We start from the raw sequence: 210059 nt of genomic DNA on the forward strand, positions 1-210059 counted from the left end.
ATGAATTATGAAAAGGTTAATGTGATCTGTGATAATCATGAATAATCATAATACATAATAAATATGTATATAGTCCGTCAACCAAATCTTGTCAGTAGCAATGTAAAGCAAACTAAAGTAGGGCAACACTCAAAGAGCAGTATTGCGCTAAGAAAAGCAGCAATGTACATCGAACCAAAAGATTTTTTTTTTCCGCTGAGCGCGCCCTGCGTACGTCAATTCAAATTGTCACTCGCGGTTTATTGAAAAAATTTGAAACGGACGGACAATTTAAAAGCGATGTTAAAACAATGTTAATCAAAATGATGAACAAATTAGAAGATATCAAAAACAACTCCCTATAGTAGTGCTTATATTCTCTTTGTTCCCTATCTATGTCTACTAAGTTTACTAAAATAAAATCATATCAAAATGCAGATAATTAGATAGTGCATATATTTGTTATTTACAATATAATATGCCACTTGTTAATGTAAATTAGTGTACTCTTCTGGATGAATATGACATACCTGTGTAATTTTTTTGATTGGTATATATTGTACAATAGGATTACATATTAAAAATAAAACAACTGATATTTGGGTGTTTATTTAATTTAAAGGTAAATAAGATAAGGGTCGCTTTAGCTTACACTATAATTCAGGTCATTAATTGAAAAAATATAATGAAGTTACCAATGTTACCGGGTCACTTCAACCAAGCATAATACTCTGTAGTATTCTATTGCATCTTTGTAAATAGTCACAACTGATTGCTGAAAATATTAGACATGTGGGCCTATGGACGGTTTCCAGGACACAATTTATGGTCTTGTTGGATAGATTTAGGCATACGTTTTAATTTTATTTATGCCTTTCAACCCTAAAACAAAAAAACTGAACATAATCTTAAAAGTTCGAAAGAGTTCTTCCAGTGTGTACTTGTCATAACCTCAATTTTTAGTAATGTTTACCATCAACGAGCATGATTGTACATTGTAGGCCCCTTAGCTTTGCTTATTCTTATTTAATGTATTGGTATTTAATGGTGACAGCAGAAATATCTCTTGAAACAGAAACGATTCAGAATTAAAACCAAATGAAAACAAATAAGGTGACGGCTGTCGTTCACGATCCACATTCCACAGATAAAACACAGATGACACGCATTTTGGAATTATTCGAACATAGTGTTGCTAACCCGCGATTTTTCAAATTTGCCGCCTTTTACTACTGACAAGATTTGGTTGACGGACTTTATATACCTAATTTTTTTTCGACGTTTTTTTTTTTGCGGTCTGGCAATGTCATTCTAGTGACAACTTTAAGCGTCCTATGCGTTGAAAGGGTTAATCTCGAAATGAAAAATTAAACGATTTTGTAAATCTCTATTTCAATTTGCTTTACTAAATCTACATGATACAGACGTGCTTAGCTAACTGAACGGACTTTAAATAAACAAGGGAACATGTGTTAGCACCATAATTCAGTAACATTACAAAACTTGTAGATATAATAAATTAATAAAAACATTTAGGACAACTTAATATAAGTAGTAAATAATAGCTAAGCGCCTACTGCAAGATCTACAATCCAATTGAAGGTATTTTTCACTTTCCACAGTTGCCACGGATTTTTGCTTTTCGTGACAATTTTAGGCTGCGTTAATGCGTTTGTAACTTTGTACGATGCCAGCTATCGCATTCTGACAAACGAAGTTAGAGTGCGAAAGTGCGATGGTTAGCTGAGATTGCGCAATGATAACTTTGGTTGACCATAGACTAGACAAACAATTGAGTATGTATCATTCAGGAAAATGGACCTTAGTGCAATAGAGCTTATGACGAATTTTGGGCGTCACTAATAATGACGTAAGCGCCTAGTATAGGGTATTTGACTGTATTTAAAATAAATTGTTTTACACTATGCATGAAATAAAGCACTAGAAGATTAATAGAGAAACGTAGACAGCAGTTATTTTTAGACACAATTTGTATTTTAAAACACGTATAAAACTATAAAGAGTAGGTAATTTCATTGTGACGTCACATGCTAGTGTTTCATATTAAATTCCATAGGAGCAAAATCGTTTTGACAGTTCGAAAAAAGAAACTGGGCTATAACCGCGAAAATCGAAGTTCGCAAATTGCGGGCATTTTTCTCTGTCACTCTAATTACGTCTTCATTGGAGTAAAAGAGAAAGATCCCCGCAATTTGCGAAAAACGGTTTTCGCGGTAGCCCCTCTGATTTGACTAGTAGTCAAATACCCTATTCTAAAGCATTTCTAAAGTCCCTTTTCGCGCGAATGGCGCATATATTTTTTATTGCTACACCCAATGCAGTCCAAAGGCGCAAAGATTAATTGGGTAATGTTATTGTCTAAAGCCAGGTTATTTCTGAGTGGGCCAATGTTCATTGTATTTGTTGAGGAAGGTTTTTCTAAGTTCCGAATTACGGGCTTGTTGGTCCTTCTCTTTGCTTAGCGTTTCTACGCTTTGCCCCACACAGAGGTCGCCTGTGAAGTGGATGATGACCACCTGCGTGTTGAAGGTGACGTTCTTGTCTGGGTTCTGTTTGACGTAGCTGGCGTAGTTCGTTGCTGGCTCGAATTCCATAAACGGTGGGATATTGTGGTCGTCAGCTGTAACCAAAAAACATGGTTGTCAGTAGACTTATATGTATAGACCGGGATATGAACCGTGACCATGGTATAATAATATACTCCGCCTGGTACTCTCTTCCGAGATTCGCGAATGACCTAACTGTCACTTGCCTACGTCATCATGCTGTTTACAGGTTCTCAAACTTTAAAATGTGGGAGAATTTTAACCAACGGTGAAAATTATTTTAACGGCATTAATTTTAAGTTATTCATGTAGAAACATAGTAAAATAAAACAAATCTATACTGCCCTTTTCACTCCTACTCTTACAGTTCCGAATAGAACAGCCAACCATTTTCGTAACAAAACATTAATTACCAAGCTTACGACGTGAAAAGTTTGGAAAACACTGCGACTGCTGACACTGAGCGAGAAGGAAATAACAATTAACACGCGTTTGACAAGGATGACGGTCAGGGACAACATGGCGGATTGTCAAATGTGACAGCGCTATCCTGTGTTGCCAGTAGTGTAAACAGAATTACCCGAACGTCTGAAATTTCTTTCGTGAATCGGAAGATATTGCTAACGAATAATTAAAAATGACGTGTTATTGTAAAATTTAAGATAAAATACATATAAATGAAAATTATAAAATTATAAAGAAATATTTTAACTTATTAACCATAGATATAATGTACCCATGTAACATGTTATGTTGAAATAAAGTGGCAATGTTATTGTGACGTAGGCAAGTGACACTCTGGGAAGAGAAGACCATGTTTTATTAGACCATGAACCGTGACTAGAGTCTGTTCGGAAAGAGGTGAGTCGTGAAATGTATTTGGCCCCATACATTCCACGACTCTTCTCTTTCCACACAGACTCTACCTTTAGTATTGTTTTCGAGCTCCCCATATAAGTCTAGTGAAAATAACCGTGAATCATTCAAAACTGTTATGGTTGCGCAGACCGGCAAGTTACGTGGGTAACAAATGCCTGGCCATGCCGCCTCCTCCCGGTACGGGAAGGAAAGACCGGCCCAGGAAGCGATGGCTTGATGTCGTTAAGGAGGACATGCCAACGGACTCGCCACCAGGGACGCCGAAGATCGGGCAAAGTGGACACGAAGGAGTCGGAAGGCGGACCCCGGGTCCTCGCGCCCCGCGCCCCGGCACAGCTGGGATTGACGCCAGGATGATGATGATGATTCAAAACTGTTATGGTTGTCAGTAGTTGAACAAAAAATGATAAATGACGAGACAATATGTAGGTACCTATATTGCTGGTCGAGCAAATCTTGGCAGTAAAAAAAGGCGCGAAATTCGAATTTTCTATGGGACAATATCCCTTCGCGCCTACATTTTTCAAATTTGCCGCCTTTTTCTACTATATAACTTATCTAAGTATGCATGACGCGGCAACTTTCTCGCCAGGCAGCTTGTTTAGTGTGGAACCGCCAGTACAGTCATAGAGAAATATACCTAGTAAGACAAGAGTGCTCACTCCATACATCATTTTTGGTACCAAAAATACTTAATTTCAGTGTCTACATCTAGCATCGAGTAGCGGAACTATCAGTACTGCTACTTGACAATAGACTCAACAGCATAAGACTTTCCGGTCGGTGCTACATCTATTGTCAAGTAGCAGTACTGATAGTTCCGCTACTCGATGCTAGATGTAGACACTAAAATTAATAATCTTTTTGGTACCAAAACTGATGTATGGAGTGAGCACTCTATGTATTTTTTTCTCTATGGTACAGTGTAGGTATAGTTGTAACAGTTCTATGTTTGAAACGTACGTGAATAGTCGTCGGAGGGCTGGACGGAGTCTCCGGTGCACTCCGGCCCGCAGCGCCCGTCCTTTAAGATGCTCCTCATCGTCAACTTGCTGAGCGCTTGTTTCTCGCTTTTGCTATTTTGTTCGCTCTTGTGCTTGTCAATGTTTCGGAGGAGCTTCTTCATCTAGAGAAATTATTAAAATACATAGTTGGGCAACATGTCTTTAAACTACATGCCACTGCATAAATATTAGGTACGCTGGTCTAACTTCTAAATACCTACTTGCGAGTAAATATAGCTGATCCATTTTACATAATCGTACTTGTTGTGTACCACGGTCTCGGTGAGAAAGAAAAATGTACATACCTACTTATTTGTATAATTCTAGAATATTTACTATTCAACCACCCTGCAATTGATGAAATTATGCTCGAAACGACTAGTATTGTTTACATATCTACCTGATTGCTGCGCCCATCAGGGTTTCATGTGTCATTTGTGTACCTACCTATACTCTTAAGTACTTGGAAAACCTGTAATGTACATGTGAATTGCAATAAATAAATACAATTACAAATACTGCTAAATAATCGTGATTATTTAAATTTAACGAAAGATATTTAAAAAAGGGGGCCGCTTCGTACTGTATCTTGTATTAAAGTACGTTTTGAATACATCAAACTAGTTTTTATGCTGCTGGGTTCGTCGATCTATGCGTCCAAAGTTAAAACGGCCGTTTTTGTATTGAGCAGTGGCGCTAGTGTGCACGTTGATGGGCTCTTAACCACTAGAAAATAGGGCACGACAAAATGAAAAGCTCCCTCATATCTGGAGCAGCTCATTAGGGGACGTATTACAGTCAACGAATTAAATTTGCACGCCATTTTGTACCTTTGTCACGGTACCACTCAATATCAAAGCCGCTAGGGATCTTGATTGTCATCGAGACAAGGTACGAAATGGTAAAGAGACCTTACGGAAGACCACAACCTAACACTCTATACTTAGTAACTAGGTTGTAGGACTTGTTGTAGGTAAATACCAGTAAATACAAACGTAGTGTTGTGCTCCTGATGGTAGGTCTTCTTCACAGAGCTCCTCCCAAGTTAATTTGTACCTACTGTATTGGAAATGAGGGGTCTGCACTTGTCCCTTACTTCGTCCTTAACTTCTAAGAGGAACCGTCGTAGTATAACTGGGCGTTTTTTTTTTGTTGTCCCCTACACTTTTTTTTCAAATTTGGGATTTTTTATGTTATTTCTACTCAGAATCACATTTGGTTTGTTAGAGAAATTTTATCCTGAATAATAATACTATCCATTAGCATAATAAAATAGGGAGTGTTTGGTTTTTTTTTAAATTTTAGTTGGTTCGAGTCCCGGGCGAGGCAAGCGAGTTTTAGAAAATCTTTGAATGCAGTTTTGTTTCTTTTTAAAAATAAAGAAATGTCTCCTTTAAGTAAAATGAGCCAGCTTAAGGATTTAAGGTAGTTTCCCGACTTATCTTTCCACAGTGTATGTAGACTTTGTATGGCGGTCGCGAAATGGAAAGATCGAAAAATGTATGGATATTTTGGGACACTTTTTTTCTCCTATTAGGATAGAAAGAGCTCGTGATTCTGAGTAGAAATAACATAAAAAATCCCAAATTTGAAAAAAAAAAGTGTAGGGGACAAATAGGGGACAACAAAAAAAAAACGCCCAAATAACTAAGGTGTTCAAATTGAACGCAAAATAAGGGCTCGCGCATCAGGTTATATAAATACTTATTTAGCTACAGAAATGCTTACCGTCTTCGAAATTTTCTTCGGTGGATCCTGATACGACTTCTTCGCTTCTCCCGGGTCACTCCCAATCACATACATCGTGTTCTTTGGTATATCGAAGTCCGAATACACCGACGTCTGACCCTCCATCGGTTCTTTCTGCCGAGGGCCAGTTGTGGACTTGCTATTGGTCGGTACGTAGGCTGTTTTTTCATGTTTGGGGATAGGTTTCTTAGTTCGGTTTCTTTCTTTTCTTTGAGGCTCATCGTCATTGGACAGGCTCTCTTCTGATGTGGATGGGAACACTTCGTTGAGACTGATGATCTCGACGTTGCACTCGTCGAGGTTGGCGGAGTTATCGATGTCGGCCACTTGACATAGTTGGTCGGTTGAGTGGATACTGATGAAGGATTTCTGGCCGGAGCAGAGGGGAGATTCCTCGGCCGTGCCGCTTGATTTCTTTGACACGGTCACTGAAAAGTATAAATAGCTAAGGGGAAATTCTACTTCCAATAGAAGCATCAATATCGTCACCAATAAGCTTGATTGTCAAGGCACATGTTGGTACAGACAGCGAGCTGCAAAAGTGTACCTAACAACGAACTGCATGTAATGTAATTCTAAAATGGGTTATAGTAAGTCTGGACGGATGTGGTTTCATTGGGTATGGGCAGGTACTAGTAGGGTTGCCAGATCGAAAGGCGCTATTATCGGGAAAAAATATCAAAATTTCGGGATTTTGGGCCTTAAGTCGGGAAAAAACCCATTCAAATTAAATTAACTGTATTAAAAACAACGATATTTTACATTATTGGCACTACGTCAGCTGCTCTGCTCAATCTCGCCACGCGTGCCCCGCGCGCGCGCTGACGGCTCGATGCAGGTCGCTCGACGACAGTTCGGAACTTGAAATTATTGTTTTATAACGTGATGCTGTTTTTCGGGACAATTTTCACTTTGTCGGGAATCGGGAACACATGCTAAAAATCGGGAGAATCCCGCCGAATCCCGACCATCTGGCAACCCTAGGTACTAGGTACCTAATGTACCTACCCAGGGTACCTTGATCAGGGTAGAGCGAAATCGGGTTTTGGCGCCCTTCGTTGAAGTTTTCAAGCGTATTTTCCACCCCCACTCCCCCTCGCCACACTCTCGTCTTTTAAAACTTTTTTTTTCTCATTTGCCATTTTGGCGCCCCCCTTGCCATCCGGCGCCTAGAGCGTCCGCTCCACTCGCTCTACCCTAGATCCGGCCCTGTACCTACCTATTCAAAGTGAACACTGACTGAACCTAGCGATGGACCTATTAGTGCAATAAACTGTTTGACTCTTACCAGCATAGGTGCAACTTTCAGATGCGTTGCAAGCAATCACTCCTACAAAGAAACACAATAAATAAAAATGACATTAAGTGACGTATATATTCTAATTCAACAAAACATAGTAAATATAAACTACCTTCCGCCTCACGTGTGTCTGTGTGTAACGATGATTTACTGATATCCGGTAGTTTACGGGCATTCTTCGAGTATGACATATTTTAACAACAAATTTCAGAATTTGAACTTTGTCAAATGACTTCCCATTTTTTTTCTTTGTGCTGATTGATGTTTTGACATTCCATATTTAATTTTATCATCGACAAGACAACACTAGGCATTGTTTGGTGAAATGAAACGAAAGAGTATTGAAAATAAAATTATCATTTCATTTCATAAGTACCTACGAGTAGTTATGATATCGGACAACATAAGAATAACAAAATTATTCCTTCAAAGTAAATAAAAAAACAGATAATTATTATATGCGGTCACATAATTGAAATACTTAAAACACTTTTTAAAACTACAGTTGTATACTTAATATAGTCTGTGTTTCTGTATCGTACAATTATTACTACGAGTAAAATTGTGTGTGCTTCAGAAATTATTCTATTTTGGCATAGACTAAATAACTGGTATAGTTACACTGTTGAAAGGATATAATACCTATCGTGGAGCAGTATTGAAAGCAAACCTAGATGGCGTTGAACGTTATTTTGTAACTAAATTGTGATTTTCAAACGGTAGAGCTTCACATCTAGTTACAAGCCGTGCAACGCCATCTAGTTCACCTGTCTTCGCTGCTACTTCATCTGAGTATTTCTACTATAGTTTTTTGTCTATGGTTTTGGTGATGTCACTTTTTCGGCACATAATGCTTCTCATAGCCAAAGACGAAAAATATATAGACAAACATTGTTGGCGCACAATTTTAATCACAGTTTATTATGTAGGTACATTTTATAAAACTTCTAGATGTAATCTATTGTCTAATTGTATTACGAATAATTACAATTATTTATTCTGTGATAATTATTTAATCAGATCGCGGCTATCTGTAAGTTAAGGCAACGGGCCAACCTGCAGTCTTAACTTGAATTTATGCTAAAAATCTCGTTATTTTGAACAAGGGAATATTACACATAACTCTGCGTAGGGGGCGCTACTAGCACAAATCGCCTTGAAGCGTCAATGTCAATTCATTTGTAACAAATCTGTGAAAACTTGTCAAAAAACGGCATATAGTATGTACAAGTTATTTTATGGCTTACGGTTTGTGCTAGTGCTGCACTATGGCGCAGCACATTGTAGTAACACTCCCTGTTGCTTGTTCAGTGAGGAGCTGGTAGGTAAAATTGGAAAACAAAATGTTCGAAAGCACCTTGTAAACATATCTAATTGCATGGTTTTATTTAATTAACGGTGTAACAATACAAATTCTCACGGCGCGCGGGCTCGAATACTTTCTCGCTCGCACAGTACTGCGTCACACCGGCCAGCCACCGAGGAGCACCGAGCGTGCACGACGATCGCCGATCGAACCGAATAAAAGGCGCAGTCCGCGCCGCATCAGATCACTTAGCTAGTGGCAGCCTTAGCGATAGGTACACCTCTGTCCTTTGGCGAGTCACAATGAGTCTGGAGTTCGATAGCCTACTTGCAGTCTTCTCCCAGACTTACCTAGGTCCCTTGGCGATAGGTTCATAGACTGTCCCTTGGTTTATTACATTGTGAGTTGTCACTTTTAATGAAGAAGTTACACCTACCCGACATTATTTTTCTAAAGTACCCTACGTGTAAAATGGGGCTGTACAAAATGAATAAGGAGGTAAACGACGAATCATGCACAAAGAAGGTAGTAACAACACAATTTGAAGTCAAAGTAGCATCAGAAGAATCCACAGTAACACCAATCCAGTTGATGCATGCTATCAGAGCATCTTCACTCCAGGGGGAGGGTTTTGACGAACACCCTCTCAAGCGGTACTGTTCGATAGTACCAACTAGTCGACTTGGCGAAACTGAAGGAGACATCGTTCTACACAAGTCCTGGTACTCTCACGGGACGTCACCGAGCACCAGAGGGAGAGAATGCAGCAATACTGATCCTGGTACTCTCACGGGACGTCATCGAGCACCAGAGGGGGAGAATGTAACAATACTGATCCTGGTACTCTCACGGGACGTCATCGAGCACCAGAGGGGGAGAATGTAACAATACTGATCCTCGTATTCTCACGGGACGTTATCGAGTACCAGAGGGGGAGAATGTAACAATACAAATTCTCACGGCGCGCGGGCTCGAATACTTTCTCGCTCGCACAGTACTGCGTCACACCGGCCAGCCACCGAGGAGCACCGAGCGTGCACGACGATCGCCGATCGGACCGAATAAAAGGCGCAGTCCGCGCCGCATCAGATCACTTAGCTAGTGGCAGCCTTAGCGATAGGTACACCTCTGTCCTTTGGCGAGTCACAATGAGTCTGGAGTTCGATAGCCTACTTGCAGTCTTCTCCCAGACTTACCTAGGTCCCTTGGCGATAGGTTCATAGACTGTCCCTTGGTTTATTACATTGTGAGTTGTCACTTTTAATGAAGAAGTTACACCTACCCGACATTATTTTTCTAAAGTACCCTACGTGTAAAATGGGGCTGTACAAAATGAATAAGGAGGTAAACGACGAATCATGCACAAAGAAGGTAGTAACAACACAATTTGAAGTCAAAGTAGCATCAGAAGAATCCACAGTAACACCAATCCAGTTGATGCATGCTATCAGAGCAGCTTCACTCCAGGGGGAGGGTTCTGACGAACACCCTCTCAAGCGGTACTGTTCGATAGTACCAACTAGTCGACTTGGCGAAACTGAAGGAGACATCGTTCTACACAAGTCCTGGTACTCTCACGGGACGTCACCGAGCACCAGAGGGAGAGAATGCAGCAATACTGATCCTGGTACTCTCACGGGACGTCATCGAGCACCAGAGGGGGAGAATGTAACAATACTGATCCTGGTACTCTCACGGGACGTCATCGAGCACCAGAGGGGGAGAATGTAACAATACTGATCCTGGTATTCTCACGGGACGTTATCGAGTACCAGAGGGGGAGAATGTAACAATACAAATTCTCACGGCGCGCGGGCTCGAATACTTTCTCGCTCGCACAGTACTGCGTCACACCGGCCAGCCACCGAGGAGCACCGAGCGTGCACGACGATCGCCGATCGGACCGAATAAAAGGCGCAGTCCGCGCCGCATCAGATCACTTAGCTAACGACTGCCTTAGCGATAGGTACACCTCTGTCCTTTGTCTAGTTTCTATGGGTGACCCTGACCTCCCTATGTTTAGCTAGTGCCTTGGCGATAGGTCCCGACTGTCCCTTGGCTCTTTGCATCGATAGTGGGCGTGCTCGACCTTGCCGTCTGCTATTCGATTTAATTTAGTTAGGAAGTAACCAGTTTTGTATGTACCCGATAAATGTATGCACCTATATATAAATCAATAAACGTATCGTTGACATTGGCGTTTGAGTAAATCTCCTACCTACCCTACAACGGTGTATTTGTATATGTAGGCACTTTGGTTTGAACGCTTGCATTTATTTTTTAAATTCAGACTATGAGTCGATATTATGACACCTACCAGCCATCCTGCCTGAGCAACTAGTACAATTTTAACTATTTATTTATAACTAGTCATTGATGCTTTTAGTCAAGCCACAGACAACGGGGTTATTTTATGAACTTACGGAATCAAATAATATTATCGTGTCACTTGGAAAAATAAACAAGATGGCGCTGCACGCCGTACATTTTGTTACTTGACTAGATTTTAAACCATTATCATTACTGCTGCTACTCTAAGCCTCAGTAGTCTTAGTACAACGCTGTCTAGTTCAACAGTCCAGTTAAAAAAAAAACAAATTCTTCGACTTCGTAGTTCTACCGCGAAAGATGGACATAGGCGCATTACACACAAGCTGAAATTAAGCGCCGGAATCAGATATTCCGGTGCTGAAATTGTTTTTTTTCATACAAAAAACAGGTGCCTTAGACAATATCTGAATTTATTCCGTGACCATATTCCGGTTCTGAATTTCTGATAAATTTAGCTCGTGTATGGTGCGCGGTAGACTTCGAAAATCGGACTTCGCAGTTATACCCCAGTTGTCTATGGCCGTTTTAAGTCTTTGTTCTCACAAATAGCTATTGACAAGACATACAGACGCCCTTTAATTATTCCATCGTTTACTCAATTATTACTACCTTCTACTACATTTACCGACCACAAGACCACACTAAGCAGACATGCAAGACATTATAGCCTTAAAGTAGAAGACATAAAGTTTATTTTAGTCTTATGACGAATGAGGTGCTTCTAGAAACATCACAGTACAGATAGAAATCTTTTACTAGAGGAAAGCTATCTTATGATACGGATACAACTCTAAATTGGCAATGATCGATTACAATGGTCAACCCATTACTTACGAATATAAGTTCTATTGACTAAAACAAATGATTGACGTTAAACTGCTTCGTAAGTATTTAATTTATGGAGTTTTTAAACGATTAGGCAGATCCACACAGAGCTAGGCTCAAGGAAATTGCCGCGCGAAGCAGCTCGGTCTATGTAAATGTGCCTCGCCCGAGGCACGCCTAAAAATATAGATACGGACATGGACAAAGTGCCAAAAATATGTATACTGGACCTTATCGCCCATATATTAAGGTAGTGTATTTTTTTTTATTCGTTTCGATATTTTTAGAAGTGACTGCACGGCTACAACTCTAAACAGACCATCGATTCATCATCATAACATAATGTATGATCCATCATCAGTCTATATGCGTCACACTTCTCACTGCCGGACTCTGGCCCCCTTGCACAAGAGGAATTGGGACCCTAAACACTTTTGTACTTTTCTGATTATCGAATGATATGTCATTCTATACTTAGATGAGAATAACAGCGCCCTCTATATGATCATATATTATACAGGGTGCCATTTGAGTCGTGATCAGTAATATGTTTTTCTAACTCCATAAACAACGAGCAATTTAATGCCCCTACTCTTACTAAAATCAGACAAGATTTTTTTAATTTTTTGGTTATTTTTGTAATTTATTTTACTTTTATAAGTGGATTTAGGATATTACAACAGCTTATTAAGATATTTAAATTAGTAAATTGAATCGCCTCTTTGAATCGGAACTGTCATTTACATCAATTTTGTCATTTGTCCCAGTTAGAAATAAAATTTACTTAATTTTTCATTTGAAATATCTTACAAAGCTGTTTAAATACCACATTGCCATTGATTTTAGTAAGAGTAGGGGCATTAAATTGCTCGTTGTTTATGGAGTTAGAAAAACATATTACTGATCACGACTCAAATGGCACCCTGTTTATTATATTTGTACGAGCCGGAGTGAGAACCACTATCTCTGTGACAATCTAATTTGTGGAAAGTCAATTACTTATACCTAGAGGCAAATATAGAATTGACTTCAAAACTGACGATTTGATAGTATGATATTATTTCAGGATGCCGTCATTTAATCAATCATTTGATTAAGTAAATATTGCCTTGTCTATGTCTAACTTAGCAGATACCTGTTATATTGTCTTATTTTGTTGCCAGAAAATATTGAAAGTCCATATTTACTCTTTGAAACCCACGGACGCAACATCGGGTCAGCAATGACAGAGTTTTTTGGCTAACAATTTTAGATCCGTGCGTAGACGTGTACAGTCAGCATCAGATATATCGGAGCGGCCAAGGTGCTCACAAATATCTGAGCACGCCTCTATTGTCAAGGCGTTAGTGCTTGTTCAGATATTGTGAACACCTTGGCCGCTCCGATATATCTGATGGCGACTGTACGGGCGCGTTGTAATATATAGATCCTTATGAGAGACGTCACACCGCTTGCGTGACATGTGCGTGCGCGGCTCAAATATCTTAGCGCACACGCAGCCGGTGTGTTCTGGCCTTAAGGGGCTGTTCATAAATTACGTCATCTATTTTTGACGATTTTTGCCCCTGTTCCCCCTAAAGTCATGCTTCCAATCAGGTCCCCCCCCCCAATTTTAAATGATGTAATTTATGAATACCCCCTAAGGTAAAAAACCAAATGTATGAAAAAATTAATTACAAAAAAACGTAGTACAGTGCCATCTAGATTCGTTTTTTGTCTATGGCAAAAAGAGAACAAGAGCTATTATAGCATATAATCATAACAATCAATATGATTATAAAAAAAAACTCGCAATCGTCCTGCATATATAAAGTAAAACTGTATAAAGTCTCTTTTCTTTGTGATGAACATTTTATTGGGAATCTATAATACCAATATCTAAGATTCATTGATTGTATCAGATGTGTAATGTTTAAGTCGAGTTTCTTGCCGGTCCCGTACTGGGATACCCTCCTCAAATTAAGGAAGGATTTAAATCTTCTCGGACAGAGGTGTAAGGTTAGAGCCGGCGTAGCTTTATTTGACGTTCATAAGCGCATTGTAATATGCCTACTTGAAAAAATTATGTTTAAGAAAAATTCGTATTTTGATTTGATAGCTGATGTAGCTATGCTGCACAACTTCGTACATTACACGGTAATGCTGGTTGTGAAAATTTGATTATTTGTCGTTCTAAGTCCCGATGTCCTTTTAAAATGACAAAGTCGTATTCTGAACCAGGGATGTTGCGAACATCCGCAACCGCGGAACTTCCGCATTATTTTCAACATCCGCATCTGCATCCGCATCCGCATAAAATCGATGCGGAGCTTATGCGGATGCGGACGTCGAACAAGTCGGTACAGGAACGTCTTAGCGGCGGCGTAAGTGCTAGGTAATTTCGTCATTACCTATAACGAAATCGTCTAGATCCAGAAAAGTCGGCCAAGTTACTGTTTATTCAATATAGCGCACCTATATTCTTGCTCAAATACTAAACGTTTCGTTTTTTTGAATAAAAAAATACTTAAAATGTAATATTTGACGTTTTCTAAGTACCTAATCTTGACTTCCGCATCCGCGGATGTGAGCCTTTAAATATCCGAATCCGCATCCGCGGATGTCAAAAAATCTGCATCCGCAACATCCCTGTTCTGAACCTAAATGGAATAATAGAAGGTTCCAAATGGAAACTTGCAAAAATTACTGGAACATACACTTAGTTTTTTGGGCAGTCGTGTAAAAATCCAGAGACTTTAAAATTTATGGCGTACTACAGCGCCATCTATTTCAGCTATACTCCATAGCACAATTTTTCTCAGACGTTACACATATTATACAATCTTTGATAATACCAATATTCTCTAATGAAACGAAAACGTGCAAAATCTTAAGACTACAATGTCATCCATTACATGGACATTGACTAACATTTAAATTCTTCTGGCAGTAACAAAGACTATCCTATTCAGAACACTAGCAAATAATTTTGACAACATTGGTGTCGATTCCAAGCAAAAGGTACCTTCTTTCAAATATCAATAGGATACTTTGACAAAAAGACGAAATTAGACAACACTGAAAACAGATCAAGCACCTTTTGCTCGGGAACGTCACATTTGATTCACAATTGGATATGGCCAATTTTCAAGATACGCGAGGAACATGCAAGATCAATTTTTTTCTATGTTATCTCCGTCATTATTGTAAAAGAAAGTCATTAAAAAGTGTAAATCATCAAAGCGAATCTATTATCCAGTCTTGATAATTTAGCTACGTATAATAGAATATACTTCGATGACAATCCACTTTTTAAAGTCTTGTGGGCATTTTTGCGAGATTTCACACTTATGTTATGTGTGTAAGTGGAACCAAGAAACTGAATCAAATTTTATAGACGGTTACCCTTAAATAAAAAAGGCCTTCCATTCCAAAATACAATGTTTTTTTTTATTCAATTGTAATATGTATCTTTTTCGAAATTGCTTTAGTTTTGGCATATTTTGATTTATGATGTAACAAGACAGCTTATTGTTATTAGGTATTGACCATACCGAACTACAAAATATGTTAGCGGCCGTTTACGCAATGAAATATAACAAAAACGCAACACATTAGTGTGGACTAGTGTCAGAAACCGACATATACTTTATCAGGGCCGGATTACATAATAAAGTACAAGCTAATATTATTAGTGATTTTACATACAAAATCACTAATAGTATTAGCTCAGATGGCAGAGCATTGGAGTATCGATCCAGAGCCCGTGAGTTCAAGTCTCACCCAAGAGTAATTATTCCACTTTTAAATTTATTCTAAGCTTAATAGCATCGTTCGCAGACGTCTCTGCTTGTTAAAAATTAAAATTAGTATTAAGAGCCAACAGGAGCTAAGATTTAAATATTTTAGGTAAATATACCCGTCTCGCTAACGGAAGCGGCTCCTAAAACTAGTGCGATAAGGACAAGGCGAAAAATCCTGCGTAAAAATCGAGGTTTCGTACTCGACTGTTTCCTCCTCCAATACTTAACCAATCGTAACCAAATTTGGAAATCTAAATGATTATGACATTATCTGTGTCGGACCGTTTTGCTTTTTTGACTAATTGATGTCAATTTTGAATAGCACGCCTCTCATTGCGGCATAGTCAATTAGGCCATTTTGGCCATTTTTAAAGGGCTCTAGCGCCTTAAAAAACAAAAATATCAAAAAAAGCAAAACGGTCCGACACAGATATTGACAATATTAATCTGTGTTGAAAAAATCATTGCTCTAGCTTCAAAACCCACGGAGGAAACAGTCGAGTACGTTTGTATGGAGAAATGACCACTCCTGTTGGCTCTTAACTTGTATTTTATTATGTAATAGGCCCCAGGAAATAACTTCACACACTAGTAACCTCGCAAAAATGCCCCGCTAGAGCCTTCACAATGTACTTAGCCTCGACTCGACGCGTCACCGCATCCCCGAGCGCGTCAGTATTCGCTATACAGATCGCTTCCGCTCTGATATCGACGACCGCTTGCGGCTCTGAATACTACCCGAAGACATTTTTCTCTTAGTGTCACCGTTGGAGGTGCTCGGGGCGTTTTTGTAACTAGTGCTCGGGGTATTGATCCTATTATTAAGATTGGAAGTCTTTCTTCTAACGGATGGAGAGGCTTCGACACTGTTTAATTTAGCCGTGTTGTTCTGCGGTTTCTGCTCGATCACCACCGGTTGCTGGTATTTGCCTACCGCGTTCCAGTGGTCCCGCTGCGCTTTGAGCGATTCCCTCATTTTTTCTTTGGCTTCAGCGTTGTCCGCTAGCATTTGATTAAGCGCTTGCACCGTTTGGTAGAGCGCTACCGGGCTCAGAAGCCCGAAGTCGTGCAACGAACACATGTGGAGTATAAAGTTTCTGTACAGGTTTTTCTCGAGGAGTTGTTTTCCTTTCATCTGGAGGAACATTTGGCAAGCTAGCGGGATCTGGCAGTCTCCGACATAGTTGTATTTCATCACGTGGAGGTTCCACATTTTCATCAGCTCTTTCTCGCCCTCGTTCACGTCGGTGAACTCGTCTATCATCATCATGGTCTTCTGTTGGAGCCAGAGCGGGTCGGTCTCGTTTTCCGAGTCTATGTCTAGCTCGTTAGGGTATACTGGGAGGCAGGTGATCGTGTGATGATAGAGGCTGGAAGACATATTTAGTTGTTCGTAAAATTGACAAACCAAAAATAAGGATACAATGAATAAAACCGGCCAAGTGCGAGTCGGACTCGCGCACGGAGGGTTCCGCACCATCAACAAAAAATAGAGCAAAACAAGCAAAAAAACGGTCACCCATCCAAGTACTGACCCCGCCCGACGTTGCTTAACTTCGGTCAAAAATCACGTTTGTTGTATGGGAGCCCCACTTAAATCTTTATTTTATTCTGTTTTTAGTATTTGTTGTTATAGCGGCAACAGAAATACATCATCTGTGTAAATTTCAACTGTCTAGCTATCACGGTTCGTGAGATACAGCCTGGTGACAGATGGACGGACGGACAGCGGAGTCTCGTTTTTACCCTTTGGGTACGGAACCCTAAAAATGGTTTAGAGAGAATGGTAAATTACTGCAATTACGCATAAATATCTGTCAATAGTAAATGGAGTTCGTTTAGACAGGTCTACATCGACTTGGTAAGAGGGACACCGAATAGTCGAATACCTTTGAAAACTACGAGCAAGCTCTGTGTCTCATGGTTCTGGTCTCCATGTTCATTGAATGAATGAATGATTTATTCACTTGAATACATCTACAGCGCATGCACTTATACATATACTATATTCTGCCATTTGTCATGTGAAACTTGGAAATGGTATACATATATCATCATCACTGATTTAAACTTTCACGATTTTTACACATTATTAAATTATACAACGGGACTTAATCGCGTATCTAAGTTTTAAGATTTACCTCCGACGTTTCGAGGACGGCGTTGTCCCCGTGGTCTCGGAGAAGACTCCAGACCACGACACCACGAGACCACGGGGACAACGCCGTCCTCGAAACGTCAGAGGTAAATCTTAAAACTTAGATACGCGATTAAGTCCCGTTGTATAATTTAATAATATATCATCATCATCCTCCTAGCGTTTGTCCCGTACTGTGACGGGGTCCGCTTTCCTACTTTTCTCCTTCCACTTCGCACAAACGGTATACATATATCATTACACCTAATCTCGTAAGGCTGGGGCAACGAGTGGGTGTCTTTAGGTTCTACAGGAAAATAATGTAAAAATAACTTACCGATTATGTCCCGTAAGATACGGCCGCTGAGCTTCGACCAACTCGCTATCATCCAACTCCAAAAACTCAGCCAGACTGTGCCTCTGCGGGCGTCGGCGGGCCCTCGGCCTCCATATGAGTACTCTAGTGAGACCCATTCGACGAGGTCCCTCAATGTAACTTTAGATAAAAAAATACTTACCGATTATGTCCCGTAAGATACGGCCGCTGAGCTTCGACCAACTCGCTATCATCTAGCTCCAAAAACTCAGCCAGACTGTGTCTCTGCGGGCGTCGGCGCGCCCTCGGCCTCCATATGAGTACTCTGGTGAGACTGGTGCGGCGCGTGGGCCCTCAATGTAACTTTAGATATAAAACACTTACCGATTATGTCCCGTAAGATACGGCCGCTGAGCTTCGACCAACTCGCTATCATCTAGCTCCAAAAACTCAGCCAGACTGTGTCTCTGCGGGCGTCGGCGCGCCCTCGGCCTCCATATGAGTACTCTAGTGAGACCCATTCGATGAGGTCCCCTTTAGATATAAAAACACTTACCGATTATGTCCCGTAAGATACGGCCGCTGAGCTTCGACCAACTCGCTATCATCTAGCTCCAAAAACTCGGCCAGACTGTGCCTCTGCGGGCGTCGGCGCGCCCTCGGCCTCCATATGAGTACTCTGGTGAGGCTGGTGCGGCGCGTGGGCCCTCAATGTAACTTTAGATATAAAACACTTACCGATTATGTCCCGTAAGATACGGCCGCTGAGCTTCGACCAACTCGCTATCATCTAGCTCCAAAAACTCGGCCAGACTGTGCCTCTGCGGGCGTCGGCGCGCCCTCGGCCTCCATATAAGTACTCTAGTGAGACCCATTCGACGAGGTCCCTCAATGTAACTTTAGATATAAAACACTAACCGATTATGTAACTTTAGAATTAAAACACTTACCGATTATGTCCCGTAAGATACGGCCGCTGAGCTTCGACCAACTCACTATCATCTAGCTCCAAAAACTCAGCCAGACTGTGTCTCTGCGGGCGTCGGCGCGCCCTCGGCCTCCATATGAGTACTCTGGTGAGGCTGGTGCGGCGCGTAGGCCCGGCGCGCGGGCCGGCGGCGGCGGAGCGGCCCTGCGCCGCGATCAGGTCGTGCGGCGAGCCCGTGTACGACCCGTCGTACAACTCGTTGATGGACACGTCGATGCGAGCGCCGGCCGGGATTGGCTGGAGACAAGTTTTATTATTAAGAAAAATTTACAGATTTCAAGAAACAGTCTGATATGGCATAGTTAGGCATAGAACATCTATAAATTTCACGAAACAGTCTGATATGGCATAGAACATCTATAAATAAGCAAATAAACAGTCTGATATGGCATAGAACATCTATAAATGAGCAAATAAAATAGAAAAGTTCCTGACAATAAATACATATAATAAAACGGACAAGGGCGAGTCGGACTCGCCCACCGAGGGTTTCGTACTTTTTATTATTTGTTGTTATACCGGTAGCAGAAAAAACCGGCCAAGTGCGAGTCGGACTCGCGCACGGAGGGTTCCGCACCATCAACAAAAAACAAGCTAAAAAACGGTCACCCATCCAAGTACTGACCCCGCCCGACGTTGCTTAACTTAGGTCAAAAATCACGTTTGTTGTATGGTACCACTTAAATCTTTATTTTATTCTGTTTTTAGTATTTGTTGTTATAGCGGCAACAGAAATACATCATCTGTGAAAATTTCAACTGTCTAGCTATCACGGTTCGTGAGATACAGCCTGGTGACAGACGGACGGATGGACGGACGGACGGACGGACGGACGGACAGCGGAGTCTTAGTAATAGGGTCCCGTTTTTACCCTTTGGGTACGGAACCCTAAAAATGGACCGATTTCACGAAACAGTCTGATATGGCATAGTTAGGCATAGAACATCTATAAAAAAAACAAATAAAATAGAAAAGTTCCTGACAATAAATACATATAAAGGACAAGTGCGAGTCGGACTCGCCCACCGAGGGTTTCGCACTTTTTATTATTTGTTGTTATAGCGGTAGCAGAAATACATCATCTGTGAAAATTTTAACTTTCTAGCTATCACAGTTCATGATATACAGCCTGGTGACAGACAGACAGACGGACAGAGGAGTCTTAGTAATAGGATCCCGTTTTTACCCTTTGGGTACGGAACCCTAATAATCAGTCGATGAAGAAATTCGTGAAAACTACAGGAAAATACGGATGTATTTTCAGGATTGATACATTATAACTTAGAGCAGGCATTAAAGTATGTATTACGGCACAAGAATATGAATAAATCTTACAATGTAGAGGTTTAATATTGTTTATCACACTTGCTCGAAAAGATCTTATTTCATGCAGGTGTACTGATAGAACAAAGGCCAATATTGTTCCCGCGGTGTTATGGTTTGTGAAAAAAAAAAAAGCTATAACTCCCTAGGGAGTTATGTATCAGCCAAAAACATCATCATCTTCCTCGCGTTGTCCCGGCATTTTGCCACGGCTCATGGGAGCCTGGGGTCCGCTTGGCAACTAATCCCAGTAATTGGCGTGGGCACTAGTTTTTACGAAAGCGACTGCCATCTGACCTTCCAACCCAGAGGGTAAACTAGGCCCGTATTGGGATTAGTCCGGTTTCCTCACGATGTTTTCCTTCACCGAAAAGCGACTGGTAAATATCAAATTATATTTCGTACATAAGTTCCGAAAAACTCATTGGTACGAGCCGGGGTTTGAACCCGCGACCTCCGGATTGCAAGTCGCATGCTCTTACCGCTAGGCCACCAGCGCTTCAAAACATCTATATAGGTAAAATGTTTAGCATGGATGTTGTATACTTACGAAATAAGTGAAATTGAATCTCGAATGGCAGAGCTTCAAATGCTTCAGCAAAGAGTAGAGTGTCCCGCAGTCGAGGGAACACCACGGACAGTGCAGGATCAGCCAAAAACATCTATATTGGTAAAATGTTCAGCATGGATGTTGTATACTTACGAAATAAGTGAAATTGAATCTCGAATGGCAGAGCTTCAAATGCTTCAGCAAAGAGTAGAGTGTCCCGCAGTCGAGGGAACACCACGGACAGTGCAGGATCAGCCAAAAACATCTATATTGGTAAAATGTTCAGCATGGATGTTGTATACTTACGAAATAAGTGAAATTGAATCTCGAATGGCAGAGCTTCAAATGCTTCAGCAAAGAGTAGAGTGTCCCGCAGTCGAGGGAACACCACGGGCAGTGCAGGATCAGCCAAAAACATCTATATTGGTAAAATGTTCAGCATGGATGTTGTATACTTACGAAATAAGTGAAATTGAATCTCGAATGGCAGAGCTTCAAATGCTTCAGCAAAGAGTAGAGTGTCCCGCAGTCGAGGGAACACCACGGACAGTGCAGGTCGTCGCAAGCCTCAGTCTGCTGCCGCGAGTTGTTGTTGTACAGGAACTGGTAGATGATCTGTTGGCGTTTGTTCTCTTCGCTTGAGTCTGATTTGGATTTGTCCCCTGTAACAATGAAAGGGTCAAACTAATAAGTACGGATTATATCGCGTATATTGAATTTTCTCAAAAATGGACGGCAAAGTCGACGTTGCCGGTTAAAAAATTGGTCGCGAAGTGCGTAGTTTATGGTTAGTCAAAATATTAAAAAGTTAAAACATTGCAGTCTCGATTTCGGGACTGCAATGTTGCATACAAATTCCATTATTTAACGAGTTCCAAACTTTTTAAAAGTTGAAATGGCCATATCAAATGAAGGCATAGGTCCAATTAAACAGCCAAACAGATGATCGGCACTTATTATTATAATGTTGGTACCGCGACTATTTAGGTGTCTCAAATAGGTTGGCGTATTTTCAGCAGAAAAATACACTTCTTTTTTTAAAGGCGGTAAAGCAAATATTTTCAATGGTTTTACTTTTTTCTGTGATAATTAGACCGTTGCTCCGGTAAATAATTTCTATTTCTTGCACCATTTTTGAGAAAAGCACTATATATGACTCGGCTGGAAGGCTACTTGCTGGCTTCGGATTCAATTAAACGGACTCCCAAGGTCGTCCGTTTAAAACGAATCCTCAGCCTGCAAGTAGCTACTTCCGAACCTCGACAATAATGTACTATTATACTACATCCCGATGTTTCGAACCCTTTACAGCGTTCGTGGTCACCGTGGTGTCACCCATTGGCCACCCATTGAATTCTTCAGATTTAGAATGCTTTTTTGAGTGCCTTCACTACATAGTATAAAACAAAGTCGCTTCCTGCTGTCTGTCCCTATGCATGCTTAGATCTTTAAAACTACGCAACGGATTTTGATGCGGTTTTTTTTTAAATAGATAATGTGATTCAAGTGGAAGGTTTATGTATAATTTGTTAACCCGTGCGAAACCAGGGCGGGTCGCTAGTTTGCAATAAGAATACACGCACGTCACGCAAGCGACGTGTCGTCTCTTATACTTATTTAAGGATCTTGCACGTGCACGTCTACGCACACGCATCGAGTATGCACAGGCCTTAACCTCGACAAGGATTTCAATCTACACTAAACTTACTATTTTTCGCCTCATTCCCATTCTTCTGCTGGCTCCCCGAAGGTCTATCCTTAGCGGTGAGAGTATCCTTCTTAGCACCATTAGCCTCCTGTTGGTACAGCTTGGGACGGTTCACCAGCCCGTTGGTCGGTTCCTGGCTCCAGCTGAGCTTCAGTTTGAGGAGCGGCCTCACTTTGAAGATGTCGAACGGGTTTATGTCGGTTTGCATTTCATTTTCCTGTAACAATTGTGTAGCTTGGAGGGTTTATCGAACTTAAAAATGCCGCAAATCCCGCTTTGGTTTGTCAGCATTGACTTTTTACCTACTTCGTAGACATACGAATGCTACGAAGTGAGCCAGTTCGTTCGTCGCACGGACGACTGCACATACAAACACGCCCAAAATACCTATTACAGTATATATGGGGTTACTTTTCCGCACTAGTGCGTAAAATAGCACTTTTCGTGCGTATGTCGAAACTTTAAAGTGCCATATGTACTGTAAAACGTTGTTCGATATATGTGCGAATAGGTAATTCGCAACTAGTGGCGATAAATTAAAACACGACCGAAGGGAGTTTCGGATTTCCTCTTTTTCGCACTTGTATCGAAAATAACTATTTTAATTGTGTTAGAAAATATATAAGATATTGGAAACTTATATATTTTATAAGCTTATAGATAAGTTTTCGCTAAGCTCATTTAAAACTTATTATAAATGGGTTTTTATCCATGCACATGCATGCATCTTTTGAAATATAATAAGTATCTAATTTAACAAAGTGACCATTAAAGTAAAGTAAAGACTAGAACTTACATTAGGAATAGTCTCCCATTGAGCCATGAGAGCCTTATGCGGAGACCTGGCCAGGGTTGTGCTCCGTCCACCCGGGGTCACGTCATGCAGCACCAGATCATACTCTCCGTTAGTAAGCAGGCAGCGGTTGTGCTTGTCATACACTATCAGCTCACTGCCGTAGAGCTTGCTCCATTTGCTGTCGGGAGACGGATTGTTGACATGCTCCGATGACTTCAGGCGTTTTGTGGCTGGTTCTGAATAAAAAAAAACAAATGTTTAATCATTTCTAGGCTTCCCAGGACTTCCACAGGAGAGAATACTTTACAGTTTCAATGAAACAACAAGTTCCTGTGTACAATTAAATAGGTACACTTAACAGTTGGTGGGCATGTAGGTAATGATTTTATCATATTTATCCTAATAACAAGAGAACCCTTTCATGTGGATAAGGGTTAAATAAGAAAATTAAACTTTATAGCCCTTATTTTTGGATATGTATACAGAAAGGCCCCTCTGCCGCATCTAGGGGACATAGGACAATAAGTCAAGTAAGTCACACAGAAAGGCGTGAACATAGTTTTGTGTTTGACCCAGATAGTTTTCTGTATAGTGTATACGTAGCTCATGGATAAACATTGTGTAGTATAACAGAAATGATGTATGTATATCCAGAAACATGTTATAGCGGCTATATTAAACACTACCTTCACTATCTCCATTCATGATTTCCGTAGAGCTGCTACTGCCATTGGCAGCGTTCCCCGAGTTCCTTGTGACCGTGACTTTGAGCATAAGCATGTAAGACTTGACGTTAGGCCCCTGCGATGGACTGAAGGTGACGCTGGAGATGCTGACAGCTGAAGCCATGGTGGGGGGCTCCGAAGTGGACGGGTTAAGTGGCAGTGAGCAGGTGCCAATCTAGAAAAGAGTCAAGTTGTCTCTATGGTAGTCTAATACAAATACAAATATGTACTTGGTATTTGTGCATTCTACTGAATTATCTAAAGCCCCGTCTCCATATCGCGCGGCAAACCATCGAACATTGGCTCGCGCGGCAGCCGCGCGCAATGGATACCGGGCGCATCGAGTTGGCTCGCGCGGCAGCCCGGTATCCATAGCGCGCGGCTGCCGCGCGAGCCAATGTTCGATAGTTTGCCGCGCGATATGGAGACGGGGGCTTTACATGTTTCATATTAACCCTTCTTCTTCAGTCGGTCCCTCAATACTGAGGATCGTGACATCATGTCCTTCTGTTGAAGACCAGGTTCCTCCATAGGGTTCTGTTCCCCGCCAAGCGCATGGCCTCGTGCAGTTTTAATTGCATAGGTGCCGTAATTTGAAAACACCATCTAGTAGGGGGAGGGGCCTGAGGTCTCGAGCCTTCAACTTTGCCCATCATTATTACTCTTTCCAGGCTATCAGGAGAGCGACGTGAGAGGTGAGGCATATCGTTGACAACCGGCGTTTTATGCGTAGTTCCTCCAGTATGGAGTGATTGGTACGCATTGCTGTTCACGGTATTCGTAAAAGCCAGCGCCAACACTACATCTCAAACGCGTTTATACGCTTAGTCTGATTGGCTCGGATTGTCCATGTCTCCGAACCCCTTAAGGCCTGTCTCCATATTGCGCGGCAAATTATCGAACATTGGCTCGCGAGGCAGCCGCGCGCAATGGATACCGGATTGGCTCGCGAGCCAACTCGATCAGATCGCGCTGGCTCGCGAGCCAACCCGGTATCCATTGCGCGCGGCTGCCTCGCGAGGCAATGTTCGATAGTTTGCCGCGCAATATGGAGACGGGCCTTTACAAACACTCCGTATTAACCCATACAAACACTTTCTGAGCAACCAAGTAGTGAGGGCTTGGCACAATCTCTCAGAAGACGTGGTTTCAACAAAAATTGTGGACCAGTTTAAAAATAAATTAGACAAGTATACTAGGGTCATTGTACTAGTTTTCGTCCACTTGACTTAATTTGAATATAAATCTACATTGCTGCACAAATTTGGACTTATTGCAATCCTTAATGTCTAAACAATATATCTATCTACATAAAAATTATATTGCACAAGGAGCAAATTAAAAAACAAACAAATTATTTGCTAATCCATCAAGTGGACGAAAACTAGAGCATGGACTGAAACTAGCGCAATGAGTCAATGACCCTATATCTAATACTCGTTTATGATAACCTATCTTTATGATTACTGGATACAGGCCATATCAGTTGTTATATCATATCATATCAGGTGTTAAGCTGCAGGTAGAGCAAGTACAAACTTATCCCTTTTTTTAAAGGCCATAAGGCTAATGGAAAAAAATATACATAGGACACAGACAAGACATCCTGACTGAGCATAGTAACGCTACCCCCTCTGCCACAAATATATGGTAGTTTTACTCCATCTTCGAGTCAAGTGTCAGAATCCCGTGCCGCGATTGGTCCGTGTCTTTGAACGGGCCAATCACGGCACGGGGATTCGCTCACCTCGTCCCCCTCACCCCAGTATTTTTGGCAGCATCGGTTTCATGAAATAATTGCTCTAAACTCCGTCTAGAGGATTCCTAGTCTATGAGATAGGATTAACCAGATTATAAAATATAAATCCATATATCAATAGTTCTAGCTGGAACATTCTTGAAACTTAAGTTCCATAGTCATAAACTCATACTCAGTAAACAGATTTACAATATGCATTAAAATATGCAATAATTTTAAATGTCAAATCTAATTTAGTTTTTAAGTACTAACATTATTTTTAAGTATGTAGTAACAAATATAAGATCGTGTTATCTTTACTGAATAAATAAAATTGAAATTGAATTAAATTAATTTTCAAAGAGAAATAATAGTCAATAAGGGTTCATACTGGAAAGGGTCATTAAACAAATTCAAAACACTTACTGAAACTTCCATAACGTCAGATGAGCTCTCTTTCCTCTTTTTATGACATATCTTGAGCAGCAAGGTCTCTACTTTCACTTGGTAGTCTCTGGGATCCACCAAGCTCTTGTCATAAAAGCCCAGGAAAGTCAGGGTCATGTACCCTCCCAAGCTGTTAGGTTGCAGCTCTGTACTCTTCTTCAAGGTGATTTTCTCCAGCAAAGAGCTGACCTTGAACCCCACGCGACTTTTATTGCTCCTAGACATCCGCCGCTTCATATACGACAATGTTCTATTCAGGAAAATCGGCTGCAAACATTGAAAATACAGTTGGTGAAAAAAGCGTGCAACCTATTAGCGTGTTTTGATTGTAGAATGCAATTAAACTTACCGATAGCATGTTACGAGTTCGCAGAAATCTGTATATTTGTGTTGGTTCTGTAAAACACAAGAAAGCATTATCTAGCACAAATTATTATTCATCACAGAAAGCTTACTATCTAACACTGGAACATACTTTCAAATGCTTGCAAAAACAGCTCATGATCGGCCTGGAGATGGTCAATTTTAGAGTTTTTTGTTGTTTCATTGTCTTTATCACGCTTTTTAGGGGGCATTTCTGCTTAGTTTGATTAATTATCAACTAAACCGCCAAGTTCATCGGTTATCGGTTCGTTGACTTGCCTAACATGACATTTGACAGGTGGCCGACATCGCGGGTGAGCAGCGGGGAGCGTCAGTGCGAGCATAGACAATTTCATTTTTTTTCTCTTTGGACGCGACGAAAGAAATCAAGACTATACGGATTACTGGAAAAAAGGGCTTAATATATGTCTGTACAAATATAATTAATAATATCTTTTAATTGCACGAAGACTTGCGTAAATAAATAATTACATTTCCTACTTAACTTAACTGTAATAAATTCCTGGTTGTAATAAATTATTGGTTTTAAAGTTTTAAGTGAATATGTCAAGGAGGCGTTTTTTCATTTTTAAGCGTATAATGAAAACGAGTCTATTGTATTGTACTTTTATGGAAATGTCAAAACTGTCAAATTAAAGTCGCAAAAGGCAATTTCAAAACTATTTTAGTATTTTATACACTTAATAACTATCCTTTAAAATGTGAGAGAAATATTTATTTGCATTAGTAATAATGCTAAAAGCGCCCCCCAGAACTAGAGTTATAAGAAAAGCTATACGCAACATACAAAAAAGTGCCATTGACGGTGGATTAAACGGGGTCTTGCTGAGACAGTATAATTACGTTTGCAATTTTAATAATGAAACAGCAAACAAAGCTTACAACAGGAAATTGGTGGTGGCGATAGTTGTAGTTTTTCTATCGGTAGTGATAAGCGTGAGTGTAGGAAATAGCGTATTAAGTGTGAGATGTTTATTACCTAATAATTACCTTGTGTGGGAAGCGACCCGGCCGTTGGCAGATTGCGCATATTGCGCTAACGTCACGAAACCCATTATACTGCGGAACGTCTCCCGGCGAGACTTTGCTGTAAGAAAACTATTCATATCCCTAATGACCAGTCAGAATTGTTTACAACATTCCACCAGTCACTTCAAAAGCTTTAGATTTTACTAAGCCTCATCAACTAAATGAGAAAAAATTCAAGAACCAATCCTCATGGGAGCCTGGGATCCGCTTGGCAACTAATCCCAAGAATTGGCATAGACACTAGTTTTTACAAAAGTAACTGCCATCTTACCTAGTTAGCTTCTGCTTATATTAGTCAGCTTTTTGTTTCAGAACTATGCATATTTATCTAGACCTATCATAGTAAAAAATGCCATAAGCCACTGGAGAGCTACGGAGCTTGACTTTTACAAATTCAAGAGGCTATATGAGAATACTGCGGGCAGCTATGAGAGTGTTGACGAAGGATGCCAGTTTCTTAACTTTAAAACAGATCTGTTTACTTTGAAGGAGGTATTTAATATGCCTGATGCCAGGGCTAGGAATGAGCCGGGGCAGAAACCCTGGTATGTTGGTTGGTAAGTATATAGCAAAATACTTTTGTAATTAGAAGGAATACAACAGGGTTGAGCAGGGGAGGCTCTTGCACTGTAGTGGAACATTAAATTAGGCAAATCAAAAATAGAATGAGATGCCACCACACATAATGAACTGTACGGATATGATGGTCGTTCTTGTCTACGTGACAGCGTGATAAAACGGTGTCCGTCACTTTCTTTCCCACGGTGTTAAACAGTGACAGTTATTTTATCACGTGGATAAAGATGGATAAAGCTATCCATAATAGGCTGGCTGGTCTACAATAGTGACTACTGACTACATATTAACCTCACTAAGAATATGGCCAGACAACAATAGCATCCTGTATATTTAAGAGGTTATTTACTTAGTATAATTCTTTCTTGAATTTATAATGTATGCTATGTCAAGTAGAGTAATGTTTGCTGGTATGTGCATGACAAAGCATTTCAACTAGGCGTAATGAAAAGATGAATGGAAATTGTTTTTTTAGGGGAAATTGTCATCCAGATATTTTAGCCAAAGTCAGACAATATTATGACATGCCAGAATTCCTACCCGAAGATGCAGAGTTCCCAGCAACTGAAAATATATTCTTTGGATATGAAATGGGCGCTGTTATGCATGTAAGTTAATGTATGTTACTATCAAATTTTTTGTCACAATCAACAATTTCGTTGCAAACTGTACTTTTTTTTCAAAATCTTTAAATGCCAATCATTTCTAATAACAAAGTTATGGAAGGTCTCTTAAGACCATTTTGGCGTAGCTACGCGGCATCTGATAGCTGTCCTCATTGTTAAAAAAATCCACTTGTATTTGGGCTGAATGACTCCTGTTTGCGAGTTCTTACAAAATATAAAAGATAATTCGTTCATTTAACTTCTAGCTGGACTATATCTCAAGACTGATGTGGCAGGGGCAAGTGAAAGGTGTCAAGTGGTGGTCTATCGCCCCAGTGCCTGAATGTGATGATGTTTGCCATAAGCTCCAGTATTATGTTGAACCAGGAGACATTGGTAAGACCAGAATAATTGTAGATAGCTAGTGAAAATGCACAACCCTAAGTTTCTGTATAATATGCATTCATGTTCATCATTTGGGCCTTGTCCATTACTGGTCCCATCATGCTATCAAAGAGTTAATTTTCCTTGTTTCATCACAATTTGAAATAGAAAGAAATATTTGATATAAGACACTGTATTATTAGTTTTTTTTTTACCTTTTACAGTTTTTTTGGACACCAGATTGTGGTACCATGCCACTAGCATCCCCAAGGGCCAATTCTCACTGACTGTACAGGCCGAGTATGGGTAAAATAAGGACCAATATATTTAAGTCACTTCTAAGTACAAAATAAGCATTCTTTTCTACATATCGACATGCCAAATTTTACAATGTTTTTTTTATTTACACTATTTATTACTCTTCAAATGTTTTCTTTATTGTAAGGTGCCATTATTATGTAGTACAACTACTATCATCTGCCAAATTAGATTTAGGTATTTGCAATATTTTGTTGAAGTGCAATTTACACTTGTCTTTATACTCTGAATAAACTTTTATGAACTTTAATCCCTGACTTTTATTTAATTGAATCAAACTGAAATCTGGTTTGTTTTCTGGTTGGTTTTTGGTTCGGAAAAAAAATTGGGGTCGTCTCGGAATGATAAAAATTAAAAACATTAATAGTTTAAAACATTGTAATTTCTAATTCTAGTTTCAAAAATTTTCAGTGAAGGATTGGCTTGCATGTAATCTGCATAATTTCATATCATGGGCCACTAACAATTACTGGATACAAACACTAAACATCAATCAGAAAAAAAAACAACAGCAGTCGAAAGGTTGCAGTTATCCCGTCCAATCCTTCACTAAAGTGACTGATTATTGTAAAGTTCACAAAGAGATCATATTTGAAACTCAAGGGCACATTAAGCTCATGCTGAACGTTCACCGAGTGGCACATCATAAGAATTTATCTACTGGCATCACTGTACAGCTCACTGAACCCAAATGCATGAAATGCAAACTTACAATAGCAATAAATAATATCTCATTTGACCAGATAAATGCCAGACTGAATGGACAATTTTAATTGACTTGGCATTGTAATATCACAAAAGAAATGGTACCACAGTACCGAGTTGGACATATATATTTTTAAAATATTGCAACTGCCCAAGTGGCATGGGAAGATGACACAGCGACTGGACAGAGAGTTTGACATTTACGGGTAATTAGAAGAACTGCCACACGCCAAGCACAGCATCCTTTATGGCCTCTATATACTGTGCTGGTACCCAGTACACCCAATACCTGGAAGCTTCAGTGGGTCCTAGTTGCAGACCCTGGAAAAGAGTTTAATTATTGTATGCAAAAATAGAAGATTTACACGTTTTTATTTTACAGTGTCAAAAAATATATGTAATTGACATACCATAATGTGATATTCCTCATGATCTTTGATAGGTTCTGATGTGATGCCTGAAACAAGAAATGAAACCTTTAATTTAAATATTTATAAATAGATTTTTCCTAACAGTAAACTTTGTGTGCAAAGTCAAAAAAATGGTACCTAGACAAAGCAGCCGTGAACAAAAACAGGTAAGTATTCTCTTGTTACTTATCATCTGAAATATATTTAAGAGTTCAAACAACATAGTAGCATTATGTGAACTCACAGTAAAATTCAAGGCAAAAGCTGACGTCCCATCTAAGTATGTAAACGTGTATGTTTATAAATAACTCCAGTTGATGACTTACTTTTAATCGAAGTCATGGCAAGTTTCTCCGTGCGCTCCTTCGTCCCCAGCCAAAGCTGGTCTTGCTCTGGTTTGAAGGTCAACCGCACCTTGCCACCATGTTTGTTTAACATTCCGCTCAAAGGCACCGGTGGCAGTGCCTCCTGAAAACGTATTACATTATTATAACCACAATTACCATATTCCCATTGGGCAGAAACAAGCAAAGAATGCACCCATAATAATAATTTAATACACTTTTTAAAATTCAAACCTTAACACCCTTGAGTCCTGGCATAGCATCAGGTGGGATTCCTTTATCCAACACTTTCCTGTGTATTTTCTGTGCACACAAGGGCTCCTTACTTGACTGGCCACTACTACTAGCTTTTTCTTCTAGTATTTCCTGTAAACGAAAAATATTTAGTTCTGATCTACAGCTGATTATTCTAATAAGAATGTTATTATGTTGTTACCCACCTTTGGCACACTCTTTACAGCTAAAATATCATCCATTTTAGATCCAACAAGCATGACCTTTCCACCTTTGACAACTCCAGCTTGCCTTAGTGTCTGATCGTTGCGCGCCATGCCTTTTATTATTAACTTTTGTGCGTGTTGTGGCACTTGACATATTCTTTCCAAGTGGGCTTTTAAATCTAACACGGGCGCATCATATGCAAAGGTAATGTCATGTTTAACTTTGTTAAAGACTACGGTAAATTCGATCTGTTCAGGGATCTCGCATTCCTCGGCCTCCTCGACGGACTCCGACGTGCATGCGCTGGTCTCCGCGGGAGCTTCCGTGTGTGATTTATCAGTGCTTGGTATACATTCTAACGCAGTCTTTGTGCCGTTCGATAATAAAGAGTTGGGATCACAATTTTCTGTAGAATCTCCCTTTTCGGAAGCTGGTAAATAAAAACATAACGTGAGTTTGCAAAATTTCTAGAACAAAAGCTCTCAATGCAGTTCAGTAACAAAGAAATCAACAGTTCCTAAATGAACGAGGCTTGTACAGACTTACCGATATAATCCATAATTTATAATTGATTGTGTAAATGAATAAGAATCACCAGTATATTAAAGTTGTTTTGAAAAATAATTAAAATAGAGCCGACCGAGTGACATGAAGCAACAAATTTTTCGTCACCATTGCGTTGCGTTCAGAAATCAATTAATTTGTTTCGTGTGCAAAGAAAACATCTAAAACTTACTGTGAACAAAGATAATCTATTTAAATATTGAAACAAATAGCAAATTATATACTCTTAATTCAGTTGAATTTATTACTTAAATAAATTATAACATTCGACCATTTAAAGAAAATAATTATCACAAGGCTGATTGGTCGTGCCTGTGCCTTCGATTCTTTTTGAGTGTTTTTGAGTGTTGCTTTCTGTCAGTTTCTATGGCGGCTAATTTGTAAACAAACGAGCGTGGTTTCCGAATTTAGCGTGTAATTTAAAGTTGAAAATGTTATGTGGTGCGTTTATGTAACCTTACAATGAGTTTTAGTTTAGACGATCCTTTAGCAGGTATTCTTAGTGATGGCAGTGATGATAGTTTCTTTGATGATGATGTTCTGGGAAAGAAAAAACCTGCCAAGAAAAAAACGACACCCTTAGCTGAAAAGAAAAGCGCATTGTTCGATTTGGGTACTAGCGATAAACCAAAGCCAACAACGGAAGACAAAAATGAATTTCCCTCTTCGGATTTTAAAGCGGACAAGCCAAAACCCCAGTCTCCTGCTACGTTTACCAGAACGGTGTCTAAAGAATCAATTAAACTGCAGCCATCCGATTCTAAAAGTAAAACAGACTTGGATAAACCTGCCCCTGGAAAATCGCCAGCAAAAACTAGACCTAGGACTAGCGGGGGGCCGCAGGACATACTGGGTGACCTTTTCCCAGAGACGAAAAAAGAACCAGTCAAATCTTTAGAGAGAGGTAAAAGTTCACAGTCTCTGTTAGACGATATCCTCGGAGGGTCTTCAACTAAAACGGGCGGCTCTAGCCAGGCAGCCCGACCAGCCACTGCTGCGAAAAACCAAGAATTTGATTTTGAATCGTTTCTGGAAAAGAGCGAATCTAAACAGTCTGTATCGTCTATTAAAACGACTATTCAAAAGCCAGTTGTAAAAGAAATTAAGAAAGAACCGCAAAAGAAATCAAAAGGCAGCGAAAACTGGTTGGGTATTTTTCAGAAAGAGGAAGATGAAGTGGAAGATGATACTGATATGCCATCCTGGCTGGCGGGTGGGGACACTAAGAAAAAGAAATCTGCGAAAAGCGAAGACAAACCTACACCTAAAACGAAACAAACCGTTGAAGAGAAGCCCGAAAGTGCACCTGTTATTGAAAGAGAGACTGAACAGTACCCTCAATTTGATTCAAAATTGGAACAGTTGTCTAAGATGGCGACGAGTAACAGCGTAATACAGGGCAGTAATGAAGATATAACGGCGGAAGGAGCGGCGTTGTATATGCAGCAACAAGAGGCACAGTTAATGGTTGCTTTGCAGCTAAAAGCGCAAGAAGAAAAATTAGCTGCCATGCAGAGTAAGATCCTTACTCTTTTTCTAATAGCTTCAAATTCCTCTTTGTCAAAACCTGCTGTAGATATACTTTTCATTCATTATAGATGATGTCTAGGACATCAACAACTTACAAAGAATTCTTTTTGAACATAATAGTGCGTCAGCAAGAAACGCAACGCATACAACGCGAGGCGTCGCACGCGCACCACGCTCAATTCGACGCCATGTTAGCACGTCAAGCGGAGCATCGCCGGCAGATGCAGGCTGTGATCGCTGCGCATCAGGATCGCATCACGCAACGAATACAGGTCTGTAGAAAATCGGTGCTGCAGAAATCTAACAGCAGTCGACCACGACATACCTAGTGCTATAGCGGCAGCGGCGAGCGGGAAGTGTCCATGAGTTGGAGTAAGATACGTCAGCGACACGACTTCTTGATCCAACTTATGGCGACTATCTGGCTGTAATAAAAATCCGGACAAGTGCGAGTCGGACTCGCCCACCGAGGGTCCCGTACTTTTTAGTATTGTTATAGTGGCAACAGAAATACATACATCATCTGTGAAAATTTCAACCGTCAAGCTTCATGGTTCACGGTTCATGAGATACAGTGGACAAATGGACAGTGGAGTTTTATAGTATTAGGGTCCCGTTTTTACCCTTTGAGTACCCTAAAAAGGAGAGGAGATTTTACTATTCCGCATTTTGTGCACCATCCTTTCTTGAAGGTTCGCCGCGGTACACGATAAATTCAATAACTGTGATATACTATTGATCGGTTAGTAAAATATTTTCTAGGCTATGCTAGGAACGGCTGACACCAACCCTGAAGGTGCTGATATGCCTGACCACGGCCCACAAGGCCCGACAGAACGCCAAGAGAGCCCGCATACGAAGGAAAAGAGGCAGCTGCTGCAGCTAGTACAATCGCTGCAAGAGAACCATGACAAGGAAATTGATCTTATGGAGACTTCTTACAGGTAACCTTGAAATAGATTGAAGTCATTTGTCGTGGTGTTAGTACCAAGGCTTGGAACCGGTTTTTTCTTCATACAGAAAATACCGATATTGTTACGTTTATTTTGGTTCTTTGGGTTGTTATTTCATTTTTAATGGGACAATCTTAGTAATAATACGTAGTTGTTGCCTAAATAGGTACATGATTCAGTCCTAAGTAAAGAGCATAAAATAATTTAAAAAACCGGTTCCGAGCCCTGGACTTAGTACGTTGTTCGCAAAACAGATGGTCGTCGAGTGACTCGATTGGTAGTGATGACGGAGGCACTAGGTATAGAAGGTACCCACAGTTAGATATCCATTCTAATTCATACTTTACGGGCCCAGTTAAGTACCCAGTACCTACTCGTTCTTTTCAGATGTAATGCCACGGACACGTGGGGTACAGTCACGGTCAAAACCATAAATATTTAATTTATTTTGTTCCTGTCTATACAATGTATGTTTATAACATGTACAGTCAGCAGCAGAAGTTGCTAAGTGGGCGAGGTGTTCAAAACTACGTTGACGCGCTCTTATTTTCTGAACAATAAAGTGGCATCAAGATCAATTTGTACACCTGGCCCGCTTAGCAACTTCTGCTGTTGACTGTACACATACTTTTTCAGACGCCAACTAGCTTTTCTAGAGATATCACTCAGCCAATCCGAAGAGCGCATGAAAGACGAGAGCGACAAGCTAATAAAATTTTATTCAGAAAAAATCAATTGGTTGGAAGACCATCACGCGCTTTACAAAAAACTCGTTGAAGAGAATTTGAACTCTTTGACTGATAGACATAAAGCTGAGATTGAAATATTGAGACAACAACATGTGGACAATGTTCGTGTGCTGCAAGAGCACCATGCGTCGTTGATGGAGAATATTAGGTAAGTAAGGCCCACTTGCACCATCGCACTAACCCGGGGTTAGCCGGTTAAACCTGGAGCTACCATGGTTACCAGTACAATTTGGATTAACACTGGGTACGGTACGGTACGGTAACACTGGGTTAACGGTCTAACCGGTTAACCTCGGGTTAGTGGGATGGTGCAAGTGGCGCTAAGTGGACATGTTGATAAATTGAGAATCGTATGGTCATCTTCATCGCGTTGTCCCGGCATTTTGCCACGGCTCATGGGAGCCTGGGGTCCGCTTGGCAACTAATCCCAGGAATTGACGTGGGCACTAGTTACGAAAGCGACTGCCATCTGACCTTCCAACCCAGAGTAAACTAAGCCCTTATTGGGATTAGTCCGGTTTCCTCACGATGTTTTCCTTCACCGAAAAGCGACTGGTAAATATTAAATGATATTTCGTAAATAAGTTCCGAAAAACTCATTGGTACAAGCCGGGCCCCGGGGTTTGAACCCGCGACATCCGGATTGCAAGTCACACGCTCTTACCGCTAGGCCACCAGCGCTTTTTGAGATTTGTATGGTCAAAGATTTTAATTTATCCTCGTAAGTCCCCGCGTACTTGTACAAGTACAAATTAAGGATAGCACTTCAGACCTGACATTTTAACTACATAGATGGCGTAACTGCCTAATGTACTTACTCAAGTACAAATTTTTCATTCCCCATTTACCGGGTAGTTTTTTTACAACGGCAACACTGACACGGTCATTCTCATTCTATTTTCTATGGTCAATTTCGCCATGTTAGATAGGTAAAGTCAACTGTCAGTGTCAGTGTCACTTTTTCGCAAGATGGCCACACAGTCAGGTCGCTGGCCAGCACGAGGTAAGATAATCGGTTTATATTCAAGTAATCACTTGTATTTCTGTTGTCATACGAATGTATTAGTATATTTAAATTATAAATATTGTAAAATAAACAATATTTCAAAGAAACCTGTATATTTAAGGAGGGTCGTGATTGGTCAAAATAATTTGTACTTACGGTAGTACGTTCGGTCTAACTTACAAGTATTTTTTTTTATTCTAGCGTTTGATGAAAAGCAAATATCACAACTTCTCAATAACTATGACTTCAAGGACTCGGATAATGAAGATATGTTTATATCTAAACCCGACCAAGAATCAAATAGGGACTTTTCTAATATGAAGATAGAGAAATAGAAGTTGTAGTACGCGGACGTGTATCTAGTCATCGATTTCAAAGTGCTCGTGGTCAATGAGGTGGGCGTAGCCGTGGTAGTAGCACAAGTGCACAAGGGCGCGACGTGGTCAAAGTGCAAGGGGTAGGTCTGGAGATCTAGTCCAGATTTTGAACACCCAAATCCAACCTTCGTAGATGTAGTATGGTATTAAAATAATGAAAAGAGCTTTTGTAATTCACCTTTTTATAAGAAGAAGATTAGTTATGTTGTAATAAAGTAAAGATTTTACTTTAGTGATGTTTAGACAAAATATATGATTTAATTTTAATATTAAATAAATCCTTTAACTTTTTTTATTATACTGTGTAAAAACCCAATGTACTCACACAAGTACAAAATATTTTCAATAATTTCCTTCTTAAATAGGTGCTATAGATAATAAACATACCATAAAAAATACTGAAAATAAGACCCCACTTCAAAAATCTCTAAAATCGACATCTTTTTGTTTCGGTCTGAAGCACTATTCTTGGTTTGTACTTGGTATAGTACAGCCGGCAGATATGACTACTGCTGTTGGAAAAACACAGGACTTACGAGGTTATGACCCATTTTGCACCTTGTCACAGTGACAATCATTTCATCTTATGAAAGTCGCTAGCGACCTCATACTATTGTCACTGTGACAAGTAGGGATTGCTCCCAGTACTGAGTTTGTATGGCGAGAACCGGGAATTTCCCGGTTCCGGTACTGTATTTGTATAGAAAACCAGCCCTAGTAGCACGGTCGCATTTTTATCATTTATCACCATGCCTGTCACGTTCTAACAAGTATGTAAGTGCGAAAGTGACGGGCATAGTGATAGTGGACAAAAATGGAACCGTGCTGAGCCCGCAGTACCGGGAGCAATCCCTAGTGACAAGGTAAAGGGGTCCGAAAATAAAATCTGTACAGTGAAAGATTTCAGTCAGTTCAGTTCAGTCAGCAGCAGAAGTTGCTAGCGGGCGAGGTGTTAAGAATAACCTTGACACGTTACGCTCTTATTCTCTTAAAAATAAAGTCGCGTCAAGATCATTTTGAACACCTCGCCCGCTTAGCAACTTCTGCTGCTGACTGTACCGCTCGAACAGTGGCATTGACCGCCGGCATCATCAGCGGGACAGCAATATAATTAGGTATTCGCGTGCGATAGAGATAGAAGAAGGCGAGTCAATTTACGAACTTCTTCGAAGTAAGAGTCCTTACTTTATACAGAGATACCTACACTAGAACATAACATTCTATGCCGTCGTGTATGTAGTCTGTAGACATAAAACTATTAGTGTCAATTTTAATCAAACAGTATTATGAAGATTCTACTTTTAATTGGTTGTGTAATTCGTTCTATTCGCCTTTCACTAGATTGCGATATTTATATTGGCTGTATAACCAATAAGATCCGGCTCGAAGGACCATGTTAGAATTATTTACTGGAGATTAGTGTTTACTGTGTTTGATAACACAGACAACTCTGAGATATAAGTAACCGCCATCTTCATGGTAGAATTGGTAGAGAGACTAGAGAGTGACTTAACTTATTCTTAGAAGTATTGTGTTACAAAAGGTTATGTAAATAAGTAAAGTTCTAAACATCTATTTCGCAGAAACGCTGTAAAACAAGAACAGTTGTTAATTCAGGATTCGGCTGGGTTTTCGTCAAATTTGCAGGAGTTGGTAACAGACGTTAAGGAAAGCAAAACCCAATGCATTGCCCTTGTCGAAAAAGTCCAAGCTTTGGCGGAAAGCTCTAAACATGATAATGAAAGGAGCTTACAGATCAGAGAAACACAGATTAATGGTAATTGTTCAATTTGTTGCTTTAAGAATGCTTTAAGAGAAAAGGGACCTCTTAAATTGCGATGTAATCTATTTTTGTTTGTTATCGAATGAACGGAAGAAATTGTATGTTTTTAGAAATGATACAACAGTTAAAAAAGGAAAGGGAAAACTTCGACGCTGAAAAGACGGAGAGTAGAGATATAGTGAAAATGTTGGAAACAAGATTAAAGCAAATGACAACGGTAGGAAGTAAAATATACTTAGATATTGAACTAGTAAAATGAACGATAAATTTAAAAGTGGAATAATTACTGCCTTGGGTGAGACTTGAACTCACGGCCTCTGGGTGACGGATTATAGATGGAGTTCAAGTCTCACCCAAGGCAGTAATTTTTCCACTTTTAAAATTAAGCCTCGTCCGCAGACGTTTCTGCTTGTTAAAAAATATTTTAAAATAAACTATAACTAAAAAAAGTAGTTTAGTAATACATAAAATCTAATAAACATGTGTTTGTGTTTACAGATGATAGAGGATGAAACTGCTTCATTAAAACAAAAGAAAATGGAGTTCGAATTTGAAAAGGCAACCTTTAGCAAGCAAACAGAATTTGCTAAGAATGTTCTTAAACGGCAGGATGAAGAAATGAAGGTAAACTGTAATACAATATAACGAGACCACTAAGAAATTGCAAATTAAATAATCAATGAAAATTTTCAGATGCTAAAGGAAGATATTCAAAAGGAATACAGAGAGAAGATAGCTAAAATCGAAGAAGATAAACAAAAGGCTCTGAAGGATGTCGCTCTTGTTGCGAAGGAAAAGGCTTCTACGCAAAGTCTTAAACAAGAAATAGAGGTAAATAAGATTAATAGTTTATAAAAAACTACGGCTTTAATTAAAAAAACAGGGATTAAATAAATATTGTAGGTAAAATTTATATAAGTTTATTGACATAATGTTTCAGAAATTGAAGACTGATCTCCAAGCTCAACTAGAAGAAGTAACTGAAGAAAGATCCAGGTTGAATTTAGAAAAACAGCAAATGCACATGGAGGAGCAAAGGATATTGGCCAAGTAGGTTTAGTTTAGTTAGACGTTAATGTTTGAAAATAACATAAGATGTCTACGAATCAACAGGATAAGAATAAACTATAGAGAGGTCATTTGAAAAAACCGGCCAAGTGCGAGTCGGACTCGCGCACGAAGGGTTCCGCACCATCAACAAAAAATAAAGCAAAACAAGCAAAAAAAACGGTCACCCATCCAAGTACTGACCCCGCCCGACGTTGCTTAACTTCGGTCAAAAATCACGTTTGTTGTATGGGAGCCCCACTTAAATCTTTATTTTATTCTGTTTTTAGTATTTGTTGTTATAGCGGCAATAGAAATACATCATCTGTGAAAATTTCAACTGTCTAGCTATCACGGTTCGTGAGATACAGTCTGGTGACAGACGGACGGACGGACGGACGGACGGATGGACGGACGGACGGACGGTCGGACGGTCGGACGGACGGACGGACGGACAGCGGAGTCTTAGTAATAGGGTCCCGTTTTTACCCTTTGGGTACGGAACCCTAAAAATTAGACAATGGTGAATCAATACGAATGGAGTTGGCAAAAATTTAACTTAATGGTTTCAGGAGTCGAGATTTAGATCTTCTAGCCAAGACAGCGATAGAAAAACAATCGCAAGCCGATAAAAAATATTCAGAAGCCGAATTTATACAAAGAAAATACGAAGAAAGGATACGTAGAATCCAAGAGCATGTAGTATCTTTAAATAATAGAGAAAAACAAATAGCGAAAGAAAAAGTAGCGCTCTCAAGAGAAAGATTAAGCTTGCATAACGAAAGAAAGCAAATGGAGGGAAAACAGCAGTGTTCTCTGTGTAAATCTGTCCAAAGTGCCCCGCAGTATAATTTTGATTCTTCATACTTACCAGAAACGTTTCTACAAATGCCAGTGTCTAGAGATTATGGAAATACGCAGATGTCTTCGGCCATGACAGCGATTGAACAAGAAATGGCGCATTTGATGGGACAAAGTTTTAGTCTCAGACATACTCCCGGTTTGAATATGAGTCGTGAAGAAAGGCTTAATGCAAACGATGTTAGAAATGCCGATGAAAACATACAGCCTGGTGAAGTTGAACCAGGGACTTTTAAGGTATCTTTCGACTGTTGTCTACATTTTTGTAAACATTTTACCTATTTGCCAATCCATCTCGTATGCCGCGAATGCAAAAGACCCTCGGCACGGGAGGCCTCGTTCACTTTTGTAAATAACATCATCTTAGGCTGGCAAACCCAATTTGTCGGTAAATAAGAAAAAAACTATACTTATCCCTTTTTGGCTGCTAGCGTAGCGTCACGTAGCGTGAGACAGACAGTGATTCTATCTATGTTTGAAATAATACAGTCCCTGTCCAAACTATAGTTAAGTTTATGAATTCTCGTTTTCAGGACTACATGGACCCCAAATTTATGATGCTACGTTTAGATGTGCAGCAAGTAATAAGTAATTTAGATCAAAATAAGACTGAGCAGGTTGGCCCCACAGAAAACGACCAACATGAAGAATAAGTTAATGTAAGCAGAACTTTTCTTATGAAATTATGAATGAGTAAATAAAAGACTGAATTTATTTATACCTTTCATTTAATTTAAGTCGATGACTGTTACATGAACATCTGTTAGATTTACATTAACCATGTTATCAAAATGTACACAAATGCTTATATTACTACTACTTATCTTACATACAATTTAAATATATCATTGTAAAAATATAGGTAGGTACATTCTTTTAAGTAGGTATAAATATCATAGGTATTAATATTAACCTTTCAGGGAACGCGTTTTTTTTTCAACATATATGTTTCGTAGAATGGCGTCATAGTTATAGCACAGACAGTTGAACTAATAGACGTACAAAGTCTAATAGGGCTTCAGAGCCCGTACCATTGACAGTGTCAAAACTGAGATTTTACGTAATTTACTTTCTATACATCTCGTTTGCACTAATATGCGAGTACGAGCGAGATGTATAGAAAGTAAGTTACGTTCACGACGGCGTTTATGTCAGTGCCAAACTGATGGTAGCCGTACTGGCCTATTAATAGTAGGTAGATTTACTACAAGGCACATATAATACGACTTTGGCTTTGTTAACTATATGCGCCGTGTCAGCGCGATTATTTGAAATAACAGAGTTCGTTATTTTAAATAATTTTTAACATTGCACATCCATTAGTATAATAGTCTGTGTTCCACATAGTAATCTCTTAAAATTACCACCTTTACTCACACACTCTCCAGTCTTTCATAAAATTGCTTTTAATCATATATAACTACTTATATATGAATCTATAAAATCTTTATGGACGGCCTGGCCTTGCTCAAATATCATTTACAATAAGGTATTTTAACACAGATCTGCATGTTAATTAATAATTACAAACAATTATATTCTGATGAGACAAAGGAACAATATATCTATATTTTATATGCTTATCTTAACGTAATTTCTATACAATATTTACAATTTTTACGCTATAATTTCTACTTGCGTTCATGGCATGATCAAATAAGTTGGAAGAGCTCATTCAGGATTCAAAGTTCAATTCAATAAGTACTTTACATTTAATAATTTCATTTAACTTTACAGAGAAGTGGACAAAATAATTTTCTTTTATCACAGTAGGTATTTCAATAATTAATATAAAATTCAAATAAGATTATTTTGTTAGTCGAAATTGTCTAAAATTTTAAAAATTAAACACTTTAATAGAACTTAGTTCGGAGTTGTGTCGTTATGACTTCATGTCTATGGGTTTCGTGTGCTTAACCTCGAGTAGTTGAGGGTAGTTTTCGACGATCGACAGCAGGATACCGTCAATGTAATTCCTTAGCTGACAGTTGACGTCTTGCTGCTCTTTCAGTGCTTTCTGTAACTGTAATAAAATCAATGGTAAGTAAATAATAACGTTCTACTTCGAATAATTATAACTTTAGAGGGCAAAGAATTTTTCTTAAAGATAATGTTTACATTCATGACCATTTTTTCTAAAAATTTTTTTTATAAAACTGATAGGACACCACGAGTTAGCAGAAAGGTTTTATTATTCAAAAATATTTCAAAAGAAAGGTTACCTACATTTATTTAGTTTAAAACTTAGTTAAAGTGTAGCAAAATTTATTCGTGCTCTGACAGTATGGTGTTGATTAATGATTAGTATATGGTTAGATGGAAACATAGTTTGAAAAAGGTACCAATTCCAATCCAGAAGCATACAGTTAGATGAAGGTTAATGAAATGTTCAAGCATGCATGAAGCCATAGACGATAGAACTGAAATAGACGCGAGTTGAAGAATAATTTATACATCATGGAATAGACGACTTCCACAATATAATTATTCCTCAATAGTGTACGTATACATGCAGTTCTTGGTCTATGATGAAGCCTAGAATTATTAAGACATTAGACAACACAGTTAGTAAAAATGCGTACCTTTTCCAACTCTATGCTGTGATCAGTTTGTGTATCGCTACCATCGAGCTGCAAAAACGTATATGTGTAAATAAAAATAAATTGCATCGCAAATCAGGCGGTTTACTAATGAGACCATACAATGTCTGTACGATCACATCGTAAAAAGACCAAAAGGAGTATCTGTTGCATTTAGCATGTTCACCATATTTCCATATGAAATAGGGAAAAAGGTGAAAATATTTAGGCAAAATAACCAATAAGTACGCTAAAATATTACGAACATTCCTCAACATTTGGTCTATTTACGCAATGATCTGGTCATTATGTAAGTAAAGAATAAAGCAAATTAAAAATAAGAAGCAAAATAGCAGATGTCGATGAATACACAAAACAAACAGCGTGGCGGCAGGTCGGACGAGGCTGTTAAGGTAAAGCGAAAATAAATAAATAATCGACTGTTGTTAAAGCGAAGGACAAACATGGACAAACTACATACTACAATTAAAACATTCTGTTTACAAAACTTAATGATACTCAAGATAGTTACGAAGACTATTCATATGTGAGTTCTGTGATACGCACGTCATAAAACAATATTACCTAAGTACATATATATTACCTATATGATGGTAAGTATTAATGATAACCAATTAAGACATAATCGTTAGTGGCACATGTGATGATGTGATGGTGTATTGAGATTGCGCTCCGATGCTGCCTTTACCAAATTAATTCTTAATAGGCATTTTTTGTTCATGGGAGTAGGTATAGTACGGCTCTTCTGGGGTGAACTTTTCGCTTCAAACGTTAATCTTTCAAACAAAGGCCATTGTCTCTATTATCGCAAAGCCGCTAGCTCTCCCGAGTTAGCACGTGCCAGTACAACATTCATATTGAAAAACAACCGGTATCGTCATAGTATTAAGGTTCAAATTTAATGTCACTGATATTCTAGATATTACGTTTTGGTAGTGTAGGACAATAGACCGCCCCGAAGCGATACGGCACTGAACAGCCTGTAGCAGAAAAGGGCATGTGATGTGTTTAATTACCTCGTCGTCGCTCATCTGCGAGAGCTCGTGAGCTAGTGAGTTGGCGACGAGGGGGCCGCTGACGCCATCCAGCAGACTGCGGCCCTCTTCCACGCCGCGCGTCAGGATCTGCGCCTGCAGCTCCTCCTGCGCTTCTGATAAAGCTAGAAGGGAAAACACAATTATATTGCATCTTTGACAAAAAAAAATCTGACAACGTGGACAGCAGTGTAGAGTTTGTTCGGAATGAGAAGAGTCGCGGAATGTATTGTGCTGTGCCCCATACATTCCACGACTCTTCTCTTTCCGCACACACTCGTGATGTTATATTTTATGTTATGGACCATGTGATTAATCGGGCATTTTTCATAGTGCCCGGGCATTATGAAAAATGACCAAAATAAGATGGCAGTTTGATAAATACTACCTATTCAAATAATTACGAGTAAATTGCCCGGGCACTTTACATAATGCCTATCACATATTGGGCAATTTCATAATTACTATTCAAATAAATACAGCCGTATTTTACACTGAACAGAGTTGAGTTACAAGCGAGTTGAGTTATAGCCGCGTTTGATGTTTTAAAGAAGTTTACAAGAATGGTGCCTAAGGTTTAGGTTTTATTGTCATGCAGCACAACAGCAGTAGGTAGGTACAAATATGATATTTAGGTATAAACTCTTTTGGAAATTCTCTTCCCTTGCCTTCCCGTGGTGTTAACTGCGCCGTGGAAGCTGTGGTGTAACTTACATTTATTCTGCGTCCTCAGTAGCGTCAGTTCCTGTCTGAGCTCGTCTAATCTCGGGTCCGGCGGCGGCGGCGGTGTCTCCTTCATCTTCTGCAGCTCCAGTTTCGCCGACGCCAACAAATTGGTCGCGGCGGCGGCGGCCTCCCTCTCCTTGCGTTCGTTCTCTCGCGCTACGTTCAGTTGGGCGACTAGTTCGCCAACTTGTTCTTGGGCCTCGCGGTGCGCGCGTTGCGCCGCGTCGGCGTTTGCGCGTAACGTTTCTGCTACGCCTCGGAGTCTTCCAACCTGATGAGAATATTTTTTTAGTAGCATAAATGATAATGATAGCAGCATAGGGAGTTTTACAAAATCGTTTCGTAAATGGTACTCTACTATAGCTCATTCTAAGTATTTTCCTTTAATGAAACTTTTCATGCAACGATGAGCTAACTTGATGTCTACCTCATATTCATTAATTTATTTTGTATACTGCTTTTATTGTATAAATGAGCCTATTATCCGTAGTATTATAGGCTTAAACTCTGTTAAACCATGACAATAATAGGTAGGTACTTAAACCGCAAAAAGACGTCAATATAATATATTATATAGGTAGGTAACAATAATGGCTTTATCCTGTAACAATAAATGGAACATTGGCTACATATTTCAGTCGAATAGGCAGGTTGTTTTCCTCGACATGATATAATTTAATTCTAAAATATAAAATTATAAATTAACTGGTCAATAAATAAGATAGTTTACAATGTCCTATTAATGGTTCATAATCAAACTCTAGAGTGAGATGCTCCATATCACTCAACTCAACATCGCTTCTTCGCTATAATGAGATGCTTACCTCTTGCTTGAGATCGGAGGCCTACTCTGTCTCAGCCGCAACTAGGCTGTCGCTGAACGCAGCGAGTTACGCAAACGGCAAAAGCGAGCTGCGCGTCCCTATCTTGTTCGACACGTGATATCACTCAACATCTCTTCGCTATAATGAGATGCTTACGTCTTACTTGAGATCGGAGGCCTCTGTCTCAGCCGCAGCTTTTAGCCTGTCGCTGAACACAGGCAGCTGCGCGTTCCTGTCTCGCTCGACACGCGACATCACTCAACATCGCTTCGCTATAATAATGAGATGCTTACCTCTTGCTTGAGATCGGAGGCCTCTGTCTCAGCCGCAGCAAGCCTGTCGCTGAACGCAGCGAGCTGCGCGTCTCTGTCTCGCTCGACACGTGATATCGCCTCCCGACATCGTTTCTGTTCCTCCGCTATACGCTCTTCGCATCGGCTTTCGATCTGGAAATATAGAAAAAAAAAATAAGATAAGGCTTTAGGAAGACTGTAAACGAAGTATGAAATAGTACTTAGCGGATGACATAACGCTCAAAAGGATCTGCCATCCTGCATTTATTCCAGATAGAGGTACTTATATCTCTACAGTTCACGTAACAGTCTAATTGCTGGTTTACAGGGACTTATCTTTTTGTTAATTATTAATAGTACCATTAATAGCTATTAATGGTAACCGTTGGCGGTTACTTTAAGACATAGGGTAGATACTCTCTAGTAAGTCTAGGTAGACTAGCATGCAGTAATTTGCGTCGGTGCCTTGCGTAAAATAATTTAGGTTTTAGTAGGTTATCTATGACACTAATGTATCTAGAAATTAGCCTTAGGTATTTGGCCGTGTATGTACAGCGTTTGACAAATAGCTTGCCGCTTCACATTACTTGGCAGGAAATTAAGCTACATTAGGACTTGTAATTGGCTTTAATGTCTAGAATCAAGTATGTAGTGCTTGCCGTTGCATCACAAATTCTGTACAAGGTACCTCCACTACGGTACCGATTTATGTACACTTATACTAAATGGTTTTTCTACTCCAGCACTTAAATGTGTCAATTAAATGACTGACAGTGATATCTAAAGCAATGTCATTTGAATGATTTGTCTATAGGCTCATAAGATGACTGCTAGCAGTCATCTTATGAGTATAATACAACTGCTTTATTTTTTTTAAAGATACAAGTTCCGATCATCTTGATTGAAAGAGGTATGTTTTCATTTACAATAATAACTCTTTTTTTTTTTAAATAATAACTCAATTTTTTTTAAATAATAACTCTTTTTTTTAATAATAACTCTTTTTTTTTAATATATTTTTTTTTTTTTTTGCTGCAGCTGTCATAGAAAAAGTAATGTATGCAACAGCTCATAATTGGTTCTTAAAATTCTCGGGTCTTTTTTTACAAAACTCGACTACGTCTCGTTTTGTAACTTCGACCCTTGAATTTTAAGAACCCTTATTATATCACTGTTGCATAAACTACTATTTTAGGTAGTTGATGTAACTAATTGAGATAGCTACGTGCCTACAGTTATTTTAAAATACCAAGTTAGAGTTAAATGCAATGGAGCGACAGTGCAAGGACAATAAATAAAGTCGTGATTCTAGTTCCAGTCATTGGGTCGTTGGGCAACCGCACTGAAAATAGCCAGTTTCAATTGGTTCAATTGCCAAAGATAGTTCTAATTTAACATAATTAAAAACAATACACGATCCATTCAGTGTTTGAACAGTTTGAAAAGACAAAACAAATACTTTCAGCTCTATAGCCGGTGATTAAAGTCTACAAAGAATGAACTGCCCTTTTTGTTTTATTAGTGAAACCATTAGGTTACATAGTTCCTTATGTTCGCTCACACACAGTACACACACACACATTTAAAACTTATCTATTTTCCTAAATTATATGCTCTTTATCTACACCTACTCAACTGAAGAATAACAAAACATAAATTGAGTCGTTAAATTTCGTTGTTACGCAGTTTCATGAGACCAACTTGGAATATACTCGTACCTGTATGTACCTAGGTACCAGAACGACTAATAAAGTATGAAACAGGTTCGACAGTATCGACAGGTTTTGGATGTAAGACCGACAGACCGATTTAATACTTACAAGTAGCGCTCGTCTGTGCTGTGCTCTATAGTGACGTTGCTGTAACAGTTGCACTCACCTCTCGTATCTGTTCGTCGAGCATGTATACCCGCGCCTGCAGCACTGCGTTGTCGGCCTTCGCCCGCGCGTAGCGCTCACATGTGTATAGTGACGTTGCTGTAACAGTTACACTCACCTCTCGTATCTGTTCGTCGAGCATGTATACCCGCGCCTGCAGCACTGCGTTGTCGGCCTTCGCCCGCGCGTAGCGCTCACCTGTGTATAGTGACGTTGCTGTAACAGTTACACTCACCTCTCGTATCTGTTCGTCGAGCATGTATACCCGCGCCTGCAGCACTGCGTTGTCGGCCTTCGCCCGCGCGTAGCGCTCACCTGTGTATAGTGACGTTGCTGTAACAGTTACACTCACCTCTCGTATCTGTTCGTCGAGCATGTATACCCGCGCCTGCAGCACTGCGTTGTCGGCCTTCGCCCGCGCGTAGCGCTCACCTGTGTATAGTGACGTTGCTGTAACAGTTACACTCACCTCTCGTATCTGTTCGTCGAGCATGTATACCCGCGCCTGCAGCACTGCGTTGTCGGCCTTCGTCCGCGCGTAGCGCTCACCTGTGTATAGTGACGTTGCTGTAACAGTTACACTCACCTCTCGTATCTGTTCGTCGAGCATGTGTACCCGCGCCTGTAGCACTGCGTTGTCGGCTTTTGCCCGCGCGTAGCGCTCGTCCGCCGTGCTCTGCGTGTCTGCCAGTGACGTCACTTGTTGCTGTAGCAGTTGCACCTGTATCCAAAAAAAATTGTGATAAGTTTAAATGTTAAAAGAATTCCCAAATTCAATATTTATAGGTAAGTACATTACATATGTTAGGACTTAAATAGGATTCAAGAAAGTAAATGAATAGGGAATTACGTTTAAGGTTGATCAACTACTTCAATGCTAATTCAATGTTATTTCCGAGTTATATATCCATCTGCTTGTATATAATTGCATCCGCACCTAAATGAAACGATACAATACAAAGAAAGCAAACCAGCGCACAGGCGCATCTCGTCTTTGCATCCGGTTTCCTTTTAGCTTTAGTTGCCGACATCTGGCAAGATAAAGACGGCTAAGGGCCACTTGCACCAATCACTAACCTGGGGTTAACCGGTTAAACCTGGAGTTACCTTGGTAACCAGTACCATTTGACACTGGGTCAACGGTTTTACCGGTTAATCCCGGGTTAGTGGGATGGTGCAAGTGGCGTTAAGAAAAACACTCAGACTTATTTTAAGTGTAGAAAACATGTTCAATACTTAAGAATGAATTTTATCTGTTAGTATCCTTGAATAGTTATCAATAGGTAAGCTAATGTCAACGTTTTACACCGAAAAAGTAGGGCAGTCATTTGAATACCTGCCTACTAAGACGTTAAGTTGTATCGCACTTGTGATAAACATTGATAACAATGCAAAATTTTAGTTTGGTTGCAGCCTTGTTTATATCTTACACCTATAGGAGACATATTTTCAATTGTACCTACCTACTTACTACATTTACAATTTTGTTTGCTAGGTATATAAGTGTTTCTATCTAAACTCAAAAGTGGGGCCACAATGCTTTTCAGTTTCTACGATAATTTTACATGTATTATAAAACAAGAAGAGAGCATGTTGCGCTCCCGACAGACCACTTTTACTTTCCCTAACCATCGAACCATTTCATTATAGATATCGCCGATCTAACATCTAGACAGAAACGTGATTGTTTCTGACAACACCTAATCTGGAGGCACGGTAGTGCCCCCGCCAAGATGAGCAAAGCGAAGCGCAAGGGCACTACCTACCTATTCTCGAAGCGCTTCGTCGTTTTTTGATCTGATTTACATGATTAGATTTGTGGGATTCAGTTTATTTTCGGCTGTCCTTGAGTTGGATGACGCGGTGCTAATTTCGTTGAGGATGTTTCGCTATAGTCTACTGTGGCGAATGATTTGCTTATGTACCTACCTACAATTAAAATGTAAGTTTTACTACCCACTAAATCAATCAATCCATAAAACCTTGAGGATTTTAGGAAATTAAACGTTTTTAGGAACTTAAGACATTATGTCAGTATTATCACGGATATTATGGACAATTGGACATATATTCTTACGAAGGTACAACAACATATTTTGCAATTATTATAACCGTGACTGAATAGGTACTTAATGTTGTGTTTCCGAGTAAAGGACGTTAATGTTAGAAATTGGCCTTATCGATTTCGACAACTGATATTGTGCATGGTGGTGCACAAGTTAAGACATATAATATAAACTAATTATAAAGTATCAAACAAGTTCAATGCCCATCGCCAGCAACAAAGCCAATATTCGAAGAAATAATTTAAACTAACAATAGCTATCTGGAAGTTCAGTCTAGATACCTAATGCTGGTGCACTATTAGCATTGTTTATGCACCATTTAATGCCTCCTCTTGCCCCTAGCTATTTGTTTCATTCCATTGGAGTAGCACTTCTAGTTCTTTAAATTACGATCGTTGCGATAATATCTCTGTCGGAAACCTGAGGTCTGCTAAGTTGAATCCGGAGGTATGTTATGTACTCGTAGGTACAAGCTAGAAAATACTGCAGCGTCTGCCTGTAATTATTAATCGAATTGTTTAAAAACATTCTCAGCGTATTCCCTTCCCTATTAAAATTATAGCTAGCATCATAGCCACCGCATAGCTGTTACGCATATTAAAGTGAGTAATGCTCGCCGGGCGTCATCGTCTAGGCTAATTCAAATATAAGACGAATAAAACAATGACGCGTGAGAGACTCACTCTTTAGGCCGTATTCATAAATTAAATTATAATTATTGGTTTGTAATAAATCTTGTTCCTCTCGCACGGATACTTATATCCGTACTTATACGAGTGCGAGTCATGGAGTTCGTTCTTAGATTAATATCTTTAAAATCTGCAAGTCAATTCTGCCTTACAATCGTTTTCATTGAGCTTACACAAATAAAATACATACGACTAGTTTAAAAAACCTCATTCACAAGACCCGAGAAATTTTAATGGCTCTACTAAGCTACTCTACTAGTACTAAGCCTACTATAAAAACTATAAATGAGTAAACGGCCGCTGAAAATAAAGATGAAAAAATATAGCAAAACTTGAATGCACGCCAATAAATGATTCACTTTCAAGAAGAACAACGTCTGTTATAAATTAGCGTACAAATAATTACCTAAATTAAATATAACTTCAGCTATTTCTACAGATAATATCTGAAAGATTAGTGGTAAACTTTTCAAGCGCAAGTACCACAAAAGGTTTACTCATAAAAGGTTTTTTCTTATGTAATGAGGGGGCTACCGCGAAATCCGACATTCGATAATTGTCTTTCTCTATCTCTAGATATACTTATCTCTTGAGGCTTATTCTGGTTGTGATTTGTGATTAGATCTGGATTTGTTATGGATATATGTACCTATAATATGCACAATGCGCAACCTCTCTCTTAAAATTTTCAGGTAATTCTTTAAGTACCTGTAATATATTATACGCTTAGCTCTTTTACTAGCTGTACAACTCTTTTTCTTTTTCTCTTGCCCTACACTACCTACATCGCAGTACTGTACTTTCCCGAGTACGTGCGTAACCATTGATTGTCCAGGGCCTGAATTTCCTACTAGGTACAATGTGTCACAAATACCAAGAAAACGTAACTTGAATAAAACTAAGTACCTACCTACTTACCTACATATGGTTACTTTTGTAACTGTAGAAAAGCTGTAGAGGCTTCTTTTAGGCGTTGCAGACATTGCAGTTGCATGGTTTTCTTTTTTTATATAGGTACATAATTCAATATGAATGGAATGTTTAGTTGTCATCGTTAATTTCGGATTAAGTATTCGATTAATTCTAGTATTTGGCGTATGAATCTGGAATAATTTTCGCAATATTTTTCGTGATTGATCGAATCTGGGGCACGGAAGTGCCCCCGCCAAGTCGAGCATAAACTTTACTCCTACTTGGTTACTATTTTGCAGATGGTGTTACAACAGATAAAATAGCATCAGCTTATTAAATGCGGTCATCTGATTAACGTATAAAAACCGGAGAATTAAGAAGTCCCAGTTATTGTGGCAAAGACTCGTTCGCCGAGTGCTCTAACCCCATAATAATTGCAGATCGGCAAAAAATCTAATTCAGAAGCTTGAATTCACTTTCTCGCCGAGTTACACGCGTCTCGTAAGTGGATGATTGCTCTTAGTTTTTTAGCTATTGGTAGTAATAGCAGTTATCTAGGCTTATAGGCTATTAGGTATTTATTTAACAATACTTTAGATGAGGCATTTATAGATTAGAAATTATTTAGTTGGGTTACATTGCATTTTATTTAGATTGTTATAAATCTACACAAATAAATGAGTAAAGGTATTAAATTAGTTAGGCAAAATCAACGAAAATTAGTATCAATCGTTCAGGGTGTTGATTAGTGGTTACATTTATTAATTTATGCAAATGATGTTCTACAAAGTAACGTGTAAGTATAACGATGCAAAAAAACGGGGAAAGTTTTCCATAGGAATTAGAAAACAAATTGACATAATTGTCTGTATGTTTTATAATTATATCCGATTGCCATATTAATTATATTGGCATATAATTATTAAGCCGATTGGTAATATAAATCGCAATAAAGTCCATTGAGTCATATTATTTATTTAGATTTATGAAAAAGTGCAGTACTTAAAAGTTATCGAAGTTTTTTATCAATAGATAACATTATTGCTTTTAATGATTAAAGAGATTAATAAAATCGATCGGAAATGAGACTTATGTTATATCATCTAATCCAAATAAGTATAAATTTAGAGGCAGGTTATATATTCGTAACCTTTTGTACAGTCAGCAGCAATAGTTGCTAAGCGGGCGAGGTGTTCAAAATGATCTTGACGCGACTTTATTGTTAAGAGAATAAGAGCGCGTCAAGGTAATTTTGAACACTTCGCCCGCTTAGCTACTTCTGCTGCTGACTGTATGCTACACTGTAAAATTTTCAAACCTTGAATTTAAAGTTGATATGCTTAGATATGTTGAATGTAGGATGATGTAGGGCTAAAGACCCCCTTTGTAAAGAAGATGCCCTTTGTAAGACCTTATGTAACACATGATTATAAATGCAATAAATGAATTATGAATTATGAAAAGTTAACAAGTTTGGTACAACAGTCGCTGTCAGATTAATATATCGGAGCCGCCAAGGTGTTCAAAATATCTGAACAAAGACTCTATTACACATATGACGTTGAAATGTATGTTCAGATATTTTTGAGCACCTTAGCTGCTTCCATCTGAGGACGACTGTACTTCACTAAAGCGGCTATTACCTAGTACCTAATAATATTCGGTACTTGGAATGTCGTTGCCGTTAACACTATATTATCAATTCCTACTCCTAGCTCTAATGATAATTCTGATCGTTTACCGATCAATTTGCTTCAGGTAAACCAGTGAAGTGAGGACTCGAGAACCCAGGCGGTCTTCATATTGGATGCGGATCCGCACACCGCTCCGGTGTGCGAGCGGGACATTGCTATATTTGCTATACACGTGTATAATAAGGCTGTCTCACTCACGCTGGAGCGGCATGTATCATCAGTGTGATAATGATAACCGCGTAAGTACCAAGCGTAACCGAGTAAGATTAGAAAGAGAAACATTTATAGGGAATTTTCATACTGTTTCTCTTGTCACGAACAAAATAAACTTGGCGTGTCTTTTACCAAATGAGACATTATCACACTTATTTCGAGTAAGCAATGTGAACATCTAAAGTTATGCATTCGAGTAGGCTGGTGCATGCAAATATTTCTGGGAGCAATTAAATTTGCATGCCATTAAATCAAATCAAGCACGAACATTTTAAATTACGTGCGAGACGGTGTCCACGCATTCGTATTATCACCGTTTCGAAACTAAAGAGTAATAAATATGTAGTATGGTGCATTCATTCACAAGTTTTTAAAATAAAAACCGACCACTACCGTAGAATCTAATAATTTAAATTTGACTTTTGCAGGTAACGTCTTTCCTTCCGTATGTACCTTTCTGCCTCAAACATCGTTATCATTTTCGTTACTTTTATTTCCTGTTTTTTAAGCCAATCTATCTCTTCTATCTATCAGAATCCTCACTTAACCTTTCATATCGTATCCAGCATTTCTAATAGATGGGTACTTATAGGTATTTAAGTTAAACCACTATAAATATTAATATAGTATCTTACCTACATAAATTATACTCGTCTGTACGGTCTGATGACATCCGGAAAACACAACATTCATAATTTTATATCTTTCTTGTAACTAACAGAGTCTAGAAAAGGTATAGGCTATAGATATACTAGTTGGAATGCTGTAATTCCTTATTTAGAAGACTTTCCATTCATTTTCTTCAAGTTCAAAGACCGTTTAATATCGATTTCGCTTGTACTGCATTTACTTAGTTGCACTTCCTTTAAACATCTATTAACCTGCAATAAATAACCTGAATTCAATTATGTTTCATGGATATAAAAGTATTAGTGTGGCTTGTATAGGTATTAAAGTGTTAAACCCATTTATTGAAGCCAGTTTATAATGCTGTAAATAAAATTCTGCAAGTACACGAACACGACGTAAACACTTGAGTGGTTTTATATAATGTTGTTTATTGATCATAGTCACGCGGCGAAGCTAAATTTGATAAGAAGAAAGTTTATCACTTTCTGGAAATAGTGCAATCGACATCTGTAGCTACCTAACTCAAATTTCAAGAGTATAATTTTAATATAGTCACAGGCGTCTAGTATTACTTATCAAAGTTGTATTAAGTATTTCAGGCTTAGATTCAGACCAACATATTTCTTATACTTCGTAGATTTGAAAGATGATTCTTGTGTTAGTTTCAAAGTTTAACAACTAATTTCTACCTGGTAGTAATTAACTACTTTATTATTCATTAAGTGAACAATAGACCCATTTTGCCGTGCACATAGGTTAGATAAAGGCATTACATCCACGTTACAGCACCTGATACAAGATCAAAGCATCTTACAGCTTTCACAGCAACATTATGCAACTGGCACATGCTTCCAACCGTTTTATATCCAAACAAATTGTCCACGGGAAAATAGATTACCTACATACAAAGAAATGGATTAAGTACATACACAAAGTAATTGATTACAGTGTGCAATTGGGTAACTCTTAATAACTGTAGGCTTTGATAAATGGTATCAAAGACGGGTTTAGACGCATATGCTATAACAGTGATGGCGCGGGGCAATGTATAATAAAACATGGGTGAAAGTGAAATTGATAAGTCGAATGAATCTCTCTTATAATAGTCATATTCGATATTGCTCGAATATAAAAAATCGATAGCCGTTGAAATACGAGTGTGAATGAAAAAGCGAGGAATTTATAGTCATGCATATATGGCTATTGATGCGAGATGAACTTGTATGAAAATTCCTGCAGTATTTTTTCTACTGTTTTTGACGCACGTTGCAATTAGTAATGATTATGAGTTAACTTAACGTTTTTTCCGTTTAATTAATAAATAATCGATTTACTGGCCGTGAGCCTAAACACGTTTCTATAGGTATGTCATATTAGTCATCTGCTAAAGCTTAATGTTAATTTTTTATTTAAAAACATACACAATCGTATGGGTTCTTATTTTAAATCATTTTGCATATGTTAGCATGTTACGTCGACGTCGTCGACAAACCAAATCGCAGAAAACCATCTTCAAATTGATTGTCGCTCAATTAACGAGCTCTTTCTTAAAGGTCAACTAAGATAACCTTACTAATTGATAATTCTCCAGTTAGTATGTGAGTGTGCATAGTCAAAGCAACCATTGTATACATACAGTATATAATGATACATCACCTCAATACCACGATATCATCACGTAAACATTGAACTAGAAGCAGTCATTATCACATACTCGTTTGACGAGATTACTGAACCAACACACAGTCTGACCTTTTGACACTCAAGGAATTAAATATCATAAGAAATAATTATTCGACCCAAACCCAAGGTTTAGAAATAAAGAGTATGAAACTACAAGTCATTCATTCACTATGATATGAATGAAAAATTTATGTAGTCACAAAATGTCAGGATATTCCTAGATAACTTAATGTGACTGTAGTTATAGTATTTGGATACTTGCATTGAAATTCAGAAGAATGTTAAAGTAAGATTTTTTGCAGAAGAATAATCCACCATTTGTGTTTAGAATGTGAAAAACATTAATATAAAGACCAAAAAATAATTTTACAGTTACGTACCTACAGTTGGAAACGACGAGACTTAAGAAAAAAAAAACAGAACTGTAACTGGAAATTACGTCTTAAACTAATTATCAAGACCAAAACAAAACAGTAAGTAGACAGACGAAAATTGCACGGTAGTTAAGTAAAAGATTGCATCGTTATAGCAATCAATGAATATCAGTGTGAGGGCGCGTGACTTCCTAGAGAAACATTTTCTTGGTTCAGACTTGTCTTACAACTTTCCAGCTTTTGTAAACAGCGTCGTTTACCTGTACCGATGGATTGTGAGCGACTGTTTAGATACCCAATGAAGTGCCTAAGTGCCCTTGCTAAGTACAGTCAAAAGTATTCTAGGGAGTTACGAGTTTGTGACAACCCTGGAGTTTCTAGCCGGTGAGGTTAGAAACTTTGAATCATTTATGAATTACATGGGAATTGGTATTGTTAAACTAACAAAAACGCGTGTACCTATATGAGTAGGATAAGGCAGTTAGATCGCTGGATCACTGCATTATGTGAAGTCATCATATTTAATTAGTTTATTTTCTTTTACAAATGCTTGAATTTGATATTTATTTGTGGAGTTTTGAAATGACGATCCATTAAAAGTAACTTAGTAGAAAACTACCTATATAATAGTCTAATTCTTGCATACCTCCTAAATATAATAGTAGTTTATGCAACAGTGATATAATAAGGGTTCTTAAAATTCAAGGGTCGAAGTTACAAAACTCGACTACGTCTCGTTTTGTAACTTCGACCCTTGAATTTTAAGAACCAATTATGAGCTGTTGCATACATTACTTTTTCTATGACAGCTGCAGCAAAAAAAAAAAAAAGTTATTATTAAAAAAAAGTTATTATTAAAAAAAAGGAGTTATTATTAAAAAAAAAGAGTTATTATTTAAAAAAAAAGTTATTATTTAAAAAAAATTGAGTTATTATTAAAAAAAAAAAAAGAGTTATTATTGTAAATGAAAACATACCTCTTTCAATCAAGATGATCGGAACTTGTATCTTTAAAAAAAATAAAGCAGTTGTATTATACTCATAAGATGACTGCTAGCAGTCATCTTATGAGCCTATAGACAAAGCATTCAAATGACATTGCTTTAGATATCACTGTCAGTCATTTAATTGACACATTTAAGTGCTGGAGTAGAAAAATTTAATTATGTATTACACGTTTTCATACTAGAAAAAATTAAATTATTTATTTCAGTTTATTACACGTTTTATTGGATCCGGTCACTTACGGCCACATTACAGTTTAACAGTGATTTTAAGGGTATACCGCAGGGTAATGCTATAGCCCAACTTACAGATGCGAAAACCCAAGACAGACCGTCCAGGCACCTTAAAACGAGGAGAGCTAACACCAAATAATGGAAAGTGGCAAGTAAGAAGAGGAAGAAAGAGTTGGAGATGGGCCATGAAGCTAGCCAGTATTTTTTAAGATTAGCAATATCAGAAGAGATGTTAAAGTGTCAGTGGTCAAAAACAAATCTGCAAGTTGGTGATAATTACGTAATTTTGGTAGTTATTAAAAGTTACAATAGAAATCCTTTTATGAATTCAAAATGGAAATGGTTAACTCTAATTACAGTCCCGATGTTATAATTAAATTCTAATGAGTTACAGAACTTCAATTTGGATGAATTACGGTTAAATCTTTTTGCAATGAACTTCTTACTAATGCATTAAGGATATGAATAGTAATCGCTCAACCAGTTGTTTTTACAATTGCATGTCTCCGTTTGCACGTGCTTTAAAAACAGACTAAAGTTCTAATTATATCATTCCATGAAATGTGTTCCATACGGGTCACCGAACATTGTAAATTCCCATATGTCTCACTTCAATAAGCATACGCTATTAGGTCGCTTTGCGGTATTATCCATGTTTAATTTTGAACTCTGCGACCATATTAATAAGGTACTTATAGGTAATTAGGTACATACGTATGTGACATTTGTCACGCTTACGATTTACATTTGCTTGTCATTCGCTCCAATAATAAGTGCTAACGGTCAGTTTCAGTCCGTACGGTGGCTAATTAAATAATGGTCATGTTGAATACAATGGTGCGCGAGGGATCGATCAAATATAGTCGCGAAACAAACGGCATTTTAATCCAATACAAATAAAGGAAATAAAGCTTGCAGTGCAAAAGTGAATAACAGACGACCTTATTGCTTAAAGGACGATCACTTTCCGGCAAAGATTAATGACGGTGGTGCAAAAACAAAGATTCCAGTTTATATATTTTACTACAATTTGCGCAATTGTAGTCGATAAATGTGATTGTTATATTAGGTACTTAATTTATTTTATTAAGTACTACATTATAAAGTACCTAATACAACAATCCTGATAGTACCTAAGTAGGTACTTAATATTTAAATTTCATCTAGAAAACCAAACCTGGCAAGTAATTAATCTGTCTATAGTAATAAAAAATATTTTGAAGTAGGTACTGGTGTTCCACAATATTCTAGCATTAAAACATGAACAAGGATCTCGTGTAAAGGAGCAGGAAACCAATACATAAATACTAATGGGGGAAGTGAGAAGGATAGAAGTGCAACGTTGCGGTAACCTAATTACTGCAGTGACGCGTGTGCTGGCCCTGGCACGGTTCGCGAATACCAGAAACGAATGCATTGGTAATGTGTAGGCATTGAGTTGAATTCATGCTTTTCAGATGTATTTTCACTTTGTTGAATGAAAACTTCTTCGTGTTTTGGTAGGTCCGCGATTCCCTGGCATGATTCGCGAAGAATTAAAGAAATTGATTGTTCGAGAATTTAGCTGACTTTACCCCACCTTTTGTACTTTATGTATCTTCACCTCGCAATTTATTACTTGGCTACATAATTTAAGGTTTGCTCGCGTTACAGGGTCCACCCGCATTTAGGTACGTGGTAAATTCTGGCTTCCGAGAGCATTGCGTCAAGTTATTCAAGACAGCCTAAACAAATTTTACAGGTATTACAAAAGTAAAATGGAAATCAATTGTAATCAATCGGATGTTTAGTTACGCCGACAGATCCGTAGCGTCGTGAAATAACTATGAAATTGGCTTTGCTTTAGTCATTGCAGATATCTCAATCATTACTGAGGACCCAGACCACTTAGTTTTGCAGCTCCTGTAATTTGTCTCCATCGGCTTCGATCTTCCGTAGCCCTCACCGCTTGACGGAGTTTGTCTGATGTGGCCTTTTTAACTAGGTCAGACCATCTAGTTGGTGGTTGGCCTTGAGGTCTTTCGCCTTTTGGAAGGCAAGCCTATTGGATTTTGTTGACGTGTAAGGGCTTCTTAAAAAATGATGCAGTGATACAGAAGGATGGTAACCCTAAGTTTAAACCATGTTTAAACGGCATAAAAAGCATTGATTCTACAGGTCCATTTTATATTTACTCTTTAGGCCTCAGGGCATTAAATAGGGATCCGAATACGATAGCGTCATATAATGTAATTACTTCCTACGGGTGGTCAAAGAGGGGCTTAGCGATTTTAATTGGAAACTGGCGTTTAGCCCCAAGGGGATCTTTAGTTAATAAATCAGGTTCAAATAGATTGTAAATTCCTAGATATTCGACGAACACGTAAGCTTTCACTGCACACGTAAGAGCAAGTAACCGCGTTGTGTATTTCTAAACAATTGTTAGGAATAAATTAAATTATACTATTGTTCCAGCGCCAATCCAAGCTCGGAAACAAACGCTCGTAATGTCAGAAACAGCGTGTTTTTGAGATAAAGCTTTATCTGATGAAGTTGTAGAGATTTATATGACACTCACTAATGAGTATTTTAAAATTAGGATTGCCTATATTACACAAGTCTCTTAAGTCAATTTGAAATTGGACAAGAAACTGACGTTACAGATAAAGATCTTCAATCACGAAGTAACAGAAGATATACATAGATAGTGTTCAAGTGGGAGCCTTTGTAAATATGGATTTGAGGGGAGTTTGGTCGATGAAATACCGAGTTATGTGAAATAAGTATAGTAGGATCGCGTGACAGCCTCGAATAGAACCACCAGAATAAAATCGTATATGCATCAGGGAACAATAGGCTTTATAACCATGGTGTAAGAGTGACGAAAGTTACCAGGTTAAGTTGGTATACAAATTCGCCGGCGACGGTACGGCCAGGTCCGCGGACGCGCCTGATCGACCGAGTAAAAAACACTTGATTTGGATCGAGTTCCGTTGCCGGTTACGCACCGGCTGGTATTGTAGTGGCTGTTGTACTAACAGCAATAATAGCTGTCCATTGATCGACCTTGTCTCGGTGCGGTAAGGTTTACGAATGGTTAACTGTGTCGACGATGGTACTTCGTAATGTAGAGCATTGTGGACGAATTCCAATCAGCTATGAATGGGAATTTTGCGAGCGTCTGGCAACGCCCAGTTTTTAGAGGCGGTAGACATTTTGTCACCAAGATATAAGTAGGTATACTTTTCACGTTGATACTGGGTTAGTGGTAAGTAACAACAGTAATAAACTGAGAAGAGAAAACGAGAGGTAAGTACGTAGGTACGAAGCCTTAAGGTCAATGAGGTTGACCTATAGGTCGACGCGCTTTAGTCTAGGTAACATTATCTGGCGGTCTAGCATGAGTTGTGTTCTCGCGCGCGACTCCATACATCTTGCGCGACTTCAAGTATGGAATCGCGCGCGAGAACGCAACTCATGCTAGACCGTCTGGTAGGTGCAGCGCGTAGGTGAGGTTAGGTATTGTCTTTGCTTGCATTGGTCTTTTTATCGAACCAACCTTCGATAGGTGTCTAAACAATGAACTATTACATAAATGTTTAAGACACTAAATACGTGGGATACACTAACATTTGCTCAGTAGTAAGTAAATATCCGAAGGAGACGATGATTTAATGCAAAATTCCAACGCATAACTACACGCACCTAAATAAACGCGTTTGAACAGACGTGTGCACTTCTACAAGTAGGTACATAAATACATTGGTAGCTTGTAGAGTTTATTAAATCTAATGAATTAGGTCAAAAGTTCACTTTTGGTCACCAGCTCCTAAAAATTATAACACTTAAAAAACATTTAATTAGGAAACGAATTAGGAAAATTACGAATCTCACTTGATCAGACAGATTGTCGCACCACTGATGTGCTGCAGTCTTCTTTCCTCCATTCAATCCATTCGTCAGATGCGGCGACAGCGGAGAGCCAGTGAACAGGTCCTCTGTCACACTGGAGTCAGAGAATATCCGGCTGCGGGTCTCGGGCGGTGGACCCTGAGGCCCCACGAAGTCAAACTGCCCATCCCACATGTCATATTCAAGCTCCAAGCTTTCTTCCACTTCCACGGGCTCCATCGCGCCGCCAGAGCGGTTGAACAATCCCGATTTAAACATCAACACTGCACTACCCTCCGGAGCGTGTGCGCAAATTAGTTTTTCATCTACCCACACACTTGTCTATGATATACCTACGTTACGTTTAAATTTTAAAGATTAACTTAATGGCACACTAGACTTAAAGCGGTATTGATGGACACCAATGACCACGTAATGTATGACTATTATTAAATTTGCACTGCATACACGTAACACACTGTCACATACCTCACATAAGAGGCTTTATAAAATCCCATGCACATAGTCACTTGACCGGTATCCGTTTACTTCAAAACAATGTCTGAGTCTGAACTCCCTAATTGTTATCATAAAGTAAAATTAAGATTATATCGCGTAAGACAAAACGCCGCCGATTTAAATTTTTCAACAGTTGCGTTGACATCGTATTGTCTATGGTCGTCAAAAAGCTAAATATCCAGTTGGAATGTTACGATTTTAATTTCGAAATTAGAACAGTTTGGACGATGTAGCGTGACGCGTGAGTCGGGCGGAGAATCGCGATCGGCACTAACTGGCGGCGCGCCCCTCCCGCTGTGACTACGACACTATCAGCGTTCGGTCGCTATACAACACGACATACAAATACAAATAAAGTTTATTCGGTCTGTGCGCGCATATGCACCAATGTCTGATATGCAGATGCATTAACCCCTAGCTCCCCCAGCCCGCTGGGTGCATCTCGTAATTTTACGGGCGAGGGCCCACCATTATTGCGTTGGTCGACAAATGGGGGACCTTGCAGACACTTTGGAGATTTTATTTGCATTGTAAAATGTCCGTAATAAAGCACCCTGACAAATGAAATCCAACGAAGGGTAAATTACTTTTAAGTACGTACTTTTATTAGGAACAATGAAAACAAAAAGGTGCGTTGAAATTTTGTGGTTACCTACCAAACTTCCTAAACAAGCGAAATCAAAATGATATTTATACATATAGCCAATTAGCAATCCAATCTTTGTAGCATTATTTTTTACCCATTGCGTGGTTTAAGTTATGAATAGACTTTTAATAAAATACCTAGGTATTACAACACGAGTTCAGGAAACCGAGAGTTTACCTAATTTTCATCATACATCAAGTTTCTCCGTGTTGCATTAAGCATTCTTAAATAACGTTTGCATCTTTAGCTTAATTACGTAAAGAGATGCTGCCCATATGGCCTCTTGTAAACAACCAGACGTTCACCTTATCTTGAATGAGGACCGAAATAGAATCAACCAAGTTTTTTAGGTACTATTAGGTATGGTGTATACATTTTCACTATATTTTAACGAAATAAGAAACACAAGACAATTAAAATACATACATCTATGTATTTTGAGATCAACTGTGCACTCATTGCATTGTACACTGCGAATATGCGATTAAAATTTGATTTTAAAAATAATAATATGATACGAATGACCAATGGGTTCGTAGCGTACCCTACGAAATGCCCACTTAAAAAGTATTGCACTCAGCCTTCAGCGCTTGCTACCGTCAAATATTATTCAAATTTACGTAATACATAACAAAATCATAAGATTGAATAATTTTAGGGTTTAGACTCACTTGTTTTAAGTCACTCGCGCGACATGTTTCGGAGAGCCTAGGTCTCCTTTCTCAAGCACTAACAGTTCAACGGTTTAAATTCGAAAATCATAAAAGTTGGTTATGGAACTTGGACTGCATTCCGATTACCTAAATCTAATTCCAATTCAACATTCATTATATAGCATAATGAATGTTGAATTGGAATTAGATTTAGCTTCACTAGGATAAAAATCAATACAATTTTAACTTAATACCAATACGACTTTTCATTATTGAATAGCCTTCCTGAAAAACGTATTGTCGTAAGAACCAAATAGGTGTTACAGTGTTATACAACTCGCAGACAAACAATTGCGAGCGAACGAAACAATGCGATCTCATACATTTTAATACTGTTTTTGTAAGTCTAAGTGTAAGGCCTGAGTGGACGCTCGAGTTGGGCGTGCAGCGGGGCGGGGCGTGCGGCGTGCATGTTAAACAAATGCAAGCGTATAGGAGCGGCCTTAGTGCACGCTGCTTAAATCACTTGTGAGCACGACGCCACGCTGCACGCCCCGCCGAACGCTCCGCTCCGAGCGTCCACTCAGGCCTTACACTAACAGCCGTGGAAAAATGCTAAATCGCTGGCAAACAAGTGCCATTCAATATTTACGGAATCCGTATAAAAATAATAATTAGTATGTTTTGCGACAACGGGTAAATTAAGTGTCCAAATGCTTTATTATATGTATTTAGGTAAGTCTAGACTTTGACAGGTTTGAAAACAAGATTTACATAGTCTGTTACATGCCTTTGAAATCATTCAAAATTCGAGACAGCTGAACGAATTTAGTTTAAAGTTGTAGCTATGGTAAATGGTACAAACTGTGTTATTTATGTAAGTATGTATTATACAAGGTGTCCCAAGAAGTAGTGATATACTGAAGCTGGGAGGTAGAGGACCTAGAGGGCTATCTGAATCACCCCCATGTATGTTCCGCGATTTTTCGTATTTTCGGAGTTCACAACTTCAAGGGTGCTTAAAAAAATAAAACATACTGGGTAATTTTATCTTTCTTGGCATTAATTATTTTTTTAATTCCATTCAAAGATCTAACGATAGTAAATGTTACCATACTGAATTGGCCTATCTATCAGCTTAGCACACAAAAAAAATCAAGCATCTACCGCAATAATTCACGTCACCATAAATAAAAATCTCATCGTACTCAGCGATAGGTGAAAAATTAAAAAAAAATCATAACTCCAAAAATACGAAAAATCGCGGAACATACATGGGGGTGATTCAGATAGCCCTCTAGGTCCTCTACCTCCCAGCTTCAGTATATCACTACTTCTTGGGACACCTTGTATATAAAAATAAAATAGGTATAGCAATGGCAGTCGTCTAATCAAGCGACATCAATCATCATAATACCTAATAGAACAGTATCTTTTTGAATCTCTCGGCGCTTTGATCTGATCTTACATTTATAGGCTTGGCCTGTTTTAGAAACAGTCGGCCGTATGGTCATTTGTATAATAAGGCAGTAAAGTAACAAATACTTTTACTAATAAATATACGTAGAAAATAGTATTGCCTGTATGTATATAGGTAACTGATAAATCAAAAAAAAATTTTTTTCTGGAGTTTCTGGAGCGCTAGCCAAGATGACAACATTGAAAAACGCCGACCGCAAAGAAAATAATGTATAGAGATGACAGTTGCAACGAAAAGCCTCGTGATCATTTCCATACATTATTTAACTTTCGATCGGCGTTTTCTACCAAAGATTGTCAAAGTGGCTACAAACAATGCCAACCTCTTGAATAAAAAAAAATAGAAGACCTACCTACCTACGATTAAAAATATATATTTGAAGACTATTTATGAAAGTCTAAAGAAAATAGGGCATAATCTACCTATTAATGAAACACCCTACAAATAAATTTTCAAGATAGCGTCCTACTAGAGGTTTATCAGACTTGGACACGCAATACTTGGCCTCTGGGGAGTTCAAATCGCTGTTAAGCACGGACAAGTCTACGACATAAGGGAACCAGGATAATTGCGGTCTCTGGTTACGATTACGCATTTGATATTTGGCCAGAACTCTACTCTTACGAGCCTTCATCTTAATAACAGAACAACTCAGTTTTCGAGACTCATTAAATCCCACGCTACCCACGAGCAACGTAGATCTGCTGTAGGTACCTACCTAACAGGTATTAGAAATGTCTGATTTCTCCGAAACCTTTATTTTTCGCTGAACACACATGGGGGCAAAAAGAGCTACTCTTAAGCCCTTCGCTTAAACTTTAAACCGTACTAAAAGCGACTACGACATCGTGAATAAAATTGCATCTTCTAAAGAGGACTCACTATTTTCTGCAGAAGACTCAAGCATCTAAGAAGTTTAAAAGAACAAGTTGTCGGAACTTGAGGTCACGTTACAGTGGCGCCAGAATACTTCGACTCGCACGTAAACGCGCAACATAACGAATACGAGTAATAGACTAATAGTAATGCACAATTGCTTCTGTTTAGTATTCCCCTCGTCGTTTATTAAGAGATTAGTCATCAGAGGGGAAGGATAATAGGATCCGAGAGGGGTGTGTCCAGAAACTCGTATTCAATGTGGTTGTGGACTATATTGTGACGTCATTTATTTACATGGTGTAGGTAACGTCTGATCTCTCAAATTAAGCATAGCTAATAATGGTACTCGAAAAGTGAGAAAATAAGCGACACAATAAAGCTTTAATTATTTGGGTGGATCAACTATTTCTTGTTGTTGTTCTGTCCGGTCAGCCCACAGACAAGACATGCTCTAGACTGAGCATAGTAACGCTACCCCCTCTGCCACTTAAACGGTAGTTTTACTCCATCTTCGAGTCAATCCCGTGCCGTGATTGGTCCGTGTCTTTGAACGGACCAATCACGGCACGGGATTCGCTCACCTCGTCCCCCCGCACCCCCGTATTTTTGGCAGCATCGGTTTCATGAAATAATTGCTCTAAACTCAGCCTAGAGGATTCCTAGTCTATGGGTCAGCCAAAAGACAATAGTAGCATATAGTTTGTTAGAAGATATTGTACACCACCTTCTGACACTTGGTAGACGACCGTCAATGGAAAGGGTTTATAAGTATCACAAAAAAGCGTAATTGGTGAATTTAAAATCAGGTTTTAAAGAGTGACCCAGGAGAACGTTACCATATATGGCAACGAGTGACAAGAAAAAGTTGATTCACCCATTTCTTTACAGTCTTATCATGACCGACGGATGACAGATTATTTTTAGAGCTACAGGTATACAAGGTGTATCAGATATCTAGAGTTTTGCCTTGAATCGCCTTAGCTAGCTTCGATTAGCCTTCCCACATTAGTAATTATAGCACCTGGTGACAGCCATATGCCATATGGGATACATGTTGACATGAATGACTCATACGATTCGCTGGAGAAACTTGTAAGACATTAAGTACCTACTTCTTTAGGAAATTCTTTACTCTGTTATTGATACAGAAACTGCAACTAGATCGCAAGCATAAAAAGACAAACAAATTATACTAAAAGAGCCTTCAATGCCCTGCGCGTCTAGTACAACAATGGGTTCAGGATGCTGTTGGGACTGCCTCGTTTTTGCAGCGCGTCAGGTATGTTCGCGGAGGCGCGCACTGACTGTTTCGGTGCGATCATACGCAATAGAACGGCCTCCCTGATGCGTCGCGTGCGTGACAGTTCCAACAGCCTCGTGCGCCTAGTGCTAGAATCGCCTGCTTGCGCCTTCTGGAAACACTGGGACGATGCGATACATATGGGGTCCAGAGGCGTAGTTTATAATTTATTATAGGTAATTTAGTATAAGTCTCACTAACATAAGATTAAGGGAATGTACACTAACACTATGGACATGGTCCGAAATAAAATATATTGAATTGAATTGAATTGAATAAAAAACGTCAAGGAACTCTTTAAGTTTTTCTCAATTGTTCAACTGCTGAATCTGAAGCCTGAAACTTTAATTTTTAACCCTTTAACGGGCTAGATTGAAAAAAATCTACAATTGAAAACTCATTGCTATTTCATATTCCTAAAAATTCTACACAAGAAAAACTACAAAAAGATAATGTTATAAAGTGGTAATTTCTGTCTTATAATACAGCCTGCAGATTGCGGCGGATTATTTTCATTAAGTGTGTGCATATCTCTAACCGAGCTTTGTTATTTTAAGAATGGTTGAATTGAAAGACACGTTATGACTTTATGACACATTTTATTACAACTAATGATCATCTTATCAGAGATGTGACTTATTTGAAATACTTGTATTTAAAATGCAAATACTAAATGCAAAATACCTATTTTGTATTTTGTATTTAAATACCTTTTGAAGAAAACTATTTTGTATTTTATTTGAAATAGTTTTTGGGACCTATTTTCTATTTTCAAAATACTTTATAGTAGGTAATGTAGGTAGGAGTTACAATCTCTTCTGATGTTACAATCCTGGCAACTCTCTCATACTGTTGAATCTGTTTAGTAACGTCGCACATGACCACAAGCGTAGCGAGTGGTTAAAAAAGTGGAATCTTGAGTGTTGCGAGGGTTTCAAGGTACGAGAGGAGAACAAACTTTTCTGCCCTGATGAAACTTTTCTGCACAAACGAGACGTTTTCATCACACTATACTACACCAGGCATTATACTAGCTGTAAAACATTACAAATCTAAATTAATGCTTTTAAAAATTGTCCGTTATAAACCATCATCCATCCATCCTTCCGGTTAATATGAGCAAACAACTAGAAATTTGCACTTTAGATAGAGGACTGTTTTCAAAGAATGAAGAGAGTCTTTTCAATTCGGATATTCTGAGTAATACTTTTTAATTCAGACTAGGTATTCACTATTCAGAGTACCTTTTATCGCAAAGTATTTGTATTTTTAAAAAGTATTTTGAAAATACCTATTTTGTATTTTGTATTTGAAATACAAATTCAAAAACTATTTTGTATTTTGCATTTGAAATAGTATATCAAGGAAGTATTTGTATTTTGTATTTAAATACTTTTTATAAAGTATTTTTCACATCTCTGCATCTTATGCAACGGTGGCAGTTTCAAATTGATCATGTTTAAATCACAATCAATTCACGTTGAGAAAGACATGCAAAGATGTCCTTTGACGCAATCATATGTCAACTTTATTTCATAGCTATAAGGTCTGTAATTTAAATTAGCTGTGTTTTTGTCGGTATGTAGTAAATCTGTTCGGGTTCATGCGCGGTGGGCACGGTGATGACTTGATGATGATAAGCGGCCCACATAAGAGTCCGCATTCAACCGAAGTAAAGACATCAGCCAAGGTCAAGGCAATCATATGTGCTTGCCTACACTGGTCTCCGCCTGCGAATTTATTTGTGTAAAAGCCGTCAAAAACCTCGTTTTCATCCCCTTAGAGTCTGAATTTCTATACTAAGAAGACTATACTAAGAAATCCTTTCTTAGTATAGCTCTACAAAATTTCTCTAAGATTCCTCTTTTTTATTTATCTGATATAGACTGATATGAATCTGGTAAAAAACCAAATGCTTATCTTTATTTTATGTATCAATCACTATTATTATCAGCGTTTTCTGTAAAAACAAAATGATTCTCGTCGTGAAGACATCAAAACAATAAAAGTTTAGTATTAGGCGATAGATTTCGTGGATTATTTTAATCGACATTGATATAATGTGGTGGACAAATAGAGTTCTCTGTTCTGTATAATATAAGTTAAATTTCACCGTATGTAAAACGTATTTTATTTTCGTAACACAACAGAAAATTACATACATTTTTTATTGGGACAAATTGTTATTTTGTATTTAACCCGCCCAAAACGAGGCAGATGTCTAAATCTAAGAAAAACGAGGCCCATTACGAGGAGAACTGCCTGAACTATAGAGCGTTGCGTTTTACTCTTTATCTAGGCCATCTAAGTCTTTTTACGGCGCTTCGGTTTCCCGCGGTGTCATCTCATAATTACAGTATTCGTTAAGGTTATAATTAAATCTATCTGGTCTAGATCTCCAGATATAGCGTTCCCAACGCGTGGATCTTCGCGCCCTAAAAACGGTAAGAAATATTATTTTTAACGAGCATTTTAGAGCCATCGCACACGACGAAAACGGAGATTTTGCAGAAGCCGATGGCCTCTATTTCCTACGGTTGGAAATAAAAAGAAATATACGCTCGTGTACGGAATTTCCCGCAGGCCGCACCTAAATTGCTGACATTGAAGAGTTTAGAAAAATAGTAGTAAGAAATCAAATAATAACGATAAGTTATTGCTTCTAGAATAACTCTCTTCTCGTATCCTATTAAACCGACTAACTGGCATGCGACAACGTGACGCGACCACACGACTAGCAACCACGACACATTTAGTTATGACAATTGCAAATATGAAACAAGTGTCAATGACTGTAATTTATTATAACCTGTCTCTCTCCCCGTCTTAGGACAATGCCTTATACCGTATTCCTAATGTTTGTTCGCGATTGATGCCATTGCCCTAACTTCCGTCATTTTTCACCATTGTGCCAATATTATTTTTCGTACGATATTAGAAAATTAGAACGCCAAACATCGTAAAATTTTGGCGTTAATGTCTCAGTTAGACATACCTACAAACAAGAGAAGAAAATAAAAACATAGAACAATCTTGAATAAGTAGTTTCACGATACATCAAAATACCTAATTAAGCAGGTATTTTAACTCATGGGAAAGAAGAACAGATATCTAGATTAGCTATTCTTGCACACAATGCGAAAATGGTGGCATAAACTGCCTTGCGAAAAACATTGAATGATGTTACGCGGAAACTAAAAGTGCGTAAGGTAAAATGTCGATACCATGTTTATGTAAGTCATTATGACCCCTTTTCCAATGTTGTAAGGACTGTAATAGTTAAACACCTAATATGCAATCAACTCACAGATTGTAGTTTACCGTGTATGTTGCATTCAACTGCACACAATGTTAAATTCGCACGCGTTTCGAACTTTCCGTTTCATGCCACTAGGGTCACCAGAAGTCAGGATTTTTCATGTCATGTAAAGAATTTTTGTCATTCTAAATTATAGTATATAGTGCTTATACCTACACGAATGTACTGAAATGTCAGTAGGTAGCTCAGTATTGCTTTTGGTAATCTACTTACAGCTTTATGAGAATTATGAGTATACTTATGCGAATGAAACATGCAGTTAATTAGACACTCGCACACATTTTTTTGAACATCACAAATGTAATTTGAGTAAATATCATGTTTAAGAATGGCTTTACAAATGGGTAGCCCTATACGGGATCATTTTCGCACGTTAGATAACTATGTTGACGTTCTTACACCTATAGAGATGATAAAAGATAACCGTGATTAAGACAGACGTCTAACTCGCTTCGGTTTACGCAACGATAGAACTGTTTATTTAGGTCATCCATCATTGTATGATGTGTAATGTGATGTTTGATTTGATAGTGGCTTAACACTGATCGATTTGGGCAACCTGCTTCTGGATAGCTATACGTAATATGTCACATAGAAAAATCAAGGACAATTTTGACGTTTTCAAGCTTAAATTGCTCTATTTTACAGGTATTTTACAGTTAATAAAGTATTTATTTACCTAAACATTTTTACGAAACTTACAATCTTAATTGATAAAAATTAATTCTTCCCCTTAAAAAAAAATGTAACCCTAATGGTATAATTTTTTCGGCACTTCAAAACGGCTTTTCAAAAGCAGTGTATCATCATTTCTCTAAAATCATGTCGTTCGGAGAACGTCACACGGGACAAATATTAGGTACCTAGTCATTTAATATTTAATTGAAGTATTCATGAAGTACTTACGCGGCATAGAGTCATTAAACAAAACATCATCATTGCCGCATCGACGCAAAGGAAGCAGTCATGCAACAAGTGATAATAAAGTTATTCATTAATAGAGGAGATGCCAGCTCCCGGCGATCCTTGGCACACTTGGCCCACGCGATGCCACCAACACGCGAGATACCATTGTTCGACGGGCGGACTATCAAATTAGTAACATGCATTATTTATTCATTGACGGAATGAGGGAAGGGTGTTTGTTAATCAAGTTATTAGTAACCCTGAATAAGCAGTAGTAAGCTGGAAACTTCTCTTCTATTCTTGCTTTTTCTATCTTTATTTCTGTAACTTTCCTTTTCGTCTTCGGTGGTGACGTGGCCTTTACGGCCGCGACACCAATTTTCTCATAAAAAAGCAGTCGCTATGGTCACTGTGTCGACCAAACTGTAATCACGTAAAAAAAATTACCTAGTTAGCTGGCGTTAATACAGTCTCACTTTTATCGAGGTAAAAGTTAGTTACGACATCCTAAGGAAAGGAATACGGGAATTTTTATTAGGATCTCGCAATTTATAGATCTTTCTGTTACCTCTTCATGCTTAAACTGCTGAACCAGTTTAGATCAAATTTGGTATGGAGATATAAAGATAATTTGAGGTCCGGGGAAGGACATAGGATAGTTTATATCTACTATTGCTTGAGTGCTTTTAGTACGTTCTCTGTTAAGACTACCTATCCATGTCCATTTGTACGGTACACGGAACATATACGTCCTATACTTACTACAAGAGATGGTTATATAACCGTAGCACTTAACAGTGGTTTCTAATTAACTTTCTCTATTGTCCCTAGAATCACCGATTCTGTATTTATTTTATTTATTTATTTAATTAATAAAGTACAGTGATATTCTTAACTATAATCATAGCCCCGCAAAACTCAACAATGAGTTTGACTGTGGGGTCATCAGTCTCTGGTTAATATGTAACTTAATGTAACTTAAAGTAGGTAGGTATAGAAGTGCATTCCCTTCCTGCTGTCAATGCGATTGGCACTCGGTTTCTCCGGTGTATTGTGCATTATCTATGCAGGACTGTTATCTTGGCTCACAGAGTAGTCAAATCAGAACAACCGGTTTAGTTGTAGCCATAGTTAATAGCAGACTTTTATCGCTCACTGCTGAGCATATAATGCCTCTCTTCGAGTACGCCACTAGCCCCGGTCCTGATAATCTCATCCAGAAGTGACTCTCAACCTTCTGAATGTCGTCCACCCACCGAGCTAATGGACGCTCTTTCACCCGAAAGCGGCCACCATTCCGTTAACATATTGGTCCACCTGCCATCGCTCTGCCTGGCAACATGTTCTGCCCAACTTCAGATTTCACTCCTTGTCATAGCGTTTTTACGGTTGAATCCCTCAGGGGTGCTGGGTACCTATGTACTCCTTTGGTAACTTAAACCTAAAAATTGGTGATTTACGAATGTGGTTGCCTCTGACTCCCCCAATCTATAGAGACAACTAGGTTTTGGAACATTTAAATTTTAACGTGATATTTTCCTTCATTGATGATCATACGAGTGTGTAGTTTTAAATTTCAAATGACATTTCGAACCCACCATGGTTTGGAAGTCACGTCTTACTCCAGACCTCAAATTCATTATTACAATGCCACAGTCAGTATACGTATGAAAGATACTAAAGGCACTAGATTTTGAATAATCCTACCTAGATAACAAAATTATGGCATAACCCAATCGGAATAACAGCCGTGTTACAAATTAAACTGTGCATTTGCAAGAGGTGCATTCTTCCATTTGCCGTATTAGATGGTTGTTGCATTAGCTGCACGTGCAAATTTGTGTGATAACAATAGCTGGGTGTGTCCGCCTACGCTGGTGTCCCTGTCCACTTCGTTTAGTGTTCAACTAGCTGGTTGGCGTGAATGAATGTAAATTGAGACGGAAGTCGGGGCTAATCGGGAGTGACCGTGTTGGATAATGTATTGTACACAAAATTATTGATAACTTTGATATCTATATTTGTAGTTCCAACGATTGCCTATTTAAAGTAAGTACCTGTATCTAAAGTACAGTTAATATGGACGTTTGTTTACCGATCAATAAAACCGTTTTTACTAGTACTTCGTCGATTCAAGATGGTACAGCTATCAAAGTATTGAAGTACCTCTAGGTATGTTTTGCGTGCAAGATACTTATACATGTACTTATTAAATACTCATAGTGGAACTTAGTGGTTCTATTCTAAGATATTCTATAAGTACATCACAATCACAATAGAATAGATAGGCGAACAAAATTACCCGTTGGATTGACGTTCTCATACTAATATTAGTCAACGAAGTACTTAGTTGTTTGTTCTCGTAAACTACCACTATACTACGTGTTAATAACTAGAAAAGACATAATGGCCGATATACAGATTCACTCAATCATATTCATAACACAGTCACGTCCCACTATAATTGCCTAAATTGCCTAATTGAATACAGATGCACTTTAAACGGTCAATTCAAAAACGCCGCATATCTCATAGTCAAACAAGAAACATGAATCTGATTAAAAATGTACAACTCTCTTGTAGGAGTTATTGAACTTATGTCATTTTCAAACTGACTTATCCAGTTATGATATGGCCTGCATACTGCATAGTCATTTATACTTAGGTACAGAGCAAATAGCTTCAAGTCAACCAGTTGAACTCCTGTCTCGAGACGACTACCATCTGTATGTATCCAGAGATCATACATAATACTGGTTTACTCCAAGCTAGTGTCTGGTAAGGGATTAGAATAGGTCTAGGGCCAGTACCGGACGCGCTGCAAGGCGTTTCCGCTGAGGACGAGCATTAAATGACGCGGCACGATTCTATTGTTCGTACCCTTCCCAGGGTCATTGGACAGGAGTAACGATGTTATATGTTACAGTTATTCCAGAGAATAGGCTAATCCCATTAAGGCAAAATTGGTCTGTTCACAGAATATTCTGTCAGAAAAACGGATTGCTCCAGGTAGCTTTTTGAGGATGCAACGGGATACCGCTAAAGAGAGGAGGAGGACGGTTATACAGGCTATAGGTTAGATACAATGTACCTACGATATCGTAGACTGCACACTTGTGCAGTCAGCATCTAGATAGAAACAGCCCAAGTGGCCAAACATATCGTAATACACTTTTATTACCATAAAAATAAGGACGTGTCCTGATATATTTGGCCACTTTGGCAAACATATATTATAGTGACAGTGACTGTACCTTCTTATTACGGGGAAAATTTTGTTGTTATTAGTACCTACCCTAGTGCATAATCCAAAAGTCTTAACTAAAACAAAGTTTTGATTGTGGGAAATTTGTGCGAACGAACGAATTCATACGAACCAGAGGGGCTACCCGCGCATAACGAAATTCGAAAGTTGCGGGGATCTTTCTCTTTTACTCAAATGAAGGCGTAATTAGAGTGACAGAGAAAAATGCCCGCAATTTGCGAACTTCGATTTTCGCGGTAATAGTCCAGGGTATCAATTTCAATAAAACATAGTCTTCCTATTTGACTGCGAATTCAATTGTTCGCAAAGCTCGACGATTACGAAGGTGACGATGCAGCTATGCATTGACTAAATTGTGATAAACTTTATGTTCCGATGTTTATAAATAACTGTTTTTATGTGCACTTGGTTGGATGCCAACGCGACCTTGCTACTGATGATAAGAAACACATGAACATTATCAGGTTACATTTTTATTAGCTTCTCGCAAGGTTTCGTTTCAGCTTGAATTTGAGGTACTTAAACAGATACCTACGAGAAGCATTTAAAATACTCAAAGTACTGTGGAGTAAATATAACAATATAACAAATGTTTTCTAAATGTCCGAGATGACATCAATCTATTCTAATAGTAGCTTGTAAACAAAATATCACCAATTTCGTTCCGATAGGTATGTGCCGTTTTGCCACTATAAAATATCACCATCGTAATAATTTGAAAATATAGGTAATTATACATTTAGATATACACTTGTTTGAATGCTAAGTACTTACTTCTTGGCTTCTAGAAGAGCGCTTAGACTTACAGCATAAATAATCCAAACCGCACATACAACATTTCGACATCAGATATTGGCTTAAGATCTATTTCGATACACTAAGCAAGTATGATCAATTTCAGCCCGATTGTTTTGCTTCAGCGTATACTCGTACACTCATACTTATTTCGGAACGCATGAGCAATATTTCGCGTAGTACTGAACTGATCTTGTATGAATAAGATAAAAGTAATATTGGCCACTTGCCGGGTGAAGTCATGGTGACTTTAAAGTATTTATAGAATAATGCTTCGCGGAAAACGAATATATCTAAGAATAATGATGAAGAAGAAGAAGCTAGCGATTGGACACGCGCAGGGCCCACATGAGTATTTCTCAAAAACTTATAATACTCGCTGAATATACATGGGTCAAATTGGTATCTCTTAAGGTCCTCTCTATCATGGGTTGCTTCGTAGATTGCGTGGGAAACGAAGATAGGTAAGTAAGTAAGTAAGTCATTCGATAAACGATTGATTATTACCTAGTTAAGTATTTAGTAATTAAGCCAAGCCCGTGATTGAGCGACATAAGCAAATGTTGCGTATCTTGTGTTACGAAAACTGGAGGTTTCTGTGTAAAACCATAGAGAAATATAGTAAGACAAGAGTGCTCACTCCATACATCAGTTAGACTATTAATTTCAGTGTCTACATCTAGCATCGAGTAGCGGAACTATCAGTACTGCTACTTGACAATAGAATGTAGCACCGACCGGAAAGTCTTATCTCAACAGCATAAAACTTTCCGGTCGGTGCTACATCTATTGTCAAGTAGGAGTACTGATAGTTCCGCTACTCGATGCTAGATGCTAATAGTCTTTTTGGTACTAAAATTGATGTATGGAGTGAGCAATCTATGTATTTTTTCTCTATGGTAAAACAAATGTTACCTACATTTTGGCTACCTTTTTCATCTTCACTAGATCTCGCCATAGTGGGCATGGCTAAAAGAAGGTAAGTACCTATTGGCCATTAATTAATCTCTACTAACATAACTACTAGGTACCAACTGATGAAATATTGTTCACTGTTCAGATCTAGGCCGTGCAGCCTTTATTACTTACTGCTGAAGGTAGAAAATAAGTTAATAAGTCATGAAATACTTCTATAGGAAGTGGTTGATGATGACTGACTAATAATAATAAAGACAAACAATGAGTACTGGGTGTGAAAAACGAACGTAAGAAGTTATTCTTAAAAGTTTGTTTCATTTTCTTGGAATTATGTTTATCGCTTTTACGTTAAGTAATGACTAAGGAATGTCATATCATTCGTCTCTTAAATGAATCATTATGGATGTAGGTACATATTATTGCAGAAAATCATTATGATCATCAATTAGATGAAAGAGGTCATTCACAAAACCTTCCGACGCTACGTTGTAGTTGTAGACGGATAGATGGGCCACTCTATCACTGTTATTGGTTAGAGCTCAAATCTAATTGAAAAGAACTCGAAAATTAAATTGTGCAACTCTTCAAGTTTCCGAAAACTTTTTTACAGCTGGCTGCATATTTTTCGTAAAGTTTTGTAGATGGCCTAGAACTTGGTTTAGGGTGAGTTGCACGAAACTGTCTTTCAGTTTCTCACCGTTAGAACGTTCGCTTAATTTTTATTGTATGGGAAGTTTCACAGTGAGTGACGTTAATAAGTCCGTCGATTGAGGTGGTGTGGCCTTAATATTGTGATAAATTCAGCAGTCTTTTAAATAAAGGTACTTACCAGGATACTTATGAAAGAGATTATACAAATCCGTTGGGTGTCTACAGAACTTAAGCACTGGCTGTTAACCGAATAATTAGTGACCTTACAATTAGTGACTGACCTTATAATTAAGTCCTTGAACGTCTTCTTCCAGCGATACATCCGAGTACATATCATCCGCCGGCTCTCCTCCTGAGCCGCAGCCCGAAGAGTTGAACGATGACGAACGATATAATTGGCTAGAACAATACAAATTATAATTATGATAATAACAAGACCGAAGTGATGTGCTCCGTGTACAAAAATCAGTTTGCCTGCGCCATCTAGTGACAATATATGCAACTACTAAGCGATGCAATAGACATTAAAGTTACAAGGTTCAGCGTGTTACGGGCGCTCATAGTAGAGTAGGCATCAAGCGATAGATGGCGCTGTCAGCATAGTTCTTTGAAATAGTTTATCCTCCACAAGCTTCACCGTAGAGAGTAAAGATTAGATAAAAAACGTATTAGGTATGCTAATTGCGTGAATATTTACCTAGCTAAGACATTGGATCCGAGTTGCCGCTTCCCAGAGCTGAAACAAACAAAAACGGAATAACTTTCCATAAACTAATACAGTTCTTTGTATCATGCAATACGAATTAATGTGCAAATCTGCAAATTACGATATCAGTGATGTCAGTTTCATATGGCATGTTGTCATGTTGATCAAGCTTTTAAAGTGGGTTGGCCTAAAACGTTTCAGTCTAGAGCACGATAGTTTATTTCATGTTAATTTACGATAGTGTTTTTTTATAGGTACATAATTCTGACACAATCCTCTTTCCTTACTAAAGGAAAGAATATTTTAGATACGTAGTTATAAAATCTCTCTTAATACAAAACCTCTCTTAATAATAAAGTTTCATATACTTACCTACACAACACAACTTCACCTTAGCGACGTTCCTATAGGAACTTATCGAAACATTTTCATTCTCTCTCTCTGTATAAAACAAACAGGCCTTATAGTTTATTTGTCTTTGACTGTACTGAATTTTTATTAAGCAAGTACCTACATTTTACCGTTTTAGCATGTTCATAAACAATATGATCACCGCATGGTAATCAGAACGATACCTTGTTAATTCTAAAAATTAGGCGAATATAGCTCTTATCAGATCGAAATAAGGTACTATTTGTATTAATGATCTGGATTAGTGTGAGGAAAGTACATAGCCTAATAAATGGAACACTCGAATAGTCGTATAACTCTGCAATTATGTACATTACTAATGCGTGACCGAGCAGTACTTACCGTTCTAAAATTAAAATAGCGTACGTCGACATCACTAAATTCGAATACGGTTATGACAATTCGACTTTGAGTAGTTTGGGATCTCATTGAGTGCCGAGACCCCCTCTGCGGGTCGGGTTCTATGTTCGTACTTTCGTAGTCGCTTTCCTCTACAAAATGGGAAAACGCTGGGATCGGCTACGAGCGTAGCGCTACGAAAATAATCCTAGATCTTATTATGTATTTTAAAGATAAAGTCTAATTTATTTGAATGCGATGGACGCCGTGAAAATGCATTAACTATTTCCAAAGTAGCAAACATTTTTAGTAAGTACTTCATGATTACCTACTTGATTAGGTACTTCCGAAAACATGATTTATTCTTTTTATTGCTTCGCATATATTCAGTTTTTTTTTTAATTAAGCATTTTTATGGAGAAAGACGGAAATACATAATTATATTATTTCGTTGTTTGCGAGTAATAATGTAGCCAATGTAGGGCACACACCTACCTCAGTACAGGGTTGGGCAAAATACTGGCTTCCACGTATTTGAAATACAAATTACAAAATACATTTTTAAAAGTATTTGAAATACAAAATACAAACTACTTTGGTGACGGGTATTTGAAATACAAAATACAAATTACAGTGTTTAAAATAATGTATTTCAATTACAAAATATACCTTTATTTATTTTTTTGTTTAGCATTTAGTTTTAACGTTAACGAATATCCTTTCATATAAACTTATAGGGTCATTGCGCTAGTTTTCGTCCAGCTCTAGTTTACGTCCACTTGACGAAATTTGAATATATACCTACATTCCTGCACAAATTTGGACTGATTTCAATCCTTATGTCTAAGGCGTCTAAGCAATATATCTGTCTACATATAACAATGATATTTCGAAAAAAGGAAGCGGTGGTGGCCTAGCGGTAAGAGCGTGCGACTTGCAATCCGGAGGTCGCGAGTTCGAACCCCGGCTCGAACCAATGAGTTTTTCGGAACTATGTACGAAATATCATTTGATATTTACCAGTCGCTTTTCGGTGAAGGAAAACATCGTGAGGAAACCGGACTAATTCCAATTACGGCCCTAGTTTACCCTCTGGGTTGGAAGGTCAGATGGCAGTCGCTATCGTAAAAGCTAGTGCCAACGCCAATTACTGGGATTAGTTTCCAAGCGGACCCCAGGCTCCCATGAGCCGTGGCAAAATGCCGGGACAACGCGAGGAAGATGAAGATATCGCAAAAAGTAGTAAATTAAAAATGAAATATATATTTGATAATCCGTCAAGTCGTCGAAAACTAGTGCATGGACGGAAACTACTGCAATGACCCTATCCCCTAGATTTAACCCTTTGACCGCCGTTGGCATGTATACAAGACAACGATAGAACGATACACTGGCGCCGCTGTCTTGTATACAAGACAAAAATTCAACCACTCGGTAAATGTGGAAAAAATATCAATTATAATTTTTTTTACACTCATGTTCATGTTTCAGGTCCTTGTTTAAAAAAAACATTGCATTTATTGCAGCTATAGAAATTATTCTTTTATAATAAGGCTCTCAAAAAAATTGCTCCAGATTTCAACGTTTTTCTTGTTCCTCGTCGCCGTTGTCTTGTATACAAGACAGCTAGGGATGGGAATGTTAACTCGATATGAAAATATTCAAAATAAATATCAAATCGCAAATCTGGTTTTATTTAAGCATTTGAACACTTGTTAAATGCCAATTGGTGGTAACTAGTAACTAGAATACGTAAAACGAGACGAGAGAGACAAGCATTAACTATAGCTGAAGTTCAGGGAGCTTCTTCAGCTGTTGATAGTAGAGTCAGACAAGTAAATCTGTCCTTGTGGTTTATTTGCAGAATAAAAGATTCATTTTAAGATGATAGTGTAGTGGGGAGTGATACCCTGCAGTGACCGCTTCGCACAAGAATGGTACAGGCGGACGCTAGGACTATATAGTCAGTGTCGCCTAACTATGAGAATGTTATATATTTGAAATTGACGAAAAGTTGTCATGGTAGGGAGGATGTAATACGGGAACTGAGAAGCTCATCTAAGGAACATGTCGAATGTGAAACATGCATTCCCGAACATTTCCGATCCCCACCCTTTTCCAATATTATTGTTCTTCACTCATTGACAATTCAATTAACCCACGTGCAATTTTCCCCAATGCAGTTCCGGTACTTACATTTATATTATCGACACACGATGCGCGGCTCTAACGTTACGCTTATAAAGTTTACGTACCGACAAGCGCTTACGCCGTTGACCTAGAGACTATTATTACTTAATCCGCGCGGAAACAGTCCTTGTCGGTCTGCACTGCGGACAGTCCATGCGCGCCGTTGTCTTGTATAAACGACTTCTTGTACAGCCTAGTGCGGTGATATTACGTCATGAATCGATATTGTTTAGTGGTTGTTTTTAATGATAAAGACCTTTATTTTTAACATTGTCGTGTGTAAAAAATATGTTAATTTTTGGCATTTTCGAAATAAATTAAAGTTGGATAAGAACAAAGCCAAATTGAGAAGATTTTTACCATAAATTGTAAATATCGATATCACTATTTGCAATCCCTAAACTTTTTATTAGTTGTTTACTTAAAATTTGCTCTGGCGTGTGAGTGAGCGTCTTTGCAGACTAGGTCCGGCGGCCAAAAGGTTAAACGAAAAGTTCCACGCAGAAGTTGACCTAATATAGATCCAGTATCCAGCCAATGAAAATTGTATCTCGGCTGGATCGGAGGTTCGCGGTCGGCTCACAGCTTGTGCGAGAGATTAGACATTTTAGGATTATAGTCATTATAGAATTTAATAAAATGTATTTATAGAAATGTATTTTGAAGCTTGAAGTATTTGAAATACAAAATACTAAATACATGTGAGTGCAGTATTTGAAATACCAAATACAAAATACTTTTGAGGTAGTATTTGAAATACAAATACAAAATACTAATTTGTATTTCAAATACGTAATTCAAATACATGTAATTGAAATACTGCCCAACCCTGCCTCAGTACCTACATATTATAGCCATCTGAATTTCACGGAAAATGTTAGAGGCCTACATTCCACGGATTTTTCGGAAAAGGGAATGAGATAAAGTTTTCACGCTGGTCTAGTATATTTACAGTCAGCTGCAGAGGGACTGGGACTGTACTTTTGTTTAGAAGACAAAATAAAAATATTTTTCCTCCTAAGTGTGTGAAACACTATCAACTAAACTGAAGACCTTGCCGCAGGGGCCTTTTTTTTAGATTTAGGTTAGTTTTAGTTTAGTTTTATTTTAGAATAGTTTTTAGTTTGTATTTAGTTTAATTGTAATTTTAAGTTGTTTTTATTTATTGTTTTTCTTTTTTTTTGTCATGTTTGTCATGTTTTTGTTCAATAAAAATATACCATTTATGCATTTAGCCTCCTGAGTGCTGTTATTGAAAAGTGTGAGTGTTCTGTTATGAGCCTTTGGAACTATCTGCATACAGGCGACAGACCTCTCATTTTTAATGTTAAATAAATAGGAATTTAATTGATTTAATTTTAATTTTGACATATTTTATTACATGTTAATTAGTTTTAGATAGATAGATAGATAGATAAACCATTTATTATCTTTGTGCCGTGGATATTATAATATATTTATTAGTTATTTTAATGTATGTTTAGCATATAGGCACTAACTCCTAAATGTAAGTACTTGTAATATTAACAATTTTATGGACCTATGCAGTCTGAAGTAAATATATTGAACTGAATTGAATTATCTACTAAACTGAAAGTGACGGAGGGTTTTATCGCCCAAGGTGCTAAAGTCATTAGTAGAAATCTATCGTCTTGGTTATTAGTTTCATAAATTGGCTGGTAACATAAAACCGCAGTCGTGGGCGCTTTCTCAGATCACAAGGCTATTGCGGTTATATTGTTATTTCTAGAAAAAAAAACTTATACTGTAACGTATACGGTGCAAAAGTCCAGTTATGTGGCTCAGGACCGGGACAAGTGGCTCACCTACTCGAAGACTGTGCTTAGAACGGAGTAGCCACTAACAAGTGTTCCCCTCTGTCGAAACTCTATGACTTGTATGGACAGACGTTTATTGACATGGCTATTTTACGTTACGTACATTTCACGGGCCCCTCCCCGCAAAAATCGGCAGACTGTTTTGTACAGAAATTACAGACATTTGGTTATATCCTCCAAGGTGTTTAGCAGTGGGCGATAGATTTACATATATTTATGGAATAATACAGAACCCTGCTAATATTCTAAACGTGAAAGTAACTCTGACAGTTTGTTACCTCTTCACGCTTAAACCGATTTAATAAATAAAATAAATAAAATAAAATTCATTTATTTCGAGTAACGAGGACTCATAATCACAATAATATACAATTAAATTAAAATTACATTAAACAAAATAAATAACATTAAACATACACTATTCTAAATACTAAGCACAACACAACAAAAATTATTTTAAAACATGCCGGTCGCAACAATGCCGCATGTAGGGGCAGTCGACTCTGTCGGCAATCATGGCCAGGACGGCGTTGGGGCTAGCTCGCACTCTACGGACCAAGGCGCATGCTCGCGGAGAAACACGCCGCGCGCGCCTCCGCGAACATGCCCGACGCGCTGCAGTAGCGAGGCAGCCCCATCACCGCCCTGAACGCATTGTTAAACTGCACACGGAGGGTGTTGTAGGCTTTCCGAGTGTAGTTCGCCCACAGGCTGCACGTGTACAGAGACGTGCAGTACGCTCTAAAAAGCGTTACTTTCACGTCCCAGGAACACCTTGCAAACCTCCGGGCGATCATGTTAGCTCTAACACATAAGGCCCTCCGCTCACGCTCGATGTCAGCACTGTCCTTGAGGTCGGTCGTAACGATATGGCCAAGATATTTAAATTGTTGTACTCTTTCCAGAGGTACGCCATTCAGATATATAGGGGGCACGTCCAGTACTCGTTTAGACCCAACCTCAAAGACCATATACTGGCTTTTAACGGCATTGTACATTAAACCGTGGTCACTAACGTACTCCTCACAGGTTTTAAGTAAGGTGCGAAGGCCACATATTGACGCACTCAGCAGGACCATATCGTCTGCATAACTCAAGTTATTTACGCAAATACCATCCACATGACAGCCGACATGCCGACCGCTGAGCTCGACAATAAGTGCATTCATGTACAGGTTGAAGAGTGAGGGAGACGTTAGACCTCCCTGTCTCACACCACACTCCAGCCTGTACTCCTCCGACATCTCTCCTGCCCATCTGACGCTGTTGACCTGGTGTCCGTACCAGTGCCTGAAAATGTTAACTAGTTCCTGAGGCAAATTAATGCTCTCAAGCTTTCTCCATAATCGCTCGTAGGACACCATGTCAAAAGCTTTGGATAAATCCAAAAAACAAGCGTAGACAGGGGTTTTACGGTCCGTGTAGTATCTGATGACATGCTTAAGCGACAGTATTGCACTTTCAGTAGACAACCGAGGCCTGAAACCAAATTGGTTATCATGGAGAGAAAGGTGTTTATCTAACTGTATATTAAGCATGCCATCAAACACCTTGGCAATGATGGTCGCAAGAGAGATAGGCCTGTAGTTGTTTGCATCTGACATGTCTCCAGTTTTGTTTTTCACTACAGGTACAACTACAGTCCTCATAAGGTCGGGGGGAAGATACGAGTGACTCACACATAACGAAAATAACATTGCCAGAACTCTAGAAATGTGCGGCCCGGCATGTTGGAGGTGTTCAACACTGAGGCCATCATGGCCAGGGGACTTGCCTCTCGTTATTGAATGAATCACTTTGGCTACTTCTTTCGCTGTAAATCTCACCAGTGTCCCCTCCAATTTGGCCTCAGTGCCAAACGAACTCACCTCGGTACGTGCTAGTGCTTGGACATGAAAGTGCCTTCTAAAAACGTCCGCGATGTCCTTTGGCTTACTTATACCATTGACGCTCACCGGGAGGCCAGGCCGAACGTTTACCTTATTTGTACCCTGCCAGAAACCCTTAAAATTACCTCTGTCATGTTGTTTAGCAAGAGCATCCATTTTTATTTGGTCCTGATGATCCTGGCACCATTTTAGTCGGGATTTGAATATTCTCCTACTTTCAACCATTTCATTGTATATGTAACCAGAGTTAGGCTTTCCGCAGAATACCCATTCAGCAAACTTGGACCTAGCCACGCGATGAGCGTCACTCACGTGTTTGTTCCATCCCATGATACTCGGACCTCTTTTACGCCCCCCAGACGTATTACGTCCAAGCACAGCAGACTCACTTAATGCGCCCACAATGTCAGCATATAATCGGTCAATAACGCGGTGGTGGCCAGGATCGTGACAATAATGGTCCGCACATATAATAAAGTCATCACTAAAATCTATATTTCGCAAACGATTTAGATGAAATTTGGTATGGAGATAGTTTAAAGTCCGAGGAAGAACCTTAAGGATAGGGCAGTTTAAATCATCATCATCATTATTCCACGCAGCCAAAGTCGCGGGCAGCAGCTAGTTACAATATAAATTGCGTATGTGTCAATCTTATAACATAAATATTATGATCGGGAAAAGGCTGAAATGATGACTTGGCCCCCACGGACGTCCTGTCACAAATGACAGGCTCACAACGCACTGCTCACAACCGTTACAAAACACTAGGTGTATCAACGATCGACGCAACGGTTTCTAATTGAAATCTAGTCATTACTGTCGTCGATGGTTTGCGCTTGCGCTGACGGGTGGGCGTTACTGTTACTGTTGAAGCGCAAGACCCCTTGTTATGGGTATAGGAAGAAAGCGAACTTTAGTATCTGTAACGGTAAATATAGTATAGTTGGTAAAATCAAATCAATTTGTCAGTAAATAAGAAAAAAAATATAGCTGGTTAACCAAATCTTGTCAGTAAAAAAAGGCGCGAAATTCAAATTTTCTATGGGACGATATCCCTTCGCACCTACATTTTTCAAATTTGCCGCCTTTTTCTACTGTCAAGATCTGGTTGACCAAGTATATATACTCATCCTTTTCCTTTGGGTGCTAGTTAGTAAGACAAAGATAGTTTACCTATGATTCTCTCTGTCTATGTTTGAAATGAGACAGTCCTTTTACAAACTATATTTAATACATTTGGATGTGCAGATCTAATTAAATTGAAATTTAGTATTTTTGGTAAATCGACTAATGATAGTCTAAAAAGTTTTTAACCTTAAACTGCATTTGTTTAGTCACACTTTTTGCTTACCTACTAAAATACTAAGCAAAATGTGTGCTAATGTATTTAAACTACGAGTATGTCGTTTAAAAAAATCTGAACGAAATACTTATACGAAAGGTTCAATTTCATTCCTATCATTAGGTATTATTTTTTTAATCGGAAATATAAAAATTCCAACAATAACTATTTGAGAAACTAATACATTAATTATTAAGGTTGGAAAAATAAATATAGTAAGCTATAAATGGCTATAATTTACGTACGAATTGATACATATCATGAGATCCCGCCTAAAAGCAATTAAAATGGCGTGTGTGATGTTAATCCATCACATTAACTAGGTATAATAAGTCTAAGTCTGCCAGTGCAGGTCATTGTGAGCAATTTTCAGGTCTTAGACCTTGATGTCTAGAAGGGTTATTATACTTATTATACATATTGTTGGAATTGTAGAAGTTGTGAAACATTGTAGGGAAAGTTATCGATCCTTATTTTGCAAATAGCTTTTAGCTTATAAACGTTTTTATTTACAGTATTAACGATTGTTATAGACTTCAGCTTTTGAGTTTCAAATTTTATGCGAGTAGGTAATCGAATACTCTTTTAATTTTTCTGTTAATTCGCAGAGTAGGTAAGTACAGAACTCAAAGTTAAAGAAAAAAATCAGAGTAACAAAAGAACAAGTTACCAACTGTAACTAAAGAGAATTATCCAATAGGCAACAGAAATGCCGAACGGCTCACTTAATAAAGGATATCGGAGGATTTTTTATTTTATTTTACGATAGATAGATTTTTTCTCGTCAGGGGCAAGAGCAGCACGCCGCAAAAAAGAGTTACGAATGTATGGCTCATTAGTAGCAAGCACGGTTAGTTACTACGAAACAGTTGTAGGTAACCGTTGCACAACTTCCGACGAAAAGTCGCTGATTCGCCATGAACGAAGAACATAAAAGAACCAACTACTTACTTTTACGAAAAGCGAGCTCATCCCTAATATAACTTGGTTTCTGTATCCGTGACAATTATATGTCTTCGGGAATCACATGATACTGGTTTAGCGAGGCGTAGTTTTTGGTAAAATTCTGGGTTAATGACAGTTTCTGGTTACGATTATTTCACTCATTAGATCAGGTTGCGAATCGATTTCGTTGCATTGCTTCATGCGACGTGAATTCGATGTAGTCGTTAGTTCAGCCTTTCTTCAATACATAACACAATGTAAGCCCAATTAAATTCAGTAAGAAACTTAGCACCAACATAAAGGCGTGCGTCATACCTACGTGCTTTTCATTTTGAAACATGGGCATCACCAAAACTGAGTAATATATATATTATACTAATTAAAAACTTCTAAGTAAATAAATCACCCCATTAGAGGCTAGGTATGTTTCATCCTTTTGTATTGTCAGCTGACAATATTAAAGCAAAAATGTTTATTTACGGGTATCTTTGAAACATCCGTCTATTTAGGTGTACAAGACTAACAAGTGTTGATCTATGTACCTATACCTATGTAATTTTATGTGCATCAATTTGTCGTATCCATTTGTGTACGGAATAGGTACCTATACTGCCCCATAATAATTTGTAGGTAGGTATTTGACAAAAAATTATGGTGTGAGTAGGTACTAGGTAACACACACACACACACACACACACACACACACACACACACACACACACACACCTTTAACTACTACGAGTGACCTGTATTACCCAACAAACGGAACAACACACACATACCGACCATAGTGATGTACAAACAAACTATACTGGCCATAGTAAAAATACCTTCGCCCCGGCCACAAACGTTGCGTATGTCATTTGTTACACAGTGCTGCGACAATAAAATAACACCGTGGCTAAACAATCGGACATAATCACGGTAATTTATTTCTTAGGTAACACTCTAATAACTAAAATTACTACGGCTCTGTGTACTTGGAAAATTGTTAAAAACGTTCACAAAGTAAGAAAGGTCAGTTTACAAGGATGTTTATGAATAGTTTGTTAATTAGATTGGCGCCTTTCGGACAGTTTGCACAATGTCATGTGACGTTATCAAGTTTATTCGGTTTGTTTACTTCTACTTGGCAACAAAAACAAAAGAATTTACAGACTGTAGATGTGTACAATAAAGATAGCGCAACTTTCAATTTTATTGCATTAGGTATCTTGCTTACAATCAGCTTAGCTCTAATTACGAGTCGTACAATTATTGCTTAATGAGCACATTTCTCTAACCTGTAAGGCCGCTTTCTGTAATGCATGTAAACACCGTTTCGCTCCAGCTTTACTAATGAATGTTGCAGTCAATGAATTTTTCACCGTGATCCGTCACCGGTCACGTGGAACAGGATCACAATCGGTTTTGTGACATCACACAAAATCTACAACGTAAAATAAAAACAAAACAGATGCACATCACTATTTCGAATACCGATGTTTTCAAATTTGAAGTTCGAATTTAGAATTTGTTTACCGCATGGACGGCACTTCGCGACTGTTGTTTGCGTGGGACTGACGCATCAACAAACGGCAGACCACCGGCCAGTGGAGTTGTTACAACTTACGAACGTAGACGAAGCGAATGGACAGTAGAACCAATATAAACGTGATCTCCATTAACGCACCTTTGTTACGGAACTCGACACTAAAGTTACGCTGGTTAATTTAAACCTCCGACTGGCATGCGCACGGTAATAAATGTAAACACAACCAGTGGGCAGCGGCCGCGAAGCACCAATTATTCACAATGGGCAAGTGCGAAACCCGACTTTATTAAATTATGTAAGTCAAAATGTAGTGGGTTTTGTCAAATTAGCGCATCAGGCCCCGTAGCCAACATGCGAATCGCTAACGCTCCGCAGCGATCGAAACGCAACTGTCCCTGTCACGCTAATATGGAAGAGTGATAGAGAGACACAAAGCGATTCGATGGCGAAGCGATAGCGATCGTCACCTTGGCTAGGCCGCCAGCGCGGATAGCGCCGTGACAATGGGGGCACTTTGTATGGGGTTTACGAAACACTTTGTGGTCTATTGTTAATTGCCATGCCCATAAGGCCAGGCACGAATACTACAAATGTGGCGTCATTACGCGCTTTTTATACAAACGGTCTTGAAATTTTGTGGTTGAATTTAGTTTTTGCTTGTAAATTGTCCGCGTAGAACTCATTAATGACAGACACCATCCCTTCCTCTTTAAACAAAGACGAGAAACCTTAAATATGTTTTCAACTAGAATTACTTAAGGGGCCCACTGATTACCAGTCCGCCGGACGATATCAGCCTGTCAGTTAAACGCAAAAGGTGACAGTTCCGAAATTCCAAACAACTGACAGCCTGATATCGTCCGGCGGATTGGTAATCAGCGGGCCCCTTTAGGTACCTATACTAGAAATCAATTATCAATATAATATTTTGCGTTATTTAAATACATTAAGCGATTTAAGCGATGTCTAGACGCAATAAAGTTTCTTATACTTAAATACGATTTAAGGAGGTTTTCACATCCGCCACAGAGTCCCGTTATCGTGGCATCCTCTATCTGCCATCGATTATGGCATCTAGGTCGAATAATCGTGCCATCAACAATCACGCCTAACTCGTATTAGTCGTACGAGTACGTTTCGTGTCCACACATATTGTCATTAGTTATACGTAGGTAATTAGTAGTACGTATATATTGAATTAAATTAATTTGCTTCAGCTATATCAGTGGTTCCTAACCTGGGGGTAATTACCCCCGTGGGGGTAAAACTGGTATTTTACGGGGGTAATAAGCTAACCTAATATAACAAACGTACACGTTTTATTTTTTTATTACCATTGGGAGGAAGGGTAAAATCAGGTGGGTTTACTACGGGAGTGCGACACACGCTTGTGCGAAGTATTGTTAGTGCGACGTATGATTAGGCGATGTACGATTGTACGACATGTCATTTGTGGGAACTACTGTTCGTGCGAAACATTATTAGGCGATGCACGACTATACGATGTGCCGTTTGAGCGAATATCGTTTGTGCGAAATATTAGCGTTTTAACCGTGGTCGCACTTTATTTTTATTTATTTTTAGTACAGTCCCACCGCACTGTTTCTTTTCCAAAAATATTTCCGGGGCTCCTATTTCTAGACGGTTTGCCCTTCGGGCATCTGAAGCTACCTAACGAACCTAACCTACCTTCTACCTACCTATATTTCCCCCAAGTGTAATGTTTTCACGGAGGTCATACTAAATCAATAGGTAGGTTAGGTTCGTTAGGTAGCTTCAGATGCCCGAAGGGCAAAGCGCCCAATAGTACTAGATCTTAGATCCCGTTTTCTAAGGGGGCCTTGCATTTTGGAGATAAAGCAAACCGCTCGGAACAGGTGTTCCTGGGGGTGATCTGAGCTAATTTCGCCCGGTTGCCGAGAGGTCCCCCCCAGCAGGTGGGCAGGGGAGGGGGGGGGGGGGGGGAAAGTGCCTCCGGCGCGCCTCACTCTAAATTTTATATCTGCATACATCTAGCAACTTTATCAAGTTTGGTGTCTTTTTCGTATAATTTGAGGATGGAGAATTCATTTCTGTGACTAAACTTTCACTCACCCATACAAAAAAATCGAGAAATTCAAAATTCAAAAAAAATCTTTACACTTTTTTTTTTTTTAATCCTCTACATAATTAAAACTATGAGGATCTGCTCTAAAAAAAAATACATGTGAATAGCCCAGTTATTCTACTATATAGAATAATAAACTTATCAACCATTTTTAACTAATAATTAGTATTTATAAAAATGTTTTGTGTCGCACGGCGGACCGTGCTGAAGTAGGTATACCTACACGCATTTAGTTTAGACACGCATTTACTTCAAAACATTATTCAGCATAACGCAAGTAGGTACAGAAAGTAAATATTTAAAACAATAAAGGAATTTACAATAAGTACGATATAACTGAATATTGGATTATCCTATGCAGAATGAGTTGTCTACCTACTGGATAGTTTCACGACAGATCAATTTTTTATTTAGTTATTGTGACCTTTTATCTTCTACGTCTTTTGAGATACTTATCTATGTATACATAAAAATTATACTAAATTTGCGTGTAGTGTAGGTATCTAAACGGAGGTGAATGCGGTGCAGTGCAGCGGCGCTCGCGCTCAGGGACCGTTGGTATTAGTTCCCAACATCTTTATTTAACTTCCGTTAACTTGAATCTTTTCCGCCGTCTCACTATCTGAAGGTTGTCTGGAAGAGATCGCTATTTAGCGATAAGTCCGCCTGTTGTTACCTACATTTTTGTACCTGTTCATACTTTTGTAACATTTCTTTTGTAGTGTGCAATAAAGCATTTTATTATTATTCACTTTATTTATCTTTCATCTTAAGTTAGGTTTTTTTATAATATGAATATAAAAACACTTACAAAACAATAAAAAATACATATAAACACATTATAAAAAAACCTAACCTAGGGTGCCGCCAGCAGCGGGGCAAGGCCCAAGCTGCCGGTGGTCAGGGCCGCAGAGAGAGGAACTGGCGGACTATCCGCGCCGTTTCCAAGATCACCGCCTTCTGCATCTGGCGCCTTCTGGCCCTTGATCCAACCACCTAGCGAGAGTCTCTCAAGATGTTGGTCGAGACTCTTCGCTATTAGACCGTTCACTGAAACGACTATCGGGACAATGATCGTCGAATCAACATCCCACATGGCGGTTATCTCGTGAGCCAAGTACTTACTGGACTTGTCCTTCTCGGCCTTCACGAGATTCTCATCATGGGGGATGGTGATGTCAACGAGCACGGCCCGACATTGCGATCGATCTATTATCACAATGTCAGGCTTATTGGCTACAATAGTCCTGTCAGTGATGATAGATCGATCCCAATAGAGCGTGGCACGACCATTCTCGACAACAGGCGCAGGTAAATACTTGTAGTACGGTACTTCGCGGTCCACAAGACCATATAGAAGAGCAAGTTGCTGGTGAATAATCCTGGCTACGAGCTTGCACAGATTATGTCTGTGCAAGTACTCGCCTGAGTGACTCTCCGGGACGGCGGCATGCCCCACAAATGTCGACCGTACCGTCCTTCAGGATATATTTCCGATAGTTGTTCGTCATCATTACTTCGTCCGCAATTGCACAGGCAAAACCCTCGGTTTCTCCGAAGAGGTCCCCGAATCGTAACCAGTTCACCGACCCGAGCAGGTCCACATCGGGTCCCGTGAGGGCCTTGCAGAACCGCCCGTGTAGCACCTTACTCTCCCATGCCGCCTTGCGATCCGCAGTACTCAGTACCACAGGTTTGCGCCAGTTCTCGTTTGCCAAGGAGAGCGGCGTGAGGTTCCTGTCTACTGCCACCACAACACGATGCATCCCACACTTGTTGTTAAGGAAATAATTCCTGAGATTGTACACCTGGCGGTTGTGGAGATCCTTGGCGTTTAGGAAGCCTCGGCCTCCACACTTCCGTGGGATGTACAATCTCATAACTGACGAGCGTGGGTGAGCAGTGATCGAACCCTCCGATCTAGGGCGTCCAGTTCGGTCTGAGTCCACCTTAGTATGCCAAAGGAGTATGTGAGTAGGGGCATTACCCAGGCGTTGAAGGCACGCACTTTGTTGCCTCCTGACAAAAGACTGTTAAGGACTTTTGTGAGCCGACTGAAAAAGCGCTCCTTCACCGACCGTCTAATACCCTCGTCCTCAATACCCAGAGACTGTGACATACCAAGGTATTTATAGGTTTCTGATTCAGAGATTGATCTGAAAGCCATTGTCTCAGAGAGTTGTAAATTTGTTGAATTTACAACCCTCCCCCGCTCTACATGTATAACCGCACATTTATCGACACCAAACTCCATGTTGATGGCACTACTGAAGACTTCGGTAGTTTTCAGTAAGTCCAACAAGTCTTGGCTATTTTGTGCAAATAATTTGAGGTCATCCATGTACAAAAGGTGAGAAATAACTTCACCCTCTCTCCGAAGCCGACAACCTAGTCCCAAATCTTTCAGCAGGGTGAGGTTCATGAGGAGATTCAGAGCTAGGCAGAACCACAGGGGACTCAGACTATCACCCTGAAACATTCCTCGCTCAATCCTTATAAAATCCTGCGGGCCAGAGCGGTCATCCCCGCCTCCTGGTTGACGAAGGACTGTGGTCCACTGCCTCATACACGCGCTTAGGAAGGCTCTCAAAGCTGCATCAACTTTATACAGCTCTAAGTCCCTCCCCAGCCATGAATGAGGCACCGAATCATAGGCCTTCTTATAGTCAATCCAAGCGGCTGAGAGGGCCCCCTTGTTCCGCCGGATTTGTTGGCATATGGTCATGTCTATGAGGAGGAGGTCTTTAGTACCACGGGACCCAACCCTACATCCATTTTGAGCGGAAGCCAAAATATTGTTTGCGACAATGTGCGCATTGATTTTTGCTCTCAAAATGGATGTAAGGAGCTTGTAGAGTGTAGGCATTTAGGCAAGCATGTGATGGGTCTGTAGTTTTTTGCTTCCGTGGTACTACCGAACTTGAAGAGCAGGAAGGTGACACCAGTTGTTAAGGAAGGTGGGAGAGAACCAAGCTCGAGGGCTTGTTGGAATTGTGCTGCCACTTATTATTATTATTTATATTTGTGGAGACGGGTCTGTTTAAGCTAACACGAATATATTTAGTAACTTTATTTTTTAATTTAATTGCAGTGAGACGCCTCATTCGGTTCTCGTATGTTTTTTTTTTTTTTCTCGTAATGTGTTAATCATACAGGATTGTGACTCTTGGAGACCCTATACATCTCTAAGGATAATTTGATAAACTATGTTATTTTTTAGTTCTGACACTTAGAGACATTTACACCTCTAAATAAGTTTAGATTTTTTTTTTCCATGTATCTGTTTTGTTTTTATTTTAATATTATTATTATAGTTTTTTTATGTAATTCGACATTAAGAGACCTTATACATCTCTAAGTAATTGTATTACGTTAGTTTGATTTGGTAGTTGTAGTTGTATTTAATAATTGTTGATGTGTAATTATTATTATTTTGCTTGTATGTAAATTCAATGTTGACGTGTAAAAGTGCCCTTGTGGCCTATTTGCTGAATAAATGTTGAAGTTGAAGTTGAATATTTCATTTATATTTGCATATATATCACGTCCAGAAGTAATATATTAATGTAATCTACAAAAAGAAGCATAATAACTTATAAGAAACCATCAAAACATACTTAAAAATCCTAAAAGCTGCATACTGCTCTTACAATGCAGGTACGCCGCGCGACATAAATATTTTTTTTACAGAGTTATAAAAGAAAAATGATTGAGAAGTTTACTATTCTATATATAAGGATAACTAGGCTATTGACAGGTATTTTTTTTGTAGAGCAAATCCTCGTAGTTTTAATTTTGTAGAGGATTTTAAAAAAAAAAAGTGTAAAGATTTTTTTTGAATTTTGAATTTCTCGATTTTTTTGTATGGGTGAGTGAAAGTTTAGTCACAGAAATGAATTCTCCATCCTCGAATTATACGAAAAAGACACCAAACTTGATATAGTTGCTAGATGTATGCAGATATAAAATTTAGAGTGATGCGCGCCGGAGGCACTTTTGCCCCCCCTCCCCTGCCCACCTGCTGGGGGGGACCTCTCGGCAACCGGGGTAAATCAGCTCAGATCACCCCCAGGAACACCTGTTCCAAGCGGTTTGCTTTGTCTCCAAAATGCAAGGTGGTGGACCTTAGATCTCTTGCTACAAAAATAGGAGCCCCGCGGGGCTCTATTTTTTCTAGTTCAGTTGTGATGGAAATGTTTTTTGAGAAAAAACAGTGTACTGAGACCATGTTAAAAATAAATAGGTACCCGCGTAGACCCACAAATACTGTCGTGCACTAGAAGTATTGTCGAGCCGTAATATGTCGCACAATTTAACTTCGATCAAAAATACTGCCGGTCTATATAGTTTGGTCGCACAATATCACTTCGCAGAATTGCAGTGTCGTTAAAAAAATATTGTCGCAGAATCGTGCATCGCACACTTGGGGTCGCACTTATGTAATAATCCCAAATCAGGTTCCCTAGTTAGTCATAGGGGTGACCGGACTGAAAAGGTTAGGAACCACTGAGCTATATGATACATTATTTGACAATTGACAGCTGCTAAATTAAATAGTACAGTCGAGTACACAAATATGTTTATCAGCCAACGTTCCAAAAACATGTAAAGATGTACGTGAACTCAACCGTGAGTACTATCGCTCACAATGTTAACTGTACATCGGTGTACCTTATGCCTTTTGTAATAAGGTCCACCGATGTACAGTTAGGAGTGTTACTGTTGTACCACAAAATTCTCATTTTCCTTGTGAGTTGCCATCACTTTGAATTTCCCACCATGCACTTCGCAATTTTCATTGGGAAGGTATTACAAAAGGGACACACAAAAGGATGACGGATGGATATGTAAATGATTGAATACATAATACAGGAAACTGATTGATTTGAAAAGATAATAAATAGTATTGTAAAGTCATTTTGCGCTCAAACTCTCATAACAATGGTGAAACTGTGTGGTCTGTATTAATAAGGATTATAAGGACATCAATACCTAAGGTAACGAAGTGGATGGATAACGTTATCCACGTGATAAAAAAACGTCACTTTTTAACACTCCAGCTGCACTGTTTCAAGAAACAATCACTCTCATTACCTATCACGTAGACGAGTGCGACCATTATGAACGAAATGAATGAACGCGCCAAAAGTATCTGCCATCCTCGAATACTTTTCCAAATAGGGATATATCTTTACAGTTCACGACTATACGTCCTTTATCTGTCACAGTCTAATTATTCCACATATGTAAACATGTCTCGTTTTGATAAGCTATTAGATAATACTTTTGATGCTGACTGTACATGATGGATTATCGCTTGGCTACTAGACCTGTTAAATTCAGAATTAGAAACTAATCCGCGATTCTCAGAAGGCAGTGCACTGCAGATTTATACGCAATTTGTAATTCCAAGTATTATCCACACGAGATAAAACAATAAACATCGGCTTGCCGAAGTCACAGACAAGACATCCTCTAGACTGAGCATAGTAACGTTACCCCCTCTGCCACTATATACGGTAGTTTTACTCCATCTTCGAGCCAAAGTGTCAGAATCCCGTGCCGTGATTGATCCGTGTCTTTGAACGGACCAATCACGGCACGGGATTCGCTCATCTCGTCCTCCCGCACCCCCGTATTTTTGGCAGCATCGGTTTCATGAAATGATTGCTCTAAACTCCGTCTAGAGGATTCCTAGTCTATTGCCGAAGTCAATGGCAACATAATAAGGCGTAGTAATAGCACGCAGCAATCATGACAAATGAGAGACACGAGATTTGCTCGTTGCATCATTGCTGAATCTGATCAGAGACAAGTAATGGCTCCTCTACACGATGGGCCAACGCCGGCCACTCCAAGGGACGCAGCCATGCGGTAGAATGAGATAGCAATATCACTTGCTCCCTCTAACGCATAAATGCGTCCCTTGGAGTGGCCGGCGTTGGCCCATCGTGTAGAGGAGCCATAAAAAAGATCGTCAATGTATAACAAAGTAGCGTTCCTCCTTCATAAGTACTTCATATTGAAGATGGTGACACTAGTATGGTGAAAATAATTGAAATAAGTAAGTACATACCTATACAACATTACGGTTTTTTGCACTAGCTAAGGCACTACAAAATATATGAAAATAAGTGGGCCTGCATCTCCGCACGCGTGGATATCGGTCTGGGTCATATTCCCTCCGTTCCATGATGACTGGAACTTTTTAAAGAAACTACCAGTCGATTTTTGTTATTTGTCTCGTTGACCATAACATCATGAGCCATGCTGGCCATTGACTTTACTCCACACTCAAATATGTAAAAAAAAAAACACAATTTGAAAAGGGTTAATTTAAAATGGTACACTTTTTAGATGCGCTCCCACGATTCCATTTTATTACGAGTGTATCGAGATTGGGCATTTTTTGGTCGTAAGATTTTTAAAGTTAATGCGGTGATAATGTTTTTTGGCGTAACAATAAATGTGTCCAGTGTAAAAGATATGCTGAAATTGCTATTAGGTACAGTAGTTGTAATTTATCACGCATTGGGACAAGAAGTTTTTTAGAAAAACTTTGCTGATTTTTTGATGACTATGTAAGTTAATCCGCGGAACAAGCAATCATGTGTAACTGTAAGTGTTAGCGTCCCTATTATTATATCCATACTGATATCAAGGACCAAACTAATATTACGAAAAGTGTGCCTGACTGTCTTTTACCTCTTTACGCTTAAACCGTTGAACCGATTCGGACAAAATTTGGTATGGAGTTATTTTAAGGCCTGAGGAAGGACTTACAGGGCCGGATTAAGCATGTCGGGGCCCCTAGGCAGTGCAATGCTCGGGGCCCCCTTAGGCCCTTACAGTAAATTCTGCATACATAATGTTCATTTTTCAGTTCAGGGAAGTAAGTTTGTGGTTTTAATTTCAACCTTCAGGTGTCGGTTGAGCCGATCCGAACATGCCGAGCGATGTCTTTTTCGATCTTATTGCGTGGACATAAAGCTTTTTTCTATCAGTTTTTGCCGATTCCTTTTTGCGTCAAGTGTGGGGAGAGCCCTTTTTTTCTCAATAGGTAGTTAAATATTGTGCGAGGCTGAACAGCGGATGTCCGACCATAATACCATACGCCGAGCCACATGATTAAAATTAACGTAATAATAAAGATATTCCATAGGTTTAAATTCCTATTCATTCACCAGTCAAGTTAGCATGTAGGTACAGGGTCAACCAGAAAAGCAGCAAAAACACGCGAGCGCAGCGAGCGTGAATTTTTTTGTAAAAAAAAATGTGAAAGCGTGTTAAAAAGGCCGGGCCGGGCCTAAAAATCCGAAGTTCTCCAGTGAGCCGAGCTTTCATGCGAGGTCGAAGCCGTGCTTCAGGATAAGCTCAGCTAGAGGACAGACGCCAACCAATGTCCATTGTATTAAAAAGCGAGACCGCAGGCCGAGCTTGGCGCAGCTAGGCCAAAGGCTAAGCTGAAGAAGAGGAGATTTGGAAGACAAACCAAAAATGGAGGTGTGAGGCTGAAGGTCGAGCTCAGCAATCTCCACATTACTTAACAAGCCCGAAGCATACTTATAACCAGCGAGGTGAGCTTTTATGCGAGGCAAAAGGCCAAGCTTCTGAAATCAATGTTTATATTTGTTAAAAAGCTACGCCGAAGGTCGAACTGTACGAAAACAGCGCTCTGACACGAACCAATCGTCAAATGTTACTCGACAATAATATGTCTTAAGCAAGAGTTACTCGGAGATGAGGTATTAGGCCCTCGGGAGCCTGAAAATCGAGCTCAATATTACAGACTTTAAATCTATAAAATAACATAATAACATAATGATCGTGTATCTGAGAAACTGATATTGGACCTTAAGTAGGTATAAATGTTTAGGTACAATAATAACAATATTTATGAATTTTGGCCATATGAAACAAATATTGTTTTTGGCGCGCGCGGGGCCGCCAGGGCCCCCTATCCGAGGCGGGGCCCCCTAGCCGAAGCGGGGCCCATAGGCAGTTGCCTACTCTGACTTAGGGTTAATCCGGCCCTGAGGACATAGGGTAGTTTTTAACAATCATCATCATTCCACAGACGATGTCACGGACAGAAGCTAGTGCGTTTATAAATTACACTAACTCCAGACTAAGTTGAACGAGAGGCACGCGTGTTGGGCAACATCGGAACGCGGCGCCAGCGTCAGCGGGCTGGAACATTCACTTTCTTGAAGAGAATCCGTGGCCTGCAAAATGCTCCATATCCATACTAATCGGTAAAATTTAGACGGCTATTTACATCTTGATAGGCCGAATGCACTTTCTTGAACGCAGTGCAATCGCTTATCAATTGTATGCATCGGACATACCTTTGCGAACGGTGATGCGTATCTTTTGTAAAGAGGTTTATAGCGATTTGGAAATGTTTCATTTGAGTTGGTTTCGAAACTTGGGTTAATGACTATTAGGAATCATTATGGACTAAAATACGCTCCTGTACTCTATGCTCCTTAAGTAATAATTATGGTCTTCCTTAACTGATATAATATGGTTTTTAAGAGTAGGCTACGTTTTTAATTTGATAATGGAACAAAGACCAGACGTTGTTTAATTAGGTAGTAATAAAAACGAAATAAAACGGTGTTGTTTCTTGTTTCAGCTGTAAATAAACATTCCAGTTGGTTGCTAAATGTATTTTCTTGCAAATCATTGCACGTCTTTTGTTTTTAGCGAATATTCCGTTTGCTAAAGATAAAATTGCAAGTTCTTCGCATCACGTGGTATGCAATTATTGCAGTTAGAGTCGGATTTCCAGCGCTAACCACAATAACATGAGTTGTGTCGTAACGAAACCAACGCTAAAATTCTAAATGCAAATAGAGTAATGTGAGGATTTTTTCTCAAAGTATGTTTCACGTCTCAAAATGATATTGAAAATGTGTTGGATGCGTGTGCTAGAGCGCTCAAAGCACTTATATTCACATTGAATTGGTATTAGATAGGTGTTGATTTTCGTTTCTAAACACGCAGAAGTTAAACCGGCAAAATGTGATTTTTCAATTTACAAGATGTACATAACGCAAGCGGGGTGTGGATCAGTTATGTAAAGAGATGCGGTGTTCTAAATTTCACGAGCTCGCGAGCCACTTCATACTTGTAATACAATTTTTGTAAAGACATAAAGTTTCATTGATATTATAACATTTAACCTATAACATGTAGGGATCGTAGAGTAAGGACACTGGTAAGGACAAAACCATAACATAGCATTGTTGTTTTTTTATAGCCAAAAATACGAACGACTACTGGTTCCTGGCTGACCACTGATACCTTTACCTACCCTGCCAGTTCTAAATATCCAATGACTCCAAACGTAAACATGTGTAACTAATGTAACTATGTATGCATTACATGAGAATAATATTGTAGGAACTTGTTGTCGAACTACTAAGCACCTAGTTTCTGAATACATATATAATTTGAAACGCTTTACACACACCATAATTTTTCATTTCTACTCGTACTTACACAACTTGGGTTTTCATTCATAAAATGCATACAGCATATTTAAAGGAAGAAAGCTAATTGGCTCAATCAATGCAATCACTTGGTAATGTATTCAAAGTGGAAATATACGTTAGTGTGCCGCAATAATTAATGAAGTTGTCATGATTTTCGCATTTCGTTTAACATTCGTCGCGTCGGTCATGCGTTAGAATAGAACGGAATGATAATTGTTTTGCCGGTTGCTTGACATTATGGTAAGTTTTAATCTAGCGTGTGTCACGAGAAATAATTGGAAGGTATTGGAGGAAGCAGAGCAGACTGTGATGAATGGGATAACGTTGTACCATAGACAGAGTAATAGCTAAACAGACAGCTCGGAAATTAGCTTGTCTTGGTAACTTTCTTCTCACGGATAGATTTTCAGCGAATTTTAGGCGACATTGGGATAAGTACGGGCTGGACACGTTAAAAACTACACTGATTTTAATTGATGTACAATTTTCTAGAAATACCTATTATTTATTTAAATATACAAAAACATAATTCATCCATACTAATCGTATAAATTCGAAAGTACCTCTGTCTGTTTGTCACCTCTCCACGCTTAAACCGCTGAACCAATTCAGGTAAAATTTGCCATGACGATAGTTTGAGGCCCGAGCAAGGACATAGGATAGCTTTATCAACTACCATCATTGCCATCATTCCACGCCGACGAAGTACAAAGTACGTACGTACGTAGGAACAGAAAAAATCAAGTTGTGCATGTAGAATTATTTTTTCGGATATGTCTTAGGTACTTACATTTTAGATAAAACGATAGATGACTTATCTGACTCATTAAGTATATTATAGGAAATTATCTCAGTGTAGGCTTCCATATTACAATGTTAACTCTCATAAACCGCACTCTTTATAGTATTTATGCCTATAATTTTATTACGTAGATGTTTCGCTGGTATATCGTGGTTACTACCTACTTATGGTAATTAGGTACACTACTGATTTTAAAAGGGGTACTTTCTATTTCTTACGCTTATAATTAAGTATGATCAGTATCTTTAGGCGTATTTAAACATTATCTTATTTCTATCTGTGTAAACGCATTTTTAGTCTGCATAAAAAATAAAAACTCTCAGTGTCTGTTCCTAGACATATATGGAGAAACTTTTGGACTAAATATAGAATCTCACGTAATTGAACCAAAGCCTAATGGAAAAGTAATCTAACAAAGTAGTGATTTTATTTGTAGCAGGCTTTGTTATTTTTTCTGTAAATAGGTATACCTAAGCACTACATTCTAAAATACCTAATAGACGTATTTTCGACATCGATCTACATACTGTTTATTACTGTCAAGTTGACAACACAGTAATGTCTAGCAGCAAAGTAGATATTACTCTTCGTGATCGTAATCTCTCAAGCAGAAAATTAAATAACTACACACCTAATGTGAAATCGAAACCGACTGACACTCTTCGTCAAATCCTTTCTTATTCTTAGTTCACTTTCATCAAGATGAAACTAAAATACTGTTTATTTGAAGTCCGTTAATTTAGTGGATAAAATAAGTTAATTTGTCGTGATTTGATTGAAATCATAAGTTAAATCTAAATATATGTGAAGAAAATATTCACCATTAATAAAAATTATAAGGAAAGAAGGAGCCGCTTCGCTACAGAATAAAACCTGTAACAAGTGTAAAATAACTATCCTTAAGTTGACTTTAGAACCTAAACATGTTATCGCCTGAGAAATGAGGACTTATAACTCTTATAAGACATAAGTACTGAGGTTCCATAGTTTACCTACGGGTGTTCGGCCGTATTAGGGGGTTTTCAGAAAAAATGGTAAGTACCACTACTTTTATTCGAAAAACCATCAACTTTTGGGTTATTTAGACTCAGAATCACGACTAGGTTACCTACTATTGAATGAGACAAAGAAAAAAAATCTCCCCAGTTTTTCATACAAATTTTGGGTGTCAGTATTGTAACGGTCTATACAAATCGTATGTGAAAATACGTTACAAAACTGTCATTTTTTTGGGACACATTTTTTTTCTTTTTAAATCGATAGTCAGATTGATGATTCTGAGCAGAAATAACCCAAAAGTTGATGGATTTTCGAAAAGAAGTAAATGGTACACTTAATGTGAAAATGTCCATTAGGTCGGACATTGGACGCGATCGGATCCGCTCGCCGTATCGGCGCGTGCGGATCGTGGTGCGCGGATTACGGCTCGGCCACGACATTGCGCGACTAGCGACGGCGGCGGCGGTAACCATAGGTGGGAACGAAAAGTCCGATCGCTGTGTCTCGCTCCAACCTATGGTTACATCAGTTTGACAACGGTGTTAAAGTCGGGACACATGCAGAATACAAATGTTAATAACAGTAATCGCCGTCACCGTAAAGGCGTAAACTATGAGAATCCACGCGGTCCTCTTCCCTTAATTGTTTTATGAATGTCAACCTGTCGCAATTTGTCTGCCTGTCGTTCACATCTAAATCTGACGTGCCGATGACTCATTGACAATCTCAAAATAGTGGTGGGTGCATTGTTTCCAGTACACAATAGTACTGCCGACAAACGCTCTTGCATCTACCTGAATATACAGCTAGCACTTATTTTGAGAGCTCTAGAGGATAAAATTGAAAAGCAATGGCTTGTTAAATGGCAAATTTAATGTGGTGGAAGTCATACCAACAACTAGTCTCTGTATTTTAGTCTGCCGATTGACACGCACTTCAGTTATCTATTTGTGATCTATCTTCTAATTCTAACAATAGTGTTTGCTTCCTACGTTATTCAATACAGCGTGAAAGTTTATTGTATAAACTATTCCCTTTTACTTTAACGAGTTGAATTTTTATGAGTCTGTTAATTCATTTTGGTGTTTACATAGGTTTTAATGTAAACATTTATATGTACCTATCTTCTTGATTACGTTTGAAAATAAATAAGGAGTTATATATGCGCTACTGAAATGAGAGCGAATAGGATTTTAAAATACACCTGAGTTGTTATGTTGTCGTTTTAGGTAGGTACTATCGAAACTGTATCGGTGGTATTACATGTGTCTTATGAAGTTGTATGTATTCTAATGATTGTATACTTTACAAAAGTAATATGAGACCAGCGATCATGATAATGATATATGTTTTTTCTTATGTATAAACCCAGAAAAGAAATTCAAATCAACCCACGTTAAAATTTATCAACAGACCCTGGCACTCACTGAAGGTTTTGTACAGTCCACGTCAAAAACATCTTTACGTAAGTACACTTTTGCCCCTCCTTTATAATGCGGCCCAAAATGTAAACATATCTTTGACGTCGACTGTACCTACGCTTAGGTCCTAAAGAAATATTCTAACTCCACTTATTTTTTATAGGATGCAGTTTCAGGCGGCCTAGCCAACATGACAATCGCTATCGCTTCGCCATCGAATCGCTTTGTGTCTCTCTATATCTTTTGCATATTAGTGTGACAGCGACATTTGCGTTTCGATTGCTACGGAGCGTAACCGATTGGCACGTTGGCTACGCGGCCAGAACTGTTCAAAGCGTCATACGAAAAGAAGCAAAGAAAAAAAATAGCTTACTGTCTCATGGAGCCCCATCGCCGATGCGGCAAGTTCTCCTGATGGCTACGGACAAAACACAGTGTAAGCGAATAAGCGGTGCACCAAAAGGAATCACACGAAAACACGCCAATTATTAAGTAAGTTTCGATAGTAGCGGAAAATCCATTTTCAGCAAATAGTTATTTGTTGTAGAAGTGTGGTCTAAGAAAAAATCGTGCTCCAATTCGACAGCCGAACTAGTATAACTTATAGATGTCGCTAATACTGAATCTTGAACAAAAAAAATTCATTTTCAGTAAATTTAATCCCGGAGCTAAATGGAATCCAAAGAGCTATTTGGAATCAATGTAAGGTGCTAAAGTTATCGGCCATTACACAGTAATTGGCCACTCTTAACACTATGAATTTTATTGGCTTGTTAGGAGTGGCCAAGTGGCCAATCACTCCGTAGTGGCCACTAACTATATATAGCACACTACAGAAAAGTTAGAGCACCCAGGAAAGTGAAAACAAGATATTTGTGTTCCGATATTAAAATAATGTGTCCCAAGATTTATAAAAAAATAGCTCAAGAAATTCACACACACAAAACATATACTCGTACTTATGGCAGTTTTCGTGAACTCCGGCGATATCAAATGAAACAAAACAAAGTAGCAAAATATAAACCGAAAAAATAAATATAAGCAAATTACTTATATACCGTCGTAAATAAGTAGCATTATGTCTGAGCAGTAATTTAAGTGATCCCTTTTATAAGGCTAACGATAGAAGGTCTATTTATATTCAAGTAGCCGTTTCATGAGTAAACATTTCACGTTTACGTTAGCGACTGCGTAAAGTAGATCGCAGTCCATCTCGCTCGCACTGATGTACCTATTGGTAACGTAATTGTCAAATGCCAATGGTAGGAAGCCGTGAAGAAGTCCAAGTCAAAGAATTGCAGTAAAACATAATATTATCCTCTCAGCGCCCATACGTCAAACCTTGCCAAGCAAAATGAAATTTTATTTTGTCAACACAAAGTTCAAATTAGAATCGAACAGGAGACCTTTTTATAGGTCTCTGGGCGGCTAGAGGTTATGGCAAAATGAATTTCTTACCGTTTCTTCCCTTTTCATAATTAGGACGTAATTTTTTTTAGTTCGTTGTGCAAATCAAAATTACAAATGCTAATTCTAATGAAAGTGCATCCTGCAACGCATATTATATCATTTTATATCTAATATCTAAGCATTTCGGGTGATTATATGCGGGTTCATTATAGACCTTATTTCGTTAGATTAAGGTATACGAAAGGTCATTTTTGAAGATGGTTGCGGACTGACCTCGGCTGCGTCCGCCGGAGACTCGTCCGCGTCCAAGAGTGCCGGTTCAGGTTGCCGGGGCTGCGGTTGCCGTTTTCTAGTCTGTGGAAACAAAAAAATTATTAGAATGAGGGTTTTAAAGATAAAGATAAAAGATAGTTTATTCAAGTAGGCATAATTACAATGCGCTTATGAACGTCAAATAAAGCTACACCGGCTCCAACCCTGCCCCGAGAAGATTTAAATCCCCCCTCAATTGGAGGAGGGTATCCCAATTGGGACCAAATATGTAGATGAACTTGTAACAATGCCAGTTACCTATTAAATAGGTTAAGTTAAGGTGCGTTTTATATTTAACCTTACGTTTAACTTTAACCTTAAAACAGTTAAAACGCAATATCTTGCAAAATTGTATTGACATGACATGTGTCACCGTACCAATGCTGTTTGAAAAATACAATAACAAAGGTATGTCTCTTCGAGTACGACGTACAGAACACTGCTATACAAATATGTAACTCTTACACCTCTTCTACTATTAATAACTTTTTGCAATTTGCATACCTCTGTTATAGAAAATAGTCCGACATCGAGTTCCATTTTCTGATTGCTACCTCTTATAAGAGAAGCATTTCTCTTCTATTTATAACCAGCCAGTGAAAGAGTTATTATTACCATTTATTTATAGCCAATCGTACTTTAAATTAACCGCTAAAACTTCTTAACTTCCGTGGCGTAGATAACAACTCGAATAAGACATGAAGTCTGGTTTAATATTTACGGGTATAATGACCTAGCAATATTATGCATCATAACTATCATTTATAAAGGTTTATAGGTATGTTTATAAGCTAGCTTTATGATGAGGAAATGTGGATTATATAAACAGCGTTTGATGTGTAAATAAGTCAGGCAAATGTATTTTAAGCTAAATCGCATTAGACGAGTATTGAGACGTGTAGTGCTTTGATCTTGTAGAAATAAATTAGGTATTTGACTTAACTGTAACACTACGTTTTTATTTTGTTCATAAAGGTCAATTAATTTTAATGTATACTTGGTCAACCAGATCCTGACAGTAGAAAAAGGCGGCAAATTTGAAATATGTAGGCGCGAAGGGATATCGTCCCATAGAAAATTTGAATATCGCGCCTTTTTTTACTGACAAGATTTGGTTGACCAGCTATAAGTACACACATTTTTATGAAATGTACCCCCAAGCGTACTTTTTATAAAAAAAGTAGGTAAAATATTCAAATTAATTTGTAACCGACTACCTAACCACATTACATTTGCCTAAAATTAAAAGCCTAAAACTTTTTTGGGTACCGCATTTTTTCCTGCTGTTTTTATCCAGATTAAAAATTCAATTTCACCAAAATCCATTCCGCCATAAATATTTGCGAAATAGTCAAGTCTATAAAGGTATGTCGACGAACACGGTACGTCACTAAGTATACAAATACAAATAGGAAACTAAGTAAACAAATCTTTGAAAGAGATATCAGGTCAAACTTCAATCAATTGACACACCTAGAAAGAGTTCAAGATAAGGCTAAAGGTGTTATTATATTAAATTACGTTCTACTATACTTAAGCTTGACATTGTACCTTTGATACATACGTATTAGATGAGACAAATGTAGTTTGTATCGACCAGCGCTAAAAATAAGTCGTGGTGGACATAATCTATCAAATGTATACGATAATAGCTATGTCGTTTTGCTGCTAACAATGGGAGACCTTACGTGTTTGCTATAAGGTTTAAAATCGTCATTAACAGTGTGAACGATGTGGATTGAACTGTTGACTGATACGATACCTACTTCAAACCTTCAAAAAAAGAGCGTACTCTCATCATAAAGGCCGGCCACGCACTTGCAACCCCTATGGGGCGGGTGTCCATGGGTGACGGTAATTGCTTACCATCAGGCGATTCGTGTGCTCGTTTGCCTTCTATATCAATATCATAAAAAACGAAGCTACACCGTGTGACGTGGCCAGGTTTATCGAACCACTAGCTTATTGGGTCCCCGTGACTGATTGATAGAATTGGCTCTTTCTGTAAGTAATGACCTATCTTGGAAGATGAATCCATACTAATATTATTAATGCGAAAGTAACTCTGTCTGTCTGCTACCTCTTCACAAGAAGAGAACTTCACACTAGAATCGCAGAACCAATTTCGAATGAACTAGAACCTAATACATATTAGAACAAATTAAGTTATTATTCAGAAAATATTTTAATTTGTTGTTATTTCAAGTAGAAACACTACTATATTAATTATAAACTGAAATAAATGTCATATACTAATAAAAAGTGACCCAAGCCTCCAGTGCCCCAGGCCGGAATCGAACCAGCGTCCTCTGCTATCGCGGAAAGGTGCCTGTTGCCATTCGACCACCGGCCCACAGCGGCATAGGTCGAATTTTTCCAAGTATAGGTATGCACTTCATACTGAAGGCTTATGGCACCCCCTGGCCTGCCGCGATAGCAGAGGACGCTGGTTCGATTCCAGCCTGGGGCACTGGAGGCTTGGGTCACTTTTTCTTAGTATATGACATTTATTTCAGTTTGAATTAGAACCTATGGAGATAGTATGAGGCCCGGGGAAAGACATATCGTCACTACTTTGAAAAAGTCTCGTATTGCTCACTTGTACTCAAAAACGCAGTAACTCTGTATGCATCCCATACATATTACCACATTTCTTTTGATTGACAAAACAAGATACAAGTATTTTTTAAAGTAGTTACGATACATACGATATGATAGTTTTAATCAATCATCATCATCTTCGGACAGAAGCTAGTGAACCGTAGGTATACTGCTTGATTTTCCAATTGTGTCTTTTGTTTTTAATCAGCGTAAGATGGTAGGTTACGTACGAGGGGTGTTCAAAATATTCTCGGTATGAGAATGAAAACAAACAAGTACGAAAAGTTTGATATTTTTATTTTTCAATATACTCCCCCCCTATGTTCATACACTTAAAAGATCGATTAATTATTTTTTTTAATCCTGCATAAAAATATTTTTTATCTTTGGTGTAAAAATGCTCCTCCACTGCCGCCTTCAATGCTTCATCATCGGAAAATTTATTTCCACGCAGATCCTTTTTAAGATTGGGGAACAAAAAGAAGTCGCTGGGGGCTAAGTCCGGACTATACGGTGGGTGAGTAACAGTTTCAAACCCACATTCAACAATAGCTGCCTTGGCAATATGAGCAGTATGGACGGGGGCGTTGTCATGCAGAAGCATAACACCTTTGGTTAACTTTCCTCGCCTCTTTTCTTTGATTGCATCCTTTAATTGACGTAGAATGTTAGCGTAGTACTGTCCTGTGATATTTACACCTTTTTCTTTATAATCGATCAGTAATACTCCTTCACAATCCCAAAATATCGTGGCCATGACCTTGCCAGCTGAAGGGATGACCTTGAACTTCTTGGGATGAGCTGAACCCTTAATGTGCCACTGCATGGACTCTTGTTTACTCTCTGGGTCATAATGATGAACCCAGGTTTCATCTCCAGTAACTATTCTTTGCAGCACCTCATCAGGATTTTCACCGCACAGGTCAATAAAATCGGAACAACAAGCTACACGCATGTCTTTTTGAAGCCGAGTCAGCATTCGCGGAACCCATCTTGCACTTACTTTTGACATATTAAGATGGTCATGGATAATATCATGTACGGTACCAATAGAGAGATTGGTTACTTGTGCTATAGATTTTACCTTCACTCGACCATCTTCCAATATAAGTTTTTCCACTTTATCAATATTTTCTTGTGAAGTAGCTACTACAGGCCGGCCAGGTCTAGGGTCGTCTTCAACACTCTCCCTTCCACATTTAAACTCGCTTGACCACTTTTGAATGGTAGATAAAGAAGGAGCAGACTCACGGTAAACACAATCCATTTCCTCTTTTATGGTTTTTTGATTTTTACCCTGTTTTGTCAAGAATTTTATCACGCATCGATGTTCTAATTTAGTTAACATTGTCAATTCCCACATGATGTTCATGTTTGTTCAGCAATTGCAGAAAAACAAAAGAACATCTCGCTTCGAATTATACTTTTTTTTAATGTCAATGAATAAACCTTAGCGGCCAGTAACGAAAGAAATTTTAGAAGAGGTTGTAAGATATCAATACCGAGAATATTTTGAACGCCCCTCGTACATCCAAAGCTGTCATCTATAAGATCAGTATCATCAATAGGTAACATCATTATTTATATGATGAATAGGTGTATGTTGTTGTTTATGCTCATGTAAGAAAACAACAACAACTGAAACACTCTATGATTAAGGTTTTATTATGCTCATTCAAAAATATACATAAATTCGCTTTTTTCATGGGGTATTTCAGGAAGGTATTCACTCTTAAGAGGCTCACGATACTGCCGCCAAAAAGCAGTTCTCAGCATACAACCGACGTTATGCTCTCATTGTGACGACAACTCAACATGAACTTGACACGAATTTAAGTAAGTAACATATATCAATCTATTTAGGTCTGGTAGTTTTAGTTGATAAAAAAAATACAACGTTTACTCGTTCTCACCGCTCTATTTTATTTGTATTACAATTTATAGCAATGAAAACGAATACCAGACATACATAGATATACATCACCTACCTACTTGAATATCCGTGCCATCAAGTTGCATGTTATTTTAGAACGTCGTTTTATAATGAGAGCGAAACTTGCTTCGGTTGTGTGGCCGCAGTTAGGTTCGTGCACGGTTCGTGTGACTTTTAAACCCGATGTCTAGCAATCCTATGAATACTAGATATTCAGATCTAAGTAACAAGGTAAACGCTAAAGCTAACTACGAGTAGTCACGACACTTTGTTTTGGGCAACATGGCGTAAACACAAAAACGTGACACCAATTCACCAATTCGTGATGTTGTAAATGTAAATACAAGTAACTGAAGTAACCAACAGTAACGTTTATAGTTGACTATCTACAGTCCTTATGTCAAAGTAACAAGGGCTAAGAACAGTCGGTAAACTATTGTTAGGACAGAGAACTTGACATGCATGACCTAGTCTTTAGGGACGTATGACACAATACAAACTGGTAAGTATATACCTGACATACGTAAGTACAAGGTTGGTTCATGTTCTAATGGACTTTACAATGTATGACTTGTGACTTTCTAAGGGCATAATGTACCTTGAGGAGCGTAACAAATAAACTTAGGGCATACCTACCATTGTGTATTAGCATTGTATAAGTAGGTGTACCTACTGTAGCAGAAATATCGTACCCGACCCTGCATTAAATTTAATTCTGTGTGTATGTATGATAACGACTTGACCGAATTTTCAGTCATCTTTTTGCATTTTTAGAACAATTTTATCTGCTCTATTCAGCACAACCGTGGTTTGAACACACGGAAAAAAGTTCCAGAACATTTCAGAAATATTTCATAGGAAATTAAGGAAACCTTCACTTTGGAAACGGAAAATTTCGGTCCGTATACAAAACAATGAGTAGCTTCTGAACATTTTCCATGTGGAAATTTTTCAATTTTCGGAACTTTCCGGCGGCACATCAGTAAGTCTACCCTTTATCTTATCATATCTTATAACTTCAAACGAGCAATTCTTGTATACTTATTTATATTTCGGGGATCTCGGGAACGGCTCTAACGATTTCGATGAAATTTGCCATATGGGGGTTTTCTGGGGCGAAAAATCGATCTAGGTTTTATCTCTGGGAAAACGCGCATTTAAGAGTTTTTGCATGTTTTCCGAGCAAAGCTCGGTCTCCCAGATATTACTATAATAGACCACAATACTAACGCGTTGGCGGCTACATCGGCGTCGGCTTCGCCGTAGCACTCAAAGTTTTCCACATCAGAGATGGAGTTGCCGGGGCTGGAGTCCGCCGTCGGCTCCGACTGGCCCGCTTCCGACCCGTTCTGGAACATGACAAATAAAACTGGTTAGTTATCGATTATATTTCATGGAAGGATCTGTATATGCTCTTACAGCGTTAGAGCTACTGCCTAACTAATAGCAAACTAAGCCGTATAAGCTTCACTCTTTCGACTGTTTAGTCGAGAAACAGTCGTAAGAAAGATCCATCATGGGCTGAATGGGAAGGTAGCCTGGAGAAATTCCAGGACCCTTCCTCGACTAGACTTGATGTGTAATATGCACTAGTACTCTTATGGAGTTTTCACTCCCGATCAGCTGATCTGAGTCATCTGAGGTGAGAGAGTGGATCGAGTAAGGTTTATTGATGGTTCACTAAACCTAGCATATCTGGGAGGGTTCCAGCGAGAAACTCAGCTAGGCCCGACGACTGTCGGAGTGAATGTACCTTTAGATGTTATCCGCCCTTCTAGAGAGCTGTTATCAATTTAACTGAATGCCAAGTTTTTCGAGGCTAAGTCCTTTAACTGAACAATGTCGGTAACCTCGACAGCCAACAGATAAGTAATGCACGTAAATCCACACAAACAGCAATTGCACTTAAAATTCCGAGAAATTACGATGGCAAATTATGCACTACGTCTGTATCTCTGGATCTGCTTGATAAAAACTAGATCAGAAAACAGATTTCTAAAGCCATTCTCTGGTGGAACGCGCCTTTGGCCGTATCTAAAATAACCCTGGTACATGAAAGTGAAAGAGGTTGTTTTTTTGCAGATAACCGAAAAAATTCAATACTGACCTGTAGTTTCCTGGGCAGGTTTCCGGGCGAGCGTGGCGACTTGGTGCGCTGCGTCACGCTTGGCGCCATCATGGCCGTCGGCACCTTCAGTTCTGGAATCAAACGTAAGTCAAGTTAATAAATAATAAGTTGTATCCTTGTTATTCCTTCCTATGTTTCCCTAGCAGCCAATCTTAACCTTTGAGTAATAAAGGGATCACTCGACCAAATTAATTTTTTGGCAAGGAACTTGAATTGTTTGGAAGTTAATACCTAGGGGTTGAATAAAGGTTCCGTTTATAAATTCGCAGACCACTTCAGGTGCTCCCAGGGACCGCCTGTTGAGAACAAGGTAAGGTTCATAATTTTGCAAATCTCCACTCATATTTATTATTTAATTATGCTGCGAAAGTAAATTAATTAAGTTTACCGATTTGTCATCTTGTTGTCATTATGAGACAATAATCGAATATTAAATTGATTTAATACAAGGCCGTGAAATGGGCGATTAAGTCATTTACAGTCATGTAATACCTAGTACTTCATGAGTCAGCCTAGGTATTATTAGAATTATTAGAATAGTGATATCTTACTTTAACAATCAAATAGGTGTCCGATAAGCTGATCATATCAGTATTACTGTCAGGTTCTAATAATTATTTGCTAAAGCAGGACTTTTGGCAGTAGGTACTGATTTCTATTGGTGATCAATTCTGTAAAATAATATTAGGTTGTGGCAATTTTTTACGTATGTTCACCGTTAATTCCGAGCCCGGGTCTGATTTGAGTAATTATTTTATTTAGACTAGTAAGATGACCTTACACTATGTGATAACGATAACCAAAACATAGCATAAAAATCCTGACACACCTGTACAGGTTTAAGGTGCGCCTCGTTCATATTGGCGACAACAGGGCTAGCGTACCTAAATGGAAACCCGTTTGCCTTCATTACGTAAAAAATATACATTGTTGCCACTGAGGAATCTTAACCTTAACTTTATGGTGATACATGCTTTATGGATACGGGCATGCATGCTTGAGAAAAGGCATGGTTGGATAAAATGAAGTCTCCAGGATCAAATCACTTGACTTAGTTTTTTTATAGGATAGGGGTGCTCCCTCCAATACCTTAAAAAACCAGCTGGTGAAAAACGGCATCATTGCAGTCGCTTAACAGCAACAATGTTAAACTGGTGCTAGGCTTTATCTCAATGGAGTAAGGTATACGTGTGGCCAGTTAATTACATCGTTGATGGTTAGTCTGTAAGCTTGAATAACTTGAATTCCAGTACAGCTTGTATCGTGACCGGACATCGTGACTGCACAATTCGCCATAGGACGGTTACAGATTCTTTAACTAAGACAATCACCAGTACAAGTTTGATCTCTGATAACGAATACTTGATATCAATGTTGGGGATCAAGTTATATTGGAAGGAGCTTTAGCCGGAGTATCATCGTCGAAACTTTTCACTGACTATTTCTAAACCTTATTGCAATGATTTAAGGTCCACTCAAGTTCAGCTGCGTTACCATAACCCGCGGGTATGTTGATTATCTGCCATGAGAAGCTCGGGTATTGGTCCGTAGACAATTGGTGAGTTACATCTTATAATGTTACACCCTCCACCTGGTTCTCCAGGTTAATATTTCTAAGATAAAATTGTGTAGTTTTTAACTGTGAACGAATAATCATTTCTGCGCGGGAGAAAGTAAGCGAAGTGAAGTCAAGTGAGTGAAGAAATCATGTAGAGTTAAATCAAGCTAAGTTGGCAGCGATTAAGATAGCTCAGACGGTGCAGGTGTTATTTTAAACGTCAACTTCTATAAACGTTTAAATAATACTTCCACGGTCTGGACTATCAAAATCTCTAAAACTGATAACAAAGCCCACCATATAAAGTAAACTGCAGCAGCCGACAGTAGAACACCAACAGCCTCACGAAGACCAGGACTCCTTGCCACCAGACCTCCACCAGCCTGAGGGTCTCCAACACATCGCCCCGGAGCACTAGAGCCACTGATAATCTCAGCTTCTGGATATCTGGCATTTGTTGGGTCAATATCTTAATAATATATGTCTAATTTTGGCTTTTGCCGTTTTAGTTGCTCCGCTGAGTAAATTTACAGTACATAGTTACTCTACAGCAAAAAAGCCACTCTTAGCTTCTGGATTTCTGGCATTTGTTGCGCGAATCTTAATTATCTCTTCATTTGTAATTTCTAGTTGTCTGCAGAGTGAACTTATAGTAGGTAAGTAATCTAGAGAAACAGCGCCACTGTCCACTGCTTCTCTTAGCTTATAGCTTCGTTCTAAATATTGATAAGTATGTACGAGGGGCGTTCAAAATATTCTCGGTATTGATATCTTACGACCTCTTCTAAAATTTCTTTCGTTACTGGCCGCTAAGGTTTATTCATTGACATTAAAAAAAAGTATAATTCGAACCGAGATAGTCTTTTGTTTTTCTGCAATTGCTGAACAAACATGAACATCATGTGCGAATTGACAATGTTAACTAAATTAGAACATCGATGCGTGATAAAATTCTTGACAAAACAGGGTAAAAATCAAAAAACCATAAAAGAGGAAATGGATTGTGTTTACCGTGAGTCTGCTCCTTCTTTATCTACCATTCAAAAGTGGCCAAGTGAGTTTAAACGCGGAAGGGAGAGTATTGAAGATGACCCTAGACCTGGCCGGCCTGTAGTAGCTACTTCACAAGAAAATATTGATAAAGTGGAAAAACTTATATTGGAAGATGGTCGAGTGAAGGTAAAATCTATAGCACAAGTAACCAATCTCTCTATTGGTACCGTACATGATATTATACATGACCATCTTAATATGTCAAAAGTAAGTGCAAGATGGGTTCCGCGAATGCTGACTCGGCTTCAAAAAGACATGCGTGTAGCTTGTTGTTCCGATTTTATTGACCTGTGCGGTGAAAATCCTGATGAGGTGCTGCAAAGAATAGTTACTGGAGATGAAACCTGGGTTCATCATTATGACCCAGAGAGTAAACAAGAGTCCATGCAGTGGCACATTAAGGGTTCAGCTCATCCCAAGAAGTTCAAGGTCATCCCTTCAGCTGGCAAGGTCATGGCCACGATATTTTGGGATTGTGAAGGAGTATTACTAATCGATTATAAAGAAAAAGGTGTAAATATCACAGGACAGTACTACGCTAACATTCTACGTCAATTAAAGGATGTAATTAAAGAAAAGAGGCGAGGAAAGTTAACCAAAGGTATTCTGCTTCTGCATGACAACGCCCCCGTCCATACTGCTCATATTGCCAAGGCAGCTATTGTTGAATGTGGGTTTAAAACTGTTACTCACCCACCGTATAGTCCGGACTTAGCCCCCAGCGACTTCTTTTTGCTCCCCAATCTTAAAAAGGATCTGCGTGGAAATAAATTTTCTGACGATGAAGCATTGAAGGCGGCAGTGGAGGAGCATTTTTACACGAAAGATAAAAAATATTTTTACGAGGGATTAAAAAAAAATAATTGATCGATCTTTTAAGTGTATGAACATAGGGGGGGAGTATATTGAAAAATAAAAATATCAAACTTTTCGTACTTGTTTGTTTTCATTCTCATACCGAGAATATTTTGAACACCCCTCGTACTTTAACATTGGAATTTTCTTTGTTTCGTTTTACAACACCAAATTCTGATAATCTTAACTTCTGAATATCAGCCACTTGTAGCTTCTTTTTAATGATTGGTTAAAATCGGCTTTTTCTTGTTTACTCACTGCACAAAGTGAACTTCAACTAATTCATCTAATTATAGGCAGAGCACTCTGATCATCTTATCTTCTTAATATTTTGCATTTGTAGCATCAGCAGGTGAACTCACAATATTTGACTGTGATCTAGTCGCCAATCATTCTATATCCTTCTTTCTTTTATGTAAGCATCAGTGCCTTTGTCTGTGGCATTTGTTGTGTCACTTAATAGATCATGATCGACGTTATCTAATATGTTTAAAAATATACTTACGCTTAAATGCACAATGGTAATTTATACCTACTACAAAATATTCCATGTTAGTTGCAGCTATTTTGAATGTAAGTGCACACAAACTTTCATATAAATTTCACTTCACATTTCAAGTAGATGCGGGTATTATAACTATAAAACGTATATATTTACTTTCAAATGCGAATGCGAATTTTTAAATAATTTCCACTGATGTGGACACCCACATCAGTGGAAATTATTTAAAATCAATCTAGCACATTACATTGATCATTGTTTCCCGTTTATGCAAATGTGATAAGAAACATGTTAATAGTTCTAGCGGTACACGTTTACCGTTGCTCAATATGAATTCGCTTCTAATTCTTGGATTTAAGTCCCATAAATCTTGTAATTAATTGACATACGAATAGCTCTTTAGAGGTCAAACCCGTCAGGTATTATTATCTGATTATTGGCAAGGTGCGAAGTCAGTGGAGGGGGAAGTGGCGCTGATCGTCACAAACACAGGTAATCTTATGGAATGTCCGCCATTAGTACTAGCGGCAGCCGCTTGAACTAATTTTACTTCATAAGATTTAACGTAGAAAGTCCGCCAAAATGAGGGCAGCACCAGTCGTGCACCTAGCGAATAAAATGAACCTCTGTGAGGCATTATTGAATTAACATAACCAAGAAGATAATGTCTCGTCCTTTAATATTGATTGACTCTCCTTAGAAAAGTAACTGGCCGGTATTTTCGTTGTGTTTTAATAACTTAAATAGTAATATTATTATTGAATTAACTAAAGATCTGATTATACCTAAAAAAATTATAGCCTTTCAAGCTATCGCTTTAAATCTCTCATTTCTACAGACACATGCCTTGCAGTTCATTACTTATTTCTCATATAATGTACTACTTAATACTTACTGTGTAGGAATAGTACTTATTATGAAATGAAAGTGTACACTTTGCTTGCTCTATAATTTTCATAGCCGGATTCATTTCACGCAATAATCAATATCATATCATACTTGTATTTATGATATCAAAATCTAATAGGTATATCTCAGTAGCCTACAATTTCTTATATACATATATCATTAACTACGATATTAATTGTCATGTCAGATTATATTACACCTATGTAATTACGTACACAAAATCGTTCACGCTATCTGCCCAGCTATCTCGAAATATTTAATTGCACACGGTTGCATGCAAAGCGATCTGAGAGCAAATCTATTGATACGTGAACGGCGTGGTACCTTGTCACACTCACGCTTGACTGGTTCTGATAGCAATCTGATATGTTGCGAACTCGGTATATAAGTGTTAGTAAACAGACACACACGCAAGTGAAAATGCCGACAGACATCAAGGCTAGTAGAGTAATAGGTTTGACAAGGTCTTTTTTCTTGAATGTTCTATCCTGATCATGCTCTCCTAGTAGTTTCTAATAGGAATCTATCAGCTAGGTACAGCCAGCCGCAAAATTGCATGGCTACTTTATATTAATTTATAATGCAATTTTTCAGCTCTCAATACAGTTATGTAGGTATGTAAAAATGTCTTATTTTATGTTTTCTACCACAGAACATATTAAAGAGGTTAGAACGGCTATCGCGCGCAGTTAGTATCGGAACCGGTGTCGCCGCTCGTTCCTCTCCACATTTCCACATTTCTCGCGCAACGGTAGTAAAAACTTGTTTGCCTGGTGAATGGATACGCCTCCGTTAGACAGATTCGATGTCTGGCTTCTTAATCTGAACGTTATTGTGGCGCAAAAAGCATGTTTACATTTTACGGTCAGCGCGGGCGAGTACTAGCATGCGAGCATTTGCTCATAACCGGCGGCGACACGTACCCTGCTCGCATCGCCATTCTACTTGTTCTGTGTTTTCTACAAATAAATTGTTATATTACACGTCAACTTGCAGTGGTGTTATCATCGTCCAAGAATGTCAAGATCAGTTGTGTAAACTTTCAGAACACACATGTAAGTACACTACAATAAATAATAAGTATCTCATAAAAATCATCACTGAAACCTGACTGAAACTTGTTTGACATTTGTAATATTTCATATTTACTATTGCGATTTAAATAGTCTATATGAAAATTATCTAGCTTAAGAATACCATGTTTCTTAAGAAGTACGAACTCAAATTATTATTTTAAGTAGATTCCATATCATGATTCCATCACTAAAATTACGGCATTTATTAAATTCATCATTGATTTTAAATTATAACTCTCAACTTTTCTTATTTCGCACTATCCAAAGACGCTTAGGCTGTATAACGACTCAGCCTGTGCCTTCTTTTTTTTTAAATCCCGTTTGAAGGCAAAGGACCGGACTAGCCGACTGCCGGCTCCAACTGACCATGCACCGCTTCACCAGTTCTAGTTACTTAATGCAACTTACTCAGGTACCTATTATATATCTAACGATCGCATTTACCGTTTGCTGCATTTATTGTTGAACTTATCGCAAGCGGCCTCAAAACGAGAAAGTTATGATAATCAAAGTATAGGCAAAGTTAGTCTGCCATGAGAAAATAAATCTTATTTCAACGAGACAACGGCTAATATATCGTAAAGAACGGTAAATATAATGTCACGACAATCAAGTAAACGGACAGTGTTCCGTTTCCAATAAGAATGTATTTTCCATTGGCATTCTTATAAGGCGTCAAATACTTATGTGTGGACGGTTATGTCCGTGTGACGTGGTTGTTCTTTCTAACGGGTTGTGTTATTTAGCTTTGATAGAAAATAGTGTTAGATATCTACTTTACGTTAAGTAGGTTTCCCTATCATCCAATATGTTTTTGGCAGGTGAAATGTAAGTTTCCTATTTCGCCGCCAGACTTAATCTTCCAGGCAGATATGACGGACAGAAGTGATGGATATAACCTCTTCAAAAATCAGATGCGACGGTTGTTTTATTTGAAACTATAATATCAGTTTAATCTCCGATATCGTATCGGATACTGTATAAACTATTTGCTTTTTTTCATTTTATACTACCTACTAATATTATTAATTAGGTAACTCTATCTGTCTTACCTCTTCACGCTTAAAATACCTGAACTGATTTGGATAGCAAGCAGCAGCAGCAGAAAGCAGAAGCTAGTTTACTTAGGAATTAAAAAAAGAAAGAAATTGAGTAAATTAGTGCTGGGAAATGACTATTTTGCTGCACACGATCTGATTGTGTAACTTCGTTCCAACAAACCGGAAAAAGCAGGAAAATGACTTTTTGATTAGGTACCAACTTTATCCAACTAAACTAAATATAGACGTGGGTGTAAGTTTCTTGTTAGTGTCCAGTAATCGACTCAGGACAAAAAAATGATAATTGATAGCGCAAATAAATCAAAATATTAAAATTCTACCATGCACATAAGTAAACTGTGTGGGCTGATGTGTTGCTTATCTGAAACAGGTAAGTACCTATGTGCAATGTCGTTAGAATGTGCTAAAAAATCCATTACTCTGCTCCAGCATGCCGATTCGGTTAAAGTTTCTCTCGCAAGTCGCGTTTAGCCAACAACAATAGTATTGAGAAATGCAATATTGACCAAATAGAGCACGGCGAGAACACACGCTATTCTTGTTGCATAGATTTTATCTAATTATTAACATGTTTACGATTTTAAAGCTATTTTCTTGGTTTTTAATAACAACTAACCTAATTTCATATACATGTTTAAGTATATGCACCGTAAACATAAATTTGAAAAACATGCCAAGTTCTATAAGACGCAACAAGTAGTGGTAGCTAAAACGCGCCTAGTTTAGCACTAATTACATTGCGACCCTTGAGAATAAAATAAACACAGACAATTGTCAATATTTAATTGCTCATTCATGCCCCTTTTAGAATTGTACCTAGACGTACAAAAATGTAAAGAATAGGTACGTCGGATATTCTGTACGTAAGACAGTAAATCATGTCTTACGCGCGCTTGTAAAATAAGCAAGGCCTTTAATTGCATGTATAAAAGTATAAATTTACAGCTTTGATTTTGTAAGACAGTTTGAAAGCAGTTACCATCAAAGTAAAGGTTAATAGCAGTTAAAAAGTGCAGCTGCAGTCTCGGTGGTCGCGGTGGCATCAACCTGCGGGAGTTGCGCAAGAGCACACCTACAGGGGGTATTCAATGAGTCGGTATACTTACTATTCTTTTATATTGTTGCTTAAAACTTTAGGCCTTAGATATAATTTACGCAAGTGGTAAACAATAATTAACAACGTTTTTTAGAAATATAATTAGAACAATACATACATTTGTTTATTCATACGATATTAGTTTTAGAAATTCCATATCTAAATTATAATGTAAGTACTTAGGGATTTTTATTATAAATTTATAATTATGGTTTGTTATGCAAAAAAAAAGTTTATTAATTGCATCCGCGTGTTTTAACAGATACGCTCGTCTATGAGTTTCGCCACACTGATCTTGCATAAAGCACATAATAAGTAATAGTATATATGTATATATACTAAAGCTAATTTGTAACTATGTATAGTTGTGACGGCTGTTCGTGTTTAAAGTTTAAACTCCCGCTAGATGCACAGTTTACGTGATGACATTCGCCACAGTCAGTTTTTATTCCAAATTAACCTCACCGCTAAACCAACTGGTTGAGTAATCTATTGTGATCGTCTAAATGCCGATACAGTAATTTCTTTCAGTCTGTATACCTAGTTAGAATTATTTTTCTAAAAATAATAATGTTGTAAGATACTGTTGAGAGTACCTATGCGTTCATGTTATTTATTGTTATGATAATTTAATATCGAGTTAGTCGTAAAACTCATTTTATTATCTGTACAGTCACCTGCAATAATATATTAGTCTTCGAAGAGTTATGTTATACGCTCTTATGGCTCTACAAATAAGATCGTGTCAGATATTTTTGCGGCCTTCTTTTTGTTTTGTTGTAACATATTATTGCAGGTGACTGTACATAATATTCTAGTTTGGAATTTAACAATAATAGACATTAGAGCGATAGTCTCCCGAATGATTACAAATCGGTATAATCATTATGTCATCATTATAATCGGTGTAGCCAATTTGAGCTGAAATGGTTAACTATTACCTACTGTTTATATTATTCAGATTCGGGGAGATTATTCAGATTAATAATATGTAACTAATACGTTGGAATGATAGTCACAATATTTAGTCAATGCCCCGAAATAAGAAGCAAACCGGACGGACGCGGGGACGTGCATCGCATACCGCCACCATTTCCTTTAATGACGTAATAATTATTGTGATGACTATAAAAAACTTGCTCACCGAACGATTATCCACCTTTCTTGAAAACAGCGAGATCTGAAAAGAGAAATGAGAATTTAATTCCACGATAAAAAAATTACAATATGTTTTATCATAATACAATATATGTATAAGGTATAAAGTCGACTGACACTGAAACACTATTAAATTTTGATTGCAGGCATGCATAAGTATAAATGAAATCCATTAGCGTAAATCTTATCATGAGAATAAGAAAATATGTAGGTACCTATACGATAAATCACCCTGAGAAAAGGTAGGAAATGCCCTTTGTTTTACTTGGCGGGGGCACTACCGAGCCCCCAGATAAATTTTCATACGAAATATCGAATAGTAAACGACTCTTTTATTTTGATCCATAAGTATAAAAAAAAAATATTCAGCATCTTAAAAATAAATACGAAAGTGTAAGTGGGCCAAAGCAAACCATTTTTGCGAATGGCAAAAAGCTATCAGAAAGCGATATAATTTCTGCAGAGCGTGCCAGTTGAAAGTTGAAAGGTCAGGAAGAACCGCTTCTGGGCTGCATTCCCATCGTTACTTAGCCTAGTAGTTCAGACAAACCGATATACTTAATTATGTATTTGATATTTATTATGTGATATTTTACAGCCTTACAGCTAGGGGCGCCAATGCGCTGTAAAATTAAATATGTTATAGTAAAGCTAAAGTAATAAAACTATATGACTAATATGACTATAATTAAGCTATAGTGATGATGACTATGTTGATTCACGAAAACGTAAAAACCTTTATAAAGTTTATGATGTTCGTTCGGCAAACAAGTTGCAGTTAGGTGCAAAAATTAAAAAAATGTTGAGAAGTGTCCGGGAGCGGACGATTGGAGACTGGTGAGTGTTGTATGAGGGGTTTCATTCGCTAGGAGGCGATGGTTACGACCACGTAAGTGGAGTCTGTGCGGAAAGAGGAGTCGTGGAATGTATGGGTTTCAATACATTCCACGACTCTTCTCTTTCCGCACAGTAGAGTCTGTGCGGAAAGAGAAGAGTCGTGGAATGTATTTGGAGATTCGATATATTTACAAAGGAATAGGAAGTTTTTTAACTGGCGCTAGTTTGTCGAAGCGCTGCACTTAGTAGACATCGTAATAACACGACGTCGATCCATTCCAAGATTAGACACACCCGCGGTGGATAAAGGTGATTCGATACCCATGATAGTGATATTTGGCAAGCTTTGTTAATGTCTGTGGTACTTTAGTGCCATTTGAATAATAACCGCGCAAGGTCAGCTTCATTCAAATTGCAAATCTTATAATTTAAAAATTGAATTTAGACAATGACCCATGAGAAGAGGAGGGAGACTGTTCGCTTGTGTTGTTAAATTTCAATTGTCTACACTTTTTTGTTGCTTTTAATATTTTTAGCTGCCTATGTATACTGCGATCTGTTTGTACTTATTAAGTATAAAATAAATACAATGATTATCTATATACTGAAGCCTTTTCTATTTACTTGTGGGCTTCACCGTAAATCACAAGTTCACCACCTAAAACTGTGACCATCAATTCTTATAGGTATACGTGTAATGTATAAGGCTTCCCCTAAATATCTACTGTATTTGACGTCAAGCTTCACGTGTTCCCTAATCTTTAGTCGCATTGTGGTCAGTAATTATCTAATTATGGTCACGTTGCATTAAGACAAAACATCGAAAAAATGTGATATAGAAATCAATAGGTATAATTTACACGGATCTCATCATACCATTTTTTTATGTCCGTAACTTTTTTCAAATAAATACCTACAGTTAGAAAAATACCTTTAATAAAAATAATTTTAGACGGATAGGTATGCCATAACCTACCGGCCTTAGAACAATCGGCGCGTGTGCAAATATAAAAGTAGGAGTATCTACAAAATCCGGCAATTTGATTAAAACGCGGCAATGCATGTTTGTTCTTCTTCAATTAATGTGATTTCTATTCGGTACCGGTTTTTGTTCCGCATGTCAATTGGTTTTTCCTAGTGCCATGCATGAACTGTTCCATAAATTCGTCATATCATAACATTTTTATGACAATTGGGCAGTCAAGCTGACAACGCTACGCTACGCTAAGCGCAATAAATGTGCGTCTGTTGTTTTACTGGACTTGGCGGGGGCACTGCTGTGTCCCCTGCCTAGATATTGTTTCCTGATTGTTTAAGTTTATTAATTCACGGTATTTTTATATAAACTAATTAAATATTTAACTTAAAACGGGAAACACATAATAATTGCAAAGATAACAAATACGAAAAAAATAAGTTTAGGGCTGAATGTTAAAAGTGTTACGGAACAAAATTATCAAGTATGTACATCTCTGAAATATTAAATGGCCAGTTTAAATATAGTTAGTAAATGTGAAGAAGACCGGCTTTTATTGAATTTATTGCAGCGAAGCCTATGACGGCATAGGCTAATAAGGCCAAGATCGTATTGTATACGTATGTGCGTATGTCGCTCAGAGACAGTCAGAAAGGAAGAGCTTTAAAGCTTTATACTCTTTCTTCTCTACCGACCTTCTGTAAGTGGAGTACATATTACATGTATGTATAAACGCAAGAGTTAAAAGCGATGAAGGAGTTCGCATTTAGAAAACAAAACCAGAATCGGTAACTGACCTCTACTGAAGGAACGGATGTCCAACAGGATTTACAGCCTTAGGGCGTATTTATAACCAGTCTAGTCTAGTCTATGCACGCGACCTACCATTACACTGAAAGAAATAATTAACTGAACTAATTGAGTACTTTAAGAAATAGTTCAACTTAAGTTACAGCGAAACAAATTTTAGTTATATTTACAAAACTAATTTTGTGGTGTACACAATACTAGTCATGTTATTTTGTATTTGATGTGCAGTAATTTAATATTGGGCTGTTATTTACTTAATCAACTTAAACAAAATGGTAGGGCTGCGGCAACGAAACCGTTTTTTTAAATTAACTTAAATGTATCCTTATTTATTATCAGTATGTTGGACTATTTATTAACAAACTGTGTAATGTTGTTATAACTAAACTGTATATAATTACTAACTGTTAATGTGTTTAATTGATTTTAACCAAATCTAATCGCATACTTATAATTTTACCTAAATAACAATCAGGAAACAATATCATTCAGATATTTGACAAACAATTATGTTATCTTCAATTTACTACTTTATTTATTAACAAAAAATAGTTTTGTAACAATTAAGTGGCTTTTCAACTGTTTATGAGCTTAAGCAAATGTACGAAATTAACAAAACTATAGTTATAAAGTACGCAATGTTTAGTAAGATAGCTACCAAACTTTTGTTATCTGTAGCACGAGTGATTGTTTATAAATATGTGAAACGGAACGACGCGCACGTTATAAAACGGACCGAAGCAAACCTGTTTGTTCCTGTTTCCTCTGTCAGTTGTGAGTCCGGAACGTTAGTAAAGTTGTTCACTAAATTTTGTTTCTACAAAGATACTAAATATATTGATGGTTTTTGTTAAAAAACCTTTCAGGCAAGCCCTTGTTGTTAATATGGACGAATTTGTGGAGGCGGCGGCGGCGGAGTCCGCCGGAACTCCGCCTGAGCGTGATGCCTCATGTACAAGTTGTACTACTACGACCATGGAGGAGTATTTGAAATCATGGGGACTCCCTATGTATATTGATAAATTTAAAGGTAAGTAACAATATTATTTAATAACATTAATTAATTACATGATATTTGCGAGTTGTAGCGTTACTATTAGACATCTACCTAATGTGTTCAATGCCCAGAAGGGTTGAATGCGCAATTAGGTAGGTGAAAGGACTGGCTATATTGACATTCGTTGGAATTGTTGGAAAGTTCTATTGTACCTATCTCCTTTATCAGTGAACAATTGAACATAGGTATGCTGATATGTGCATGTTTTAATTTCAGAACACAGCATCGATTTCGATACTCTTGGCGGCCGTCTAAGCAGGAGGTGCTGGAGGCAGGGATCGGAACCGGTTTTTTGCAAAAACTTAGAAATAACCATATTTTTCGAATTATTTTATACTCGAAATGTAGGACTCAGTTGTGTTTTTAGGTTACGACTTCGTATTATTAGATTGCCCAATTAGAAATGAAGTAATTAGCAAAGAACGAAAAAATACCGTTTCCGTTCCCATACAAAAAATACCGGTATCCGATCCCTGGCTGGAGGGATTCATTATCCATGTGAAAAGTGCGGCGCAAATAGAAGACACCATCGCACGCAGAGCGGAAAAACTTCGCGGAATGGACTTAACGTTGCAGCCGGCTATAGTAATTGTGGGACCTCGTATCAAAGAAATATCAGCCAGGTACATAATTGTAAATAATGTTCGTTACGAAGTAACGTCTATTGTAAATGCAGTTGATGCGTATTTTAAAATGGCTACCAAAATTACCCCCGCCCCCTGTACCCGTCCTGTTGGGTAAATATCCAGCTGCTGCCCATATATTTTTTATATTAATGTTTGTAACGTCAGTGCGGCCAACTCCGTCATAGGGACTATTCCGTATACAAGCGTATATTTAATTTTTATCAACCATAGGAAAAAAGCCCCTCTACTTTTGATAGCTGAAACTAAAGGCAATCACTACTGCTTTATCAATGTAATTATTACCTAAATCTGTACTGGTGTGTAAAAACCCCTCCTGGGGGGAATAGCCCCTATGACGGAATTGGCCACATTGACCTTATGTATTAGAATGTCTCTAGTGGCCACAAATGGGAATGATAATGATTACCTAGTTACCTTTAATACGTACTCTTGTGCACTCGAGCATTTTCCTTTAAGTAGCTGATAATGATAATATTTGTTGTATACAAATTTGTTACCACTAGTGACAGCTGAGATTTTTTTACCTGTTGCCACTGATAAGTACTTACTGGAAATATAAATTCTCAGCTTAGCAACTGGGAATTTGTATTCCCAGTACTTATTACTGGGAACAGTATTAGAAATATGTAGAACTATAATTATTTTTACTGAGGACGCTTGGGAAGAGATGGTACTTTTTGATTAGACCTAAATAAACTAAAAACGATTATATTGTAATATTGTTTAAGACTTCATAAATACAGTAATTATTAGAATAAACATATACTTATCATTTAAAGGAAGAGTTTTACTATGCTACCTATACCTACCTAAAAACCATACAATTCAAATATTCATATCAAGTTGCATTATGTTAATTTTCTGAAAACTTTCAAAACTGATTTGCGGGACGGAGTTATGCGACTGTAGTTCCGTCCTGTAGCAATTCTGTTTAGGTGCTAAACAGAATTGCAATAAGACATCATGGTAAGGCTACTAAAAGGTATACTTACAATTCATTTTGATTATAAATTACTAAATCGGTCAAGCTACTTGTAGCTAAACAGTTTAGTTACTAGTTACCAGACTAAACAGTCTTATTTACAACTTAACCTACTGTAACACATCAGCAAAATAAATAAGTTACCAGTTGACGAACAATGTGGCTGCTAATAAACAAATCAATTCAGAAAATAATTCAACAGTTAAACTACTAAGTAAATGTGGGATTATTTAATTATGACAAAGTATTTTTGTGTTTGCAACCAACTAGAAGATATTAGATTCATGAACAATTTGGTTATTAAATAATTAAATTGTTTCCTCAATAGTAATAAAATGATGCTGGTACTTTTGTTGTAAATTACAAAATATTATAATTCTTACTAGACTAATACTTTTGTTATAAGTAGAACATACAATTTAATATAGTAACATAAATAGTTAAGTTGTTCATATCTCAACAGAAATAGCAAAACACGGTTTGGTAATGGATAACACCTAGTTCGCAAGTCCCAATTTTTTAGTAAGCTGTAATCAAATATTTGGTTACAGTTATGCAAATATTTCTTTCAGTGTATCTACAGCAGAAATAATCATTAGTAAACCTTATCACGTTGCAGTAAGAACTAAAAACAGTCAATTAACAGGCAATGCTGTTAACTGGGAATTTGAAAATCGTAATGCAATGGCATATGCACTTAGTACACTCGAATTCACAAAAACATCTTTACAAGCCAACATTCAAAAAATATATGCCTGTAAGACATTGAAAATAAGGTCGTGTAGATATTTTTTAACGTTGGTTTGTAAAGTTGGTTGTGAACTCGACCGCACGCATAACGGGCCTTTCGGGAAGAAACGGCCGATGCTCACTGCCTATTCATTAGGGTACATAACGCTTTAATAAGGGTTTACGGACTTACGTTCACTGACTTAAACTTAGATTGCATACATTCAGAAACGGAAAATATTACTTACGTTGATATCAATACGCTTGTGTTGCGAGATTTTCTTGCATTTAGCGATATTGTATTGTGTCGGATTCTGTGATGGTTACCTAGATTACGGTGGACTTGAATCTATCAAGTTAAATTTGGGATCTTAAAAAATAACACGCAATAACGACAATAAAATCGCGTTGAGATATTCGTGTGGTCTTTGTTTGTTTCGATATACAATGTAATATATCGAGGGGCAACTGAAATCGTTGGAGCGATTACTTTGGTACGTTATGTATATGAAACTATGAAATACGACCCACTGATGTATCAATCCCCTTGTTTGTATGTTTTACGTGAATATTAGGTTACTAATACCTAAAATAACAACTTAATTGGATTATAGGTATTGGCTAACTTATAATTTATTATGACTTAGTTATGTTCAGTATTTGTTTTCGTAAATCGTTACAATGTGATTATAATCACTAAACGCGTATATTTCATAGATATTTAAACTTTGTAATTACGAAATAAAGAAATTGCATATTGCCTAATTTATGCAACAAATTTAAGAACAGTTTACTATTTCAAATAATGATAAGATTGATAAGTTATCGAAATCCATTTTACGTGACCATCTGAGTTTATTACCTGTATCTGTTAGTCTTTTCATTGTATATTAGTAAGACAATTACCTACATTACTTTAAAAAAATAATAATTTTATTTCAGAATTCATCCCCTAAGGTCCATAACACCTTATTAGTTACTTACTTAATTTTTATCTTCGTCTTAATAGTCTTAATACAACTCTTTTTGAAGTGAAAATTCTTTAGCGGCCCTGGGCACTTTTTGAGGTGGGGAAAAAATGATAAACTCGAGACAGCGTAAGGCGATCACGTGACCGTAAGGGGCGTAAGGCGATCACGTGACCGTAAGCCCCGTAAGGTGGTCACTCATAATTTAAATGGCATTTAAATCAATAAAGAAAAACTCAATGTTATTTGACATTTATGTTGTGGACTCCTTTTCAAGACTCTTTACCTATGTTCAAATAATTTGACGTTGTCATGGCAGTATGTAAATAAACATGTCAATGAAAAAGTGTGATCTTATTTGAGAATGATAATAATATATAATAAATAAATAGAATACCTCCGCTAAACGTATGTATTGTGTTACCGGGCGTCGGTATCATAGTGAGGTGAGTTTTCACTTCTATCGGCACTCCCGGAGTGCAACCGTTGTTGCTTATTTATTTCAAAGTATTCGGAATTTCGGATGTAGACCCCATAATTCGTTTTTCACGACATTGCGACTCTGACCCTAGTTTGCCTAGCTAGAAGTAATCGCAACTTAACAATAATGCCGCCCGTTGTCTAGCTCTTTGTTCTAACAAGTGCATAAAAGGTTCTTATTTTAGAAGGTTCACTAATTGTCCCTATATTTCGATTGTTTAAAGTTTAAACTTTAAAGGGAAAGCTGATTGCGACCTCTAAAAGTAACTGTCCGTAGCGACAACTACAGTGGTCATGCAGTGGTCGGTCGATTGTAAAGGCATGGGCTATTAGGTTAGGAGTAGGCTCCAATCGATATCTCTGTCGTGACGATAACCGGCTTATTGTTAGAAATGCCATTTTACTTTTTACCGTTGTTTCTTTAATAATAAAGGAATTCCAAAAGGTATTGAATACCTTTGGTTTATGATTATAACATTTGTATCTCGTTATTATTTGCAACTTTCGCAATTCTGAAATTAGCTTTACATACACTCCCATTCGTGGGTAGATACATGATGAAAAATACTGTAAGTACTGTGTAGTATTGGTTTTCTTTTACTAGATAAATTGGCACTTACAAAGGTATGTCAAGACATAGATAACCTTTGACCTCCTTTGTTTTTTTTCTGAATCAGAACCATTGTTATTGAGCGTCAAAGAGACTTGTACCTTGTAGGTACCTTGACTTTTTTGTGCCAAAATTAAGGATTAAAAGAAAATGTAAACGGAAGAGCACGCGTAATTTTCTGTTAACAAAACTTAGCCAAGTTTGGGCGTTATATCCAAGTGCATCTACATCCAAAACCTGTTGTTCGATTAGTCATTCTCAAAGCTTTTACAATACCTCTACAGCGCCTACGTTTTCGCATCGTACCATATTTGGCTAGCATATACCACAATTACCACAAGCCGAGGTGATTCCGACTAAAGATACAATCGAAAGGGCATATGAGTCAAACAACAGTTTTCAGGCCACGTCATTAGTACTCCGGTCAAGGCCATAATTTCGTGGGTTGTTTTTAAATTGCAACAAAAATACTCGTATCATGGACATTGGGTTTCAAAATTGCAGCTTAACTTTTTATTGCGGTCAACTTAGTCTTTGTGATAATTAAAACCAGTTTTATGATGGCAATTATTTTTAACGACCGCTAATATACTTATGTCTATTTTCACGACAATAGTTACAAAACTTACAAAACCTAACAACCCTTTGAGTTATAGTTTCCAAGTCCTTACACTCCTAACTTCTACCTTTTAGCCGCAACTCATTGATTTTACGACGGACACGTCATGAAACTGTCCTCAATAGTCCATGCCAAGTCAGCCGATAACCCAAATTTCCTCTAAAATGGTGTTAAACCAGTTCTCGGAGGAAATATAGCGTCGTAAACGCTTTGAACTGACACGTCTTTGATCGTCTCGTCATTGGATCTATTAGACTGTTAAAAACTTGTACGGTTACTGGGAAAGATGCCATTTGAAGAAGATTCTCTGTTAAATAGTTGCGGGATCGATTTGGAAGCGACGAAATGAGATCTTATGCATAAATCTTGTTAAAATCAGATTTGCGTGGTCGTGCATGGAAGTAGATAGAAGTGACAACATTTTAAGTGGTGTCGATTCTAATTGCGACATATATTATCTACTTAATGACGTTATTCATAAACGCGCTACAAGCCTCAATTAGCTAGCTATTAATCATTCATTTGTCTTAATTTGTCATTTTGACTTATGAAATGAAATAGATATTATTTGTAAGAAAGATATAGGTATTTAGTGGCTAAAATTATGAATAAGGAGGTAAGTATTTAGTGGCTAAATGTCACTTTGGAACTTTTGGAAGTCATTTTCCCACCTTAGAATTATGATAACCGCACGAATATAACAAAGCGTGAATAAATATTTAGATACTTTAGATAGTATAATAAAATTATGTAACCCATTGTAATTTGCATATTACGTATCTATTACTCGTTTTACCACATTCAGTTACATATAGAGTCTGTGCGGAAAGAGAAGAGTCGTGGAATGTATTGGGCCCCATACTTTCCACGACTCTTCTCTTTCCACATAGACTCTTACGCCTTAGTTTTTTTTTTACAAGTAGACAGAGCGTAATAAAAAGATGATAATTTAAAATCGTCAGTCAAATTGACAGTGTAAAAACGTCATGTTTTTAATTCTAAATCTTACACAAATAGATATCTCGCGATTCAATTGAACGCTATAAACCATTAATAATCCAGCCATGTCCTAGGATACCTACTCCTTTAGCTATCTCTTCAATCCTACTTTATTTCCGTGGAAGGACTTGGCCGCACTCCAGAACCCGGGACATTCGCTCGTATTTCACTCACAGCGAAATAGTTGTGAGGATATAAAGTGTACTATTAATGCTTGCTATAATTGGAGCGAGGCGTCCCATAGTCTCACAGTAGAGCTAATTTTACTTGCCTGTACAGTCTCCATCAGATATATCAGAGCGGCCAAGGTGTTCACAATAACTGAACGCGCACTCTAACGCCTTGACAATAGAGGCGTGTTCAGATATTTGTGAGCGCCTTGACCGCTCCGATATATCTGATGGCGACTGCACCTATATAATGGAGTTCGAGGAACGGTTTTAGGCGATCGGCGTAGGATATATGTATACATTTTACGCCTTATTACAAGGGAATTAAGTGCAAATGTGTGTAGGTACATATGTTTGACTTGAACTACTTACGTGCTTACGAATCTTACGATGTTAAGTGACATGCGAAAATATTACGCTGAAAATCTAATTAGAGGTGTGTGGAGTGATGCTCAAAGAGTGAAGTTAGTACCTACCTAAAGATAGTATAATATTATCAAAATTTACTGTGGCTTCTAAGAAGGAGTTTTCGTTTAAGGAACCAGCGGGCTCAGCATTGCACGGTTCCATTTTTATCGACTATCACTATGCCCGTCACTTTTGCACTTACATACTTGTTAGAACGTGACAGGCATGGTGATAAACGATAAAAATGCGACTGTGCTACTAGGGCTGTACGGATATGATGGTCGTTCTTGTCTACGTGACAGCGTGATAAAACGGTGTCCGTCATTTTCTGTCCCGCGGCGTTAAAAAGTGACAGTTATTTTATCACGTGGATAAAACTATCCATAGGTAATACGCCTGCTAGCTGCATTTAAGAGAAAATGAACACAACCCAGATAAAAACGAGAGAGAAGAACTTTTCAGGGAGCATAAAATATGATTTAAAACTTCGGTTCTCAAAACACTAAATAGAAGTGAGTGTAAGGGTAAAAACACCAGAGCACCATTTATAACAATATTTATTAGAGAATCACAATATATGAGAGTTAGGGACTTAGGTAATACGCGACGCCGTTTAGGCGCAAAAACCGATCTCTAGATGACAGACGTCAAAGTGTTGCCCCACTCCCGGCTCTCGCAGTGATGTCAAGACCGCTGTTTGACGATGCCGCCTTTTAGCTCGGCCATCGCCTGACCCGACCAGCGCCCCGCAGGTCACTGTCATCAGTGCAGCCACTGAAGTCTGCCACAGCCAACGCAGTCGCAGCAAGCTGGGTCTTCACCAGGTGGATGTAGCCTCCACCAGTTCAATATTCTGCGAATTGAACAAGCACCTTTTACGCTCAGCCGATATACAAGCCTTGGTCCTTTTGAGTAATTCGACTCGAGTTCCGTTGAAACGGTCTATTTCGTTATTGTCAACTTACACCAAGATATTTAGTTCTATTTCAGTCGAATTGGAGTAAGGGCTTAAGCCGACTGAACCAAATGTAAGAAAGCATGACCAGGCTAGGTACCAAATAATCCGTGGTATGAGAGGTGTTAGGATATGCAAGTCTGCTCAGCACTTGCTTGAAATACACAAAAGGCTTAATTCACGTGCATATGACACCAAGAGGATATAACTACCAATTAATTAATTATGCAAAATAATAAAATATTGCGATGAGCGTGACATCTAGCGGCAGGTAGATAAACCACCCCCTTTTTTTTTTAACACCATCTAACATAAATTATTTTCTTGTGAATAACGTCATATAACTTTGAAGGATTTATTAGATTTTGATAAATTTCTAGCATGTATACCCATGCAGCTAACCCAAACCTTCCATTGAGCGGTGCGTTCATACTGACCGCTTAACGTAACAATGACTATTTGTGTCGTTTTAAAAGCAAAGACTTGGAACAAACTCACAATTGGCTTCTCCGTTGTAGGATGTAAGACTCCCTCGCATGCACGCACAAAAATGCGTACATCTCGTGAGAGGCTAACATGGGACACGTCTCATGCCTGTGCGGAGCTGCCTAGGCTAGGACACCACTGCCCTTGTAGGCGCAACGACCGTAGAAGTCAGCCCTTCACGATAAGGTTTTCACGGAGCCCGGTGCACGCACTCGCTCCAACTGGGTATTTCGAACAGGCACTCCCTCCAACTCTACTGGATCCGGTACTTCGCCAGCGATCCCTAGAAGGTATAAGTGCAAGCAACCCTTTCAAGGTAACCTTGAGATCATCAGTCTTAAGGTCATTAAAATATCCTTTTGTAAACAAGGTCTCAAGCCAACCTCTCAAGGTCAACAACAAATAGGATATAGATAAAACATTTATCGGTAGTAGAAATAATGTTCCTCTTAAGGATAATATCATATCACATGCAATGGTCCGCCTCTTAAAGCCTGCACTGCAGATACCAGCAACAAACTAGACTGTTAAAGATAGTCTTGTATCACATGCAATGGTCCGCCTCTTAAGGCCTGCACTGCAGATATACCAGTAACAAAATTAGCCTATTAAGGATAAAATAAGCTCACATGCAACGGTCCGCCTTTTAAGGCCTGCATTGCAGCAAATACCAGTAACAACCATCCTCTTAAGGATAGTCTTATATCACATGCAATGGTCCACCTCTTAAGGCCTACACTGCAAATACCAGTAACAACCATCCTCTTAAGGAAAGTCTTATATCACATGCTATGGTCCGCCTCTTAAGGCCTACACTGCAAACACCAGTAACAACCATCCTCTTAAAGATAGTCTTATGTGACATGCAATGGTCCGCCTCTTAAAGCCGACACTGCAAATACCAGTAAACAACCATCCTCTTAGGGATATTCTTATATCACATGCAATGGTCCGCCTCTTAAAGCCTACACTGCAAATACCAGTAAACAACCATCCTCTTAAGGATAGTTTTATATCACATGCAATGGTCCGCCTCTTAAAGCCTACACTGCAAATACCAGTAAACAACCATCCTCTTAAGGATAGTCTTATATCACATGCAATGGTCCGCTTCTTAAAGCCTACACTGCAAATACCAGTAAACAACCATCCTCTTAAGGATAGTTTTATATCACATGCAATGGTCCGCCTCTTAAAGCCTACACTGCAAATACCAGTAACAACCATCCTCTTAAGGAAAGTCTTATATTACATGCAATGGTCCGCCTCTTAAGGCCTACACTGCAAATACCAGTAACAACCATCCTCTTAAGGATGTCTTATATCACATGCAATGGTCCGCCTCTTAAGGCCTACACCGCAAATACCAGTAACATCCATCCTATTAAGGATGTCTTATATCACAGGCAATGGTCCGCCTCTTAAGGCCTACACCGCAAATACCAGTAACAACCATCCTCTTAAGGATGTCTTATATCACATGCAATGGTCCGCCTCTTAAGGCCTACACCGCAAATACCAGTAACAACCATCCCCTGAAGGATAGTCTTATATCACATGCAATGGTCCACCTCTTAAGGCCTACACTGCAAATACCAGTAACATCCATCCTATTAAGGATGTCTTATATCACAGGCAATGGTCCGCCTCTTAAGGCCTACACCGCAAATACCAGTAACAACCATCCTCTTAAGGATGTCTTATATCACATGCAATGGTCCGCCTCTTAAGGCCTACACCGCAAATACCAGTAACAACCATCCCCTGAAGGATAGTCTTATATCACATGCAATGGTCCACCTCTTAAGGCCTACACTGCAAATATCAGCAACAACCACCCTCTCAAGGACAGTGACAAGCAACAGGCCGCTCCTTAAAGCCTCTGTTGCGATTACTGGCGCCAGGAAGTAGCCTATTAAGGATAGCATCCCTTGCCAAGACTAAAGTAACAGCCCTTCTTAAAGAGCACATAATAATTAAAGCTCTATAGCAGACATTGAAGAGAGTAAGTAATATAAATAAAATAATCACTCAGTTCTCAATCCGAGTGTCTAATAAAATTAATCAAGCACAATGTGTTTATTTTAGTCGGCAAACCCGTTAACAAAACACATAAGTATGACAACAGTAACCCAGTTCTAAATCTGGGATAAAACAAAATCACAACTCGATTCCAAACTCGAGAGTAAGTAATATAAATAAAATAATCACTCAGTTCTCAATCCGAGTGTCTAATAAAATTAATCAAGCACAATGTGTTTATTTTAGTCGCCAAACCTGTTAACAAAACACATAAGTATGACAACAGTAACCCAGTTCTAAATCTGGGATAAAACAAAATCACAACTCGATTCCAAACTCGAGAGTAAGTAATATAAATAAAATAATCACTCAGTTCTCAATCCGAGTGTCTCATAAAATTATATCTCAGTTCCTAATCTGAGAATATACTCGTAGTCAGTTCTTAATCTGAAAACGGTACCTGAAATAACAGCATTTGCCCTTAATATGGGAAATATAAAATAATAAGCAGTTGCTACTATGCAACCAATTGTAAATGATCATGTGCAACTTGGCTTGCCTCTTCCGTGCCCCTAAATAAAGGCAACACTCTTACTATACCAACATTGAACTACAGTAGAGCCGGAACAGAAGTTCATGTTATCGAGGTTCCTCTCTTACCCAGGTTCGCCTTATCGAGGTTTCACAAATTGTATTTTTCAACCATCATGAAGTGTATATTGATAATGACCAATCAGTCAAATCATGGCACATATGCTTAAACCATAAAGCTTCCAATCCCAAGACACACATTGTTGATTTTCTCCAGCTGTGCATGTGCATTTTATGTGTAGATAACTCAACACATCATCATCCAGGTTAACTTGTACCTGCACAAAACTAAATAATTTTGTTAAATGCCATGCAAGCACACATTGTAAGATAAATGAGTTCATAACATAATAAACCACAATTTATGCATTTTTCAAAACAATGAAATACATACTTAGTGAACCCACAAAATTTGTGAAACATATTATTATTTATAACTTCTGATTTATGAAACCCAGAAGTAATAAAAGTGTACTGTTTATTAATGCAAACGGTACCATAACACACTACAAGTTCAGACAAAAACCGTCAATAACTTCAAACAGTAGCTCGTGACATGATATTCTTCGGTCAATGTTCATTAGCAGTGAATGGGTTAAAATAGTTATTTGGAAAGCTTTAACCAAGCTATTTACCTTCGTTTAATATTCACCCATAAAACACTTATCGGACTGGAACGTTTAGAGTCCAGTCGCACTTGTATGTAAAAGACATGTATCATGTAGACCGTCAATATCCATATTGACTCCTGAAAGTATTTACCTCGCTTACCATTAGCAACAACCTGCTTTACCAGTGTCATACTCAGCTCAGTAAATATCTTGTTCAATATGTCCATCTCTTTGACAAGATTTTAACCTTGGAAATTCATCAAACTTCATCAGTAATAAAGTTTTGTTATAAGGAAATGCATCTGAAACATACTGTTAGAACACAAATGATTATCATTGTCAATAACTCAAACACTTGACAATGTCATGCCAATAACTTTCATTAGTTTGGTAAGTCTGTTTAAATATATGTCTTTGGTTCATTTTATAATATGACATTTTGTGAAAAATATTTGCAATGCAAACTTTAACCAACATCCCAATGAACAAAACAACAACCACAACATACTATAAGCTGTATGCAATTAATTTGTATAAACATTCATAAGATTTTTCATACATAGAACCAATCAATAATATGTACAGACAGAAATTTTCTCAACATCTCAAATGATTTACTGCCTTATTTATCAGTATGTCTGCAGCTTAATGTTAATTGCAAAAATGCAGGAGGTTATATGTGATATGAACTGTCTTTTAAAATATTCAGTCCGAGGAGGCTCCGGATACATGGAGCGACTACTTTTGTCACAGACAATACTAACCAGCTACAAATAACTGTCACCTTTCGCTTATTCACAAAGCGCACTTTACCAACCCACAGTCAATGTAACACATACTAACCGTTAGTATACATGTACAACATGAACAAGCATTTTATTTCTAAATAAATACCTCATTCTCCATGACATCAGAGATTAAGTATCAACATATTTTCTCCATATAATGAATTAGTTGAACACTTGGACATATTATACCTGGCATCCATAACCAACTAACTTTGAAATATTATCCATGTCCATCCAGGCACATTATAGAGGCCTGACCCGATAGCCACTCTAGTACCTTCAACGACGGTATGGTCGTTCAATTCAAGAATCATTGCTGTTAAATTTCTGGAAATTACACAAACCAAAAACACACCAACAAAGCATTATTTTAGTTGCAATAAGCATGTGTAATATCACACACACACACACATATGAAACAACAAGTAATTTCTCCTTATTGTTGTTGTAACCAATATTCCAGTGTTTTTGAAAACTTGTAATCTATTTTAATTTGACTGAAAGGATAAAGTATCAAATAGCACTCATTGTTAGTCATGAAAGCATAATACCACCATACATATAGCATCAATCAAGGCTACATTACCAAACTTGTTTTGTATGCTTTTTACTTGAATGTAAATTTCACCACGACACAAACTTTAGAAAATGTTCATAGCATTTTGTTAATATGTCATGTAGACATACTTAATCACATTATGTTATGTATCTGAAAACACATAGATTACAAAAATAACACAACATATAAGTGAGGCAGTGAATATTTACCACTATGGCCCCGGAGCACTGTTAGGTGTTGGATCGACAGACTTCTTACCTGAGTTAACTTTTACCTGAGTTACTCTATAATCCCAAGGATTTATTTCATTCATACCAATATCAAAATTCAATTGTACCTAATGGTATCTGTCAGCTTATGTCTTGTGATCTTCTGCTGTGAATATTGTAATACATACATGCCAGCAGCTTTATTACACTGTCAATATGTTTTATTTTTGACAGTCATGATCATTGATGTACATAAACTGAAATAGGTATCTGAAATCAAACACAAAACACACAAAACACACGGCAAAGGTACGATACGCCAGCCAATAGCCGGCACAGGTTAGTTTTGTAGGCTATTCTTGTAGGTATGATTTTGACACCAATCTTGGACTTTGTATATTTAAGTCCCTAACTGATGAGTGGTGTTGGTGCATTTACTCATTACAATCAGATTAACGATCAGAACAATGAAATAAGGAAGGACTACGCGCGGTAAATTTCGTAATGTCAATTTCGACAAATTATATCGTAGTAGGCGAGGAATCACTATCGCACTTCTGAAGCTGTAAGGGTAAAAACACCAGAGCACCATTTATAACAATATTTATTAGAGAATCACAATATATGAGAGTTAGGGACTTAGGTAATACGCGACGCCGTTTAGGCGCAAAAACCGATCTCTAGATGACAGACGTCAAAGTGTTGCCCCACTCCCGGCTCTCGCAGTGATGTCAAGACCGCTGTTTGACGATGCCGCCTTTTATGAGGAATACGTCGACTTCTCTTTGCATCCAAAGTAGAAACAGGAAAAACGTTTAAGGAAAATCAATTTAAAAAAATGTTTTGCAAACAGGCGTTCTCAGATTACCATTTTAATAGAACAAGTTTGATGTTTATAAAAGTTATTTTGATAAGGAAATACTGTCAGCAGCAAAAATAGTGCAACTCTTTAAGTTAATACTAAGTAATTAACGTATAGGGGAGCTTGTGTACCTAAATAATTTTTGAGATCTCGGGCTCAGCACGGTTTCATTTTTATCGACTATCACTAAGCCTGGCACTTTCGCACTTACATATACTTGTTAGAACGTGACAGGCATGGTGATAAATGATAAAAATGCGACCGTGCTACTAGGGCTGGGGGCGTAGCTAATATCATTCATTCATTGAAAACGCCAAGAAAAACTGAAATTAATACTTATGTGTGGAAATAGTCACGTGACTTGTCGTAGCATCTGTCATCCCGATACATTTTTTTTTCTTATCGTTTGGTGTTTGTCGATATACTATCATCTTGGCTATATAGCTAATATGCTGTTAACTGTTAGTGTTAGGAAGTCGATAGAAGCTCTAAAAACGTTGCCGCACCCATATTGCCGCAGCAGCGTGAGCCGTGAGCCGCCATGCCACAACTTACATAAGTACATAACATAACCGACTGTGTGAATAATCGCCACGATCGTAACATAACAACAACCTAATGTATACGTGTCATACATACCTACTAAGAGTCCATTTACTCGTAGATGATATTGTTGGTTCCATTTCCATTTAGATGGTAAGTATATAGAGTTTTAATTTCATATTGTTTGCTCTCTATTGATTTGTTTTTTCTTGGACATTCGCAAACGCGCAATTGATCGCAAGAGCGATTAAAAAATTCAGTAGTGATTTCATTAATCTATGTATAGATAGTTACACAGTAGGTAGGTAAGTACGCTTGGTTATTAGGAGAATGACAGCGTCACAGTGCCAATTTGCTGGTAATTTTGCTAAAACAATGTGACCTTCGTTCAGGTGCATCAGGTGCATGCAATCTACTACGCATTGACACACTCAAAAGCAGCACAGGATTAATGATAAAAAGTAAAAAAAGTACTCTCGAATGTAAAGTATTCCACCTCGTTCTAGTAGGTAGATAGGTATATTGGCTATGTCCTGCTCTTGCAGCCTCTCCTGCCTCTCCACTTAAGTAGTTGTGGGGAATTTAATCCAGCGGAGCGGAAATTACAACCAATGCTATTTGTTGATTTCCCATTTCACCACTCCGCCTCAGAGGACAGGCAGCCTAAGTAGGACCGTCAATTATAAAAATCCTTGATGGCATCGGTATCGGGAGCAGATAATTTTATTTTGAGCATATCCTTTGCGTAGTTATTCTGTAGACCAAGCTAAATTGTTATCAACCCACTTATTATTTTCCATTGTATTTTCACTGAAACTTACGAACGTGTTTTGCTATTTCAGTCAGTCTCGGTACAAAAAGTACTGACATTGACTGAACTAGCATGAAAATTACGAATGTTTCCGAGAAAATACGATGGAAAACACTAGGTACCTACTCAATACAGATGATCGAGGATTATAACTCAAACATAGTTTGCTTGTAAGATTCTTTAGGGCCGTTGAATCGAGTATCGATTAGCGCGCTAGTTTTCTAGGGCAGCCGGAAACGAATTGCGGCTGTTTTGCTCCATTCTAGGGCAACCAAAGGTAGGGATCGATTCATAACTCGATGTGTACGAGGTCAGATCGATCTTCAAGTGTCTTAGTGCTGGAATACTCAACCATTTTTATATAGGCCAAAAATCAGGGTCTCAGGCAGCCAAATACACTCGAGCCGTAGTTTAAGACGTTTAAGCACCCCTGGATTACTAATAGTAGGACACTTGTAAGTATTGCTTAAAATATCTGAGAGGACCGCAGGTTGAGTATAGCTGCTATAGTTTTTTTATGATAATGTCAAGTTTTTATTACCTTTACAACTCTTTGTTCAGCCGGCCTAGCCAAGGTTACAATCGCTATCGCTTCGACAACGAAACACTTTGTGTCTCTCTATCACTCTTTCATATTAGTGCGACAGTGACAGTTGCGTTTCGATCGCTACGAAGCGTAAGCGATTGGCATCTTGGCTACGCGGCCAGACCATTTCAGACTTATGAAAGTATGACTACGTCGGCGTCGGTATTTACAAAACAATATATTTCTTACGGTCGCTGTTTACAATGCGATTAATAAACACAAGCAGGCTTAAACTATTAAAAAGTTGACTAAGTGAAGTAATTTTAACTGTGTATCATTTTTTAAGATTTTCACTCGATTACTGTCGATAATATAATGAGGAGAGTCTTTTAAAAATGGTTTATTTCTCTATGAACACCATACAAAAATAAGTCATTTTCAAAATACACTCCTCCTCCAAATAGCCAAAGAGATGGTGCGATAGGTGTTTGGAGGTTTTCAGAAAAAAAGTGTTCTGTATAGGTATCACTACTGTATTCTATTATAATTTTTTTATTATCCGAAGCTTTTTTCGGTCGTCTAAAGCTTTGCATACAAAAAATATAGTATAGTTAGTTTCTTGGACTTGAATGAATACCTATCTATTCCTAGCAAGCAGGTATAATAATTTTGTAGTGTCTGTACGGAAAGAGAAGAGTCGTGGAATGTATGGGGCCCAATACATTCCACGACTCTTCTCTTTCCGAACAGACTCTAATATTAAAGACTAAAATGTTTTGTAGACAGAAAAGTGAGATCACCATTTCGTTTTAGTCCATAAGAAAAGGTAAGAGCTTGCATCACGTCATTCGGACTCAAGTTTCTAAAGTTCATCGGGTCCGAATTCCGATGCATACTTAGATGAGTCATTGGTTACTTTATCTGCTTACTTGGTATGCGTTTGAATGTGAAAGGTGTGGTATGTTTTGACTTAAAACTATAGAGTTGGACCAAGATAATCTCATCATGAATGTCAAATTTCTATGAAATTTCGTTTATAATGACACTCCCTCACTTTGTTCCGTTCAAGTCGAGTCTTAATTAAGATAACTATCACTGTGTACCACATTGGAATAGCTTAAATATTGTAAGCTGAAAATATACTATACTTATCCACCTTGGAGTATCTAACTAATGGTTTATTTCCTCTAAATAGAGTGTTTACCTCTGCAAATAGGTATGTTACTCTATTATGGGGCGGGCGATTGCTTATGTCTCTACATATTCTACATAAGCGACCGCCTCATAACATTTAGTTACATATGCATTTAATTTGGCTTTTGCAAACTAAGGTCACTTTGACGGATTTTAAAGGGCATCAGTACATCACGTCAAACGCAAAACAAATGGTTGACGTAAGAAACTACAATTGGATGTCGAACATCAAATAGGTACCTACTTGCATGCCAAACCTGCTAATGAAATTACAGATGATAGTGATGATCAGTGCTTGAGAAAATGACGGCAACGTTAACAACGTTTGTGTTCAGACTACGTCTTTTGTTTAGAATAAATAATAATAGAATGTGCGTTACGTTGCACGGAGATTTGGCACGTTCTTACGAACACGTCATTCTGACACGTCTTGAAGATCAAGGTTTCTATGGTCGTTAGACATTTGTATATCTACTCGTATAGGTAAAATACAAGGCTGATTTAGACGGCGCGCGAACTCGCATGCGATTTTAGTTACATTGCGGACTGTTGGCACCTGTTGGTTACGTCCAATTCAACCGACCGATCAAAATCCGCAATGTAATGAAACTCGCATGCGAGTTCTCGCATCGTCTAAATGAGCCCTTATGCTCCACTAGAATGTGCCATAAATAGATAGGTATTCTCAAAATCATTTAGTTAAGTGTTTTTGCTTATAGAAACACCACATTTTGCAGTATTCATTAAGTATACGCAGATTCTACTCTTTTTAAGTTTTTAGTTTTAGTTTTTAAGTTTACACAAGTTTTATTCCTCGCGGCGTTTAAAATCCTTATACCTAGTCCGTGGGTTCCTGGCGCTCTGGGTCCGAGTCTCTCCGCGGATTTTACGGAGACTGAAGGGCTGACAGACTATTAATTTATTTTAGTTTTAATATTGTTTTTTTTTTAGATTTTGTCCAGGTTAAGTTATACCTACCTATATACCTAGTATACCTACTTTAAAAAATATCACATCGATATTTATACTACGGTTTTGAGTAGATATGTGTCATACACACATTAGTTCCAAGGATTTCAATTTACAACACTACGATAAGGAAAATATTTCCGCTCGCACTCGCAGCAGACATTTTGCGTGTGACTAAAAAATAATAACTGTTGCACATTTAGCATTGCAAAAGCATACGTTTTAGCGGAGACGAAGGTCGACGGATACAGTGGAAATATCTAACACAGTACCAGTAAGTAGCATATTATTAGTTTGCACATATTTATTTACCTACACAAATGTAAAACAGGACATCATACAAAATACCCCCATAATAATAATATAATTATCACCTTTGTGTTTTTTTATAGATCTGTACCTTGACTACCTTGTATACCCTTGTAGATCAAAATTTAAATGGTAAGTAGTTACCTATAATATTTTAAGCCAATAAGTAAATAATCATGGTAAAACGATGATTAACTAAAAACAAAATAAAAAATTTGATTAATTTAATAGTACGTAAGTAACGGTAAATCGATTTATATTTCAATTTATTTTTATTATTTTTATTCGTCTAGTCTAGACGAATCAAGTTTTATTATGATACTGAGTCTAACTATTACCGTGCCTTGATGTTATCATTTACCTACAGTCAGTTAGCGAGAATATACTAACGAGTTTATAAACAGTGGCATAAGTGGCATAAATAATATCCACTTGCGTAGGTAGTAGGTACCTACTAATAAACTACTACATCTACTACTACGCTACTACATCCATGGTTTACATTATCCGTTTAAAATTAATACAAATTTTTCTTATATTGACACGTTTTTTGCCATTTGCCAGCGTTATCTTCTACGGCTCGTATTTTGTAAACAAGGATATATATTTATTTACGAAGGTATTTAACTTCATTACCAAGCTAATGGCATTGGTAACGAAGTAACAAGGCTTCTTATATCGACAGAGCCTCGTAGCAGAGATTTGTGTTTTTATACTTACTTCTAAATGTCAATAACACACAGTTTATGTTTGAATAGAGTCTGTGCGGAATGAGAAGCGTCGTAGAATGTATTGGATCCCATACATTACATGACTCTTCTCTTTCCGCACAGGCTCATTTTATTTAAAGTTGTCCCCTAAATTTTTTTTTTCAATTTGTGAATTTCTATGGGTCTTTCCGCGTAACTCGGACATGACAACGAAAAAATAAACTATTGAATTTAGAATGTGTTTGAATGTAGAATAATCAAATTAGGGTAGCAGAACAAATTTTATAACCTTAAGTCAATAATAAGTCAACGGTTGTCATAATTTCCGACATTGTAAGTGCTGCTTGCGGAATCAACTACGAACGTAAAATAAGTGATTATAAATATTACGACTTTAATTGATTTTTACGCAAAGAAGAGGTAAGTAACCTTTATTTATCTGTTGTCTATTAAATTATTCACGCGTTACTTTGATTACAATTATCATAAGTTGAAAGAAAAATATGTAAGAGGTGAATGAAAATTGCATGTCGTTGAGTAACGTGAGTAACGTAAAAAACAATATTTTTCATTTACTGTACTGAAGTTTTGGACAAACGAACTTATATTGAACTATGTGTATGATTGGGCTTAGATGGTGTCATTCTCGCGGTTTATTTCTCCGCATAAGTGTTATTTTATAGAAATACATGACTTGAGATACTTGTAACGTGAGTCACAGTGAATCGCGTTGTTGCAACTGTAAAGCGAGTAACTAAATATTTGAATGTATTTTGTAGCTACAATGCCTCTATCAGCGGCAGAAAGGGCAAAAAGAAGAAGACAGAAGCTGAAAGACGACGGAAAGTACGAAGAGTATAAGAAAAAACATAGGCTTTCCGCCAAAAAATCAGGCAAAAGAAGAAGTTGCTAGATAACATGACTCAAAAAAAGAAAAACCAATTTATAAAGGATGAAAGAGAAAAAACCAGAAAAAGAGTTGAAAAACATATAGATCAAAGAAAAAAGCTGAATAAGCAAGAGCCTTAGATAGTTCAATTGCATCCTCATCTTCGATGTTAATTAATCGCCAAGCTTTGGGTAGAGCTAAATAACGTATCAGAAAAGTTCTAATTCTAATAATAATAAGTAAAAAATATGCTATTTGTTTGCTAGAAATGATAAAAAATATCAAAATATTCTAGGTAGTCGCAAGTAACGTGATTCACGAAATCGCTGTAACGTGAGTTCGTAAGGTTTTATATTTTATTTAAATAAGGGTGTATCTTTGATTTTATTTGGTTAACTATTAAAGAAGCTTGCATATTTATGTCATTGTTTTGTTATTTTGTTAAAACTAATTCATTCAATAATCAAAGGGAAATCAATAAACACAAAAGGCGTAAAACTCCGTGTCCATTTCTTGTAACGTGAGTCATGGAGTTATTTTCCACTTTTCTCCAATTTTTATAATTTGATGGAGAAAAAGTACTTCGATAAATGATTCGCAGTAATGTACTCTGTGATATTATTATCAAGTTTTCGACGTAGAAAGCTCTTGATCTCAAATATACGACAAGATTGTTAGGAATAGTGACTACAAAGTAACGTGAGTCACCGTGGATTTACCCCTATGTTATTTCTACTCAGAATCACGAGCTTTTTCTATCCTATTATGTAATAGGAGAAAAAAAAGTGTCCCAAGGTTTTTTTCCCATTCCGTTGCCATTTTTCATAGACTTTGTATGGCGGTCACGGAATGGAAAGATCGAAAAATGTATGTAAATTTGGGGACACTTTTTTTCTCCTATTAGGATCGAAAGAGCTCATGATTCTGAGTAGAAATAACATAAAAAATCCCAATTTTTAAAATAAAGTGTACGGGACAACTTTAAATTAAATGGCCCACATACTCTACCAGAATATTTTTAGTCTTATATAGATTACGAGTAAATATTACCTAAGTTTAACCATCAGTGTGATATATTAGACAATTGTACGGACAGAAGAGACGCATAGTCGAGATAAATCACTAGATGTTTGGGATTCCTCGCGTCACCCAACGATTTTGGGCACCATTAACTTTGTGTTTCATTTATTCTGTTACATTTTGAAAATGCGAGCAACCGTAGCTCTTATTATTATAAAGGAAAAGTCTAATCTTGCTAAATGCTCCTACTTACTGAAAGATGAAAGATCTGTAAGTTAATTAATTTAACCGAAATAGCTGCGGCGATAGATGTTAATGTTATAGGCTATAGGAAAAACGAAGAAACTTAGTGGAACTTGTTCGAGACTTACTACTTTTTGTCATTAAAAAAATGCTGAATGGGATTGGGTATTTTGGCTATAGATCTATTTGTAGTAGTTTGTGTTTACTAATCAGTATTAAGTAGTCTAAAATCAAGACACAACATGTACAAAGAATCATTTTGCATACAACGTGACCGTTTTCTCAGCCCGCGTTTTCCGGGCGGGGCGTGAGCGCGTTGTATGTAAAAGCGGCGCGCCCCGCTCACGCGCCGCCCGGAAACCGCGCCTGGGTGACGAAGCCTTTAAGCGTATTTTTACGTACTTTACGTACAAAAATCCTAAAAATGTCACATAAAAACTTGTGCACAAAGCAACTACTTTTTAGCGACATCAACAATATTAACATGTATTTTTTACAGAAAACGTATCGTTTCACTGTTGCGTTCGTATGCTAAATACCTATAAGTATGCCAATAAAAAACTACTCGGCTTAATGGCGTGTAAATAAGTCTGTGCGTGAATCGTTATTCAAATGTGATTCGTATCCGTTGCGATAGCTGCACACCAACATTACTGCTCTAGTTCCATTCCAACTCTCACATATCATGGATTTTAAGCAATCTTTATACATACTTGATACTATTAAATGTATGCATATGCAAAATGAACTTCAACAGAATGTCCCAAGAAAAAACATTTTTTTTCTTTGCTAGTTGTGATGATATTCATACAAGTTTGTTAATTAAAGAAAGTTTCTTTTTCTGTACAGAATGGCGAATTTTATAAGGAATTTCACTTTTACAGGAATTTCTCTTACGTGAAAATGAAGGATATAGCGATGGTGTGCTTATATGTATAAGCACGATTTGCTTACTTATATGGGACATGGCATACCAGTTTTTCAGATTTTTCTTACGTACTGAATCCTTGCTTCGCTGCCATTATTATTACTGTCATACTTCTCAACCAATGAAAGTTAATTTAAAAACTTATTTAAACACAGATAACGCACCTAAAAAACCTAGGTAGTTTAGTGCGTTATCTGTGTTTAAATAAGTTTACCTAAAACAAACCACCAAAAAATCACTCTCGGTCGCTACCGGTGCAAATATGCCCCTAACGCTCGGAGATGGCTATAGAGAGCCTTTTAACAGCTTATCATCTACCCCAATAACTGTGAATCTCTAATAACTTCACTACCATCACTGTTGCCACCACATTCAACAAATTTATAAATGTTGTTTGAAGCATATCAATAAGCCACCTGTGAGAACAATGCATCGCCGTTGGTTCAGGTGTTCATTCTTGTAATACCTGCCAAACGATATTGTGTTATGAATACGCTTTGTACAGTCATAAATTGAACAAAATTGTATCAAATTTTAAATGTGAAAATGAAAAGCATAACGTAGAGAAAAAGTTAAGAAAAAAATCGGAAAATTGTGATAAATTATATCTTATAGGAAATTTCAAGGAAAACCAGAGTTCTTTTTCTATTTCTAAATTTAAAGTTTCACAATTTCGGTTGACACAGGTTTGGTCTAGCTGCAGTGCATCTCAAAAAATCGACAAAACATCAAACACACATTTATTATTCATTTAATACATACTAGGTAAGCATAAAATCTTACACTATTTATATAAATTTCTGTTGACGAATTAGGGTAATTGTGTCTGTTTGCCGTCCAGTGCCTGTTTCCGTCCACTTGGCGGAGTTGCTACAAAGAATTGCGGAAAATTTGAATATAAACAAGCCTTCTCACACATGTTTGGATTTGTTGCAATCCATAATGTCTAAGCAATATTTTTACCAAAATAAAAGTGTTATTTGACAAATAGCGGCTTTAAAAAAAATTATGTAAGTGGCGGCATTGCATCCAGAGCTTGAAAACGTCATTTTGCAAGAAAAAAAAAGTGTTGGCGGCAAATGTTCACGGTAAGTTTATTAATTAATTTAACTAGTTTAAGTTACGTTATTGGCACATACTGCAACTTAAAAGTATAGTAAACGCAATTTTAAGTGTTTTTTATAGTTTTTTCATAATAATCTTTGATAAATTTAGTGGACGAGTACTGACATACTAATTTTGAAAAATATTTAGTTTCCGACCACACGGACGGTAACTGGAACAGCTAGGTGAGTATTTGTTATGATCGTTTTACTTCAAAAGACTTATAAACTACTATATATTTTCTCTTAAAATGATGTTTCTTGCTTATAAGATTATACATTTTAGTTTTCGTCCACGATTTTGTCAGTGTTGCTTGATTAAAATCATGTTTAAAATACGTGGTCGAAAACTAAAAATAGCTTTAAATATTGTTTCAGTTTCCGTCCATGTACTATGAGTGGTGTAGACGAGATTTATTATTACATGATTACTGAGGGCGAAAATAGCAATTCGTGGATGAGTTTCGATTTTGTTCGACGAAATGAAAGAATTGAACTGAGTCCGACAATGAGACGATTCCACGAATTGCTATTCCCACCGGAGCATAGTGGTTTGCCCCAAATATGCGAGGAAATAAGTTAAAATAGGCAATTAATTATTTAAGCATCAAGCATTACTCGAATCTTAATATAAAAAATGTCAAATCTTACGATTTTCCCTCCTTAATATCTCGCGCACGAGTGTGGAGCGGGCTTTAAAATAATTGAAATGTCTATGATTATTAAGCAGTATTTACACGATGTTACAAAATAGTCCTGCAAGAATGAAACATATAATTGTCTCCCTATCTCGCTCTATATCCTACAGCATGAACTGATAGCTGTACCAGGCCGTGTGGATGCTGGTTTAATAAGTATCTGTTTTTCGCTCTCACTTAAGCCCCGCATTCACACTCCTACCTTGTAGGCCGCCTCGTAGTCCGCCTCGTTGGGTAGGATTGTGTATGGGGGTTGTAGACTACGAGCCGTCCTACCGTTTAGCCGTTTGTAGGACGGCTCGTAGTCCACAACCCCCATACACAATCCTACCCAACGAGGCGGCCTACACGGTAGGAGTGTGAATGTGGGGCTTTATAAAACTGCGTCCTTAAAAGCCATCTCTTTCTCGCTCTCACTCATGGGTGCGGTTGTCTGTTACACGGCTTTAATGGACGTACATACGGCGGATCACCTTACACACGATCGAACGTGCGCCGGACCGCAAAGTCACGGTCCGGGCGTCTGTAAGGCCAAGCGCGCACCACGATTTTAATTTTTGCGAGACGATTTTAGAATCGCGCTGTAATTTATCGCAGAAAATTCACTGCGCGCACTGCGATGAAAAGTCGACGATTTGTTCATTCTCGACATGGATTTCGTACCAGTCGCCAGGCGTGAAACAATATGCAATCGCTGTATGACTGAGTATTTATACCACAAAGGTGATCTCCTTCTATTTCTATAATTAAACGGTCAACATCTAGCGTCTCATCTTGTGACTCCATTGGAGAAGCAGGTTCCGATATGTTGACTCTTGGAGAGCGAAATGCCGACTGAGGTCCGGGGTGCGATTTTATTATCGCAGTGCGCGCGGGGCCATACAACTCCGTATGCTGCAATTCACTTTGTGACAATGGCGTCGCGAGCAGTCGCGGAAAAATGTGACAAATCACAATTTTAAAATCGCTGCGATTTTTTTGTCGCATACATAAATTAACACAAGAAAACAAATAACTATCATATATTTAAGTGGGTATTTCATGATAAATTTTACTGTCCAGCTACTCTGGCAGCTCCGATAAGTTGATGAAAACTAACGCAACGACCCTATATACAACAAAACTAAGTCGGTACTAGTAACGTACATAGCTTAAAAATAAATGATTCCTTATTATATTGATATTATATATTATAAATGCGAATGTAACACTGTTTGTCGGTCTGAGTCCTGAGGAAGGAAATATATATAAATATTTATCACGAAAATAACCATTCTACGCGGTCGAAGTCACGGGCAGAAGCTAGTAACTAACTAAGAATTATCTATATAACATAAAAACAAAAAATAAAGATAGGTATAATTGATTTTCAATGCAATAATGCACCCTACAGTACTTTTTCATACAGTGGACGAAAACTGACTCATACGTGGACGAAAAGTAGCTCACAGGCGGACGGAAACTGAAATAACCCTACTTTTTCATAATATATTTTTTATGAAATAAACCGTAAATATTATTTAAGGTCACGTAATATTAACCTAAAATAGACAATATGAGCAATACAAACAAATATAGCACATTTAAGTAAGACTACTTAAATATTTTTTTTTAGCATTTCAAAGTAGACATCTCCTATAATTGGACGGTATCTGACACAATTACCCTACGTAGCTAAAATAATAAACTACAGTTAGAGTACATTACAGTCAGTGTAAAAAATCTAGCTACCTAATCATAATCAGCGATTGTAACAGTAAATGAAATACCTAGGTTGCAACTTAAAATCACTTAACTATAAGTAAGTTCACTTAACTATTAGGAAATAGGTTAACGACCATTTCAACAACCTTGCGTAAGGTCGGCATCGTACCGTGATCTACCGTACAGTCAGCAGGAATAGTAAATAAGTTGGCGAGGTGTTCAAAATAACCTAAGTTCTAACCTGTTACTACCTTAAAATGTTATATTATGTATAATGGATGCTAAAATTGTACGCCCGATGTATTATGACACTAGTTAAATACAAGTGTTCCTGAATGCTGCTAATTTGGTTAGTCATAGATAACTAGTGATAATCATATTATAAATGAAATTTCATAGGTACCGATAAATACCAGATACGCTACGCCCCCCTTTTACGATCATATTTCAGTCAATATGACTAATTATATACAGACAAAAAAATATGATAAAAATGCTTTAAAAATACGCATTTGCATTTACAAAGTTCTTTGATGTTCCTAATCCAATTAGGATCCCTTTATTTTATATAGAAGCCCGTGTTATATGTTAGTCAATAGGTCAATCTCTCGGCCAAAAAGAGATCTATTCTTGGCATATATTAGAGACGGTTAATCACATGACCACTCTAGGGCGGCCTCTCGAACATACCTTTCGTAGAATGCTTTCTACACCGATTGACTATTTAAATAAGTGTTTACATACGTTTATCTGCATTCAGAGGCCGTATTACGTGCTAAATAGCCAACTTATAGTGTTTAGGTACAAGGTGACCGATCCAGGTCAAGTTGAGTTGACTAGTTTCGTGTGCGGCGCGATACAAACGTTCTCATGATTCAATGATTAATGCAGGCACCCACGTGCTGGGTATTGTATTTTTTATATGATAATTGCTTTTCTGCCAATTTGTACCAATTTGTACCAACATATAGATTAAGAAACTGGTATAAGTAACGAAACTGGGTCCTGTAATACAGGGTTTCCTAGCTCAGGACACAGGGTCATGATCAGAGATCGGACAAATTTGCGACATTGCTCGCAATAATGTGGACATGACTCCAAAATTGATTAAATAATTAATCATTTAATTAATTTCTTACCTGAGGTTTAATTTTGATTCCTAATCAATAAATAACACAAAGAGTTCTTATAATGTAAATTTATTTAAAAAATAATCAGTATGTTTTCCAAATTTTCTGTAGGTACTTATTTTTTATATCAAAAATATATTTAAGTGCTATTTATTGACTAGGGAACAAAATTAAATCTCAGGTAAAATATTAATTAAATGATTAATTATTTAATCAAATTTGGAGTCATGTCCACATTATTGCGAGCAATGACGCCAATCTGTCCGATCTCTGGTCATGATTTACTGTAGGTATGTTTAAATTTATACAATTTTTTTTTTCATTTTTTTTTTCATTTTCAAATTATACAATGTCAATGTTCCCAGTCGAAATAGTTTTAATAGACTCCAATTCGAAGTCATCATTACATTAACTTGCTGGTACATACCGAAATAATATTGTCTAGGTACAACACTGATCATGCACTGGTCGCTGGGATAAATACGAGTAGAAGAATGCATATTTTCTACGAGGAAGCGTGAAACTAGGCAAGTACCTATAAATATTTTATATATAGGTACATATATATTTTCCCGCGATTTCAAGAACAAAATTTATCTTAGGTATTGCAGGATTTCACGAAAAATAAAACAATAAAATAAAATGCACTATTATAACCAGTTTTCATAATTATCACGAAGTAAATATAAGTAATAATTGTTCCTACAACTGTGGGATCCTCTACAGTAAAACAATAGGTGATATTTGATAAAGTCGTGAAAGCTGTTCGCGTCATGCCCCGTGCCTCACCATTGGAACAATTCTTTTGTCGCAAAGAAAGCCCCTATTCAAAGGCTTACATCCATACAAATGTCACTTCGGTCTCAAGTTCAAGTATCAGTCATAGAAAGTAGTATCTGATGTCTCACATACCTTGTATCAACTTATGCGTGCAGCGATGAATCGTGTGAAACGTTTTTGTCACTGACAATACTGGAGAAAAAATGCGACGTGCGATTAAAAGAGGATTAATTTAGAGATCAAACGTTCTTTAAACAAGAGATACTTATCGCTAATTTTGATACGTTGTGTTGATGAAAACGCCGATGAGTCAGATATTGCTCAAATCAGTCACAAAATCGGTAAAATTTTGAGATGCTAAAAATGACATTCGAATTAAGGAAATAATCTTCATAGCATGTCTTTTTTTTTTTAATAAATATTATAGGACATTTTTACACAAATTGACTAAGCCCCACAGAAAGCTCAAGAAGGCTTGTGTTGTGGGTACTCAGACAACGATAGATGTAATATACAAATACTTACATACATAGAAAACAACCATGACTCAGGAACAAATATCTGGGGGCCGATTTTTGAATTTCGATCGCTCGATTTTGTCACTCGAAAATCAGTGGAAAACGGCGAAATGGTAATTTTTGAAATTCGAGCGATAGAAATTAGGAATCTAGTGGTATTGACCACTCGTTTTCAATTATGTTAGTAGAATTTACATGCCTAGTAGTGGAGATATTACTGAACGAAATACACGTAATCGAGCGGTCGAATTTCAAAAATCGGTCCCCTGTGCTCATCACACAAATAAATGCCCTTACTGGGATTCGAACCCAGGACCGCGGCTTCACAGGCAGGGTCACTATTAGCCACTAGGCCAGACCGGTCGTCATTCGAGTAGTTATGTAGTTATCCTTAATTTTTTTGTTTTTTTTACACTGCAAATTAAGAATGAATCTGTCTATAAAATTCATTCTTAATTTGCATTGCATCATTCATTACATTCATTTGACATCGTGAGCGTAGCACTTTTTACAACAAAGACAAATTAAATACCTATCTTAAACGTTTGTGTAAGCCGTGTATCGAATGGCCAGCATACTTAAATAGGAGAAAATGCAAGTTAATTGCATTTGTTTTCTTAAATGTCTTTCTCTTTAAAGAACTGACCGCATTAATCTTATGTTAGTAACACATAATGAATCATTTTACAAAGCTCGAGAAAGTACTCTTGATGGCCGGCAGTGTACAAAATTTTCTATTTCAAAGCAAACATAACTCGTTACGTTATGTTTTAAAGAGAAACAAAAGCACGTACTTATGTGCATTATTCTACATTACGTAATCCAGTTTGTATGTTATCTCCCATCACATCTTTATGTTTTGTCGGGTTTAATACATAACAATGTGAAAAAAAGCTTTCCATCTCTCTATTATCTCTAGTTACTTACTTATTGTTAGATATATCATATTGTAAGAATTAAGGCAGCCATAAAACGAATATATACCTAATGCACTTCCTAGGGCTTACTTTTCCCATGCGAAATTAAGTTGTACTTCCTCGTCACTTACTTCCCACGCATACATATTTGATTATGCGAGAGAGACAGAGAGGACTGTCATTAATAGTCATTATCCATCCATTCATACTAAATTTCAACGGTCGAGCTAAATCTTCAATGGTGCATAACTCAACTCCTAAACATATAAAACCATGAATAATTATTACTTACAAAGCAATAAATAAGACGAACCAAACTAATAAGTCATATTACGTTCACAAAAGTTCACGCGTCAACACAAACATTTGAACCTAATTTAGATAACAGTATAATGCACGTGAAAGCACTATATACAATTCCGTTAAATTAGCATTTCAATATCATTTTGATTGTTGCACCCTCCCCACGCTGAGCATCGGCGCGCGACGTCCGCTGTGAACGGGTAGGAAGGAACTCAAGTTTTTGTTCTGAGGCTTCCAACTTAGGCGTGGGAATAAAGTGGGGACTAGAGGGCTTCCCGAGGGTAACTATTTGGACTATTTAAATTAGGTGTGTTAAGTTAATGATGTCAACATTTTGAAGAAGTGGTTTTGTTTTTGCCAATGTCCATCCGAGGTCTGAATCAACATACTCATAGTCATGAGGAGGTCATGAATCAACATAGTAATGAGGAGGTCAAAAATACTCGTGGCGTCTTTGTTAACAATTTTCGGCTTCGCTTCAAATTGTTACTCACACCACTCGCCTTTTTTGACCTCTCTTAAACAACGGTTGCATAAAATACTATACCTATCAATCATCATCATTTCTTACGTGTAGACTAATTAAATTCGGTTTCAGCTTGTCTACTAACAAAATTTAGTTTACGCTACTAAAACTTGCCTAGCCAAAAATATTCCTTGCAGTAACGGAATGTGAAGAGGAACAGAATAATATATTATAGTATAGAGTAAGCCCGTGGTTCAGATCTTAATAAAGTGCATCTGCTACAATTTCGCAACTAGGTGACCAGTCAGGCACTCACTGGTAGTTGCCTAACCATTCTAAAGATTGTGAGAATGCTACGATATATGTTTATATGCGCGCTCATCTTTATTATCATTTAATAATGATAAAAGATAAAATAATTTAAAGATATAATTATCTTTAGTACCTAATGCAGCTCATCGGAATATTACTCAGTTATTAAGTAAACCAAAGTTTACGACGACTCATTAATAAAATTATGCCTTAGTTGTTTTTCCGGATAAGTGTGTGTTTACCGTCGTTGGTTACCGTTTATTTCCTGTAATTTGACTTACAAGTGCTTAATATTTAAAATCAATTATGAGACATAATAAGATAAAAATTGTTTTTCAGATTGTACCTATCAGTTTTGAGATTGTTCGCATCATTTTCGAGTACGAGTACAGTCGCTATCAGATATATCGGAGCTGCCGAGGTGCTCAAAACTCTAGCGCTTTGGCAATAAAGGCGCGTTCAGATATATGTGACCACCTTGGCCGCTCCGATATGTCTGGTGGCGGGCGACTGTACTATATGACTTTGCTACATCTACTTCATCATTCGGAGCCTCCCTTAAGTACCTTCTTCATTGTTAGGTTAATAACACCAGCGTCACCAGCACTAGGTATTAAAATAAACTACAAGCTATTCATAGCCTTAACAGGTTCATTCGTTTTTATTTACCAAAAAAACCTTCGTGTGTAGTTCTCGAGACGAGGCCAACCACCTCCCACCTGGGTTTTGTCGGTGGTCACCGCAAACCTCACAAACTAACTTTACGATGGGTATAGGTTGTGATGGGTAGGATCTTTTGAATGATGTTGTGGCAACGTGTAATTATGGGGATTTGTTCTAAAGTTGACATGATTCCCATATTTTGGAGTGAACATAACTGGACAATGCATGTAAACAGGTCGCTACATATATCCTTTAAATAGTTCTTAGTTTAATTCATATATGATGCAGTATATACCTACCTACCTATTATCCATATATATGTACCTACCACCATCCTACCACTATAATTACCTCTTATGCATAACATACGGAATTTAAGCCAAAGAACACAAGAGGTAAGGTTGTATACTACCTTACCTCCTAAGTAAATCTTAGGTATAATGTTGTTGTTAAGGTAAAAGTTGTTTTTTTTTATTTATTTTTAAGTAAGTACCTAAGTTAAATTTATGTAGGTATTAACTTTTGCTCGATTTTTTTATCCACTCGAATGTTCGCTCGTTACAACTCTCTCAACTAGATACTGTATTTTTCTTGTAAGAACATAATATATGTAAACGTAATCTCAAGAGTAAACGGTCTATAGGCATCTAACACTTTTTCCCCTCGAAACTTGTATTGTCTCGTATCCCGGATGCTTCAGAACCAATCAATTTACTCACAATGTCACATTGTATGAATTGTATCCCTCCGATGGCTATGGGAATCTCGCACAAGAACTAACCTTCTCGTGTTAGAACATGGGGTTCTATTGAGTTCGAAACTAACTATTGCGTGTCAATTAATGGATGACATTTTAAAGTAGCTAACGGATGAAGAAGATAGATACATTACATATGAGTATCTCAACAGTAGTAATAGATAGGTACAATAAATCTGCAAAACGATCTTATTATCAAATAGACCGACGTCCACCTATTGAAAATCTACACTCAATGGTTCGGGGCGGTTCAGGTCCGCAATTGAAAATAAGCTAAAATGAAATCACGTCGATAACAAACTACGTATAGTAATTTTGTCGCCAGAAAACTGTTTCGTTTATGAAACTTTGTTAATACTTTCATACACATAAAACAATGCAACGTAATAATAAAATAAACTATGCATGGTAGCATTTTGATGGCTTAAGCCACGAAGAATAAGAAGCCTTGCAAGGGCCACTTAAGCGCGCAGTCTACCAAATTATACAACTTTACGAGTAGGTAGTAGGTACCTATACCTACACCACGTGCCGAAATGGGATTATAGGATAAGGATTACTGCAGTAAAAAGTCTTCGTATAACTCTTAGCTTCCTTTAATTAGCTTAAATGTGACGTTTCCACGTATTCCATTGACGGTTAACAATTAGAACAATTGCAAGTAAAATGTTTATGCCAGTAAGTAGATTATGATCAAAAACACAGTGGTACATTTTACCATGAGGGGTGATCAAAATTAAAAAATATAGGTATTTTTAACGGAATGAACTCACGAAAGTAGTAAAAAAGAAATAACTAACTTAAAATAGGTACCCACTAAATCGTTATGTCAAAATGTATGATGTTGTAAGCTGAAAATACGTTCCCTTAGATTCCTTAGAAGTAGATACATTAAAAAAAAGTTATTATGAAGAAAAATGATTATTTAATTTAGCATGTTCAGTTTGGATTTTTTTTTATACCACATCCACCTATGTGGTGCACCAAACAAGCATACGGGCCGCCTGATGGTAAGCAGTCACCGTAGCCTATGGACGCCTGCAATTCCAGAGGTGTTACATGCGCGTTGCCGACCTTTTTTTAAAAACCTGTACACTCCTTTTTTGAAGAACCCCATACCGTAGACCCTCGGGAAAACCTCGGAAGGGAGCTCATTCCACAGCCGGAGCGTCCGCGGGAGGAAATTCCTCTAAAACCGCACAGTACGCGACCATTTAGGTTCTAGGGTGTGTGGATGAACACCCTGCCGATGGCGAGCGGTGCGGTGATAGAAAGCTGCCGTTGGCATCATGTCAAACAATTCTTCAGAGCACAGCCCATTGTACAAGCGGTAGAACACACATAAGGAGGCAAGGTCTCTCCTCAGACTTAAAGGTTCAACACCGCTTGTGAGTTTGGGATCATCGACGATTCGTACAGCGCGGATTGGAGGAATGTTTATTGTTTGTACCATTGTCTTGAATATTTAGGTACTGTTCACAAGGTATTTATTATTCATGGGACGGGCTGAGCTCTGTGATGACTTGATGAGCATCTAGGGCCCCAATCCGGTGTCAATGGCTCTAGAGAAATCGTATTTAGCTATTCCTCCGTATACTTTATATTTAAATAATTCAAATGTAATGGGTTGGTACCTAAATAAATAACAATATTTTTATTTATGTATTTATTAGGATAGGTTTTTATGTAAAAACAAAATTGTTTAACAACAGTCATTAAATCAAATTTATGAATATAAACTGATAAACAATCTGAAAAATGTCATCTATAGGTGAATTGATTATCAGTTGGGTATAATAAAAATAAATCGATTTGACGTTTCGTAAATAATAGTTAGCTGTTGACTAGTCCGGAAATAACATTGTAAGCAGTTATTTAGACCTAAAAGGTTTTAACAAAATTTGTAACTGCTAATTGCATGCTGCTAAATGCATTTAATCTGAAAAGCTACATTTTACTACTAGTTAGACTTAGACCGAAGAAGAGAATAACAATTTGCTCGGTATTTTATTACATTTCCATTTGCGACGTTTAACTTTCGTTTTCCTTATCAGTATCGTAATCAACTGTTCGCGGGTATTCTGAAAACAAACCGCTTTGACCTAAATACAAGTACTAGATACATTGTGGGAAAGTACAGCTATTTAGGTTTCCATCGTTATCGGTGTCGGCACGCACTTTTTAGGATCGTATGACAGTTTTGATGATAACAATTCACATGATTGTCATTTATTTGCGAACTTAAGAGTTTAGAACTTAGTTTTAAGTTCTAAACTCATGTAATTTATTGTGTTATAACACTTAAAATAACTAAAACGGGGTTTAAGTAAAGTATTACTGTCTGGTAATTTTTAATCTTATCTCTTTGTATTTTTATGTTGTAATCTTCTAGATGTTTTCCAGTTGGTTTGATAATGGCAAAACGGTTAAAGTAAATAGCTATGATCACAATGCCTTCGCGTCAATTATTCGAAAGAATTTCTTCCTCAAAATAGAGTCGTCAACATCGTAAAACTATTAAAACGCGACGGACCGACTACTCTTCAGAAAACTTGGCAGTTTAATTAACAAAAATAAATATACTTGGCAGTTCAATTAGGCGGTCTTTACATTGGATGCAGATCGCATAGCTATATCGTACAGTCGCCATCAAATATATTGGAGCTGCCAAGGTGGTCACAAATATCTGAGCACGGCTCTATTGTCCAGGCGTTAGAGTGCGCGTTTTTGAAGACTTCGGCCGCTCCGATATAATAATATGATGGGTTCTGTACATTAGCGCTATCTCTCTGACACACGTACAGTACATTACGATAACCGCGAGATTTCAATGAACACGCATCTTCAACAATAGTTGAATGGATGTTGAAAAACACGGGCCCATCTCGGGCCAGAATAGCTGTGTGTTTACTAACTTGGTGGCTGTTTTACAAACCGCCGGCTGAGCGATACAGATCACTGCCCTCATAGGCAGAGTGAATTTAAGAAGACCCAGACCCATCAGTCCCACCACACTCTGGTTCTTTTGGGGGAGGGGGATAAACAACTCAACTCATCAACGTAAAAAAACGCGTGGGTATCTGTATCTAAATGAAAAATGCAAGTACTTATTCTTTACTTTAGAACCGGCGTTGAAGATAACGAGTGTTACCTTGGATTGGATACGTCTCCTGTTCCACTTTAACGACGTATCTTCATATAAATTACAAATAGGAACAAAAATTTACGCACGGCACATACAAATGTGTGTGCCGTCAATTCTTGTAAACGCTTCATAATGCAATGTCTATGGGAGGTTAATCTGTGACGAGCGCACACGCCGCTTGCCTCGTGATGTGGATTAAGAAAGTGATTTAGGAATGTTTGAGGACAGCGAATGACATTTACAATTTATATTAATCTCAGTCTGGCATCAGCAGTCTGGCAAAGGCACTTTGTTGGTTGAAAAAGGCGGCAAATTTAAAAAATGTAGGTGCGTGACTCCCATAGAAAATTTTAATTTCACGCCTTTTTCTACTGACAAGTTGGGTGTGTTTAAGCATGCTTACATAGGCTCGAAACTACAGAGCCTAGTGAGTATTATATTCATTGCTACAGAGCCTATGAGGTTAAAACACCCGACAGATTAAAATGGTTCCAACTGGAACCAAAAGTCTGTGGTCTATGGTTTGTTTTTTTTATTTGTTTTAAATGAAGGTAGCGCCATGTGCATAGCTTTACACGTTTACTCTCATTTTGAAATGAGGTGCCATAAGATTTGATTTTGGAGCCTAAGTGACAGTTGCACCATCCTCACTTGACAGACTGATCAACGTCACCCGACGCGCCACGGCGGTTTACTATGAAACTTTCCATACAATAAAATTTAGCGAACTCTTCAACGATGACAAACAGTTTGGTGCAACCGACCCTAAGTGTTATTAGGTTATTATATAGCGACTTCTAATAAAGAAGGTTATATTCCAGCAGTGATGCAGTGCACTAACTTTTATTTAACACTAATAAGTATTAAGATTAAGAAAAACAACGCTGACAGACGCAATCTATTGGTACCCATTGTAATTTCTATTAGGTACAATGTTATTGAGCCACAAACTCAACGTCTCCGTTTTTTGCGTATTTCACAGAATGAAAAATCGAGTTAGCACAATTTGTACGTGCAGTTTTTTCTGTCGAAGAAATCGTCACTATTTACGTAATCGTCACTAACAATTGGTGTTCGTTTAGCAACAAAAACAAAACGAACGGCCGGTTACGAACGATCTTGCTCGTATAACCTGCAAATTGGAATTCTAAGTTGGTCGTTATAACTGAAAATAATGCTTCAAGTAAGTAACCTATTTACAATCAGGCTTTATCAGTTCAGATCAGGCAAGTTTCCCTTTAATTATATATTTTAGGCATGTTTGATAAATTTTAAACCACAAAATGTTAGAACCTTAACATTAAGCAAAATTTGTATAGTATTTTTATTACATAATAAAAATAATAACTTTATTTTTCTTCTATTGTGATACAAATGTCTAACCTGTTTTACATTTGTTTTTTAATTTAGTTAACTTATTTAACTCAGCTTCATTCAAAAAAAAAAGATACATATACATAGATATAAAATACTTGGCAAATAGAGTTTGAAATTACATGCAATTTAATGATTGTTGATGTTTACAGTAGGTACCCACCAATAGTTAAGTACTTTTTTTTTTATTGTATCACCCGGTGAGTCAGAGATCTGTTTTACCGCAAACAGATATCGGAAATGGCCGGTCATTTGTACATTTTGTACGTGATGTCACGCTACAGGTACAGCGCTACAGGTAGGTATACCTAACACAGGATTTTTAATATCAAAGGTAGGCATAGTAGAAATACATTTATAGGTATAAATTGAATAATATAGTATTACTGTCTTCGATTAAAACTATTTGAAAGGTTTATTACGCGACATACATAATTTATTTTGATATGTAGTTTTATTCCTTATATAATAATGCATTCAAACTCTAATTAATTTGTAATGACCAACGCGCTTTAGTTATTGAAAATGTTTGCCTTATTCAGCTCAATAAAAATACATTAACTTCAAGTCTAGACATGTACCTACTTTATAGTGAATTTATTTTCTCGTGCTACATTCTGCTTGTAACAGTCACAATGACTCTTACAAGCAGCCACTGACTTTTCGGGTGGACATGCACTAATTGTCAGAGAACCATACTTTCAAATTTTAATTAAAACAGATACTAAAAGGAAATAACATAACCAGCATTTACATACGTGTAACGTGTACACATAACATAGCCTTTTATAATATGTAAATAAAGGCAGTGAAAGGACGTACCGTTATATCACATGGGTTATACAAAAAAAAACAACGGGTTGCACTCAGGGAGTGCCGGCAGAAGTGAAAACTCAATGACTATAGTGCAAAATGCACTATGTATAATTGAGGTTAACGCCATTTAGCGTTAGCGTTAATTAATTGAAACCCCTAAGCACATCACTGTTAGTACTCGAGTTATATTAATACCAGTTAGAGCGAAACTCACTAAATGGCATTTAAATCAATAAATAAAAACTCAATGACATTACATGTAACAGCTTTTCATGTAATGTCATTGAGTTTTTCTTTATTGATTTAAATGCCATCTAAATGAGTGGCCATCTAAATCTTACGGTCACGTGATCGTCTTACGCTGTCTCGAGTTTAACATTTTTTCCCCACTTCAAAAAGTGCACAGCGCCGCTAAAGAAGTTTTCACTTCAAAAAACTGAAGTATACATTTAATGTAAATAATAACATTAAACTACCAAAAAAAGCCGTCGTATCGTAGAAAAGAGTATAATAAAACAGGTAGAGTCAATATTTGCAGGTAAACAACGATCTAATATCAGCTTTAATAGCGTTTAATTATATTTGTATTTAGAATGTATCAAAACTTGTACTTAATTCTATTTGGTTATAAAAAAACGATGCACCCTATTTTAGGTAGGCATTCCCGTTGCACTTGACTGCGTTCCCACAATTGACGCACCTGATAGTTTTTTTTTATATTTTGTACAAAATTGAATCTTATTCCAAACAAATTACGGTTGAAACGATAATTTAGGGCCTGTAGTTTGGCAATGTTTTGGTTGCTCAATACATTTTGTAAAGCCTTATTATAGCGTTATCGATTCTATGAATTAAAGATGAAAATAAGATGTTACGAGCACGAATAAATTGCGTAGCCGTTATTAAAGTTGGCATTTGATTAAATAAGCAGTTGTTTTTCATCTCTAAAGAAAAACAAGTTTGTTTATAATACCTAGGATAACCATAAACAACATCAAATTCGATGTGTTTTATTTTGGTCAACAATTGTTAAATATCCGGTTCGAAGGACCACTATGAAGTTTAATGCGTTGTATTTATTTATGTTACTTCCATTTAGTAACTGTATGGGTCATAATATAACAATAGAAGAAATATTTAAGTGCCTAACTCATGGGCACTCCAGTATTTGGGAGAAAGAGCATAGAAAAAAGACAAAGCATACCTTCGGCACTAATCGTCTCCAAAACGAAAAAGAAACGGAACCGACGAAGCCTCCGATTCAAGGACCGTACACACAACACAAGAAAACTTGTTGTCACTGTTTCGAAACACCACTTAAAACACTCGCATCAACAAACCCAGGAACCACTTTTACAAATCACAATTCTTTCTTGCTGATAACAGATAAGTTTCAGTTAAACTTGCTGAAAAAACCGGTTTTCATTTACGTGAATATTTATCATGCCGCGGAGCGGTACACCTGTATATCGCTAGCGCTCCGCGGTGACTGACTGCTGCGGGACAGGGACAGCGCGATGATGCGAGAGAGAGATACACGGTGACGTGGGAGGGACGGATCAAGAGCGCCCAGTGGGCTGCTTTAATTAAAATACCAGAGAATTGTTTAGATTCATATGCGAGACATTTGTGCTAACGATTTAATGTGAAAATGCAATAATGAGACAAGTAATTACTAAAGTAGCGGCTGTTGTATCGTTTATTAGAGATCTAATTAAATGTTGTATAATGTGCGCAATTATCGCAAAAAATTTGTTGATGGTTAAACCCGAGAGTGATTACTCGGAGAACGTGAATCACTGATGTAGTTATTGACTATGTATGGTTACTTTTAGAATTTAATTAATCAGTTTTACCATCAGACTCGTTTTTGTGTATGACATAAAACAAAATTATAATATTTATAATAGAAATATGATCTTCTTCCTCGCGTTGTCCCGGCATTTTGCCACAGCTCATGGGAGCCTGGGGTCCGCTTGGCAACTAATCCCAGTAATTGGCGTGGGCACTAGTTTTTACGAAAGCGACTGCCATCTGACCTTCCAACCCAGAGGGTAAACTAGGCCCGTATTGGGATTAGTCCGGTTTCCTCACGATGTTTTCCTTCACCGAAAAGCGACTGGTAAATATCAAATGATATTTCGTACATAAATTCCGAAAAACTCATTGGTACGAGCCGGGGTTCGAACCCGCGACCTCCGGTTTGCAAGTCGCACGCTCTTACCGCTAGGCCACCAGCGCTTCTTTATATCATTCATAATAGAAATATGATAGCATCTACTTACCTACTGAGCTATATTTGAGCATTAGTCTTCTGAACTTTTATGGCATTAACAATTTAACAGTATTAAGTCAATAGGCAAATGTGTAAGAAAAAATAAATCCCAATTTATAGGTTTATCTTAACAATTACTTATATTCCCATTATTATAAATGTAATACTCAAAAAATCTCTGTATACATTACTTATTTTGAATTAAATACCTAAATTATAAAATTGTAGTTATCTATTTAAATTTATTCCCTCTATGTTTATTTTATTTTAATAAGTAGGCATTTAGAACGTATACTTTGACTACGATATATTTTACTTTTGTTGCGTTTACCTTTTTAAACAAAAAAAAACTAAATTGTTTTATACTTTTTTGTCCAGCACGTGTTGGCCGTTGGAACCATCGTGCGACCGTACCTCCTGTTACCTGGCACCGGCGCTCACGGCCCCGCGCGTCTCCATTTTACAACTTTGCAGAATGCACAACTTATGAAATTATCTTAACTTATCTTATATCTGCGCTGGACCACTCATAGGTACGGTTTTAATTTTTTTGTTGGTAAGCTTATTAGCGTGCTTGTAGAGTTATTGACATGCCCAAACATTTGGTTTTGCTTTTTTCTTGAATTAAGGTGGTTCGGTAATAATTTGTTTGACTTTGCCTGCCTAGCACAAAAAAGTACAACTTTGTCGGTAGAAAAAGGCGCGAAATTTGAATTTTCTATGGGACGATATAAGCCCTTCGCGACTACGTTAATTTCAGCTTTTTTCTACTGACGGTAACGGCTTGACAGACTAAATAGCGCGTCTTTATACGAGTTTTGACCATAAATAACATAATAAATAGGCTATGGTATATTTTATTCTAATAGTAGCTCGCGTAATGTTAGCTCATATCACGGTCTTCTGTATCTAGTACTAGTACTATTATTTATTCTGTGGTATATATTATACCTTAATCTGTGGGTACTGGGTATTTAATCTCAATCGAGCTTAGGAGAAAGGCATACCTATCGATATCACACACAAGCTGATTTTTTCAGAAAAGTAGAGCCAGAATCACTATAGTCACGGAATAATAATAGGTATGGTAAGCGATATCTAGATATGTGTTGTATCTTGTTCAATATAGGTAACACGTTATCTATTTCAAATGCGCTACATCACACATTATTTACCTAGAGCAGTGGTTCCTAACCTTTTCAGTCCGGTCACCCCTATGACTAACTAGGGAACCTGATTTTACCCCTCCTCCCAATGGAAATAAAAAATAAAACGTGTACGTTTGTTGTATTGTTATATTAGGTTAGCTTCCCCCGTAAAATACCAGTTTTACCCCCACGGGGGTAATTACCCCCAGGTTAGGAACCACTAACCTAGAGGGCAATAGGGACGTAACTTGTTTGAGTGGGTCAACAGATTATCAATTTATCAACATGCTTTCTTTATCTCTTATCACTCTTATTTATCAGGTGTTTCTATGCAGTATACAATCGCCTACACAATAGAATTTGTCATGCAAGGAAGTAATTCTTATCTATACCTAACCTATTGTATAATATTACATACATAGTCTAATATGTACCTATAATGTTAGTCTGTGTTGTGGACTGAAAATAACAATAAGTTCTAAAATATACCCATGTATAGCTTATCGTATATTTGAATAAGTAATTCATTAAATTAAATATAAATAATTATCACCTAATTACAATTATGCCGTATTTTCTCTGGTATTTTATAAAATATAATGTAGGTACCTACCTACTTATAGGTAAAACAAAAAAATTGCAAACTGAAAGATAGTATAGAAGCTGACTTAACCAGCTTAGAATAAATTTAAAAGTGGAAAAAACTGTCTTGAGTGACTTGAACTCATGGCTCACGGCACTGGATTGCTAGCCCATTAGCTACTTTACCAGGCCAGTATTTTTATATAAGTACTATAAGTAGGTACATATATGTATTACATAAATATGGCCATATGTTTATAAATCTATGTTGCTTGTTCATAAGTTGGCCCAGTTTCCTTAACCGGTTTACAAATAGGTGCCTACTTGTTTAATTACATGTAAAAAAAGTGGTAAATAAATACACGTTTGACCTTAAAACAGCACTGTCACAATCGAAAAGTAAAACAAACCATATAAAAATAGATTACTCTAAATTACCTATTGTATTGAAGTCAATTGAATAACTAGCATACGGACAGTACGCAGTGACACCCTCGGCTACTAGCATGTGCACAACGAATAAAACCATTAGTTTGTGTTAATGTTGATAAAACCGGAGAATCTATTACTGAACCATCTTGACAGTTATTCAAAGTGTTATCACGATTAAACGCGATATCTTTAGATAAAAATATCTTAAGCACATAACCATTGTTGCTGGTTAAAAGAGGCTGTATTTCAAGTGTTATTATTTGAATAGATACTAGTTTTATTAGAAACATTGGATTGGATAGACCGGACGCGGCTAGCTGTACATTTAAATTCACGTGAGTAATATTGTGGTGTCTATTAAAATTAATGGTTCAATTTTCATTCATGGCGGGTGTACCTATATTTACGAGTTACGAGCATCCGTCGAAGCTGTCCGGCATTTTTTATTCAGATCCGCTTGCCAATCATTATAAAAGACTGGCGACCCGCCCCGGCTTCGCACGAGTTGACAAATTATACATAAACTTTCCTCTTGAATCACTCTATCTATTTAAAAAAAAACCGTATCAAAATCCGTTGCGTAGTTTTAAAGATCTAAGCATACATACAAATAGACAGACAGCGGGAAGCGACTTTTTTTATTACTATGTAGTGGTAAGTACATAATCATATGTTTTCTGTGACAAAGGGAATGTGACTTTTACGCATTTCAAATATGTGTTTCTAAAAAATATAGGCAATATTAATTTAGGTACTTACTTAACAGTTAATATCCAAATTGTAGAGCTCAAGTTACGATTTTTCACGTCTCCTGAAATTATAAAAAAGACGCTACTATACATAATATTTTTAACTGCTAACAACCTTCTCCTCTTCCTTCCATTTTGCTAATAAAGATGATGGCTATGGCGAACTTGATCTTAGAAATCGGACTTGTAACTTGTGTGTATTACACCAACCTAATGCGCAAAATTAATTATTCATCAATATTCATCATAAACTATGTGAAGTGCGGAAATTGCTGTGTAACAATAAGCAATGCATGCTTAATGAAATGTAGTAACTGCGCATCGCATATTAACTAGACAATATCAGGTCTAAGGTTAGAATTAAAAAGGAATATGGAAAACCGCTCAAATGTAGATATTTGATTTGGTTGTTGGTGTAAATCGGGGCTGATCTCGGAAATAAATACTTTTATTCAATTTTTTTCGGCCTTTTTCATATCAAGTAGATTGTTTATTTCGTATGCTTAGATAAGTATAATTATACTTAATTTGGAGTATATTCCTGTTACGTTGCCTTGCAAAATTAAGTACCTAAAGTCTATTTTTTTATTCGGTAGACTGAAATGACAGGTTAATAGTATGAAATGACATTTCATGTTCATACTATTAACTGTCATTTCAGTCTACGGAATAAAAAAATAGACTTTAGGTAATTTTTCGAAACCAAACATATCTACATAATCATAGTAGTGGCTGGCTTACCGTAAATCTTCAATATAAGTAGGTAGATAAAGTGGCCAAGCCACGGTTACATAGTTCGCGTAAAGAAATAAACTCCTGCTTGGCTCCATCTTGCCGCCACATCATTTGTCGCTTCCTCCCCGAATCCACGGTTTTTTTGCTTGAACCAAGTTTGAACATGCTTTGAATCATGATTAGATTGATTATATTTTCTTTGGTTTGAACATACCAATCATTATGCAGTGTTATCTTGGCACTTTAAAAAACTTGTGTCTTTTTTGTAAAACAATCGAACCCCATGTGTAACGCATTGCAGACTCGTGCGCGATTAGATTTTAAGAAAATTATTCCGTCCGTTCCGTCCCAAAATATTGAAACATGTTACACCAAACATGACAGAACTCTCTGACGGATATAATCATAGAGACAAAAGATTTATCAATAAAACTAAACTACTTACAAGCAACTTTCTTTTTTACTTAACTTCGAAATTGTCAAACGTCAAATTAATGTCAATAAACAAGATGTCTGCGAAAACAGGATCCAGCTTGAAAGAACGCTTTATTATACATAAATTGTAAAATAGTTATGTTAGTAGGAAATTTCACGGGCTATGCGGAACTGGCTAACCAGGATGCTTGCGGTTGTAAAACGACAAAAAAGGGTCTGTTTTACAGTTGTAGTAGTCAGATATTTACATGCATATAGTTAGGTACCTAACTATCAGCTAATAGAACCGATTCTAGGCTGATTGACTTCATCTAACAACCAGTTATAGATTCCACATAGTAGGAGCATGCACTGCATTTAAAAGTACGTGCATGATTGGTAACTTATTGTGTATGAATCAGGATCCCAAGTTACGACCACGGGTTTGAAAATGGCCTGTCTAGTAATCCTACTCGGCTATTTACCAACGTAACATACGATAAGAATATGTATTTCTTAAAAAATCCTATTGGATTGGACATTGTATATGCATCATGAGGAATTCATTCAAAAAGTGGACATGGCACTTTTGCAGCTGAACCTATTGAGGGGCTAGGTCGATTTGTGTAAGATTGCGCTATAATAGGTTTTATTTATGTACTTATGTATTTAATTTATGATGTAAATATTTTCAGGGAGCAAGCACCATGGCAAGAGTGATAGGGCTGGGCAAGGCAGCGTTACGCAAGTACCCCCTGATGACCAACACGGCTGTGTACGCCACCTTCTACACGGCGGCGGAACTGTCGCAGCAGACCTTCAATAAATACAATTCGGTAATATCGATCTCATACAGCAACTTGTAGGGGGCAGCACCAGAGTCCATGCGTGGTAGAGTTTAAATAAGCAAATCCATGTGTATCTCTAACAACAAATTTTTTGCTCTACCAGTATAGATATTTGTGTTATTTTATTAGACATATCTACCAAAACTAATTTCAATAATTTCTCGTACTTTTATCGTTGCGGTTGGTTGGATGTACTCGTATTGCCTACTAAGCTTTTAGGGTTGGTAATCAAGGAGTGTGATGAACTATTTATACGTGGAGCGGCTAAAAAATCTTTCGTATATAGTAGGTACTAGCGACCCGCCCCGGCTTCGCACGGGTTAACCAATTATACATAAACCTTCCTCTTGAATCACTCTATCTATTAAAAAAACCGCATCAAAATCCGTTGCGTAGTTTTAAAGATTTAAGCATACAGACAGACAGACAGCGGGAAGCGACTTTGTTTTATACTATGTAGTAAAGTAACCTATTTCAAATTTACACAAAAATGAAATTATAACAAAAAATAACCAAAAAGATCATGGCAGCGGTGGGATTCGAACCCACGCCTCCGAAGAGACTGGTGCCTTAAACCAGCGCCTTAGACCGCTCGGCCACGCTACCGTTGACGTGGCTACCGAATGTTGACAAAACTTGCCGTCGCCTGTTACGTCATCATATTCATGATATGCGTAACGTATGACGGGAGATAATTATAGCTAATTATCTGTGTATGAACATGAACGATATATTTGCGACATGATGTGGTTATGATCGGTTCTAATATTACTTTGTCAGTATATATTCCTATTTATTTACTTATTTGTTGACAATATCGCTCGCAGACGAAACTGCCTGTTAAAAAAAAGCGGCCAAGTGCGAGTCGGACTCGCCCATGAAAGGTTCCGTATTTAGGCGATTTATGACGTATTAAAAAAAAACTACTTACTAGATCTCGTTCAAACCAATTTTCGGTGGAAGTTTACATGGTAATGTACATCATATATTTTTTTTAGTTTTATCATTCTGTTATTTTAGAAGTTACAGGGGGGGGGGACACACATTTTACCACTTTGGAAGTGTCTCTCGCGCAAACTATTCAGTTTAGAAAAAAAATATATTAGAAACCTCAATATCATTTTTGAAGACCTATCCATAGATACCCCATACGTTACGGGTTTGATGAAAAAAAAAATTTTGAGTTTCAGTTCTAATAATGGGGAACCCCAAAAATTTATTGTTTTTTTTTTCTATTTTTGTGTGGAAATCTTAATGCGGTTCACAAAATACATCTACTTACCAAGTTTCAACAGTATAGTTCTTATAGTTTCGGAGAAAAGTGACTGTGACATACGGACGGACAGACGGACAGACAGACAGACATGACGAATCTATAAGGGTTCCGTTTTTTGCCATTTGGCTACGGAACCCTAAAAAGGAGATAATAAATATTGATAATATGATAATCTGTTAACTAACTTTAAATTATATAAGGCCAGCGACCCGCCCTGGCTTCACAAGGGTTAACAAATCGTCAGGTGACAAGCAAAAGTCACTAAGTACCACCACAAGTACATAGCCATAGTGAACCATATTAGTACGAAAAAAGGTTGATTTTTGTTTAAATATTTTATAGAAATTAGCGACTTTTGCTTGTCACCTGACGAAATTATACTCCTAAAAATATTTCTTGAGTTTATCGCGAACATGCAAACAGACAGACGCGGCGGGGGACTTTGTTTTAGAAGGTGTACCTACTGAAGTAACTCGTACCTCTACTTACGTTTTTGAAACAAACTTTTATACTTTTCATTTATTTTCAGCCTGAAAAGCCGGAGATAGACTACGCAGCGGCGGCGCGCATCGTGGCCGTGGGCAGCTGCGTCTACGCACCTACCTTGTATTATTGGCAAGTATTTGCCAATTCTTAATGAGTTGACTGCCGCCGTTACAAGTCATTCATCTTAATTCCAAAAATCATGTGTAAATTTTTACTTAAGCGTATATTCCACTTAAAAGGTAACCTAATTAAATTAGTACATAACATAACCAATATTATGCCGAAATAAGACTTTAGGGATCCCATAAAGTAGGTACAAAGCACCGCTGCTGTGTCTATCAGTCAGTTTTTTATTACAATTGGTATCCCTTGTGTCGGAGGTAAATTCCATTTTGACACATAGCGACCATAGCGTGGATCGTCGTCATGACCTCACGACTCTCATGATCATTAGTAGAGTAGATAACTGCTGAAGCATATCGCGATCAGCGCGATCGTCGACTTCAGCTGGAAAATATTGCACTACTTTACGCTTGGAGGATACAACTAAACGGAGTAGCCATTAACAGGCTTTCCCCTCTGTCGAAAATAGGCGGCCAACGGTCATACACAATGTATGGACTGACGTTTATCTGACATGGCTATTTTTACGTTACGCATACATTTGACGTTCCCCTCCCCCGCAAAAATCGGCAGACTGTTTTGTACAGAAAATTACAGACATGGCGTCTCCGTTTGATTATATCCTCCAAGACTTTACGCGTCTTTAGTATTTCTTTGTCTCCAATTAAGTACCTACACAGCAGTGTTGGCCGTAATGTGTAATTCTAATTAACAATTAATCATTTCCATTAACCATTAAATCCGCAATTAGTCAATTGCATTACGCATCAATTTAAATTAAGTTAATTAGAATTGAATTTTGAGACGTTTAATTACATTGATTGTCAATCTAAATTAACGTTTAATGCAATTAAATCAATTTTTTCATAAACTAATAATTAATGTTACTATTGCTTAGAAACTTGGAGCTAGGTATTAAAATTAAAAATAAGCATATGAATACAAGCTTCAGTGAATTATCAGGTCGTGATATTTTAAAATGAGACAACAAAATGACCCTGAAACCTGGCAGTAGGTACCTACTGGAACTCAGGTTTGGTGCAACATAGACACACGCCGTTTAGGCTATTCGACTCGTCACAATGAGCACTTGGGAGAGCAGTACCCAAGATGGAGCTGATGCTGAACCTTGGCTGTACCTAGTGGAACTCAGGTTTGGTGCAACATAGACACACGCCGTTTTGGTCATCCGACTCGTCTTGATGAGCACTTGGGAGAGCAGTACCCAAGATAGAGCTGATGCTGAACCCTGGCAGTACCTAATGGAACTCAGGTTTGGTGCAACATAGACAAACGCCGGTTTGGTCATCCGACTCGTCTTGATGAGCACTTGGGAGAGTAGTACCCAAGATAGAGCTGATGCTGAACCCTGGCAGTACCTAATGGAACTCAGGTTTGGTGCAACATAGACAAACGCCGTTTTGGTCATCCGACTCGTCTTGATGAGCACTTGGGAGAGCAGTACCCAAGATTGAGCTGATGCTGAACCCTGGCAGTACCTAATGGAACTCAGGTTTGGTGCAACATAGACAAACGCCGTTTTGGTCATCCAACTCGTCTTGATGAGCACTTGGGAGAGCAGTACCCAAGATAGAGCTGATGCTGAACCCTGGCAGTACCTAATGGACCTCAGGTTTGGTGCAACATAGACAAACGCCGTTTTGGTCATCCGACTCGTCTTGATGAGCACTTGGGAGAGCAGTATCCAAGATAGAGCTGATGCTGAACCCTGGCAGTACCTAATGGAACTCAGGTTTGGTGCAACATAGACAAACGCCGGTTTGGTCATCCGACTCGTCTTGATGAGCACTTGGGAGAGTAGTACCCAAGATAGAGCTGATGCTGAACCCTGGCAGTACCTAATGGAACTCAGGTTTGGTGCAACATAGACAAACGCCGTTTTGGTCATCCGACTCGTCTTGATGAGCACTTGGGAGAGCAGTACCCAAGATTGAGCTGATGCTGAACCCTGGCAGTACCTAATGGAACTCAGGTTTGGTGCAACATAGACAAACGCCGTTTTGGTCATCCGACTCGTCTTGATGAGCACTTGGGAGAGCAGTGCCCAAGATAGAGCTGATGCTAAACCCTGGCAGTACCTAATGGAACTCAGGTCTGGTGCAACATAGACAAACGCCGTTTTGGTCATCCGACTCGTCTTGATGAGCACTTGGGAGAGCAGTACCCAAGATAGAGCTGATGCTGAACCCTGGCAGTACCTAGTGGAACTCAGGTTTGATGCAACATAGACACACGCCGTATTGGTCATCCTACTCGTCTTGATGAGCACTTGGGAGAGCAGTACCCAAGATAGAGCTGATGCTGAACCCTGGCAGTACCTAGTGGAACTCAGGTTTGGTGCAACATAGACACACGCCGTTTTGGTCATCCGACTCGTCTTGATGAGCACTTGGGAGAGCAGTACCCAAGATTGAGCTGATGCTGAACCCTGGCAGTACCTAATGGAACTCAGGTTTGGTGCAACATAGACAAACGCCGTTTTGGTCATCCGACTCGTCTTGATGAGCACTTGGGAGAGCAGTGCCCAAGATAGAGCTGATGCTAAACCCTGGCAGTACCTAATGGAACTCAGGTCTGGTGCAACATAGACAAACGCTGTTTTGGTCATCCGACTCGTCTTGATGAGCACTTGGGAGAGCAGTACCCAAGATAGAGCTGATGCTGAACCCTGGCAGTACCTAATGGAACTCAGGTCTGGTGCAACATAGACAAACGCCGTTTTGGTCATCCGACTCGTCTTGATGAGCACTTGGGAGAGCAGTGCCCAAGATAGAGCTCATGCTAAACCCTGGCAGTACCTAATGGAACTCAGGTCTGGTGCAACATAGACAAACGCCGTTTTGGTCATCCGACTCGTCTTGATGAGCACTTGGGAGAGCAGTACCCAAGATAGAGCTGATGCTGAACCCTGGCAGTACCTAATGGAACTGAGGTCTGGTGCAACATAGACAAACGCCGTTTTGGTCATCCGACTCGTCTTGATGAGCACTTGGGAGAGCAGTGCCCAAGATAGAGCTGATGCTAAACCCTGGCAGTACCTAATGGAACTCAGGTCTGGTGCAACATAGACAAACGCCGTTTTGGTCATCCGACACGTCTTGATGAGCACTTGGGAGAGCAGTGCCCAAGATAGAGCTGATGCTAAACCCTGGCAGTACCTAATGGAACTCAGGTCTGGTGCAGTGCAACATAGACAAACGCCGTTTTGGTCATCCGACTCGTCTTGATGAGCACTTGGGAGAGCAGTGCCCAAGATAGAGCTGATGCTAAACCCTGGCAGTACCTAATGGAACTCAGGTCTGGTGCAACATAGACAAACGCCGTTTTGGTCATCCGACTCGTCTTGATGAGCACTTGGGAGAGCAGTACCCAAGATAGAGCTGATGCTGAACCCTGGCAGTACCTAATGGAACTCAGGTCTGGTGCAACATAGACAAACGCCGTTTTGGTCATCCGACTCGTCTTGATGAGCACTTGGGAGAGCAGTGCCCAAGATAGAGCTGATGCTAAACCCTGGCAGTACCTAATGGAACTCAGGTCTGGTGCAACATAGACAAACGCCGTTTTGGTCATCCGACTCGTCTTGATGAGCACTTGGGAGAGCAGTACCCAAGATAGAGCTGATGCTGAACCCTGGCAGTACCTAATGGAACTCAGGTCTGGTGCAACATAGACAAACGCCGTTTTGGTCATCCGACTCGTCTTGATGAGCACTTGGGAGAGCAGTACCCAAGATAGAGCTGATGCTGAACCCTGGCAGTACCTAATGGAACTCAGGTCTGGTGCAACATAGACAAACGCCGTTTTGGTCATCCGACTCGTCTTGATGAGCACTTGGGAGAGCAGTGCCCAAGATAGAGCTGATGCTAAACCCTGGCAGTACCTAATGGAACTCAGGTCTGGTGCAACATAGACAAACGCCGTTTTGGTCATCCGACTCGTCTTGATGAGCACTTGGGAGAGCAGTACCCAAGATAGAGCTGATGCTGAACCCTGGCAGTACCTAGTGGAACTCAGGTTTGATGCAACATAGACACACGCCGTATTGGTCATCCTACTCGTCTTGACGAGCACTTGGGAGAGCAGTACCCAAAATAGAGCTGATGCTGAACCCTGGCAGTACCTGCAGGTTCAAGATGTGACGGATGACCTAAATAGCGTGGGCCTATGTTGCACCAAACCTGAGGTCCATTAGGTACTGCCAGGGTTCAGCATCAGCTCTATCTTGGGTACTGCTCTCCCAAGTGCTCATCAAGACAAGTCGGATGACCAAAACGACGTGTGTCTATGTTGCACCAAACCTGAGTTCCACTAGGTACAGCCAGGGTTCAGCATCAGCTCTATCTTGGGTACTGCTCTCCCAAGTGCTCATCAAGACGAGTCGGATGACCAAAACGGCGTGTTTCTATGTTGCACCAAACCTGAGTTCCATTAGGTACTGCCAGGGTTCAGCATCAGCTCAATCTTGGGTACTGCTCTCCCAAGTGCTCATCAAGATGAGTCGGATGACCAAAACGGCGTGTGTCTATGTTGCACCAAACCTGAGTTCCACTAGGTACTGCCAGGGTTCAGCATCAGCTCTATCTTGGGTACTGCTTTCCCAAGTGCTCATCAAGACGAGTCGGATGACCAAAACGGCGTTTGTCTATGTTGCACCAAACCTGAGTTCCATTAGGTACTGCCAGGGTTCAGCATCAGCTCTATCTTGGGTACTGCTCTCCCAAGTGCTCACCAAGACGAGTCGGATGACCAAAACGGCGTTTGTCTATGTTGCACCAAACCTGAGTTCCACTAGGTACAGCCAAGGTTCAGCATCAGCTCCATCTTGGGTACTGCTCTCCCAAGTGCTCATTGTGACGAGTCGAATAGCCTAAACGGCGTGTGTCTATGTTGCACCAAACCTGAGTTCCACTAGGTACAGCCAGGGTTCAGCATCAGCTCTATCTTGGGTACTGCTCTCCCAAGTGCTCACCAAGACGAGTCGGATGACCAAAACGGCGTTTGTCTATGTTGCACCAAACCTGAGTTCCACTAGGTACAGCCAAGGTTCAGCATCAGCTCCATCTTGGGTACTGCTCTCCCAAGTGCTCATTGTGACGAGTCGAATAGCCTAAACGGCGTGTGTCTATGTTGCACCAAACCTGAGTTCCACTAGGTACAGCCAGGGTTCAGCATCAGCTCTATCTTGGGTACTGCTCTCCTAAGTGCTCACCAAGACGAGTCGGATGACCAAAACGGCGTTTGTCTATGTTGCACCAAACCTGAGTTCCACTAGGTACAGCCAAGGTTCAGCATCAGCTCCATCTTGGGCACTGCTCTCCCAAGTGCTCATTGTGACGAGTCGAATAGCCTAAACGGCGTGTGTCTATGTTGCACCAAACCTGAGTTCCACTAGGTACAGCCAGGGTTCAGCATCAGCTCTATCTTGGGTACTGCTCTCCTAAGTGCTCACCAAGACGAGTCGGATGACCAAAACGGCGTTTGTCTATGTTGCACCAAACCTGAGTTCCACTAGGTACAGCCAAGGTTCAGCATCAGCTCCATCTTGGGTACTGCTCTCCCAAGTGCTCATTGTGACGAGTCGAATAGCCTAAACGGCGTGTGTCTATGTTGCACCAAACCTGAGTTCCACTAGGTACAGCCAGGGTTCAGCATCAGCTCTATCTTGGGTACTGCTCTCCTAAGTGCTCACCAAGACGAGTCGGATGACCAAAACGGCGTTTTTTCTATGTTGCACCAAACCTGAGTTCCATTAGGTACTGCCAGGGTTCAGCATGAGCTCTATCTTGGGTACTGCTCTCCCAAGTGCTCACCAAGACGAGTCGGATGACCAAAACGGCGTTTGTCTATGTTGCACCAAACCTGAGTTCCACTAGGTACAGCCAAGGTTCAGCATCAGCTCCATCTTGGGTACTGCTCTCCCAAGTGCTCATTGTGACGAGTCGAATAGCCTAAACGGCGTGTGTCTATGTTGCACCAAACCTGAGTTCCACTAGGTACAGCCAGGGTTCAGCATCAGCTCCATCTTGGGTACTGCTCTCCCAAGTGCTCATTGTGACGAGTCGAATAGCCTAAACGGCGTGTGTGTATGTTGCACCAAACCTGAATTCCACTAGGTACACCCAGGGTTCAGCATCAGCTCTATCTTGGGTACTGGTCTCCCAAGTGCTCATCAAGACGAGTCGGATGACCAAACGGCGTGTTTCTATGTTGCACCAAACCTGAGGTCCACTAGCTAGATAAAAATTACGGGCGCCTTTATAAAATTACGATATATTTTTGTTAATTGATAATTATCAATAATATTTTTAATTGTCATTAAAAATTGATTTAATTTTTAATGGTTTGTGAAGCATTAACCATTAATTCTTTTTAATTTTTAATGGTTCGAAATAAATTAATATTAATGCAAATTGATGTTAATGCGAATTGACAATTAATTTTCCTTCAATGGTTAATGGTTAATTCGAATTAACCTTTTCAATGGTTAATTTTTAATGGTAATTGGGATTAACGTTCGGCCAACACTGCTACACAGTCTTGTTACCTGTTGTATTTAAGGTTCTACTGGGGGCCTAGCCAAGATGACAATCGTTTTCTGCAAGTTGTCTCTCTATCAGTTGACAGTTCTATCACTCTTCCATTTAGTGCGGTAGAGACAGATAGCATTTAGTTTCGTTTCTCTTTCTCTGCGAACGATTATCAGCTTGGCTAGATTTCTTTAGGCCCCCTGGTTTCTAAAGAGAACCGAAAGCACTCGCTAAGTATATACGAGTAGTCCTATTTTAACTTTTTATTCTATACGTTTCGCAGGTATAAGTTCCTAGACTCGAAGTTCGTAGGTAAAGCGATGAAGACGGTGGTCACGAAGGTGGTGATCGATCAGTTCACAATGACCCCGGTCCTACTAGCCAGCTTTTATGTCAGTAAGTATTATAGCTGTTATGAGTTGGTCTCACTAAAATGGAGTAGTTTGTATGAAAATTGTACATCAGTGACCCGCTTTCATGACTCTTGGGTATAGTTTTAACGTTTGGAAGTATGCATAGGTACTTAGAAAGATTCTAACACCAACAAGTTTGAAGTATATTAGGGTATTAAATAGAGAGTATTTCAATGTAATCGGCAATGAGAGATTGTTTTAAAACTTCTAAAAAGTAAACATGGAAAAAAAATGAGTACTACATAAGTCTAATATGCCTAAGTGCTCTAACATTTGTTGGGGTTAACTGCAACCCACCTGCAACCTCAAACATCAGCAGGAGTTAATTAAACAAATACCTACTTATGTATAATTGCATCCTTTTCTATTTCAGTATTGGGCTACTTAGAAGGCAGAGCCAACATCTTTGAAGAGCTGAAAGAAAAGTACTGGAAGACTTTCATCGCCAACCAGTGCTTCTGGATCCCTGGGCAGACCATCAACTTCTACTTCATGCCTCCTCAGCTAAGGATCGTCTACATCTCATCGGTTTCTTTCATTTGGATTAACGTGCTTTGCTTTATCAAGAGACAGAAGATGCCTACCAGCAGTGAAAAGGATCTATGAGAAAGAAATTAGCGGAAAAAAGTATTTAGGAATAATTAGTTTAATACGGAAAATGTTTCTGGCCTGTTTCCTGTATTGCATGTCTAATGAATTATTAATTAGTAAAGTACAAATTAATTATCCACCTACGTGGACTTTCAGGAACATTCGATTGCGGGCATTTATATTTTTGATAATGTTATATGCATAATAGGTATATAAGTAGTTAAGTACGTTTATATTAATTAGTTTGAATAGTAGGTCCTAGTTTGATACTGAAAGTATTCTACGTAATCCTATACAGTGCGTAATGAATAAATACTCGTTAATAAATGCAGATGTTAATTTGTAATATTTGTAAATTGAAATTGTATATTTTTAGATAATATAAAATTAGACGTAATTTACTAAAGTGATTTTATTGTTTTGCCGTTCGCATATTTTTATAGCATGTCAATTTCTTCTCGTTCAATTTAACATTAATATTCCTAATTTCTACCTTAGAATGATAGTATGTCATTTTGTTTGCACAATAACACTTGAATGTAATTCCCATAATTAAATCAACATAGTGAGTAATAATTTCTTAAGCAAGTATGGCTTCACATAGTTTACATGTTTGCGAATCAATAGCCCTCTTCAGTTATCTGCGATGTCTTGAAGAATCGCAGTCTACATTTATATCACTAGTAAATTTATATATAGCCATTCATATTTCTGAAGTGTATGCGCATATTGTTTTAAAAATGGAGGAAATAAGTTATTTGCTAAAGTGCTCAGTGAATGAACAATCCAATTTTAACAGGACACAGTTTTTGACAAATGTATCTTTAAGTATTCCTAGTGTACCTCTGCAAGTTTCCAAAACAGTTGGACTCGGTGCCATTGTAGGTTTGCTGTTGGTTACAGTGGCTAACATCATATTTAATCAAAAGGTACCTGCATTATTTATAATTTAATATCTGGGAGACCGAGCTTTGCTCGGAAAACATATAATATCTCAAAAATTAGCGTTTTCCCAGAGATAAGACCTAGCTAGATCGATTTTTCGCCCCCGAAAACCCCCAAATACCAAATTTCATCGAAATCGTTAGAGCCGTTTCCGAGATCCCCGAAATATATATATATATATAAATAAATAAGCAAGAATTGCTCGTTTAAAGGTATTAGATAGATAGATAGATACATAGCTCCAGTGCTAAGTAATTATACTGACATACTTAACAATTATGTTTTTCAGTTCCGTACCATTTTCTCTGCACCTTCATGGAAGAATGATAAAAATTTCGGAAACTTAAACGCAAAAACTCTACCCCGAGCTATAACTCTAATCGTCCTAGCGTTAATGCTGCCATTGATAATAGTGTTTTTGCTCTTAGCATTAGTGTATAAACTTGCGTGTGCTGTGATCATCAAGAACAAAGACAAATATTTCGTTGGTTTCCTCGATAGTTTCGATGTTTTCTGGAGTTTGGAAGACGATACCACGAAGAGTGTCATAACTGTTCTGGGAGTCATAGAGTCTGATTCACCTACAGCTCTCGTTCTAAATATCAAACATAAGCTACTGAATATTTTCCCCAATAAAGCCACTGATAAGCTATTCTTCAGAAGAAGTGAAGAATATGGATTTTACTATTGGAGACGCTACAGCAGTATCGATATAAATCAGTATGTTGAAATGGTTGATTTTCCAAAAAACTCTGACACGCTAAATACCGAAGACTTAGAAATGTTAATGACTGAAATATCAAATCAGTCGCTACCATACAATGATGAGGCGTTATTTAAAATATTGGTGACCAAGCAGAGGGTTAGTAATTATGGCCAAGAAAGAGGTGAATACGGTATTGTGTTCAGAATACATCATTCAGTTGGTGACGGCGTTGCTTTGATTGAGTTTCTATGCAAAATATTAGCTGATGATAAAAACGATTGCGCGGTTAACATGTTTTCGAATGATGAAAAGTATAATAATAGAATCCAGGAGTCTCCAAAGAATTTAATAGATATGATGGAGAAATTATTAGAAATGCCAATTTGCTTTGTAGATGGGATTATTCGGAAACCAGATGATAATTCCCTACACGGGCCAGTATTGTTAGGTGAAAAAATATTCAAGTGGACAGAATCTGATGAAAATTTGTTGACAATGGTAAAAGAAATTAAGGACAGTGTAGATAACATGAAATTTACGGATGTTTTAGCGTCAGCTTTATCAAGTGGCTTGCACAAATATTTTTCAAAGGTAAATTGTGCTCGTAGGTAAGTTAAAGTAAATTTTATTTCTTGAACCTCGATTCCTAATATTTTGTACACTTCTAACAGACGATGACCCACATTCCAAAGGACGTAGCGGTTGTATTGCCAGTTAGATTTCCTCCAGCTACGATAGTTGACAATGGTCTGGTTTTGGAAAACGATTTTAGCGTGACTATACTGGATTTACCGGTGAAAACGGGCAAAAAGGAAGAAGTCAAAAAACGTTGCGATGAGCTGCGCAGAAGTGCTGACCCTTTGGTAAGTGTCATTGCAAAGTGACGCGATACTAATGTAACTTTACCTAAGTATTATTTTTTAATAGTTGAAAACGATGGTAAAACAGATGAGTAGGTAATAATAGAACTTACAGAAGTCATTCGTTCGTTTTTCTTCCAGACTAACTATTTCCTCCTCAAGATCTTCAACAGCGTCCTGCCCAAACAAGTCCTGCTGCCCGTATTCAACAGCAGCCAAGCAACCATGGTGTTTAGCAACCTGCCTGGGCCGCGACGCCTAAACATTTGCGGAGGCAATACCCTCAAGAAACTGGTGTTCTTTGTGCCATTGAAAGGAAATACTGGTGAGGTTACGGCCGTTTATCAACGTTGCAAGATAGTTAAATTCGTATTATCGCCGTCATAAGATAATTTTACATATTTTTCACCTAAGAGAACAAGAAATAAAGCAAATTGGTTCCAACAGCTTTGATCTACCTACAGTAGGTATGTTTAGTTCTCTCTTAATGATAGGCTTTACGTGTCTCGTCGTCGTTTCCATCCCATCCTTCTGTTTTTTTCTTAGCGAATTTGACATTCTAGGTATTAGATACTCTGTGAGAACCAGTTAACCTGGCCCATTCGTCGGTTAGGAGAACTTGCCACGCTTGATTTGCAAATCAGTCCTAGATAGCTGTTCTTATATAGTTACATAAAATAAATTAAATAGGTAAATAAATATTGGGACCGTATTACACAAATCAATTAACCTATCTCCACAGTAAGCTCAATAAGGCTTACTTAAATATGTTGTGGCTATATTCGACGACGATAATTAGGTATGTAATATATATCATAGATAAATACATGAATAGGTACCTACATAGAAAACACCTATAACTCAGGTACACATATCCGCGAAAAACACAAATAAATGCCCTTACCAGGACCCGAACCCGTGACTAGACTAGGTGACCGTTAAATTATACTGATTAACTGTTTCTTTCACACTTTACAGGTCTAGGAGTGACTGCGCTCTGCTACGATGGCGTTCTCCGCTTTGGCGCGGTGGCCGACTCGGCGCTGGTCTCCAGCCCCGACCAGCTGGCCATCATCCTGGACGGCATGGTGGAGGAAATACGGAGGATGTACCAGATGGTGCGGTAGTGGGGGGGGGGGGGAAGGTTTAACGGCTTGCTGTGGCTTCTCAGTACAAGGTAAGGTCAATGCGGCTAATTCCGTCATAGGGAGTATTCAGCGTTTTTCTCGATCCAGGAACAAAATTGCAGCAGCGATTTTAGTTTTAGTAATCAAATGCAGATGGTTTTTTTTCCTGCGATTGAAAATCAAAGAAATATACGCTCGTTGACGGAATAGTCCCTATGACGAAATTAGCGCCACATTTACCTTATGTTGTTTTATGGTATTCTATTAACTAATAATAATTACATGTCAAAAGTTTAAGAGTGATACGGTGGGATGTCTATTGGCCAGAAATGTATCTACTTTAGATCCGAAACGAATAAATTACAAAACTATCTAGTAACCAGAAACCATTCGCTTTTAGGTCAGTGGGCCGTGCGTGTCGAATGTAAACTGCATTGCTGATACTGCACTTTGTTGCAGGATGGAGACAGTCAACTGTGGCCGTTGTGGATCTACCTCGAGTACCTCGACTACTATAGCATTAAAAAGTTTTTCATTCATGATGGTATTAAATTGAAAAATTTAACGTAATATGTCATAATTACAATTAGGTACCTTTCGTATGCCTTGAAGTGTTCCGTAAGTGTACGTCCCAGACAATGTGGACTGTAATTTACAATTTTAAGGTTAAGTAGCATATATTATTTTGACAAGGGCATACCTACGAAGGGTTGATTTTTTTTTGGCACAGTCGCCATCAGATACATCGGAGCGGCCAAGGTGCTCAAAAATATCTAAGCATGCACTTAACGTCTTGGTAATAGATGCTTTGTTCAGATATTTGTGAGCGGTCAACTTCAATGGCGACTGTCCCAGACAAAACGTTTTTCCACGTCCAATGAAACGTCCAATAATATTTGTTAAATAAAGATTTATTTTATTCAATGATATGACAAACCTTATTTAATTCTTAATAATATTCGTATTATAAATAATAGGTGCCTACTAAATAAAATTCTAATAAAAATTATCCTCTCGTGGGATTAGTTTTTGAGCTTGGGCTTTCAAACGAAGATTTTCTAAGCATAGATTGTTGCATTTTTGAATCTGAAATATGTTAATTGGGATACCTACATTAATAATCAGTTGATTAGTCGAATGTAAGTAAGTTTTTTGTCAAGAGTTCATATTTAACCTCGTGCGACCCGATGTACAGTCAGCTGCAGACAGAGGTGACTCCCCCTGGATTGTTTGCAGGGGGGGGGGGGGGGTCACCTCTCTCTGCAGCTGACTGTACATTAGAATGAACACTCAGTTTCGATAGAATGTCAACCTTATTCAAAAATATAGTAGGTAGCATTTCATTTGTCTCGTAAAATTATCGAAAAAATGAAATTCAACCCAATTGAAAATACAACAAGATACAAACTTCCTTGGCTATAATTTTGTATGGTAGGAGGCACGAGGTAATTCTTGAACGAGCGAGCGGAGCGAGAGCGAAGGTCTTGGGCAAAAATGCTTTCGTATAGGTATCTGGCTGCTGAGGGCCTACCGCAAACCACGTTCGACGTGTTGCCTCTCTGTCGCACTTGTAAATTCGTACGTAAGTGTGACAGGGAGGCAACACGTCGAATTTGGTTCGCGGTAGGCCCTCTGTTCCCCTCTACAGCAATGATTTATAACTCAAGATAGGTTATAGGCGTTCCAAAATTGAAGCGCTTACCTTGTGACAAATTGGACAAGTTGCCTTTAGTCGCGACTGGACAAGCGAGAAATGTGCACGTCCACACCGAAAGAGAAAGAGACGACCTTATGTTTAGCAACGATTGTGACAAAGATGGATGGAATGAGAAAATACATCAACAATAACAAAATTCTTCGTAGGCACAGAAATAAATAGGGAAGTATTTTTTGTGCTCCTCAAGTATGAGTATAACCTATCTAGGTTATATAATATCATTGCTCTACAGGTCGCATTTCTCAACCGATTCTCGTGTGAGTTGGTGAGCCGGTTCGACAATTTTAAAGATTTTTGAGTCTATTCCGTTATATGCAATTTTTCAAAATGGCGGAGTCATGGGGATACGGCCTACAGCTTACGGAACCACTTTCTATATAAATTTCCAATGCAGATGGATAGGTTAGATAACACAAAACTTTTAGTGAAATTCTAGGGTAGTGCCCAGCAGTGGGTTATGTAAAATTGAGTCAATTTGAACTGGGGATTGGTATTAAAATAGTCACCTCAGCAAGCAACATGGCTGCTGCCCCATGCCGTTCAGTCCTCATCGCTTTCTTCAGACTTGAGTCGAGTTCGCGCCTGGCTCGGTCGGCTGCTGATATCAACTTCTTCACTGCTCTCTTCAGCTGGTGAACTTTCTTGGAGTATGCGTGTTTCTGATACAAACAATCAGAGTTACAACAGTTTTCGGTATGTAAGTATTTAAGTTAACCCTTATCAAGGCTAATATCTATCGGTATCTAAGACTTGCCTTTGCTTTGCCCGTGACTTAATCCGCATAATAGAAGTGCTGAGGTACCTGATCCTCGCTGTAAACATGGACCGGAGTTACTTCTCTGCAGCCGAGCTTCCTAGCTCCTCTTTAATCAATACAGTTAGAAAAATACGGGTAGTCTGTCTCGCGGGCGAGATACTGTCGCGCCCCTCCATGTGCTAGGCCTACAGGAGCGTGCGCGCGAACTTTATGATTGTCCACTGTAGGGCCCCGACTTTGTAATTTAGTAGTTCTAGGTAGAGTAGATGCCTACTCTTCATACTTCACTTGAGTAATTCTGTCGTACGTCACCATGGCAAGCTTTCTCTCCCGCAGTGGCATGTACCTACCTTACTTCTCCCTAACAGCATCGTATGAACATCCCATAAGTTGCGTGTGTTACCTACTTACTTCAGTTCAGTGTGCTTTGTGCTGGCGGTCTCGCAGCAAGATGAGTACTGCCTGGCAGAGCAGGGAGTTGTAGCGTTGATTCTTCGCATCTGCCGAAGCTAGCGAGCTTTCATACAAAAGTTAACAGAATGTACGTCACCATGGCAAGCTTCCTTTCCCTCAGCGACATGTATTTCTCCCCAACAGCTAATAGCATCGTATGGGCGTCCATGAGTTGCGCATGAGTGGAGTTGGCAAGGGCCTGCAGGCGCGCTACCTCCGTGTTCTTAGCGTTCGCGGTCTCGCAACAAGACGAGTACTGGCAGAGCAAGGATTTGTAGCGCTTTGCTAGTTCTTCGTATCTGGTGAGAATTTATTAACAAGTCGACTTAATTGCGCATAGTTTAAGGTTGAAATTAGCACTGACGTTTCATGACTGCGCGTTCTTGGCCCTGGGGAAAGACTGACTAACGTCGGGGCCTGGGAAAAATTACAGCTTATTTGATACGCGATCAAGGGTCAGTTGCACTAAACCGTCTGTCACCGTTAAAACGTTCGCAAAATATTTTTGTATGGGAAGTTTCATAGCTCACTGCTGACTGGCATTGATCGGTGATGGGTCCGTCAAATTATGGTTGGTGAGGTTAGTATAATGATGAAACAATACAAATTTCTAACAAACTTGTATAGGTACCTACAGTAGTAAGCAGGTACGTACATATTTCTATGAGATTGGAACACTTAATGTTACTTATCTACTGGTAAATGGTGGACTTACTGATATTGAAGACAGACAATACTCATTGTCGACCACGATTCTATGGCTCCGTAGTCTTGCGTTTCAGAACCTTAAATGGAAGACGTGAAAAATCTTAAAACAGTAGGTAACCTACTAAAACTGTTTATTTCTCACTGCATCCACCTTGACGCTTTTCTGTTTTGCCCTATGGTTGACTGGTAGAGAATGCCTATAGCGGCATTAAGTCCGCCTGTTGTACTCTTTTTTTATGTGCAATTAAAGTTTAAAACATATAAAAAAACCTTAAAACGGTGTAGGCATACGATGCTTGCTTGTTGACTATTACTAAAATTACTTACAGAACTTTTTTTATAGCCTATTTGGTGTGTCACTGCTGGGCAAAGGCATCCCCTCGTTTACAGAACTTATAATTAAATTAAAACCTGATGATTGCCCTGTCTTCTGGTTTTGCTCATCGCTCAACCACTCATTAATTCCGTGGTCTTTATTATGTTCATGGACGTGCGTGCTCCTACATCGCATCAGTTCGTTCTCGTATTTAATCGTTTCTACCAGGCTTTCTTGGAGGTCTTTCAAGATGCTCCGAGCATTCTGAAGGCCGTTCATGAAGTTCTTTTGGCGGAATACATCTTGCTGCAAACGTGAATGGATATTTTATTTTTATTTATGTATAGACTAGTGCCCTGTTTATCAAAAGCTTGTAACTTGTAGCTTGTAGCTTGTAATCCAAGTGGAAGTCCCTTGCTAACAAAAGCTGTCAAAAAGGGACTTCCACTTGTATTACAAGTTACCCGCTTTTGATAAACAGGGCACAGGGGCCCATTTCTTAAAAGTGACTTGTAATACAAGCGGATGTCACTTTTTGACAGCTATTGTTAGAAAGGGACTTCCACTTGTTATACAAGTTACAAGCTTTTTATAAACGGGCCCCAGGGGTCTCCAAACTTTTTTACCCAACGGCCAGAGCCAGGCATTTAGTTCACCCGCTTCGTTGTAAGGTTGATGTGGCGAAGACCGTCTACAAGCTTTTTCGTCGCTTTTAACTCTTGCGTTTGTACACATACCTACTCCATTTAATTACCTACCTACAAAACAGAAGGTCGGTAGAGCAGGAATTATGCTAATTTCTGACTGTTTCTGAGCGACGTACGTAAACAAACACGAGAGTTCTTGCCCTATGATGCGGTCTTTTCAGCAATTACTTAATACCCCACATTTGACATTATTTGTATTTGGCTAGTAATCTGTAGTTGAACGCCCATTTTAGACCAAACCCTCGTTTAAAATCTAAAACTTACAGGGTAGTTATTGACTGTAATGTTTTTTATACTATCTGCAGTGTTTAGATTATTCTTTATTTGATAGTCTTGCATTTTTAGAAACCAAGTATACTTTTCGTAGCAAATTCATAAGGTTATTTACAAACAATGACAAGAGCACTTGATGAGCACTTGCCATGAAATGTGTCAAGAGATCTGAAGGTCGATATCAAAGAGTAAACTATAGTTGGTCAAACCAATTTGTCAGTAAATAAGAACCAAAAAAACTACTCATCCTTTTCTTTTGATGCTAGTACTAGTGTAAGACAAAGATAGTATGATTATCTCTATGTTTGAAATGTGACAGTCCTTTGACAAACATATACAGGGTGGTCCAAACCTTGACGTCCAAAATTTTTTTTTAGATTCCTCTAGTCGTGGGCTATCAGAATATACCCCATGTATATTAGCCGATTTTTTGTAGTTTTCGAGTTATGAAATTTTGAAGTTTTTTTTGGTGAAAATTTTGGGGGTGAAGTAATTTACTCATAAAAAAAACTATTAGATTTTTTAAGATGATTCTTCTTGTAACATACTCCTTAATAAATGACGTAATTATTAAAAAAAAATCAGCGTCCTCACGTTGATACAAGTTGTAAAAAAACATGACAGAAATAATTTTTTTACACTCAGGCATGTCAAGCTTAGATTTTGCGCTTAAATAAAAAAAAATATTAGCTGTTACAAGGACTTCTGCTGATTTTAAAAACTGATAGACCCTAAGTGTTTTACAAAAAGGTAAAAAAAAGTGACACTTAATAGTCGAAATTTGACAGAATCGGCACTCAAAGGAGCTGAGGTCGAAAGTTCCCAAATTAGTGAATCACAAAAAAATACGGTTTTATTATTCCTAACTTTAATAAAACACAGAAATGACCACGATGCATCAATGTTGTGACATGCGATAAGCGAATCATCATTTGGGTAAGCTTAATCATTATCTTAACTGGACCGGTGTCGCGGCGGGTTGTTATTAGGGTTTGCTCCCGGGAAATACCGGTACCGAAAGTACCGGGAATTCCCGGGATTTAGAGCCAAGCAAAGAACCGGGATTTCAAATTAAAATCCCGGTACTCCCGGGATTTTCGGGACTAAAATTTCCGGTATAATATTTGACTGCTTTCTGTTACTTAGCATGAAATATCATGTTTTATAAAGAAAATAAATATATTTTATCAATCTAAGGCTGATGGTAATTGCCCGGTACCGAAAATACCGGTTCTTTTAAACAGTACCGGTTCTGCAATCCCTAGTTGTTATCTACAAAGGGTTCATTTTTACCTGCTCCCACCCCGCCGACTACTGACTCCATCTCACGACTCCTCTCCATCACACTATTGTTTAATAAGTTCACCTCTTTACACACCCACACACACACCCACACACACACACCCACACACACACCCACACACACACACACACACACGCGCACACCCACCCACACACGCACACACGCATTAAAGTGTGTGCGCGTGCGTGTGCGCGTGTGTGTGTGGGTGTGCGTGTGTGTGCGTGCGTGTGTGTGTGGGTCTGTGTGTGGGGATTTGTGTGTGTGGGTGTGTAAAGAGGTGAACTTATTAAACAATAGTGTGATGGAGAGGAGTCGTGAGATGGAGTCAGTAGTCGGCGGGGTGGGAGCAGGTAAAAATGAACCCTTTGTAGATAACAACCCGCCGCGACACCGGTCCAGTTAAGATAATGATTAAGCTTACCCAAATGATGATTCGCTTATCGCATGTCACAACATTGATGCATCGTGGTCATTTCTGTGTTTTATTAAAGTTAGGAATAATAAAACCGTATTTTTTTGTGATTCACTAATTTGGGAACTTTCGACCTCAGCTCCTTTGAGTGCCGATTCTGTCAAATTTCGACTATTAAGTGTCACTTTTTTTTACCTTTTTGTAAAACACTTAGGGTCTATAAGTTTTTAAAATCAGCAGAAGTCCTTGTAACAGCTAATATTTTTTTTTATTTAAGCGCAAAATCTAAGCTTGACATGCCTGAGTGTAAAAAAATTATTTCTGTCATGTTTTTTTACAACTTGTATCAACGTGAGGACGCTGATTTTTTTTTAATAATTACGTCATTTATTAAGGAGTATGTTACAAGAAGAATCATCTTAAAAAATCTAATAGTTTTTTTTTATGAGTAAATTACTTCACCCCCAAAATTTTCACCAAAAAAAACTTCAAAAATTCATAACTCGAAAACTACAAAAAATCGGCTAATATACATGGGGTATATTCTGATAGCCCACGACTAGAGGAATCTAAAAACAATTTTTGGACGTCAAGGTTTGGACCACCCTGTATATTAGGAAGTCGATATCTTATCTACAGCAAAAAGGGCATATACCACAGAATAACTAATATTATCATGCCGCGATCAGAAAGGGATTAGAAATAACAGATTTCCATACACTTACGTCAAAATCAATATGGATTGACAGCTATCTCAATCCCTTTCTAATCGCGATTCAGTAATAGTACTACCGTACATATACCCACTGTACACATTGGGCCAAGGTGTCGGGCAAATGATAGGGTCAGGTGAGTCGGGTCAGCATTGAAGGGCTAAGTATGCTAGTTTGCGACCAATGGCTGTCAAAGCGATGAGTATCGGATTTTTGCGCCCCAAAACATCAAAGGACTTGGCACCCTTATAAACAGTTTTCATTCATAGCTCAGATCAGGGGCACGTTTCTCAAAAGCTTGTAACTTGTAATACAAGCGGATGTCACTTTTTCACAACTTTAGTTAGAAAGGGACTTCCACTTGTATTACAAGTTACAAGCTTTTGATAAGCAGCACAGCTCTACACTTTCCGTTTCTTGTAAAAAGCTGACAATATTATGTCTCTACTATTTACTTATATAGGATATAGGTACCTATAACTTATCCAGATTTTCGTCAAATGAAAACAAAATTCAATTTTAAAACAATTTATTCAACTACAACAAAAAGCATAACTTTTTATAACTAAATCAGTCTAAAAATATTCTATCTCCAGCAACTACAGTTCAAAAATATCACTTAAGAAACAAAAATTCAGCTACAACCTACAGTATGTTACCATATTGATAACTATCATTGGCTCAAATAATCTTTGGACAGCAATTTCTATACGAAACACAATATTACGATTTACGAAAGTACTGGTAATTAGGCCGAAAAAACCAATAAGTATAACTTTTTTTATAATAATGACAGAACTATTTTGGTATCAGGGATCTCTTCATACAATTAATGCAAACATTATAATATTTTATTAAAGTTTTAAATTATTAATGTAAGTAGGTAGAGTACCCCGCACTTCATTTTGTCATCTAACAAGAATGTAGTACAGTGGTATCCTAACCTGGGGGTAATTACCCCCGTGGGGGTAAAACTCGTATTTTACGGGGGTAATAAGCTAACCTAATATAACAATACAACAAACGTACACTTTTTTTTATTACCATTGGGAGGAGGGGTAAAATCGGGTTCCCTAGTTAGTCATAGGGGTGACCGGACTGAAAAGGTTAGGAACCACTGATTTAGTAGGTATGTATCTTCATAGTAAATATGGCACTTTTATCTAGCGACGTCTTATCGTCATTCATAAATTGTAACACATCCTTACCATATTTAGCTGCACGATATATAAAACCTCTCGCGTCAAACGATGGTCCCTGACAGTTCCTTCAAGTCTCTTTGGTTGGGCTTAATTAAAAAAAAATTGGATAATTATGTTTTTAAAGTGCTTAACTTATCTACATAGTTACATTTTACGTGGTAGCTACTACATATAAAATTGAACTGTCTTGTCTAGGGACCATCATACGACGCGAGATATAGTAACCAAGTAATGGACAGTTAATGCTGTCCATATTTGGCCCTCGATTTTAAGACAAACAACATTATATCTGGATCTATTATATTATTTAGGTATATAATGTTTATTACTCTGTGTCTGCCGTATTGTGACAATTTTTGGTTTACTTAGATACAAAGCATACATTTTTGTCTGAAAATTCCATAACCCACAATAATACTTCCAGAATATGATTCGCATATTTATATTTCTGTACAGATCATTAATTATAAACATGATTCAGATTTATTTACAAATGAGGATGATTGCGAGCCGCCTAGCCTATTTAACAAGTGTTAACATTCGACTGTCATACGTCATACCCAATAGGATATAAAATTAATAAACAATAACAAATTAATTAAGGCCTGCCTGTGTTAAACAATATATTGTAAAATAGTATCAAGTGGGTGGATCAACTATTTCTTGTTGTTATTCTGTCCGGTCAGCCAAGAGACAATAGTAGCACAGTTTGTTACAAGACATTGTACACCACCTTCTGACACGCTTGGTAGACGACCCTCAATGGAAAGGGTTTATAAGTATAACAAAAAAGCGTGTTTGGTGAATTTAAATTAGGTTTTAAAGAGTGACCCAGGAGAACGTAACCATGGCAACGAGTGACAAGAAAAAGTTGATTCACCCAATTAACCAATAAGCAGAAACTAGTAAACTAAGGACTGCTTAGGTAAATTACTGATGGTATAGACCTTTAGATCGACAGTCAACACTACTTTACTAGTTTCTGCTATAAGTAGTTTTGAATGTCAACGTATTCTGAATAAATTTGAATACTTGAATGTATAAAACCAAAAGCATTAATAGCGTCAAAGACATCCTTATCACAATGATATAAGGTGCAAAATGTAAACATACAGTGTCCAGTGGCAGATTTCCCATTTCAAATTCAAATAATTTTCAAACGTAAAGTGAAGGGAGACGCGGAGAGTTTACGAGTAAAATTAGTTTCGTGATTTCCAAAAAGTCTGCATTTATAAATAGTTTTGGTTAACATGTTCTAGGTTTTAAAATAAAATTTAGTAAACGGAAATCTGCCCCTGGACTATAGGAATACAGGTGTATAATTGTATATTTGATGCCAACCATGCAAAGAATAACGATCAGATCACATAATATGTACAAATCACATCCATTTCCTGTTCTCATGAGAAACAACATATATGTACTATAGGATTAACTCATTGGCTTAGGAATCATGCAAAACTTCAAATATAAGTAGTCAATATAATTTCATGTCAAAATTTTAATAATAAATTTTCAAATTTAATAAGAATAAAAACATGAATAAAATATATGTATTTAAAAAAAGTTCAAATTTCGACGTGAATAATCATTGCGAGATAAATAAAATGTTGTCAAAAGTGTGAATATCTCTTGCATTCACGCTAGGTATTACAGTCGTCATCAGATATATCGGAGCGGCCAAGGTGCTGACAAATATCTGAACACACCTCTGTTGTCAAGGCGTTACAGTGGGTGTCCAGATATTTTTGAGCATCTTGGCCGCTTCGATATAACAATACAAACGATGCTCTACATATAAAAAGCATGTGTTTCGATCATAAAATAGCTAGTCACTAGACTGTACAATACAAACGATGCTTTATAATAAAGAATGTGTGTCGATTATAAAATAGCTAGTCACTAGCTAGTAATACTTCCGTATTCGAACTTCAAGATATTCACAAGAGACGACACGTACTAGATCCATTCTAGATACTTATAGTTTAGATTTCAACTAGTTCTCTTTTGCAGCGCAATTCGGGCAACCAATGTCACTTTTACGATAGATCGTGTTAGATATCTATTAGATGTGAATTAGATCTCTAAGTAATATCTTGTGGAAATCGTTCAAAAGTATCTCCAGAATCGCGGAAATGTCACTTTTGACAGGTTAGATCTTAAACATATCTTTAACGTATCCGAATCGGGCCCATAGTCACACATCTCCTTCATGTAATACGTCATATCACGTATTGGATTCCTCTGTAAAGTGGTATTGTATAACACTGATTTAAACTTTCACGATTTTTACACATTATTAAATTGTACAACGGGACTTAATCGCGTATCTAAGTTTTTAAGATTTATCTCCGACGACGATTTAGTCTTCTCCGAGACCACGGGGACAACGCCGTCCTCGAAACGTCGGAGGTAAAATCTAAGTTTTTAAGATTTATCTCCGACGACGATTTAGTCTTCTCCGAGACCACGGGGACAACGCCGTCCTCGAAACGTCGGAGGTAAATCTTAAAAACTTAGATACGCGATTAAGTCCCGTTGTACAATTTAATAATGGTATTGTATAGTTGATTATAAAATAAATAAATAATAAAATCTTGCAGCCAATAAGGTCAATACGGATAAGTGAGGCTTAGCTTCACATTGGCGCCTGTTTACATATTGATTAATGTTTAATGTTAGTTGATACATTTGCCACTAAACTTAGTTTAGTTTAGAATTAAGTACTTACTTTAATTTCGAAATGGCGATGTATTTTTATTGTGTCATTTTCTTGACATAAAATAGAAATTTTATTGACTCCTTTTAATTAATTTCTTATTATGATTGTGCTTGTTTAAGATAAAATGTAGATATTGACGATGCAAAAGCGATCCAACAGATCCTACTTGAATAGATTGATTTTATTATCTTTATCTTTAAAAACACGCAAGTAGCAAGAAGTTAATGTCTGAACTCGCAACAAACACTAGTCCATAGGTAAACAGAGCCCGTACCATAAGTCACTTTATTGTACACAAAGGATTTAGGAAGAAATTACGCTATCGAGAACGTAATTTACTTTCTATACATCTCGTTTGCACTAATATGCGAGTACGAGCGCGATGTATAGAAAGTAAATTACCATCTCGACGGCGTTTATGTCAGTGCCAAACTGATGGTAGCCGTACAGGCCCCAACCACACTTACCCGTATTGACCTCTTGACATTTCTACATCAAGTTAAACATTCTGGAAGACATATTTATCCATACTTAAGTATGTATGAGAAACATAAAATAAAAATATTTGTTACCCTGGCGATGGCGCCATGTAGGTACTAACATCTGAGACGAGTTAACATTGTAGACAGTAAATATATTTACAAAGTTACGTAGCTACGAAACAAAATAAAAAGGTAAATGGTGTCAATTTAGTGAGGGTTTATTCATTTAGCCAGATTTATTTGGACGACGGGGTTTATTCATTTAGCCAGATTTATTTGGAGGACGTTAACTAAGTTATCTTTATATAGGTATAGGTACATTAATTAGTGAACTCCATAACTAAGCGTACTATTTTAATGTAAAAGTATCATGAGATTCAATTCGAGCTACAAGTACACCATCTACATAATTTTTTTTTCATTCCGAAGGAACGTAACTTCGTTCCAAAGAGTTATGTATTGATTGTAATAGAGAGGAAAAGTCGAAGATAACGTTTTGCCCTCTAGTTTAACAGCGAAACAGATAGCGCTGTAGTGCGCACCGCAATACAGCGCCATCTGTTTTTATTCACTGTCTGAATTGACAAACGTCAACTTTAGAAAATCAGACGTAATCTCGTTTAGCTGTTATAGATGCGAAAGTAGCTTTGTTAATACGGAGGTAAGCAATCTTTATTAACTAACTCATCTTTGACAACAGTAACAATATGAATTATGATCAATCTTTGGTGTATTGTATAACAGCTAACATGATCATCATAACATGAATACTGATCTATAACAATAGTAAATATATGTAAATTAAAATCCATGTCATAACCATTATCTATTATGAACAAAAATAATTTTAATGTAGGTATGTTCCTATCTAGGAGATAGATATGAGCGCCGCGCCGGCGCGCCGCCGCCGTCGACAAAATTGTCGCGCCGCCGCCGCCGACGCTGCGCTATCGGCGTGGCATCGGCGTGACCTTGGTAGTTACTACTACTTTCGGCATCAGATAATATATTTTTAATCGAGTTTAGATCATTAACGTCGCCACTTCGAATAGTTTATAGGCATTCAAAAGGTATTTTAGGCCCCTATAATTCAAAATATGACGCTGCGCTATCGGCGTGGCATCGGCGTGACCTTGGTAGTTACTACTACTTTCGGCATCAGATAATATATTTTTAGTCGAGTTTAGATCATTAACGGCGCCACTTCGAATAGTTTATAGGCATTCAAAAGGTATTTTAGGCCCCTATAATTCAAAATATCGAAGGCAAATGCAAACTTATCTAACTAGTAACCGCGCTACTAGTCTTGGGGAAACGAAATTATTTAATATCAATTTTAACATCAATATGCTTGTAATAAACATACTGATTTCCTTCCATTTTTATTGTGGAACGTTCCACATTACAATTTATAGATTGACATACATACATACATAGATTGATTTTTTCATTGTGATTGACAGACATATGTCAATCACAATGAAAAAATTAACTGTGATCAACTCTGGGTAACGTGACACTCGAACCCAAATCTTTGGATTACCGATCCAATGCATAACTAATTTTGCCAGCTAACTATCCGTCATTTACCGCGAATTTAACCATTGCAAGCATGGTTAAACGTCTTTAAAAGGTATAAAATGGGGTTAATTTTGAGATATTAAGCGTTTCCACGTCCAAATGTCCGGCCGTGGGCTTCGCACGGAATGGCGTCGGAATCGGGTCTCAATTAAACTTGGCCACTGTTCAAATTTCAAGCTTTGCTCTCTCGCAGCTCAATCTTTGGCCTTGCATCGCTCGCATGGAATTAAGCCGCTATCTGAACCTGCAAGTTTATGGCCCTGTTTGGAGCTCTACTTTCGGCCTGTTTTAAAACGCTTGAGCATTGGTCCTTATCCGATCTTAGCTCCATTGCAGCTCGGCCTTTGGCGTCGCACGAATGCGCCCGCAGGAAAGCTCCAGATCTTTAACACTATGGCTTCAGTCTTTATCGGCCTGCGCCCTTGCTCTGCTCTCTTGCAGCTAGGCCTCGCACAGAAGCGCGCCGCAATCGGCGCTCCAGGCGTTCGGCCGTCAGCCAAGCTTACACTTGGCGTTCGATTCTTAGCTGTATGCTTACCTGCAGCTCATCCTCTAGCCTCGAATTGGGAGGCGTCGAAATCAAGTCTTCGGTTACATGGAGCTCGGCGTTGGGCCTCACTTTCTGTCATACATCGGTTTTGTTGAATCGATATTGGTTAATGACGGAGCTCGATTTCTTTGGACTGTCGACAAGACGTTTCCCTGATACAGTCAATCCGCAATTTTTAACTTAGCACAAAAGATAAGGGCCTCGCTAAGATCTTCCGGCCAGAGCCTCGCCAAGATTAAGATCGCTTCTGATGCCGCGCGATACCGCTTATCCACAGTTTATACGATATAAATTTTTTTCGTACCATTATTCAATAAATTATCCTTGAAACTAAAAAATGCATTTATTTCATAACTTTCTTACAGCAAAAACATGTTTTTTCGGTAAAATTTTGGTTTGAATTCTTTTTTCATTAATCGAAGGTGTTTCAAGGCCACGCCGCCGATTCGCCGCCGCCGCCGACCAATTTTGACCGGCGCGCCGCCACCGGCTATATGCCTATCGGCGCTCATATCTACTAGGAGATAATAAAGAATAGAAACATCTATATAGGACTTATAGGACATAGAAAATACATATATAAATAAAAATTATGCCTATACTCTACGACAAATCTTAATCAAAAAAAGCTGAAGAGTAAATAAAAAGTGGATCAACTATTTCTTGTTATTATTATGTCCCGTTAGCCAAGGGACAACAGTAATAGTTTAAAAAGTACCTTTTTGCTACGGAACCCTAGAAAATGAAAACATCCTACAAACATGTTTAGGTGAATTTAATCGTAAAAACTTTGTCCACGAATTAAAGGCGTCAACTCACGCGCGGCTATAGCCATATGTCAACCTTCCGTGTCCTTCGTGCATGCCAACAAGGTCCCCGATGACGCGCCGCACATGATAGGTGTGACGTTAAGAGTTAAAAGTTTTTGGCAAAACTTTAATTTTTGGTACAAGCTTTTATCGCTGACTGTACTTTTCTTACGACACATAACTAACACTCATCAAGACAATTCTAAAAACCCCTAACAAAATTAGGTTGCGTTGTCTCATCACAGAGTTCCTATGGCCACCTCCTGTCTCCATCATCAGATCAGCTCGATGGTACCATAATATTGCATTGTCACCCGACTTACATGTGTATGCAAAATTTCAGCTCAATCGGAAACCGGGAAGTGGATCAAATTTAACTTGCAAGATTTGATTACAGACAACGGGACAGGTAATAAAAGATTGTAAAAAGTGACCCAGGAGACATAACCATGACAAAGAGTGACAACTTACCAAGAAAATGTTGATCCACTCAGAATCAAGACCAATCTATTCGATCTATTTGCTGTGTGGAGGCACTTAATATATCATTATTAATTAATTATGTAAGAAAATTTGTCTTTTTACAATCACATCACTGATTAAATGGACACATGAATATTCAAGTTGGTTTAGTTAGCGACAACAACCAATTGTTTTGTTTTTATTTCTTTTTACTTGGTAGGTACTATGTCGAAATTCTAAAATTGTCTATCTGCGTCTCTGTCACTCGTGTATTTCAAGAGCGAAAAAGATGCACATAGATTTCCTTCCAATATCAATTTTGGTATCCCCAAAATTTGTAAGAATAGGATGCTTGTAAGTTGGATTTGGTTATTTATAAAAACAATTTTGATAAAACATTTTCGTAAAAATTCTATGTAGTTTACTTAGTTTTGATTTATATTTAAATGGCCACAGAATGAGGCTAGCAGCTAAAACTGCATTTAAAACTTTGGCTTAAAACAATTGTTTTGGAAATAAAATATGGCTTTGGTTATTTCGCAATAGACTAGTTTCCAAATGGGGCAGAAACAGAAATAGATACTCTTCATAAAAAGTTCCTACAAATATTTAGCTAAATGTTAAAGCGCTATTTTCCCACCCACTCTGTTGCCAAGCCTGGTTAAAACTCATGCCAATTCAGATTCATTTAATATACTTACAAATATTTTTTTAATATTTTCCCATTTTTTATTGATTTTTAATTTGTCTATTGGAAACTAGAATTTTGTAAAAACAAAAACAACTCGATAAAGTCCGTCTATGGTAAGACTGCAACTTGGCAATGACAATGTATGAGCGCGCCATATTTGACATTGCGGTTGGATTGCAGACTTAGCGCAGACATATAAGAACGTAATACACAATACAACAATCTTACAAAATATTGGTTCGTAAAACAATGCTGGTCGCAAACGATTTGAGCTTCTGGAAATTGTCACTTACGATAATGAAATGAGATCCACAATCAAGTATAGGTTACTAAATTTAACATTAGTATTGAATACACAGCACACTATTAACAGAATTCCTTTTTTTCTTTATGTTCCCACTTCTTGTGAAGTCTTGGCAAATAAACATATTGGGGAAAATACACACCTAACCAAATGGCACAATGGATTCCAATGATAAATTAAGGATTTACCAATATTTGTGATGTTTTAATGATAAATACAATGTCATAATGATTATACAATCTTCCTTTTGATATTTCGTGATTAAATTTGTACTTTTTTTACACTAAGACAAGCCTCAGCCATACACCAAGATTAATGTATTTATGAAGCTCCTGGCACATGCTACAAACCCCTCTGCAGACATATGCATGATGAGGAAGTCTATTTTAAACATGTCTATATCACAATCAAGGTATTAAATATCGATACGGACAAAGTGACAAAAATATGTACACACTACCTTAATGTATGAGCCATAAGGTCGTGTATACTTATTTTTGGCATTTATCAGTGACTATATTTAATAACTTGACTGTACATCTTCTTTCTCTTTACAGATTTCATCATATTAGTGCAAATATAGTCCTACATATCTATTGTTTTACAGCAAACTTTAATACATATATGATATCCATATCAAAAATCAAAAAAATCATTAGGTTCATGAAGTTGAAGAAACACGGCCAAGAGAGGTTTCAGGCTCAAGTCTCAAGATGTGACTTCAGATAATTTAATTTTAACAAGCAGAAACGTCTGCGACCGATGCTATTAAGCTTAGAATAAATTTAAAAGTGGAAAAATTACTGTCTTGGGTGAGTCTTGAACTCACAGACTCTTGTGACTTCAGATAGTTCAGAAAAATAGACTTACCACACATCAAGCACCGCATGAGCTTATAACATTGTAGAAAAATTTAGTAAACTGTACATGATTGTGACTTACGCTAACATACTAAGATGTCCCATCCGCACGCAGCTCAGAGGGAGTTTGTGATGTTCTGGAACAGCCGCTTACCCCACCACGTCTCCAGGTCGAAGGGTTTGAAGTCCTGCAGCACGGGGCTAGGGTCGTCCTGGTAGTACAGGCTGGAGGGCGGCACGGGTGATGAGCTGCCGGATGCTGGGAACGTTGAGACTATTTTTTTATTCAAGGTTGGTTTCATTTTTTATTTGTTTATTTAAACTTTATTGCACAAAATATAGAAAACAATTTACAAATGGCGGACTTAATGCCAAATGGCATTCTCTACCAGTCAACCATAGGGCCAAACAGAGATACCTACAATTGGTACGTGAATATATTGAGTTAGGTATATAGTTTATTTTAAAACTTCAAGCTTATTTTGAAATACATTTGAAATGGGATTGAAGAGATAAGCAGAAAAGTTAATTAAACGAATTAAACTAAACTCTAATGACTTTTTCCATAAAATTTTATTAACACATTTGGTGTTAAGGATGACTCACGTTAGACCGGGCCGTGTCCGGGCCGGAGCTTCCAACGCTTACTTTTCTATGACAGATGACAGGTATTCACATGATGCTTTCTGTAGAAAACGAAGCTCTGGAAGCTCCGGCCCGGACACGGCCCAGTCTAACGTGCGTCATCCTTTACTCTTCTCTTAATCCATACTAATTGAATGTGGCATGTGCCAAACGATTTATACTAAGTTTTATTTTTTTCTATTGTATCAATAAAGATTAATTACCAATTGAGGTTGTAGGTGTTGATGGCTCGCTATCTCCATATGCTGATTGTGTCCAAGCTGAAATGCAGAAGAAATTTTCAAAAAAAGGAAAATAAATGAATGGATCTTCGTAAAATGAAAGGGAATTGATTTGAAAAAAGAAATTATTGGAATGTAGAGTAAGGAGGAAAGAAATATTAGCTCTAAAAATAAATATTATCAATTATCATTATTAGGGAATGAAACAAATTTATTAGATTGAGTAAAAAGGATATTAAGATCATTTTGCAATCTGCGTGAGATATTGATTTTGAGGTTTAGTTTTATTTGTTTACAAACTTCCAATGACACTCACTTTCACTAATAAACCTGATGAGCTCCTCATGCTGTGGGGTTATCACGTGGTGTTGTATTCTTTGGTGTATCGTCTTTTTACCGTTGGAATGAAATACTGGTTTGGGCATACTGAAATCAATGCAAACAAACATTGTGAAACAATTATAAGACCAAATCGTCTTATTAGAATGCTATAAGAGAGTTTTCCCACAAGTTTCAGTGATCTATAACTCAGGTTTTCTTATAAAAACGGAAATAAACACGGCGATTCCAATTAGGTTATGTAAAAACACTGATGAAATATTTGGTAACATAAAATACACTGTTCAACAAAACACTTTCACGCACCTCATAATTTCTCCATTATCAGATTCTGAAGACTTCCTATTATTGTCTTTGCGGCTATCTAGCCTTTCCAAATTCTGTGAAAGACCTGAAAATCAAAATATTCAAAATTATATCGCCGTATGTCACGAGAATACCGCAATGCCGCAAAGGGCATACGGGGATATGATATAGGATAATTATTACCTCTTCTTGTTTTAGCTACAATTTTGCTGGGTCCTTTTGAGACAGTATACATTTTTAAATTTAAGTTCAAGTTAAACAAAACAAAAAAAATAGTGGTGGAAAGTCACGCACGAGTTATGAGACCTCTGAAACCTATATGTTGCCATTTAACAAGTAACTTCAAGCTTTAGTAGTTTTTACTGATAAACTGACAGGCAAAACTACTATACTTGGTCAACCAGATCTTGTCAGTAGAAAAAGGCGGCAAATTTGAAAAATGTAGGCGCGAAGGGATATTGTCCCATAGAAAATTTGAATTTCGCGCCTTTTTCTACTGACTAGATTTGCTTGACCATCTATATCTATAGCTCCTGAAATCCACCCAACTTGTCAGTAGAAAAAGGTGCCAAATTCAAATTTCCAATGGGAAGTCAAGTCTTCGGTCTTCGACCTCATTCGCACGAGCGATTTTTTAACGCGCGTTAAAAAAGCGTTTGAATGACACAGATGATATCATGTTAGGTACCACATGTGTATTTATTGACACGATGGCCGAGGCATTTTAAATCGCGTTGTTGGATTTTCGACTAAGCATTGGTCATTAAATCGAATTTAGCGTGCGGACTGATTCAATTTTGATAGCCTACACTGTGCAAGTGCTATTTTAAATGTCAAACTTCTATGAAATTACTAGCTTTTGCCCGCGACTTCGTCTGCGTGGAATTAGTTTCAGCAGTTGGAGTAAGTATAGCGTATAGCGCCTGGATAAAAAACGTAATGGCATTAATATTGAGCATAATATGCTTATATCAATTAGCAGGCAATTCATTCATTTTCTCATTTCCACTCCCCTTTGCACTGTCTTTAGGGATGACTTCCGACATAAACTATCGTATGTCCTTCCCCGGGAGCCCGGGACTCAATAATATTTTATTCATAGAATATTTTAATTTCGCGCCTTTTTCTATTGACAAACTTGCCCATGAATCTAGTATAACTGGATCAGGCATGAGAGGTGGGGAAAATGACCGAACGGGATAGTCTTATGTATCTTTCAGTAGGAGTAGCAGCGAAAGCGCTATTATTGTTTGTCTTGGCACAGTCTCACTTTTTTTTTTAATTCCCCACCGTAAGTTTAGTATGGATTATGGTAGGCAATAAATAAATTCGACCAATCATAGTGTCGCATTGGGTATGTTTCTCACGGACGCACGCGTATAGCACATCTATAGGATCCTACCATCTATGATCTTGCCTGAAAATATGTAGTATGGTAGAATATAATTTTGTTAGCCTGGCAGCATTATTATGTACACGACAATCCGTTCCACGCAGGTATTGTTTGCGGGCTGTCATAATAAAAATACCTTTTATAAATATTTAACGTCTTTACAAGTGGTTTACAATGCGTTAAGTATAGCTGGTCAACCAAATCTTGTCAGTAAAAAAAGGCGCGAAATTCAAATTTTCTATGGGACGATATCCCTTCGCGCCTACATTTTTCAAATTTGCCGCCTTTTTTAACTGTCAAGATCTGGTTGACCAAGTATATCTGTAAATATTATTTGGGTTCTATTAAGTGAGATAATTTTTTAGTTTTATTTTTAACTAGGTGGTGCACGAAAATGTCAATCTCATCTAGCGTCCACACGTAGTACAATTTTATCATCATTTTTAGGGTTCCGTACCCAAAGGGTAAAAACGGGACCCTATTACTAAGACTCCGCTGTCCGTCCGTCCGTCCGTCCGTCCGTCCGTCCGTCCGTCCGTCCGTCTGTCACCAGGCTGTATCTCACGAACCGTAATAGCTAGACAGTTGAAATTTTCACAGATGATGTATTCCTGTTGCCGCTATAACAACAAATACTAAAAACAGAATAAAATAAAGATTTAAGTGGGGCTCCCATACAACAAACGTGATTTTTGACCGAAGTTAAGCAACGTCGGGCGGGGTCAGTACTTGGATGGGTGACCGTTTTTTTGCTTGTTTTGCTTTTTGTTGATGGTGCGGAACCCTCCGTGCGCGAGTCCGACTCGCGCACTGCCGGTTTTAGTTTTACGGTGACATGACATTCGAGCGCTCAAAATTTAAAAAAATGCCCCAAACGCGGATAATTAAAAATCTGAAATCGTTATCGGCCTCTCTATCGCTTAAAAAATTTGCATTTCGAGCGACATTGCAGGTGACTTTACTTAACACTGTGCTTTATATTTATATAATAAGTACCTATACGGGTTACGGAACACTTCCGCATAATTTTTTGATGTTCCTTATCGTTATTCGTATAAATAAGGAAATAAAGGTAAATTAATACTTTCTACTTAGGAACCATCGACATCCTGACACGCAATGCATACAAATCAGTCACAAATCTTTATTAATACCTGAAGGAAGTCACTTATTTGGTATGTACTTTCAAGGTTGTTTTTGCGTTTAGTCATCGACCGAAATATGAAATAATTTATGCCTAGTTTTTATACCTACTCAGTGTATAGGTTAAATAAAATTACATTAAATATTTCAACTTATAAGCTGGAGTATGTCTATAGCAGAATGGTTCAGACATGCGACCTTTAGAGAGACCCCACACTGGCGTATTTTGAGCGTCGGCGTCTAGTCAGCGCTATGGAAAAGAAAATATAGATGGTCAAGCAGATCTTGTCAGTAGAAAAAGGCGGCAAATTTGAAAAATGTAGGCGCGAAAGGGTTATCGTCCCATAGAAAATTTGAATTTCGCGCCTTTTTCTACTGACAAGATCTGCTTGACCAGCTATAGTGTCGCTGCGCATTGCGCCAACGTTGGATCGAGCAGCAGCCGAAGAGTTGACTAGACGTTACATGTCGAACAGAACAGGGATGGGGAAAAGAAAAACCGGCCAAGGGCGAGTCGGACTCGCGCACGGAGGGTTCCGCACCATCAACAAAAAATAGAGCAAAAAAATCGTGTTTGTTGTATGGGAGCCCCCCATATTTATTTTATTTAATTTTTAGTATTTGTTGTTATAGCGGCAACAGAGATATAGTAATGGACCCTATAATGGACGTGGAACCGGTAATGGGACATAAAACCACAAATCCTCTAAAATAAGTATGTAAAAGTAGTTTATAAACACTGGCAATATTTTACCATAAATAAGAGTCATAGAGCTGTTTAAGTTTGACTTTTTATTAATTTCGGTTACTTTTTAAGAAATTGGCGCCAACCCAAAAGTTGTCGTGTTACTGGAAAAAATAACCAGTAAGAATTCTTAACAACTTCGCTAAGAGAGGTGAGTTCATATATTAAATTGTAGTTAATTATTACTTGGTGTAAACTAGAATGTGTTTTGTTAATTGCATCTACCATGAGATAAGGTATACAACACATTATGTTGTGACTCTAGAGATGTATAAAAAATAGTGGTATTTTGCCCAATCCCATTATAGGAGCTGTAAAACTGCATACCTCCTATGATGGGATAATTTACATAATGATGCTTGCCATGGCGTAATTTCATGTTTAAACAATACAGAAGTATAATGTAGTTACTCGTACGAACTATGTCAGGAGGTCTCCTCGGACTTCGGATAAATTAATATCGTTTTTACAAAATTTTATTTAACTTGCCCTGTTAGTTTCTATACAGGATGGATTTTCTTTTTGGGTCAGTGAGGGCAGCCAACAGATCCTGTGCTGCGACGAGAAAACGGTCTTAGAAAACCTTCCCTCGATTTCAAATTAATGAAGATTGGCTTTTACAGATTTTGGAAAAAACATACAGGGTGCGAGAAAAAGGTAATTTTTGACAAACTTTTTTTTGATGCCAATCGATCCCATTCCTATTGAGGATCAAAAGCTTGTATGGAACTAAAAAAAAATTCCGGCTAGAAAAGCCACAAATCGAGGAAAACTTTTCCCATACAATTTGTATGAAAATGAAAACTTTTATTTTTCACATGCTATTTTTCTATGCCAATTGATTCCATTCCTATCTAGTATCAATAGTTTCTTTGGGGTCAACTTACGGTAATGTACTAAAAAGCCACAAATTAATAAAAACTTTTTCCGTACATTTACTATGGAGAAAATGAGAAATTTAATTTTGACCCCAAAAAAACTATTGAGACTGGATAGGAATGGAATCGATTGGCATACAAAAATAGCATGTGAAAAATAAAAGTTTTCATTTTCATACAAATTGTATGGGAAATGTTTTCCTCGATTTGTGGCTTTTCTAGCCGGAAATTATTTTTTGTTCCATACAAGCTTTTGATCCTCAATAGGAATGGGATCGATTGGCATCAAAAAAAAAAGTTTGTCAAAAATTACCTTTTCCTCGCACCCTGTATGTTTTTTCCAAAATCTGTAAAAGCCAATCTTCATTAATTTGAAATCGAGGGAAGGTCTTCTAAGACCGTTTTCTCGTAGCAGCACGGGATGTGGTAGCTGCCCTCACTGACCCAAAAAGAAAATCCATCCTGTATTAGTTACTGTGGTTCAAATCTTGGAAATGGCATTTGAGCCACTTTCGGATTTCCGATTGAGTTGAAATTTTGGATACGTATGCAAATCGGATGACAATGCAATCGGGTGACAAAAATGACTAATAACTAGTTTTTTGCCAAAAACTTATTCCCTATTCCAATATCTTATACTGATAGGGTATGCCCATTATAGGGGGCCCATTACTGGATCCACGTCCATTACCGGGGTTCCATTACTGGAGCTTTGGTGTCCATGACTGGAGAAAAAACACATACTTTTAATTTATTAATTATGTGGAAACTGACTGCAGTATCTTTGATACAACACGCCTGAAACATGAAAGAAGGATAGGATATTCATCTTTTAACAAGCTAAGCGGTAGAACTTTTACATGTATCAGGGAAATATCACAAATACTCCAAATTTCCCCTTAAATGTCCCATGACTGGTGCCGTTATACATCATTTGTGAAAATTTCAACTGTCTAGCTATCGCGGTTCATGAGATACAGCCTGGTGACAGACGGACGGACGGACGGACGGACAGCGAAGTCTTAGTAATAGGTTCCCATTTTTTACCCTTTGGATACGGAACCCTAAAAAATTAAGTACCATTACATACACATAGGTATGTACTTATTGCAATTACTTTTTTTTGACAATTGCAACGCCATCTACTTTAAACTTTGTGCGCTTATATGGCTTATATGAATATTCTCACCAACATCTATGTCAAACAAAGTAAACACACAACGACAACATTTCGCAACGATTGCATCTTTAACAAAGACGCCGACCGGACAGACTACGCAGCCTACCTCAACAATGAACAAAGTTGGACTTTCGCTATTGTTGGTGCTAGCTCTAACTTTCACCGTTGTGCATCAAATAGACTTTATAAGTTTATATGTAGGTAGGTATAAACATTCAATTACCTGCCGTAGATAGTCGGACCAAGCTAAACCCCGAGGGCCTACCGCGAACCACGTTCGACGTGTTGCCTCCCTGTCACACTTACGTACGAATTTACAAGTGCGACAGAGAGGCAACACGTCGAACGTGGTTCGCGGTAGGCGCTCAGGGCACAGAATAAGTCCCTGAGCTGTGCTGAGGGGCGCTTTTGACGAAAACACTGATGCAGAATAAAGTATGTGTTTTTCTTCCAGCCCTAGTAGCACGGTCGCATTTTTATCGTTTGTCACCATGCCTGTCACGTTCTAACAAGTATGTAAGTGCGAAAGTGACGGGCATAGTGATAGTCGATAAAAATGGAACCGCTGGATACAGAGTTAACAGAGTTGGTCTTACGTACATTATTATGTTAAGCGACACCGTGCGTGCGTGACGGTGGTCGAGACTTCGAGAGCAGAAGTTAAGTTACAGAATTGGAGCTAGTCGACTAAACGTCTAAGTTGGTAGGGGTTAACGCGCGGCCAATCAGGGGTGGCTTCTGTAGGAAAAAAAAACTGCACATGGCATTCGCAATAACTCACTATGAAGATACGATGTTTATCCCATTCCCTCACTGTGTTTATTACAAGTCGGTGCTTTAGCTTAGACAGACTATAATAATTACCTTTTTGCTTACACAGACAAATCAAGAAAAATCTATGATAGTGTCGTCGCCGGTTATATAACAGTTTCGAACTGGTTTTTATTTTCCTATACTTACTATAAGCTAAGAGATAACATATTTATTAACTGTATCAAAAGCAATAGCGTTATACTTAGCTGCCGAAACGAAATTGTGGCTTCTTTCAGTACTTACCTGAAATGGATGATTTTTGCTACACATAGCTTCTTGCAAAAAGTTAGCAAATAAACCCAAATCTTATAGTTAGGTACCCAATTTAGAATGACATTTGATAGCTCTTTTGTACCATTATCTCCTTCGGGTACATATTGGGTCGCATAATAATTGATTTTCCTAATGTAATGTTAAATACGCATAAAACTCATTTCGCATACTTATTAATTATTATTGTGCTGTACGTGTGTAAACTATTATTACCATTTCTGAAAAATTATAAAAGAAACCTAACCTAACCTGTTCTACACAACCTATGCAAACCAAAATATTTTCGAAAAAACTTTCTGTTTCAGGGGGCCGATTTTTGAATTTCGACCGCTCGATTTCATGTATTTCGTTAAATAATATCTCCACTGCTAGGCATCTAAATTAGCTACTAATAGAATTGAAATCGAGTGGTCAATACCACTAGATTCCCAATTTCTATGGCTCGTATTTCAAAAATTATCATTTCGCCGTTTGTCACCAAATTTCGAGTGGCGAAATCGAGCGATCGAAATTCAAAAATCGGCCCCCTGCTGGAGAAAAATTATGCGAAAAGAGCTTTATGCGTAACATTAGGTACATTAGGGCAATCAATTATTGTGTGACCAGATACGACCCCATCTCCTTCCCTTCCGCAAGTCAAAACACGCATTAAGAACTGTACGATGTTTCATTCAACACATATATACCTACCTACTAAGTACATACCTACCTATCAGCCGTTTTTAATTAACATTATAATGCACGAAAAAACCTGGCGAGGTTAGATCTATTAAAATACAGCTTTCGCAAGCACGGCATAGGCTACCTTAACTAAAACTAACTTTCACACACGCATTACGACATTCACATAACATTTGATGTCTAATTTCCATCCTAACTTGAACTGGAGATTCCTACTAACTATATTCAATTGTAGTTCAGGCAATAACTGGTCTTTGTAAGTAATCTTTGACATTACTGCTGTCACTAGCCGAATAATCGCATCAAACAACCAGTGAAAGTTTTATTTTCGATTACGCATAGTTCTGAAGGTTCTTGAAGTTCAAGTTACATTGGTCATTCGTAAAATACATAATACTAATGTGACGATAAAGGTCGTTGACCGAAGCAGTTCGGTCTGGTAAAAGTTAGGTTCAGCTCAATTGCCTCATTGTCCTGATTCAACTTAATAAAACGTGATGAAAGGCCCTTTACAATAGCCCCTTAGTAGCTGTGCGATTTTAGTAGTCTATGTTCGAGTAGAGTATGTTCGGAAAGAGAAGAGTCGTGGAATGTATTGGGCCCCATACAATCCACGACTCTTCTCTTTCCGAACAGACTCTATTTACAAGTGTAGCTACCATGTGACGTCCAACCCTAAGAAAAAAACACTTGCATGAATACAATAGCATTTCGCAACGTTGACCGCTACTAGGTATAATACTTTTACTGCTAATTGTTACACTTCACACACTTCAGCGTAGGTACGAGTAAATAGTAGCAAGAACAATAGCAGTTGATTTGCTATGGATATCAGTAAAAAAAATACAGTAAGGGATTATCAAGGTTCCCTCAAGAATTATGGGTACCTAACACAGGGACAGTAATGAAGCGAATATAGTGTAAATCCGAAGACGGGGATATGTATTTGCCATTTTCAAAATGTTCCCGTCCTCAGAATTACCCCAATGCACCCTAGTAGGCACCTACCTACTCCTTCGTTTCTTTGAGCCTTAGTATCGAGCGTAACCGGTAGTTTGATGATTTTCTCATTAAGAGTCAACAGGAGCTAAGATTTAAATATTTTAGGTAAATATACCCGTCTCGCTAACGGAAGCGGCTCCTAAAACTAGTGCGATAAGGACAAGGCGAAAAATCCTGCGTAAAAATATAAAAAATCGAGGTTTCGTACTCGACTGTTTCCTCCTCCAAAACTTAACCAATCGTAACCAAATTTGGAAATCTAAATGATTATGACATTATCTGTGTCGGACCGTTTTGCTTTTTTGACTAATTGATGTCAGTTTTGAACAGCACGCCTCTCATTGCGGCATAGTCAATTAGGCCATTTTGGCCATTTTTGAAGGGCTCTAGCGCCTTAAAAAACAAAAATATCAAAAAAAGCAAAACGGTCCGACACAGATATTGACAATATTAATCTGTGTTGAAAAAATCATTGCTCTAGCTTCAAAACCCACGGAGGAAACAGTCGAGTACGTTTGTATGGAGAAATGACCACACCTGTTGGCTCTTAAGTATGTGCATGGTATATGATAACATTTAGGCGATGGAAAGCACGAAAACACTGAGAACACCGGAATAATCACCAGGCCTAGTGTCCCTCTTAATTGTCAATTTGTCAGATGAGATAATAGCTTTCGAAAAAAAGGTACAATTCTTGGGAATTTGGGATTAGGGAGCCGAGGAGAGAGGATCGAGATCCCTGGTATTTTGCTATGTGACCGGGAAAGGGTTATAGGTAAGAGGTAAGGCAGCTAGTACCCAAAATTACTAAATATCCAGTTTAGGTACAAACTCTAAGAGTCTAGGAAAACTTAATTTGTTATCGCACTTTTAATCTTATCTTTTCAAATGAGACAAAAGAAGTTGAAATCTTTTGTTGTTTTGTTTTAAAGAGATAAGATTATAAGTTCTGACTGATAGGTAGCCACACCATAACTCATAGACAGATTTTTGTGTAGGGTCCCACATGTCACAAGTCGCACAGAAAGTCCATGAATTCGGGGTCTGAGGCTGAGGAAGGAGTGTGTGCGCTGCGATTGGTTAACAGCCCAATTCGAACAATAATTATAAGATGTCACAGCGATACAATACCCATTTATCAGTGCCAAAAGTGACATTTCTTCAACCAAAGACGTCACTTTTACTATGCTTTTACTTAAAGTTGACAGATTGGTATCGTACCGCTGTGACATTTTATCAGCAGTGTTCGAATTGGGCCGTAAGTATCAAGTGTAAACGTGGTGTAAATTGTGCATGCCCCGAAAGTTACGCATACCTAAACTAACCAAGCTTAGCTATACGATATCAACGTTCTTAGATGCATCTATCAGGATTAAACACTCATTTCCCGCACAACCCTTAATCCCAGAACATAAAGTTCAGGATCGCGTAGCAACAGTGCAGAAAACAATGGTGTTCGCGCCATGGTCCCACGGTGCAGTAACGGACCGGTGATAATGGGGCCAGATAAGGGCACTGCAACGGGACCGCCGTTTAATGCCACTTTGTTACGTTTATAAAGCAAAATGCAATAGGAGTGATGCAAAATGTATCACTTTGAAGGAGGTCGGGTCTGGAGGTCCATTCGACATCCTAACGCTAACAGCCGATTCAAATTGACAGGCATCTCAATTCTCAAATACATCTGAAGCCATCCGTCTTAAGTCAATTTGTTTTGGACAACATTCATTGACCGTATAATATTGTGATGTCGTTTTGCAACTGCCCTAATGGTTGAACTGTGAATACATGAAGAGAAGCCATTAGATTCATAATATATGTATAAGTATTATGTATTATTGAATTTATTGAATCGTTATGTGCATATTATATTTTGCTAGGAGGTCGTTTTCCCAGACAGAAGAAAGGTCAAATATGGCAGGCACGATAGGTGGATACCGCAAAATGGGGTGAGTAGGGTCAAAACTGAAATTCAAACCTCGATAACATTTTATTTTTACATATGAAAGCTGAATGGTGTATATAATAAGTGTTCCGGACGTTTGTATTTTAGTTTTTATTTGATTTTGGGTAGTTCCATTTCATAACTTTGACGATAAAGAGGAAAACCCACCTCACCCCGTAGTGCCTCGTATTTGGGGTGAGAGGGGTTTTCATACAAAGGTGATTTTGGAAGATTGTTGGATCGATTTTTTTTAATTATTACTATAGCTCCATTTTAAATTGGAATACATTATTTTTGCAGCAGTAGCCTTAAAATCCCTTCTCACCCCCCTCTCAAACCTTCTCTCCCCATTCATAACCCACCTCTCCCCGCGAAACCTACTCACCCCGTTTTACGGTATTTAAATTATTTATTTTAAATTAACTTTACAGTGATATCGTGATAACCGGTCACTTGTTATATATTTTATTTTCAATCTTTATATATATAGAAAACCACAACAAAGTCTCCTTAATGTATTTCAAAACGCTTTGGAAGAAAGACAAACCACAGTATTTATATAGTTTTGACACAGTTTTTTAAAGAGTTAAAAGTAGGGTGTTCCATTTATGTAATCTGAAGAGGCGACTTTGGCTTGTCTTGCCATTGACGTCATGAGGGAAGGGCTATTCGTGTTCTTACCTATTAATATCGAACTGATCCCGGTTCGGTGCACTCTTTGGACATCACTGGCTTATAGGTATATACGTATAATGGTTTTA

General features: G+C 38.0%; 10 protein-coding genes and 1 non-coding gene across 17 annotated transcripts; 4 read left to right on the plus strand and 7 right to left on the minus strand.

Moving 5' to 3' along the window:
- Positions 1 to 2269: 2269 nt before the first annotated feature.
- On the minus strand, positions 2270 to 7811 carry LOC134652176 (uncharacterized). Of its 3 annotated transcripts, none has more exons than XM_063507339.1 (5): positions 7603 to 7811; positions 7467 to 7508; positions 6158 to 6606; positions 4389 to 4551; positions 2270 to 2620 (listed from the first exon to the last, which is right to left on the minus strand). In XM_063507339.1, exons 1-5 carry the CDS (start codon positions 7667 to 7669, stop codon positions 2370 to 2372), a joined length of 972 nt encoding a protein of 323 aa, XP_063363409.1. In that variant the 5' UTR covers positions 7670 to 7811; the 3' UTR covers positions 2270 to 2369. The 3 variants fall into 3 exon arrangements, with proteins under 3 accessions (XP_063363409.1, XP_063363408.1, XP_063363410.1); XM_063507338.1 differs by having other exon boundaries at positions 7591 to 7809; XM_063507340.1 differs by lacking the exon at positions 7467 to 7508 and having other exon boundaries at positions 7591 to 7810.
- Positions 7812 to 16324: 8513 nt separating this feature from the next.
- On the minus strand, positions 16325 to 27170 carry LOC134652398 (polycomb protein suz12-B). Its single transcript, XM_063507575.1, has 9 exons — positions 26926 to 27170; positions 26800 to 26846; positions 26430 to 26717; positions 24227 to 24440; positions 23541 to 23776; positions 22745 to 22961; positions 21496 to 21698; positions 19126 to 19400; positions 16325 to 17092 (listed from the first exon to the last, which is right to left on the minus strand). Exons 1-9 carry the CDS (start codon positions 27023 to 27025, stop codon positions 16405 to 16407), a joined length of 2268 nt encoding a protein of 755 aa, XP_063363645.1. The 5' UTR covers positions 27026 to 27170; the 3' UTR covers positions 16325 to 16404.
- Positions 27171 to 27443: 273 nt separating this feature from the next.
- LOC134652399 (uncharacterized) lies at positions 27444 to 29996 on the plus strand. Of its 2 annotated transcripts, XM_063507577.1 has the most exons (5): positions 27448 to 27923; positions 28176 to 28420; positions 28915 to 29047; positions 29311 to 29440; positions 29653 to 29996. In XM_063507577.1, the coding sequence occupies exons 1-5, from the start codon at positions 27567 to 27569 to the stop codon at positions 29736 to 29738; spliced, it is 951 nt and encodes a 316-aa protein (XP_063363647.1). In that variant the 5' UTR covers positions 27448 to 27566; the 3' UTR covers positions 29739 to 29996. The 2 variants fall into 2 exon arrangements, with proteins under 2 accessions (XP_063363648.1, XP_063363647.1); XM_063507578.1 differs by lacking the exon at positions 29311 to 29440 and having other exon boundaries at positions 27444 to 27923.
- Positions 29997 to 30110: 114 nt separating this feature from the next.
- On the minus strand, positions 30111 to 32352 carry LOC134652400 (ubiquitin domain-containing protein UBFD1-like). The gene is made up of 6 exons (XM_063507579.1): positions 32193 to 32352; positions 31646 to 32076; positions 31440 to 31571; positions 31188 to 31329; positions 30862 to 30908; positions 30111 to 30772 (listed from the first exon to the last, which is right to left on the minus strand). The coding sequence occupies exons 1-6, from the start codon at positions 32203 to 32205 to the stop codon at positions 30662 to 30664; spliced, it is 876 nt and encodes a 291-aa protein (XP_063363649.1). The 5' UTR covers positions 32206 to 32352; the 3' UTR covers positions 30111 to 30661.
- A 209-nt stretch (positions 32353 to 32561) lies between these two features.
- LOC134652401 (fas-binding factor 1 homolog) lies at positions 32562 to 41232 on the plus strand. Its single transcript, XM_063507580.1, has 11 exons — positions 32562 to 33726; positions 33861 to 34012; positions 34503 to 34684; positions 35330 to 35590; positions 38409 to 38602; positions 38719 to 38825; positions 39107 to 39232; positions 39302 to 39439; positions 39549 to 39658; positions 40228 to 40753; positions 41050 to 41232. The coding sequence occupies exons 1-11, from the start codon at positions 32673 to 32675 to the stop codon at positions 41167 to 41169; spliced, it is 2970 nt and encodes a 989-aa protein (XP_063363650.1). The 5' UTR covers positions 32562 to 32672; the 3' UTR covers positions 41170 to 41232.
- A 654-nt stretch (positions 41233 to 41886) lies between these two features.
- LOC134651953 (rab11 family-interacting protein 4) lies at positions 41887 to 161948 on the minus strand. 4 transcript variants are annotated; one of them, XM_063507085.1, is made up of 14 exons: positions 161656 to 161946; positions 120235 to 120270; positions 110960 to 111051; positions 110083 to 110201; positions 104280 to 104360; positions 102970 to 103014; positions 77268 to 77306; positions 76852 to 76969; positions 48457 to 48591; positions 45994 to 46146; positions 44865 to 45147; positions 44133 to 44275; positions 43099 to 43146; positions 41887 to 42539 (listed from the first exon to the last, which is right to left on the minus strand). In XM_063507085.1, exons 3-14 carry the CDS (start codon positions 111029 to 111031, stop codon positions 42399 to 42401), a joined length of 1377 nt encoding a protein of 458 aa, XP_063363155.1. In that variant the 5' UTR covers positions 111032 to 111051; positions 120235 to 120270; positions 161656 to 161946; the 3' UTR covers positions 41887 to 42398. The 4 variants fall into 4 exon arrangements, with proteins under 4 accessions (XP_063363155.1, XP_063363158.1, XP_063363156.1 ...); XM_063507088.1 differs by lacking the exon at positions 43099 to 43146 and having other exon boundaries at positions 161656 to 161948; XM_063507086.1 differs by lacking the exon at positions 102970 to 103014.
- Positions 161949 to 164785: 2837 nt separating this feature from the next.
- LOC134652000 (mpv17-like protein) lies at positions 164786 to 177115 on the plus strand. The gene is made up of 5 exons (XM_063507153.1): positions 164786 to 165223; positions 167482 to 167622; positions 169440 to 169525; positions 176354 to 176466; positions 176857 to 177115. Exons 2-5 carry the CDS (start codon positions 167494 to 167496, stop codon positions 177087 to 177089), a joined length of 561 nt encoding a protein of 186 aa, XP_063363223.1. The 5' UTR covers positions 164786 to 165223; positions 167482 to 167493; the 3' UTR covers positions 177090 to 177115.
- Positions 168159 to 168240, minus strand: Trnal-aag (transfer RNA leucine (anticodon AAG)). The gene has a single exon. It is a non-coding gene; the product is annotated as a tRNA-Leu (tRNA).
- A 696-nt stretch (positions 177116 to 177811) lies between the features above and the next one.
- LOC134652402 (uncharacterized) lies at positions 177812 to 180746 on the plus strand. The gene is made up of 5 exons (XM_063507581.1): positions 177812 to 178003; positions 178309 to 179316; positions 179397 to 179588; positions 179727 to 179910; positions 180564 to 180746. The coding sequence occupies exons 1-5, from the start codon at positions 177815 to 177817 to the stop codon at positions 180710 to 180712; spliced, it is 1722 nt and encodes a 573-aa protein (XP_063363651.1). The 5' UTR covers positions 177812 to 177814; the 3' UTR covers positions 180713 to 180746.
- Positions 180747 to 181618: 872 nt separating this feature from the next.
- LOC134652264 (uncharacterized) lies at positions 181619 to 185755 on the minus strand. Its single transcript, XM_063507435.1, has 6 exons — positions 185635 to 185755; positions 184759 to 184969; positions 184355 to 184424; positions 183737 to 183938; positions 182936 to 183088; positions 181619 to 181798 (listed from the first exon to the last, which is right to left on the minus strand). Exons 1-6 carry the CDS (start codon positions 185707 to 185709, stop codon positions 181709 to 181711), a joined length of 801 nt encoding a protein of 266 aa, XP_063363505.1. The 5' UTR covers positions 185710 to 185755; the 3' UTR covers positions 181619 to 181708.
- Positions 185756 to 197747: 11992 nt separating this feature from the next.
- On the minus strand, positions 197748 to 199585 carry LOC134652177 (MAPK regulated corepressor interacting protein 2). The gene is made up of 5 exons (XM_063507341.1): positions 199429 to 199585; positions 199246 to 199330; positions 198917 to 199026; positions 198583 to 198639; positions 197748 to 197993 (listed from the first exon to the last, which is right to left on the minus strand). The coding sequence occupies exons 1-5, from the start codon at positions 199478 to 199480 to the stop codon at positions 197851 to 197853; spliced, it is 447 nt and encodes a 148-aa protein (XP_063363411.1). The 5' UTR covers positions 199481 to 199585; the 3' UTR covers positions 197748 to 197850.
- Between the last annotated feature and the right edge of the window lie 10474 nt (positions 199586 to 210059).

This window comes from Cydia amplana, chromosome 11 (assembly GCF_948474715.1).
Source record: "Cydia amplana chromosome 11, ilCydAmpl1.1, whole genome shotgun sequence".
In the NCBI taxonomy this organism is placed as follows: domain Eukaryota; kingdom Metazoa; phylum Arthropoda; class Insecta; order Lepidoptera; family Tortricidae; genus Cydia; species Cydia amplana.

Coding starts and splice junctions, on each gene's coding strand:
- LOC134652402 (XM_063507581.1), top strand. CDS start 177,815: ATGGAGGAAATAAGTTATTTGCTAAAGTGCTCAGTGAATGAACAATCC. Junction 179,317..179,396: donor TGCACAAATATTTTTCAAAG/GTAAATTGTGCT, acceptor CACTTCTAACAG/ACGATGACCCACATTCCAAA. Junction 179,911..180,563: donor GCCATTGAAAGGAAATACTG/GTGAGGTTACGG, acceptor CACACTTTACAG/GTCTAGGAGTGACTGCGCTC.
- LOC134652177 (XM_063507341.1), bottom strand. CDS start 199,480: ATGTATACTGTCTCAAAAGGACCCAGCAAAATTGTAGCTAAAACAAGA. Junction 199,027..199,245: donor GATAATGGAGAAATTATGAG/GTGCGTGAAAGT, acceptor CATTGATTTCAG/TATGCCCAAACCAGTATTTC. Junction 198,640..198,916: donor CATCAGGTTTATTAGTGAAA/GTGAGTGTCATT, acceptor TCTGCATTTCAG/CTTGGACACAATCAGCATAT.
- LOC134651953 (XM_063507085.1), bottom strand. CDS start 111,031: ATGATGGCGCCAAGCGTGACGCAGCGCACCAAGTCGCCACGCTCGCCC. Junction 110,202..110,959: donor ACCTGCCCAGGAAACTACAG/GTCAGTATTGAA, acceptor GTCATGTTCCAG/AACGGGTCGGAAGCGGGCCA. Junction 42,540..43,098: donor ACAGCATAGAGTTGGAAAAG/GTACGCATTTTT, acceptor ATTTTATTACAG/TTACAGAAAGCACTGAAAGA.
- LOC134652401 (XM_063507580.1), top strand. CDS start 32,673: ATGAGTTTTAGTTTAGACGATCCTTTAGCAGGTATTCTTAGTGATGGC. Junction 34,685..35,329: donor CTTATGGAGACTTCTTACAG/GTAACCTTGAAA, acceptor ATACTTTTTCAG/ACGCCAACTAGCTTTTCTAG. Junction 38,826..39,106: donor GATTAAAGCAAATGACAACG/GTAGGAAGTAAA, acceptor TTGTGTTTACAG/ATGATAGAGGATGAAACTGC.
- LOC134652176 (XM_063507338.1), bottom strand. CDS start 7,669: ATGTCATACTCGAAGAATGCCCGTAAACTACCGGATATCAGTAAATCA. Junction 7,509..7,590: donor AGACACACGTGAGGCGGAAG/GTAGTTTATATT, acceptor GTTTCTTTGTAG/GAGTGATTGCTTGCAACGCA. Junction 2,621..4,388: donor GCCCTCCGACGACTATTCAC/GTACGTTTCAAA, acceptor TTTTGGTTACAG/CTGACGACCACAATATCCCA.
- LOC134652264 (XM_063507435.1), bottom strand. CDS start 185,709: ATGCAAGACTATCAAATAAAGAATAATCTAAACACTGCAGATAGTATA. Junction 184,970..185,634: donor TTACAGTCAATAACTACCCT/GTAAGTTTTAGA, acceptor TCACGTTTGCAG/CAAGATGTATTCCGCCAAAA. Junction 184,425..184,758: donor GAAGACAGGGCAATCATCAG/GTTTTAATTTAA, acceptor CTTCCATTTAAG/GTTCTGAAACGCAAGACTAC.
- LOC134652000 (XM_063507153.1), top strand. CDS start 167,494: ATGGCAAGAGTGATAGGGCTGGGCAAGGCAGCGTTACGCAAGTACCCC. Junction 169,526..176,353: donor GCACCTACCTTGTATTATTG/GCAAGTATTTGC, acceptor TACGTTTCGCAG/GTATAAGTTCCTAGACTCGA. Junction 176,467..176,856: donor ACTAGCCAGCTTTTATGTCA/GTAAGTATTATA, acceptor TTTCTATTTCAG/TATTGGGCTACTTAGAAGGC.
- LOC134652400 (XM_063507579.1), bottom strand. Junction 31,572..31,645: donor CTGTAAAGAGTGTGCCAAAG/GTGGGTAACAAC, acceptor TTTCGTTTACAG/GAAATACTAGAAGAAAAAGC. Junction 31,330..31,439: donor CAGGACTCAAGGGTGTTAAG/GTTTGAATTTTA, acceptor ATACGTTTTCAG/GAGGCACTGCCACCGGTGCC.
- LOC134652399 (XM_063507577.1), top strand. CDS start 27,567: ATGCTAAAAGCGCCCCCCAGAACTAGAGTTATAAGAAAAGCTATACGC. Junction 29,048..29,310: donor AAATGGGCGCTGTTATGCAT/GTAAGTTAATGT, acceptor TTTAACTTCTAG/CTGGACTATATCTCAAGACT. Junction 29,441..29,652: donor TGTTGAACCAGGAGACATTG/GTAAGACCAGAA, acceptor TACCTTTTACAG/TTTTTTTGGACACCAGATTG.
- LOC134652398 (XM_063507575.1), bottom strand. CDS start 27,025: ATGCCCCCTAAAAAGCGTGATAAAGACAATGAAACAACAAAAAACTCT. Junction 26,847..26,925: donor GTTTTTGCAAGCATTTGAAA/GTATGTTCCAGT, acceptor TGTGTTTTACAG/AACCAACACAAATATACAGA. Junction 19,401..21,495: donor GATTCAATTTCACTTATTTC/GTAAGTATACAA, acceptor ACTTGTCTCCAG/CCAATCCCGGCCGGCGCTCG.